General features: G+C 37.1%; 2 protein-coding genes and 1 pseudogene across 5 annotated transcripts; all 3 read left to right on the plus strand.

The window, feature by feature from the left end:
• Positions 1–25,777: 25,777 nt before the first annotated feature.
• LOC148162090 (prefoldin subunit 6 pseudogene) lies at positions 25,778–26,087 on the plus strand (annotated as a pseudogene).
• Positions 26,088–85,661: 59,574 nt separating this feature from the next.
• On the plus strand, positions 85,662–235,747 carry LOC148162091 (ubiquitin carboxyl-terminal hydrolase 9X-like). Of its 3 annotated transcripts, XM_088020346.1 has the most exons (45): positions 85,663–86,021; positions 103,937–104,190; positions 111,836–111,981; positions 113,239–113,318; positions 115,712–115,824; positions 117,138–117,356; positions 124,678–124,793; positions 124,987–125,238; positions 125,309–125,447; positions 128,432–128,584; positions 129,500–129,604; positions 140,417–140,623; positions 145,064–145,200; positions 146,973–147,106; positions 152,928–153,015; positions 155,461–155,803; positions 156,791–156,886; positions 157,359–157,570; positions 159,211–159,451; positions 159,774–159,923; positions 160,751–160,871; positions 173,005–173,135; positions 173,316–173,594; positions 176,172–176,297; positions 177,285–177,410; positions 177,865–178,034; positions 201,125–201,233; positions 201,692–201,838; positions 202,628–202,774; positions 208,097–208,319; positions 210,278–210,498; positions 212,449–212,639; positions 218,904–219,077; positions 219,954–220,095; positions 221,211–221,958; positions 222,618–222,741; positions 223,340–223,565; positions 224,116–224,245; positions 226,518–226,703; positions 227,134–227,354; positions 227,442–227,530; positions 231,944–232,100; positions 232,244–232,456; positions 233,053–233,148; positions 234,198–235,747. In XM_088020346.1, exons 2-45 carry the CDS (start codon positions 104,095–104,097, stop codon positions 234,333–234,335), a joined length of 7,662 nt encoding a protein of 2,553 aa, XP_087876472.1. In that variant the 5' UTR covers positions 85,663–86,021; positions 103,937–104,094; the 3' UTR covers positions 234,336–235,747. The 3 variants fall into 3 exon arrangements, with proteins under 3 accessions (XP_087876474.1, XP_087876472.1, XP_087876473.1); XM_088020348.1 differs by lacking the exon at positions 218,904–219,077 and having other exon boundaries at positions 85,662–86,021; XM_088020347.1 differs by lacking the exon at positions 177,285–177,410.
• An 18,716-nt stretch (positions 235,748–254,463) lies between these two features.
• Positions 254,464–272,180, plus strand: LOC148162092 (ATP-dependent RNA helicase DDX3X-like). Of its 2 annotated transcripts, none has more exons than XM_088020361.1 (17): positions 254,464–254,623; positions 257,193–257,253; positions 259,769–259,816; positions 262,856–262,985; positions 263,661–263,819; positions 263,895–263,994; positions 264,733–264,868; positions 266,017–266,102; positions 266,646–266,744; positions 266,826–266,986; positions 267,531–267,675; positions 267,770–267,914; positions 268,095–268,276; positions 268,352–268,469; positions 268,702–268,855; positions 269,388–269,527; positions 269,723–272,180. In XM_088020361.1, exons 1-17 carry the CDS (start codon positions 254,579–254,581, stop codon positions 269,800–269,802), a joined length of 1,989 nt encoding a protein of 662 aa, XP_087876487.1. In that variant the 5' UTR covers positions 254,464–254,578; the 3' UTR covers positions 269,803–272,180. The 2 variants fall into 2 exon arrangements, with proteins under 2 accessions (XP_087876487.1, XP_087876488.1); XM_088020362.1 differs by having other exon boundaries at positions 269,391–269,527.
• Positions 272,181–288,358: the final 16,178 nt, after the last annotated feature.

A 288,358-nucleotide genomic window follows, 5' to 3' on the forward strand; every position in this document is an offset into this window, starting at 1 on the left:
GTGTGTATTTCTTTGGTATTGTTTGTGATCTCTCCTCTTTTATTCATGATTTTATTTATTTGGGTCCTTTCTCTTTTCTTTTTGGTAAGTCTGGTCAGGGGTTTATCAATCTTATTAATTCTTTCAAATAACAAGCTCCTAGTTTAATTGATCTGTGCTACTGTTCTTTTGATTTCTACTTCATTAATTTCTTCTCTGGTCTTTATTATTTCTCTCCTCCTGCTGGGATTGGGCTTTATTTGCTATTCTTTCTCCAGCTCCTTTAGGTGTGGAGTTAGGTTGTATATATATGAGACCTTTCTTGTTTCTTGAGAAAGACTTGTATTGCTATATACTTTCCTTGTAGGACCACCTTTGTGGCATCCCAAATATTTTGAATAACTGTGTTTTCATTTTCATTTGTTTCCATGAATTTTTTTAATTCTTCTTTAATTTCCTGGTTGACCCATTCATTCTTTAGTAGGATGCTCTTTAGCCTCCATGTATTTGAGTTCTTTCCAACTTTCCTCTTGTGATTGAGTTCTAGTTTCAAAGCATTGTGGTCTGAAAATATGCAAGGAATGATCCCAGTCTTTTGGTACCAGTTGAGACCTGATTTGTGAGCCAGGATGTGATCTATTCTAGAGAATGTTCCATGTGCACTAGAGAAGAATGTGTATTCTGTTACTTTGGGATGGAATGTTCTGAATATATCTGTGAAGTCCATCTGGTCCAGTGTGTCATTTAAAGCCTTTATTTCCTTGTTGATCTTTTGCTTAGATGATATGTCTGTTTCAGTGAGGGGGTGTTAAAGTCCCCTACTATTTTTGTATTGTTGTCGATGTGTTTCTTTGATTTTGTTATTTGTTGGCTTATATTATTGACTGCTCCCATGTCAGGGGCATAGATATTTACAATTGTTACATCTTCTTGTTGGATAGATCCTTTAAGTATGAGATAGTATCCTTCCTCATCTCTTATAACCGTCTTTTGTTTAAAATCTAATTTGTCTGATATAAGGATTGCCACCCTAGCTTTCTTTTGGTGTCCATTAGCATGGTAAATTGTTTTCCACCCCCTCACTTTCAATCTGGAGGTGTCTTTGTGTCTAACATGAGTCTCTTGCAGACAGCATATCAATGTTTTTTTATCCAATCTGATACCCTGTATCTCTTGATTGGGGCATTTAGCCCATTACATTCAGGGTAACTACTGAAAGATATGAATTTAGTGCCATTGTCTTGCCTGTAAGGTGACTGTTACTGTATATTGTCTCTGTTCCTTTCTGGTCTATGTTACTTTTAGGCTCTCTCTTTGCTTAGAGGACCACTTTCACTGTTTTTTGTAGAGCTGGTTTGGTGTTCATGAATTCTTTTAGTTTTTGTTTGTCCTGGAAGCTTTTTGGCTCTCCTATTTTCAGTGACAGTCTAGCTGGATATAGTATTCTTGGCTACATATTTTTCTCATTTATTGCCCTGAATATATCATTCTAGTCCTTTCTGGCCTGCCAGGTCTCATGGATAAGTCTGCTGCCAATCTAATGTCTCTACTATTGTAGGTTACAGACCTCTTGTCCTAAACTGCTTTCAGGATTTTCTCTTTGTCTCTGAGATTTGTAAGTTTCACCTTAGGGGAAAAACAAGAAAGAGAGAGAAGGAAACCAAGAAATTGACTCTTAACTATAGAGAATAAACTAGTGGTTACCAGAATGGAGGTGGGTTGGGGATGGGTTAAATAGGTGATGGGGATTAAAGAGTGCACTAGTTGTGAGGAGCACCAGTATTTGTATAGAAGTATTGAATCACTCATTGTACACCTGAAACTAATATTACACTGTATAACTAAACGGAATTTAAACAAAACTAAAAATTCACAATGAAAGGATTAACCAGGAAATCAAAGATGAAATCAAAGCATACATGGAAACAAATGAAAATGAAAACACAATGGTCCAGAATCTTTTGGATGCAGCCAAAGCTATTCTAAGAGGGATGTGTATAACAAAAGAGGCCTATCTAAGATGTGTATAACAATACAGGCCTATCTACAGCAAGGAAAATCTCAAATAAAAAACCTAAACTTACCCCTAAAGGAGCTAGAAAAAGAACAAAGTCAAACAAAACAACAACAAATGAATAACAAACAAACAAAAGAATAACAAACTGTTTTATCAAACCAGTATAAGGAAGGAAATGATAAAGATTAGAACAGAAATAAGTGATATAGAAACAAAAACAAAAAAAACAATAGAATAAATCATTGAAATCAGGAGCTTGTTCTTTGAAAATAAAAATAAAATAAAATTCATTAACTACTAGCCAGACTTACCAAATAAAAAAAGAAAGGACACAAGTATACAGAATCATAAATGAAAGAAGAGAATTAACAGATAATAATAGAAATAAAAATAATTATAAGAGAATAATATAAGAAATTACATGCCAATAAATTGGACAACCTAGAAGAAATGAATAAATTCCTAGACACAAATAACTTCCCACAACTGAATCAGGAAGTAATAGAATATTTGACCAGCCCAATTACCAACAATGAAATTCAATCAATAATCAAAATCTCCCAATAAACAAAAGCTGAAGACCAGAGGGCTCACAGGTTAATTCTAACAAACACGGAAAGAAGAGTAAATACCTATCCTTCTCAAATTATTCCATAAAATAGAGGAGGAAGGAGACTTCCTCATTTGTTCCATTCAACCAGCATTATCCTGATATCAAAATTAGATAAACACACCACACACATGCAAAAGAGAACTACACGTCCATATTTCTCATGAACAGAGATGCAAAAATCCTCAACAAAATATTAGCACACCAAGTCCAACAATACATTAAAAAAATCATCCCCATGTTGAAGTGGGATTTATTTGCAGGATGCAAATATGATCAACATTTGCAAACCAATGTGATTGATCACATCACATCACATCAATAAAAGAGAGGATTAAAACCACATGATCATTTGAATAGATGCAGAAAAAACATTTGACAAAGTGCAACATGATTCATGTTGTAGGTTTAGTGGGAATGTACCTCAACATAATAAAGGCCATATATGAAAAAAACACCAGCTAACATCATACTCACTAGTGAAAAACTGAGCACTTTCTGTAGAGTCAGGAACAAGACAAGAATGTCCACTCTCACCACTTCTGTTTGACATAGTATTGGAAGTCCTAGCCACAACAATCACACAAGAAAAAGGAATAAAAAGCAACCAAATTGGTAAGGAAAAAGTGAAACTTTCACTATTTGCAGATAACATGAGACTCTATATAGGAAATCATAAAGACTCCACCAAAAATTAGTAGAATTGATGAATGAATTCAGTAAGGTAGTAGGATACAAAACCAATGTAAAGAAATTTGTTGCATTTCTACGCATCAATAATGAAGCAGCAGAAAGAAACGTTAAGAAAATGATCAATCTTTAATTGCACTGAAAACAATCAACTATCTAGGAATAAACTTATTCAAGGAGGTGAAAGACCCGTATTCTGAAAACTGTTAAACATTAATGAAAGAAATTGAAGATGATGTAAAAAAAAAAAAAAAGGAAAGACATTCCATGCTCATGGATTGGAAGAACAAATATTGTTAAAATGTTTATGCTATTAAGAGCAATCTACACATTCAGAGGAATCCCTATCAATATACCATCAACAGTTTTCACAGAGTTGAAATAAACAACTCTAAAATATGTATGGAACCACAAAAGACTACAAATAGCCAGAAGAATGTTGAAAAAGAAAAGAAAAGCTGGTGGCATCACAATGCTGCATTTCAAGCTCTATTACAAAGATGTATTTTTAAAAATATTTTAGTCACTTATTTTTGCTAGAGAAAGAGAGAGAGAGAGAAAGTGAGTACACAAGTGGGTGGGGGAAGGACAGAGGGAGAAACAGACTCCCCACTGAGCAGGGAGCCCGACACGGGACTCAATCCCTGGATCCTGGGATCAAGACCTAAGCCAAAGGCAGAGGCTTAACCTGTTATCATCAAGCCAGCATGGTACTGGCACAAAAATGGACACATATCGATGGAACAGAATGGAGAGCCCAGATATGGACCGTCAACTCTATGGTCAACTAATCTTCAACAAAGCAGCAAAGAATTATCCAATGGAAAAAGGACAGTCTCTCCAACAAATGGTGTTGGGAAAATTGGATAGCCATATGCAGAAGAATGCAACTGCACCACTTTCTTACACCATACACAAAAATAGACACAAAATGATGAAAGACATAAATGTGAGACAGGAATCTATCAAAATCCTAGAGGAGAACATAGGCAGCAATCTCATCAACCTTGGCCACAGCAACATCTTGCAAGACACATCTCCAAAGGCAAGGGAAACAAAAGCAAAACTGAACTATTGGGACTTCATCAAGATAAAAATGTTTTGCACAGAAAAGGAAACAGTCAAGAAAACTAAAAGACAACCCATCGAATAGGAGATGATATTTGCAAATGACATATCAGTTAAAGGGCTAGTATCCAAAATCTATAAAGAATTTCAAACCCCACAGCCAAAAAACAAATAATCCAGTCAATAACTGGGCAGAAGACAGGAACAGACGTTTTTCTTAAGAAAACATACAAATAGCCAACAAACACAAGAAAAAAATGCTCAACATCACTCGGCATCAGGGAAATGGGAATCAAAACCACAATGAGATACCACCTAACACCAGTCAGAATGGCTAAAATTAACAAGTCCAGGAAACGACAGATGCTGGCGAGGATGGGGAGAAGGAGGAACCCTCTTACACTGCTGGTGCAATGCAAACTGGTGCAGTCACTCTGGAAGACAAGAAGATTCCTCAAGAAGTTAAAAATAGAGCTACCCTATGATGCAGCAATTGCACTAGTACATATTTATCCAAAGAATACGAACAAAGTAATTCAAAAGGGGCATGTGCACTCCAATGTTTATACCAGCAATGTCCACAAGAGCCAAACTATTGTGGAAAGAGCTGAGATGTCCAGATGGACACATGAATGGAAAAAGAATATGTGGCATATATGCACAATGGAATATTACTCAGCCATCAAAAGGAATGAAATACTGCCATTTGCAATGATGGGGATGGAACTAGAGGGTATTATGCTAAGTGACATAGACAGTCAGAGAAAGACAAATACCATATGATTTCACTCATATGTGGAATTTAAGAAACAAAATAAATCAACATAGGGGAAGGGAAGGAAAAATAAAATAAGATGAAATCAGAGAGGGAGAAAAACCATAGGAGATTCTTAACTCTATGAAACAAACTAAGGGTTTCTGGAGGGGAGGTGGATGGGGGGATGGGTAACTGGGTGATAAGCATTAAGAAGACATTTGAGGTAATGAGCAATGAGCATTATATACAGCTGATGAATCACTGAACTCTACTCCTGAAACTAATAATATACTATATGTTAACTAATTGATTTTAAATAAAAATAAATAAATAAAACAAAATAGATTTCTCTCACTATTTAAAACTTTTATTTATGCCACTTCATTTTTATGAAAGACCTATATTAGTATGACTTGGCACTAACTGAAATAAATCTAAATATGATTCTCAGTTTTGTGAAATGGTAATTATTTTTCACTTTATGCCATTTTGCCTTATCAAAAGTTTCATAGGAACACTCTACTTTTGGATGGTAGGAAAAACCTGTATATTATTCCCCTGCTATCTAGCCTGAATTGCTGAGAAATTTTGAAAATTTTACAGAGGCTCTCTTGAAGTTAATGAGCCACATTCATCTTGGTGCTTTCAAGATTCTCTCTTTGCTTTGACTTGACAGTTTGATTATGTTTCTTGGTGTGCATCTCTTCAGATTCATTCTACTTCAAATTTATTGTGCTTTTTTAATATTTGTTTTTTCATTTACTTCCTCAAAATTTGGAAAATTGTGGCCATTTTTCTTAATAAACCCTTTTTTTGTACCCTTTCTGTGACTCATAATATGTATATTAGTTCCTTGTAATATCCAAGACATCCCTTATCCTGTGTTCACTTTGCTTCTTTTATTTTTTGCTCCTGTCTCAATTTTGCTTATTCTTTTTGAGCCTTTTCACATCTGCTGCTGATCCCCATTAGTAAAATTTTCAAATCAGTAATTGTACCTTTCAGGTCCAGAATCTGTTTGATTCTTTTTCTTAATTTCTGTCTCTTTTTTTATATTCTTATTTTGTTTATGTATTGCTCAGATTGTCTGTCCCTATTTCCCTTCAGCTCATTGATTATACTTCAGATAGCTTTTTTTAAATCTTTGTTAATTGATTCAGACTTCCATGTTTCTTTAGAGTTTGTTTCTCTAAACAAATGGGCATGTTTGTTTCTTTTTATGGTATATTCTTTTCTTTTGTTGGCAATCACACATTTGAAAAAAGTAGCAACCCCAGTCTTTTGCAGACTGGCTGTACTCAGAGGAACACCTTCACTGGCTGAGGACTACCCTAGCTCAAAACTCCAAATTTTATCAAAACTGCTCTGAGAATGAATCTTCCCTTGGCTTGTGCATATGGTTTTATTCCAGTTTTCTGCATACATGGTCCCTTTTAAATGTCCTAATTGCCCTTAGATGTACACTCCTGTTTTTTCTTAAGGTCTTTTTTCTATTGTATTTCTTTCCTTCAATCCCTTGTCTCCACACACACATGGGTCTGCACATACCCTGCACTTCAAAAGTACTTATATATTCACTACTGCTTTCAGCAGTCATCATCCCAATATTGAAATTATACCACCATTCTCATAAGCTCTCCAAGTCAGGCAAAGTGGAATCTAGTCCCAGGACACCAAGATCATGACCTGAGCTGAAATCAGACACTTAACAAACTGAGCCACCCAAGTGCGCCAAGGATGTTTACTATATGTAAGAAAAAGAGGAAACAAAGTACCAAAAATTACCAGGAATATTTGACAAAGAATACAATGGAATTTATAAAAACTGTAAAACACGTAATTATAAAAACTGTAAAACGTAATTTAAATTAAACCTCAAAAGAAGGCACCTGAGTGGTGCAGTCAGTTAAGTGCCCAACTCTTGGTTTCAGATCAGGTCATGATCTCCGGGTCAATGAGATTGAGCCCCACTTGGGGCTTTGCACTCAGCAGGGAGTCTGCTTGGGATTCTCTCCCCCTCTGCCCCTCCCCAGTCCAGTCTCTCTCTCTCTCTCTCTAATATAAATAAGTAAACCTTTTTTTTTTTTTAAATCTCAAAGGAAGTTTTCAACAGTAGATTAGAGATAATAGAAAAATCAGAACTGAAGAACTACTGATCTGGAAGATATATCTCAAGAATTATCCAGAATACAACCCAGGAAGATAAAAAGTTAAATATATCAGAGAATCTAAGAGATTAGAAGATGGAATGAGAAGGTCTTATTTGTATAATCATGGTGTGGAAAAGATAAATGTTATTCCCAGTAGCCAGTTTTTCCTCTTTTAAAGAGTGTAGAACCTCTGGATTTGAATGAAGCATACAGGAGCCCTGAATAAAAACTGTATTTCTAGACTGCCTTGCAACTAAATGCAGCCATAACTTGGACAATAGAGTTAGTAGGAAATACTTGCAAAAAGTATAATTAAAGGAGAAAGGTTATGCTTTCTCCCATTTTTCACTTCCTGTTGTCTGGCATGCTGACTGGAATTGAGATTTAGTGTGCACCATGAGCTGAATTAGAGAATTAAAGGTCATGCACTGAAGGATAAGATAGAAGGAGCTGGAATTCCTGAAAATGTCAACATAAAAAGCCAGGAATCCTCAGGGCACCTGGGGGGCTCAGCCTGTTAATCATTCAATTCTTGATTCAGGCTCAGGTCTTGATCTCAGGGTGATTAGTTCAAATACCATGTCAGGTTCCACACTGGAGTGGGGCCTACTAAAAAATAAGAATAATAAAGAAAGAAAAATAAACTTTTATCTTGTTTGTCATAAAGTATTTCTGTCACATACAGCCAAAGCTGATGGTAATAACTAAGGTGGAGATAACATTAGAACATCAAGCACTAACATATTGATTGAAAAAAGGGAAAGCCAGGGCACCTTAGTGGCTCAATCAATTGGGCATCCAACTCAATTTCAGGTTGGATGTGAGATCCAGCCCTGCTTCAGGCTCTGTGCTGGGCATGGAGGCTGCTTGGAACTCCCTCTCTCCGCTCCCTCTGTCCCTCACCCCCAACTCACCCTCTTATCTCTCTTTCTCTCTAAACAAGATAAAGAAGAAAAAAGAAAGAAAAACAGGAAAAGCCACTTGATCATTTCAATAAATAATTGATTAAACTCAATATTCATTCAATAATTTTTTTCAAAAACTAAAGATAGAAGAAAATCTCTTTAACTCTACAATAGTTATCTAGCAAAAGCCTATGGAAAACATCAGGTAAAATAGCTAAACAAAAATTATTTTCAACAAATGACCTATGAAGAAAGTAAAAAGATGAACCACAAATTGGAAGGACCTATCTTCAACGTATATAGTCAAAAGGAAAATGAAGTACAGAATATATTTTAAAACTCTGAAAAGCTAGTAAGAGATACATAATAACCCTGTAGAGAAATAGGCAAAAGACATAAACAGGCATTTACAGAAAGGAAAATCTCCAAATTTCCATAGACCTTTGAAGACACCTACTGTCATTAATAATAAGTATAATGAGGATTGAAACCTCAATAAATATAATTTTACATCCAGTCTATTAAAAAGTATATGCCAATTGTTGCTTAAGATGTGGAATAATAGTAATCCTCTTCTATTGGTGGAAGTATATTTTGGAAAATAAATTGGCATTACTTAATTAATAACATATATTTAATTGTTAATACCCCAGTTTCCTTAAGATGAGGCCATAACCAAAATCAATACTTATTTATAGAGTTATTAAGAGTAGTAAATGATATATCACATGTAACATTTTATAATAGGAAAATAGTCATGTAAAATGTATATCATAGAATAGTATACAGAAATTGAGCAAAACTTTAGTTATTTATATCAATTAGGATGAATCTTCTGACCATAATGATAAAACATAAGTAAATAGAAAATTTAGTATGACATTAACTAGCTAAAATTTAAGATTTGTAGAAGTTAATTTTACATAAAATTAAAATTTTCCTGAGTAAATTTACATATCTGGTAATTATAGAATAAAGCAAAATAATGAGAAACATAAAACAAAAATAATGGCATAAAATTCAGATTCAGAAATACTTTATATGTAATAAAATGATTAAGAGAATAATAGACACAATAGGAGTGAGACACAATGGGGTTCCCTGGGTGGCTCAGTTAGTTAAGGTCTGTCTCTGGCTCAGGTCATGATCTCAGGGTCCTGGGATCCAGTCCTACATTGGGCTCTGTGCTCAGCGAGGAGAGTTCTTCTTCCTCTCCCTCTACCTGCCACTCCTCCTGCTGTGCTCTCTCTATGTCAAATAAATAAATAATATTTTTTTTTAAAAAAAAGGAGTAACCACATGGTTTCAGAAATGATAATGTTCAGTTTTATAAGCTGAATAGTGAGATGTGAATTTTTGAAATGCTCTATAACTTACATATGTAATTATAAATTTTTAAAGCATGAAATAGTTCCTAATAAAATCAGAAAAAGTATCAGAGAAGATATAGAGAATAACTGGGAGGGGGGCCTAAGGGACAAGGAATATGAATGAAATATCTAGAAGGACAAGGTAGAAATTGGTAACTGGTTGCCTGTGGACAGGCAATGAAATGCTAGTGGATGGCAAAAATTTTATTAAGCCATTTTCATTTTAAATTAAAAGATAAAATATCATTTAAATTAAATATATGTTAATGTTAAACAATAATATAAATGGAAGATAAGTATAAATGAAGAAATACTATAAATACAATATAAACAAACACCAATCTCAATCTCCTCAGACAGAGGTATTTTCATTCCTGTAACTTACCACTTCTAACTTCATTATAGGTACACAACTGATTAGAGTTAAGATGGCAGCATAGTAGGAGGCTTGCCTTGTCCCTTAGACACAGTTAGATGACTATCAAATCACTGTGAATACCCAAGAAATTGACCTGAGACTGACAGAAAAAACTTCACAACTAAAGGGAGAAAAGAGGCCACATCAAGGAAGATGAGAAGTGCAGAGATATGTGTTGGGGGACAAGGGATCATGGGTGCTCGGGAGGGGAGGGAGTCCTGGTCATGGAGAAAAGCAAGAGAGAGTGGAGCATATAGGGATATGCACAAGGAGAACACTTGCCCCAAAGTCACTGACTGGGAAAATGAAGACCTGATTTTTTTGAGATTTGGTAACCAGCAGGGCTTGAAGACTGGAGTTTTAAGAGTCAGCAGCCTTTGCTGAAAAAGAGACCTGAGGGTGCTCCCCTACTTCTGGAGAGGAAGCAAGCAAACACCTCTGGGGTAGACAGCACAGTCTGAGGAATACCTAAAACCCACAGGAGAGACTGTTTCCACTTCTTGGAGCCCATATGTGAAGGTGACATTTGCAGTCACATCTCCAGGAACAGAAGACCCAGTGGGTGCTTTTCCCTCACCAACCCCTCACATAGACAGAGACACCTGGTGGGGGTTGCTAACCCAGAGACTGGCTCTTTCACCTGCTTTGCTTCATATCTCATGCCCCTTTGCACAGTGCAACTTCCCTTCCTGGCCAAACCTGCATCTGTGCAGTATGACAAGACCCATCTCCCAGAATAAGAGTACAGGCCCCCAGCACAGCACATCCTTAAAGTTTGGAGTTTTAATAGTCAGCAGCTTTGAATGAGCTAGAGCCCAAACTGCACTGTGCTGCTCCAGGCAGGCAAGCAAACCAGAGAGAGAGTGTGAAAATAGTGATCCAAAAAAACCAGCTGGGATTCAGGAGGGGAAATTATTCTACTGGGAGTGCTTCCTTGAAGGCAACAACACAGAGACCCTTCCCCAGCAGCATCTTTTCCCCTGCCCCTCAGCATAAGCCAATTTCAGTAAATAGCACAGCAGCAACACTGGCTGCCTGATCTGTTTACCCCAAGTCCCACCCCTTTGTGCCTGATGGAGAATTTAAAGTGGCAATCCTAAGGATACTCATTATGCTTTTAAAAAAGCATGGAAGACACCAGGGAGTCACTTACTGGAGAGATAAAAGAATTAAAAAAAAAAAAAACTGCCAGAAAAGAAGCAGAGGATTAAATAAGTGATATAGAAAACAGAATAATGGAAAACAATGAAGGTGAACAAAAGAGAGAAAGAAGAATGGTGCACCATGAGAATAGACTTAGGGAACTCAGTGACTCCATCAAATGTAATAACATTTGTATCATAGGAGTCCCACAAGAAGAGAGAGAAAGAGGGGGCAGAAAATTTATTTGAGGAAATCAGCTGAAAACTTCCCTAAGCTGGAGAAGGAAACACATCCAAATCCAGGAGGCACAGAGAACTCCCATCAAAAATCAACAAAAGCAGCCAACACCAAGACTTGTCATAGTTAAATTTGCAAAATATAGTGATAGAGAAAAAAAATCCCCAAAACTCAAGACAATAGAAGTCCCTAACTTATGAGGGAAAATCCATAAGTCTAGCAGCAGATCTCTCCATACAAATTTCACAAGCCAGAAGAGAGTTGCATGATATATTCAATGTGTTGAATGGCAAAAATCTGCAGCTAAGAATACTCTATCCAGCAAGATTATCATTCAGAATAGAGAAGTAGAGAGACACCTGGGTGACTCAGTCAGTTAAGCATTTACCTTCTGGTGAGGTCATGATCTCAGGGTCCTGGGATCAAGTCCTGCGTTGAGCTCCCTGCTCAGTAGGGATCTGCTTCTCCCTCAGTCCACGGGTCCCCCTTCTTGTGCTCTCTCTCTCTCTCTCTAAACAAATACATAAATAAATAAATAATAAATAAATAAACGTTTTGTGTTAAAAAAAAAAGAAGAATGCAGAAGGAGACTTAAAAGACTTAAAGGAGTTCATGACCTCTAAACCAGCTCCGCAAGAAATACTAAAGGGGACACTTTGAGTAGAAAGGAAAGGCCAAAAGTGACAAAGACAAGAAAGGAACAAAGATCTCTAGAAACAATTACAAAACAGGTAATAAAATGACACATATTAGTGTCTCTCTATATCAATAATTACTCTTAATGTAAATGAATTAAATACTCCAATCAAAAGACATAGGGTGTCAGAATGGATTAAAAAAAAAAAGACCCATTTACATGCTGCCTATAAGAGACTCATTTTAGACCTAAAGGAGTCTGCAAATTGAAAGTGAGGGAATGGAGAACGATTTATCATCCTAATGGACATGAAAAAGCTGGAGTAGCCATACTTATATCGGACAAGCTAGACTTTAAAACAAAGATCAAAACAAGAGATGAAGAAGGGCACTACATCATAATAAAGGGGATAATCCAACAAGATCTACCAATTATAAATACTTATGCCCCCAACATGTTTTATATACATATATATAAAACAAGGAACCCATTGGTAATAACACAAAAACTAACACAGCAATGGACAGATCATCCAAACAGAAAAAAACATGGCTTTGAATGGCACACAGGACAAGATGGATTTAACATATATGTTCAGAACATTTCATCCTAAAGCAGCAAAATACACATTCTTTTCAAATGCACATGGAACATTCTCCAGAATAGATCACATAGTAGGTAACAAAACAGTCCTCAACAAGTACAACAAGACTAAGATCATACCATGCATATTTTCTGACCACGACACTATGAAACTTGAAGTCAACTACAAGAAAAAATTTGGGCAGATTGCAAATGCATAGAGGTTAAACAACATGCTATTAAAGAATGAATGGGTCAACCAGGAAATCAAAAAAGAAAGAAAGAAATACATGGAAATAAATAAAAATGAAAAGGCAATGGTCCAAAACATTTGGGATACACTATAAAAGGGATGCTTATAGCAATACAGACCTACCTTGAGAAGCAAGAAAAATCTCAAATAAACCACCTAACCTTACACCAGATGATCTAGAAAAACAACAAATGAAGCTAAAAGGCATTAGAAGGGAAACAATAAAGATTACAGCAAGAGTAAATTATATAAAACTAAAAACCCAGTAGAACAAATCAATGAAACTAGGAGTGGTTCACTGAAAAAGAATTAATAAAAATTATAAACCCTAGCCAGACTTATCAAAAAGAAAAGAGAATGCAGGCACCTGGGTGGCTCAGTCTTTAAGGGTCTGTCTTCAGCTCAGGTCATGATCCTAGGGTCCTGGGATTAAACCCCGCATCGGGATCCCTGCTCAATGGGGAGCATGCTTCTCCCTCTCTCACTCCCCTGCTTGTGTTCCTTCTCTCGCTGACTCTTTCTCTGTCAAATAAATAAAGAAAATCTTTTCTAAAAAAGAGAGAGAACAGGCTCAAATAAATAAAATCACAAATTAGAGAGGAGAAGTAACAACCAACACCACAGAAATACAATCATTATAAGAGATTATTATGAAAAATTATATGCCAACAAATTGAATAACTTGGGAAAAAATGGATAAATTCCCAAAACATTTAAACTACCAAGATTGAAACAGGAAGAAATAGAAAACTTAAACAGACCCACAAACAGCAAAGAAATTGAATCAGTAGTCAAAAATCTCCCAAGAAGCAAAAGTCAAGGGCCAGGTGGCTTCCCTGGTGAATTCTACCAACTTTTAAAAAGAGTTAATACCTATTTTTCTCAAACTATTTCAAAAAATAGAAAAGGAAGGAAAACTTCCAAATTCATTCTATGAGGCCAGCATTAGGCTGATGATTCCCAAACCAGACAGACTGCACTAAAAAAGAGAATTACAGGTCAATATTCCTGATGAACATGGATGCAAAAATTCGTAACAAAATAGTAGTAAATCAAATCCAACAGTCATTGAAAGAATTATTCAACACAATCAAGTGGGATTTGTTCCTGGGTGCAAGTGTGGTTCAATATTCGCAAATCAATCAATGTGATATGCCACATTAATTAACTAAAAAAAGGATAGAAACCATATGATCCCTCCAATAGATGTAAAAAAAAAAAAAGCATTTCACAAAGTACAACATCCATTCATGATAAAGGCCATATTTAAAAATACACAACTAAAATCATCCTCATTGTGGAAAAACAGAACTTTTCCTCTACAGTCAGGAACAAGACAAGGATGTCCACTCACACCACTGCTGTTCAACACAGTACTGGAAATCCTAGCCTCAGCAATCAGACAACAAAAAGAAATAAAGGCATCCAAGTTGGCAAGGAAGAAGTCAGAATTTCACTCTTTGCGGATGACATGATACTCTATATAGAAAACCAAAAAGACTCCACTAAAAAACTGCTAGAACTAATACATAAATTAAGTAAAATCGCAGTATATAAAATCAATGTACGGAAATCTGTTACATTTCTATATACTGATAATGAAGCAGCAGAAAGAGAAATCAAGGAATCAATCCCATTTACAATTGCACCAAAAACCATAAAATACCTAGGAATAAACCTAAAAGACCTTACTCTGAAAACTATAGAACACTGATGAAAGAAATTGAAAAGTATATTAAAGAAATGGAAAAACATTCCATGCTTATGGATTGGAAGAAAAATATTGTTAAAATGTCTATATTGCCCAGAGTATCTACACATTTAATGTCATCCCTATCAAAATACCAGCCGCACTTTTCACAGAGTTAGAACAAACAATCCTAAATTTTGTGTGGAACTACAAAAGACCTCCAATAGCAACAGCAAAAGAAAAGCAAATCTGGAGGCTTCACAATTCCTGACATCAAATTTATTACAAAGCTGCAGTGATCAAAACAGTATGGTTTGACACAAAAACAGAACATAAATCAATGGAACAGAGTAGAAGACCCAGAAATGAACCCACACAACATGGTCAGCAAAGCAGGAAAGAAAATCTCATGGAAAAAAAGATAGTCTCTTCAACAAATAGTGTTGGGTAAACTGGAGAGCAACATGCAGAAGAATGAAACTGGACTACTTTCTTACACCATATACAAAAGTAAATTCAAAATCGACAGAAGACCTAAATGTGAGAAATCATAAAAATTCTAGAGGAAAATACAGACAGCAAACTATTTGACATCGGCCAGAGCTACTTCTTACTAGATAGGTCTCCTGAGGTGAGGGATACAAAAGCAAAACTGAACTATTGGGACTTCATCAAGATAAAAAGCTTCTGCACAACAAAGGAAACAATAAAACTAAAAGGTAAACTGCAGAATGGGAGGATATTTGCAAATGACATATCCAATAAAGGGTTAGTATCCAAAATATATCAAGAACTTTTCATACTCAACACCCAAAAAGCTATCCAGTTAAACAGTGGGCAGAAGACATGAATAGACATTTTTCCAAAGAAGACATCCAGATGGCTAATAGACACATAAAAAGATGCTCAATATCACTCATCATCAGGGAAATACAAAAGTTTGATAAGATATCACCTCATATGAGTCAAATTCTTAATCTCAGGAAACAAACTGAGTGTTACTGGAGTGGTTGGGGTGGGAGGGATGGGGTGGCTGGGTGATGGACATTGGGGAGGGTATGTGCTACGGTGAGCACTGTGAATTGTGCAAGACTGTTGAATCACAGATCTGTACTTCTGAAACAAATAACGCAACATATTTTAAGAAAAAAGAAAAAGAAGAAGATAACAGGAGAGGAAGAAAAGGGGAGTATGTCAGAGGGGGAGACGAACCATGAGAGATGATGGACTCTGAAAAACAAACTGAGGGTTCTAGAGGGGAGGGGGTGGGGGGATGGGTTAGCCTAGTGATGGGTATTGAGGAGGGCACGTTCTGCGTGGAGCACTGGGTGTTATGAACAAACAATGAATCATGGAACACTGCACCAAAAACTAATGATGTAATATATGGTGATTAACATAACAATAAAAAAATTAAAAAAAAAGATATCACCTCATATGAGTCAGAATGGCTAAATATATACATATTTTTTCTTTGTTATGCCTTAACTTTGTTTTATTTATTAGATTAAAATTATGTGTTATTTTAAACATAAATTCTTTCAAAGAACGTCTCCGAAACTTGAAGTTCTTCGGGTTTCCACAGTCATGCGTTTGTCAGTATCACTTGTACAAAAGATATTTCAGTCTGTCAGTCTTACACATAACTACTCCTATTTCATTGGAATTTATTGGCTGTAGCTCCAAAATAAGTAGAATTCATCAAATCTCATTGTAAGATGCTATGTAATAAAAAAGTTAATTGAAAAATTTTCATAAACAAAAAGCAACAAGTTGACAATTTAAAGAATTCTTGAGGGGCGCCTGGGTGGCTCAGTCTGTTAAGTGTCTGCCTTTGGCTCAGGTCGTGATCCCAGGGTCCTGGGATCAAGCCCCACGATGGACTCCCTGCTCAGGGAGCCTGCTTCTCCCTCTCCCTCTGCTGCTCCCCCTGCTTGTGCTCTCTCTCCTCTCTCTCAAATAAATAAATAAAATCTTCAAAAAGAAAAAAAATAAAGAACTCTTGGGGCATCTGGGTGGCTCAATCATTAAGCATCTGCCTTTGGCTCAAGTCATGATCTCTCTGCTTGAGGATTCTCTCCCTCTCCCTCTGCCCCTCCCCCTGCTCTCTCTCCCTCACTAGTGCTCTCTCTCTTTCTCTAGGATAAATAAATCTTTAAAAAATAAAAATAAGGGACTCCAGCTTACAGACTTTAATAGCGTTTGTTAATTATTGCCGCAAGACAAAAAACAACAACAAACTTAAATCTGAAGTTATACATAAAAGACTAACTTTGAAGAAAATAAGGAGTCAAAGAAACAAAAGAATGCAATCAAACAATATCCACTTTTCCTGAGAAATCCTACATGAAAATTACTTGGTATTATCAATGTATGAGAAGGAAACAAATAGAGAAAAACATAATCAAAGGATTTAATAGATATTAAATATTTGCAATGTAGCACTTCTTTGGATTCCTAACTGACATTGTGAAAAAATGAGATAATTGGGGAAATCTAGACACTGACCAGATAATTATGAAGAAATTGTCATTTTTTTAGGTTTGCTAATGGTAGAGTGGCTATATTTCTGTTTAGAGTCCTTATCTTTTAGAACTTTATAGAGTAAAAAGTTTATGGTGAAGTGATATATTTGGAACATGCTGCAAAGCAATTTGGAAGTAGGGATAGGGGATGATATACATTCATTCATTCATTCATTCAGTCAGTCAGTCAGTCAGTCAGTCAGTCAGTCATCATTTTACCTTTTATTATGGGGATTATGAAAATAGATGTGAGACTCTCTAAATATTTTTCCTTTGCCAGAAGGGTGATAAGCTTTGTTAGTATAGAGCACTGGACAGACATTGCATGAGGAAAGGATTTTGTTTCCAAGTTCTGGTGCACTCTCTTGCTAGGTTCCTACACTGATCAAAGGTTCTCAAGTGGTTCCTATAATAGGTAGCAACAACAGCCTATGTGACCAATAACCCACCTTATGTGGTTGGCTCTATGAGACAACTCTCCATGTACAGCTTTCTCTAATACCCTAGATAGCAGATGTACAACAGTGCCAGGGAGTGATGTCTAGCAGGGCACCGTAGCATCTTCTCTGTCATCCAGTGAACTGTGACCATGCCATTTCCCATACTAGATTTCAACAATAGACAGGTAAGGGACTCTTCCTTGGGTATTGCTCCCAAGAAATGGCTCCTTATTATATTATTTCTATAGAGTTCTCTTTACCCCCTCCCTTTTTTTAAGTAGGATCCGTGCCCAGCAGGGAGGCCAATGCAGGGCTTGAATTCATGACCCTGAGGTCAGGACCTGAGCTGAGATTGAGTTGGATACTTAACTGACTGAGTCATCCAGGTGCCCCATTCTTTACTTCTTAAGTCAATCTTCTTAAAGTCAATCTCTTATTATACAAATCTCCTGAGTAAACACTTAACAATTCTTTATATTAAATAGTTCTTCATATTAAACATTTCATTATTTAAAATACGGTGTGGTTGTGGGGTGCCTGGGTGGCTCAGTCAGTTGGGCATCTGCCTTCGGCTGGGGTCATGATCCCGGGGTCCTGAGGTCAGGCTCCTTGCTTGGCAGAGAGTCTGTTTCTCCCTCTCCCCCTCCGCCTCTTCCTCCCACTCCTCTCCACCTCTCCCCCTCCACCTCTTCCCCTACCCCCACCCACTCGTGCTCTCCTTCTCTCAAATAAATGAATAAAATTTTAAAAATAATAAATAAATTAAATAAAATATAGGTGTCATTTTTTATACTAATTGAATCCAGACAGAAACAGGAGATATAGATGAAACAAAACTGGGTTAAAATATATTAAGTTTCCAAAATTACGTTATCAAAGTAGAGATGGTTTTCCACTTTTATCAGACAAGTAGAGAAACTTACCCAGTATGCCTAGCACATAGTGTAATCTGCCGCAAATCCACATAGTATGATCTGGCAGCCCATCTTTACAACCAATGTTCTCAACTATCTCCCCTAAAGTCACTACCATAGGATATTTTAAGACTTTCCATCCCTCAAGTATTTTAAAAGCAATTTACATGCTTCTGATCATAAATTATTTTATTCCCATGGAAAATCCTATTAAAAATTAATCTACTTCCAAAGAGAGTTGAAGAAGGAAATAGTTACTTGTTTGCTATTCTCTGCAAATCCAAATCCTATAATATTCTTTCTATAATGGTAGTATATCCCCATGTCCAAGAAATCTAGAACAGGCACTTGAAGGGAATGACCTTTACCAATATGATCTCAGAAAGTATCTCATTCACCCTTCATGCCAGGGACTAAGAACGGGTTTCCAACTGTCACAAATTTGGTGAGGGATATTATGTGTATTTTAGATTTTACCCTCAGAAGAGCTCTTTAAATGTGTTATAACATTTTTAAAAGAGGAATATAAGACTCATTTGGTTAGCCATCCAAATTAAACTCTGTGCCAAACACCAAGTTTGGTATACTCTATTGTTTTTTATTTAAATTCAATTTAATTAACATATAGTGTATTATTATTTTCGGGGGTAGAATTTAGTGATTCATCAGTTGCCTATACCATCCAGTGCTCATTTCAAGTGCCCTCCTTAATGCCCATCACCCAGTTACCCCATCCCTCCACCCACCTCCCCTCCAGCAACACTCAATTTGTTTCCTATAGGTAAGAGTCTCTTATGATTTATCTCCCTCTCTGTTTTCATCTTATTTTCTGTCCCTTTCTCTATGCTCATCTGTTTTGTTTCTTAAATTTCACATATGAATGAAATCCTATGATGTTTCGACTGAGTTATTTTGCTTAGCATAAGACTCTGTAGTTCCATCCATATGGTTGCAAATGGCAAAATTTCATTCTTTTTGATGCCTGAGTAAAATGGAATATTCCCTTGTGTGTGTGTATATATGAATGAATGAATGAATTCCATTATATATAGATAGAGAGAGAGAGAGAGATCTTCTTTATCTATACATCTGTTGATGGACATCTGGCCTCTCCATATTTTGGCTATTGTGGACATTGCTGCTATAAACATTGGAGTGCAAATCACTGTGTTTGTATCCTTTAGACACCTTCCAGCCCAGGAATAAGTCCCACTTTGTCATGGTGAATAATTCTTTTAATGTACTGTTGGATCTTATTAGCTAGTATCCTGGCAAGAATTTTTGCATCCATGTTCATCAGGGATATTTGTCTGTAATTCTTTTTGGTGGGGTCTTTGGTTTTTGGATAAAGACAATGCTGGGCTCATAGAATGAGTTTGGAAGTTTTTCTTCCCTTTCTATTTTTTTAAAAGCTTTGGAAGAATAGGTATTAATTCTTCTTTTAATGTTTGGGGTGCCTGGCTGGCTCAGTCAGTTAACATCTGCCTTCAGCTCAGGTCGTGATCCCCGGGTCCTGGGATAGAGCCCCACGTCGGGCTCCCTGCTCAGAGGGAGCCTGCTTCTCCCTTTCCCTCTGCCCCCTGGCTCGTGCTCTCTCTGTCTCTCTTAAACAAACAAACAAACAAACAAACAAATAAATAAAATAATCTTTAAATAAATAATAAATAAAATAATCTTTAAATAAATAAATAAATAATAAATGAAAATAATTTTTAAATGTTCGGTAGAATTCCTCTGGGAGGCCATCGGGCCTGGACTCTTGTTTGTTGGAGATTTATGATTACTGCTTCAATGCCTTTGCTGGTTTGGGGTCTGTTCAGGTCCTATTTTAGTTTTGGTAGTTTATTTTTTTTTTAAGATTTTATTTATTTATTTGACAGAGAGAGAGAGCACAAGCAGGGAGAGCAGGAGAGGGAGAGGGAGAAGCAGACTCTCCACTGAGCAGGGAGCCCAACTTGGGGCTCAATCCTAGGACCCTGGGATCATGACCTTAGCCAAAATTGGATGCTTAATCAACTGAGCCACCCAGGTGTCCCAGTTCTGATAGTTTGTATGTTTCTAGAAATGCATCCCTTTCTTCCAGATTGCCTAATTTTTTGGCAAATAATTGCTCACCATATTCTCTTATAATTATATTTCTTCAATGTTGGCTGTGATCTCTCCTCTTTCCTTCATGATTTCTCTTATTTGGGGCCTTTCTCTTTTCTTTTTGATAAGTCTGACTAGGGGTTATCTATCTTATCAATTCTTTCAAAGAACAAGCCCCTAGTTTCATTGATCTGTTCAACTGTTCTTTTGATTTCTGTCATTGATTTCTGCTCTAATCTTTATTTCTCTTCTCCTGCTGTATTTAGGCTCTTTTTGCTGTTCTTTTTCAGCTTCTTTAGGTTAGGTTGTGTATTTGAGAATTTTCTTGTTTCTTGTGAAAGATTTGTATTGCTATATACAAGGCCTTTGGAGAACACAACCTTGCCAACAGCTTCATCTTGGACTTCAAGTCTCTATAACCATGAGAAAATACATTTCTGTTGTTTGAACCTCCCAATCTATGGTATCTTGTTATGAGAGCCCTAGCAAATGAATGCATTAAGTATCCATAGTGTTCTAATTGAATAATTCTTTGAAGGTGTCACTTCATAACTGTTCCAAGGTATCTCTCAAGTGAGGAAAAAAGATCAACTATTTGCCAGGCCATGGACAATACCTGCTACTAGAGAAGGTAGCAGTAAAATATCAAAGAACCAAGAGTGAGGATAGTGATTATGAATGCTGCCCAAGAATGCTGAGGTAGTTTACCAGGTGGAGGCATAATGGTAGGTACTGTTTGGTAACATTTTGTAGAGAAAATATATTCCATATGCACACACATTTAAAAATATCTAATACCTTATTGTTTCCTGTTTTGGATTTTGTTACATATATTTGATATTCTAAATCAATTTGGATTATTTCATTATGTCTTGTCCTACACTATTTGCACATATGTCCACAAATAACCTTATCCTCTATCCATGATTCTTAAATATTATCACTTTAGGTTTTTTTAAGATTTTTTATTTATTTTAGAGAGACAGAGAGAGAAGGAGTATGAGAGAGAGTTGGGGAAGTGGAAGACGGAGAGAACCTTCAAGCAGACCCCATGCTAAGCGGGGAGTCCAATGCAGGGCTTGATCCCATGACTCATGAGATCATGACCTGAGCTGAAACCAAGAGTCAGTTAAATATTATCTTTGAATTTGCTTCCATCAAAAGGTGGAGCTTGGGAAGATTAATGTCAATAAGTTAAGGGAATAGGAAACACCAGTCATCCTTTATATAAATAGACATAGATTGAACAACAATATAGAGGCCAATTGCCTTTGTAAAATCAAAAAGTCAGTTAAAATATCCCTATACTCCAGGCAAGCAGTACGTTAACCAAAGGGCAGCCAGATAGAAAAATTCCCAGAATTTACTGACCAGAGCCTCTGCTGTTCCTTCCCCCACTACTCCAGTAATTGGTAGGAAAGCCTACATCCCCAAAGCCTACATTCTCCATTGGAAGAAAAAGTAAGAAAATGTAAGTGCAGTGGTCTGAATTTTCAGGTTGCTGCCCAGGGACTGGTTTCTGTCCTTCATGAATCTAAGCAATGACAGGTACATGATGCCATGTTTCTGAGTATTGAAAACAAAGGCAGTCAGGGGCACCTGGGTGGGACAGTCAGTTGAGCAGCTGACTCTTGATTTCAGCTCGGGTCATGATCTCAGGATTGTAAGGTCAATCCACATGTAGGGCTCCAGGCTCTGCAACTCAGTGTGGAGTATGCTTGTCTCTATGCCTCTTCCTCTGCTCCTCCCTCTGATGGCTTTCTCTGTCTAAAATAATAAATAAATTAAAAAAGAAAGAAAAAAAGAAAGAAGGAAGGAGGGAGACGGAGGGAGGGAGGAAAGGCAATCAGCCAAGCTTCCTTTAGCAGGAGATTCTCACATTACCATAGTGGAGAGACATACAGTAATGTGCTTTACCAGAGAAGATGCAGTATCAATATTAGGCAGATACAGTTGGGTGCTCCTGAGTTCAAAAAAAAGAAAGAAAGAAAGAAAAGCAAGTTCAGAGGTGTACATACAGTATGGAGAGAATGCATCCACAGAAAATGCCTTCAAAGTTCTTCAGATTCTCTAGCCTGACTGATTGGAGAAAGTCCTCTTTGTATGAAATATACTGCAAAGACGGTGAGAGATATTTGAGTTTTGAAATGCTAAAGTCCAAACAGAAAATAATGAGACATACAAAGAAATAGAAATATACTTTTTTTAAAGGAACAAATTTAATCTCTAGAAACTGACTCTAAAAAGATAGAGATCCATTACCATACAAAAAATTAGAAATAACAGTCATAAGTATGTTAAATGAATTAAGAGTCAGATGGACAACTAAACAAAATCAGAAAATGACACATTAACAAAATGAGAATTCAGTAAAGAGATAAAAACTATTGAGGAGAACCAAACAAATTTTGGACATGAAGAATACAATAACTAAATTGAACATTTCAATAGAGGAAATCAACAGCCAATTTGAACAGGTACAAAAAAGGAATGTATGAACACAAAGAAAAAGAGTTTAAAAATCACTAAGATAGAGAAGCAATAATTAAAAGTAATAAAAAAGTTAACAGAGACTGTGAGAGTTATAGGACATCATCAGGTAGAACAATAAAAGCATCATTAGAACTCCAGAAGAAGGACAGAAGTATGCATTACTAAGGCCAGAAACTGATGATAAGAGAAATGAACATACAAATTTAGGGAGCTCAAAGAACTTCAACCAGGAAAAATTTTAAAAGACTTAAAGAGATGTCAAAAATAAATTATTATGAAGTCACAAAGAGAGATTCTTGAAAGCAACAAGAGAAAAGTAGCTTGATATATACAAAGAAACTGCTATTAGATTTTCAGCATTATATCAGCATTAAACTTGCAGGCCAGAAGGGAAAGAGATAAAATATACAAATGTTAAAGAAAAAAAGTGTCAAATAACAATACCATTTCTGAAAAAACTGTCCTTCAAAAACAAAGGAAAATTCAGGCCTTTCTAGATAAAAATTGAGGGAGTTCATCATCACTAAATCTGATCTAAAAGAAATGTTGAAGAGAGACTTTGAAGTTTAAGCAAAAAGTGATAAAGAGCAACACAAACCCCAATGAAACTATTGTTAGAAAGTAGGGAAGGGACAGTAAAGTATCCTCCAAACTGAAAAGGCGAATGAGATTGGAAAACAAAACAGGTGACTCCATACAGTTTACACAGAGTTTTATTCAGGATAACTTACTAATGGGGGGGGGGGGCAGATAGGGCAGATGGCAGCTGCAAAATTATTCTCCACAAAGTCTGAAACTTTGTCCACAGATTTTATAGAACAAGGGGACATGCAGGAGGGTATTATAGTGAGATCAAAGGGTTCACATGCACCTGATTGACAGCTAACATTTAAATAAATCTTGAAGCACAACCCATGTATTAGGAAGGGGAAAGTCTGTTATCACTACTGCAAGGACAACCATAAGGAAGGTAACTATTGTATATAAATATATACATGAAGAGCAATGAGAAAGAAATCAAAACACATCACTACAAAAGAATCAGTGAAACTAAAGAAGCAGAAAGGGAGGAATGATGAACACAAAAGTTACAAGATAAATAGAAAACAATGATCAAAATGACAAAAGTGGGTCATGAAGAAATAAAAATATGAACAGACCTATCATAACAAGATTGAAGCAGTAATCAAAAACGTCTCCAAAAAGAAAAGTCCAGGACCACAAAACTTCACTGAACAATTCTACCAAATATTCAAAGAAGAATCTCATGCTCAAACTCTTTCAAAGAACTGAAAAGAGAACACCTCTAAACATATTTTATAAAGCTAGCATTACTCTGACACCAGAATCAGACAAAGACACTACAAGAAGATTATAAGCCACTATCCTTGAGGAATACTGATGCAAAAATCATCAACAAAATACTAGCAAACAAAATTCAACAATACATTAAAAGCATTTTACATAGTGACCAATTGGGATTTCTTCCTAGAATGGAGGCCTGGTTCAAAATATAAAAGTCAATTAATATAACAACACATTAAGAGAAAGAAGAACAAATCACATGATAATTTCCAGTGATGCAAAAAAAAAAAAGTATTTGACAAAAGTCAATATCTTTTCATCTTTTCACATTTCATGAATGTTCATAAAAAACACTGAAAAACAAGAAATGGGAAGTCCATTATACCTTAATAAGCCTAAAAAAAAGCTGGAGCAAATAAATTACAAACAAAATAGTAATAATAGAAATAGAAGGAAACTATCTCAATATAACAAAAGCTATATATGAAAAGCTCACAGTTAACATTATACTCAATGGTTAAAGACTAAGTTTTTCCTCTAAGATCAGGAACAAGGCAAGAATTGTCATTCTTGGAGCTAGTATTAAATAAAGTAGTAGAATTCCTGGCCAGTGCAATTAAACAAGAAAAGAAATAAAAGACAGTCAGAATGGAAAAGATGTAGCAAACATATCATGTTTGCAGATAATGTGATCTTATATGTAGAAACCCCTAATCATTACACATACACACACACAAATCAAAATCAGGTACAATTTTATACACTAACAATGATAAGTATGAAAAGGAAATTAAGAAAACAGTTCAATTCACTGTAACATCAAGATGGAAAATTAGGAATAAAGGTGGTGAAAGACACAATAAAAAATAGCAAAGTGTTTGCTAAAGGAAATCAAAGAAGTCCCAAATAAGTAAAAAGACATTCTGTATCCATAGGTTGGAAGATTTGCCATTGTTAAAATGTCCATACTAGATTTCCAGGTTCATTATTTTTTTTAAAGATTTTATTTATTTATTTATTTATTTATTATTTATTTATTTATTTATTTAAGAGAGAGAATGTGTGAATGGGTAGAGGTGCAGAGGGAAAGAATCTCCAGCAGACTCTCTAATTGACCAAGGAGCCTGATTTGGGGCTTAATTTTACAACCCTGAAATCATGACCCTGAGATCACAACCAGAACCAAAATCAAGAGTCAGTCACTTAAGCAACTGAACCACTGAGATGCCCTGAATTCCAGATTTATTAATAGTGAAGGCAGAGGGGCACCTTGGTGGCTCCGTCATTAAGCGTCTATCTTCGGCTCAGGTCACAGTCCCAGGGTCCTGGAATCGAGTCCTGCATCAGGCTCCCTGCTCGGCGGGAAGTCTGCTTCTCCCTTTCCCGCTCCCCCTGCTTGTGTTCCCTCTCTTGCTATGTCTCTCTCTCTCTGTCAAATAAATAAATTTAAAAAAAAATAGTGAAGGGAGAATGCCTTTGTCCCCTCCATAGAGGGTGGGGCTAATCCAGATGAAGCTACCGGGAGAAATGGAGAAATAGCAGCTAGAGAAGGACTGGAGTAAATCCATGTCAGTGTGGCAGCAGCTTGAGGCTCAACTAACAGAAAATAATATTGTGAAAGAGGAATTGGCCCTACTGGATGGGTCCAGTGTGGTCTTTAAACTTCTGGTACTCTGCTACTTGAAATTAAGCAATAAGATCCCAGCTCTAGGACCTCCAATAGCAGTCACAGCAACAGAGGGAAACCCTGGCTTGGCTATAGCAGGGTTTCCAGCAGGCCCAGAAAGCCAAGGCAAGGGTTTCTGGGAAGTTCTGACACCATGGTGAAGGGAAGCAGAGGAGAGGGAATGGGGCAGCTCCAGGATCTACACTATAGCTAATCAAATGTGAAAATACCTGACTGTTTTCTGACCAAAAAAAAAAAAAAAAAAAGCCATACTACCCAAAGTAGTATACAAATTCAATGCAATCCCCATCAAAATCTCAATGATATATTTGGAAAAATAGGAAAAAGCTATCTCAAAATTCATATGGAACTTCAACTTCTTCAAACTTCAACTTCAACTTCAAAATCTTGGGGAAAATAAAAGAATAAAGTTAGAGGCCTCAAACTTGATTTCAAAACCTACACTACAAGATGACATGGCTTAAGATAGATGTCTGTATATCTATGGAACATAGATATATGGAACATATATGGAACAGACTAGGAAGTCCTGAAATAAACTCCTGCATATGGTCAAATAATTTCAATAAGAATAGTTTCTCAGTTGGTTAAGGAACTGCCTTCGGCTCAGGTCATGATCCTGGAGTCCCGGGATTGAGTCCCACATCGGGCTCCCTGCTCAGCGGGGAGTCTGCTTCTCCTTCTGACCTTCCCCCTTCTCATGTGCTTGCTCTGTCTCATTTTCTCTCTTTCAAATAAATAAATAAAATCTTAAAAAAAAAAAAGAATACCAAGACCACACAATGAGAGAAAAGTCAGTTAAACAAAATGTTTTGGGAAAACTGGATATCCACATGCAAAGGAATGGATTTGGACAGCTACTTCATAGCACATGTAAAAATTAACTCAAAATGGATTAAAGACCTAAATGCAAGACCAATGACTAAAACTCCTAGAAAAAATTACTAGCAAAATCTTTCAGGATATCAGATTTAAGAATGATTTCTTGGATATGACACTGAAAATAAAAATAAACATATAGGGCTACATCAAATTTTAAAACTTCTACAGTCAAAGGAAAAAACAGTGAAAAGGCTATTTGTAGGATGGGAAGAAATATTTGTAAATGGGATATATACTAGGGGATCAGTATATGGAAATAAATAACCAACTTATAGAACTCAACAATGGAAAACAATGTAATGGTAAAAATGAGCAAAGGATTATGAAGATAATCACTTCCCAATATATATGTGTTTCACATTATCATATTGTACACTTAATGAGGTAAACTTGAAAAATAATCTGATGTAAAAATGGCCAAAGGATTATTGTGATAATCACTTCACAATATATATCTATTTCAAATTATCGTATTGTATACTTAATGAGGTAAACTTGTACAATGTTTTTAGTCAGTAATATCTCAGAAAAGTTGAAAAAATGAATAAATAAAAATGGCCATCCTAGACCAGCTAGTCCCTAGCCAACACAATAGCTGACTAAAAACCCAGCCCAACACAAAGCAAAAGAACTGCCCAGGGGTGCCTGGCTGGCTCAGTCCATAGTCTGTGCAACTCTTGATTTCAGGGTTATAAGTTCAATTCCCACATTAGGTATAAAGATTACTTAAGAAAAAATAAAAATCTTAAAAAAACACACACAAACAAAACCCTGCCACCTCTGTCCAACCCAAATTGCTAAACTACAAAATCACAAGCTACTATATGGTTCTGGGCTGTTTAAATACATAAATACATAACATTGTTTTCCATTGTTGAGTTCTATAAGTTGGTTATTTATTTCCATATACTGATCCCCTAGTATATATCCCATTTACAAATATTTCTTCCCATCCTACAAATAGCCTTTTCACTGTTTTTTCCTTTGACATGTAGAAGTTTTAAAGTTTGATGTAGCCCTATGAGGTTAACATTGTAAAAACTAAATCATATACTTAACTAGCTCTTCTTTTCTCTTTGCTTGTATAACCTTGTAGTTAAATTAGATATCTGTTCAGGTCAAAGAATGGAGTAAAGTGAGTTGTCACAATGGAGTTAGTAGAATCACGTAAGACTTTTGAAGCAGACACTCCTACCTTTGTCAAGTGTTGCCTGACTTTGCTAATTAACCACTGTTTAATCTACTTACTAAATGAATAAAAGATAAAATTATTATATATCACCATTCAAAAACTAAGTCATGGTTAGCAAAGTCCCCAGATATGGAATCAACGCAAAAATCAACTGTCTTTTTATATGTGGAAAATAAATATGCAGAAATGAAGTACAGAACAATATCATTTGTTATTGCTCCAAACAAAATTAAATATAGTACTTATCTTTAAATAAATCTAACAAAACACATAAAGATCTATATGTTGAAAAACTACCAACTGCTGTTGAAAAAATCATTGAGAATGGAATAATTGAAAAGATATTGATTGGAAGACCAATATAGTAAAGATGCTAGTTCTCTCCAATTGGTTTATATTTATGTTTAATGCAATTCCTATCAAAATCCCAACAAAGTTTACACAGAAACAAAGCTTACTCTAAAACTAATAAGGGAAAGAAAAGCTCTATAAAAGTCAAAATAATTTTGAAAGAAAAATAAAATGGGAGGAATCACTGATCCCTAATTAAGATTTTAATCAAGACAATATGGTATTTACAAAGGGACAGACACAAAAATAAATAGAAGAAAATGAACAATCAGAAATACACCCACACAAATTTACCTGTATTTTTTGATAAAAGTGCAAAATTAATAGAAGGGATGATTAATAATAGTTCTACAAATAGTGCTGGAGCAAATGTGGACATTTAGAAGAAAAAACCAAATAAAAACAAATAAACCTCAACCTAAATCTCACACTTTAAATAAAATTAGCTAAAAAATAGATTATGAACTTATAGGTAAAATGTAAAACTAAAAAAGATTTATATAAAAAATGGGGAAACGCCTCATGGAGCACCTGACTGGCTAAGTCAGTAGAGCATGCAACTCTTGATCTTGTGGTTGTGAGTTCAAACCCCACATTGCAGGTACAGTTCTTTTTAAAAATAAACAAACAAATAAACAAACAAACAGGACAAAGCAAAGAGATTTTTTATGTAGTATTTATCATATATTGTTTGTTGATGAATACTTCAATGACGCACTTTTTTGGCTATTGTAACTAATGCTGTTTTGAACAAATATCTTTTTGAATTCCTGTTCCCAGTTCTTTTGCATATATACACAGAGATGATATTGCTGAATCATATTGTCATACTTTTGCTAATTTTTGAGGGACTTCCATACTGTTTTCCACAATGGTTGCACTATTTTACAATTCCACCAGCGATGCTGAAGTGTTCTCTACATTCTTGCCAACACTTACTATCTTTTGCTTTTTAAATAAGAGCCAGTACCATATTGTGTGATCAAAATCTTAATTTCAGAGCAGTGATTCCTCCTATGAGTGAAATAATAAGCGGTATCTCATGGTGGTTTTGATTTGCATTTCCCTTATGCTTATGATAAGAATCTTCGTTTGCTTATTGACCATATACCCCCCCAACCTAACCCCCCAAGAAATGTCTGTTCAATCCCTTTGCTTATTTGGGAATCAAATTGTATTATTGACACTTTTGAGTTGCTTTTCCTATATTTTCATCTAAGAGTTTTATGGTTTTAGCTCTTACATCTTTTGTAAGCTCTTACATCTTTTAAATTTACATTTACTTATTTATGTGGCATCTGGGTGGCTCAGTCATTAAGTGTCTGCCTTTGGCTCAGGTCATGATCCCAGAGTCCTGGGATCAAGCCCCGCATCGGGCTCGCTGCTCGGCAGAGAGCCTGTTTCTCCCTCTACCTGCCACTTCCCCTGCTTGTGTTTCCTCTCTCTCACTGTCTCTCTCTGTCAAATAAAATATTTAAAAAAAAAATTCTACATTTACTTATTTATTTTTGTTTATTATTGAAGAATAATTGCATACAAAATTTATTGGTCTCAGATGTTAGCTATTAAATTTATGTCACTGACTTTTTTTCATTAATTTTAGTATATAATGTTAAGAAGGGGTTTGCTCTCATTTTCTTCCATTTGAATATTCAGTTTTCTCAGGATCATTTGTTGAAAAGACTGTCCTTTTTCCATTGAATGGTTCTGGCATCCTTGCCAAAAATTATTTGGCTATGAATGTGAAGGTTTATGTCTAGACTTTCAATTCTGTTCCATTGGTCTTTGTGTCAATCTTTTGACCTGTGTTGATCCAAGGTTTATTTCTGACCCTTATTCTATTCCTTTGGTCTATATGTCTATCATTTTGACTAACTATAACTTTATACTAAGTTTTGAAATTAGGAAGTATAAACCTTCTGGCTTCATCCTTCTTTTTTAAGATAGCTTTAACTACCTGGAGTCCCTAAGAGTTTTTCAAAAAAAAATCATTGGAATTTTAATAGAAACTACATTGAATCCATCAATAACTTTGGGTAGTATTGACATCTTAACATTAAGTTTTAAAATCCATGAATAGGGAGTGTCTTTCAGTTTATTTATGTCTTCTTAATTTCCTTCAACAATGTTTTGTTGGGTTTTTTTAAAGATTTATTTATCTTAGAGAGAGCATGAGCAGGAGGCAGAGGGAAAGGAGAGAGAAACTCTAAGCAGACTCCATGCTGAGCTCAGAGACTAACTCAGGGCTTGATCTCATGACCCTGAGATCATGATCTAAACTGAAACGAAGAGTCAGACGCTTAACCAACTGCCCCACCCAAGTGCCCCTGTTTCATTGTTTTTGGTGTACAAGTTTGTTATCTTCTCAGTTAACTAAAAAAGTATTTTATTCTCTGGGGCACTTGGGTGGCTTTGGTTAAGCATCAGAGTCTTCATTCTGGGTCAGGTCACTATCTTGGGCTTGTGGGATCAAGTCCTGCATCAGGCTCTGCACTCAGCATGGAATCTGCTCATCCCTCTCTTCTCTCTCTCAAATCCTTCCCCAGCTCACACACTCTCTCTCTAAAACAAATAAATAAAATCTTTTTTTAAAGTATTCTTCTATATGATATTGTAAACATAACTGTTTTAATTTCCTTTTCAGATTGTTTATTAGTGTATAGATCTATAACTAATTTTCATGTGTAGATTTTGTATCTTGTTCTAACAGGTTTTTTTAGTATGTGAAATCTTTAGAGTTTTATATATTTATCAGAAGACATATTTTTACTTCTTTTTATCTGTTTTAAATTCTTTTACTTCTTGGGGCACCTGGGTGGCTCAGTCATTAAGCCTCTACCTTCAGCTCAGGTCATGATCCCAGGGTCCTGGGATCGAGCCCCACATTGGGCTCCCTGCTCAGCCGGGAGTCTGCTTCTCCCTCTCCCACTCCCCCTGCTTATGTTGTCTCTCTCACTGTGTCTCTCTGTCAAATAAATAAAATCTTTGAAAAAAAATAAATAAATTATTTTACTTATTTTTCCCTATTTGCTCTGGCCAGAACTTCCAGTAATATGTTGACTAGAAATGGCAAAAGTGGGTATCTTTATCTTACTCTGATCTTAGTCTTTAACCTGTGTGTTAGCTGTGGGATTTCCATATATGGTTTTTATTACGTTGAGGTAGTTTCCTTCTGTTCCTAGTTTGAGTGTTTTTACCAAGAAAACATATTGAATTTTACCAAATGCTTGTTTTGCATCTATTGAGATGATTTTTTTTTTCCGGAAAGGAAGAAAAAGACCACAATAACAACATCAGAAAAGAAGCAAAACAAACCAGAAAAACAAAACAAAACAAAACAAAAAAAGGAAAAATCAAACAAGACACAAAATGGAAGAAAACAAAAAACTAGATCCTGGGTGTGTTTTGATCTGTTTTTTAAAAGAAAGTAGATCCCAAAGTAGGAAAGAAAGGAGAACATATATATACAAAAATACCATACCATATAATACAATACAATACAATACAATACCATACCATACAATACAATACAATAATGAAAGGAAACCAAAAATAAAAAATATTTATATATAATATACATATATATAATTCAAAAGAATAAAAAAGAACTGAAAAAAAGAAAATAGCTGAAAATACAAAAGTTTTTTCACTAAAGAATTAAACACACACACACAAATGCTACATCTCTTTTGCCCCTAGAGCTGAGGCCTCGCAGTTCTCTCTGCTCAGGAAACTTAGTGGGAGCAGCTGTGTGTGCTGGTCTCCTGGGGAGGGGGCCTGTTGTGCTGACTGCCCGCGGGACTTGCCCTAGGGGAAAGGCTTGTGCAGGGCATGGGGAGGCGGGGTTACTTGTAAGAGTTCCCGGACTCCAGTAGGTGGCGCTGCTTTCCTCCCTAAAGTGTTTCAGCAATGATGGGTGGGATGAAAATGGCACTGCCTCCCCTCTCTAGTCCCAGGGCTGAAAATTCCCGGCTCCCCACTCTTGAGGGAGCCCTGTCGGAAGAGCAATCAATCGCACTTTTGTCCCCTGTTTTCTGTCAGAACTCTGTATACCTGGGAACTCAGGAACCTCAATTCGTCTTGAGACCGTGGGGATCCTGTGACCACGCTGTCCCCCCTGAGATTTCACTCCCACTTCACCACCTGACATCCCCCACTACAGCAGACTTCTAAAAGTTCTGATTATGTGCTCTGATGCTTATAATACTTTGCAGTAGCCTCCTTAAGCTGGTTCTGTCTCCTCCACCGTATTTTCCTATATATCGTCTCAGATTCAATTCTCCACACTTCCTACCTTCAAAAACTGGTCACTTTTCGGGCGCCTGGGTGGCTCAGTCGTTAAGCGTCTGCCTTCGGCTCAGGTCATGATCCCAGGGTCCTGGTATCGAGCCCCACATCGGGCTCCCTGCTTGGAGGGAAGCCTGCTTCTCCCTCTCCCACTCCCCCTGCTTGTGTTCCCTCTCTCACTGTCTTTCTCTGTGTTAAAAAAATAAATAAAAAATCTTAAAAAAAAAACTGGTCACTTTTCTATTTGTAGAACGACTTGATAAATATTTAGCTAAATTGATAACTACCTCAATTCCAGGGACCAGAGGAACTTAGGATCCCCTACACTTCTCTCTGCCTTAACTCTTCCCAAGATGATTGTAAGATTTTTATCCTTCATTTTGTTGATATGATGTATCACGTTCATTGATTTGTGAATATTGAACCACACTTACATCCCGGGAATAAATCCACCGATCATGGTGAATTTTTTTGCATTTAATGCAAAATACTCATTTGGTTAAAGATTTTATATCTATCTTCATCAGGGATTTTGGCCTGTAGTTTTTTTGTGTGTGGTGTCTTTGGTTTTGGTACCAGGATAATGCTGCCCTCATAGATTGTATCTGCAAGTTTTCCTTCCTGCTCTATTTTTTAGGATAGCTTGAAAAGAATAGGTACTACCTATTCTTTAAATATTTCGTAGAATTCATCTTTGAATCCATCTGATCCTCGACTTTTATTTTTTGGTACTTTTTTGATTACTAATTCAATTTCACTGGTAGTAATCTCTGTTCAGATTTGCTCTTTCTTCCTGATTCAGTTTTGGGAGCTTGTGTTTCTAGGAATTTATCCATTTCTTCTAGGTTGTCCAATTTGTTGCCATATAGCTTTTCACACCATTCTTTTTTGTTTAAAGATTTATTTATTTATTTGAGAAAGAGAATGCACATGAGTGGGGGGAGGGCACAGGGAAGGAACTCCCAAGCAGATTCCCCGCTGAGCCCAGAATCCCATGCACCGGATGCACGATGCAGGGGGCTCAATCCCACAACCCATGATATCATGACCAGAGACAAAACCAAGATTCAGATGCTTAGCTGACTGAGCCACCCAGGCAGCCCTTCATAGTATTCTTTTATAATCCTTTGTTTTCTGTAGTGTCCATTGCTACTTCTCATTCCTTCCTGATTTTATTTATTTTGGTCCTTTATCTTATTTTATTGATGAGTATATAAGAGTTTATCAATTTTGTTTATCTTTTCAAGACCTAGCTCTTGGCTTCATTATTTTTTCCTATTCTTTTTTCATTTCTATGTCATTTGTTACTTTTTTTATTTTAAAAGGCACTTTTTTAAGTTTTAAAATGTATTTAGTTAGTTTATTAATTATTTATAGTAGGCTCCACATCCAGCATGGAGCCCAACGTGGAGCTTGAACTTGACCCCTCTTGGGTCTTTAGCAAGACCTGAGCTAAAATCAAGAGTTAGATACCTAATTGAATGAGCCACATTAAGTTTTTATTTACATTCCACACGTTAATGCAATGTTATATTAGTTTCAGTTGTACAATACAGTGACTCAACACTTCCATACATCACCCCGTGCTCATCACAAGTGCTCTCCTTAATCCCCATCACCTAATTAATCCATTGCCCCACCTCACCTCTGGTAACCATCAGTGTGTTTTTCATAGTTAAGAGTCTGGTTCTTAGTTTGTCTTTCGGATATTGAATTTTAGAAGTTCTTTATAAATTTTGGATATCAACTCTATCCAATACGTCATTTGCAAATATCTTCTCCCATTCAGTATGTTGCCTTTTACTTTGGGAGATTGTTTTCTTCACAGTGGAGAAGTTTTTTGGGTTTTTTTTGGGGGGGGGGTTGTTTTGTTTTGTTTTGTTTTTTGAAATAGAGAGAGAGTGCACACATGAGTAGGCAGGGGGTGGGAAGGAGCAGAGGGAAAGTATCTTAAGCAGACACTTAACTGAGCATGGAGCTCAACACACCCTAAGACCATGATGTGAGCTGAAATCAAGAATCAAATGTTTAACCAACTGAGCCACCTAGGTGTCCCTGTGCAGAAGCTTTTTATTTTGATGTAGTCCCAACAGTTTATTTTTGGTTTTGTCCCTTGGGTCAGGAGACATATCTTGAAAGAAGTTGCCATGGCCGATGTCAAAGAAGTTATTGCATGTGTTCTCTTCTGATATCTTTATGGTTTCAGGTCTCACACTTAGGTCTTTAATCCATTTTCAATTTATTTTGTGTATGGTGTAGCAAAGTGGTCCAGTTTCATTCTTCTGCACGTGGCTTTCCAGTTTTCCCAGACCATTTATTGAAGAGACTGTCTTTCCCATTGCATTTTCGTTCCTGCTTTCTCAAAGATTAATTGACCATATAGTTGTGGATTTATTTCTGAATTTTCTGTTTTGTTCCCTTGATCTTGCTTTTGTGCCCATACCATACTGTCTTGATCTCTATAGCTTTTTAGTATAACTTAAAGTCCAGAATTGTGATGCCTCCAGCTTTGCTCTTCTCTTTCAAGATTGCTTTGGCTATTTGCAGTCTTTTGTAGTCCCAAACAAATTTTAAGATTGTTCTGTGAAAAATCGTGTTGGTATTTTGATAGAGATTTCATTAAACATGTAGATTACTTTAGGTAGTATAGACATTTTAATAATATTTCTTCTTCCAATCCTTGAACATGGAATTCTTTTCATTTCCTTGTGTTCTCTTCAATTTCTTTCATCAGTTTTTACAGTTTTCACAGTGCAGATCTTTCACCTCTTTGGTTAGGTTTATTCCTAGGTATGTTATATTTTTGAGTGCAACTGTATATGGGATTATTTTCTTATTTTCTCTTTCTGCTGCTTCATTATTAGTGTATAGAAATGCAACAGATTTCTGTACATTGATTTTGTATCCTGAGACTTAAGTGCATTTGTTTACCAGTTCTAGAAATTTTTTGGTGGCGTCTTTATTAAGAGAGATACTGGTTGTGGGTCTTTCATAGGTGGCATTTATTATGTTGAGTTATATTTCCTTTAAACCTACTTCGTTGAGGGTTTTAACCAAGAAAGGATGTTGTACTTTGTCAAATTTTTTTTCTGCATCGATTGACATGATCATATGGCTGTTATCCTTTCACTTTTTAATGAAATGTATCACCCTGATTAATTTGTGAATATTGAACCTCACTTGCAAGCCTGCAATTAATCCCATTTGATCATGGTGAATAATTTTGTAATGTAATGTTAGATTCTGTTTGCTAGGATTTCCTGAGGATTTTTGGATCTGTGCTCATCAGAGATATGGGCCTATATTTCTCTTTTGTGTGGGTGTATCATATATTTATCTGGTATTGGAATCAGATAGTACTGGCCTCACAGAATGAACTGGGAAGTTTTCCTTCCTTTCTTATTTTTTTGGAGTAGTTTAAAAGAAATAGGTATTAACTATCCTTTAAATCTTTACTAGAATTCGCCTATGAGCCATCTGGTCCCAGACTTTTGTTTATATGGGACAGTTTTTATTATTGATTCAGTTTCCTTGCTGGTTATAGATCTGTTCAAGTTTTCTACTTCTTCCTTTTTCAGTTTTGGTAGTTTATATGTTTCTAGAAATTTGTCCATTTCCTCTAGGTTGTCTAATTTATTGGCAAATACTTTTTTATAATATTCTCTTAAAATTATATTTCTTTAGTGTTGGTTGTAATTTCTTCTCTCTCATTTTAGATTCTATTTATTGAGTCCTTTCTCTTTTTTTCTTTGTGAGTCTGGCTAGAGATTTACCGACTTTACTGATTTTTTTCAGAGAAACAGCTCCTGGTTTTGTTGATCTGTTTTGTTGTTTTCTTAGTTTCTATATCATTTATTTCTGCTCTAATCTTTATTATATTGTTCCTTCTGCTGCTCTTAGGTTTTGTTCATTGTTCTTTTTCTAACTCTTTTAGGTGTAAGGTTAGGTTGTTTATTTGAGATTTTCTTGCTTCTTGAGGTTTGCCTGTATTGCTGTTGGACTGCCTTTGTGGCATCCCAAAGATTTTGGACCAGTATGTTCTCATTCTCATTTGTTTGATGTACTTTTTATTTCTTTTTTCTTTTTTTATTTCCTGGTTGACACATTTATAGTTTAGTATCCTGTTATTTAACCTCCATGTATTTGTGGTCTTTAGGATGGAATATTCTGAATATATATGGTAAGTACATCTGGTCTAGTGTGTCATGCAAAGCCATCATTTCCTTGTTGATTTTCTGTTTAGATGATCTGTCCATTGGCGTAAGTAGAGTATTAATGGTCCCATATGTCCCTAATGTCCTATATTGAATTATTATTGATTTTTTTCTTCGTGTTTGTTATCAGCTGCTTTACATATTTGGGTATTCCCATATTGGGTGTATGAATATTTACAATTGTTATATCTTCTTGTTGGAATGTTCTCTTTATTATTATACAGTGTTCTTCTCTGTCTCTTGTTATAGTCTTTGTTTCAAGGTCTACTTTGAGGGTGCCTGGGTGGCTCAGTTGTTAAGTGTCTGTCTTCAGCTCAGGTCATGATCCCAGAATCCTGGGTCAAGCCCCACGTTGGGCTCCAGCTCAGTGGGAAGCCTGCTTCTCCCTCTGCCTGACACTCCCCTCCTTGTGCTCATGTCAAATAAATAAATAAAATCTTTAAAAAAAATTAAGTCTACTTTGTCTAATATAAGTATTGCTACTCCAGCTTTCTTTGACATCCATTTGCATGATAGATGTTTCTCTGTCCCCTCACTTTCAATCTGCAGGTGTCTTTAGGTCCAAAATGAATTTCTTGTAAGCAGGATACAGATGGCTTTTTGTTTTTTAATCCATTCCATCACCATATGTCTTTTGATTGGAACATTTAGTCCATTTACATTCAAAGTAATTATTGATAGATACCTACTTTTTGTCATTTTATTATTTGTTTTGTGTTTGGTTCTGAAGATTTTCTCTGATCCTTTCTTATCTTTCTCTCTTTCATGTTTTGTTGATTTTCTTTATATATTTGGCTCTTGCTTGTTATTTGCATGTTTATTAGTGGTTTGATATATGGTTACCATTAGGTTTATATGTGACCTCTTGTGTATGTAGCAGTCTATATTAGGTTGAATCTCATTTAAGTTTGACCCCTCTTTTCTCCTCTCCTCCCTACTTAGGTATATAGTGTCATATTCTATATCTTTTTATTTTGTACATTCTCTGACTGAAATTTTTCAGATATACTTATTTTTACTGCTTTTGTGTTTCCTATCTTCATACGGTCAATTTTAGTCTCCCATTTCCATTCAAGGAATCCCCTTTAATATGTCTTGCAGGTCTGGTTTAGTAGTCACAAACTCCTTTAGTTTTTCTTAGTCTGGGAAACTGTTCATCTCTCCTTCTAATCTGAATAACAGCCTTGCTGGATAGATAGAGTATTCTTGGCTGTAGATTTTTTTTCCTTTCAGCACTTTGAATACATCAGGCCACTCCCTTCTGGCTTGCAACATTTCTGTTGATAAATCTCCAGGTAGCCTTATGAGTCTTCCCTTGTAAGTTAAGGACTTCTGTCTTCCTGCTTTCAGGATTTTTTCTTTATCACCACATTTTATAAATTTAACTACAATATGCCTTAGTGTTGGCCTGCTTTTGTTGATTTTGATGGGACTTCTCTGCACCTCATGGATTTGCACATTTGTTTCTTTAAGAAAGTTTTCAACTATTATTTCCTTAAATAAATTTTCTGTCCACTGTTCTCTCTCTTTCTCTTGTGGGACTCCTACAATGTGACTGTTACTACATTTGTTGGAGTCACTGAGTTCCTTAATCTAATCTAGTTTTGTATAATTTTTTTCTCTCTTTCATTCAGCTAGATTACTTTCCATTACTCTGTCTTCTAGGTCACTAATTTGTTCTGCTTTCTCCAGCCTGCTGCATTGCCTGAAGTGTGTTTCTAATTTATTCATTTATTGCATTCTCCATATCTAATTATTTTTTATCTCTGTGTTAAGAGTATCAGTAATGTCTTCCACTTTTTTCTCAAGTACTCTATTATTGCTTCACATACTTCATGAGGCACACTACTTACATTTGTTTTGCTTAGATCTCTTGCAGTGGTCTTGCCCTGTTGTTTCTTTTGGGATAAATTTTTCTGTCTTCTCATTTTATGTAGTCTCTATTCCTGTTTCTCTGTTAGGAAGGTCAGCTACGTCTTGTTCTTGAGGGTAAAGGCTTTATGAAGAAGAGATCCTGCGTAGTGTACCCTGATCCCCAGGCCTAGTGTTTCTCAGTGTGTCTCCAATGTGTGCTATGTGTGCTTTGTTGTTTTGTCCTGGCTGCTTTATCCTTCAGGCCACTTGTCCACGAGGTTCTCCTTGCCTGCAGGGGCAGTGTTTGGCATGTAGCCTGAATGTGGCATATTTTAATTTGGTGTTCTCTGGTCTATTTGTGAAATGAGATCCGTCACTGCCATCAGAACAAAGGCTCCACAAACCTCCTAGGTTGGGACGTAGGTGGTGAGTATGAGGTTGGGCCATTCTGGATAGGGGGCAGAACGCACTCTGTTAAGGCAAGTATGGCCAGGAAAGGCAGTTCCAACAGATCATGGGGGGCGGGGCTTCATGTTAGCAAGTTAGGTGGTGAGTGTTAGACAGAATGGTTCCTCCAGGTGGCCCTATGATTATGCTGAGGGGTGTGGGAGGGGAATGGTACCACCAAATTCCTTTATTCTCTGTGAATGCTGGCTCTCTGTGACATGCTCCAAAGTGACCAAATAATCTCTCCACTGTATGCTCCAGGCACTCTTCAGATCACTATTTCCACACTGCCAGTCCATTGGTTGTTTGCCTGTTTTTTGTCAAACAGCACAGTGCCTTATGTTATTGAGGTGTGTACCCTCTAACCCTATACTCTGAGGAGTTTTGATCAAGAAAGGATGCTGTACTTTATCAAAGGTTTTTCTGCATCTATTGAGAGGATCATATGGTTCTTGTTCTTTCTTTTGTTAATGTATTGTATCACATTGATTTGTGGATGTTGAACCAACCTTGCAGCCCAGAGATAAATCCCACTTGGTCATTGTGGATAATCCTTTTAATGTACTGTTGGATCCTATTGGCTAGTATTTTGGTGAGAATTTTTGCATCCATGTTCATCAAGGATATTGGTCTGTAATTCTCCTTTTTGATGGGGTCTTTGTCTGGTTTTGGGATCAAGGTAATGGTGGCCTCATAAAACAAGTTTGGAAGTTTTACTTCCATTTCTATTTTTTTGGAACAGTTTCAGAAAAATAGGTATTAATTCTTCTTTAAATGTTTGGTAGAATTCCCCTGGGAAGCCATCTAGCCCTGAGAAATACAAACAATTATAAGAATATATTATGAGCAACTATATAGCAGCAAATTAGATAATCTGAAAGAAATTGATGCATTCCTCAAGATGTATAAACTACCAAAACTGAACCAGGAAGAAATAGAAACTCTGAACAGGCCTATAACCACTAAGGAAATTGAAGCAGTAATCAAAAATCTCCCAACAAACAAAAGCCCAAGAGAATGATTTTAGACCTAAACACACCCGCAGATTGAAAGTGAGGGGATGGAGAAATATTTATCATGCAAATGGATGTCAGGAGAAAGCTGGAGTAGCACTACTTATATCTGACAAACTGGACTTTTTTGTTCTTTTGTTTTTATCCTGCTTTGGTCTTTAGATAGTTCTACCTTATAATCCAGCAATTGCACTACAAGTATTTACCCAAAGGATACAAAAATACTGATTAAAATGGATACTGATGAATGGCTAAAGAAGATGTGGTGTATATACACAATGGAATATTACTCAGCCATAAAAAGATTGAAATCTTGCCATTTACAAAGATAGATAGAGCTAATAATTATTGTTAGTGAAATAAGTCAGTCATAAATAGACAATACCATATGATTTCACTCATGTGCAACACAAAAAACAAAATAAATAAACACAGGGAGAAAAAAAAAAAAGGAAGGCAACCAAGAAAGAGACTCTTAACTATAGAGAACACACAGATAGCAAATAGATGGGTGGCAGAAGGGTAAATTGGTGACAGGTATTAAGGAGGATACTTGTCATGAGCACTGGGTGATGTATGTAAGTGATGAATCACTAAATTCTGCACCAGAAACTAATATTACATTGTATGTTAACTAACTGGAATTTAAATAAAAATTTGTAAAGAAAAAAGAAATAAACTGAATAAACTAAAACAATAATTAATTAATTAATCTGAAACTGCACCTTGAAAATTTTGTTGTAATATCTGATGTTTAAAAAAACAACACAAATGTAAATGATAATATTTACCTATAACAAATAAGGAGTTTTAAAAGCCAGGTATTGTAAAGAATATGTAAAGTATTTTAAAGAATATGTTGGGGGCACCTGGGTGGCTCAGTTGTTAAGCATCTGCCTTCAGCTCGGGTCATGATCCCAAGGTCCCGGGATCAAGTCCCACATCAGGCTCCCTCCTTGGCAGGGAGCCTGTTTTCCCTCTCCCACTCCTGCTGCTTGTGTTCCTGCTTTTGCTATCTCAGTCTCTGTCAAATAAATAAATAAAATCTTAAATAATAACAAAAATAAAATAATAAAATAAAGAATATGTTGGGGCACATGGGTGGCTCAGTTGGTTAAGCATCTGCCTTCAGCCCAGGGTCCTGGGATCAGTCCCGAGTCGGGCTCCCTGCTTAGCAAGGAGTCTACTTCTCCCTCTGCCTGTCACCCCATTCATGTTCTCTCACTCTCTCTCACTCTCTTTGTCTCTCTCTCAAATAAATAAATAAATTTTTTTGAAAAAATCCTGCAACTTCGAATACTCTTCAGGCAAAGTACTTCGGGTGAAAAGAGTATCACCGCTACACCAGCCATTAAAGAAATGTTAAAGGAAAATTTTCAAGTGGAAAAGTCATAATCTAAAAGAAGAAAATTATAGAAGGAAAAAAATTCACTTGTAAAAGCAAACCTCTACTCAAGGTAGTAGGTCAATCACTTATAAAGCTAGTAGGAAAGTTAAAAGACAAAAGTAGCAAAATGAATTATATTTACAATAATTAATTAAAGGGCACACAAATTAATAAGATAAAATATGACATTATATACATAAAAGATGGAAAACAATAAAAATGTAACTTTAAGAATGACCATCAATTTATAATTAATATAGACTGCTAAATGTTTACTATGTTACACATAAACCACAGGGTAACGACAAAAAAAATTATAATAGAGACACAAAAAAGAAAGGCAATCCAGGTATAATAATAGGTAAAAAGGAAAAGGAATCCAAGCATAATACTAAAGAAAACCATAAATCACAATGAGACAGAGAAAGAGAAGAAAGGAACAGAAAAGAACTAAAAAACAACCAGAAAGAAAAATTAACAAAATGGAAAAAAAGTACATACTATCAATATTTACTTTAAATGGACTAAATGCTTCAGTCAAAAGATATATGAATAAAAATACAAGACCCATCTGTACAAGAGACTCATTGCAAACCAAAAGACATATACAAAATAAAAGTGAGGGGATAGAAATTAAAATATTCCATGCAAATAAAGGCCAAAAAAAAGTGGGGCAGAATATTTATATCACACATTATACTTTAAAAGAAAGACTAACAGGTTAAGCAACTGCCTTTGGCTCAGGTCATGGTTTCAGGGTCCTGGGATAAAGTACAGCATCAGGCTCCCTGCTCAGTGTGGAGTCTGCTTCTCCCTCTCCCCTACCTCTCCCCCCACCCACTGCTGTTTATGCTCTCTCACTCTCTCTCTGTGTCAAATAAAATTTTTTTAAAAAATCTTCAAAAGAAAGACTAACAAAAAACAAAAAATGGCATTATATAATGATAAATGGATCAATCCAAGAAAACTGTAGCAATATAAATAACTGTGCACCCAGCATTAGCACCCCCTAAGTATATGAAGCCAGTGTTAACACACATAAAGGAAAAAATTGATTGCAACACAATAGTAGTAAAGGACTTTAACATCCGCTTACATCAATGGATAGATCATTCAGAAGAGAATCAAAAAGGGAACTGTCTTTGAAGACCATGTTAGACCAAATAGACTTAACAGATATACACAGAACATTCCAACCAAAACCAGCAGAATACACATCTTTTCAAGTGCACATGAACATTTTCCAGGATGCATAACATGGCAAAACACAAAAGATTTCTCAATAAATTTAAGAAGATTGAAATCATAGCAAGAATCCCTTCCAACCAATTAATCACAAGAGAGAACACTGGAAAAAACACAGCTAAAAAAACATGCTACTAAACAACTAATGAGTCAAGAAGAAATGAAAGAGGAAATTAAAAAATACTTTGAAACAAATGAAAATGGAAAAACAATGGTTCAAAATCTTTGGGACACAACAAAAGCTGTTTTGAGAGGATGTGTATAGCAACACAGGCCTAACTCTAGAAACAAGAAACATCTAAGATAAACAATCTAAACTTCCACCTCAATGAATGAGAGAGAGAGAGAAACATGAGAGAAAGAACACCACAAAATGGTAAAGTGAAGAAAAGAGTAAAAATCAGAGCAGACATAAATGTAATCATGGCCAAAAAAAAAAAATAGAAAAAATTTTTGGAAGGAAGAATTGGGTGGGGGTGGGCAGTGTGCCTGGGTGTCTCAGTCGGTTAAGAATCTGCCTTTGGGTCAGGTCATGATCCCACCGTCCTGGGATCGAGCCCCATATTGAGAGCCTCACCTCAGACTGTGGGAAGTCTGCTGCTCCCTCTCCTTCTGCCTCTCCCCTTGCTCATGCGTTCTCTCTCTCTCTCTCAAATAAATAAATAAAATCTTAAAAAAGAAGAAGAAGAAAAACTGGTTATTTTTTTAAAGATTTTATTTATTTGCCAGAGAAAGAGAGAGCACAAGCAAGGGGAGTGGCAGAGGGAGAAGCAGACTCCTTGCTGATCAGGGAGCCCGATGGGAGACTCGATCCCAGGACCCCGAGACCATGACCTGAGCCAAAGGCAGACACTTAACTGATTGAGCCACCCAGGCTCCCCAAGAACTGGCTCTTTAAAAAGACAAAATTTTTATACCTTTAACCAGATTCATTAAGAAAAAAGAAAGAAATAGGGTGACAACATAGCTCGGTAGGTAGGGTGTCTGACTCTTATTTTGGTTCTGGTCATGATCTCAAAATTGTGGAATCTAGCTCTGTGTTGGGCTTGCACATAGTGGGGAGGTTCCTTGAGATTCCTTCCCTTTGCCTTTCCCCCACTGGTGTTCTCTCTCTCTCTCTTTCTGTAAAATAAATAAATAAATCTTTAAAAGAAAAAAGACAGGAACACCTGGGTGGTTCAGTTAGTTAAGTGTCTGCCTTTGCTCAGTCCATGATTACTGGGGGCCTGGGTTTGAGCCCCACATCAGGCTCCTTGCCCAATGGGGAAAGGAAAGAGAGAGAGAGAAAGAAGAAAGAAAGAGAGAAAGAGAGAGAGGGAGGGAGGGAAAGAAGGAAAAAAGGAAGAAAGGAAGGAAAGAAGGAAGGAAGAGAGGGAGGGGGGGAGGAAGGAAGGAAAGGAGGGAAGAAGAAAGAAAGGAAGGAAGAGAGAGAGAGAGAGAAAGAAAGAAAAAGAAAGAAAGAGAGAGAGTGAGGGAGGGAGGAAGGAAGACAAAGGACTCAAATAATATCTGAAATAAAAGATAAATTACAGAAAAAAAACACAGAAATATGAAGGATCATGAGAGATTACCAGAAAAATTTATACACCAACAAAGTGACTAACCTAGGAGAAATAGATAAATTACTAAAAACGTACAATTTTCCAAGAGTGAATCAGGAATAAATAGAAAATCTGAACAGACCAATTACTACTAATAAAATTGAATCTATAACCAAAACACTCCAAAAAGCAAAACTTGAGGACTAGATGGTTTCACAGGTAAATCACATCAATTTATTTAAAGTAAAGTTAATGCCTATCCCTTCACAAACTATTCCAGAAATCAAAGAAGAAGAGAAGCTCCAAATTCATTCAATGAGGTAAGCATTATCTTGACACAAAAACCAAACAAGCAAACAAAATTTACAGGCAAATGTTCCCAATGAACATAGATGCAAAAATTCTCAGCAAAATATTAGCAATTCAACAATACATGGAAAAAATATTAACCATGGTAAATTGAGATTTATTCCACGGATGCAAATATAATTCAACATTCACAAACCAATCAATATGATTACCATGTTAATAGAATAAACAATAAAAATCATGTGATTATCTCAACACATGCAGAAAATGTGCTTGACAAAATTCAACTTCCTTTCATCGACAAAGTCATATGTACCTCCACACAATAAAAGCCATATAAAAGCAAACATCATACTCAATGAAGAATTGAAAAGTGAAAAGTTGAAACATTTTCCTCTTAGATCAGGAATAAGGCAAAAAAGTCCACTCACCACTTTTATTGAATATAGTACTGGAAATTACATCCCAATTGGTAACAAAAATGTAAAATTGTCACTATTTGCAGATGACATTTTACTACATATAAAAAACCCTAAAGTCTTCATGAAAAAAAACTATTAGAACTAATACATGAAAGAGGTGAAGTTGCAGGATACAAAACTGATATACAGAAATCTACTGCATTTTTATACACTAATAATCAGCTATAAGATAGAGAAATTAAGAAAAGGTTCTGTTTACAATTCCATCAAAAAGATTAAATACCTAGGAATAAATTTCACCAGAAGTGAAGACCTTGACACGAAAAACTTTAAGACTTTGATAAAGGAAATTGAAGATAATACACCCCAAAAAATGGAAAGATATACCATGCATAAGGACTTGAAGAATTAATCTGTTAAAATGTTTATATTACCCAAAGCAGTGCACAGATTTGATTCAATCCCTATCAAATTACAGATAGTATTTTTCAGAAAACTAGAATATAAATCTAAAATTTGTGTGGAACTACAAAAGGCTGCAAACAGCCAAAGCAATATTGAGAAAGAAGAACAAGTTCTATCACAGTTCTAGATTTCACACTATAATGCAAAGCTATAGTAATCAAACAATATGGCATTGGCATAAATAAGATACACAGACCAGTGAAACAGATAGGAAGCCCAGAAATAAAGATGCACTTAGATGGTCAATTAATCTATAACAAAGGAGGCAAGAACAAACAGTGGCAGGCTGTCTGGGTGGCACAGTTGGTTAAGTGTCTAACTCTTAGTTTTGGTCATAATCTCAGGGTCATGAGACTGAGCCCTGCACTGGGCTCCACACATCTCAGCATGGAGTCTGCTTGAGATTCTCTCCCATTGTCCTTCTGCTCTTCCTACTCCTGCTCTCTCTCTCTCTCTAAAATAAATAAGTATGTCTTAAAAAAAGAGAATATACAATGGTGGAAAGGACAGTCACTTCAGTAAATGGTGTTAGGAAAACTGGACAGGTACATGCAAAAGAAAAACACCATGGAGGTTTATACACAAAAATAAATTCAAAATGGACTAAAGACCTAAATGTAGAACCTGAAATCATTAAACTTCTAAAAGAGAACATAGTCAATAAATTCTTGGAAGTCATTCTTAGTAATATTTTCTTGGCTCAGGATCCTCAGGCAAAGGCACAAAATCAAAGACAAACAATTGGGACTACATCAAAGTAGAATACTTCTACACAGTGAACCAAACCATCAACAAAAGGGAAGGACAACCTTCTGAATGGAAAAAGATATTTGTAAATGATATATCCATTAAGGGGTTAATACCCAAAATATTTCAGAACTCATACAACTCAACACCAAAAAAACCCCACCAATCAAATTAAAAACTGGGCAAAGGACATGAAAAGACACTTTTCCAAAGAAAATATACAAAGGGCCAAAAGATGTGTGAAAAGATGCTCTATACCACGAATCATCAGGGAAATTCAAATCAAAACCAGAAGAAATTACCTCACACAATACAAAATGGTAGTATCAAAAAGATAAGAAAAAACAAGTGTTGATGATAATGCCAAGAAAAGGGAAAGGAACTTCATACACTATTGGGAATGTAAATTAGGACAGCCACCATGGAAAATGTTATGGAAGTTTATCAAAAATTTAGAAAGAAAAATACCGTAAATTCAGTAATTCCACTTCTGGAGATTTACCTGAAGGAAATGAAAACACTAATTCAAAAAGATAAACGCATCCCTAATGTTCACTGATAGATGAATAAAGAAGATGTTGTATGTACATACAATGGAATACTACTCAGCCATAAAAAAGATTCTATTTTCTCATTAACAACAACATGGATAGACCTAGAGGTTATTTTGCTAAACGGAATATGACAGAGAAAGACATACTTTATGATTTCACTCACAGGTGGAAGTTATAAACTAAACAAACAAGCCAAAACAGAAAAAGACTCAGATATAGAGAACGAATTTGTGGTTGTTAGAGGAGGTCAGGTGGAATATGAGCAAAAAGGGTAAAAGGGAATAAGAAGTACAAACTTCCAGGTATAAAATAATTCACAGATGTGAAAAGTACAGCATAGCGAATAGAGTCAATAATACTGTAATAAATCAGTTTAGCAACAGATTGAAACTACTGTTATCATTGTGAGCATGTTGTAATGACCTGGATCTAATATAATAATATATGTCAACCATAATTAAATTTAAAAAAATTTAAAGATAACTGTTGATATTTTGACAGGGATTGTATTGAATCTTAGATTGCTTTGAGTATTCTGGACACTTTAACATTAGTTCTGTCAATACATAAGCATGGAATATCTTTCCATTTGTTTATGTCATTTTTAATTTTTTCCACCACTAAAAATTGTATAGTTTTTGGTTTTAAAGATTTTATTTATTTATTTGACACAGAGAGAGACAGCGAGAGAGGGAACACAAGCAGGGGGAGTGGGAGAGGGAGAAGCAGGCTTCCCGCAGAGCAGGGAGCCCAATGTGGGGCTCAATCCCAGGACCCTGGGACCATGACCTGAGCCGAAGGCAGATGCTTAACTGACTGAGCCGCTCAGGTGCCCCTACTTTTGGAGTATAGGTCTTTTACCTTCTTTGTTTATTCCTAGGTATTTTATTATTTTTGGTGTAATTATAAATTAATTTGTTTTCTTAATTTCTCTTTCTGATAGGTCATTATTAGTGTATAGAAGTGCAACAGAAAAAAAAGATTTCTAAAACTCTGTGGTATGAATGGTTTGTGACAGCAAAAACAAAGAGGGGAATAAAAATATAGAGGTTGAGAATATATTCAAAATTAAATACTTATAAACTGAAAATAGAATGTCACAAATATAAATTGTTACATGTAAGCTTCATGGTAAGATGAAAACAAGACCCACAGTAGATATACAAAGGATAAAAAAAAAAGTCTAAGCAAACCACAACAGAAAATCATCAAATCAGATAAGAGCAAGAGAAAAAACAGAGAAAACAGAACAGCAGGAAAAACAATGAACAAAATAGAAATAAGTACATACCTGTAAATAATTACTTTAAAAGTAAAAGGACTAAATTCTCCAATTAAAAGGCATATAGTAGCTAAGTGATTTTTAAAAAGACCTATCTATATGCTGCTTATAAGACATTCACTTCAAGTTTAAGGACACACACAGGGGCCAGTAGAGCATGTGACTCTTGACCTTGGGGTTGTGAGTTCAAGGCCCACATTGGGTATAGAGATTACTTAACAAAATCTTTTTTTATTTTTAAAGGACACACAGAGTCAGAAAGTAAAGACAAGGGAAAAAATTATTCTATGTAAATGAAAACAAACAAAAAAAGCTGAAATTGCTATACTTATCTAACAAAACAAAGATTGTAATAAGGGAAAAGGACAGAACACAATGATAGAAAGGCCAATTTAGGGGCCCCTGGGTGGCTCAGTCAGTTAAACATTGGACTCTTGATTTCAATTCAGGTCATGATCTCAGCGTCCTGAAATCCAGCCCTACATGGGCCTCCTGCTCAGTGTGGAATCTACTTGGGGTTTTCTTTCCCTCTGTCCTTCCTCACATTTGCACTCTCTTTCTCCCTCTCTCAAATAAATAAATAAAATCTTTTTTAAAAAAACACAATCCAACAAGAGAATATAAAAATCAAATATTTATGTGCCTAATATAGGAGCACCTAAATAGATAAAGCAAATACTAACAGACCTAAGCAAGAAATAGACAGAAATACAGAAATAGTACTGGAGTTCAATACCCCAATTACATTAGTTGATAAATCATCCAGACACAAGATCAGTATGGAGAAATTGCATAAATGACACATGAGACCAAATGGACTTAAGAGACATTGATAGAGTACAATACACATTTTTCTTTTATTTTTTAAGATTTTATTCATTTATTCATGAGAAACAGAGAGAAAGAGAGAGACACAGAGACAGAGGGAGAAGCAAGCTCCCCAAGGAGCAGGGAGCCCAATGCAGGACTCGATCCCAGGACTCCGGGATCATGACCTGAGCCAAAGGCAGACGCTTAACCATCTGAGCCACCCAGGCGCCCAATACACATTTTTCTTAAGCACACATGAAATATTTTCCAGGAATGGTGACATGTGAGGCCACAAGACACATTTTTAAGAATTTTAAAAGCTTGAAATAATAACAAGTATATTTTCAATACACAACAGCATGAAACTAAAAATCAAGTATGTGAAGAAAATTAAAAATCACATATAAATGGAGATTTAAAAACATGTTACTACCCCTATGTTTATTGCAGCAGTACTTACAATAGCAAAGACATGGAAGCAAATTAAATGTCCACCAATACATGAATGAATTAAAATGTGGTATCTATACACAATGAAATACTCCTCAGACATAAAAAATAATGAGTCTTTACCATTTGCAAAAACAGGTATAGACTTAGATGATAAAATACTAAGTGAAAAAGAAGATCTCAAATGAATAATTTAACTGTACACTTCAGAGAAAGACAAATATCATATAATTTATATGTAGAATGTAAAAAATAAAACAGATTAAGAAACAACAGGGAAAAAAGAAACAGATTAATAAATATAGAGAATAAATGTGGTTTTCAGAGAGATGGAAGGACAGACCAAAATATGTGAAGGGAAGTAAGAAGTACAAAGTCCAGTTATAAAGTACATAAGTCACAGAGACAAAAAGTTCCATGCAGAGAATAATCTATAATATTATGTATAATATATATGCATATAGTCTATATATACTGTCTATAATAGTCTATAATACTGTAACAACTTTGTATGGTAACAAATGGTAATTACATTTATTCTGTTGAGCACTTCAAGATGTATATATAAATGTTAAGTCATGTTGTACACCTGAAACTAATAGAATATATGGCAACTATACTTCTGTTAAAAATGAATAAATAATGTTTTAAAAATAAAAAAAATAAAAAAATTTTAAATGCTACTGAACAATTAATTGTTCAAAGAAGAAATCAAAAAAAAACTGTTTAACTATCATGAAAAAGGGGAGCCTGCATGGCTCAGTCAGTTAAGCGGCTGCCTTCAGCTCAGGTCATGATCCCAGGGTCCTGGGACTGAGTCCCGCATCGGGCTCCCTGCTCAGTGGGAAGCCTGTTTCTCCCTCTCCCTCTGCCTCTCCCCCTTCTTGTGTGTTCTCTCTCTGTCAAATAAATAAAATCTTAAAAATAAATAAATAAATAATATCCTAAGAGAAATGAAAGTGGAAATACAATATATAAATTGTAATAGGGAAGTTCGAAGTGCTAAATGTCTCTATTAAAGAAACAAGAAAGATCTCAAATGAATAATTTAACTGTACACTTCAAACACTACAAAAGGAAGAAATGAATCCCAAAATTAGTAGGAAAAATACAATAAAGATCAGAAAAAAAATTAGGGAAATAAAGACTTAAAATACATTTTAAAAGAAAGTACAGACATAAATTCATTATTGCACTTCACAAATACTACATTTTTTATAGTTGAAGGTTTGTGTCAAGCTTGCCTTGGGCAAGTCCATTAATGATATTTTTCCAAAACAATTTGCTCATTTTGTGTATCTGGGCCCCATTTTCATAATCCTCACAATATTTAAAATACTTTATTATTATATTTGTTACGGTGATTTGTGATTATTGATCTTTGTTGCTACTGTTGTGATTATTTTAGAGTACCACAGACCATCCCTATATAAAAGAGCAAACTTAATAAATATTGTATGTTCTGACTGATTCACTAAATGACAGGGCATTCACCCATTTCTCTCCCTCTCCTTAGTCCTCCCTATTCCCTGAGACACAAGAATATTGAAATCAGGCCCATTAATGATGCTATAATAGCCTCTAACTGTTCAATGAGAGGACGAGTCACACATTTCTCTTTTAATCAAAAGCTACAAAGCATTAAGCTTAGTGAAGAAAGCACGTCAAAGTCATGATAGGCCAAAAGCTAGGCCTCTTGCATCAAACAACTAAGTTGTAAATGCAACAGGAAAAACTGTGACCAAACCCAACTTTATCTGCCCAGAACATGCCAAGACAATCACTGAGACATGGAATATGCAACAAGAAAAAGGTTTATTTGAGGGGCAGCCAAATGAGGACATGGGAGGGCAAATTTCAAATTCACCTCCTTGAAGGAAGAGAGTCAAAAAAATTTAAAAGGTAAATGAAAAGGTCTAGGTAAAAAGTTGCAGCTGTGCTTGTTAGTCCCATTAACCTTTGGTGACCAGTTCAAATCCCCACTGTCTTTTGAGCATTCCTATTCTTGAGGGAATTGGGTCAATGATTCCTGTAATTACTTCCTGCTGAAATGGGGCAAAGATTGAGGTTAGAGGAATCTTTCTGCGCTCATTTAGAAGTGTTCTTCAGTTCCAGGTTGAAAGCCAACATTCTGCATTACCTAGACTTTTCACTGTGGTACAATTCCCTACTATGATTCCTGTGAGACACTCCTAAGTCATAAAGACCATAGAAAAATTTTCTATTTAACATTTCATAGGAGCTTAAACCAAGACTACTTCTAAGGGCCACTCTTACCTGCAACAGGGCACCCGGCAAGGCTTTGTCTCAAGTAAAGTTAGTTTCTTGACATATGTTTGCCAAAGTTCATTTTTTTCTGTTTTCCAATTAGTGGGTGTTTCTAGAAAGTACATAATTTTTATGGAATGCCTAAGGCATTGGACACTGCTTGTGTGACTTTTGCCACAAATGCTCACTTACAATTGTTAGCAACAGTTGAAATCTAGGAATTATTTCACTTAAAAGTGTTTTGGAACTTCTGAGGTCTTCTCTGGATGGCATGGAAAACCTTCAACAAACTTGTAAAGATGTCTACAAATACTAGCAAATATTGAGAATTACCTGTTGTTTTGACATCATGGTGAAGTCTACCTGGCGCCTTCTCCAGTTGTATACCTTTTAGAACTGGTCAGGACCCAGTCTTGGAATTGTTTTTAGAAGAAATGTCAAATGTCACATTGTTTAATCGTTCTTTGAAGACTAGGATCCACAATATACTACTGGATTCATTGTAGAATAATATCTTATCCGTAATGTGTGCTTTGGTGAATATGGTTAAGTATTTCTTCCATAAGATGTTATATTTCCGACTGGCTCCAGTGCCATCACAGTGTCCAAATCTCCATTCCATCTGAGGTCTTCTTGGGAATGTTGGGGTCGATATTTAATTAAATCTATGTCTGGTACTAAAGTCACTATAGAGAGTTTTAGAGTCTTTGTACAGGCTGCCAGTTTGGCGGCCAGGTCTGCCCAATTGTTCCTTTAGGCAGTCAGTCTAATTTCTTGTGTCCTCAGTAGTGGAGAGTAGCTGATGAGTCACCACTGCCTCCAGGTCTTTGGTGTCTTTTATCCATAAAACTGTTTCCATCCATGAACATCTCAATCTGGATTTTCCAATGACACATCCATCAAATCAGCATGGCTGCAATAAACTTGTTCAGTTATTTGTATGTCTCTGGTGATCTTTCTGAGTAGCCCATACAAATGTCATACATGCAGTTAGTCTAAACATGGCCATTGTGGCAGCTTCTCTGAAGTTTACCTCAAGCCTTTGAGCTTCACCCTGCAAGGCTTCAGGAAAAAGGGCAGTTTTATTTCTCAATGATCCCATGTCAAGAGAATGGGAGAAAAATGCAAACCTGTTTGGAGAGTCAGAGCCAGATTTTGAAGAAACCAGAACAATTCAGGATGCAGTCCAATTTTAGGGGCAAACAACAAACACTCAAAGACAGTTAATATCTAATATTTAATCTGGTATCTACAAAGGTGTGTTACTGAAAAATTTCTGTCTAAAATAACCCTCATTTCCACCAAAGATAGCCAAATTACAATGAATTTATTTGTAAAATAAGTCCAATATTAACAAACTTGGCCCAATTATTTACATAAGCACAGCATTTTTTTAAGACTTTTATTTATTTATTTGAGAGAGAGCGAACACAAGCAGGGCAGAGAAAAGCAAAGGGAGAGGGAGAAGCAGGTTCCCCACTGAGCAGGGAGCCTGACATGCGGCTCGATCCCAGGACCCTGGTACCATGACCTGAGCCAAAGGCAGATGCTTAACCATCTGAGCCACCTAGGCACCCCAGCAAAACATTTATAGTAATTGACCATATAGATCTTTTTTTTTTTTTAATCTGCCTTACTGGAACTTTTCATAAGGAATTTCAAATTGAACTTTTAACAGCCTCTTGAGATAAGAAGTCAAGCAAAATACTTGCCATCAGACTTCACCTGGAATACATAGATTTGGGTGAATTCCTCTTTACAATGTCCCCAACATATCCTAGGTTTCCTGCACCTGGCAGGAAGTAACCTTCTTTACTCACCTGATGAAGCACGTGGGTCTATTAGGAAGGTACCAGGCTGATTTTTCCAAAGGGCTTTATTGTCTCTAGAAAGTCAAGTTTAGTTCCTTAAAGCTGTCTGGTCAAATCTGAGCCTATGCATGTCTCTCACAAATATGACGTTCCAGTCAAAGCCTTTGTAATATAAACAAGTTTCCAAATGTGTCTTATCATAAGGAGACCAGATTTGTATTGAAATTATGCAAATAAATTTATGCCATGAAAATATAAGAATACTCACTGAGAGTTTCTGAATTCTGGAGGGATCAGGTAAGGAGAAAAAATGTTTCATATTTGTTTATAAAGGAATAATTTAACAAATTTCTGAGTCATAGATAGCTTTAAATCTGGAAAAGCAAATATTAAAGGATCACCCATATTTCAAACCAAAAGTGTATTTAAATGCAGTTTTCTCATTGGTTCCAGAAATTCTTTATTTTAGTTTTATAATCCTAACGGTACAAGAAACCTGTTTTTATCATTACAATGCAGTTGGCAAGAAATTCTGTGACACACAAGACTTCAATAATTAGAATTACAAGTGATAGCAGTATACCAGGGTAATTCAAAAATTTAAGAATGGTATACAATTTCTAAAGGAGTTACAACATTCAACCATATAGTATAACTGAAGAAGGTTTATCATCACTTATTTGACAGCATTTCTTTTTTTTTTTTAAGATTTTATTTATTTATTCATGAGAGACAGAGAGAGAGAGGCAGAGGGAGAAGCAGGCTCCCAAGCAGCAGGGAGCCCGATGCGGGGCTCGATCCAGCATTTCTTATGTAATTTGATAGACTAAAAAAACAAGCCTATTAGTCAAAAAGACTTCATTTGAAAGTTGAATTTGGGGAACTTTTTCTGAAATATCAGAAGGTTTTAAAGCACATTCCTAAATAAGATTACAGATTATTAGAAAATTCAATAATTATCTACTTAGTCAAGATGGCAACAAGAGCTTCTAAAGGGAAATGCAGAGGATTATGTAATTACTAGCAAAACTCTTTTAATACTGAGAAGATTGAACTATAAGTAATCAAGGACCTAATAAAGATAAAAGATAGAAACTTTGTTTTTTTAAGCAGATTAAAGAAAAACCATTGTTTACGATTTTGATCAAAAATGTAAGAAAACTGTCATTTCAACAGAGAGAAAAAACCAAACTCAACTTTATACTGATTACTTCTCATATCAGAACTCATTTATTCCAACAAAATTAATTTTTTTAATTCGTTCCTTCCTTTTTCCTTCCTATTATCTCCCATATTGATATATATTTATTGAGATAAAGACATCTAAAGTGCTCCATAGATGTAAGTTCTTGTGGTAGGTACTGTGATATACTGACTAGAATTTCTATCAGAACTAAAGAACTCCCAGCTGTAAGAATGCTGTCAGCCATCCTCAAGTCTCAGAGTCCATCAGGTGGTCATAACCAATGACTATTATTAAAGTCCAGCCCTTTTGTCCCAATTTAGGATGGTTCTGAAGGATAATCCAACTTTTAGAACTCCTGGGAGAATCAGTTAAGTCTTCTGCTGATGTTGTATCACTGCTCAACTTCTGCCTGATCTTGCTCTCTTACCTTCCCTCTCTCCCCCAGGTGTTGATCACTCCCTAATAGACTTTTTTAACATACTGATCTCCATCATCTTGTCAATCTAAACCACACACAAGCTTTCTTTCCAAGGATTCCCTTGTCACAAGCCTTCTATAATTTTCCTTTTTACATTCAGATTTTGTCCTAAGTTTTCCCTCTTTAAATAACCAGTCTCACTTTCTTTGCACACAGAGTTATTTCCTTAATTATCTCCAGTAGTTTTAATTACATTATAATTGTTACAGAACTGTTGAATCATTATATTGTACACCTGACACTAATGTTACCCTGTACGTTAACTAACTGGAATTTAAATAAAAACTTTTTAAAAAGTATTCACATTTGTTTATTTGTTCTTAGATTACCCATAAAATTTCACAAGGCAGTAGAGAAAGTCCTAGTTTTGTTTTTTCTTTCCTGAAAATTTGCAATGGAAATAACATGAAGTTATTTGATCTTCCATCAACTCAAGCACAATAAGTTTTACATTTAATGGTAATTGATCATTCTAAATAATGCCCATTTCTTACATGCCCTTAAACCAACTAAACTAAAGCTAAACAGAGCTCTTTCACAAATGAATTTTAACAATACCATTGGAATTTCAAGAAAATATCTCACACTTAAATATGCATGGGCACACACACACAAATACAAAAACAAGAAGCAACGAAATCTTTAAGGCACAATTTCCAAATATCTCCCTTTTATAAAACAATCTAATTACAACATGTATTATAAATTATGGATCTTTTTAATGGTCATTTTTCCTAGGTATCTAACGAATATTGTAGTCAAGCAGCATTGCAAAAATAAACAAATTAATTAAATCTGCCCAATTTTGGAGAATACTGCCCAAAGAGCTATATATGGGAGTCAAATTTTCATTTCCAACCTCCCAACTAGAACACAGATAAGTTTTACTCAAAGATACCAAAAGCTGCAGCAACAAACAAATCAAATGAAGTGAAGGGTACCTCTGTAAGCATTGGTTCCTCCCCAAAAGTCACATTTTTACCAAATGAACCAAAGAGCTTCCTAGTCAGCCTTTTCATTTCTTTTTTTCTAAGATTTTATTTATTATTTATTTGTTTGTTTGTTTTGTTTGTTTGTTTGAGAGAGAGTGCATGCAAGCAGGGGGAGGGCAAAGGGAGAGGAACAAGCAGACTCTGCACTGAGTGTGGAGCCTGAAAGGGGGCTCAATTCCAGGACCCTGAGATCATGACATGAGCAGAAACTAAGAGCCGGATGCTTAACTGGCTGAATCACCCACCTAACCCTTTCTTTCTTTTTTTTTTTTTTTTTGTAAGATTTTATTTATTTATTTGTCAGAGAGAGAGAGAGCATAAGCAGGGGGAGCGGCAGGCAGAGAGAGAAGCAGGCTCCCCGGTGAGCAGGGAGGCTGGATCCCAGGACCCTGAGATCATGACCTGAGCTGAAGGCAGACACAACTGACCAAACCACCCAGGTGCCCCACCCTAGCCCTTTCTTAATCAAGCAAGAAAAGAATGCTAAGAGAATAAAAACCCTGTATTTGGTTGCCTCCACCAAAAAAACTGCTAGAACAAATTAAATGAATTCAGTAAGGTCACAGGGAAACAAAATCAATATACAGAAATCCATTGCATTTCTCTACAGTAATAATGAAACAGAAACAAACTAATAAGAAAGAGAAACTAAGAGAACAATTTAATTTACAATTAACACCATATTTAATAAAATAACTAGGCATAAACTTAAAGGAGGTGAATAATAATAATCAGGGAGGATAAACAATTCCAAAAATATGGTAAATTTTTGTCATATTGTCATTATTATTTAAGTCCCCCTAACGTTTTTTTGAAACTTCAATTTACTTGTTCCTTTGGCCTATAGAAACTTCCTAATTTTAGTACTTTCTTAAGCCCCAATCCTTAATTAAACCATACTCCTTCAAAACCACAAAACTAGCTAGCAAGAAAATGTTACTCTTGTAAAAGTTTTCAATATCATAATTGTAACAAAGTACAAAGAACAACAAATTAACAGCCAGCTTCTAAAGCCAATCTTCTAACGTCTTCCATTATGGACATTGTCAACCTAGAATTTCCATAGACTCTTGGCTTCTAAACAAAGCAGCAACAGAGGTGTAATATTAAGTACCCTCAAATTACATTTCCTGAAGCTTCCAAAGCCATTATTTGAAAAATATCCTAAAATGTGTGGAGTCATTTTTGGTTGTCACACTGAAGAAGGGGTTCTACTGGTAGAATACAGAGATGCTGCTAAACATCCTACAATGTATAAGACAATCTTTTACCACCAAGAATTATCTGGCTCAGAATGTCAATAGAGCCAAAATTTAGAATCCTTGCCTTATATCCTTTGGGTCCAAGTTTCTAATACATAATTTCATGTTTAACACTTTTAGAGATATCATAGATAGAAAGATTTAAAGGTTTTTCATGCTCATCTTTCTGTATAAGAGTTCCTTGGTACTTGAGATTCCTGCCTGGCTCAGTGGTAGAACATGCAACTCTTGATCTTGGGGTTGTAAGTTCAAGTCCATACTGGGGTTAGAGATTACTTTAAAAAAATTTTTTTAAGTAAAAAAATAGGAGCGCCTGGGTGACTCAGTTGGTTAAGTGTCTGACTTTGGCTCAGGTTATGATCTCAGGTCCTGGATTGAGTCCCTGCTCAGAAGGGAGCCTACTCCTCCCTCTCCCTCTGCCTGCCACTCCCCCTGCTTGTGTACTCATGTTCTCTCTCTGTCAAATAAATAAATAAATCTTAAAAAAAAAAACTTCCTTCGTAATCTAAAAAAGAAAAAACAAATTTCATTAAACATATACCTTCATCAAAATATAAAAATATTCTTTAGTTTGATTTTACTAGAAACCTTAATAAAAAATTAATTAATTTACCAATATACCATAATTTTGTAAGAGTAATACCATGATTAGTAATAAAGTAGTACAGGAACTGAAATGACTAACAGATTAGAAGAAAGAAGGAAGAACTAAAGTGATGATGGTTGCACAACATTGCAATGTACTTAAACCTCTGAACTGGACACTTAGAAGGGGTTAAAACAGATGTGGAAAAGAAAATATGGGGCCAAAATGGCATAGGCCATTGACTTGACTTAGGCAAGTCACCAAACTAGGGCTTAATATTATGATAAAATTGCAGTTTCAACCTCCCCCAGAAATGTAGTCTTCACTGGTGAGTCAGGAACTTTCTAGTAAGCATTCAATAAGGTAATCCAGCACATGGGCCCTCTTCATCCCCCTAATGAAAATGTACTGATCCTACAACAAGATACCCTCTCTTTACCCCTAATAAAACTCAGTTGCCTGGAATACTCCTTTCTTTTCTTTTGCTAGTGACTAATAACCCCCCAGCGCACACGCACACACACACACACACACATATACATACTTCTTCCTCTAAAACTTTCCATTTTGTACAAATCCTTGGCTCTCTCCTACTTGCTGGTTGCAATGGTGCCCAATTCATGAATTACTTAATAAACCAATTAGATCTTTAAATTTACTGTTGAATTTTTGTCCTTTAACAGAGCAAATTTTATTATGTATTTTACCATTTTTAAAAATTATACCAAAACCACATTGATCATTGCCAATGAGTGAACTGTACTGTATGTGAATTTTATATTGGCAGAATTGTTGTGATTTTCCATTAACTATTTTCTGTCTGTAATCTTTGGAGAACCTGAAAACATAATTTTTTAATCCATCATTTTCTTTTTTTAAAATTTTACTTATTTGTTTGACAGAGACAGAGCATGAGGAGGGGGAGGGGCACAGTGAGAAGAAGCAGCCAACTCCCCGCTGAGCAAGGAGCCCTATACGGGGCTCAATCCCAGGACCCTGGGATCATGACCTGAGCCAGAGGCAGACACAACCTACTGAGCCACCCGGGAGCCCCTAATTCATCGTTTTCTATAGGGTTAAAATATATGTGGAATTATAAGGATAAAACTATAGACACCAGTTAGGAGATGGTACATAAAAAAACAAATGAAGGTAGTATGAGAGTGGTGCCATGCCGGGTAAATTTTGAATTCAGAATTGATAGGATTTACTGATGGATTGAATAGAATGTAAATAAGAGTTAGGAATAACTCCAAAGATTTTAGACTGGGCAGTAATGGGAAGAATGTAGTGATGAGATAGAAAAGACTAAATGAGTAGAGGGTGAAAGTAGGTAAGAAATCAAAAATTAGACTCTAGACTGTGTGCACTGATATGCCCAATTAAATATTTATATCTAAATATGATGAGTATGCATTTCAGGGGAAGGATCTGCCCTGAAAATATATGTGAATCTTAGGTTATGTTATGGTGTTGGTCAGATTACTTAAGGCAATGAAGCAGGTATCTCTATTCATAATCCAAATTCTAAAATAGTAACAAAACAAAACTGCACACATATACAGACCCTCGAACAATACACATTTGAATTGTAAAGATCCAGTTATATGCATGATTTTATTTTTTTTTAATATTTTACTTATTTATTTATTTGAGAGAGAGAATGAGATACAGAGAGCATGAGAGGAGGGAGGGTCAGAGGGAGAAGTAGATTCCCTGCTGAGCAGGGAGCCCGATGTGGGACTTGATCCCAGGACTCCAGGATCATGACCTGAGCCGAAGGCAGTCGCTTAACCAACTGAGCCACCCAGGCGCCCCCCCCCTTTTTTTTATATGCATGTTTTTAAAGGAGCGGCACCTGGCTGGCTGAGTCGGTTGAGTCTGACCCCTGGTTTTGACTCGGGTCATGATCTCAGGGTCGTGCAAAAGAGCCCCTTATTGGGTTCCACACTGGGTATGAAGTGTGCTTGAGATTCTCTCCCTCTCCTCTGCCACCTCCCCCCCCACCCACACTGAATAAGGAAAGGGTTAACATCTAGGCAGGGAGAGGTAGGGGGCCCCTGGGTGGGCTCTGAAACTATTCCTGACAGGCAGAAGTGCTAAGCCAGAGGGAACAAGAGATAAGGAAACAGGCCACCTAGCCCTGAATGTTAAGGAGTATTTTTCTTTGGTTGCTACAGTGTCACAGTGTTGTCACAGAAAATGGCCAAACCTCAAACAATTAAGTCATTAAGGATGTTATCAATAGTCTGTACTCAAACCAAGACGCACAAGAGTCTAGGCCACAAACTTCCTGGTCAGTTCTCAATAAGAGACCGCCAATGAGGGGCGCCTGGGTGGCTCAGTTGGTTAAGCGTCTGCCTTCAGCTCAGGTCATGATCCTAGGGTCCTGGAATCCAGCCCCCTGTCAGGCTCCCCGTTCCACAGGAAGCCTGCTTCTCCCTCTTCCACTCCCCCTGCTTGTGTTCTGTCTCTTGCTCTTGCTGTCTCTCTGTAAATAAATAAATAAAATCTTAAAAAAGAAAAAAAAGATTGCCAATGACAGCCCTCAGTGGCAACTCATTCAAGACCCCTCAACTCTAGAGAGCTTCTTCTTTTCTTTCTTTCTTTCTCACCTTCACTTAATGAACTTTCACTTCACTTCACCCTTTTGTGTCTGTGAGATTCATTCTTCGACTCCAGGAGATGAGAACCCTGCAATCCTGTGTATACACTCACTCACTCTCTAAAATAAATAAATGAAGGGGTGGCTGGGTGGTTCAGTTGTTAAGCGTCTGCCTTCAGCTCAGGTCATGATCTCAGGGTCCTGGGATCAAATCCCACATCAGGCTCCCTATTCCTCACTCTCCCTCTGCCCCTGCTTTTGCTCTGTCTCTCTCTGACAAATAAATAAATAAAATCCTTTTTAAAAATAAACAAATAAATAAAAATATATTAAAAAATAATGTATGGGGAAAATTTTGAAGCTTTGAGACAATTTGAAAAAACTCGCAAATAAATCATGTAGCCTAGAGATATTAAAAAATTTAAGTAAAACTTTAGTTTGTCATTAATGCATAAAATATATTTAGATACTAATCTAGTTTGCCATTTATTACTCTAAAATACAATTAACCCTTGAACAAGGTGTGGGGTAAGGGCACTGACACACCATATAGTTGAAAATACGTGTGTAACTTCTTGTTCCCACCAAAGTTACCTAGTAACAGCTTCCTGTTGACCAAAAGCCTTTCCGATAGAATAAACAGTTGATTAACACATATTTTGTATGTTAAATATACCATATACTCTATTCATCCAATAAAGCTAGAGAAAAGTAAATGTTAAATTCATAAAGAAGAGAAAATACATTTACAATACTGGACTATTTATGGGGGAAAATATCTGCTTGTAAGAGGACCTATATAGTTCAAACCCATGTTGTTCAAAGGCCAACTGTATACATAAATCTATTATAAAATTTTTAAATTTATCCACAGTTACACACATAAATGTTTGCAAGCTGTACATAGTACCATTCATAGTTGATATAAATGTGAACAAAAGCAAATATGCAATACTAAATACAAACCATACTACTGTAATAATTTCTTAGCCACTTTCTGTTGCTACTGCAGTGAGTTCAAGTGTCATGAGTACCGTTCAAACTGTGACTCATCATGTCCTCCTGAACAGTTCATCTCCTACCACAGAAGAAAGTAATCTCTTGCTGTTCTTATGTAATTTCCAGGGTGTTTAGGGTAATATCATGAACCTCAAATAACACCCTGGGACCATTCAAAGTGCCCTAGTGGTGCTGGAAGTGCTCCAAAGAAGTGAAGTCATGATATTACAACAAAAATTTGAATTGCCTGATGTATACTATAGTTGAGGTCAGCAGCTGCAGTTGCTCACCATTTCAAGACAAATGAATCTAGCATAAAGACCATTTTGAAAAAAAAATAAAAATAAAAGGAAATCCGTGAAGTCATCCACTTTCAACCAGGCCAGCAGGTGCAACAACACATCACTGTCTTTTGTGAAATTTCTTTCCTTTCCTTTGCTTCCTTCCCTTCCCTCCCCCTTCCTTTCTTTTAAAATATTTTATTTATTTGAGAGAGAGAGAGAGACAGCATGAGAGAGGAGAGGGTCAGAGGGAAAAGCAGACTCCTCGCCAAGAAGGGAGCCAGATATGGGACTCGATCCTGGAACTCCGGGATCTGACCTGAACCGAAGGTAGTCACTTAACCACTGAGCCACCCAGGTTTCCCATGAAATACCTTTTCGTCTCATGTTTCAAATGCTGCTTTCGTGTGGCTATGGGATTGCTGTAAGGGAGACATACCTATAGACTCTAATACCATACTAGAAAAAGGAAAAGTCAGCAAAAGGAAGGTGAAGGATCTAAAGCTGGAGAATTTAATGCCAGCAAAGGATGGTTCAATAATTTTAGAAAGAGGTTTGGCTTTAAAAATGTCAAGAAAACAGGGGAAAGCAACCTGTGCCAACCAAGAGGCAGTAGACAAATTCCCAGATACCATTAAGAAAATCCCTGAGGGAAAAGGATATTTGCCTGAGCAGGTATTTATGCAGACAAAAGTGCCATATTCTGGAAGAAAGTGTCAGAAAGGAAGAGAAGCAAGCACCAGGATTTAAGTCAGGAAGGGATAGGCCAAGTCTACTGTTTTGTGCAAAGGCAGCCAGGCCTGATCAGGTCTGCCCTTATCTTTGAAAACTGCTTCAAGTCCCTGACACCTGAAGGGAAGAGATAAACATGAGAAGTCTCTCTCTTGGTTGCACAAGAAAGCCTGGACAATGAAAACCCTTCTTCTGGATTGGTTCCATCGTGCTTAGTCTCTGGCATCAGGAAGTACCTTGCCAGTGAGGGACTACATCTTAAAGTTCTTTTGATATTGGACAGTGCTGCTCACAAGCTAGACCCACATGAGTTCAGCACCAAAGGTATCGAAGTGGTCTACATGCCCCCAAACACAATGTCTCTAATTCAGCCCCCAGATCAGACGGTCATAAGGACCTTTAAAGTTCATCACACATGGCAGCATATGAAACAAACTGTCAGTGCTAGGGAAGAGAACCCCAATCTAAAGAACATCATGAGAATCTGGAAGGACTGCACCATTGAAGATACTGCCCTTGTCACAGAAAAAACCGTGAGTGCCATCAAGCCCCAAATAACTCCTGCTGGAAAAAACTGTGTCTGGGTGTTGTGCGTGAGTTCACAGTCTCTACAACAGAGGTAATCAGTAAAGTCATAAAAGAGATTGTAGAAATGGCAACAAAGGTCGGGGGTGAAGGGTTTGAAGATCTGGATCTTGGAGAAATTCAAGAGCTAATACCCACTATCTCAGAAGACTTAACAGAAGTCAACTTGATGGAGATGAGAACTTCTGAACCAGGGCCAGATGATGCGGATGGAGACAAAGAGGAAGCCATGCCAGAAAACAAATTGACAGTATGCAATCTGGCAGAGGGCTCCGATTATTCAAGACTGCTTTTGACTTCTTTTATGACATGGACCCTTCCATGATATGGACATTGAAACTAAAGCATACAGTAGCAGGACTGGACCCATATAGGGACATTTTTTAGAGAAATGAAAAGGAAGAACGTGTGACAGAAACTACTTTGTATTTCCATAAAGTTACACTGAGTGTCCCTGCTTCTCCTGAGACAGCAAGACCAACTCCTCTTCAGCCTACTCACTGAGAAGACGAAGAAGATGAAGATGTTTATGATGATCCCCTTTCACTTAGTGGACAGTAAATCGTCATCATGCTGTACAGTTAATATACCTACCTGTTGTGTCTGTGTATGCCTTTGTGTGAAAATTTAGTAATCGTACAGCAGGAACTGGATGAGATGTTTCATGTCATCAGCATCACCATATATTCATATAGAACATCGTGTGCAAGATTCATGGAAGTCTATCTTTAGGGAGAGCCTAAAGGATAGCCTATCTGTACAGAGGCATACAGAGAGTAAGATTTAATGTAAAATTAATAATGTGCCCATGTTCTTACTGTTTTATACTTCGCTTTCAAAGATTTGCCTTACTCTCTAAAGATGCCTCTCTCTCAGACTTGGGAGAAACTGTGTATTAGCCAATCATCACATGTAACTGTTTCTTCTTTAATGTATTTATGTGTCCAAGTCTGTATTATGAATGTGACTGTAATACCATAAGCCATTAAAATTTTATGATGATTCATTCATTAGCGTATAGGCTGACTACGAAGAAGCAATCGTATACGCTACACACTGGCTACCAAAACCAACCATATTGCTGCTGCGTTGTTATCTACTCACGAACTGTTATACCTGTGAATAAATATGAATTTCTTTTTTTTAAGTATTTATTTATTTATTTGAGAGAGAGAGAGCCCAAGAGGGGGTAGGGTCAGAGGGAGAAGCAGACCCCCTGCTGAGCAGGGAGCCCGATGTGGGACTTGATCCCTGGATTCCGGGATCATGACCTGAGCCGAAGGCAGTTGCTTAACCAACTGAGCCACCCAGGCGCCCTAGATATGAATTTCTTTTTCACATTATCTTTTCCTTTTTGATGTCTAGTTTTAGTAATACATAAAACATCTACAGTGTTTTCTATAAGGCCATACTGATGAAAGTACTGAGAGACAGATGATTCATGGTATAACAGATGACATAAATTTATAGTGTGATAAATACAATTGTATAAGTATATGTTGTCTTCCTTATGACTTTATAATAACTTTTTCTTTTCTCTAGGCTACTTTAAGAACACAAAATATAATATTTATACAAAATATGTATTAATCAACTATTTATATCATCAGTAAGGCTTTAGGCCAACAGCAGGCTATTTAAACTTCTTTTTCAGAGACCTGTTTCTTCCTAATCTTCCCTGTTTCTTTTCAGACCACACGAACAAATCCACTACCTATCTCTGCAGAAACCAAGACTGACACAAATGTAGATCACTAATATGGTTCCAGACTACGAAAAGCAAGGCCACATTTATCATAGTTACGAACACAGTATAATTCAAGGAATTTTATCCCTGTCATAGGAAAACAAAAAAACATTAATAGCAGTGGTTTTCAACATTTTCAACTTCACATACAACATGCAACTTTCAAACACATGACAGTTTTTCATAGTGTTAAAGAACAAAAATTCAATTAAGGGTCTAATTGTCTTCAATTAAGTGATTCATGAATCCAGCAGCATCTTATCTAGCAAGTAGAGGGAAACTCAAGGATTTGTACAAAATGGAAGGCTTTTATAGGAGGGGGGGCCAAGACAGTTAGAAGTGAAAGATTTTCAGGGGCTCCTGGGTAGCTCAGTTGGTTGAGCACTCAGCTCACTTTTTTTTTTTAAGATTTATTTCTTCTTCCTTTTTTTTTTAAAGATTTTTTTCTCTCTTAAGGAGAAGAACAGAGTACCTTATTAGGTAGATCTTATTAGATAATGAAAGTACTATTTAGCCCCTCGTTGGTGACTTGGCCTAATAATACCATTTGGGGCCTATAGTTTTCTTTTTAACAATATATTCTGAAAGGTTAAACCCCTAATCACAGTAAGACTTTTCATAGTTGTGTAACCATTTAAAAACTGAACTCCAAAAGATAACTATGAATTAATTATAAAAAATAAAATAGAAGACAAACAAACAAAAAAAAAACCCCATAACTTTTGACTAAAGTAAATGCTGGAACACAAAATAGTGACTTAAAATCCCATAATGGGGGGGGTGCCTGGGTGGCTCAGTCATTAAGCATCTGCCTTCAGCTCACCTCATGATCCCAGGGTCCTGGGATCAAGCCCCGCATCAGGCTCCCTGCTCCACGGGAAGCCTGCCTCTCCCTCTCCCACTCCTCCTGCTTGTGTTCCCTCTCTCACTGTGTCTCTCTCTGTCAAATAAATAAAATCTTAAAAAAATAAGTAAATAAATAAAATCCCATAACAGGGGAAAAAAGATAAAATCTTTGTGCTTATTTTATACACAATATATCTTGTGCATTCAAACTTAGTCATAAATAGTTATAAACTAAACTTTAAAAATTTGTTTTGTTTTAACAGCTCAAATATTAATGTAAAGTTTGAAATTATTTTACTGTAGTCTAACAGTTTTTTGTTCAACCGTTAAGTTTTATTACTCTTCTTTCGGGAGCTGTGGTGGTAAGGATTGCTGTGGCTCAAAATTGTTAAAATTCAATAAAAAGCTAACAACCTGTATATTTGACAAGGCTTTGGTCCAACATCTTCCAAAAGATCTTAAACGCATCTTGTTCACCACCAGAGAATGCTAATTAAGTTCAGATAGTTTCACTTAAGCAGTCCAGTGAAGAAAAATGCAGTTCCCTGGAAAGAAAAGAGCAACAGGAAAGGGGAGCTAGTGGAATTAAGCAGGACAATTTTCCAAAGCACATGGAGGTCAGTCAGGATCAGGAGCTCTGTGCAGGCCCGGTACAGCAGGGATTCTATCGGTGTTCTAAGCCAGTAGATAGGTAGCCTAGCCACAGCAGTCCTTAACACGACAGCTCCAGGAAGAAGATGGGAAGAATATGAGAAATAATAAAAGTTATCGTTGAAGAAAAAATTGTTTGACTACAGTAAAATAATTTCAAACTTTACATTAATAAAACAATGAATTTCACATTTTAAAGGTAATATAAGCATTTTAAATAGATCCCTAATTTTTTTCAAAGGTGTTATTTATCTGAGTAGATAGACAGAAAGAGCACAATCACAAGCAGGGAAGAGCGGCAGAAGGAGAAGCAGGCTCCCAAGGAGCAGGGAGCCTGATGCAGGGCTCGATCCCAGGACCCTGGGATCATGACCTGAGCGGAAGGCAGAGGCTTAACGACTGAGCCACCCAGGCGCCCCCATATTTTAAATTTGAAAATCGAGTTGCCTTTTTTAAATGATTCATGAATGTAGCAGCATGCTATCTAGTAGGTAGAGGGGGATTTCAAAAGGCTACAGAAAGGGAAAGGTTTTCTTCAAAGGCAGGATAAGGAAGTCAAAAATAGAAAAAATATATGTTTTATTTCAAGTGAGATCACCTTCATTTAGGGACAAAAGAGTCTGACTAGTGAAAGTACCTCATCTTACTTCAGATGGACCCATATGGCACATCACATTATCAGTGCTGACCAGGAAATTACTGACCAGTTAAGATTACATTTCCAGGGGAGAAGGAAAGTGCAGTTAGGTTAGGTCAGTGACTTGGCCCTGATACCATTGAGACCTGTGGTTTCTTTTTAGTAATACAAATACTCAATTATTGTATGGTATACCTCAAAGTAATATAATACAATGTTACCTATCGAGTATATCTCAATTTAAAAATAAATAAATAAACAGATAATAGACAGACCATATATAAAATACATAAAAATAGAACTTTCTCCTGCTAACTGCCCAGGAAACCAACCCCTATCTATAACAATTTAGATAACCAAATTGCTATAATTCAGACTTCCAATAACCAGATTTCTATTTTTAATATTCATCCAGGGCTAAATAATAATTTCATAATGATCATTCCAAAATGGCCATAATTTGATTAATAACTGACAAGTTCCTTAATTTTTATCCCCTGATCCAATTTAGGTCCAAACAAAGCCAAATATATACTCCTAGCAAAGGATGCAGGATTCCTCCTTTCTAGCTTACCTACCTACATCTTCCTTAGCCAATATTCTCCAGTCAGGAAAGACCTGGCACCTTTTCCCAATATAAAACTTTCCAATCTTCTGCCTACCTTTGAGCTGAATGATTGTTGCTAACTTTCTTTCTACAACAAAGTCAGAACAGATAGCCTTTGTTTTTCTCATTTAGCTGGTCTTTATTTATTTCTATACTCCTTTCTGATATAATTGGTCAGACTTAAAACCTAGGTTTCAAGAATTTTAAAAAGTTCCTCAGATCATTATAGTTTAAGGAAGGGAGAAAGATAGAAGTACAGAAGTTCTGCAAAGAACCTCAACAGCTGTGATCCTTTCCAAACACATCTCTCTGAAGCTTCCTCTTTCATTAAGAAATGTTCACATTCCTCTTTGAATTTAGACTATTCTTCACCCTATCTGCCTTTGAATTCTTATTTTTTAACACAGAAAACTTCTTTTTTCTGTTGATATTGTGAAAATTAATAAAAGGAAACTTTCGCAAAATAGAGCCTGGAAGGGGAATTGGATTCCTACTATTGCTACCTACCATTCCTTTTCAATTGTAAATTGGACTGCAAGAGACAGATCTTACTTGTGGATACTACTTTACTATCCTAACTTTATCTCCTCCCTCCCAACCTCCCACTAACAGCCCAGCCAATGAGAATATACTATATTTTGAACTCTCAGTGTAGTCAATGTACTTTTTACTTTTTAACAGCTTTTTCAAAGTCCCCTTCCTCTACAAAAGAGCATTAAGAGCCTTCCTCTCCTTTATTCTGTAGACACTTGCCTATGGTTTTGCTGCAGCTTGCTTATTCAGAATTGTAATTCTCTGCTATTCCCAAATAAATCTTTCTTTTGAAGAGCACATTACTGGGTGTGTATATGGGGATCCCAGAGAAGACACCAATAACTCCCGGACTTATAAGCAAGCAGGTGTTTGTTCCCATAGAGCTGATTGGACTTAAGGCTTTCTCTCCAACCTGGGGATTTCAGAGTAAGTTTTCTCCTGGATATGGAGCTTTCTGCTTTCTGTCTGAGCCATCCATGCTTTCCTTGCGATTTGTTTTAAGGCCTTGGTTTTTTGTTTCCATCTTCTGAAACTACTTGTTTGGCATTTACTTTGACTCTGTCCTGGAATCACACTGTTTCTGATAGAATTATGCTTGCCTTTGGTCTGAATCCTGTTTGGAATCACTGTTCATAATGGAAATGTGCCAGTTTGAATTGTTAGCCTTTAGCCCTATTCCAGTGGACTGTTTTTTGGAATCGTGCTGTTTGGAATTATGCAGGCCTTTGGGTCAACTCCTTTTGGGGATTAAATTGTTTCATTTGGAACTGAGCCTGTTGGAACTGTGTAGTCTTTGCTCCCAGCCTGTCTGGGGTTGGACTCTTCTTACTAGAACTGTGCTAACCTTCAGTCCAACACTTCTCTTTCTGGAACTGTGCTGGTTTCTGGTCTGATTCCTAAAAAGCCTGTAAGAAATAGGATGCCAGTAAACAAAATGCTTTAACGGTGCTCCACCCCACCCCTGAACTGGGACTCTAGCCAGTTTTATGTCCTCCAAATCTCTCCATACTCCCTCCTCTTCTAAACCTATTAAAATATACCTCTTTCATCACTTCTCAGCTCTTTGGCTAAGATCAAGTATAAAATCTACCTCATTAAGTCTTCTGAGGATCTACATAAACCTCAACTTTCCTATGTTCCCTATGATAAGGCCGAATTGAGCCATAGTTAAAGTTTCCTAAAGTGACTGAGGACCCCCATAAGTTTGTTAAAAAATTTAACATTGTTATTCATATTTACTAATCTGGTTGTCCAGATTACATAAGTTGGTGTCCATGCTTGTTGGTGAGGGTGCCCATGCCCATGTTGTTAGTTTATTACATAAAACTAACCAGAAGGGAACATCTTTGAAGGGGATTTAGAGAAAGAGATCCTCAACTCCTGGCAATAGGCATGCTAGAACACTCACTGGAAATCTCTACCAGGGAATTACAGTAGCTTTTCCCAAGCCTTCTGACTGGAATAAAATTCAGGCTTACACACAAAGTGTGATAAATCATTCATAACTATTATAATCAACTCCAAATTGTGTTTAAAGAATATTCTGGTCTTCCTTTAGATATAGCCACCTCCATAACATTTAACTCTATGTTTATTAATGGGCTGAACTGAGATCTTTCTCTTTCAGTTAAAAGGACCAGAATGGAATGTAAAACTGCCCAATCCATATTTAGTTAATATGGCCAACCAGCTCACTAACATCTAGATGGGTCTAGATTACTAAAAGTTTTCAATTTTCAGCTACCACAAATGAAGGCCCCTAAGCTTCCCCCGACCCCCGCCAAGAAACATTCTAACTTGTGCTACTATTGCAAAGAACCCAGGGCATGTGAATTTAACTGTTCCAGACATTTTCAGTCCTGTGGCTGGTCTTTCCAACGTACTCCCAATTCCCAATGATAGCCTCCAAGAAACTACAGGTCTCTTCCTAATCCTCTCTCTTCAGCCTTTTGGGCTGAAGTGGCTACAGGTAAAAGTGCTACCTTAAGGACTTAAATAGGAGTTATAATAGCATACCCTGCACAATATTTATCATTTTTGTTCTTTAAATAATAACCATCAATAAAACCATCTTTAAATAATAACCATCAATAAAACCATGTGTTGGTTACAGAAGTTTTCTGTAAATTGTTGTGGGGATTTCAAAGGAAAGGATTTCACTGGAAAGGCACTTACCAGGAACTGCTAACCAACCCTATGCTGCCAAACCCTAGGAAATAGACACTCAGATTCACATGAGACATCCAAACATCACATGAGAATTCACACCATCTGGTAACCTGAAAGTAAAGATTGCCAGGAATTGGACAGATAATATTTGATGAGCAGCTTTCCCAAGATGTCCAGACCAGATCTGTATATCTTTTTCTCACCGTTGCTTCTTCTGTCCTTCCTGTGAAAAGACAAGCCCTCTCTGCATTTCCTAAACATTTGCAAAAGGTGGACTCCCCTTCTTTTTATTATACCCACCAGAATTTTTATAGGATTTGCATTGACTCTATAGATGGCTTTTAATAGTGTGGGCATTTTAACAATATTAATTCTTCCAATTTATTAACATGGCATATTTTGCCATTCTTTGTCTTGTTCAATTTCTTTCAACAAATTCTTGTATCTTACAATGTGTAGAACTTTCACCTCCTTGATTAAATTTATTGTTAAGTATTTTTCATTTTTGATACTACTAAATGAGATTGTTTTCTTTCCTGTTCACATATTGCATTGTGTATAGAAATACAACCAATTCATTTTGTCTCCTACAGCTTTGCTGAATTCACTGGATTAATTGATTGCTTGACTGCTTAGGATTTTCTATTCATAAGATCATACTATTTACAAACAAAAACAACTTACATCCTTTTTCAATTTGGATACTTTTAATTCTTTATCTTACCTGATTGCTCTGACTACAACTTCCAGTGTATGTTGAATAAGAGTGATGAGAATGGATATCCTTGCTTTGTTTCTGATCTTAAATGAAAAGTTTCAACATTCCACCATTTAATATAATATTAGCTATGTGCTTGTCATAGATGACCTTTATTATGTCAAGGTATGTTCCTTCTATACACAATTTGTAGAGAGTTACTATTACTGTGGGATGTTGTACTTTGTCACAAAGTTTTATAAAACTATTGAGATGATCATATTAATTTTATCTCTCATTCTAGTAATTAATGTATCACACTGATTGATTTGCTTATGTTGAATAGCACTTGCAAACCAGGGATGAATCCCTCTTCGTCCTGGTGTATGATTCATTTAATATGCTATTGAATCTGTTTTACCAATATTTTGTTGAGGAGTTAGCTCCTGTATTCATCAAAGATATTGGTCTCTAGTTTTCTTTTTTTGTTGTTCTGTCTGACTACGGTATCAGGGTAATGCTGTCAATGTATTAGGAGTGTTCCCTATTTTTCAATTTCTTGTAAGAATTTGAAAAGATTGCTGTTAACTCTTCTTTGGATATTTGGTAAACATCACCAGTGATACCATCTGTTCCTGGACTTATTGTTAAGAGGTGTTTATTATGGGTTCAATCTCCTTACTTACTATTGATCTAAGTTTTCTATCTTTATGATTCAGTTTTGTTAAGTTATATGTTTCCAGGAATTTACCCATTTCTTCTAGTTTATCCAATATGGTGGGTTTTTTTGTTGTTGTTTTTTCTTTTAATATTTATGTATTTATTTGAGAGAGAATGCAAGCAGAGGAGGGACTGAAGGAAAGGGAGAAGGAGATTCTGAGGCAGACTCCTGCTGAGTGCAGAACCTGATGCAGGGCTTGATCTCATAATCCTGAGATCATGACCTGAGCCAAAACCAAGAATTAGATGCTTTACCAACTGAGCCCTCAAATATGTTGTTCTTAGAAATCTCTTAAAACCTATGTATTTGTACAGTATCTCATTTTTTGAGTCCTTTTTTTTTTCTCCTTGCTAAAGGTTTTTCAATTTGTTCATCTTTTCAAAAAAACAACTCTTAGTTTTCTTTTGTCGTTTTTTTGCGGTGTGAGGGTTGGAGGTGGTTTTGTGTTTTTTTAAAGATTTTATTTATGTATTTGAGAGAGATTGAGTGGGGAGGAACAGAGGGAGAGGGACAAGCAACGTCTGTGCTGAGCAAGGACTCAGGGCTTATTGTAGGGCCTGGTCTTGTGACTCTGAGATCATGTACTGAGCAGAAATCAAGAGTCATTCACAGGCTGCCTGGGTGTTCATAGGCCACCTGGGTAGCTCAGTCAGTTAAGCAACTGCCTTAGGCTCAGGTCATGATCTCAGGGTCCTGGGATCAAGCCCCAACTTGGGCTCCCTTCTCAGCAGGGAGTCTGCTTCTCCCTCTCCTGCTCTGCCACTCCCCTACTCATGCTCCAGGAGCATACACACTCTCTAAAAAAAAGAGTCATTCACTTAACTGGGCCACCCAGGTGCCCCAACAGCTCTTAGTTTTGATGGTCATATCTAATGTTTACTCTTCCTTCCTTCCTTCCTTCATTCCTTCCTTCTTTTCCCTGTTCTCTTCCCTATTATTTCCTTCCTTCTGCTCACTTTGGGGTTAGTTTGTTTCTCTATCTCCATTTCTTCAAGGTGTAAAACAAATTTATTTTAGATCTTTTTCCCCCTTAATATGGGAACTGCTTCTGCTATATTCTAAAGGATCTAGTATGTTGTTTCCATTTCTTTTGTTTGAATATACTTTTCAATTTCCCTTTTTATACATTTTGACCTAATTGTTATTCAGAATGTGTTTAATTTCCATTTATTTGTAAATGTAAATGTAAACAGATTTCTTCATGTTTTTGACTTCTAGTTTCATACCACTGTGGTTAGAAAACATACTTTGGTGGCTCAGTCTGTTAAGCTTCTCTTGATTTTGACTCAAGTCATGATCTCAGAGTTGTGAGATCGAGCCCCACATGGGGCTCTACACTGAGCAGGGAGTCTGCTTGAGATCCTCTTTCTCCCTCTCCCTCTGCCCTCCCCACACCCACTCAGCTGCATGCATTCGCTCTTTCTCTCGCCCTCTCTGTCTCTCTAAAAGAAAAAAAAATTTTGGTATGATATCAATCACCTTAAATTTGCTGATGCTTGTTCTGTGGCCTATCATATGATCGATCATAGATAATTCCATGCATATTTGAGAAAAATGTGTATTCTGCTGTAGTGAATAGTATGTTCTATATATAATATATATGTCTGTAAGGACATTTTGTTTAAGTGTGGCTGAAGCCAACATTTCCTTTTAACTTTCTGTCTGGATGATTTAGCAGTTACTGAAAGTGGGGTATTGAAGTCCTTTACTATTTTTCTGTTCTTGTCTATTTCACCCTTCAGATATTTCTTAATATATTTAGTTATTCCATTCTTAGGGTTGTCCCTATTTATGATTATTGTATCTTTTTGATGAATTGGTACCTTTACCTTTATATGATTACTGTCTTTTTCTCATTACTGTTTTTGACTAATGTCTATTTTGTCTGATATGAATATAGCTCCCTCTGTTCTCTTTTGATTTCCATTTGCCTAGAATACCTTTTCCATCCTGCAGTTTGAGGCTAAGTGTGTTCTTAAAGATAAAGTGACTCTCTGGTACACAACATATTGTTGGGTTTTGGTTTTTTATTCAGCCAGCCACTCTATGCCTTTTGATTGGAAAATGTACTCATTTACATTTAAAGAAATTAATATTTAAAGAAAGTAAGGACTGGGGCGCCTGGGTGGCTCATTTGTTAAGCGTCTGCCTTCAGCTCAGGTCATGATCCCAGGGTCCTGGGATCGAGCCCCACATCAGGCTCCCTGCTCTGCGGGAAGCCTGCTTCTCCCTCTCCCACTCCCCTGCTTGTGTTCCTTCTCTTGCTGTGTCTCTCTGTCAAATAAATAAATAAAATCTTTAAAAAAAATAAAATTAAAGAAAGTAAGGACTTCATGCTATCTTATTCATTGTCTTATGACTGTTTTGTGCCTTCCTTCCTTTCTTGCTGCCTTCCTTTGCAAATTGGTAATTTCCTATATAAACTCTGATTCTTTCATTTAACTTTTACGCACCTACAAGAGGTTTTTGTTTTGTGGCTACTATTAGACTTACATAAAACATGTTACAGCCATAATAGTCCATTTAATGTTCTTGACAACATCAATTATATATAAGAAACCCTACCCTTTTATAATATGTCACACTTTACCTCTTTTTTACAGTGTATATGTTAACAAATTCAGGAGCCATAGTTTTTTTTTCATATTCTTATTCTTTAACCTTTATATTAGAATTAAATATTGACATACCACAATATTACAGTATTAGAGTGCTCTGATTTTGACTATATTTTTATCTTTACCAGTAAGATGTGTATTTGTGTGTTACTAATCAGTATCCTTCTATTTCAGCTTAAAGAATTCCTTCAGCATTTCTTGTAAATCAGGTCTAGTTGTGGTAAATTACCTCAAAATTTGTTTATCTGGGAAGATCTTTATTTTTCTTCATTTCTGAAGGATAACTTTGCCAGATGGAGTATTCTTTCTTGGCTTTTTTTTCTTTCTTTCTTTCTCTCTTTCTCTCTCTCTTTCTCTCTCTCTTTCTCTTTCTTTCTTTCTTTCTTTCTTTCTTTCTTTCTTTCTTTCTTCCTTTCTTCCTTTCTTTCTTTCTCTTTCTTTCTTTCTTTCTTTCTTTCTTTCTTTCCTTTCTTTCTTTCTTTCTTTCTTTCTTTCTTTCTTTCTTTCCTTTCTTTTCTCTCTTCCTTCCTTCCTTCCTTCCTTCCTTCCTTCCTTCCTTCCTTCCTTCCTTTCTTTCTTTCTTTCTCTCTTTCTTTCCTTTAGCCCTTGAATATATTATCCTGCTCTTTCCTCCTCTGTAAGATTTTTGTTCAAAAAAATCTACTGATAGCCTAATGGGGCCATTATAACTTACTATCTCTTTTCTCTCGCTGCTTCTAAGATTCTCTGTTTTTCTTTTCTTTTTTCTTTTAACTATTATTATTTAGATTTTTATTTATTTATTTGAGAGAGAGAGCATGAGGTGGGGTAGACGGGAAGGTGCAGAGGGAGAGGAAGAGCAGACTCTCCACTGAGCAAGAAACCAGAGGGGGGGCTCGATCCCAGAACCCTGAGATCATGACCTGCGTCAAAGGCAGATGCTTAATGGACTGAGTCATCAGGTGCTCCAAATCTCTGTTTTTATTAAAGTTTGACAGTTTTCCTAAAATCTGTCTTGAAGAAGTTCCCTTTCATTGAAATTATGGGGTGATATGTTAGCCTCATGAACTAGGATGTCCAAATCTCTTATCAGGTTTGGGAAGTTCTCAGTCATTATCTCTTTAAAGTAAGTTTCTGCCTCCTTCTCCCTCCCTTCTCCTTCTGGAACTTCAATATTTGGCCTAATTAAAAGTGTCTCATAGTCACATTAGCTTTCTTTACTTGTTTTCATTCCTTTTTCTTTGTTCTCTGTTGACTATAATTTCCTTTTTTTGAAGCTTTTATTTATTTGAGAGAGAGAGAGAAAGAGAAGGAGAAGCAGGAGGGGAAGGGGCCGAGGGAGAGGGAGAAGCAGACTCTCCCCTGAGCAGAGAGCCTGTCATTGGGTTCAATCCTGAACTCTGGGATCATGACCTGAGGTGAAGGCAGATGCCTAATTGACTGAGCCACCCAGGCGTCTCTACTATAATTTCAAATTCCCATCATTTAACTCAGAGATTCTTTCTCCTTCTATTTGCTTTATTCTGATGTTGATGGTTTCTATTGCATCTTTTCCACCTATTCATTTAATTATTCAATTCTATTTGGTTCTTTTCTATTATTTCTATCTCTTTGTTTAATATCTCATTTTATTTCTGTGTTCTTATCCTGATTTTATTGAATTGTCTTTCTGTGGTTTCTTATAACTTACTGAGTTTCCTTAGAACACCTATTTTGAATTCTTTGTTGGGTGAATTGTAGATCTCCTTATCTTTGGATTCAGTTAACTGGAAGATTTTTGTGACCCTTTTGTGGAATTATGTTTCCTTGATTTGTCAAATTCCTTGGAGTTGTGCATTGCTGTCTTTGCATTTGAAGTAATGATCACCTCCTCTAATTTTTACTAATTTTCTTCACGGGAGAAACACCTTCTGTCAGTACTGCTAGAGATTCTAAAGTTTCTCAAAACTTGTATTAGCACAACTGCCTCATTCTTCTTACTCGTGGCAGTATTCTTAAACTTGTAGATCTTCTCTCAGTCATACAGTACACCAGGTCAGCTGCTGATAGCCTCTTTTGTTCTCCCAAGGGTGGCACTATAACTCAACTTTGTGGTTTCTCCCCGGTCTGCCCCTCATCAGCTGCTTTCTGCAAGTGAACACACCTACCAAAGTTCATATAACCCATAAAGCAAACACAGGGAGCTGGCTGCAGAGATGGTAGGTATGTGTCCTTTTAATATCCTCTGAGAATCTTAATTGCTGTTCCTTGTATTTGCTCCCTCAGTACAGTGGAGGACCTTATTTGATACTCTGGATGTTTTGAGAGAGAAACGAGATTTTTGCCAGGGTTCCACATAGCTAGGGAATCTGGGTACTTATTTAGCTACTCTCCCGTTCTTCTACCAGAGAAATCACAATTTCCTAAGCTATGTCACCTTGTGGGAATGGTGATGTAGGTAATTTTACCTACTCACTCCAATGCATCCAAACTCTTTCCCCCACTGGAACGTCTCTTACAGAAACCTGGACTTCTACAGAGGCTCTCTTGTCCATCAGGACCGACCACATCAGTGTTGTCCAGGTGCTTCCACATTGTGGGCAAGAGGGACTAGAACTGATTCACAGCTGGTTCTGAGTACTAGTAGCTAGGACTAAGATCTGCGTGCCTAATACCCAATACTCTTCCCGGGTACCTTGGTATATGGTACTAGATCCTATACATCCCACAGAGGCACTTTTGTTCATGGATGAATGCCAAATTTTTGTTGTTGAGGGGGTCAAAATGAAAGATGCCTTATGCCATCATGATGTTGATGTGACTCTCAATGATTTCTTATAGCAGTAAAAGTGCATGCACAAAAGAAAAAAGTTCATATCAGACTACCTTAAAATTTAAAATTTTTGTGCATCCAAGGACACTATCAGCAAAATGAAAGGGTAACTCATGCAACTGAAAAAAAATATGTGCAAGTTACATACTCTTGAGGGGGTAAGTAGTATCCAGGATATATGTAGAACTGTACAACTCAACAACAGTAGCAATAAAAACTCACTTCAAGATGGGTTAAGTACTGGTTTTTGTTTGCTTGTTTGTTTTGTTTTTTAAATTTGTTTTTTCCTTTTTAAAGAGAGAGAGGCGAGGGAGGGGCAGAGGGAGAAAATCTCATGCATACTTCCTGATCAGTGTGGAGCCTGATGCAGGCTTGATCCATGACCCTGAGATCATGACCTGAGCAGAAACCAAGAATAGGACCCTTTAACCCACTGAACCACCCAGGCATACCAGGTTAAGTATTTGAATAGACATTTTCCAAGAAAGATACTGAAATAGTCAATAAGCACATTAAAATGTGCTGAGCATCAGTCAAAATTTGTGAAATGAAAACCCAAACCACAATGAGATAATACTTCCCACCTGTTAGGATAACTATTATTAAAACACACAAACACACACACACATTCGGGCTCAGTGGGTTGAGCATCTGCCTTTGGCTCAGGTCATGATCTCAGGATCCTGGGATGGAGCCCTGCCTTCAGGTCTCTGCTCAGCAGGGAGTCAGTTTCTCCTTCTCCCTCTTAAAGTTGTAGATCTGCCTCTCTCGCCAGCTTGCACTCTCTCTGTCTCAAATAAATAAATAAAATCTTAAGAAAAAATAAAAGGGTCCCGGATGGAGCCCCGCGTCGGGCTCCCTGCTCCGGGGGAGTCTGCTTCTCCCTCTCCCCCTGCCAATCTCTCCCTGCTTGTTCTCTCTCTGACAAACAAATAATAAATTTTTTTTTTGAAAAATTAGTGTGTTGGGCGCCTGGGTGGCTCAGTTGGTTGAGCGACTGCCTTCGGCTCAGGTCATGATCCTGGAGTCCCGGGATCGAGTCCCGCATCGGGCTCCCTGCTCAGCGGGGAGTCTGCTTCTCCCTCTGACCCTCTTCCCTCTCGTGCTCTCTCTCTCTCATTCTCTCTCTCTCTCAAATAAATAAATAAAATCTTTAAAAAAAATTAGTGTGTTGGCAAGGATGTGGGCAAAATGAAACACTTGTGCATTGCTAGTGGAAATGTAAAATAGTGCAGCACCATGCAAAATAGTATGGCAGTTCTTCAAATAATTAAACATGTAACACTACCATATGATCCATTAATTCCATTTCTGGGTATATACCCTTACAAATTGAAAGCAAGGACTCAAATGAATATTTGTATATATTTGTTCATAGCAGACAATGGCTGAAAGATGGAAGCAACTCAAGGATTTTGACCAGTTAAAACTGCAGTAAAGCCCCTCTTTGATGACTTGGCTTAGCATAAGTGACTCTGTTTTGGTCCTGTGGTTTTCTTTTCAACAGTTGCCAAACAGAGGGGGGTCACCTAAGTCTTGATGTCCAGGGTTGTTTTTGAGGTTCGTTATGCAGGCATGGATTGCCCATATACCTGACAGCTGTTCAGTCTCTAGTCCCCCAGAGGTCAATCTGATGTATCTAGAGTCTCATGGATGAAAAACCAGACATTTTCCATAAGTAACAATGTTAGCCTAAACAATACAAAAACACTTTATCAGGGAGCGTATTCCAAAGTTTCAGAGTTTATCTTTCAAGGGCCAGGCATCTAAAGATAGACCTTTCTTTGGAATGGCAAGTTTGAGCAACCTAAGGCTATTGAGTTAACCCTTTCTGCACAACTCTGTTTCATAATTTTTGACTGTTGATAGTTTAAAGCCTCATCTATCCTTTATGTCTATATCTGGGCTTATGATGGCAAAGTCTCTGTGCTTTCCTTTGATAGCAGCATGAGACTCAAAGCATGCAGTCCCTACTTGTTATACTCTCTAACCACAATAAAATCCCAAGCAAGTGTCTGGGTTTTTTTTTTTTTGTTCCCACTAGACATTTGGGATTAATTCCAGAAGACTTCCCTACTCTTGCAAAAGATCCACATGCAAGGAATAAAGCTTTTCATATTCCCTATGTCCCAAATTTTGGTTGGAGTCCTGCCTCTTTCTGGGTACCTGCAATACTTTTTTTTTTTTAATTGATGGTACACGGTCATATGATTTGGGCTTCCTAAGCTTCGTGTTCCATCCACACATGTGGAATAAAACAATAATCACGTGGGCTTCTCCATATTAATACCTATGAAACTTGGGGGTGCCTGGGTGGCTCAGTCGTTAAGCATCTGCCTTTGGCTCAGGTCATGATCCCAGGGTCCTGGGATCAAGCGCTGCATCGGGCTCCCTGCTCAGCAGGAAACCTGCTTCTCCCTCTCTCACTGCCCCTGCTTGTGTTCACTCTCTTGCTATCTCTCTCTCTGTCAAATAAATAAATAAAATCTTTTAAAAAAAGATTTTATTTATTTATTTGAGAGAACGAGAATGAGAGAAAGAGAGAGCACATGAGAGGGGGGAGGGTCAGAGGGAGAAGCAGACTCCCCACTGAGCAGGGAGTCCGATGCGAGACTCGATCCCGGGACTCCAGGATCATGACCTGAGCCGAAGGGAGTCGCTTAACCAACTGAGCCACCCAGGTGCCCTAAATAAATAAAATCTTAAAAAAAAAATCTACAAAACTTGGAGAGCAAGAGGAAACTAAAGCGAACATGAAGATTTTGCTGTCTGTTCTGAGTAATAAATTATGTCATTTCTGACCCAGGAATCTCACCTTTTCAGCAGAAGCCATGAAGCAGTGATAAGCTCATTTCATAGCCTGAAGGGAGGGTAAGATTTCAGACTCAACAGTTGCTGACAATACATATTATAGAACAAGTTTTCTGTACTTATGAGTTTATATTTTAGTGGCACATAGTGGGTATATGTAATAAATGGTAAATCAGTAAATCATTCATGTAAGTTTGGATGATAAAAGGGATTTTTTAAAAACTGATGGTAGAAGAGAGTGATTATGGGGCACTTCAGATATGATGGTCAGGGAAAAGCCTTTGAAAAAGCAATGATTGAGCTGATGGATACTTCAGTTATAACAAGGACCTACTACAAATAAAATATTAGTGCGAAATCTCAAATGGAAGGAGTAGTCTTAGGGTCAAAGGCTCTGAGAACCTTCAAAGAACTCAGAGTAAGCAAAGGTTTATACAACTTAAGAGACTGGGTGGAGTTATCTTAAATAAGGGGCTTAGATCAACAAAGACATCATAGGTTTCCTACAGAAGTTGTATATTATTATGGTGACAGCTGGAATGTGTGACATGATCTGATTTACATTTTAAAAGGTAACAGTGCTACTTAATGAAGGATAAAATAGTTGAAGCACTTTGAAAATCTAAAAGCTAATGACTACAACTCCACAAAGTTGGTGCACTTACTCAAATTTGAGTAACAGCATAGACCTACTTCAGAAAGGAAGTTTAGAATATGATCTCTGAAATGGGGTGGAAATAAGAACAGAGAAGAAATCTGTATCAGGGCTCCTGGGTGGCTCAGTCCATTAAGCATCTGCCTTTGGCCCAGGTCATGATCCCAGGGTCCTAGGATCGAGCCCCATGTCGGGCTCCATGCTCAGTGGAGAGCCTGCTTCTCCCTCTCCCTCTATCTGTCACTCTGCCTACTTGTGCTCTCTATGTCTTCATCAAATAAATAAATAAAATCTTGGAAAAAAAAGATGTCTGTATCAAATAACTCTGAAGTGTTAGGAGCTTCATGCACATTACTTTGAAAGAAAATTTGGAGGTGAGCTAAGTTGCAATCGTTTTCAATGATGTATGACATGGGGGTACCTGGGTGGCTCAGTTGCTTAAGCGTCTGCCTTTGATGTGGGAAATAAAGGCAGAAGAAAAACTATTAAATTTCCTTACTACCTAGAGCCCACTGACAAGTCCTTGAAACAGGCAGAGTGATGTTCCCCAAGAACTCAGCTGCCTCGTCGTTAACACTTTCCTAAGGGCCAGAGGCAACCTTAGCCTGGCCCTCAGGATCCTGTAAGTCTACTTTAACATATAAGCATTCCTTTGGAAACTTCCTTTATCTCTAAACCCCCCAAGATATGTGTTGGCAATCATCCCCCAAGCATGTGGCCCACTGATACACATCTGAAGGGTCTCATGATTAAGGTTTTATTAGATGGTAATAAATGACCTTTTCCCAACAATAGCTAGCCTCCTCAAGGTCCTGGAAACCTTGCTTCCAAAATTCCTCAGAGACTTACGCTATCCCTAACCCCCTCCCAACTTGAAAGTATATAATGGACCACTCCTCATGACCCCGGTGCATCTCTTTCTGACCACGGGTCCTGTCCCTGAGCTTCAATAAAATCACCTTTTGCACCAAAGATGTCTCAAGATTCAGGCCCTAACATTCTTTCTTGGGTGGCTCTGTCAGTTAAGTATCTGCCTTCAGCTCAGGTCATGATCTCAGGGTCCTGGGATCAAGCCTCATGTGGGGCTTCCTGCTCGGTGGGGAGTCTGCTTCTCCCTCTCCCTCTGCCCCTCCTCATCCCCTCACTTGTGCTCTCTTTCTCTATCTAATACATGAATAAAATATTTTTTTAAAAAATAATGTATAGCATGCAATGATATTGTTGGGTAACTAAAGTTCTGTATTCATGACTCTTGAAAGAAACTTAAATTTCACCAGTATGGTTTATTTGTGGGTAGAGGGTCTGTGCAGCTTCTGATGACACTATTTTGAAAGTGCTTCCTTCTGCCTATTTTTATGATAATTTCCTAATAAGTGATAAGAATACTTTTTTTAAAAAAAGATTTTATTTATTTACTTGACAGAGAGAGACAGCGAGAGAGGGAACACAAGCAGGGGGAGTGAGAGAGGGAGAAGCAGGCTTCCCGCTGAGCAGGGAGCCCAATATGGGGCTCAATCCCAGGACCCTGGGATCATGACCTGAGCCAAAGGCAGATGCTTAACAACTGAGCCACCCAGGCGCCCCATTGATAAGAATAGTTAACAAGCATTTCTGGAGAAAAAACTGTGCAGTGGGAAATTTTGGTTGGAATTTTAGTGTAATAATAGTTTTACCCTAATAAGATAAAATCAGGACATAAGACAGTATAAATAATGCTAAAAGGCAGGAGTTACTGAAAAGAAACCAAAACGAGAGAAATGGGAAGAACATCTTGGGACTGTATCCATGAATTTAATGGATTTATGAACTTATAAATGACATTTGTCATTTATTATTTTAACTGAGGTTTTTTTTGTTTTGTTTTTATTTGTTTTTTTGTTTGTTTTTTTGCCAGAGAGAGAATGAGCAAGTGAGCACAGGCAGCGGGGAGTGGCAGGCAGAGGGAGAAGCAGACCCCTTGCTGAGCAGGGAGCCCAATGCAGGGCTCTACCCAGGAGCCTGTGGTCATGACTTTAGCCGAAGGCAGATGCTTAACTGACTGAGCCACCCAGGCATCCTTAACTCAGGAATTTTCTTTTAGTATGGCCTTAATTGAGTAGATGTCAAAATTGAAAAGCTGTATATTCCAGGCCCATCTCTTTCTTTTTTAAAAGATTGATTGACTGATTTGAGAGAGAGATAGAGTGTGTGTAAGAGTGGTGGTGGGACAGTAGCAGTAGGAGATGGAGAGAGAATTTCAAGCAGGCTCCCTGCTGAACAGGAAGCCTGCTTGATCTCATGACCCTAACATCATGATCAGAGCCAAAATCAAGAGTTGGACGCTCGACCCACTGAGCCACCCAAGCGCCCCTATTCCAGACCCATCTTAAAGTCCAGGTGTTCGTGGATAGCCCACTGACACAGGAAGAAGAGTTGTTAGTGTACTCAATTTGATTTCATAAAGCTATGTGGGATTGTTAATGGGAGTAAAGATGAAACCGTATGGAAAGTGTCAATGTTTGGCTGCTTTTGACATAAAGAAAATGGAAAATGTATGATTCAAATAAGCACAATTACAATGGGAAACTATTTGGCTGTATTTATTAAAGATGAACATACACACAGAAAATCCAGGAATTTGCTTAATGCCTAATCAAAACAATGATATAGATCCCTGAAAAGACATGGACAGTAAGTTGATTCATAGAAGTTCCAATCTGCAAATGATTCAAATGTCTATCAGTAGTAATTATTTACATATCTTTGGTATATTTAAATAATGCTATAAAGTTCTAATGCAGGTAAAAGTAATCTATGCTCATGGAAGTCAGGATAGTTATTTCAGGGGTTGGGGTGAACAATGACTGGAAAGATTTGTTTTTGAGGCATGGTTTTTTGGGGCGGGGAAAGACAGTCCTCCATTGAACTTGCATTCCTCATTTGCTTTCCTGGATATGCCAACAATGCAATGCCTTCATCTACATCATTTGCCCATTTCTTAGTAACCCTAAGAGATAAGGCACTATCCCTTCCCATCCCCAACACACAAAGAACAAGCTTGCTTATAAAAGTATAAAAGTAAAGGAATTCCCAAGTTCAGTGTGCCTCAGGTGTGATGCAAATACTGCATATGTGACATCCATAAATACTGTTTCACATCACTTCCATGGATTTTAGGAAGCAGAGAGACCCTGCAAACATGATGCTGACCCTCTTGCTCCACAGTTAGCTAAAGTTATTCAGATTTGAGCAACAGGATAGACCTAGCTCAAACAAGAAGTTTAGAATATTATCTCTGAAATGGGGTGGATACAGGGACAGAGAGAAATCTATATCAAGAAATTCTGAAGTGTCAGGAGCTTTATCCACATTACTTCGGTAAAAATTTACAATCTTTTTCAATCGACTGAAATTGAGTAATAAAATACTTGGTGTTTTCTGCTAAAACTTGTATCTTCTATCAGGATCCACTAAATAGTAACATACTAATCTAGTAGTTTTAAGTAAGGGAAAGTCAAATCTTTAGTGGTTTACATACACGTGTTTACTTCCTAACAAATGAGCTGTGAACTTCACAGCGTGTATGTATATTTCAGAAAACAATTTACTAAAAATTTAAAAAAAAAGGCTTAGGTCTAAATATCACCTAACAAGATTCTTCTAAGAGAAAGGAAGGCAACAAGCAGGAGACAAAAATAAGGATCTGATAATCTTTTGCTTACTCTTATCACATGCAGGGCAGGTTTGGAGCACAAATCGCACTTTGCTAGGGACTAGACTTACATTTTTCACTTTCTATTTGATGATCTTGGGCAATTAATATACTCGGCAAATATTTTTCTTTGCAAAAAATCATTTGGAGATGTGTTCTGAATACTTGATTAGGGTAATAACTATTAATGACCCGTCCATTGGTAGCAAATCTGCAATCTTCCATGGATAGAGACGGGGGTAGTGGCCACAAAAGAGGAACAAATAATACAAAGCGAATCCAGTAACATGCATATATATACATATGAAAATTAGTTAAGGAAATACATTAATAAAGGACAAAATCCACGTGGTCAGTTCAATATATCCCGTATAAGATAACCAATGGGCTTTCCTCTTATTTACCTGGACAGGTGTCCCTGTCCACTCGATCCTATAAAATCGCCACTTCCTAGCTCTCCGCCCTCAGGCAAGGGCATCAGAACAGGATTGCTGTCTGGCAAGGCATGGAGTTGGAAAGAGGTGGGGCGCAAAGTTGTGCCTTGATCCACCTCATACAGCAAGTAAGTCAGGGCGCAGTCTCAGCACCTCTTTATTCAGGTCCAATTCTCTTCTCTCCATTGCGTAAAAATTGAGGTCCGGTGACGTTTTCATCCGGGTTCCTTGGTTGGCCAGATTCATAATGCAACGACACCCAGCGATGCAAGTGAAATTGTCAAACCGCCGGTACTGCGTCCCTTAATCCTTTCCTTCAAATACGTAGTTACCCTTCCGGCGTTGCTGCCTTACCCGTTCAGGCCTCTCATTGTGCGAGCAGATTCCCAGACTCAATATCCCCCTTTTTCTTTATTGTAGCTTGTGCTCGACCTAGCTCTTTCCCTAAAACATTGAAGAACCGAAGACGGTCAAAGACGGTTCCTGTCGGAGCCCCTAGTGAAGGTGGTACAACAACGAATGTTCGGAGGACTGCCTTTACTGTGGGGTATTCCCCGCCCGTATCGCAGTGTTTCGGGATCTAGACTTCTCAAACAAGACTCATTTCCGGATTTGCGCACGGACTCCTTCCCACTTCCGGTGGAAGGAGGAAAAAAACGGTGGGGGGGACAGAGGGAGAAACTCTGAACCGCTGAGGGACACGAGGGCCGGCCAGAGTAGGGGGAGAGTGGAGGGGCGGGGCTTGGAAAGGTCGGGGGGGGTCATCGAGGCTCTAGGTGGCGCTGGGGTTGGTGGGAGTCTGCGCCTGTGCAGTTGCCTGGCCCAACGGTTTGTGGGTTTTTTTTTTTTTTTTTTTGGTTCGGCGGATCCGCCATATTGAAGAGGACTGGCCTAGGCGACTGCTTGAGCCCCAACCTCCCCGCACCCCGCCCTTTAGGGGCTCTGTTGAGCCCGGCCCCTTTCAGCCTCAAACAGCTACTAGGCTTTTCCCGAGTTGTCCCCGCTGCCGCCTCTCCCACACGGGAGGCGGGCGCCTCAGCGCCTGGTGTTAGTGTGGGCTTCGGGAATTAAGACTGAGTCGCAGTGAAGAGACCAGGCCCAGAACGGCGATCAAGGCCACCGCTGCGGGAGGAGTAAGAAGAGGTGACTCAGGAGAATCGCACTACCTGGACCCTATCTAAGCTCAGCGAGGGACCCTGCCCCAGGAAAAAAGAGAGGTGAGAAGACCACCGCGTGCGGAGGAGGGCGGACTTGGTGCAGGGCCTTTTTTTCTGACGGCCGACGTCCCAAGCCGGGCTGTCGCAGGGGTTTTTTTGTTTCTATTGTACTGTTTGTGGATTTGTTTTTTGTTCGGGGGGTGGGTTGGGATTTGTTTTGTTTTTTGGCTAGACTTAGAAGAGTATTGGCACTGCCTCCCGCCTTTGCATTACTGTGGTTTTGGGGTAAAAGTCACCGGTGTCTAGCAGTGAGTAGCGGCCCGCTCCTTCCTGGACCCACAGCAGAATCTGAGAAAGGGCAGGAGGACTAGGGGTTTGTGAGTATTTCTTCCCTTTTCTACCCAGATGCGAGGTTTACTAGATCCTTCATTTTCCGCACCGGGGTGGACTGGGCAGTTGCGCAGGGCGGTAATGGGTGCGGAGCCGGCTCTCTAGGAACATGTCCATATTTTGGACTGTAAGGGAAAATGGCTGACGGCTCTGTCCCTCCCCTCTCCGGTAGACTCCTGTTTGTACTCAGGAGCTAAGCGCTCCAGGTTTGTGCACTTGCAGTACAGCCCTCAGAGGATCCTACGCGGGTCTCTTCGTTGCACTTGACACTAAATGCTGTCACTGAGGTTGCAGTGATTTAGAGTTAGCCAGGGCACAAATTCTCGGCTATATCAGAGCTGACGTTTGTCTACATCCCGAAGTAACCAGAGAGTGTAGAACAGTTTTTTGTCTTCTACTTCCCCAAGGTTCCGATAGCTAAGGGACATTAAAGATGTTTTAATGAAGAAATCGATTCCACATTAGCTCTTACTTATTTTTCACTGTACTATAGAAACACCGTTTTTTAGTTTGTTAGTAGTAAAATCTCGTAATGTGAAGCATTAAATTTCACATACGTATTTTTTCATTATAAAATGTTAATTTGTGGTTATGGACCACATAGGAATTGTGTGGAAACTACAGTTTACGACACTTACAAATAAGAGCATTCATTTATGTTATTTTGTGAATTTCCTTTATTACGCTACTCCAATTTTCCATTAGGCAGTTCTCCCACAGGTGTTTACGCGTGAATAATTTCTTAAGATAGTTCCTGAACTTAAGTTAGCAGGTTGTAGACGTGGCTTAAATATTCATGTTTTATTTTTTAAGGAGGATACTTTGTAGTATTTTCTTACCAGGAAACACTACATCTTTCAAATCTACATAAGATTTATATATTTACGCTTTTAAAAAAGAATTTGAAATGCTTTGATTAGGAAACATAAAATAGAGATTTTCTTGGAATTTACCACTATAGATTACATCATAAATAAGAAAGAACTACTTAATTGTAGGCTAGGGTGATAATCTTAAACCATATATTTTTGGACTAACTTAAAACAGATGTTAAATTCTTGCATTTTCCTTGCTCTGCTAATTTAACCAACTATCTTTTTTGCCTACACAGAACTAAAAAGTTTAAAGACATGTTTACAAAGGGATCAGCATTAGTTTTCTCAATTCAAAAACTCCTTGTGGTTTTAACATTGAAAATTTTATTGATCCACTGGGAAGGAAAGCCTGAAGTACTTCAAATTAGTGTTTCACTTAAAAATGTCTTATTTCACTGGCTTAAAGATAATATTTTTAGATTTTAACTATTTTTCCTACCTTTTCCTATATAATTTTTACATAAATGTTTAACATTTTGTTTTAGTGTTTATTTTCTTTTATTCGTTTGCTCTCATAATACCTGATCTAACTTAGAGGTGATTTCTGTAGCCATTAAATAGCAGTACATTACATTTGAGAATTCTAAACAAGTAACTTTTTACCTTAAACTATATTAACTAAATAGAAATAGTCAAATAGTATTTACTATGCGTCTTTTTTCCCTGGGATTTTGAAATGCATTTTAGGTATATACACAAGAAACATTTGGTGGATATTTCCAGATTTCTTCTTTGATGAGGTATTTGTAATGAAGCTTATGGTTACTGATACTGATGTTTGTCAAAAAATTTAACTAGTTGTTTCTTAGCTGGACAAATGCTCATTTTCTTAGTTTTCTAATATTTTTGCATTTGTTTCAGCATTTCAATGTGCAAACCATCCTTTGTTTAAGCTGGATTAAAGACACTTAACTTCAGTAAGGAATTTTTCTTGTTTTGATGTGTCCATTAAAGGATATGTACTTACAAAGTGGAAAGACGGTTTACCTTATCGTTATCAGGTAGTTTTTTTGAGGTATAATTTTTATATACCATAAAACTTACTCCTCTTTATGTGTACAGTTAACACTTTTTATTGCATTTAGAATTATGAAACAGTATCCAGTTCAGTTTCTTGATATTTCCATCATTTCAGTTCCTCCTGATCATTTGCATTCATTTTACTCCCTTCTGCTCTAGTCCCAGGCAATTTCAGTCTTTCTATCACTGTAGATTTGCCTATCTTGGCTGTTTCAGGTAAATGAGATCATACAATATGTAGTTTTTGTATCTGACTTCTTTTACCTAGGCATTGTTTTTGAGATTCATTTATACTCTGTTGTGGATCTATTTAATATGGAGCTAAAGCTGTAGGAACATTAATTTGTAAATCTTGGTATGTGAGCAGTGTTTTTGTGTTAGATGCCTATGAACAAAATTGATGGATTGTACTGTAAATTTATGTATAGCTTAAGAATATGCCAAATCATTTCCCAAGTAGTATTACCATTTTACATTCCTACCAGCAGTTTATGAGTTTTCTAGTTCTCTGCATTCTGACTTTTGGTTATACCCATCCTAGTGGGTGTGCAGTGTACCTTGTTGTAGTTTTAATTTGCATTTGCCTATGACTAGGCTGTTGGCTGTTTGTAAATCTTTGGAGAAATGTCTGTTCAGACTGACCATTTTTTAAATTAATATCTACTTGTTCTCTGTTAAGGTTATATCTCTTACCTGACCTATGATTTGTAATATTTTCTCTTAGTCTTATCTCTTCATTTTCTCAATGGCATCTTTGAAGTACAGAAAATTTTTAATTTTGATGAAATTGTTTATTTTTAAAATTTTAGTCGCTTCTACTTCTAGTTTTCCTAAGAAATCCTTGCATAACTGTAGGTCACTAAGATTCACTTATATTTTCCTCTAAGCATTTTATATTTAAAGTACTTAAATTTTGGTGTGCAGTTCATTTTTAACTTTTATGTACCGTGAGAATTAGAGATCTAAATTCATCTTTTGCAGGTGGATATCCAATTGTGTCACTATGGTTTGTTGAAAAGACTTCTTTCCAGTGAAAAGTCTTGATTCCGTTGTTGAAAAACATTTGATGGGGGCGCCTGGGTGGCTCAGTTGTTAAGCGTCTGCCTTCAGCTCAGGTCATGATCCCAGGAGCCCCCCCCCAAAAAAAAAGAAAGAAAGAAAGAAAAACAGTTGATGTATTTAAAGGGGCTTATAATTAAGGGTTCATTTCTGGACTGTCAGTTCTCTGCTGTTGAGCTATGTTTATGCTTCTATTAGCAATTGGAAGCAATTGTTTTTATTCCAAAGGAGAGTAACTCTTGAATTTTTTTAATTGTGATAAAATGCATGTAAATTAACCATCTTAACCTTTTTTAAGTATGTAGGTCAGCATTATTAAGTATAATTACATTTTTGTGCAGCCATTATGATATTAACATTGTCCTGTTAACCTTCATCACATTTTTACTTTTAACTTATTTTTCTTTACTGCAGTCCTTGAGAAATAAATTTTTGGTTTTTCTTTCGTTCAGTGCCTGAAAAACAGGTTTTTATTTTTATTTATTTTTTTAAAGATTTTATTTATTCATTTTTTTTTGAGAAAAATAGAGCACAGGCAGGGGGAGAGGGAAAAGCAGACTCCCTGCTGCGCGGGGAGGCCGACATGTGTCTTGATTCCAGGACCTGGAGATCATGACCTGAGAAGAAGGCAGATGGCTTAACCATCTGAGCCATCCAGGTGCCCCAAGAAATAGGTTTTTAGCTTTCATTTTTTTCTCTGAAGAGTTGTTACCTCATTGTTATTATTTGGACAGAGCCTGACATTAATACTTGGGAAAGGGTTAATGCAGAGTTTTTTTCTCAAGCCTGATAGCACATTACAGTCACTTGAAGAACTTTTGGAATAATACTGGTACTGAAGGTTCCTTGTGCTTTCATTCCACCTATTTAATTTGTCTAGTACAAAGTCTAGATAAGTGAGCTTTAAAATCTTTGTGGTTAAAAATTACCATGTTATTGTTTCTAAGCATGCAGTTATAGATCTTTCAAGATAAATGCAACCATTACCTTCTTTTTGAGATTTTATATTTAAGTAGCGTCTATGCTCAACATAGGCCTCAAACTTAAAACCCTGATACCAAGTCGTATGCTGTCTACCTACACTGAGCCAGCTATGCACCCCAGAACACAACTTTTTAATTGATAATTGTATTAAAGCCAAAGTTGTCATTTGAGTTTCAGTTATGTTTGCAGTGTGTTAACATTCTATGTGTATCATGTTATGTAGATACTCTTATTTCTACAGATGTGAAAATTGAGGTGTAAGAGGCGCAACTAGTGGTAAGTACAGCTAGGTTGCCAACATGGTACGATAAATCACTGATTATTTGCTTTCATATTTTTAAACGTTGAAACTTGACTAGCTTTACATATCAGAAGAGGCTTAGTTCTGATTAAAATTTTTGGTTTGTAATTTTGTTTTAAAGATTATTTAAATACTCTGTATGAGAAATGATTAGCCACAAATGTTAAGGTACATTGAATAAGTTTTCCTTTCATTTGCCTCCCAATATATGCAGGGCATTTTTTTTTTCTTTTTGTGGGTTTATTCTTTAAAAATGTTTGAATGACATACTACTACTAAAAGATGCAAAACTGAGGTATTTATATTCCTATTATTTACTTAAATTATCCATAAAAGACTGTTTGGCTTGATGTGAAATTACATTATCTCAGCTTAAGAGTTTGAAGTTTCATTTAGTGTTTAAGATTGGTTTTCCAAAGTTTTTCTTTTCTTTTCTTTTTTTTAAGATTTTATTTATTTGATAGAGCATAATAAGGGGAGGGGTAGAAGGAGAAGCAGACTCCCCTCTGAACAGGAAGCCTGATATGGGGCTTGATCCCAGGACCCTGAGATCCTAACTTGACCTTAAGGCAGCGGACTAACTGAGCCACCGAGGTGCCCTTCAACAAAAGCTTTTCAAAATTAAGTTAGCATTTGTGGATCTGTGTATGAAAGACAGAGAGAGTTTACAGTGTTTATGGAATTATTGAAATAGAAATAATAGATATTGTCTTGTTTCTAACTTTTTTCCTTAGTTCAATATGGTAAATTAAATTCTCTTCACAAAGAGAAAAAGTTCATAGTATAGAATCTATTGAGGGGTTCTTAATGTGGCAGAACACTGTTCGTAGATCTCTTTCGTATGTAATAGGGAAAATACAACTACTATAATAAACCTTAATATTATAAGTAAAAAAAAAGACGCCACGAAAGTTAATAGTGCTTGCTCTGTTTTGTGGCTTTGAATCAGACTTCCTATTTTTATTTTCCTTTTGAAATAAAGTGATCATTATAAAATCCTTTCAATGAGCAAGATATGAAAAGCAATTTGATGGAAAATCTTAATGCAGATATTTCTAAATATGGGTGTGCTAGTTCTGTGCTCTGTGTGCTAGTCCTCTGCTTTATTAAACTTACATATGCAGTATATGCATGTATGTACACATACATTCATAGATATTTATTTGGTAGCAAGCCCTTATTTTTATTCTGCCCTCAAAGTCACTGTATAATTGTGGTTTTCTTCTCAGAATTACTTGTGGGGTTTACTGAAAAATAATTAACTGGGCCTCACTTCTAGAGTAGATTCTGGAAGATTTTGTTTCTTGGAAGAGACCTAAATATTTAAAAAAGAAAACTTCTCAGGTGATCCTGATGTGTCATTATATTAGTAGTGTAGTTTAGGAATAGGGGAGACCTGAGACCATTTAGGAATTTTGTTACTTTGCCATTAGGCAGCAGTTATCTTCTTTTGAGTGTTTAGTGTTAGTAGTGGGGTCAAAAATCTCACACCCAAACTCACAGATACTGTGAATAGGATTTTAATGCGGTAGATGAGGAACTGGGATTACACTTACAAGCATAATTTGATTATATTTGTTTTTCATCACTTGGAGTTTCTACTCTAATTATCCTTTCTATTCTTGTGGCATGTTTCCTTTTTCACTCTTGCAACAAATATTTGTTGGGCATTTGCCATGTACCAGTTAGTATCCTAAGCACTTAACATATATGAATGTAAAAAATAAAAATACTGCTTTTCTCCAGAACCTTTTACAAAGTCATTTGGAGTAGGACCAGCTAATTTTCCTAGCTTTGATTTTCTGTCATTCTTTATCTTGCCTCAGTAAAGGTGTTACGGTATTAAACTAGTGGAATTTCCCCAATTCTTTTCATTTTAAAATAGTTTTTTAAAAAAGATTCATTCTGGGGCACCTGGGTGGCTCAGTTGGTTAAGCTGCTACCTGCTTCTCAGGTCATGATCCTGGAGTCCTGGGATCAAGCCCTGCGTCTGCCTCCCTCTCAGCGGGGAGTTTGCTTCTCCCTCTGACCGTCTCCCGCTCATGCTCTCTTTCTTTCTCTCTTAAATAAATAAATAAAATCTTAAAAAAAAATTTCATTCTGAACATTAGTATTCTCCTGTACAATATAGGTGTGAAGTACAGTAGAACAGGATTCTTTTTATATATTGGCTTTAGGAATAATTTAGGAGTTTAATAAAGCATTGAAATTGTGGTTAGGAGACATAATCCTGGCACAGTTCCTCTTCCCCTATCTTCCTGTGTCTGTGCTCAGTCATTTGTCTTCATGGATATGTGTGTTCTGATTGTTTTAATTTGTTTTGTTCTGGTGCTTTTTGGTTAAGGTGTCCCTTCACATTCTTTTAGGTTAATGGCATCCATGTGGTCAGAATTAAGATTCTAAGTCACTAGTAGTCCTAGCACTGGAAAGTGTCTGGCATTTAGGTAGTAATTATTTGTTGAATGTCATCTATTCATCATTCTCTACATGATTTCTCCTTTCTATTTTTATGGTTTTACTAATAGTCTTCATTACCTGGAGTAGTTTAACTTCACCTGTTAATCATTTTAAGATGAAAAAATAGTATCAGAGAGGTGAAGGTCAACTAAAATGGTACAGTCATGAATTACCTTTTTCATGAAGTTGCTGTCATACCAATATATCTAACAAGTTAACTTTTCTGAATTCTCTTGCTTTTTTATTCCTCTTAAAAACTTCTCTGTTGAGTTATTTTATATTTATTAATTCTCTCCCTGCTAGGCTTGACAGAGTCAGAGACAAAGAGAGGTCCTGCATGATATTTGACTTAATTTCCAAACTGTAGAACTGCTTGGTAGGATCTAGAACTGCTTGTGCATTACTTAATGGTAGTTCAGTTTATCCTTTTTAAAAATACTGGAAACCCAAGTTTAAAGAAATCATTTTACTTTGGATGATTTTGAGCTGGTAATTTGAAGATTGCATTTCATTTTCTATCAGCATGTAAAGGAATGAAAAGATAATTTAAAAAGAAGAAAAGGGACCAGGGGATGTCTGTCTTTTCTATATCACGTGCCCACTTCGTTTCTGCTGATAATGTTTCTGCTGGTGGTCACTAAGGCTGCTAACATTATTTACCACCTTCCTCTTTTTCTGGTCATTTTCCTTAGGTAGCTATTTCTGTGAACTTCTAAATGGTCTATTTTTGATTTGACCATCAGAAATTACTATATGATATTAGAGCCGTGTTCTACTTAAACAGTATTTGTCTCTCAAATATTTGAGTTATTTTATTTTATTAAAGATTTTGTTTGTTTGAGAGAGAGAGAGAACATGAGTGAAGGAGACACAAAGGGAGAGGGAGAAGCAGGGAGCCTACTTGGGGCTCGATCCCAGGACCCTGGGATCATGAACTGAGCTTAAGGCAGTCACTTAACCAACTGAGCCACCCAGGCACCCCATTGAGTTTTTTAATAGTGCTTTAAGAACCTAGATAAGTGATACTGAAAGTTTTGAACATTAAGAAAAGTCACCTGGAGGGCTAGTTAAAAACATAGATTGTTGGTCTCCTCAGACTACAGATGATCTAAACCTGGAATGGGACCCTTGAGAATTTGAGAATTTGCATGTCAGGTGATACTAAAGCTGCTGGTCTTAAAAGAGACTTGGAAAGTCATTGGCCTACACTGTTTCCAGTGCACCCCACATTTCTTTCAGATTAAATACTAAATTTCTCTAATTTTTTTCTTAAACCTTTGTGTTTATTTGTACTTTCACATATACTAGGTACTGTAGCAGGCAGTGGGAAAACAATATGAGTAAAAAGAATTGAATGAGTCCATTGATTTACAAGTTCACAAATTAACTTCCATAAACCTTTCAAAGCTTAGAGTCTATAAGATACATTGCACCATTTTCAAAGCAGGACATCATGAGATGTGGAACATTCATGTTTAAGGGAGACAAAAATGAAAAGGGGCATAGTCAAACTAAATAACAATAATTAATTTGGTGTCAAGGGATAATTGGACATTAAGTTATGGTTTATCATTTGATGGAGAACTTTTCATGGTTACGTACCTTTATGCCCGTGTGTGTTTGTGAGTACTTATGCACATGTGTAGTTTTGTGTGAGTGGGTGTGTAGTTTTGTATGTGAAAGTTACGCGTATTTACTTGGGGCAGAAAAATTTGGAGACCATAGAGAAAGCAGAACACTTATACAGATATTTTATCTCCCATGATACTACTATGTGGAAGCAATCATACAAAGGGTTTTTTCCCACTTTGGGTGTTCATTTTTAAAAATAAGGTGTAATTTCAGACTATCCTACATACTGTGATTTAGTTAAACTTTCCCTTAGTGTCCTTTTTAGATTGTCAACAATTTTTGTTATTAATATGCTGTGATGAACATTTTGAGCTGATAAGTATTTGAATATTTTGTTGAATAAGTTTTCTTTAGTTTCAGTACATTTCAGTTCAATAGTAAACATTTTTAATGTTTGTCTTTACTAATTGTTCTTCTAGAACTCAGCTGTGTGCCATTTCTTCAAGCTACTTGGGAGACATTGTTTTCATGGTCCTTATTTCTATGTCAGATACTTTTCACCTGTCCCCCAATACTGCTCAAAACTGGCATCATTAACTTAATTTTCATTTAACTTTCTAACATTATTTCATGCCTTAAAAATCACACATACAACCAAAAACAGCCCTCATATATCCTCCATTTATTTTAACCTTCTGGATACTAGGCTTACAGCTTTGCAAGTTTAGTTTCTTTGGGGGCTTTTTCATTTTCTTTTTTGATGTCGGTTACTTTTCATCTTCAGTGACTGAGGATACAGGATGGGTTACATACAACTATCAGGTGGCCTCAGTCTCTTTTTAGTAAGTCTTTTTATTTTATCTTATCCTTTTTTGTTTTATTTTATCTTCTTTTTTCTTTTTTAAGATTTTATTCATTTATTTGATAGAGAGAGACACAGCAAGAGAGGGAACACAAGCAGGGGGAGTCTGGGAGAGGGAGAAGCAGGCTTCCTGCGAAGCAGGGAGCCCGATGTAGGGCCCCATCCCAGGACCCTGGGATCATGACCTGAGCCAAAGGCAGACACTTAATGACTGAGCCACGCAGGCGCCCTGTTATTTCTTTAAAGATTTATTTTATTTAGAGAGGGAGAGAGATTGGGGGAGAGGCAGAGAGAGTCCTCAAGCAGACTCCCAGCTGAGCATAGAGCCCGTCTCAGGGCTCAGATCCGAGGACCCTGAGATCATGACATGAGCCAAAAATCAACAGTCAGACGCTTCACCAACTGAGCCACTCAGGTGCCCCTAAATTAGTCTTTAAAAGCTGTCGTCTTGTCACTTTTCAAAGGAGACCGTTTTTATTTGCAGGTTAGGTACTCTTTTTTTTTTTTATCTGCCATTTACGGAGAGATGAGATGTATTGTGTTTATTATATTATTCCGTTTATGTGAACTAGTTAAGCAGAATAGCAAGCAATACATGATGACTTGAAAATTCCATTGTAATTCGGTATCAGAGTTTATATTCGTAGTTCTCAATTTAGGCTGATGTTGCTCTCATGAGACATTCAGCAATGTCTAGAGACATTTTTAGCTGTAATGACTTAGGGGCAAATTGGCATGTACTGGCTGGCATCTAGTAGTTAGAGAAAAGGGTTGCTGTAAACATCTTACAGTGCACAGAACCATACAAGTTAGTGTCTTTTCTTCCTACCCAACCACCTCCCTAAAGTTAAATGGTCCAAAATGTCTATCATGCTAAAGTTGAGATAACTTAGGCTGCAGTTTTCATACAACCATACTTCTCTTATTAGACTTGTGCCCCCACAGCTTGTGTACTGATAAGCTAGAGGAAGAAGGACTGAGTTTTAGAGGAGAAGCCTAAAGTAGTAGTGTCCACAGATTTATTGTTTGCCTGATGTGAGAAGGTATTTCTTTTCTTTTCAAGATTTTTTAATTAATTTAATTGAGAGAGAGAATGAGATAGAGCATGAGAAGGTAGAGGGTCAGAGGGAGAAGCAGACTCCCCGCTGAGCAGGGAGCCCATGCCGGACTTGATCCTGGGACTCCAGGATCATGACCTGAGCCAAAGGAAGTTGCTTAACCAGCTGAGCCACCCAGGCGCCCCAAGGGTATTTGTTTTCTGAGCCACATAAATATCAGGTGTCTGAAATTGAATTGCTGTTATTGGAAAATTATTTTAATAATTCTCAGTGAAGCCTGAGTGGGAGAATTAGTTGTGAAAAGAGAATCATGGGAGGCTTCTTTGGTTTCCTTTCAGCCACACAGGGCCACAAGACATATATTCCTCATTTGTACCTCCTTTTCTCTTCCTACTCTTCCCAAGTACTGTTTAAATCTCCATTCATCTCTAGAACTTTATTCATCTTACAAAAATTAAACTGTATCCATCAGATTGTATCCTCACCATTGCCCCCACCTCCCAGGTCTTGGCTGCCACTCTTGTACTTTCTGTCTCTGTAGATTTGATTACTTTAAGGACCTCATTATGAATGGAATCTTAAAAATATTTGTCCTTTTGTGAGTGGCGTATTCTATTTGACATAATGTGCTTGAGGCTTATCCATTTTGTAACATGTCAGAATTATGTTTTTGAAGCGGGAGAACAAGATTCTTGTCTTGGAGTCAAAGAATGAATCTCGCAGACAAAGGAGAGTGAGTAAAGCCATACAGTTTTATTAAGCAAATATACAGAGAAAGGTGTCAGGAGTGAGAGGGGTCCCAACAGGATTGCCACTGAGGGCTTCTAGCGTTGGTTTTTTTATTGAAGGCTAACCAGGGAACTTAAATCCTTTTAACATCTCTACTGATAGACCATTTTGTAAGGGCTAGTGATAAAACCTTTAATGGCTCACTTCCTTTTTAGGGCCTGTTCTTTGTTGGTCACAAGTGACTATTATAACAAGACCCTAGCTATGACACTTAGGACAGGATGATCTGGTTTGTTCCCTTATCTCTGGTTTCCTTACATCTCAGCATTTTGGGGACCTCTGTGAGCCTGATCCCGTAGCCCCCTACCTAGCTCTGCCTTTCCCTTACTCATTCCTCCCTCTAGAATTCCCCCTGCCTTTAGGGTATGGGATGATGACCGCTCTGGCTGCTTCCTGCTGAAATGGGGTGGTGAGCTGTGTGGCAGTTAGAATCTGTCCAGGGAGTAATGATGGACAGCAGATGGTACATGCATCGGCATGTGCAAAAGGGTAAACATAAGACAAGTAATTACGCCCAAAATTATGATCACATTCCTTAAATAAGATTCCAAATTACCAATTCTGTAAAATAAATCAGTGGATATTTCGATCTTGTTTAAGTGATCATGAATGTCCCCTATTAATTGGGACACTTGTGGGAGTTATCTGTAATGTTAAGACAACACATATGAGGAAACTTCTCACACCCCAAACGGTGTAGCAGTAGTAGACCGTCAGTAGTGGCGCAGTTCTCGAGGCGTCCCTTGACTTTACTTAATTCTTAACTGAATGTATCTAGTGTCTAGGAAGTATCCGAGTCCTGCTCAGCAAGCATAACTGTTTTGCTTATTTTATGTTGCAGTCCTGTTGTAAATTTTGGAAGTCCCATAGTGAGCTTTGAGGCTCTTTTAACCAGGAGGGCTGTTGTATACTTGGCTAACAAAGCTTTTGTTTGTGATTGTACCTCCTAAAACGAAGGGCATTTGGGCAGCTGCTTGGGATTATTCCTTAACGTCCCCTTCCCGAGGGGGACTAATAACCACAGTTGGCTCCAGTTATAACCATTAACCCGGGAAATGAGGGAGGGAGAAGCCCCCACATCTCTTAGGAGGAACAGAGAGAAAGAGAGAGTCAGAGTCCCCTTTGCTAGGAATGGCCTGTGTTTCCTCCAGCAACCTGGGTTTGGTTGGAGGAGGCCTACTTAGATAATTATCATCCAGTATGTCAGAAGGGGGTTTACTAGCCAGGCTCATTTGGACAAACACATTCTGCCCCTGTTTCCTGCAGAAAAGGTGTAATTGACAGATCCCACTGAGGCCATGCAGTGTTACAGGAGCTCAGTCCTATCCTAAGTTTTGCAATACAAATTGTTTCCAGTGGGTTAAAAGGCACCCGAGAGAGCCCTTGGGAACCAAAGCCTACTGAGGCGATGCTCCCAGAAAAGTGAAGAAGGTCCATTACCAAATCACCCCCAACTCCCGGGTGGCTTCCCACGCAGGATATGTCAGAGGTTCCAGTGTGTCAAAAGTGACCAGAGGCATCCCTCAAAGAAGAAATCACTATTGATCATAATCCTGCCTTCCCATTAAGGCATTCCTATCATAAAAGGCCCCATAGGAGGGATACCAGCGTCCCTCCCCTACCCCATTGCATCCTAGCTGCCAATGGGTGCCTGGTGAATGGACTGAAATATCCTTGCCATGCTGTCATATGCCCTGAAGTTTGCATTATTGCCCTGCCATTTTTTTTTAAAGATTTTATTTATTTATTTGACAGAGACACAGCAAGAGAGGGAACACAAGCAGGGGGAGTGGGAGAGGGAGAAGCAGGCTTCCTGCAGAGCAGGGAGCCAGATGCGGGGCTCGATCCCAGGACCTGGGATCATGACCTGAGCCGAAGGCAGACGCTTAACGACTGAGCCACCCAGGTGCCCCCTGCTCTGCCATTTTTAGCCCATGGGAAATACTAGAAAAGTTTTACAAGGGGGAAATTACTCAATTTTTACTTTAAGTAGTTAGTAGAGGACATTGACAGAAAAGAGTAAAGGTAGGGGAGGGGGGTGGGGGGATGGGTTGGCCTGGTGATGGGTATTAAAGAGGGCACATTCTGCGTGGAGCACTGGGTGTTATGCACAAACAATGAATCATGGAACACTACATCAAAAACTAATGATGTAATGTATGATGATTAACATAATAAAAAATATTTTTAAAAAAGAGTAAAGATAGAAATCTATCATGATCTAAGCGACATTGCAACACATGTAGTCTTTACAGCCAACTTCCCTAGGAATAAGGACAGGAATAGAGAGGGATCAAGTTTCTGGGTCTTACTACCATTCTGGCCAGGGTAGTAACTTCCAGCCAAAAGGCAGGCTTTCTCCTTCCGGTACAGTAGCCATGAGCTAGAGGATTACAGCCTGAGCAGTCAACATGAAAGTGTTCCAAAAAGACCGTACTCCTTGAAGGGCCCCTGAAATGAGAGTAAAGGAAGAGAACAGAAAGTACTCACCAAGTTTGCACCGAGGCTCAGAGTCCAGATGAGACTGGATTCAAAGCCCCATGTTGGGTGCCATATGATGTAGGAGGAACATTAGGGTTCGAAGTCAATGGCCAAGAAAGAATTCCTGACACATCTTTGGTGCAAAAGGTGATTTTATTGAAGCTCAGGGACAGGACCCGTGGTCAGAAAGAGCTGCACCAGGGTCATGAGGAGTGGGCCATTATGTACTTTCAAGTTGGGAGGGGGTTAGGGATAGCGTAAGTCTCTGAGGAATTTTGGAAGCAAGGTTTCCAGGACCTTGAGGAGGCTAGCTATTGTTGGGAAAAGGTCATTTATTACCATCTAATAAAACCTTAATCATGAGACCCTTCAGATGTGTATCAGTGGGCCACATGCTTGGGGGATGATTGCCAACACATATCTTGGGGAGTTTAGAGATAAAGGAAGTTTCCAAAGGAATGCTTATATGTTAAAGTAGACTTTCAGGATCCTGAGGGCCAGGCTAAGGTGGCCTCTGGCCCTTAGCAAAGTGTTAACGACGAGGCAGCTGAGTTCTTGGGGAACGTCACTCTGCCTGTTTCAAGGACTTGTCAGTGGGCTCTAGGTAGTAAGGAAATTTAATAGTTTTTCTTCTGCTTTGTTTCCCACATAAGTCTCAATTGATGCAGAAAGCATTTGACAACACTCTTTAAGCAATTTGAATATATCATCACACTTTGTTCTGCTGTATAAAGTTTCTGCTTGAGAAATTTCTGATAATCCTTGCATAGGTTCCCTTGTTTGTGATGAGTTATTTTTCTCTTTCACCTTTTGATATTTTCTTTTCCTCTGACAGTGTGATTATAGTGTGCCTTTGTGTGGATCTGTTAGATTTATATGTACTGTAATTCTTTGTTGATATTCCGATTTTCCTCAGTTGCCTGTAGGGACCAAGGGCAGGCCATCCCAATAGCACACTTTAGCATGAACAATATTTTGAGTTAAAAGCAATCAAAACCCAGCACATTCAGAAAAGCTCTTCACCTCCTCCCTCAACTGCCTGCCTGTACCAGGAAGAGAGCATTTAAGGAGATTCTTCTTTATAAGTAAGAAATATATTTCCGTAATAGGACAACATTTTCAAAACACGTCCTCCCACCTGCCCAAAGAAAGGATCTTTCTCCTCTTTGTATCTTTGGAGCATTGCTCCTCTCAGGTCCTGTAAGCCTCAGATTGTCTCAGTTTAAAAAGTGTTTCAACAGGAAGTTTTAAATTGAACTCTTCAGGGTTTGCTTTCTGAGCTTTATTTCTTTGATAAAGTCATATTTGTCTCTATGCCTATGATTTTTTTTATTTTTACTGAGATTTGGGCATTAAAAAAAAACAATAACGACACAACAAAACAGTTGTACTGTGAGGCATTTGAATTTTGATCTTGATCTTGATCCAGGATCAAGACCCTATTTATCCCTATATGACTCTGCAAGTTACAGATATTTTGTGACATTTCTTCAATGAATTAGAAACCTGAGACTCTAAGAGATTAAGTGATTTGACCAAAGCACAGGTAAGAAAGTATGCAATCCTAGAGACAATTAATCCCTTCTTTTTCGAGATGGGAGTGGAGGGGGAGGAGGGTGTATTTTTCTACTTAAATTTTTCTTCATAAGCTTTTCCTTTGCTTTGAATTCCTTTTGGCATTTGAGAGTATTTGAGCTAAAATATCTTAAAATTGTAATCCCCTGTCATTTTTTGTCTGCTCATATTTTCCCTCTACCTGGAGATACATAGTTAACCTAGCAAAAAGACTAAGTTATTTTCAACAAAAGGCTGTTATTAGACTAAGCAGAAACAAAATGGCAGTGCAATCTCCCTTCCCTCAAACAAAATTATCTTTCTCCCATATCACAGAATAATCTTTTGCTTCTGACAAAGCATTCCTTATTTATACACTATTTTTTCTCTTCTCACAGTTCCACTTCTCTGGGGCTATTAACCTAAGCCTATTAACATGCTCCACTTCCATCTGTCCATTAGTGCTGAGCAAACTTTCATCATAGGATATATCAAGTTTTAGATTATAAACTTTGGTTTTCATTTTATCACGCACATTCATCTTTGTGCCACCACATAAAAATTCCCTTTTTCCTTAGATTACTAGCTTCTGACACCTTAAGTACTGAGAAGACTGGTCTTTGGTAAATCAAAAATGTTGAACAAGAAGTAGGTATGGAGTAAAGTAAATTTCCTAAGTTAAACATTAACTCAGATCCCAAAGAAATCACGTCCTATCTTGAAAAAGTAGGAAGAATAGTCCCTGTTTCCATGTCTTTTTCATAGAAATACCACCATACCTATAAAGAAACCTCAGAGTGTCTCACTGTTACAAGACAAAGGTAATTTTCAACAAATAACTTGCTTTCTCATGCTTCAGTGTACTGTGAGGCATTTGAATATTTGGTGGATATTTTGAAAACAGGATTTTCAAATATAATCTGGAAAGATGTGAGTCAAAACCAGAAAAGCTTATCACAGACATGCTATATATCAATTCTCTAGAAATGATACTGGGAACTGTATCTTAGATTCCATTTAATCAGAGAGGAAAGAGATGGAAATTAGTGCTTGATTTCAAGTAGGAGCTTCAGCCTTAAATAATACTGTTTTAAAAATATCATATGTCTTGGGGGACCTGGATGGCTCAGTCGGTTAAGTGTCTGTCTTCAGCTCAGGTCATGATCCTAGAGTCCTGGGATGGAGCCCCACATCAGGCTCCCTGCTCGGCCGGCAGCCTTCTTCCTCCTCTCCCTCTGCCTCTCCCTCTCCTTGTACTCTCTCTGTTTCTCTCTCAAATGAATAAATAAAATCTTGAAAAATAATTATATGGCTTTATTAAGGTATACTAATCAGAGTGTTCTGTGGAGGGAGAAACTCTGTACTACAAATATAGTTTCTGAAAGATTTAGTAATTATTCAAATCATTTAAAAGGTAATTCAAAACAGCAACAGAATATTCCTTTAGATAATAATTTCTTTTCATATTCAGACTCCAGTATCTCTTAACATATTCCAGGACTGGACAAGTATCACCCTTCTCAAGATAAAAGCTAGTATGAAGAGAGTGATGTTAGCAAGATGGCAGAACAAAAAGCTCCATCCTGAATCATCCATCATCTCCCACACAAAAAAGCACTTAACGCAGAAAGCTTTGCATATAGTTTTAGAAGAATTGGTTTATTTCCAAGTCCATCCGTGGACCTCCTATAAGTCCATCTTACAAAAGCAATGAATCAAATGATAAAAAGGAATGACAAAAACATCTTTCAAGAAATTTTTGGAGGACAGATATTAATGACTTTTGATAGGGGGGATTTAAGGCATATTTTTAGGCTCTCAATAAAGATCCAGAAAGAACTTGAAAGAATTAAGATTGGAGACAGAAGATATATGCACTGGGATCAGGAGCCCCAGTAAAAGTACAAAAGAAAAATGAGTCAACTTGAAATAGTGAAGAATAAAAAGAAATTGACAGCTCACTTTTTTGAGTTGAATGAAAAAATTATTTGAATAGTTTTTGTTAGCAATGGAACTCACATAGAAGATGATAGGGGGTTTCTCTAAGTTTTAAAAGTCATCTACTTCATATAAAGCATTTTTATATGCTTGGTAAAAAGTAAAAGATAATGTGTTATGGCAGTCATATATGGAGGGGTTATGTGTGCCAGTACTTTTGGGTCCTTTTTTTTTTTAACAAAGTAGTATACAGCTTGTTTTTGATATTTGTATTCTAGCTGTGTTTATAAGGCAGCAATTGACAGGCATTTTTAGATTCTTCAGTAAGATAAGAATGACAACTAAGAACCTTGCATTTTTTCCGGGGTACTAATTATAATATTAAGACTGTACTTTTTATGTTTTCTTGTTATAATTACTTAACTACTGGTACAAAAATAGGAATTTAGTAGTTTGAGTAGCAGTGTTCATAAGAATTTACCTTTTCACTTGTTTTTGTTAAAACCATCTGTTGAGAAAAGCCATTTGTTAATGACTGTAGAGAGCGGTGATGTTACCACAATACACATTAAAATTGGAATGATTGCCGTTTTACTATTTAAAACAAATATGCCTTTTTTTCCTTCTACTTTTAGGTTATGAGATGGTCTCTGCAAGATGGTCTGTCCTTGAATTGGAAATTTTTAAGGCTGACATATGCTGGTACTTTATCTCCTTTAAGTGTACTATAATTTCTTCTGTTACAACCACTACATAAGCAGACAAAATAGCAAAGGTCCGTTCTGTGTCAAGTATGACAGCCACAACTCGTGGCTCTCCAATAGGAGGGAATGACATCCAAGGCCAGGCTCCTGATGGACAGTCTCAGCCCTCCTTCCAACAGAACCAGGTAGGACATGTTAAGGCTGTGTTTTGGGTGCCATGAATTACTAAACAATGATATAGATGTCTTCAATAATTTATAATCATGGAAGCTTATTGTCATTTTAAATTACTTTTAAGAAGAGTCGCGGAGACTTGTAGGAAACCTATTGTACTTGGTTAAGAATGTTCCTTTTTTTTTTTAATATGACTGAGGACAAAAAAATTTAGTTATTTTGTAACAATTTGTTATAAGCAAAGATTTAGCTCTTTATTTTGGAATCCCATCTTTGTACCATACTAATAACCTCATAGCTGTGGCTAAATAAAATATCTATGCCTTAGTTTCTGTATATTTATTTCATTAGGTTTATAGGTAGTTTTTTTTAATGTTGTAAGCTGCATTTATTATAGCATGTATAAGCCACCCACAGGTTGGGTCTGTCAGAGAACTGAGGACACTGTCCTGCCTGCGTTTGGGAGCCACGATGCTGGACACATGCCCCACACTGCCCACTTCCAGCATTCGTGAATGGCATACCAGCCAGGGTCTCCATTATGTAACAATCCCAGAGGGATGTATGGTGGCACAAGGGCCAAAGCTGGCCCGCAGGCCTGTTTGGTTGACAGGGTTTAAAATGTTTTTTCATTAGTTGCCAACAACTTAAAAATTAGAATATTTCACATAAAAATCTGGCTTTTTGGCTTCTCCAGATTTTTCATATTAGACCTGCATTCCCACTTTATAAGTTAGTTACAACTGAATGACACCCACCAATTTCAGATGGGAAATCACGTCCCCACCACACCGTCACGTCACTCAAGGTCAGTAGCCACTAGCAATTCAGTCGTGCAAATAGTTCTCATCACAGCAATGTCTCTGTTTCCTATCTCCAGTAATAGCAGGAAAAGTCAAAGTTGCACTGCAAAGGCCTCACAATTCAAAGGCCTACCTTATTTATTTTTATAATTTTTCAGGGCATCTAAGTTAGCGATCTGTGAACTAGCAGATTCTGTATCTTTAAATTGACAGTAAGTAAAACAATGTAAAGGGCTAGACCCAGATTTTAGTATCAAAGCTGGCACGCTACATGGAAATAATTAATTTTTCTTTTTTCTGAAAGAATTTGTATATGATTAATGGAAAATATTTGTAAAGGGCTTAATATAACATTAATCCTTATTTCTGAAAGTGGTAATTTACATTTACTTTTCCTCAGTTTTTCTAGGGGGATTAGTTTCTTTAAACTTTCACACAGTAACTTTGAAAAATTATTAGCTTTGGGTTTTTTTGTTTACACTTACGTAAACAAATCTTCATTTACTCTTCATTAGTTCTTTCCTTTTGCTTTCTTTGTGTTCCATTGATGTTCATTCTCTAGTTTCATGATACAGAAATTTAGATGATGTTTAGCTTTTCTTTATTTTTATATTTTCCAAACATGCATTTTAACATCTTTTAAAATTTGTGTGATGATATTTAATGTAAGAATATTTTAAGAAATGTAGTGCTTCCCTTTCAAGCATTTGGAGGTTTTCTGGCTAACCTTTTTGTCATTGACTTAGAGCTTAATTTCTTTGTGGATAGAGAATATATTCTGTGATACCACTGTTTGGGAATTTATTGAGGTCTGATGTGTTGCCCAGCATATAGTAATTTTGAATATATGAGAATTTGAAAAAGTATATTTTACTGTAGCATGAAATATCAATTATTTCCAGTTTGCTTATTATGCTTTTCAGATGTTCTCTATAGCCTTGTTTCATTTTGTTTTGTTTTAAATTTGCTTGTTTTATTAGTAGTTGAGAGGTATGTTAAACTACCTGGGATTGTGGACCTGCCCATTTCATTTTTTGTTCTATCAATTTAATTTAATTCAATTTTAAAGATGATTTGAGAAATAGAGCCCGTGTGCATGTGCACATGCACTAGCAGGGATAGGGGCATCTTCAGGCAGACTCCTGGCCCAGTGCAAAGCCCAACACAGGGCTTGATCCTAGGACCCTGAGCTGAAACCAGGAGTTGGATGCCCAACCAGCTGCGCCACCCAAGCGTGCTTGTTCTATAAGTTTTAATGAGTTATATTTCAAACCTGTAAGATGCATGCAAACTGAAAATGTGACTTGGGGTTGGATGATTGGCCAGTTAATCTTTATATGGAGATCTCTTTAATCTCCACTAATAATTCTTGTGTTAAAGTCTATCTTACCTGTCACATACTTGTATAAATGCAGCATTATTTGGGGGAGGGAGGGTTATTGTTATGTGGAATGTCTTTTCTTATTCTTTTTTTAAAGCACCCATTTTTATCGCTCGTTTTATTTTTTTTGTATTAATTCCCTGAACCCTTCCATTTTAAGTTGTCCACTTACACTTTTTTCTTTAAAGAGGCTTTTTAGGTTCACAGCAGAATTGAGTAGAAAGTACAGAGTTCCTATATTTCTCCTTCACCACAATCCTACTACCACCCCATACACTTTAAATTGACAAAACTACAATGACATGTCGTTATCACTCAAAGTTCATAGTTTACATTATGGTTCACATCTTCCTTTATTCATTCTTTGGGGTTTAACAAGTGTTTAATGACATAGATATACCATTATAGTATCATATAATAGTTTTCCCTGCTATAAAATTTGCTCTTCCTTTTCATTCTTTCCTCCCCTGAACCCTTGGCAGCTAATGACCTGCCTGTCCAGTTTTGCCTTTTCCAAAATGTCGAAATCATATGGTGTATAAACTTTTCAGACTGGCTTATTTCACTTAATAATATGCACTTAAAGTTCTTTTGTCTTTTAATGGCTTTCATTGCTTTTATTTGTGTCTTTTTTCTTTGTTTGTTTTTAATCACTGAATAACATTCCATTGTCGGGGTGTATCACACTTCATCTGTTCACTTTCTAAAGGACATCTCAATTGCTTCTGAGTTTTGGCAATTATGAATAAAGTAAATACTCATTCACAGGGAGGTTTTTGTGTGGAAATGTTTTCAACTCATTTGAATGAATACCAAGGGGGATATGATTGCTGGATTGTATGATTAGTGTATATTTAGTTTTGTAAGACATTACCAAACTGTCTTCCAAAGCAGGGGGAGCGGCAGACTGAGGGAAAAGAAGGCTCCCTGCTGAGCAGAGAACCAGTGTTGGGACTTAGTCCCAGGACCCTGGGATGGTGACCTGAGCCAAAGGCAGACGCTTAACTGACTGAGACACCCAGGCATCCCATGATCCCTTCAATCTTTGTGTATGTGTGTTTTTTTATGAGTGTTTTTTTATTTTTTGTTTCATTTGCTTTTAAGTTTTCAGTTTTTATTTAAATTCTAGTTAACAGTATAATACTGGTTTCAGGAGTAGAATTTAGTGATTCCACAGTTGCATATGACACCAGGTGCTTATCACAGGTACCCATCACCCATTTAGCCCATCCCCCATGCACCTGCCCTCCATCCCCCATGCACCTGCCCTCCATTGACCCTGTTTGTTCTCTGTAGTTAAGAATCTCTTATGCTTTAAGAGTCTGTTTTTTGTTTTGTGTCTTTTTTTCCTTTGTTCATCTGTTTTGTTTCTTAAATTCTGCATATGAGTGAAAGCATATGGTATTTGTCTTTGATTGACTTATTTCACTTAGCATTATATTTTCTAGCTCCATCCATGCAAATGGCAGATTTCATTCTTTTTGATGGCTTAGTAATATTCCATTGTGTGTGTGTGTGTGTGTGTATGTACATATATATGTAATATATGTAATATTCCATTATGTATATATTATATATATATATATATTTGGAAATCACATATTCTTTATCCTTTCATCAGTTAGTAGACTCTGGGGCTTTTTCCATAATTTGGCTGTTATTGGTAATGCTGCTATAAACATTGGGATGCATATGTCTGTTTGAATCAGTATTTTTGGGGGGGGTCCCCTTACTACTCACTATCTTAACTTCTCAAGTAAATACTTGGTAGTGCAATTGCTGATCCAAAGGGTAATTCTGTTTTTAACTTGTGGAGGAACCTCCATACTGTTTTCCAGAGTGGCTGCACCAATTTGCATTCCCACCAACAGTGTAAGAGGGTTCCCCTTTCTCCACATCCTCACCAGCACGTGTTGTTTCTTGTGTTGTTGATTTTAGCCATTCTGACGCGTGAGGTGGTATCTCACTGTGGTTTTGATATGTATTTCCCTGATGATGAATGATGTTGAGCATCGTTTCATGTGTCTGTTAGCCATCTTGGATGTCATCTTTGGAAAAGTGTCCATTAATGTCTTCTGCCCACTGTTTAATTGGATTATTTGTGTTTTGGGTGTTGAGTTTTAGAAGCTGTTTATGTATTTCAGGTACTAACCATTTATCAGATATGTCATTTCCAAATATCTTCTCCCTTTCTGTAGGCTGCCTTTTAGTTTTGTTGATTTTCTTTGCTGTGCAAAAGCTTTTTATCCTGATGAAATCCCAATAGTTCATTTTTGCTTTTGTTTCCTTGCCTCCAGAGATGTGTCTAGTAAGAGCCAATATCAAAGAGTTTCTGCCTGTGTTCTTTCAGATTTTGATGGTTTCCTCTTTCACATTTAGGTCTTTCATCTATTTTGAAATTTAATTTTGTGTATGGTATAAGAAAGTAGTCCAGATTTATTCTTCTGCATGTTGCTATCCGGTTTTCCCAATACCGTTTGTTGAAGAGATTTTTTTTTCCATTGGGTATTCTTTCCTACTTTATTTAAAGACTAGTTGGCCATATCGTTGTGGGTTCATTTCTAGGTTCTCTATTCTGTTCCTTTGATCTATGTGTCTGTTTTTGTGCCAGTACCATACTGTCTTGATGACTGCAGCTTTGTCGTACAGCTTGAAACCCAGAATTATGATGCCTCCAGATTTGCTTTTCTTTTTCGAGATTGCTTTGGCTATTCAAAGTCTTTTGTGGTTCCATTACAAATTTTAGGATTATTTGTTCTAGCACTGTGAAAAATGGTGTTGGTATTTTCATAGGGATTACATTAAATGTGTAATTTGCTTTGGGTAGTATAGACATTTTAATATTGTTGGTTCTTCCATTCCTAGAGCATACATTGCACTTTTTTTTTCTTTTTTGCTTTGTTTCTGAGGAAATGTCCAATTTTGCTCTTATCCTTGGTCCTTTGTTAGGTATACATAAGGAGTCTCTCCCTTTCCCCCCCATGGTTTCTTCCAGGATTTTTCTTCAGCACTTATTTTCTGCAGTTTGAATACCGTATGCTTAGGTGTCATTTTTTAATATATATATTTATTCTGCTTGGCATTTTCTGAGTTTCCTAGTCCATTCTTTGGTGTCTGACATTAATGTAGGGGAAGTTCTGTTTCAAATACTATATTCCTTCCTCTCTTTCTTGGCATCTGGTATTCCCACTATGTATATGTTACATGTGTCTAGTTGTCCTACAATTCTTGAGTACTCTTTCTTTTTAACTTTTTTGCTTTCTAGTGTTGGGAGTTTCTCTTGACATATCTTTAATCTTAGAGATTATTTCCTCATCTGTGTCTTACGTACCAATGAGCCCAGCAAAGCCCCCCAAAAAAACAACTTTGTTGTTAGTATAGTGTTTTTTATCTCTAGCATTTCTTTTTTCATTCTTAGAATTCCATCTCTCTGCTTACATGACTCATTTGAAATTTTTTTCATGTCCACTTTTTCTGTTGGAGTCCTTAGCATTATCAGCTGTAGTTATTTTAAATGTTTGGTTGAATAATTTCAATATGCTTGTATCAGAGTTTCATGTTTGCTCTGTCTCTTCAGACATTGTTGATTATTGTTTACTATACATTGGGTTTTCTGTTGAAACTTAGACATAATATACTGAATAAAGGGAACTACTGTAAATAAACCTTTCATATTGTGTAGGTATGGAGGGACAGGTTGGCTAGAGAGAACTGGAATTGAGTATTTCACTTTCCCCCACACGGAAGTCTGTACCAGGCTAGGGTTTCATACTTCCCTTCTTCTAATTTGGTTCTTATAAAAACCTATATTAGGACCTGGTAAAGTAGCTTCTCTTGAGGGTAGGCTTTATTAAGAGCAGAATGCTGTATCATATTTCAGAATGATTACTTTGCATCTCTTCTCCTGGAAATGAGGGGCTTTTTCTGTGATCCTGTCTGTGATGACTTGATGGGATTTCTGGAGGTAAAGTCACAAAAATATGAGTGTTCCCTTCAGTCTAGACCTTCTGCAGTTTTTAACTCTCAGACATTCCACATCCGCTTCCAAGCAATTCATCAAGTACAGTTTAGGGTTTTCTATCCCTCTCCTTATTTGCATGGAGGTTTTTGCCCATGGTTTTCTGCTGGTAATTTTTGACTCTCTCTGTCCCTCTGATCTCCCATCTGATTTTATGGGCAGCAGTTTGCCACATGACTTTAATTTTCCATCAGATCTGTGAAGAGTTGTTGATTCAGTTTACTACTGGTTAGGGAGTGACAACTCCCCAGCTTCTTATATGCTGAACTAGAAATCAGAAGTCTCCTATCCCTTTACTTCTCTCTCTCTTTTTTTAAAGATTTTATTTATTTATTTATTTTTTTTTTTAATTTATTTATAGTTGGGAAGGGCAGGCAGTGGGAGAGAGAGATCTTGGGATCATGACCTGAGCGGAAGCCAGATGCTTAACTGACTGAGCCACCCAAGCACCCCTGCTTTCTTCTCTTTTTTGTCCTTATATTTAAGCATCTATATGTAGCTTATGGTTATGTTCTGTGTTTGTGTCTTGGTCTTTCAGCTGTATTTTCAGTCCTTTTAATATAAATGCTGATATATTTGGGATATTTTGTCTCTTAGTTTATGAGCCTTAAGAATTTGGGAATGGCTTACCTGAGTGATTTCTGACTGTTTTTTTTCTTTGTGGTCAGCATCTCAGCTAGGGTTGCAGATATCTGAAGACTTTACTGGGGTTGGGGTTATCCTTCACAGTGGTTCACATGGCTTTTGATGAGAAGCCTCAGTTTTTCAGCACACAGACCTCTGCAAAGGGCTCCTTAAGTGTCTTCAGGTCATGGCACTTAACTTTTCCTAGAAGGCTTGTTCTAATAGAGAGGAAGAAAAAAGTCTTGATAACCTTTGTGGCTTGACCTCAGAAGTTAACACTGACATTTCCAAAAAGGTAAGTGATTAAGAAAGTTCATTACAGGGCTCCTGGGTGGCTCACATGTTAAGTGTCTGCCTTCAGCTCAAATCATGATCCCAGGATCCTGGGATCGAGCCCTCCATCTGGCTCCCTGTTCAGTGGGAAGCCTGCTTCTCCCTCTCCCACTCCCCCTGCTTGTGTTTCCTCTCTCACTTTCTCTCTGTCAAATAAATTAAAAAATCCTAAAAAAAAGAGTTCATTACAAATGTGTTTTATTAGCACTAAACGTTGTAAAAACTAATGTTCTCTACTTATAACCTATTCAGTCCATGCAGTTCTATGTAATTTATCAAATATTCTTAATCTTTAAGTCTTAAATTTTTAAAACACAGTAGATGTAAATGCTTTACAAAAAGGCTGAGAAGTGTGATCCGAGTTTCATTAAATATTTCTAGATCTGTATGGAACATTTTAAAGTATAATGTTTTCGCTAAACATGTTGATACTAAATTGCTAAATGTTATACATACATGTCATTGAAATTTAAGTCTGGAGTATTTAATTTTTTAAGACCTCATCAGCTGACTCGTCCACTGAGAATTCCCCAGCAACTCACCCAGATGAACAAGGTCAAGGTGATGCTCCACCACAGCACGAAGATGAAGAACCTGCATTTCCACATACTGACTTGGCAAAGTTGGATGACATGATCAATAGGTGAGTTGTTTTGATTTTTTTTTTTAATGGAGCTAACAAACTAGAAAAGCAGATTTTCTTTTTTATCAGCATTGCCACTGCTAAAGAATGAGGAAAACAGTGGATTGCAGTGTCAGTAATTTTACTGTTTTCTTCATTGCGGTAATACTTAAGTCGTTGTCAGGTACTTTGTAACTCATTGTTAATGCAGGCACTGGTATGAATTTTTAAAAATTGAAAGATGATATGGATAAAGATTTTAAATTAATGGTGCTTTGTGATCCTAATGGGTGTGTTTCATTCCTAGAACTATAGGTAGGGAGTTCCTTTTGTGTGTCTATAAAGATCATTTCTCCTTGGTACACTGACTACTAGACTTGCTAGATGACCTTTCTTATTTATAGGACATCCATTTTCTATAACATATTGTAAAAGATTGTAGTTTGGTAGTTTTTGATTTTTATTTAAGTATACTTATAATTAGGACTGGAGGACTGAGTTAAATTAAATCTTTAGTGACGGGAATAAAAAAAAGACAGCTTTCCATAACCTCTAACTAAAACAACAAAAAGTATCAATTTACATCTAACAGATTTTTTTGTAAAAGGTATCTTTTGTTGTCTTTCTGTAAGGGATTTAGGGACAGCTGAAATAGAGTTATTTCTGGGAAGTAGTGGATTAGTCAGTGGAATATATTCTTTAAGTGCTAAGCTTTTCATTATACCTAGGAAAATCCCAGCCTGGGTATGGTGGCATCTGCATTGCTTTTGATGTAGGAGTATGCTCAGGATGATACACAGGCTTAGAGGTTCTTTAAGTCATGTAATTTTCAAGAAAATTTGGTATATGTTGTGTTGAGTTGAATTAAGGAGAAATGAGTCATTTGTCTCATTATCTGTCTTTGTGAAGAAGATTCAAAGAAATATTACTGATATCTGAACCTCAAAAGAATACTTTTTTACTACTGACTTTAACAGTGGGTATATTTAATTGACAATTGATTATTTTTAGTTTTAGGGGCCTGTGAAAGTTATTTCTTGAATTCTCCTTCATTGCTGTATCTCTAGTTAAACAGTGCTTTAAAAAATTGTGTAGATACAGTAGTTCATTCTTAGTTAAACAAAGCAAAAATTTGCCAATCTCTTTTTTCAATTTATGGTGAATGTATAGTATAGTCAGGATTTTTTCACATTTTCATAGTAAAATTAATTTCGTAAGTAAGTTATAGTATTGCATTTACTCAACCAATAATATTTTTAAATTTTGTAATAATTTTAGGCCTCGTTGGGTGGTTCCAGTTTTGCCAAAAGGGGAATTAGAAGTGCTTTTAGAAGCTGCTATTGATCTTAGTAAAAAAGGTGAGTGATGTTACTATGTTTTCCATAATATATGCTCTTATAGCTACTTATATATTGTTCTTGAAGGCTTTTGTTTTTTTCTTTTATAAAGTTACAGTATATTCTTAGACTACAGTATCTCTCTAAACTTTGTTAGGGCTTTTATACCTATATCTAGAGCAAAGGTTCATAAAAACCTTTGGGTAAACTTTAAGTACCTCTGACTTAAAATTTCATGCAGATTTTACATGTTAGTGTTTGTAAGAGCAGGATCTTTTGGTTTGTATATTTTTGAAGGGGCTTTTAAAAGTTAAGTATTTTCTAAGGTGTAATAATTTTTTTAAAAATCTGTGGTGTACATTAAAACATATTTAACAATTTAAAAATGCTAGATTGCCATATGAATCCAGATTTACCAATTGACCTTTTTTGCATGTAAGCGTATGTTAATTTGCAAGTAATTTCAATAAAAATTGTTTAAACTTGCCATTTGAATGACTTACTGAACAGCCAGTAAACCAAAAGATACACCAATCTTATTTTTTTGTGAAACTTGCTGTTGCATTAATATTTTTGTAACAAAATGTCAAGATTGCATTTTGACTTCAAAAACTTACCAAAAAAAATTTTTTTTTAAGATTTTATATATTTATTTGACAGAGAGAGACACAGTGAGAGAGGGAACCACAAGCAGGGCAAGTGGGAGAGGGAGAAGCAGGCCTTCCGCAGAGCAGGGAGCCTGATGCGGGGCTCGATGGGATCATGACCTGAGCCAAAGGCAGACGCTTAATGACTGAGCTACCCAGGCACCCCACAAAAAATTTTTTGGTGGGGGGGAAATGTCCTGATAGATAAGGTCTTTTTTTTTTTTCAAAGGCAACTGATAAACAATCTGGTATTTTTCAGTATTGCCCAAACATAACCCTTTTGTGTTAGAGTCAGTCACTTTTTGATGACTTTGTTCTACCCATTATTAGATGCCACTGAATTCTTATAGGAAATGGCCAATTTTTGTAATATGGTCTACTTGCTCAAGACCCTGAAGGCTAAAAGAAAAGGGCAATTCCATTTTATTTTCCGGATTATTCAGTAGGCAGATTTTTAACATCTTTGGTATCTGTAATGTCTGTTACACAGTCTGGGCTGTGTTTGTCTTGGCAATATTAATAATTTAACAATTGTCCTACAGTCATTTAAAGAATTTTTTGTTTTTAATCTTACAAATTATGAAAATATTTCATCAGGTAGCAAATGTTTCTCAAAACTCAAATTTCTTTTTTAGTTTGCACGTTTGTAAGTTAATTGAAGGACTTATGAACTAGGCGTGTTTTAAATCCTAAAGGTACAAAATGAACAAAAATTGAAATGCTACTTTGTTTAATAGCACTGCCATTCAGTGGATGTGTGTGGTTTGCTGAGGCTGTTTCCCATTCATTTTTTCTGGGATTCTGATTACTGTGAGGCAAAGTTTAAGTTATTTTAAGGGCAGCCCTGGGGTTTTGTTTGTTTGTTTTTATTCTTGTGGGTATTTTTTTCTTTTAAGATTTTATTTATTTGACAGACCACGAGACAGGGAACACAAGCAGGGGGAGTGGGAGAGGGAGAAGCAGGCTTACCAACAAGCAGGGAGCCTGATGCGGGGCTCGATCCCAGGACCCTGGGATCATGACCTGAACCAAAGACAGACACTTAACTGACTGAGCCACCCAGGTGCCCCTGGTGTTTTTTTATTACGTTGTGTTAGTCACCATACAGTACGTTAGTTTTTGATGTGGTAACCCACAATCCATTGTTTTCATAAAACACCCAGTGCTCCATGCAATACGTGCCCTCCTTAATACCCATCACCGGGCTAACCAATCCCCACACCCTCCTCCCCTCTAAAACCCTCATTTTATTTCTCCAAGTCCATAGTCTCTCATGGTTTGTCTCCCCCCAGTCTTAGGTTTAAATAATCTATGGACACGTATATGAGCAAAACCAAACTACACTGTGCCAATTTAGTATTTCTGAGTTCTTATGAAGTATTAGAAGTTTTCTTTTTGGCACTGAGTGTACTGTTTTTCTTTAGCCATAGGAAATTAAAAAGAATTAGGCATGTACAGATAATGAAAAATGATGAAAGGACTAATTAATTACAAAATCAAGACAGAGTTCATGTTTTAAATTTGTTAAACAGAATTTACAGCCAAATGAAATTTTAAAAGTTACTTTTTTTAATGTCCACTGTATTTTCAGTGAGTTTAATGCTGTGAAATGCTTTTATTCCCTTTTTACCCAGTGTTTTTTTTGTTTTAACGTTTAGTAACCTATCTGGAAGAACTTTCAGTTTTATTATCTTAAATGATATAATTGGTCAGGGAAATGTTTTCTTTATGCTGAATTTACTGTAATTTTTTTTCATCTATTCTTAGGTCTTGATGTTAAAAGTGAAGCATGTCAGCGTTTTTTTCGAGATGGGTTAACAGTATCTTTCACTAAAATTCTTATGGATGAGGCAGTGAGTGGCTGGAAATTTGAAATTCATGTGAGTCTTCTAATTTATTTGAGACTCATACTTACTTAGTGATTGCATATAGATTTATCCTTGGAAAATATTATTGTGAGTAACATATTAAATCTGATGATATGTTTGACAGAATTGAAGGTTTTTAAGAACAGTCTTGTCTTTTAGAATGAATTTGAGATTTTGATTCCTGAAACTTGGTTTAATCTGTGTCCTGGAATCCCAAGTGCCTGTGACCGTATGCACATCCCACATTTCATCAAGTGTGTCCTGTTATTGATTGTAAGAGCCCACTATTTTTCATAACTTTAAGAAAGAAAAATACCCAGATGGCAAATAGAAGACTCCCGATATAATTAGGACACCAAAGGGTATAATTTTAGTATAGATGTACCTGATAAATAAAATCATAATGTGGAAGTGACAAGGAAAATTTAAATCTTACAGGCTTAGAATTTAAACCACAAACCAGTATTCCCACAAGTTTTTGGTATGACTTCAAACTACAGTTTTTTAGTAATTACAAAAGCCAAAATCTGAACTGTTCTCAAATTGGTAATGTCTTCAATGGCTGCAGGAAATGTACTGTGAGGAAATACCTTAACTCTAGGACAGTACAAGCCAAGGCAGAATAATGCAAGCTGCCATTGATTCTTAGATACCTTTGTAAACAGATTTTGAAAGTGAAAAAATATACATCTTACTTGAATCATTGAACTCTGAAATCTGGTTCTTATGTATAACATAGAATTAATCAAGAGTTCTAAAGCAAACAGTATTGTTCTGTGGACTTCAACCTAGAAAATATAACTTGAACATTCCCCACAAATGAATATGGCATATAAATCCTAACATTTTCTGATTTCACCTATTTTTAGTGTTAGAGGTAGACATTTGGGGAATTATCTGACTTTTGAATTGATATTTAGATCCAGGTCTGCTAATCTTGGATAGTTGACAGGATTTTGAACATTTAGGTTGTGGAATTGTTGCCTCTAGAGTACAGATTCCAAAGAAGGAAAATGGTAATTTGCATGTCTACTTTGTGGACACAGAATAGAAAAAGACAACCAGTGGTGCCTACTTCATCTGTAACCTTTCTCACATTGTTTTTGAAATTAGGTGCAATATAAATGTGAAGTAAGTTAATTATTTTATTTTTACTGATATATCAATTTGATCGCAGTGCTTGTGAAGTTAAGCAAAACTCAGATGACCAGTATAAAAAAATGGAAAGAGAGCATTAACAAGACTAGAGTGTTTCTGTGCTTGAAATTACAATGTTACCTTTTTTAAATGAACTTTTCTTGTTCTTGTTCCCTTTCACATAACAGAGGTGTATTATTAACAATACTCATCGTCTAATGGAGCTTTGTGTGGCCAAGTTGTCCCAAGACTGGTTTCCACTTCTAGATCTTCTTGCTATGGCCTTAAATCCACATTGCAAATTCCACATCTACAATGGTACACGTCCATGTGAATCAGTTTCGACAAATGCTCAATTGCCTGAAGATGAACTATTTGCTCGTTCTTCAGATCCTCGATCACCAAAAGTGTGTTGGTTTTCAAAATTAAATACTGTTTTGTGTTTTTACAAAACTTCAGTGACATGAACCTTTCTTTAACATAATGATCAGTATATAACTTTGTTTTATGTGTGTTTATTTAAAAAACATTACTTAATATATATAGTGATTCATTAACATTGTACAGTGGGCCAACAGCATAAAACTCATACTTGACCAAAGCTTATTATGTATTGATCAGTTTATGAACTTTATGCTATATTTCCCATAGTAGCAAGATACTGTATTTGCTCCTTCAGTGTTCAAAGTGACTTTAGAGAGTTTAACCATTTTAAGTCAGGAGCATGAGCTATACTTTGCACTTATATATGTATATTTAATTGCAAAAACATACGTTTATGAGAGGCCATGTAAACAATTTTTTTTTAAGATTTTATTTAGTTGGGAGAGAGAGCATGAGCAGGGGGAGAGGGAGAGGGAGAACCAGACTCCCCGCTGAGCAGGGAGCCCCACTTGGGGCTCAATCCCAGGACCCTGAGATCATGACCGGAGCTAAAGGCAGACACTTAACTGACTGAGCTACCCAGGTGCCCTGTAAACAAATTTTTGTGACACATCCGAAGGCATTTTTTAATAGATTTTATTTATTCGTTAGAAAGCACAGGCAGAGAGGGAGAAGCAGACTCCCCGCTGAGCAAGGAGCCCCAGTGGAACTTGATCCCAGGACCTGGAGATCATGATCTGAGCCTAAGGCAGATGCCTAACTGACTAAGCCACATAGGTGCCCCAGTTAGGCATTTCTTAAAATGCTTTGAGTTCCTTTTTTTTTTTCTTTTTAAAGATTTATTTGTCAGAGAGAGAGTGCACCCAAGTGTGAGCACAAGCGGGGAGCACAGGTAGAGAGAGAAGCAGGCTCCCTGCTGAGCAAGGAGCCCAATGTGGGACTTGATCCCAGAGCCAAAGGCAGACACTAACTGACTGAGCCACCTAAGCGCCTTGAAATGCTTTGATTTCTTAACGAGGAACTCTTAGTGTTGATTAGTATCTGAGTTTTGGGTCAAGTAAATAATCTTTCAGTCTGTATTCATTTTGCACAGAAGATATGGTCTCCCCAAATTATAACTAATTTCAAGGAAGCACAGCAGAAAGTAAAAAAAATAATGCTGTATCAGTAGAACTAAGAAATTAGCCAAAAGCACTCAAATCAGCCGACCAGGCTATATAAGAAGGCTCCCTGTTTTGTATATGTTCATTCTAATGTCTCATGTCATTTTAATGAGTTTCTTATGTCTCAAAGACTGTTTGATTATATTCATTTTGATTAATTTTTGAACACATTGAAAAAGTTACCAGCAGTAGAAACAAAGCAGAATGTAGCTTTAGTGTGTTTCAGTGCACACATACATAAGTAGAACCCCAAAAATAACAAAAGCACAAAATCCCTGTAAACTAATGTGAGATATGTGCATACAGAGATAATTTGACTTTTATTTCCAATTTGGATCCCTCTCATTTCTGTTTCATGCCTAAGTTCCATGGCTAGGACATTAGTACCTTTAGTACCTTTAGCTGAATGGGTTTAGTCAAGTCAGGCATCCTTATTTTGTTCCTAATCTTGGAGGGAAAACTTTCAGTATTTCATCATTGACTTTGATACAGGTTTTTCATATGTGGCCTTTGTTATTTTGAGGCAATTTTCTTTTTTTTTTTTAAGATTTTATTTATTTGAGAAAAGAGAGTGAGCACGAGCCAGGAGGAGGGGCAGAGGGAGAGGGAGAAACGGGCTTCCCACGGAGCAGGGAGCTCAATACAGGGCTCCATCCCAGGACCCTGGGATCATGACCTAAGGCTAAGGCAGACGCTTAACGACTGAGCCACCCAGGTGTCCCGAGGCAATTTTCCTTTGTGTTTGTTTCTCCAGTGTTTTTATTGTTTCTAGTAGTTGAATTTTGCCCAACCCTTTTTCAGCATGAATTGAGATGATGTGGGGTTTTTTTTCTTTGATTCTAGTAATGTGGTTTGTGTTACATTGATTGATTTTGTATATTAAGACATCTTCGCATCCCAGGGAGAAACATCCCATTTGTTCATTTTGCTAGTATATTGTTAAGGGGTTTTATATCAGTGTTCATTAGGACTAGCCTGTAAATCTTTGCCTTTGGTATCAGAGTAATCCTGGTCTCTTAAAATGAGTTTGGATATGTTCCTTCTTCTTCATGGTTTTGGAAAAATGTGAGATAGGTGTTAACCTTGCTGGAATTTTGCAGCGAAGCCATTTGGTCTCTCATTTTTCTTTGTTGGAAAGTTTTTGATTGGTGATTCAATTTCCTTACTAATTTTTTTTTTAAAGATTTTATTTATTTATTTGACAGAGGTAGAGAGAGAGAGCACAAGCAGGCAGAGAGGCAGGCAGAGGGAGAGGGAGAAGCAGGCTCTCCACCAAGCAGGGAGCCCGATGCGGGACTCGATCCCGGGACTCCAGGATCATGACCTGAGCCGAAGGCAGTCGCTTAACCAACTGAGCCACCCAGGCACCCTCTCCTTACTAATTTTAAGCCTGTTCAGAATCTTTCTTCCTGATCACTTGTGGTGTAAGTTGCGTGTTCTAGAAATTTATCCATTTTGGGGCACCTGGGTGGCTCAGTCGTTAAGCGTCTGCCTTCAGCTCAGGTCATGATCCCAGGGTCCTGGGATCGAGCCCCGCATCGGGCTCTCTGCTCTGCCGGAAGCCTGCTTCTCCCTCTGCCACTCCCCCTGCTTGTGTTCCCTCTCTCTCTGTCAAATACATAAAAAAATTAGAAATTTGTCCATTTTATCTAGGCTATCCAGTTTGTTTACACTAATTCATAGTCCTTTCAGTATAATTATTCATAGTGCTTTCTAATCTTTTATTTCTCTGAACTCTATAGTAAAGTCCTCTCTTTCATTTCTGATTTTAGGTTTTTTTCTTACTTAAACTTGTTGATTTTTTTCAGGAAAGAACTTTCGGTTTTAATTTTTTTTTTTCTTTTTTCCTCTTTTCTATTCTCTGTCTCTGGTCTAAGGTTTCATTGTGCTAGTTTTGGATTTAGTTTGCTACTCTTTTTCTAGTTTCTTTCAAAGGGAAAAGTTACATTGTTGACTTGGAACCTGTTTTTTTTTTTTGAAACATTTGAAACTAAATTTTCCTTGTGACACTGATTGCTTCTTTGATCAATTGGTTAAGAATGTGTTGTTTTATTTCTGCATATTTGTGGATTTTCCAGATTTTCTTCTGTTACTGATTTCTAATTCCGTTCCATTTTAATATGAAAAGATGCTTTTCTGTGATTTTACCTTTTTTTTTTTATTTTCTTGAGAGAGAGAGAGGTCACACGCATGAGTAAGGGAGGGGCGAAGAGGCAAAGGGAGAGGGACAAGCAGACTCTCTGCTAAGCGAGGTAGACATGGGGCCGAATCCCAGGACCCCAAGATCATGACCTGAGCCGAAAGCAGCCGCTTAACCAATTTAGGCACCCAGGCACCCTTGATTTTATTCATTTTAAGACTTTTTCTGTAGAATATTTTATTTGCACTTACAAAGAATATGTATTCTGCCCTTGCTGGGTATAGTGTTTTGTATGTCTGAAAAGTTTGATTGTTCTGTAGTGTTTTGTAAGACTGTTTTTTGCTTCTTTTCTTCTGTGTAGTTGTTCTGTTATTGGAAATGCAATATTGAAGTCACCAAGTAGTAGTCTAGAACTGTTTCTCCCATTTGTCACTAGTGGCTTCATATATTTTAAATACTCTGAAGTTGAGTGCATCAATACTTGTTACGTTCTTCTTGGTAAATTGACCTTCAGTCATCGCATAATGTCTTGTCTCTTATCAAAGTTTTTGACTTAACAGCCCATTTTTTTTGATAGTCATTCCTTTTCTGTTTTGGCTACTATCTGCATGAAATCTGTTTTTCCATCTTTTTACGTCTAAGCACATATCCTTACTACATATCCTTAGAACTAAAGTGACTCTTTTAGGGATGCCTGGGTGGCTCAGCCGCTTAAGCAGCTGCCTTTGGCTCAGGTCATGATCCCAGAGCCCAGCAAGAGTCGGGCTCCCTGCCCAGTGGGGAGTGTGCTTCTCCCTCTCCCTTTGCCACTCCCCCTGTTTATGTTCTCTTGCATGCTGTCTCCCTCTCAAAGCTTTTTTTAAGATTTTATTTATTTGAGGGAGAGAGAGCTCCAGAGAGCATGAGTGGACAGAGTGGCAGGCAGAGGGAAAGGAAACAGGCAGACACCCCACTGAGCAGGGAGCCTGATGCTGGGCTTGATCCTGGCAACCTGATACCATGACTTGAGGTGAAGTCAGTGATTTAACCGACTCAGCCACCCAAGTGCCCCAATAAATAAAATCTTTAAAAATAAAATGTCTCTTTTAGACATTATGCACTGGATCCTGGTTTCTTTTTCTTTCTTTTTTTTAAGATTTTATTTTCAAAGAGAGTATGCAAGTGGAGGGAGGGGCAGAAGGACATAGAGAATCTGAGGCAAACTCCCCACTGAGCAGGGAGCCCAATGCGGGGCTCCACCCTAGGATGCTGATACCATGACCTGAGCCAAAATCAAGAGTCAGTCGCTTAACTGACTTGAGTCATCCAGGTGCCTCTGGGTCCTGGTTTCTTCTCCATTCTGCTGAACCAGGTTTTTTGTTGTTGTTGTTGTGTTGTTTTAAGATTTTTTAGTTATTGACAGAGAGAGAGACAGCGAGAGAGGGAACACAAGCAGGGGGAGTGGGAGAGGGAGAAGCAGGCTTCCTGCTGAGCAGGGAGCCTGATGCGGGGCTCGATCCCAGGACCCTGGGATCATGACCTCAGCCGAAGGCAGACGCTTAACAACTGAGCCACCCAGGCACCCCTGATCTATATATGTTTGATTGCAGAGTTTAATCTGTTTATATTCAGTGTTATACTGCTAAGGAAGGAAGTACTTTTGTACCATTTTGTTCTTTGTTTTCCATATATCTTACAGTTCTCTTGTATATTATTTCCTTCCTTAGTGACATTTATTCAGTTGATTTTTTCGTACTGACATGTTTTCATTACCTTTGGGGTATATGTGTTCACTCTGTGTTTTAGGTGTTTAGAGCACAAGTAGGGTGAGAAGCACTCTCCCCTGAGCAGGGAGCCCAACATGGGGCTCGATCCCGGGACTGTGGGATCATGACCTGAACCGAAAGCAAGTGCTCAACGACTGAGCCACCCAGGCACCCCTAGGAGTTCTTTTGTATTTCTCAAATCAGTAATTTGCCTAGGAGGGTTGTAACCTATAAGCCCTTTAGCCATTTTCATGAACTGTGCCTGTTCCTTCCCATGGAATTCCTTAGTCTGAGTTCCAAACAACTTTTGTTTTTCTGACTTCCAAAATAGTGACACAGACCAGTCTGTCAAGCAGCTCAGAATAATGTTGCAGATTTAGTCCTCTTTGCTCTTACATGAATTGAGGACCCTAAAATGTGCCTCTCTTGGAGGAGTAGGCATGGATGAGTAAAAACAGAATGAAATTGCCTAACTCTTTTGAATGTGATTGTTTTTGATTCAGTGTTTGCTTGGTTGTTATAAATTGTGGGCTGATTTCCAGAAATCCTGGAAATAAAGTTATTTCATAACAATAGGACTTTGGAGCTGTCTAATCTTACAACTCCTCAATTTAACCTTTTAAACCAAAGGTAAAGGTAAGAATATAGTATACTGAATTTAGTTTTATTTTTTTTTAAAGATTTTATTTATTTGAGAGAGAGCACAAGCAAGGGAAGCGGCAGAGGGAGAGGGAGAAGCAGATTCCCCGCTGAGCAGGGAGTCCGATGCAGGACTCTATCCCAGGAGCCCAGTGGGGGACTCAGTCCCAGGACCCTGGGATTATGACCTGAGCCGAAGGCAGCTGCTTAACTGACTGAGCCAACCAGGCACCCTATTATGCTGAATTTATTCAGAAATTAAAAAATTGATTTACTGAAGGTTTTAAAATTTATTTTAGGTTCCCATATCAAAGTTAGCATTAGCATACACAGATGTATTCTTGTAACAGTTTTCTATTATTCAGCATTTCCCATGTGTCTTGAATTTCTTTGTTTGTTTTCTTGTTCTTTTTTAAGTAGGCTCTACTCCCATCATGGAGCCCAACACGGGGCTTGAAATCACAACCCCAAGATCAAGACCTGAGCTGAAATCAAGAGTCAGACACTGAACTACCCTGAATAAGTTTTTTTGTCTATTTTTAAATGTAGAACTCTGCCTCTAATTGGGAGTAGAAATGCCTCTTTCCTGTTTTGGGTTTTGTTTTCTGCTAAAACTCGGCTTTTTAGAAGATTTAATGAGCTTTTTTTTTTTTTTTTAAAGGTTTTATTTATTTACTTGAGAGAGAGAGACAATGAGATATAGAAAGCACGAGAGGGAAGAGGGTCAGAGGGAGAAGCAGACTCCCCGCAGAGCAGGGAGCCCGATGTGGGACTCGATCCCGGGACTCCAGGATCATGACCTGAGCCGAAGGCAGTCGCTCAACCAACTGAGCCACCCAGGCGCCCCGAGCTTTTTTTTTAAGATTTTATATCTTTGAGAGAGAGAGCATGAGCAGGAGGGAGGGGTAGAGGGAGAAGCAGACTCCCCGCTGAGCAGGTAGACTGGTATGGGACTCCATCCCAGGACCCTGGGATCATGACCCGATCCGAAGGCAGCTGCTTAACCGACTGAGCCACCCAGGCGCCCCTTTATGATCTTTCTTATGCATTTGTATTATTACGATTGATTTTTATATGTACATAACTTTTATGTTTATTTTACCTTCTTACATGTAAAAATGTTTTTAGCTGGCTATACAACCTTTGCTTAATTCCTGTTCAGATATATAGGACATGAATAAATAACAGCTGTGCCCCTAGGCACTACTCTGTAATTGCAGCCTGTGCTGCTTCTGACTGAAGGGATACAGAGAACAAAATATGACAGGAAAAATTTTAAGTCTCCATAAATATATGAATGACTAAATAATACAAATACTATTTATTCTTTTTAAAGATAATGTAATTATTTTATTGAACCTCCTATTTCTGACTCATTCAAACATATATTCCAGATATAACTTAAAAATTATTATAGGGGGGCACCTGGGTGGCTCAGTCGTTAAGCATCTGTCTTCGGCTCAGGTCATGGTCCCAGGGTCTTGGGATCGAGCCCCGCATCTGGGTCCCTGCTCCACAGGAGGCCTGCTTCTCTCTCTCCCACTCCCCCTGCTTGTGTTCCCTCTCTCGCTGCATCTCACTCTGTCAAATAAATAAAATCTTTAAAAAAAAAATTATTATAGGAAAGAATTAACTCTTGGCCTTGACTGTGTTGCAGGGTTGGCTAGTGGATCTCATCAATAAATTTGGCACATTGAATGGGTTCCAGATTTTGCATGATCGTTTTATTAGTGGATCACCTTTGAATGTTCAAGTAATTGCAGCCCTTACTAAGTAAGTTACATTTTTAAAGTTTAATATTTATTGTCCTTATTGTATTGCCTTGAAAATCATTAAAAGTTAGTTTTCTAGTCTACTTTCTTATTTTAAATTGGAAATATGACATTTTTCTAAGTATTATAAAACTAAAAGTACATGTTAGGAGAATACAGATATTAGCAGAAATTCTGTGTTTTCCTTATTTCAGACCATTTGGACAATGCTATGAGTTTCTCAGTCAACATACAGTGAGAAAATACTTTCTTCCAGTTATACAAATAGTTCCTCAGTTTTTAGAAAATTTAACTGATGAAGAACTAAAAAAAGAAGCAAAGAATGAAACAAAAAATGATGCCCTTTCGATGATTATTAAATCTCTGAAGAATTTGGCTTCCAGAATTCCAGGACAAGAAGAAACTGTAAAAAATTTAGAAATTTTTAGGTTGAAAATGATACTCAGGTAAGATACTTCCCCCTTAAATAATTATTTGCCTGTTTAAAATGATACTTAATCAAAATTTCTCTTGCAGATTGTTGCAAATTTCTTCTTTTAATGGAAAGATGAATGCACTGAATGAAATTAACAAAGTGATATCTAGTGTATCATATTATACTCATCGGCATGGTAATCCTGAGGAGGAAGAGTGGCTGACAGCTGATCGAATGGCAGTAAGTCCCTTTGATTTTTCTTTTGTGAATAAAAATCTGCACCAGTCATGAATAAGATTAGCACCAATTAGTGCTAATGTGTAATGTAAACAGTGACGGAAACTAACTCTGAAATTGAGACATTGATTCATGACGATTAAATCCTAAAACTTTTTATAACGGATAATAAGAAATGATTTGTTAATAAGTAACCTGTCGCTTTCTATTAACTTTAAACCTATTGTGTCTTTGGTAAGCTTACCGTTGTTGAATACAGGTATTAATGATGCAATTACAGTTTGGTGGGTTGGCTGAAATGCAGTAGGTAGATGGGTAGATCTGAAATCTAGTGAATGAATTGGCATTATGCAAACTCAGTTCAGTTTTGAGTTCTAAAAGTGAGGCTTATAATTAAAGGAATAAAATCTCTGATTTAATGTTCTGTCATGATTTTTAAAACTTAATTCTTTTTTAAGATTTTGTTTATTTGCCAGAGAGAGAGCACAAGCAGGGGGAGTGCCAGGCAGAGGGAGAAGCAGGTTCCCTGCTGAGCAAGGAACCTGATGCAGGACCTGATCCCAGGACTATGGGATCATGACCTGAGCTGAAGGCAGATGCTTATCTCACTGAGCCACCCAGCCATCCCTGAAACTTAATTTTTAAGTCACTTATATCTATCATTTTGGCATCGAAAGGGAACAGTTTAAATAGATATTTATATGTTTAAGTGTTGAAATGAATACTGTCCAGTAGCCTTGTAAGGTATTTGCTTGGTAATATATTTTGAGTGTATATCGTATGCTAATAGTGGGTATATATGTGTGAAGAATGATCTCTACCTTAAATGAGTCCTTAGTTTAATAGTGAAAATGATTGGGGCACATAGCTGGCTCAGTCAGTAGGGTGTGTGACTCTCAATCTCAGGGTTGTGAGTTCAAGCCTCACAATGGGCATGGAGCCTGGTTTAAAAAAATACGTTTTTTTAAAATAGTGAAAATGATCAAAATGTAAAAGGTATTTGAGGACTCTTGGTTATTGAGAAATGGTATGTAACCTAGACCCTAGGTTCTGACTCTGTGTTAGGTGTCAGGTTTCAAGTATGCAGTTTACCTACTTTGTGAAACATCAAGCATTTAACTACTTAAAATGTCCGCTTGTCTATGAATTATTACCAGTCCTTGAAAGGTACAGAAAATGAGAGTGTTGAGAAACTTTTGGAAGCAATGTCATTGCTGTGGCATTTCTCTTGATTTTTTTTTTCCCCAAATAATGTAAGACAGATGGGGTGCCTGGGTGGCTCAGATGGTTAAGCGTCTGCCTTCGGCTCAGGTCATGATCCCAGGGTGCTGGGATCGAATCCCGCATCGGGCTCCCTGCTCAGTGGGGAGCCTGCTTCTCCCTCTGCCTCTCTCTCTCTCTCATGAATAAATAAATAAAATCTTTAAAAAAAAAAAGAATGTAAGACAGATGGGGAAATATAATACTGATTATTCTCACAGATAGTATGAGGAATGTGCTGAGGTACATTTTTATGGGACCATTTCTGTATGTGAAAAATTAAATTCTGTACAACTGTTTATTGTAATATTTTTTTATTAAAACCATAATCACATTATATGGGATATAATTTTTAAGTTTAGTACCTCTGGGAGCATTTTGTGTGCAAAATTAGATTTTATGTAATACTGAATATTTTGCACTAAAACAATACGTAAACATATTACATTAGTGTGTTATAATTTGTAAATGTAAACATGATTGAATCCAATGTTATTCAGAAATCTGAACTATATTTTGATTTTTTACTTTTATTTTTTTCAGTTTTTGAGATGCAATTGATATATGTAACTATATAAATTTAAGCGCACAGTGTAATGACTTAATTAACATGTATAGTACTAGACCTTTTTTTTTTAACATTTATTTGAGACAGAGAGAGAGCATGAGCAGGGGCGAAGAGGCAAAGGCAGAGGGAGAGAGAGAAGCAGAGTCCCTGCTGAGCCAGGAGTGTGAGGCAGGCTCCATCCCAGGACCTGGAGACCATGACCTGAGCCAAAGGCAGACACTTAACTGACTGAGCCACCCTGAGCACCGCTACAGTTGATCTTTAAACAGTGCAGGGATTATGGGCATTGACACCCTGCATAACTGAAAATCCTCATACAACTTGAGACACCAAAACTTTAACTACTAAAAGCCTTATTTATGACAAAAGTCAATTAGCACATATTTTATATGTGTATTATGTAATATATATTGTTACAATAAAGTAATCAAGAAAAATGTTATTAAGTAAATCATGAGGAAGGGGAAATAACTGTGCATACATGGACTGAACACAGTTTGAACCTGTGTTGTCAAATAATTACCACAGTAAATTTAGTTAGCATCTATCATCATCTATAGATTTTTTTTAAAAAGAAAAAGTATTTTTATCCTGTTTTTGCGAACTCTTAGAATATACTGTCTGGGGGCACCTGGGTGGCTCATTCAATGAAGCACCTGCCTTCAGCTCAGGTTCTGATCCCAGATTCCTAGAATTGGGATCAGGCTCCCTGCTGGGCAAGGAGTCTGCTTCTTCCTCTACCTCTGCCCCTCCCCCGCACTCATGCTCTCTCCTTCTCTCTCTCAATAAATAAAATCTTAAAAAAAAAAAAAAAAGAGGGATGCCTGGGTGGCTCAGTAGGTTAAGCGTTTGCCTTTGGCTCAGGTCTTGATCCCAGGGTCCTGGAATCAAGCCCTGCGTCAGGCTCCCTGCTCAGCGGGGAGCCTGCCTCTCCCTCTCACTCTCCCTGCTGCTCTGCCTACTTGTGCTCTCTATTTTTATCAAAAAAATAAATAAAATCTTTAAAAAATATATATGTTCTCTTTATGTCATACAGCAGTGTTGAATATTGCTACCATGTTGTGCATTTACATTCCCAGTACATAATTATCTTGTAATTGTAATTTTTCCCACCCTGATTGTAGCTTCTGCTTGAAAGAAATTTTTGTATTACATTTAGGAATGGATACAACAGAACAATATCTTATCCATAGTCCTGCGAGATAGTCTTCATCAACCTCAGTATGTGGAAAAGCTAGAGAAGATTCTTCGTTTTGTGATTAAAGAAAAAGCTCTTACATTACAGGATCTTGATAACATCTGGGCAGCACAGGTAAGGAATTTAAGATGATAGCTACTTTATAAAAAAAGATACTAAAAATTAGTATTTTGCAGTAGTTATTAGGTGTTGGCATATGAATTTGTATTACTTGATTTTAAGTTTTAACTCCTTGGTATACACAGAATTCTGTTAATATTTTTAAATGAGGGGCGCCTGGGTGGCTCAGTCATAAAGTGTCTGCCTTCGGCTCAGATCATGATCCCAGGGTCCTGGGATCGAGCCCCACATCGGGCTCCCCCTGCTTCACTATCTCCCATTCCCCCCTGCTTGTTTCTCTCTCTTGCTGTGTCTCTCTCTGTCAAATAAATAAAATCTTTAAAAAAAAAGAATATTTTTAAGTGAAAAAACAAGTTACTCTGATCTTGACGTCCTTTGCAGGTGTAAATCACAATTTATACAACAGTTATATGTATTACATATAGACTTACAACAATAATAAATTTGGGTTTTTTTCTTGCAAACTGTATGAAGGAACAAATGTTAGAAGAATAATACTATTTTTTTCATTAATAAGTTGGAAGGATTACAGAGTCCTGCCCAGCCCACTCTTTTTAAGGAAAAACTAACAAAATATTCAGTCTTCCCATCATTGAGTACTTAAGTATGCAGTTTTGAGATGATCCACTATTTTGCCTTATTTTCTCTTCATTTTATTTAGAAATATCTGTAATAAGTTTTCATTTGAATCCTGAAAGTACATTATCATTTATACCAAGAAATTGAGTATAAAATGGTATATGTGGCAGCTCTAAAGCATTTAAAACCTCAGATGATGCAGGTGGAAATACTTTATTTATTAAGAAGTGGACGCAGTAGTCTACTTACTTAGTTCATTTCTTTATTTAAACTTAAATACACTGTGATTCTTTTGTTTACTTTGATATATTTCATATTGTTTTTCAACAGGCAGGGAAACATGAAGCCATTGTGAAGAATGTACATGATCTGCTGGCAAAGTTGGCTTGGGATTTTTCTCCTGAACAACTTGATCATCTTTTTGATTGCTTTAAGGTAGTAATTCAAATAGTAAAGTAGTACCATCTCATCTTAAGTAGAATTAATTAGATATGTTTGTGTTCTGTCAATATATACTTAAAAATTTCACAAAGAATCTTTCATGAAGAATTGGTTGTTGCTTTTTTATTCTAGTCAGAATTTAACATTAGTTTTTTTTATAGTTATAATTTCCATCACAGAGTAATTATATTTTTCACTCAGGTTATTTCAGTTTGTTTAACTTCCTTTGGTGACTTTTATTTTTGCATATTTTTGCCTTTGGAAATGCAGGAGAATGTTATCTGCTATAATAAATAGACATTTATAATTACAGAGGTAAAATAATACACAACTGCAGTGGTTCTCTGAAATAACGTATATAAAAAATAGAAGTAAGATTCAGAAAGAACTCAAGAGTCTCTGACAACTTATCTGCATTAATCTAATTGGGCACTTTTTTATATTCAGTCTCTATAGTTGGCAAAGTTGGCTGGAGAATTTATGGATTAGGAAGATAAAATCATATGCCATTGTTCATAAACGATTATTCTGGTAACCATAGGCATTAGAATCACAATATTTCTTGTTGAAAGTAATTTGCATTGCTCTTGGTAACTTTAGTTGGTACAATAAATGAGAAAACTGTTTGACATCTGTCAAAATACATGTTTTGTGTTCTGTGATACACCTGTTGTATTTCTGAATGTGTACCCTAAAAAAAAATCCATCACTGTGTATCAGGATACATGTTCAAAAGATCTGTAGCTGGGTGCCTGGCGAGATCAGTTGGAAAGAGCAGGCAACTGTTGATCTCAGTAAATTTGAGCCCCATGTTGGATATAGAGATTACTTAAAAATATCTTTATCCAGAAAAAAAAATGTAGCAACTTATTTGTATTAAACTCAAACTGTAAAGAACCATGTATCTATAAGTAGTAACAGGATAAATACATACAACAGTGAAAATTAATATATTAGAGGAATTTAACAAATGGGTGAATCTTAGTAATGTGATGAAATTTTTTGTATTTTTTTTTAATCCACTGAATATCTCAAAGCAGGGAAAGAAATCAATATTGGGAAGATTTTGTGGATAATGTAAAAGTTAGTTTAAGAGATAACTTCTGAAATGGTGATGTGTTTATAATAGCCATAGTGTCAGAAAGATGGCGTGGTATCAATTTTTCCTTTTTTATTTCTAATATTTGCAAGATTCTTTAACTATAATCATAGTAAAAATCCCATCATCGATGCATAGCCCTTTTGAGTTATCAAGTGTTTCCTGAATGTTATTTTTATGTCTAGTTAGAAGCATTATATTTTAAGATGTTGTATGGTATAATTTATTGTGATTTGAAAGGTCTTACCAAAAAGTCTCACTAAAAGCACTTTAAAGCATAAAGTGTAGGTCACTTACAGTTCTTTGTAGGTTGTAACTGAGTGATCCTGATGTTCTCTAAATATTCGTCCTTAGTGATGTTTGCTTATGTTTTTGCTCAAATGGTGGTCTATAAATATTTGAGTGCTTTGTAAGTCTTTGTCTACCAGACTACTAATTTCTAGTCCTTCACAACACTTTTTGTCAGAATTGTTAATTATCACTGTCCTCATGGTTTGAAATTCTTTCTTACTGTGTTACTGTTTTTCATATTCTTAGTGATTAATGAAATTGAACTTTTTTTTACCTGTTTTTGAACCTCTCATTTCCAGTGAGAGGTTATTCATATCTTTTACCTGTTTATTTTTCCTATTTGATTGTTGTTCCTCTTTTTTTTTTTTCTTTATTTTTTGAGAGAGAATGTGAGGGGGAGGGATATAGGAGGAAGGAGAGGGAATCTTAAGCAAGTTCCACACTCAGCATGGGGTTCAGTCCCACAGCCCTGGATCATGACCTAAGGTGATAATGAAGAGTCAGATGCTTAACCAACTGAGCCGCCCAGGTGCCCTGTGTTCCTTTTTTTATGCATTCCTAAGTATTTTGTATATCTGATTGCTCAGTCCTTGCCCATTTGGCTAAAAAATAATCTCTCATGGTTTTATTAGGACTTTGAATGAGGAATGAAATATCCTAACTGTATGGTTGGTGGGTTTTAATCCTCTTTGATTCTGTGGTTGTTGCCTTTATCTGTTTTGTTCTTGTAATATACATGATTATAATCACAGGTAGTTTTTGTGTTCCTTTCATCATTTCAGAGGGAATTTTGTAGGAGCTAGAACACTTTAGAAGCAAGCACTCAAGTTGTCTTCCTAGAAGTCCCATTTTTACCATTTCATTTTTCCATATTATTTTAAATTGTATAATATTTCCATTAAGAGCTATTTATTCTTTTCTCCAATTTTTGGATATTTAGGCAACTAGCAGTTCCTTATGTCCTGGCAACCATTGAATGCAAGGGGAAAGAATACATAAAACTTCCCCTATGTTGTATTAACTGGCCTTAAAGAACACTATTTTATTTTTATTTTATAAATTTTTTATTTTGAGAAATTGAAGGTTCACGTGAACTTTAATAAATAATACAGAGAATTTCATACGTTCTTTAGAGTTTTCTTCTGTGAAAACATCTTGCAGAAAGTAGTACAGTATTAAATAAGAAACTGACACTCGTACTTTAAGTTCTCTTTCCATCACCACATGGACCCTTCATTAGTCCTTTTACGGCCACACCAGTTCTGTCTTGCCCCTCCTCGTAACCCTTGGCAACTGCAGGCCTGGTGTCTGTTTCTACCATTTGTCATTTTGAGATTGTTAAAGAAATGGAATCATATAATATATAGCCATTGGGGATTTTTTCACTCAGCATAATTCTCTGCAGGCTCATACAATTTGTTTATGTATCTGTAGATTGTTTCTTTTGTTCCTGAGTGGTACTCATGATACAACTGGTTGTGACTTATTTCACTACTCACCCATAAATCAATGTATGAAGATTTTCTCATGTAGAGCTTTTACAAATAAAGCTGCTATGAACATTGGTGTGCAGACATTTTTCTGTGTGTGAACATAGTCTGTATCTCTGAGATTGCAGTTGCTGTGTTGCATAGTAGTTGCATATTTAGTTTAGTCTGTTTTAGTTTACTTCTTGACAAAGCCATTTTATAAAGATATTCACAGACTGAGAGGTACACACTAGAGAGTATGAGGCAGTGTGTTTCCGTATATTTACAAAATTATGGTATCACTACCACTGCCTAATTTCAGGATGTTGTCAGTATCCTGAAATTAAACATCAGTCCTTATTCTGTCCTCCGTCCAGCTTCTGCCCCTACTGCTCTGTTTTCTGGATTTTCTACTCAGGACATTTATCTGTATACGTGGCCTGTTTTGACTTCCTTCTTTCACTAAGCATAATGGTATCAGGGTTCATTTATGCTATATCATGTATTAGATTTTTTGTTGGCAAGTTAGATTCAGTAGTGTGGATATACCAGTTTTGTTCATTGATCAATCAGTTAATGAACTTTGGGTTGTTTCCACTTTTGGTTTAGTATGAATACTGCTATTCTGAAAGTTCTTGTGTAAGTTTGTTTGGACATGTATTCATTTATATTACCAAATGATGTTTTGTGGTATAGATACAACACATTTATTCATCATTTGGGTATTTCCCACTTTGGGCTATTACGAATAATACCGCTGAGAACACTAGTGTACAGATTCTTCTTTGGACATATATCATCAGTTCTCTTGGGTATATACTCATGGAATATGGAGTGGAATTGCTAGGTCACATGGTAATTTAAAGTATAACATTTTGAGGAACTGCCAAGCTGTTTTCCAAAGTACCTGTACCTTTTTATATTTCCATCAATGTATGAGAGTTGCAGTTTCTTCTCATCCTTGTCAACTGTTGTCTTTCTGATTTTAACCATCTTAGTGGAGTTGAAGTAGTATTTCGTTGTGGTTTTGATTTGCATTTCTTAATAGCTAATGATGATGAACATATTTGTGTTTAATGACCATTTATATATTATCTTTGAAGAAATTCCTGTTCAGATTCTTTGTCTTAATTTTTTATTTATAGAAATTGTACATTCTATATATAAGTCCCTTATCAAATTATGTTTTGCAAATATTTTCTCCTTGATAGGTTGTGTTTTCTCTTTCATGATGGTGTTCTTTCTGTAACAAGAGTTTAAAAAGTTTTTTTGTTAGGTGAATTTGACATCACATAAAATTAAACATTTAAAAATATATAGTGGAGTGGAATTCAGTACATCCAGTGTTATACAGCTGCTGCTTCTATCACATTGCAGAACATCTTCGTCATTGCAGTCATTTCTCTTTCTACCCTTCCCTTCCTGCATCCTGGAAACCAGAAATTGATCTTTCTGTCTGTAAAGATTTACCTGTTCTGGGTAAAAGTTTTTAATTTTGTGAGGTCCAATTATGTATTCATTTTATTGATAACTTGGGCTTTGGTTTCATATTTTAGAAATTACTGGCTCTAGTATACAGTCTCAAAAGATTTTTTTTAAATGTTTTCTTCCAAGTATAAGGGTATGCCTAAAGTACAGTTTAGGTGTAAGTATATAAGCTCATATTTAGAGCTGCATTCCATTTTCAAGTAATTTTTTGCAGTGGTGTGAGGTAAAGTTCCAGTTCATTCTTTGCATGATACTATATTCACTTGTCCCAGAAACATTTGTTTTGAAGACTATTCTTTTTATTCAGCTGTCCTGACATTTTTTTGTCTAAAATCAGTTCTTTTATAATTGTCAGAATCACATAAGGGTTTTATTTCTCTTCACTGTGTTCTAATCTTTTAATCTGTGTGTCATTATGCCAGTATTAACATTGATTTGCCTAAATTTTTTTTTGTAAGTTTACCTAAATTTTTCTAGTTAGGAAGTATGAGTCCTTCACTTTTGCCTTTTTAAGAAAAGTGCTTTAGCAGCTGGAAGTCACTTGACTTCCCTTAGGAATTTTAGAGTATGGTTGTCAATATCTGCAAAGAAGTTAGGTGAAATTTTGATAGACATTGTAGGGCATTGTATAATTTGTATAGTATTGTTTTCCTATCAATATTAGTCTTCCAGTCCATGAATCTGGAATATTTTTCAGTGTTTTTGGAGCTGTCTTTCCATTAATTTAGATCCCCTTTAATTTCAGCAGTATTACCTCCCCCCCCCATATTCATTGCATTTTTGCTAAATTTATACTAAAGCAGTGTGCTGTTTTTGGTGTTACTATGAGTGAAAGTGTTTGCTTTGTTTTTGTTTTGGGATTGTTCTTATCTAATGTATAGAAAAACATACCTAATAAAAATACAGTTAAGCTTTTAAAATTTATTTATGTCCTGAAAACCTGTAGTACCTGTTGCTTGTTGTGTGTGTGTGTATATACATATATATATATATTTTTTTTTAAAGGAGTTCCTAGATTTTCTATGTACAAGATCATATGATTTGCAACTAGAGATAGTTTTACTTCTTCCCAGTCTCGTCCCCCTTTTTTTTTTGACATCTTGTTTATTAATAGCCCTAACTAAAACATATAGCATAATGTTGAAGGATATGGTGAAAGTGGGTGTTCTCAATGTTGAATGGAAAATTTAAAGTGTTCCATCATTAAGTATGATATAAGTTGTCAGGTTTTGTTATTGCACTTTATTGGATTTAAGAAATTCCTTCTATTCCTCGTTTTTTGAGTATTTTAGTTATGAAAGGCTGTTGGATTTTGTCATTTGCCTTCTCTACATCTAGTGAGATTATGGGTTTTTTGTCCTATGTTACATTGACTGATACTTGTATGTTCAAATAGTCTTCCACTTCTGTAATAAATCCAACTTATTGGGTGTATAATTCTTTTATACATAATTCTTTAATTTGTATAAATACTTTACATGTTGCTGGATTTCTTTGTATTTTGTTGAGGATATTTTTAGGCTTTTCAGAAGCTGCCAAACTGTTTTACAGAGTGACTGTAATATTTTATATTCCCATCCACAGTTACTATTAAATCTTTTTTTTTGACATCCTTCTCAGAGTTTAGTGTATTTATTATTTTTTTATTCTGATAGGTGTACGTTAAAGTTTCTTTATGGTTTCAGTTTATATTTATTTGGTTAATGGCGGTTATGTTGAACATCTTTCATGTGCCCATTTTCCATGAAATGGTGAAATACCTATTCATGCGTTTTGCTTATTTTCTAAGTGGGTTGTTTGCTTTTTAATTATTGAATTTACAGAGTTCTTTTTTTTTTTTTTTTAATTTGTCAGAGTGAGAGAGCACAAGCAGAGGAGAGGTAGAGGGATAAGCAGGCTTCTGAGCCACCCAGGCGTCCACAGAGTTCTTTATGTATTCCACATGCCAGTTGTTTGTTAGATATGTGGTATGCATATGTTTTCTCCCAGTCTTTAGATTGTCTTTTCATCCTCTTTAATAGGATCTTTGACCAGCAAAGTTCTTAATTTTAATGAAGTCCAGTTTATTTCCTATACGTGTCACACTTCCGGTGTCAAGACTGGGAACTTGTCTATCTGTAAATCCCAAAGAATTTCTCCTGTGTTCTTTTTTTGAGAAAGTTTTACAATTTTGCTGTTACATGAGATCCATATCGAGCTTCCTTTGTTTAAAGATTTTTTTTTTTCTAATTTATTTGACAGAGAGAGAGCAAGCACACAAACAGGGGGAGCAGCAGGGGGAAAGAGAGAAGCAGCCTCTCCACTGAGCAGGAAGCCTGACGCTGGGCCCGATCATGACCTGAGCCGAAGGCAGATGTTCAACAGACTGAGCCACCCAGGCGCCCCAAGCTTCCTTTGTTTAGATGTAGGACTTAGGTTGCAGAGTACGTTCTTAGTTTTTGTTTTTTGTTGCTGTGTATGTCCAATGTTCTAGTACCATTTAGTGAAAGGTGGTCTTCTATATTGCTTACATTAGTTCACTTTTCCGTCTTTGTCAAATAACGGACATACTTATTTTTTTAATTGCACCCAACATGGGGCTTGAACACACTACCTTGAGATCAACAGTCTCACATGCTCTACTAACTGAGCCAGTCAGGGACCCCAGTTAGACATTTATATGACAAACTCTGTTTGACCAATACCACACAGTTCTACACGGTATTGAATAGCAGTAGTTAGAGCAGGGGCGCCTGGGTGTCTCAGTCGTTAAGTGTCTGCCTTCGGCTCAGGTCGCCAGGGTCCTGAGATCAAGCCCCACATCAGGTTCCCTGCTCCACATGAGGCCTGCTTCTCCCCCATTCCCCCTGCTTGTGTTCCCTCTCTCACTGTGTCTCTCTATGTCAAATAAAATCGCTAGAGCAGACATCATTGTGTTAGGGTTTCACTATTAAGTATTAATAGTATTTTTTTATAACTTCCTTTTATCAGGTTATGAAAGTTCCCCTCCATTCCTATTTTCTGATTTTTTTTAAATGAATGGAGTTGAATTTTGTGAGATGTTTTATTTGACACTGATGTGAGTATACAATTTTTATTCTTTACCTGTTAATGGTGATAGGTTACATTAGTTATTTTCAACTAATGTAACCTATCCAACCTATGTTGCATCCTCGGATAAACTGCACTTGATCATGTATTTTTTTTATGTTGCTGAATTTCATTTACTAATACTGTGTTCAAGAATTTTACATTGTATTCATGAGGGATATATGGTTTATAGTTTTTGTATTCTCTGTTATCCTTCATAATGTCTCTAGTGAGATCTCTGTTTTATTTTTAATGTTGGTAATTTGTGCATTCTGGTTTTTCCCTTGTGTACTCTGCTAGAAATTTGTTGGGTTACTGGTCTTTCAAAAGAACCAGTTCTTTGATTAATTTTTTCTATTGTGTTTCTGTTTTCAATTCTGTTAGGTTTTATTGTTTGCTGCTGTTGTTTGTATTTCCTTCCTACTTTTTGCCTCACTCTTTCTTTGCCCTTTTTCTAGAGCAAAGAAAAGTACTCTTTTTAACTTTTTAAAATAGTTTGACTTACTCATTTAAGCTTTCCCTGTTTTCGATCTGTGCATTTAGTGCTATATATTTCCCTCTTACCAATGCATTCATTATTGCATATGTTTTATGTAAACTTCAGAATACATGATTTTATTTGCATTTAGTTGATTAACTTTTTAATCTCTTAAATATCTTTTCAACAACATAAAAGTATGTTTTTTAGTTTCTAGTAATGGGAAATTTTTCTGTCATCTTTTTGTTACTGAGTTATAGGTAGGTTTGATTCCACTGTGGCTAGAAACATACTTAGTCTGATTTCCACCAGCAGATTTGTTGATGTTTTATGGGCCAGAAAATGGCCTCTCCTGTTGTATATATATCTTCTATTAAGTTTTTGTTTTAATTACAATATAGTTTACATTCGGTGTTACTATCTATTAGTTTCCATTGTATAATATGGTGATTCAACACTTCCATACAACACCTGGTGCTCATCATAACAAGTATCCTCCTTAATACCTGTTTAACACCTTCACCCAACTCCCCTCTGATAACCATCATTATGTTCTCTAGAGTTAAGAATCTATTTCTTGGTTTGCCCCTCTTTTTTTCTCCTATGATCATTTTATTTCTTAACCTCAACATATGAGTGAAATCATATAATACTTCTCTGAGAAAGACTTATTTTGCTTAGCATATATACTCTAGCTCCATCCATGTTGTTACAAATGGCACAGTTTCACTCTTTCATGGCTGAATAATAGTCCGTTGTGTATATGTTGTCTTGTTATTTTGAAAAGAAGGTAGTTCTGATGCAAATAGGTAGAGTGGTTCTATAATTGTCAATTAAATCCTATTCTTTGATGTTTTCTGTTGAGTTAAATATTTTGCTGATTTTCTGTCTAGTTCTGTCAGTTATTTATTTTTTTATTTTTTTTTAAGATTTTATTTATTCATTTGACATAGGGAGTGTGCACAAGCAGGGGGAACTGCAGGCAGAGGGAGAGGGAGAAGCAGACTCCCTGCTGAGCAGGGAGCCTGATGCGGGACTCGATCCCAGGACCCTGAGATCATGACCTGAGCCACTCAGGCGCCCCCTGTCAGTTGTTTAAAGATGGGTGTTGATGTCTCTGCTTATAATTATGGATTTCCCTATTCCACCTTTGAATTCTGTCAGGTTTTATTTAACATATTTTGTGGCATACACATTATTTGATGCATATGCATTTGGGATTGCTGTGTTTTGTTGGTAGACTGACTCTTAATATATAATGTTACATATTCTCTCTGAAACCTGTTCTATATGGTATTACTCTGGCCACTTCTGCTTTCCTTTAATGTTTGTATATCTTTTTGCATTTCTTTACCTCCACCCTACCTACTTTATATCTTATAATACTAGTAGTTTCTCTTAAGCTCAGCCTTATAACTGGGATGTCCAAACCATTTATATTTAATGTGATTTTTGATAACGTTAGGGTTTAAGCTTGTTATTTTATTCATTGTATTGTTTGTTCTCTTCCATTTTTCATTTCTTTCTTTATTTTCCTGCTGCCCTGAGGAATGTTCTATATTTTTTAGGTTTCTATTTTTCTGTAGTATATAGAAATACCTCTTTGTATGGCTGTTTGAATATCTTTTGTTATTCTAACATCTGTCATCTCATCATTAACACTCACAAAATCGTTTAAAAAATAAAAACAAAATTTTTTCCCATTTTTTTATTGTGCTAAAATGCACAACATAAAATTTATCATCTTAACTATTTTTAAGTATATGGTTCTTTGGTATTAAGTACAGCAGTAATGTTGTGCAACTATAACCAGGATTCAGTCTGTCTCTGGAGCTCTTTTTTTCTATAAACGTATACTCTATACCCATTAGACAATAATAACTCATTACCAGTCTCTGAAGGCCCTGGCATCCATCATTCTACTTTCTGTCTATATGATTTTGACTGCTGTGATAACTTCATACAAGTAAAATCATATAGTATTTGTTGTCTTTAGTGACTGACATATTACATATTTCACTAACCATACTGTACTCGAGTTTCATTCATATTGTAACATGTTTCAGAATTTTCTTTCTTTTTAAGTGAATAAATACTCCATTGTATAGATATGCCACATTTTGTTTATCCATTTCTTCATTGATCGACATTTTGGACTGCTTCCACATTTTAGCTGTTGTGAATAAAAATGCTGCTATGAACACAAGTGTACAGATATCTCTTTGAGACTGCTTTCAGTTCTTTTGGGTATGTATATACCTACCCCTGGAATTGCTGGATGATGTGGTAATTTCATTTTTAATTTTTTGAGGAATTGCTGTACTGTTTTCCATAGTGACTATACCATTTTACTTTTTTACCAACAATGCACAACATTTGTAATTTCTCCACATCTTCACCAACACTTGATATTTTTTTGTGTCTTTGATAGCCATGCTGATGGGTGTGAGGTGCTGTTTCATTGTAATTTACATTTCCTTAGTAATCTGTGATGTTGAGCATCTTTTCATGTGCTAATGGACAAATGTATCTTCTTTAGAAAATTATCTAAGTCCTTTGCCCACTTTGTAATTGAGTTGTGGGTTTTTTTTTTTAATTTTAGGACTTAACATGTTTTGTATTTGGTGTTTTTTATTTCTAATATGGAATTTTAAAAGTCATTAGTGATAGAGTTATTTGTAAATAGAGGGTTTTTTCTTGAATTTAGATTATTCTGTGCCAAGAATACTGTTTTCTCAAATGAGACATGGTTAATTAAGTGCTCAGTTAAGCTAAGCTGTTGGTTTGTGTGTATGGCTGTGTTGAATTCAGTGTAGTTTATTGAAAGACTTGTAAAACAGTAATGACTTAATATAAGTGGTTATATAAAATGTGATGTTTGTGATGTTTACATAACTTATACTTTTTTTTAGGCAAGTTGGACAAATGCAAGTAAAAAGCAACGTGAAAAGCTACTGGAGCTGATTCGTCGTCTTGCAGAAGATGATAAAGATGGTGTGATGGCACACAAAGTTTTGAACCTGCTTTGGAATCTGGCCCATAGTGATGATGTGCCTGTAGACATCATGGACTTAGCTCTCAGTGCCCACATAAAAATACTAGATTACAGTTGTTCCCAGGTATGGGAGTGCTTCTTTACTCATTTTTTCCCTTTGCCATTAGGATGAGTTAGTTATAGGATAATTCCCTTATTTTTTGTGTTTAAAGTAATCTTGAGAGATTGACTTACCTTTGGCTTTTCAGCTTTTTTTTTATATTATTTACTAAGCACTTTTACCTCTTTACCAAAAAAAAGATTTGTGTAGGTAAAACAAGTTTTTATAGTAAGTATAGTTCAGTATATGAAGGTAAAGTAGAATCATAAAGTATTAAAGCTGATAATGACTTTGGATGGAAGGGTACTTAGACTCCTTTGCTCAGGAGAGGTTAATGAAGCTAATAGAATTTCCTGAATAAGCTTTCTTTACAAGTAAATCACTGTATTTTCCCTGTATTTAATTGCTGTTTATATTTACTGCTTTCAAGGATGTATTTTTATACAGTTACTTATATTCTCAATATTCTTATATTCTCTGGATTGTTCTAAGTGCTTTGCCATATTTCTAATAGGTTGGTTAAAGAATTAATAAAAAGGGCGCCTGCGTGGCTCAGTCTGTTAAGTGTCTGCTTTCGGTTCAGGTCATGATCCCAGAGTCCTGGGATCGAGCCCCGCATTAGGCTCCCTGCTCAGTGGGGAGGCTGCTTCTCCCTCTCCCACTCCCCCTGCTTGTGTTCCCTCTCTCGCTGTGTCTCTCTCTGTCAAATAAATAAATAAAATCTTAAAAGAAAAAAAGAAAAGACTGGGCAGGGTTGTTCTTTGTTATCTCAGGGCTTCACTTTTCGTTGGACTTGAATTTAATCAGGTCTAGCAAGGTCAGGATGATATTATCACGTATTTGAAGCCAAGTGTTTGCAAAGTCTCAAGTATTTACTGCACTGATTGCCTTAATCAAAAAAAGTACTGTCAGGGATGCCTGGGTGGCTCAGTCGGTTAAGCGTCTGCCTTCGGCTCAGGTCAGGATCCTAGGGTCCTGGGATCAAGCCCCATGGTGGGCTCCCTGTGCAGCAGGGATCCTGCTTCTCCCTCAGTCTCTGCCTCTGCTCCTCCCTCCACTTATGCACTCTCTCTCTCAAATAAATAAAATCTTTTTTTTTTTTAAGATTTTATTTATTTATTTGACAGAGATACACAGCGAGAGAGGGAACACAAGCAGGGGGAGTGGAGAGGGAGAAGCAGGCTTCCCACAGAGCAGGGAGCCCGATGTGGGGCTCGATCCCAGGACCCTGGGATCATGACCTGAGCCAAAGGCAGACGCTTAACGACTGAGCCACCCAGGTGCCCAATACCTAAAATCTTAAAAAAAAAAAAAAGAAAGAAAGTACTGTCATATATATACATACAGAGAGCTGGATGAATAAATGCAGAGAACATTCTTTACCTGGGATATATAAGAATGAAGATGTCATTCTAGTCTCTGGAATAGTTAATTGCATCTGTCCATATAAAACTGATTTCTTTTTCTGAAGAAGAGATAAATTAAAATTTATCCTAATTACTTTCTTTTACAAGTAGATTAGAAACATGGAAATTTTGAAAATCATAGTGCCAGGGGTGCCTGGGTGGCTCAGTCAGTTCAGTGTCCAACTCTTGGTTTCAGCTCAGGTCATGATCTCAGGGTCTTGAGATGAAGGACTGTGTCAGGCTCTGTGTTCAGCCGCAGTCTGCTTCAGATTCTCTCTCTGTCTCTCCCTTTGCCCCTCCCCCACTCACCCTCTCCCGAAATAAATGAATAAAATCTTAAAAATTATAGTGCAACAATACGTTAGATTTGTAGTGATGCTTTAGAAGTTTCAGATTTATCAAAGGAAAAAAAAGATAGTCCAGTCATTTGATTGGATGACAGTATTTGATTTTTCGTTGATTGATTCATTGTAGTTGACTTTCCATTAAAGCTTCTCAAATGGTTATGAAGACCTTGAGTTTAAACTGTATTTTATTAAGGGTGCCTGGGTGGCTCAGTTGGTTAAGCGACTGCCTTCGGCTCAGGTCATGATCCTGGGGTCCCGGGATCGAGTCCCACATCAGGCTCCCTGCTGAGCAGGGAGTCTGCTTCTCCCTCTGACCTTCCTCCATCTCATGCTCTCTCTCTACCATTCTCTCTCTCTCTCAATAAATAAAAATCTTTAAAAAAAAAAGATGTTTAAACTGTATTTTATTAAATAGAGAAGTGTTATAGAAGCTCAAAGTCGCACACTTATTATAAAAGCTCAAGTGTTACTTCCTCCTTTATTTAGTTGTTCACATCATTGCTTGGCACAATGTCTTATCACATTAATAGAAAACTGGATTTCATGGGATTTAGTAAAAAGAGTTTTCCCTTTTTCAACTTCAGCCTTCATTTGGTGTAGTTATTTAAAACAAATGAATATCTTATTCTCTTGCCCTGTCAACCCAAAGCACTTTTTTAACAAGTCATGACATGCTTAATATTCATGGATAAATATTTTTAAATCCTTAAAAATGTTCATAGAGTTCAGCCCTGTAATTGCACATCTAGAAATTTTTTCCTAGGGAATGATATGAAAAAGCATGATATTTACAGGCTAGACCTTTTTTTTTTTTTAGGATTTTATTTATTTTAGGGGCACGTGGGTGGCTCAGTCATTAAGCATCTGCCTTCAGCTCAGATCATGATCCCAGCGTCCTGGGATCAAGCCCTGCATCAGGCTCCCTGCTCAGCAGGAAGCCTGCTTCTCCTCCCACTCCCCCTGCTTGTGTTCCCTCTTTTGCTGTCTCTCTCTCTGTGTCAAATAAATAAATAAAAATCTTTAAAAAAAAAAAATATATATATATATACACACACACATTATTTATTTATTTATTATTTATTTTTTATTTTTTTTATTTTTATTTATTTATTTATTTATTTATTTTAGAGGGAGAGTGAGCACAGGCGTGTGCACAAGCTGGGAGGGGGAAGAGGGAGAGAGTCCCAAGCCGACTCAGCACTGAGTACTGAACTTAAATGCGGCTCAGTTTCTTCACCCTGAGATCATGACCTGAGCCAAAAGCAAGCATTGGATGCCTAACCCCCAGCTAAGTAACCCAGGGGCCCCCTGTACTAGACCATTCTTCTTAGCTTACAGAATGAAAAGTGAAAATCACTTAAATTCGTGAATACACTCTGCAGCATATTTTGTAGTCTTTAAACTGTTGTTGGATGCATGTCCATGGTATTTAATGGAAATACTTAAAATAAGAACTGTGTTTTATTTCTAAAAGAGATGTGCATGTGCTTGCCAAAATGTACTTTAAGTGAAACAATAAAGAGATAAAAAGAGAAAAATAGACCAAAAAAGACGGTAAAGAGATAAAACACAGAATTGATTTTTCTTCCATAGAATCATTCCAATTGAAAATTTGCTAGTACTCATGTGAATTTCTGATTCCTAGTGATCCTAGAAAAAAAGAAAAGCAAAGGGGCACTTGAGTGGCTCAGTCGTTAAGCATCTGCCTTCTTTCGGCTCAGGTCATGTTCCTGAGGTGCTGGGATCAAGCCCTGCATCAGGCTCCCTGCTCTGCGGGAAGCCTGCTTCTCCCTCTCCCACTCCCCCTGCCTGTGTTCCTTCTCTCACTGTGTCTCCCTCTGTCAAATAAATAAAATCTTTAAAAAGAAAGAAAAGCAAATACACATTTCCGAATATTAGAAAGAAATATATTCCTACAACATTCTTGAACATTCTTAGTTTGCCTTTAGGGTGAGTACTTACATCTGTTTTGTGTAACATTTCTGTAGGGTTTTTTAAAGTCTTATTATAATAAAAGATGTATATATTTTTAAATATCTAATATAAAATTTATATAAGTATAATTGATGTATAATTTTTCACATATAGTGTTCTCATACTGTTGTTTTCTGGATGAAATAAAAATTTTTAGGTTCCCTGCTCCTATTAGAAAAATATGCTAACATCATTCTCATATGGTAACAGTTTGGATTGTATGTTTTTGCTAAATTTTATAATATGGAAACCTTATAAAACACTGAATAAAAATGAAGTCTGCATATATGAGCATATATTTTAAAATCAGATTTCCTGGGCGCCTGGGTGGCTCAGTTGGTTAAGCGACTGCCTTCGGCTCAGGTCATGATCCTGGAGTCCTGGGATCAAGTCCCGCATCGGGCTCCCTGCTCAGCGGGGAGTCTGCTTCTCCCTCTGACCCTTCCCCCTCTCATGCTCTCTCTCTCTCTCTCTCTCAAATAAATAAAATCTTTAAAAAAAAATCAGATTTCTTGTTAATATGCCTAACTTGGGATTTATATCTTGGTGCATATATATCTAAATCTGGAATACTGAACTTTTATAGTAGTACTTTACATTTTGGAGCTTTGGTGATCATTTCAAAATAAGAACATACTTATTCCTAATTTTTGTGATCCTTATCATAAAAGCTTTGAAGCTAGAAGTATGTTGAATACTGGTCCGTATGACATTAACTTTTTGTATGTGTATTTAAGGATCGAGACACACAGAAGATCCAGTGGATAGATCGCTTTATAGAAGAACTTCGTACAAATGACAAGTGGGTGATTCCTGCACTGAAACAAATAAGAGAAATTTGTAGTTTGTTTGGTGAAGCACCTCAAAATTTGAGGTAAGGCTTTTAATATAGAAAGTTTTCTAATTTTTATGTATATATTATGTTGAAAACAGCATACCAATAAAATCAAATGTTAAAATAGCAATTTAATATCAAATTCAAGATACTGCCTTGAGTTCTTTGTTCAGAATTGTCTTGGACTTCTAGCAGATACACCAAACATTATGGCATGGGTTGATTTACCCATATGGGTTTCAAGATGATAATAAGTGATTTAATTTATGAAAATAAGATTTTATTTAAAGATAATTTTTACTATATTATTTTATTTAGATTTTTTTAAAGATTTTATTTATTCATAGCATGAGCAAGGGGAGAGGCATAGGGAGAGGGAGAAGCAGGCTCCCCACTGAGCCAGGAGCCAGATGTGGGGCTCGATCCCAGGACCCTGGGATCATGACCACAGCCTAAGGCAGATGCTTAACAATCCTCTGAGCCACCCAGGCACCCCTATTTAGATTTTTCTTAAAGATCTAATTTTGTGTTTGGTCTTGATGCTAGATTGTGGTTATGGTTATGGGAATAATTTACCTTTTACTTTCTTGTAATCAGTCTGGAACTAATGACACGTAAAGAAAAAATAACATGGAAAAATCTTAGGAATAGTGCAACAGGGTTTAAGTGCAGTTAGGCTTCCTGATAGTGAACCCTAGTTTCTCTAACGAGCAGTAATTGTAGAAAGAGTCTCTAACCATTTAGAATCTGTTTTCTTTAAGACAATTATGTGATTGCCAAGATTTTTTTTTTTACAGCTCTGGGTGGATATAATTGTGTCAACAGGATTCCTGTTCAAACTGAATTGCCTAATGCCTTTTTTTTTTCTTTTTTTTTGAGAGAGTGAACGAGCAGGCAGGATGGGGGATGGGTCTAGTGCGGGTAGAGGGAGAGAGACAATCTTGAGCAGGCTCCCCATCCCAAGCAGAGCTTGACACAGGACTCAGTCTCACGACCCTGAGATCATGACCTGAGCTGAAATCAGGAATTAGATGCTTAACCACCTGAGCTGCCCAGAAGCCCCTACAGAATCCCACTTTTATGCTTTAGTTTTTCAGGTTGGATTTTGATTATTTTCCAATGCTGGAAAAATTACGTGAAATTAGGAAACTTCGTGGACATAAATACTGGAGGAAATCATGAAATAATCTATGATAATATTTTTTTAAAAGGACATATTTTGATTGTGGTTGATTAACCATACATGTCTTTTATCAAACATACCCATTTTTTTGTTTGCTCATTTATTCATGAGATATTACATAGTCTTCAGAGGCAGGCAATTTAATCACCAGTGGATTAATAATGAAGTGAGCATTGATTGGTTTCTTTGAAAATGGCAAAATAGAAAGGGAACTGGGTCTCTTTCTGGTTATATTCAGGGCAAAATTGGTTGCACATTCAGTGTTAACAGAATGAACTTTTAAGGGCTAATAAGCTTGCTCATGCAAATTTGTGCCTATACTTCGTTACTTACATAAGATTAATGTCATATCTGAATCAGGTGTAATGATGAATGAATATGAATCAGGAGCATACTGATTGGTGATTTCATATAAGATGAGAATGTTAGAATAAATATTTATGTTTTGAGACCTTGATTATTCTCTTTAAACTGCTTGATATTTTGCTATTAAAAGGAGGATATTGACCCAATTTTTATTATGAATGTAAAACATTTTAAACATCTGAATTAGCAGTTGGGATAGTCTTTGTAAATTCTTAGTTATAACAGTGTTCATTGCCTAATTGTTAAGTTCTTCTTGTTTTAGTCAAACTCAGCGAAGTCCCCATGTATTTTATCGTCATGATTTAATCAACCAACTTCAGCACAATCATGCCTTAGTTACTTTGGTAGCAGAAAACCTTGCAACTTACATGAATATTGTTCGACTGTATGCTAGAGGTATGTATAATAACTAAAATTAACTATTGGGGATCAAGCATAGGCTTCCCTTCCCTGGTTTTTGTTTGTCCTCGGTGTTAATTACCTCAGAAATGAAAATACATACATTTTTCCTAGATCAGAAAATCAAGTCCAATACTCTTATACATCTACTCGGTCTTTCAAAACTTATACCAGTTAAACTTTAGGTCAGCTTTTCAAGGCCTGTTACTCAGTGCTTATCTTTGCACATCTGGGAGCTCTGTCTGCTCTTACCACATTGGTTGATACTCTCTTGGGTATTTACCTAACTTACTTTAAATTTTTGCATTCTTCTTGCCACGCTGCTTTTCAAGAAAACTTGATTAACAATTCCTTTGTTAATTTTGACCAACTTTGTTTTGGAATAATACATTACAGTTCTTAATAACCCCGAATTAACATTTTCCATTGTTCAAAAAAATTACTAGAAATTTACAGGATGAATGACATGTTCTTATTGGTTCTCAGAATGTGAAACTGTTTAAATATGTTAAGATAAACTTTCCTCTGGTTTACAACAGAAACCTTTTTAATATTTGCCATATGAGGACTCTCGATGCTTTAAAGATCATTTCCAATATTATTTGTCCTTATCAAAAGTTTTATTAGAATCTGTGTGTGCTTGAACACACAAAGTATTCTTCATACATCTATACCTCCTCCGTATTACACCAGATTCATAGACAAACAGACAAAAACCCCGCTGACTTATAGGCCCAGTTTTGTGTATTTGAGTACAGAGAAGAAAATTTTTCCATTTTCCAATTGAAAACCAGATTGAGGATAATGTGGAACTGAAAGTACTACTCTGTGGACATGCTTATGTCAGAATGTGTAGAATTGAGTTATATATTTAAAATGGGGATATTTTTAATACTCATTGTTTGACTAGAATAATAGGCTCTGTACTTGTGCTTGTGCCTTAGATGGTTGAGGTGTGTGTGGTTTGATGGTTTGATCCCCACATTGTTACTGATTTATACTTAGCTTTATAAAAGTTATAGAAACAAAATGGAAAACTTAAAGCAACTTTTTAGATACACCTAATGATTGCATTGGCTTCCTGTTCCTTTTATATTTTACCCAGTGTATCCATTCTGGTCCTGGGGCTAGAAAAGCAGTCTAAGCATCAGATGTTATAATTGGCCTCATTTTAGGTTCTAGTGTTCCTTCTTAGCAAAATGATAGGATAGGGAAGGTACTATAGGCATGAAACTTTGTGATTTTTCTCTAGCAAGAGCAGCCAAAATCAGAATAAGCTAGAATTTTAAATGTAGTTCTCGTGAGATTTTTAGGATGTTAAATTTTATTCCTGGTAGAGAGCCCTCCTAATGCCAATTAAGACTTTTCCTAAAAGGAATCACCTACATAGTAAGCTTCAGTGATAAGTTTAATTTACTTCCATCTTTATGTGATTTTATGTTATTTTAATGTCATTATCAGTAAAAACCAAATTGCCAAGGCTATCAGTCAGATGGGGCACATGTGGATTTCTCCCTCACTAGGATCCTATTCCATTTAGTCAAATTGTATCTATGTTCTTTGCATCTCTCACTTTCATGACCTCAAGAATGTCAGCATTTTTTTTTAAGATTGTATTTATTTGAGAGAGAGGAAGAGAGCATGAGAGGGGGAAGGGGCAAAGGGAGAAGGAGAAACAGATACCCCTCTAAGCCCAACTCGGGGCTCGATCCCAGGATCCTGGGATCATGACCTGAGCCTAAGGCGGATGCTTAACTGACTGAGTGACCCAGGCTCCCCAAGAATGTCAGCATTCTTCATAGTCTTCTCTATATTGCTTTTTTGGAAGGTTAGAAATAAGAGTGCAGGCTTTAAATTTAGACAGTTTAAACTTAATCTGTATAAATTCTAAGTTAATTAAGCCTCTGTAGTTAAAATTTACCAAATTGGTAAAATGAAGATAACAAGACTATGTATTTCCTAAAGGAGTCAATATTTGCTAAAATGTAGTTTAGATTATTTTTTGCTTAGAGACAGAGAGAGCATGTGCAGAGGGAAGGGGCAGAGGGGGAGACATAAGCGGACTCCCTGATGAGCAAGGAGCCCAGTGTAGGGCTCCATCCCAGGATCAGGAGATCATGACCTGAGCCAAAGGCAGACGCTTAACTGACTGAGCCACCCAGGTGCCCTAAAATGGGGTTTGCTCCTAAAACTTTTAACATTAAATTACTTCTGACCTAGAGCTAAAAAACAACACAAACTGTGGTGATTACATTTATATAAGAAGCATGTTTCTTGTTCTCCTGAAATGACAACATACACTATCAGATAATACAAGATTCCCACAGTTCACTGATACTTGTTCAGTGTCATTTCATTGGTGTTATACATTTGCCCACACTGCATTGTGTTTCTAGAATGCATCTTTGGTTTTGGAAGAGGTTAGTGCCCCAGTGGTATGGCCAGCTAATTGCACTTCTACTTTTAGTAACTTACGAAAATCCTTTCCAACTTTTATACATGGAAATAAAAATGAGCTCTGATGACCCCTTCTTAGTGAGCTACATATACCTCAGTATTTCCTCAGTCACATTTTTTTAAATGCACCAACAAAGTATGATACAATTCAATTTAGTTCATTAGAATGGATCCTTTGCACTGATTTGCACTTAGAGTTTTAGGTGTCATTTTCTTTCTGGATAAGGATTATGAGGACTTACACTAATTATAGAACACATTGAAATTCATTTAGACCTTTTCTAAGGACTGACACTGCAGTACCCCGTTCCCATTCTCTGTACCCCGTTCCCATTCTCTGATTTCATTTTCAGGACTATTTTCAGGACTACTTGCCAACTTAAAGTTCTCTTTGCAAGGGTCATTCAACAAGAGTGCTTTGGTAGAATGACATGTTCTGACTCGGTTCACTTAGTAGTTCTACCTCACTTCTATTTGTGAGCCATGAAGAACTTTTAGATATTTGTGGGTTATTGTAATTTACAAAGTACTTTTACCTAGTATTTTGATTTTATTGAGCTAGTAACTCTCTGGAGGCCTACAGTAGGAAAGTACAGGATGAGACTTGAACATTTTAATGCCATAAGTTGTATATAAAGAACTATATTGGCATGTCAAAAAGATAAAGAAGTTATTGCTCACTAGGTCAATCTGTAATACTTGGAGCATCATAATAATGATACTATGGATCATAGCCTTTTCAGTATATAAGTGCTTGAGTCCATAGTGATATAAATGAATAAATGAAGGAGAATGTCAACTAAAAATATAGGAAAAAATAACAGATGAAAAAAAACTAGTGAGTTAAATTTTGATGAGGACCAAAATAATGACATAGTATCAGAATATCATTCCACAAATTATTATATCTTTTGTGGTATTTCTTGTCAAAGTTACATAACCTGAATGAAACTAGAGGTAACATGAACCCAAATTAAGTGGCATTGGACAAGAGTTTGTTTGTTTTTAAGATTTTATGTGTCAGAGAGAGAGGGAGAGCATAAGCAGGGGGAGCACAGGCAGAGGGAGAAGCAGACTCCCCACTGAGCAGGGAGCCCGATGTGGGACTCAATCCCAGGACCCTGAGATCATGACCTGAGCTGAAGGCAGACGTTTAACCAACTGAGCCACCCAGGCACCCTAAGCAGTTTTTTATTCTTTAAAATGGTCTATCAAGATAAGAAACATGAAAAAGAACTAAGGAATCTCTAGGCTTAAGGAAATGACCTCATGCAACATAAGAGCCTAAATTTGATTCTGGACTGGGGAAAAAAGGAAAGCATAAAGTACATTATTGGGATTGGATGTTATTGGGATGAAATTTAAATATAGGCTGTGGATCAGATAATACTCTTATTAATCTTAAAATCAGATGAGTATACTGGGGTTTATGTCTTTTTTATTTGTAAATATAGTTTTAAGGGGTAAAGTAACTGGTATCCAGTTTACCTTCAAATGGTTAACAAAACTGATAAATATATACATAAAATAGAAACCTTATAAAACAAATGGACAGAATGTAAATAATTATATGTATCTGGGTAAAGTATAGTTCCTTCTATTATTTTTATGCTTTGAAAACATTATATCAAAAAAGAAAGTTACACAAAGCTCTCCTCTCCTCCCACCAATTGATCTGCCAAGTAAACCCACACACATTTTTAGACAAAAGTATTTAAGGTATAAAAAGCAGCTAAAGTGGTAGTCCAGAGTTTAGTCTCATAGTATTTTAAGTTCAGTGCTCTGAAAAACCAGAAAACTTATATATAGTGGGAAAAATTTTCTCTAATTTTGGAAGCTTAAGGTTTGGTGCAATTGATGATTCTCAAGAAGTTGTAAAATTGCTGGCAGGTGCTTACTCATAAGGAAAATACAAAACAGTCATAATATGTGGGTCTGCTTTCTTTACTGAAATTGAAATAACATTTCTAAACATTCTGTATTATCCATCTTTATAGTAAGTCATGGTTTTACATCCAGTTGCTGTTTTTCTGATGTGGAAAAATTTGGAAAACCTGGGTTGCCTTTAACAATTTTAAAAGGATTAGAATTCTTTGGTATCATTACTGACACAATCAAGTTTTTTTGTTTTTAAGATTGTATTTATTTGACAGAGAGGCAGCGCGAGAGAGAACACAAGCAGTGGGAGTAGGAGAGGGAGAAGCAGGCTTCCTGCAGAGCAGGGAGCCCCATGTGGGCTCAATCCCAGGACCCTGGGATCACGACCTGAGCTGAAGGCAGACACTTAACGACTGAGCCACCCAGGCGTCCCTGACACAATCAAGTTTTAAGAGATATATAACACATGTATCAGTACTTATTACTAAAAAGGAATTGTATAATTTCCAAATCCTTTATAACTTGCTTCAAAAGTTTGAAATAAATGTCTTTGATTCCTAAATTGTTGACCGTGCTTGCTGGAGGCATTTAATTGCCCCATCTTCTGTTCTGCATACAGACCAGCTTGGTTCCAGACAGAGGGCTTTATCCAAGCCTTCTAATTCTTTTGGGATGTTCTTTTGCCTGATACTGAATTGAATAAACAGACTTACGAGAATTTTTTTTTAAGAAAAGGTTTTTATAAGTCTGAATTGACTTTTTGAATAGAACATCTCACATACACACAAAATAGTGTACATGATATTTTTAGGACAATATATACTTTTTAATTTTTTCCTTTTCTTTTTCACCGGCTAAGGATTTTTCACCTACCAAGGATTTTTCACCTACCATATGTGATATTAATAAAGGAAGTCCAAAGTACTTACTAATTTTTTATTTTAAAAATTGGATTTCCCACTGAGTCTAGGCCCAGTTATATTGGTTTTTGTAATCATATTGGGAGGGTAGGGTTTTTTTTAATATTTGAGGCAAATATTTAATATTTGAGACATTGGTACTCTGGTGCTGGGGTATTTTGATAACTATCAAATATATTAGCACCTTAGTCACCCTAATTTTTCTATGAGTGCCCTTAGTGGTATTTGTTACTCTAAAATTCTTTTCCTAAAATTCTTTTCCTGTAAGAAAAGTTTTAGTATTAGTGAGGGAAAACATCATAAACTGTACTCACAGATTGCTTCAGTATATATGAAGAATGAAAGGGAGTTGTGCTGAAAAGTTTTTGATTGTACATCAGTGGATTTTATTTTCCTTTTGGCTATGTAAAATGTTAATTTTGTGGGGAAAATTGGATATGTCAATACCACTATTATAGGTTGCCTGATAATAAGTGATTATTGACCTTATAATTTCCTTAAGTAAAAGTTAGCATTGATGTGGATATACATGTGTATTATGCATAATTTTTGTTAATTTGCAGACCATGAAGACTATGACCCACAAACTGTGAGGCTTGGAAGTAGATACAGTCATGTTCAAGAAGTCCAAGAACGGCTTAACTTCCTTAGGTTGGTTTTAAGCAATTAGTGCTGTTCTCTTTAAGGCACAGATAACAAATGCAGTGTTAATATTCATTATAGCTGTACTTAATGTGGCCATTCCACCCTGCAGCTGCATATTTTCCCACATAAAAAGCATTGCCAAAAGTTTAATGTAACACTTCCTATGTGTTCATTTTTAAATACTTTAAAATTATTTGCTAAGCTTTAACTTTAGTCTTTTTTTTTGAGGACTGCATTTTATGTTTCATAATATAGTTTATGTTAGAAATAAAAGTTCATTCATTACACATTTTCATACTTCAAAGTATAAGACAAAAACAGTCAGCTCTAGAGAACTACATTTTAATTAAGGCTATCATGGCAGTAAGGAACAGGGTTTTGGTAGCTTTAACAAAAGTTAATCTAAAGCTGTATGTAATATTCAGATGTGGTTAAGGAAAAATTGCCTGACTTAAAAAAAAACTAAATATTGTGTTAGGCTGAATTAGTATGTTTAGCATTTAATGACGTGTGTATGTGGATATGTAAAGATAGCTTAAATAATAGATTGCTTAGGAATGCAATAACCAGATCCTAGCAAAAAAGCATATTTGAATCATAAATATTGTTAAAAAAAATACTGAGGCTCTTTTTCATAAAATCTGTTGTGTTTATTATTTTCATTAATTTTGGGGGATTTTCTCCTTGGACTATGTTGTATAACTGGATTTCTGTTACTGAACCATGTAATAATTTGTGGAGAAATAGTTAGATTGACATAGTCTGTTCTCTAATTAATCTATGACTGCATTTAACAATTTTATAATATGTTGAATTGATCTCATCTTCTCCAGTACAAGTGTTTATATCATTTGAACTGGAGAAAAATTCTAGTTATCAAATTTTATGACATTTACTTAAAGTAAATGTTTTTTTAACCACCTGGATGAAAGGACATCCCTCCTATAGTGGGCTACTGTTGTTGATGGGTGTGTATTGTATCCTTTAGGTCTATTGGAAGAGAAAAATGGTTTGGAATTTATCTATTAATAAAGATTAGTATCTGAAGTCCTTTTATATGTCTTGCTCTGTAAATACTTAGTAGTGCAGTGCTTTAAAGGCAAAAGAACTGAGAGTTAATGCTAGCTGTATATTTGACTTTGCAGTATTCACTTTAATCTGTATAGAAACTGTGAGGCATTGTTATTCCTATTTGAAATAAATCTGCGATTCAGGTGGGTGAGGTAACTTGTTTGAAATCACATAACTGCATGTGATAGAACTGGACTCCTCATCTAATGTGTCTCACTTTAAAATCTATGGTTCTGTGATACCAGTAATTTCCCAAACTTACCTAGGAGTCTTAAGTTTGAAAAGTTTTGAATTTTACTGCAAAGAATAATGCATTTTTTGCATTTTATTATTCTGGACCTTATGTTCCTCAATTATATATGAAGGTGCAAAGGATTAGATAGGATTAAAATCCTCTTCATGCACAGACTTAAAAGTAAGGAGATCTTGGAGAACGTATATAATTAATACCCAAAAGAAGAAAACCACAGATGTTAAATAAATACTTCATACTTTATTGGACATGAAGCCACTATGATATTGTTAATAAAGAATTAAATGCAGAATTATTACTGTTAAAATTGGCTTCTTTTTTTTTAACTGTCATTCATAGAAATAGTAAACAGTAGGTGGAGGCAACTTAAGCTAGAGGAAATTAGAATCTGAAAAAGAGATACTTAAAGCAGACCATCATAATTTTACTTTATAATAATTTAATGGCTTTTTTTTTTTTTAGATTTTATTTATTTATTTGAGAGAGAAAGATACAGCAAGAGAGGGAACACAAGCAGGGGGAGTGGGAGAGGGAGAAGCAGGCTTCCCGCGGAGCAGGGAGCCTGATGCGGGGTTTGATCCCAGGACTCTGGGAGCATGACCTGAGCCGAAAGCAGACACTTAACGACTGAGCCACCCAGGTCCCCCGACTTAATGACTTTAGTAGTCACAGAATTAAAAAGCCCAGAAGAACGTCACTGAATATTATACTAATGATTACTGACATAGAAATGAGCTTAAATAACAATTCACTTACCTCTGAAAGTTATTTAGTGTAATAAGCCATTTTCTAGTCAAACCATATAAGTTTAGGAAACTAAACCGATATCTGGTTTCAAAAGCTGATATTGTAGAGAACAAGGAAGAAATTTCTAGCTAGTATTTAGGTGAAGTCACATAGCTGAATTGTTGGCACTTTGCAGTTGCATCATAAATACATGCTTGTTAAGTAAATGAGGTTTTGGGTTTTTTTGCTGCTATATGTAAGAAATAAATTCTTTTGAAAGAATACCTCTTTAAGCTGTAATAAAAATTTATGTGTGATAAATTTAACTTTAAGCATATTGAAATAAATTGTGTTTCAGGATTATGTAGATCTTAATTACTGATTTTTTAAATTTTTCCAAGATTTTTATTGAAGGATGGCCAACTGTGGCTCTGTGCTCCTCAGGCAAAACAAATCTGGAAATGCTTAGCAGAGAATGCAGTTTACCTTTGTGATCGTGAAGCCTGTTTTAAGTGGTATTCCAAGTTAATGGGTGATGAACCAGACTTAGATCCTGATATTAATAAGGACTTCTTTGAAAGTAATGTGCTTCAGCTTGATCCCTCCCTGTTAACTGAAAATGGAATGAAATGTTTTGAACGATTCTTCAAAGCAGTTAATTGTCGTGAAGGGAAACTAGTAGCAAAAAGAAGAGCCTATATGATGGATGATTTGGAACTAATAGGATTAGACTACCTTTGGAGGGTAAGTGAGAAGTAGGAACTCTTGTTTGCAGACATTGTACCTGAGGTCGTTTTTTAAATATACTTAAACCATAATTTTGCCTATAAGTTACTTGTATTTATCCCCTGCTTTGATGTTTGTCATAGGAATCTGGGGGGAGAAATTGTTCATCTTTAGCTGCTGCTTATATCACATCTGTTTGCCAGTGGCTTGGGTTTTTTTCCCCCTCAATTTTTTCTTTTACCATCTGCCACTGGTATTCTTGTTTGACTTCACCCAGAATCTTTTCAGATGTACATGAGTATACCATCCATTGTCTACCCACACGTTTTTCATCCACCCCTCAGGAAAGTTGTTGTCTCTTTTACTTAGGTTTTGGGAGTTAATTGTATGTTTAATGCCAAAATGAATAATGGACAGAAGAGAAGACTCTTACTTGGGAGGAACTTTGAGTTAATACCTTTATTGACACTTTAATTTTTTATTTGTTTAAGTATCAGAGAAAAGTTTAGCTGTATTCTGTTTAAGGTTAACATTGCCATTTTGGTAGTGTAAATAAATCATGTTGCCATCTTAAATCTAACCTGTTATAAGTTACATATTTCAACTTTTACTTTATTTTTGTTGTATTGAGTTTTTCTTGTTCTTTGTATTTTTTTTTTTTGCAAACTGTAGGTAGACTAAGATTTTCTGTCATTTTTCATTAAAGTTGGTGATTTTCAAATATTTTTAAAAAGCTGTAACCTCTATAATAAAAAAATTATGTAATACCAGTTGAATTACTCCTTGAAAATCTCCCAGCTTGTCTACCAATTGCAGAGTTAAATAATATTGATTAAAATTTATTTTATCCTTTTCATTTTTAAGCAAATTTCTCTATTCAGAGCACCTACATTTTATATATATTAATCCTTTATTTTCAGGCTTATTTAATTTTATCTTGCCTCATTTAAGTGCCATGTTAAAATAGTTCTTGAATGTTACTAATACTCTAATTTTTGGATCTAGGTTGTGATTCAGAGTAATGATGACATTGCCAACAGAGCTATAGATCTCCTTAAAGAGATATATACAAACCTTGGCCCCAGGTTACAGGTCAATCAGGTGAGGTTTGAAGTGCATAAAAACTTCTGCTTCAGCTAGGTCAGAAGTACTCTTGTGTTTAGAGGAAGCTTTTTAAACTTACGACTAGAAATTTTTTAACTCATCAAAATATTTAAGTATTTAATCCACATTTGTCCCTTATAAAATACTAACTGAAAGAATGTTGGCTTGGTAATTATCCTTAGGTGGTTAGTATTATGTCAAACAAAATTATTCATTATTTATGTTGAGATAGCCAAAAGTTTAACTGATTTGACCCTTGGTCCCAAACGTTTTTTTCTTGTTGTTTTTAATAATTGGTTTAATCACTTATTTTCTTGTTAGCAGCTTCCTTCTGTGTATTATATTACTGGATAAATATGTAATTGATAGTTACCTACAAGTTGAAATTCTATTTTATTTTTTAAATTACTGACTGCCATATTTGTTTTTGAAACAACTAAACTATCTTGCTTTGGCCTATTACTTATAGGTGGTTATCCATGAAGACTTCATCCAATCTTGCTTTGATCGTTTGAAAGCCTCATATGATACATTATGTGTTTTGGATGGTGATGAAGACAGTATTAATTGTGCAAGACAGGAAGCCATTCGAATGGTTCGAGTATTAACTGTTTTAAGGGAATACATAAATGAATGTGACAGCGATTATCATGAGGAAAGAACAATTCTACCTATGTCAAGGTTTGTTAAGAAATTGATCCACTAGTTAATGTGGATCACTAGATCACTATCCACTAGATAATGTGATTTTTCCTAGCCAATTAATTAGGGAAGTAATGACTTTATAGGTTAAGGGGCAGTAAAGAAAATTTTCATTCTGGATTTCTGTGTCCTACATTTTAAAAACAGTATTCGCATTCTTGTAGATGTTATTTTGGTTTTTTTTGTTTGTTTGCTTTTTTAAGATTTTATTTATTTATTTAACAGAGAGAGACACAGTGAGAGAGGGAACACAAACAGGGGGATTGGGAGAGGGAGAAGCAGGCTTCCTGCGGAGCAGGGAGCCCGATGCAGGGCTTGATCCCAGCACCCTGGGATCATGACCTGAGCCGAAGGCAGACGCTTAACGACTAAGCCACCCAGGCATCCTGTAATTTTCGTTTAAGTAGCAAATTTTGATTTATATTGTCGTTAAATACAATTTTTCTTTTTTCTGTTTTCTTTGTTTTCTTTCTTTTCTTCCTGCCTCCCTTCCTGTCTTTTTGTTTGGTTTGGTTCCAAGTTATTATTACCTATTAAGTGGGAATGGTATTTTACAGCTGCTGTATATTTTTATTTTAATGATACTCATTCACACTAGTAAAAATAAAATTCTTTTTTTTTAAGATTTTATTTATTCATTTGAGACACAGAGATAGAGAGAGCGAGAGAGAGAGAGAGAGCATGAGCAGGGAGAGAGGCAGAGGGAGAGGGAGAAGCAGGCTCCCCGCTGAGCCAGGAGCCCGATGTGAGGCTCGATCCCAGGATCCTGGGATCATGACCTGAGCCGAAGGCAGACGCTTAACAGTCTGAGCCACCCAGGTGCCCCAAAAATAAAATTCTCAAAAGCTACTTATTTAACAGATACGAAGAAGAAAGTCTTAAAGTGATCTTTGCTAAATTTTCTTTAGATTTGGGAACTATAAAATAAATAATTTACTAAATTAAATGTTAGTATAATAAATTATAAATCAATTCAGTATTATACAATATAAATCATAATCGTAAATTAAGTAGACAGCAAGCTAACTTATTTAAAAAATAGTTCAAATGGCATTTCAGATTTGGGAGAAGTTTATAGAGTAAGTACTGTCAGATTTTTTTAAATAGTGATCACTTTTATAAATAAATGTAGAATGTTTCTTGAATATTTTTGTTTTGTATCTTATCTGTGAGAAGAGAGTATTGCAAGGTAAGTATTTTTGAGTGACTTTTGTTTTTAAGAATTTTTGTAAATGTTTAATGGAATGTTAATGCATTTTAATATTTCTGTTGATACTTTTCAAGTTGAAATGTATCTCTTCTACATTTGAAAATATTCTTAGGTATTGAACTTTTGTAGCTTAAAATTAACTGATATCTGTTACAACTTATCATAAAGTGGAAATCTTTGGTTCTGCAGCCATAGAAACAAAGATTAACCAGTGGAATATAATCATATTGTATTTCCAAAATTAACTATGATTTCATAATTTACAGAAACAAAGTTATTTTTAATATTCTAAAAAAAAGTATATTTAACTATAATAATAAAATAGTTGTCCCAGCTTCATGTTTAATCTGCTGAATATGATTGTACATTTTTTTAATTTTTAATTCTTTTAATTTATATATTTTTTTAGAGCATTCCGTGGTAAACACCTCTCTCTTATAGTTCGATTTCCAAACCATGGCAGACAGGTTGAGGACTTGGACATATGGTCTCATACAAATGATACAGTTGGTTCAGTACGACGATGTATTCTCAACCGTATTAAAGCAAATGTAGCCCATACAAAAATTGAACTCTTCGTGGGTGGTGAGCTAATAGATTCTGAAGATGACAGAAAACTAATAGGACAATTAAACTTAAAAGATAAATCAGTAAGTACATACATAATTTTCAAATACTCCCAAAGAATTAAACGTTGAAGCTGTTTTTCATTCATTCAGTAAATGTTTAATGAGACTTATACACAGTTTTCTCCATTAAGTTTTTGGGTTATAACCTTGAAAAAGATAGGTATCATCACACTAGTATAGTGGAGAAAGTAAGACTACTAAATGTTTTTTTTTAATAGAACTTTTTAAATATTTCTAAAATTAAAGCATGAAATATTTTTTAGTCTTTTGATATAACAAATTTCTGTATTTTGTGGAAGTATTTTTTCCTGTCTTTGCTACTAATATATTCTGTCATTTTTAGGTGATTACAGCTAAACTTACCCAAGTAAGTTCCAATATGCCGTCAAGCCCCGATAGTTCTTCTGATTCTTCAACTGGATCACCTGGCAACCATTGTAATCACTACAGTGATGGTCCCAATCCAGAAGTGGAAAGTTGTTTGCCTGGAGTGGTAAGTTAACACTATATGAGAAGCATTATACTTTCCTCTGCAAATATAAAGAAATGTGTGGAATGGGTTTTTTGGTAAGCATTTTACAAGTTCATAGATGTGGCAAATGTCAAATAAATATATACAGTTAAGTAGTAACTTCTGGATGGATTTTTTAAATGTTGGAGTTTAAAATAAAATTTCTCCATAGATACAGTACAATATTTGGGTAGAATCTGTTACAGTTGAACTATAACATACTATTAAATATATACTTGTAGGAAATTCTGCTATATTATAAGTCTTTGGAACTGTTTTTAAAGAAATATACAGTCTGCTGTCTTTCTCTAATTCTTAGTAATATTTTTCATACGTAAAGAATCAATAACTGCTTAATTTCTTCACATTTTCTCATCCCTCGACCTCTTAAGAATTGTCACAGCTGAAGTAACACCAGCTGCTTCCGTGTTAGAGGGTTGTGAGTCCCTTTAACAATGAGATTAGAGATTTATCAGCAGTCTTTACCCCTCAAGGGGTGAAATCCCTTTTGTATAAATGCTCTGTGAGATTTATAGTTTACAAAACAGTAGAACAACTGGTGCAAAGAAATTACTCAAAGTAGCTTGAGTAATTGGAAAACGTAATAAATTATTAAGTTTGCATCATAAGGGATCAGTGGATTTGGGAAAGTGAAAAGATGGGGAAGGCAGATAATTTCAGGTAGTAAGAATGCAAAAGATGTGATAGGTGGAAAGCTTATGTGGGGTTAGTGAATAGATTAATTTTAAATAACAAAAACCATTTAAACTTAAGTTATAGGTAAATCTTTTTTGTTTTCTGTATTCCAGATAATGTCACTGCATCCCAGATACATAGCTTTCCTTTGGCAAATTGCAGACTTAGGTAGCAATCTGAATATGCCACCTCTTAGGGATGGAGCAAGAATACTTATGAAACTTATGCCCCCAGGTAAGAAAATTGTCTGACTTTCTCCCATCCGCCCCCATCTTCTTCCACTCGATGTTGACAAGTACATGAGATAGAATATTTAGCATAAAACTGGCTGGCTCGGTTAGTGAGAGTATGTGACTCTTGATCTCAGGATTGTGAGTTCACACCCCCTTTGGATGCAGAGATTCCTTTAAAAAATTTTTTTTTAAGTATTTAGCATTTAATTTTTAAATTAGGTTTAGTAGACTAATGCACAATTCAGAAAGTCAAGATTCTTGGTAGGCTACACTGAAGAACAGTGAACTGCTACCTCACCCTCCCTGTGCTCCATTTCCCTATCAAAGAAACAACCTTTTTCAGCATTTAGCTTTTATTATTGCATATGCCTAGTTATTGGTAAATAATATGTTCAGATCATTTTTATGTCATTTGGGTATTGCATACTTTAGGCAAAAATATATTTCTTATTCCACATCCTTTTTTGGTCATCTCATTTTTTGCTTAAATCTTTATAAATGATTTACATTTTTAAAACTGCAAATATACATATATCAGGCTTAATAAAATATGTTACTGACATTTCAAAAAGGCTGCTAAAATATTTTCTTCTTTATTTTATTAATTTTTTTAAGTTTCTATTTCAATTCCAATATAATTAAATATGTTATTTTAGATTCAGGTATACAACACGGTGACTCAAGAGTTACGTGAAAATATTTTCATTTCCTAGGTTGTTTACACTTGTTTATTCTAGATTTTAAAATTCTGCCCTTATATTCACTTAGTTTTCTATGGCATTTATTACTAAATTTCTCACATTCCCTCTGGTAATTTCATAAAACAGTTTTCCACATGGTCCCATGTATCCTATTTTCTTGTTTTGTACAGATACCATTCTGCAACTTCTTTGTAATAGACCTTCTTTTGGTGAATCTTACTGTGTTTCTTTGTGATGTTTCTTTCTTGGGTCAGTCCTCACTTTACTAAAGTACATCCTCCTAATAAAGGATACATAAAGGGAAGCACATTTTTAAAAAGATTTTTCACTTGAATACAACTAAAATCTCACTCAGAGGAATGTATATATTTTTTGTTTCATTCTTTTTTTTACATGCAGTAGTTTCAGCACAGAGTTGAAGATTGAATATTTGTTCCATTATAGTTCAGTAGCATTGTTGGCTGTTGGAAGAATGAGCTGTTTATATGTTAACTTTCTGTTTGGAAAGATTGGGATTGTTTTGTTTTGTTTGTTTTGTTTCCCCGTGAGTTCTGAAATCTTATGATGAAGTCCCTTGGCGGGGGGATATGGGTGTGTGTCTTTTGTTGATGAGGGTTCAGTGGACCTCACTGGTGAAAACATTTATTTTTCCCTTTTTTCTTTCTTCATGGCCTTATTTGTGCTTTGGAAGGTTTTTGGTTTTTTGTGTTTTTTTGTTTTAGAATGTGCTGTTGTTTGTGTAGAATGTTGGTAAGTCTAATGTAAAATTTTGCCTTTCACACTATTATCGTTTTCCTTTTAAAAATTATTTTTGGGGGCTCCTCGGTGACTCAGTCCAATTAAACACCTTCCTTCAGCTCAGGTCATGATCCTGGGGTCCTAGGATCAAGCCCTGTATTGGTCTTCCTGGGGGCAGGGAGTTTGCTTCCCCTCTCCAGCTCCCCTTGCTGTGTTCTCTATATAAAATAAATAAAATATTAAAAAAAAAAAAGATGAGAGGAAAATCCTTTTAAAGATTTTATTTATTTATTCATAAGAGAGAAAGAGGCAGAGGGAGAAGCAGGCTCCCCACTGAGCAGGGAGCCTGATGAGGGATTCAATCCCAGGACCCTGGGATCATGACCTGAGCCAAAGGCAGACGCTTAACCATCTGAGCCACGCAGGCACCCAAGCGGAAAATCCTTTTAAAAAAAATATTTGTGAATAACTCTTCAGTTGACTTTTAGTTTGTAACATTTTCATGATCTCTTTTTTCTGTTACTTCTTCATAGAGTTGTGTTTTTATTTTTATGAACATTTTACAGTGTTTCTGCTATATGTTCTGCAAAACCTCATGTCCTACAAAACCCTGTATTTGTTATTACTACTGAGATAATTACAAAATTCAGAAAAGTGGGTAGTACAAAACAAACTGTATGCAGTATATATGATATACATCTTCTTTTTCCATTCATCTGTCCATGGACATCCTGGGCTCTTTCCATAATTTGGCTATTGTGGATATTGTTGCCATAAACATTGGGGTGCACGTGCCCCTCAGGATCACTACATTTGTATCTTTGGGGTAAATTCCCAGCAGTGCAATTGCTAGGTCGTAGGGTAGCTCTATTTTCAACATTTTGAGGAACCTCCATATTATTTTCCGGAGTGGCTGCACCAACATACATTCCCACCAGCACTGTAGGAGGTTTCCCCTTTCTCTACATCCTTGCCAACATCTGTTGTTTCCTGACTTGGTAATTTTAGCCATTCTGACTGGTGTGAGTAGGTATCTCATTGTGGTTTTGATTTGTATTTCCCTGATGCCAAGTGATGTTGAGCACTTTTTCATGTATCTTCTTTGGATGTCTTCTTTGCAGAAATGTCGTCTTTGCAGAAATGTCTGTTCATGTCTACTGCCAATTTCTTGGTTTGATTATTTATTTTTTCAGTGTGTTGAGTTTGGTAAGTTCTTTATAGATTTTGGATATTAGCCCTTTATCTGATACGTCATTTGCAAATATCTTCTCCCATTCTGTCGGTTGTCTTTTGGTTTTGTGGACTGTTTCCTTTGCTGTACAAAAGCTTTTTATCTTGATGAAGTCCCAGTAGTTCATTTTTGCCCTTGCTTCCCTTGCCTTCAGCAATGTTTCTAGGAAGAAGTTGCTGCGGCTGAGGTCGAAGAGGTTGCTGCCTGTGTTCTCCTCTAGGATTTTGACGGCTTCCTGATTCACATTTCAACCATTTTGAGTCTGTTTTTATGTGTGGTGTAAGGATAAGGTCCAGTTTCATTCTTGTGCATGTGCCTTCAATATTCCCAGCACCATCTGTTGAAGAGACTCTTTTTTCCATTGGATATTCTTTCCTGCTTTGATATTCAACTCCCAGCCCCGGGAGGTTCCCCACAGCATCCCATGAAGATTAGTTGATCATAGAGTTGAGGGTCCATTTCTGTGCTCTGTTCTGTTCCATTGGTTTATGTGTCTGTTTTTGTGCCAGTGCCATACTGTCTTGATGATGACAGCTTTGTAATAGAGCTGGAAGTCCGGAATTGTGATGCCGCCAGCTTTGCTTTTCTTTTTCAACATTCTTCTGGCTATTCGGGGTCTTTTCTGGTTCCATACAAATTTTAGGATTATTTGTTCCATTTCTTTGAAAAAAGTGGATGGTATTTTAATGGGGATTGCATTCAGTGTGTAGATTGCTCTAGGTAGCATTGACATCTTCACAATATTTGTTCTTCCAGTCCATGAGCATGGAACGTTTTTTCATTTCTTTGTGTCTTCCTCAATTTCTTTCATGAGTATTCTATAGTTTTCTGAGTACAGATTCTTTGCCTCTTTGGTTAGATTTATTCCTAGGTATCTCATGGTTTTGGGTGCAATTGTAAATTGGATCAACTCCTTAATTTCTTCTTTCTTGTTGGTGTATAGAAATGCAACTGATTTCTGTGCATTGATTTTATAACCTGCCACTTTTACTGAATTCCTTTATGAGTTCTAGCAGTTTTGGGGTAGAGTCTTTTGGGTTTTCCACATAGAGTATCATATCATCTGCAAAAGGTGAAAGTTTGATTTCTTCGTTGCCAATTTAGATGTCTTTGATTTTGCTTTGTTGTCTGATTGCTGAGGCTAGAACTTCTAGTACTGTGTTGAAAAGCAGTGGTGATAGTGGACATCCCTGCCAAGTTCCTTACCTTTGGGGAAAAGCTCTGTTTTTCCCCATTGACCTATGGGTTTTTCAAAGATGGCTTTTAATGATATTGAGGTGTGTACCCTCTATCCCTACACTGTGAAGAGTTTTAATCAAGAAACGTTGCTGTACTTTGTCAAATGCTTTTTCTGCATCTCTTGAGAGGATCATATGATTCTTGTTCTTTCTTTTGTTAATGTATTGTATCACATTGATTGATTTGCGGGTATTGAACCAACGTTGCAGCCTAGGAATAAATCCCACTTGGTGGGTGGTGAATAATCCTTTTAATGTACTGTTGGGTCCTATTGGCTAGTATTTTGGTGAGAATTTTTGTATCCATGTTCATCAGAGATACTGGTTTATAATTCTCCTGTTGGTGTGGTCTTTGGTTTTGGCATCAAGGTAATGCTGGCCTCATAAAATTGAGTTTGGAAGTTTTCCTTCCATTTCTATCTTTTGAAACAGCTTCAGAAGAAAAGATATTAATTCTTCTTTAAATGTTTGGCAGAAGCCATCCAGCCCTGGGCTCTTGTTTGTTGGGAGATTTTTGATTACGGCTTCAGTTTCCTTGCCTGTTAGGGTCTGTTCAGAACAGTTTTCCGTTTCTTCCTGTTTCAGTTTTGGTAGTTCATACGTCTCTAGGAATGCATCCATTTCTTCGAGATTGCCTAATTTGTTGGCATATAGTTGCTCATAATATGTTCTTATAATTGTATTTCTTTCTTGTTGGTTATGATCTCTCCTCTTTCATTCATGATTTTATTTACTTGGGTCCTTTCTCTTTTCTTTTGGATTAAGTCTGGCCAGGGGTTCATCAGTCTTACGAATTCTTTCAAAGAACCAGCTCCTAGTTTTGTTGACCTGTTCTGCTGTTCTTTTGGTTTCTATTTCATTGATTTCTGCTCTGATCTTTATTATTTCTCTTCTGCTGAGGTTAGGCTTTATTTGCTGTCCTTTCTCCACCTCCTAGTTTTAGGATTAGGTTGTGTATTTGAGACCTTTCTTGTTTCTTGAGAAAGGCTTATAGTGCTATATACTTTCCTCTTAGGACCTCCTTTGCTGCATCCCAAATATTTTGAACAGTTGTGTTTTTTTCATTTGTTTCCATGAATTTTTTTAATTCTTCTTTAATTTCCTGGTTGACCCAGGAAATTCATTCAAAATTCATTCTTTAGTAGGATGCTCTTTAGCCTCCATATATTTGAGTTCTTTCCAACTTTCCTCTTGTGATTGAGTTCTAGTTTCAAAGCATTGTGGTCTGAAAATATGCAGAGAATGCATCTTTTGGTGCCAGTTGAGACCTGATTTGTGACCCAGATGTGATCTGATCTGGATAATGTTCCATCGGCACTAGAGAAAAATGTGTATTCTGTTGCTTTGGGGTGGAATATTCTGAATATATCTATGAAGTCCATCTGGTGCAGCGTGTCATTTAAAGCCCTTCTTTCCTTGTTGATCTTTTGCTTAGATGATCTGTCCATTTCAGTGAGGGGGGTGTTAAAGTCCCCTTCTATTACTATATTATTGTTGATGTTTCTTTTTGTTATTAATCGGCTTATATAATTGGCTGCTCCCATGTTAGAGGTATAGATATTTACAATTGTTAGATCTTCTTGTTGGACAGACTCTTTTAAGTATGATACAGTGTACTTCCTCATCTCTTACTATAGTCTTTTGTTTAAAATCTAATTTGTCTGATGCAAGGATTGCCTACCCCAGCTTTCTTTTAGTGTGCATTAGCATGGTAACTGGCTTTCCACCCCCTCACTTTCAAATCTGGAGGTGTCTTTCAGTCTAAAATGTCTGCAAGAGAGAGCATATCAATGGGTCTTGTTTTTTTATCCCAATCTGATACACTGTGTCTTTTGATTGGGGCATTTAGCACATTTACATTCAGAGTAACTATTGAAAGATATGAATTTATTGCCATTGTATCACCTGTAAGGTGACTGTTACTGTATATTGTCTCTGATCCTTTCTGGTCTGTTACTTTTAGGCTCTCTCTTTGCTTAGAGGGCCCCTTTCAGTATTTCTTGTAGGGCTGGTTGAGGTTCGCAAATTGTTTTAGTTTTTATTTGTGCTGGAAGCTTTTTATCTCTCCTGTTTTCAGTGTAATGCCTAGCTGGATATAGTATTCTTGGCTGCATATTTTTCTCATTTAGTGCTCTGAATATATCATGCCAGTCCTTTCTGGCTTGCCAAGTCTCTGTGGATAGGTCTGTTGCCAATCTAATGTTTCTACCCTTATAGGTTACAGAACCCTTGTGGTAAGCTGCTTTCAGGATTTTCTCTTTGTCTCTGAGATTTGTAAGTTTTACTATTGGATGTCTAGGTGTTGACCCTATTTTTATTGATTTTGAGAGGGGTTCCCTCTGCCTCCTGGATTTTGATGCCTGTTTCCTTCCCCAAGTTAGGAAAGTTCTCCACTGTCATTTGCTCCAATATACCTCTGCCTCTCTCTTCTTCTGGGATCCCAAATATTCTAATATTGTTTTATCTATGGTATTTATCTCTTTAATTCTCCCCTTGTGATCCAGTAGTTATCTTTTTCTCAGCTTCTCTATTCTCCATCATATGGTCTCCTCTATCACTAATTCTCTCTTCTACCTCATTTATCCTAGCAATTAGAGCCTCCATTTTTTATGGCACCTCATTAATAGCCTTTTTGATTTTGACTTGGTCAGATTGCTCTAGAAAGGGATTCTCTGGTATCTTCTATGCTTTTTTCAAGCCCAGATAGTATCTTTATAATCATCATGCTGAACTCTAGTCCCAACATCTTACTAATGTGCATGTTGATGAGGTCCCTGGCAGTGAGTACTGCCTCTTGTTCTTTTTTTTGAGGTGAGTTTTTCTGTTTTGTCATTTTGTCCAAAGAAGAATAGGTGAAGGAGAGAACAAAATGCTAAAAAGGTAACAGTGACCCCAAAGAAGTATACACTGAACAAATCAGATGAGACCTGAAACGGGGTGGGGGTGATGATCAGGCTGGTGAATAGAACAGAGCCACACACTAGATTTTGGGTGTATTTTGGTCTGTTAGAAGAAACTGCTTCCCAAAATTTTAAGAAAGAAAAACATATATGTATATATACACACAAAAATAACATTAAATACAGTGAAGCGTTGGAATATGACTGTAAAATGAAAATTTAAAAATTTCAGAAAAGGAATTGATAAGTTGGTTGAAAAAGGAAAAAAGTATTCAAAAAAAGAAAAAAGGAAAAAATAAAAATTAAGAAAATTAAAGTTGAAAGACTAAAGAATTATGGTCAAAAAGCCTTGAATTCTATGTGCTGTATTTCCCTAGTACTGCAGTTTTGCAGTTCTTGGTCTTGGCTGGATATTCTTACTGATCTTCTGGGGGAGGGGCCTGTTGCAGTGATTCTCAAATGTTTTTGCCCGAGGCGGAATTGCACCACGCTTGCCAGGGGCCAGCCTCAGTAATCTTCTCAGGTTTGCTGTGGTAGCTTTTGTTCTCCAAAGACTTTCCGTTCAGCGTTAAGGGAGAATGAAAATGGCGGCCTCTCAGTCTCTGGCCCCTGAGAAGCCTAGGGCTCGGGCCCCACTCCTCAGTGAGCCCTCAGAGAAAAACAGTCACTCCTGTCTCCCTGGTCTCCAGCCACACTCTGTGCTCACCCGGCCTGTGACCGAGCATTTCTGTCTCTGGCACATGACCCTGTTTGGCATCTCCAAACCCAGCATATTCTGCGGTGCGGTCCCGCACCACTCCTCCCAGGGGAGGACAGGGAGTCTACCCATATCTGCTGCTTGTTGGGTCCCAGCTGGAAGAGCAGTGGCCTGAATGTGCCGCGGATCATGATTTATGGCAACCGTGAGCTGAGAGCTAGCTCCTCAACTCCGTCTCTGCAGCTGGCTTCCCTACTCCGATCCTTGGGAGCTCTGCCGCCCTCAGGCATCCCCAGTCTTTCTGTGACCCTGAGGGTCCTGAGACCACACTGTCACAGTGAGGGTTCCACCCTCCTGCTTAGCCACTGGAGTAACGTCACTCAGCGAAGCCGACTTCTAAAAGTTCGATTTTGTGCTCCACGGCTCTACCACTTGCCAGTAGCCGGCTGGTGGAGGCCCCCTACCCACCGTGGTCTGTCTTCCCAAATACCACCTCGGATTTGCTTCTCTGCACATCCTACCTTCCAGAAAGTGGTCGCTTTTATGTTCAGAGAGTTGCTGCTATTCTTTTCTTCCATCTTGTGTTGAGTTCGTAGGTGTTCAGAATGGTTTGATCCCTATCTAGCTGAATTTCTGGTACCAGACGAAATTTAGGTCTCCTGCTCCTCCGCCATCTTGTTTAGCTCAGGTGTTTAGAAAAAATTTTTTAAATGGCCAGATAAAATTTTTGGCATTCTGCCAAGAGGCATAATGAAGAATATTACATTGGAGCTTATGTAAGGAGAGAGAACAAATTTCTACAAACTTTTTTTTTTTCAAGATTTTTATTTATTTGACAGAAAGCAGAACTGGGAAGTGGCAGGCAGAGGGAGAAAACAAGCTCCCCGGGCACTTGGGTGGCTCAGATGGTTAAGCATCTGCCTTCGGCTCAGGTCATGATCCCAGGATCCTGGGATCGAGTCCCACATCGGGCTCCCAGCTCCCTGGGAGCCTGCTTCTCCCTCTGCTTCTCTCTCTCTCTCTCTTTTTCTGTCATGAATAAATAAATAAAATCTTAAAAAAAAAAAGTTTAAAAAAAAGAAAACAAGCTCCCCACTGAGCAGGGAGCCAGATGTGGGGCTCCATTCCAGGACCCTGAGTTCATAACCTGAGCTAAAACCAGATGCTTAACCAACTGAACCACCCAGGTGCCCCCCAACACAAAAGCTTTTTATTAGCAAAATTCTAACTTTAAAAATAATAGAGTGCAGTTTTTTAAAATACTGGTCTGAGTGTGAGAATAACGGAATTTTGGGGAGGGGTATGATTTTATCTAAGTGGGCTCAAAGTTTGTGTTTCCTATCAAAATGTTGCAAGTAATTATTTGTTATTGCTGATCAGTAAAGCCTAAATTTTATGTATTTTATCTCTGATGTGGTAGGTACTGCTGGTTATCATTCCATGAATAGTGCATGAAAGGAATTTATAGAATTCTCTTCATCCTTTTGTTAGCATCCTTTAGTATTTGACTTTTAGTATGTCAGTACATTGGAGATTAATCACTTTGAAATTTAGGCTAAATGGAAGCTCCTCAGTTGCACAAATGTATTTTAAAATATTGAGATTTTCTTTACACTTATATCAACATTTGAAAAATGCTACAAATTTGTAGCAGGTATATTTTCCAGCTCTGACTCTAAAATTTTTTATACAGTTTGTATAGAAATGCATATCTCACCCTTTGTTTTAACATGATAGCAACAGGAAATGTATAGTCCTTGACATTACTTGTGAATTAAACAATGTTGGCATCTAAATGACTTCACTGTTTTTCATTTAAAGCATTGTTTTTGCCTTATGATTTATCGGTTAAATTTATTAAGAAACGAGGGCAGAGACTGCAGATTAATTATATTTCCAATTTGGGGGGCAGAACTCATTTAGTCTTATAATGTCAGGCCAATTGGTGATTACAGCAGCTCTCAATAAGAATCAGAATTGCGGTCCTGGGTGGACTGGGTGGCTCAGTCATTAAACGTCTGCCTTCAGCTCAGGTCATGATCTCAGGGTCCTGGGATAAGCCCCACATCAGGCTTCCTGCTCAAGTGGAGAGCCTGCTTCTCCCTCTCTCTCTGCCACTCCCTCTGCTTGTGCTCTCTCACTCCCTCTCTGACAAATAAATAAAATCTTTAAAAAAACACACAACAGAATTTAGTACCCTTATTCTTTCTGGTCCTCTTAAGATGCTTTTGAACAGCAATATCTTTCTTAGTCAAAGTGTAGAGATCCTCAGGAAGATCAAGAGCAAGTCCTCTGGACTTAAGTTTTTATTATCTGTTTACAAAATGTGGTTGTGCAACACTATGGGAGTTTCTCAGGATCACACTGATTTGTGATGCCCTTCTGGGCCAGTTTATACACCTGCTCCTTCACATCATCAGACCTCAATTTCAACTTGAGCCACCAGGAGCGTGCATGCTACCCATGATCAAAGGAAAAAGCTATTGTCTTCTTTACCATTAAAAATAATCTTTTTTTTAATCTTTTTTGTCCTGTTATAAAACCTACTCTTTGTGTTGCAGTAATTTTAAAGCTACACAGAGTGATATAAAGAACTTGCAGGGGCGGGGCACATGGGTATCTCAGTCAGTTAAGCGTCTGCCTTCAGCTCAGGTCACAATCCCAGAGTCCTGGGATCAAGCCCCGCATCCGGCTCCCTGCTGGGCGGGGAGCCTGCCTCTTCCTCTCCTTCTGCTGCTCCCCCTGCTTGTGCTCTTTCACTCTCTCTGTCAAATAAATAAATAAAATCTTAAAAAAACAAAAAAAAAAAACAACTCTCAGGAGCACCTGGGTGGCTGAGTCAGTTAAGCATCTGGCTTTGGCTCAGGTCATGATCTCAGGGTCCTGTGATCCAGCCCACGTCAGGATCTCTGCTCCACAGAGAACCTGCTTCTCTTTTCCCACTGTTCTTGCTCACTGTCGTGCCATCTCTCTCAAAGAAATAAAATCTTTAAAAAAAATCAACTTCCAAATACTCTTCCATATTCAGTAATGGTTAACATTCTGGCACATTTGCTGTATCATTATGTAATTTTTCTAACTTCCTGTGAAAAAGTTACAGACACCTATACCTTTTTACCTAAACATCTCAGTGTGTATTTCCTAAGCACAAGAACATTGTCTTACATAACCTCCTCTTTCCAGACACTGGCAACCACATTCTACTTTGTTTCTTTTGAGTTTGACTTCTCTAGATAATCCCATATAAGTGGATTCATACAGTATTTGTCTTTATATGACTGGCTTATTTCACTTAGCATAAGGATAAGTTCCTCCATGTAGTATTGTCAGAATTGAATTTCTTTTTAAGGCTGAATGTGTATTTCACTGTATGTGTATTACAGTTTTGTTCCATTCATCTGCTAGTAGACACTTAGGTTGTGTCCACTGTTATGAATAATGCTGTTGTGAACATTTGTGTACTAGTTTTTTAGGGTTTTTTGGATATATACTGGGGAGAGAAATTGCTGGATGATTTAGTAACTCCATGTTTAACATATTGGGGAACTGCCAAACTGTTTTCCAAAGTGGTGGCACCATTCCTAGTCCACAAGTAAAGTATAAGGGACCCAGTTTTTCCACGTTTCACTGATAACTATTATTGTTTTTCAGTTGTCATACTAGTTGTGGTAAAGGATCATCTTACTGAGGTTTTCATTTGCATTTCCTTGATGACTAATGGTGTTAAGTGTTTCTTCATGGGCTTACCAGCCATTGTGTATCTTTAGAGAAATGTCTGTTAATAGCCTTTTGCTTACTTTTGAAGTGGTTTTTTAAAATTGAATTTTAAATGTTATAGTACATTCAGATAGAAGTCCTTTATCAGATACACAACTTACAAATATTCCTTCCCATTTTGTGCATTTTCTTTTTAGTTTATAAGTTTACTTTTATGCACACAAGATTAATTTTGATATAGTCCCGTTAATCGGTTTTTCTTCTTGTAACTTGTGCTTTTAGCATCATATGTAAGAAATTTTTGTGTAATCTGAAATCATGACGATTTACCGATGTATTTTCTTTTGAGAAGGGATTATCTTTTTAGTTTTATCTCTTCAATTTTTTGTAAATCTCACATCTTTATACAAAAGGAAAATGCAAAGCTTTTTTACTGTTAGATATACATTAGGAAAGTTGTTTCTTTTAAGCGGTACCTCAGTTTTCTTTTAAAAACCAAAAACAAATGGTTCGTCTTATGGGGCAAGTAATTGAGAACTTGGTGGCAGGAGCTTGTGTTGTTTATGTTTCAGGAAGAACTTACTCCTCGGTGTTGTGCGGTTTTTTTGTTTGGGGGTGTGGGTTTTTTGTTTGTTTTTTGTAGGTTTTTTCCTGTCTCCAGTGGGTGAAGGAGGAATAGTTGATTTGAGATCTCTGGATAGGAAAACTTCCCTTCGTGTTTTGGATTGACTGTTAAAGAACCCTGGTTGAACTAGTCCAGGTCTGGTTATATTTTAACAGTTAATCTTAGAACTCAGCTTAACTGATATTTATTGATGATGTTTTATAATGAAGATAATACTCTTTAGTATATTAAATGTGAAATATTAACATATGAATTACATTTTACTTTAATCTGTGTTTTCTTTGCAGATAGCACAACAGTAGAAAAATTAAGAGCCATTTGTTTGGATCATGCAAAACTTGGAGAAAATAACCTTGGACCATCTCTTGAATCACTTTTCTTTGGTCCTTCTGCCTCCCGAGTGCTATACCTAACAGAGGTTCATTTTAGTATTTTTCAAAGTTAATTTTTACATCATATGGTAATACAAAGAATATGCATAAGAATGTAATCTTGTGAAATATTTAAGAATTTTTTAGTACTAATGATAAGGAAAATAGAAGTTATAAATTGTTTTTTTAACATCTTTTAATACAGCCCCCTTCTCTTTTTTTTCCAGGTCGTTTATGCCTTGTTAATGCCTGCTAGTGCACCTTTGGCAGATGATTCCTCTGACTTTCAATTTCACTTCTTGAAAAGTGGTGGCTTACCTCTTGTACTGAGTATGTTAACAAGAAATAACTTCCTGCCAAATACAGATACAGAAACTCGAAGGGGTGCTTACTTCAATGGTCTTAAGATAGCCAAACTGTTGTTAACTGCCATAGGCTATGGCCATGTTCGAGCTGTAGCAGAAGCTTGTCAGCCAGTTGTAGAAGGTGCAGATCCCATAACACCGGTAATAAAATTTTTTAGATTGTTAAGGTTTATGGTTAGAGAATATAAGATCAGTTCAATCTTTTGTTATACTTGTGTTGAAATGTAAATACTCTCTAGTGATTACAGTGATCTCATAGGACACTTTGTTACCCTTAAGGCTTTTGAGTTGTTTTCAGTTGTTTAAGTCTGAAAAACTCACCTGAATTTTTTATTAACTGATAACTGAAAGATATATAAAGACAGGTGGTTATAAAAGGAAAAGATTTAATTGGTATATTTCCCATCTCTTCTCCGACTCTGAAAAACATAACCACCATAAGTGACAAAAACTCTTCTCTGCCATGCTATCATCCTGATGAACATCACTGAATGTTCTCAGGATACACTGAGATTTGATGCAAGGGTTGAATGTGTCATTCACTTCACACTAAATTTTAGTTCATTCATTAGTTTTATTAAATTACTCACTGAAAATAAAATGCTTTAAGGATAGATTTTTTTAGAAATAGATTGGTTTTTCATCACAGAAATTTGAATAATAACTAGATATTTGATACTTAGAATTATCATTAATTTGGGTGGGATAATAGTATTATGGATTTTGTTTCAAAGAAGAGTCATATGCTGAGGTATTTTAAATAAAATATAATGTCTGAGACTTTTCTCTAACATAATTCTTGGGAGGTATGGTCAGACTGAGTTGAAGATTCAGTGAAAAAATCTGACTTTTTGTTGATAATTATAGATGCTAGATAATGGGTTCTTTAGGGTAATTTATATTCTTCTATCTACTTCTTTTTCCATCTTCCTCTTTTTTATAATTTTGCAATGTTGTATTAATAAAAAGATTAAAAGAATAATGTGATTTTGTACAGCAAATTTTAAGATTTTTTTTATTTGAGAGACAGCGAGAATTAGAGCACAAGCTGGGGGAGCGGCAGAGGGAGAGGGAGAAGCAGACTCCTGCTGAGCAGGGAGCCCCATGCAGGGCTCAATCCCAGGACTTCAGGATCATGACCTGAGCTGAAGGCAGATGATTACCAACTGAGCCACGCAGGAATCCCTGCAAATTTTATTTTTTATTTTTTATTTTAAAGGTTTTACTTATTTTTTCATGAGAGACAGAATGAGAGAGAGAGGCAGAGGGAGAAGCAGGCTCCCCATGGAGCAGGGAGCCTGATGTGGGACTTGATCCCCGGACCCTGGGATCAGGACCTGAGCTGAAGGCAGACACTTAACCAATGAGCCACCCAGGCACCCACCACAAATTTTAAAAAGAAAATTACAATGCTCTATTTTCATTCCCAAGTTTAATGTTTTATATTGTGGGTCTGCATGTTTAATGGTCAAATATGCTGTATCATTTAATCATCAATATTAGACATATTTGGTGGATTACTCTTACTACCTATTTTGTACGTGAAAATTAAGATCTAAAGAGATGAACTATTTTGGCCTCAGTAATAAAATGACCTGAAAGTTCAACTCTGTGAAGAGGCAGGCTGACTCTAAAACTATACTTTCAACTACGTCTGGTTTTTTGTTTGAAATTTCATATTAATAGCACCAGGCAATTGGACCTCCAAGCGTTTATTGAAGAATTTAAATAATTAATATTATATATACATATACAATAAATAATACATTAAGTAAAACTGTAAACTGATCTGATTGGAGGTTAGAAAAAAACTAGAAGTATTTTATCTAGTTATTTTGCTTTGGCCACCTTTGTGTCTATAGGAAGAACTTCACAAACCCTTGAATTTCTTAAAGTACCTCTTTTTAAAAATATATACTTAGATTTTTTTGAGAGAGACAGAGAGAGAGCAAGCAGGGGTAAGGGAGAGGCAGTGGGAGAGGGGGAGAGAATCTCTGGCAGACTCCATTCCTAGCACAGAACCCAGTGAGGGGCTTTACCTTAAAATCCTCAGATCATGAATTGAGCCAAAATCACTTAACCGACCAAGCCAACTAGGCGTCCCTAAAAATATTTCTCAATAAAACTTTACTGTGAAAGAAAAGTAGAATGGGGTGATGAAGGTGTAGAAATTTTAGCATGCTGGGGCGAGAAGCTAGAGCACACATAGCAAAAGTACCCTTGTGTAGGAACATCTTGAAGACTGAAAGGGAAAGAATTAAGGTATAAATTTAAAGATTAGAGGAGGAGAAATTGAAGATGTATTTATCTGGAACCCTCATTTTTCTCATGTGATATAATGACAGGTATAGCCAGGAGGGCTGGGGAAAGAATGTATCTGGAAACATGTAAAGCATTGCTCAAAGCTGTGTCATTTATCTTCTGCAATTGGAAGTGAACTCAGTTGTAGAAACAATATTAAATTTATCTGAGAGTGGAGTTTGCAGTAGAGTATCATCACTCCAGAAGGTAACTAAGAGAAGTCTACAGTGTTAGCGATCTGAAATGCTTTTTCTGCAGATCACCATAAATTGTAGAGTGGATACATGGAAGGATTACATCCTAAGAGAGTGTTGATGGATGAGGAACAGAGGGTCAGGCTTTTATAGTGTACAAATACTTGAAAATGTGCTTATGTATAAGATTTTTACTCCCAAGTAAAAATGTTAACTTCTACAGATTAATCAAGTTACGCATGATCAAGCAGTGGTGCTACAAAATGCCCTTCAGATTATTCCTAATCCATCATCTGAGTGCATGCTTAGAAATGTATCCATACGTCTTGCCCAGCAAATATCTGATGAGGTTAGTATAAAACTGAAAGCTTGGGGTCTGGGGTGGTTTATTTTTTATTATTCTTGATACGGTATCTGTTTACTCATAATTAAATGAAGATTATCACAATCTAGGGCTAAGTATTCTAGACCATAATTTTATTTTATTTCAGCTTAAATTTCATAAAATTGTACTTACTAAAGTTATCTACTAATATTCATACTTTTGAAAGTACGTTTTAAACAGACTGTTTGAGATATGTATATTGCATGAACTAGGTCAAAATAAACCATGTGGTGAGTTTAAAGTAATGGTATAGTCAGGAAAACAACATTTTCATCAACCCCAGAAGTTTTCTCCTGGCTCTAAGCAACCACTGCTCTGCTTTTTATCATTATAGAGTAGTTCTCTGTTTCTTAAATTTTGCACAAATGTGATCATTTGTGTACTCTTTTATGTCTAAATTATTCCAGTCAGCATGATTTTAAAATGTCGCAGTCATTTATGTGTGTGTGGTTTATTCCATTTTGAGTGGTACTACATTTTATGGTCATCCTACATATTCTGTTCATAGACATTAGGATTATTTCTAGTTTTTTACTATTGCGAATAAAACTGTTTATTTTGAAAATTCTCCAAATCACGCGTGCTTTGGTTAGCTGATTTTTTTCTTACCTATTAAACACATAGGAATTGAATGACTGACTGGGTGACTTGGTTTTCCTCTGTTTTAAAAATTCTTAAGAAAAATATCTATAGAGCCAGAATAGATCTTAACCTGAAGCATACTTAGGCTGTAGCTGATAAATGTGTTTTATTTCATCAGCATAAATTTTATGACTTGAGGTGAAGATTTAAAAAAATGGGGACAAAAGCTACTTTAGATATTAAAGACAGTGTGGAACATATTTGTGTTCTTAAAGCCATTTATACTACTATCAAAAAGAGAAATGTTTTGTTTTCTGATAACTTTACTTGATATTTTGTCAGCATTTTTAAGTATTAATTTTCTTTCAGGCTTCAAGACACATGCCTGATACTTGTGTAATTAGAGCTATACAAAAAATCATCTGGGCATCAGGATGTGGGGCATTAGATTTGGTATTTAGCCCAAATGAAAAAATCACAAAAATTTATGAGATGGTAAGAATTACTACAAAACTATATTGCTTTTATATAAAAGTTAATTGTGCACTAAATTTTCATCATTTCTGCCATCTTTTAAAGACCAGGTTATTTGTATCTATTAGTTTTGGTGGGGGGGTTGTAGGTTTTTTTATTGTATTTTATGTATCTGACAAAGAGAAAGAGTGCACACGTGCACACCCTCACACAAGCTGGGGGAGGGGCAGACAGAGAGGGAGAAGTAGGCTCTCTGCTAAGGAGGGAGCCCGATGATGCAATGCTTAATCCCAGGACCCTGGGATCATGACCCGACCCGAAGGCAGACACCTAACCCACTGAGCCACCCAGGGCCCCTATTAATTTAAAGTAAACTTACAGCTATAATTAAGATGACAATATATAATTTTATTTTGAAAATAAAGCACTTAAGTGTGTCTTAAAGAGTAATTTATTCTTGATTCTAACTTTACAGACCCCCAGTGCAAGCAGTGAGCCAGACATGGAGGATGAACAGGTTTGCTGTGAAGCATTGGAAGTGATGACATTATGTTTTGCTCTGATTCCAACAGCCCTGGATGCACTTAGTAAAGAAAAAGCCTGGCAGACATTTATCATTGACTTATTATTGCACTGTCCCAGCAAGTAAGTGATTTTTTTTTTTAATTTAGAAGAAGGTTGACCTTTTTCTTTTAAGCAGAAAGGAATTAGTTTTGATCATAATTTGTCTCAGAAGTCAAATAAGGAAATCTTTTGGTTGTCTACATAGTACTTTGATATTTAGGAAACTTGTATTTAACATGTTTCACTTAACCTAAGTGGACAGTTCAGTGGCCTTAAGAACTTTTATTAAAAGTGTCATGCAGTCATCACCACTATCCTATTTTTCATTATCCAGACAAATTTTTTTAAGTCATAATTCCCATTTTCCAAACCTTCCATCCCTTGGTTTACCTCTGATTTATATACTACCTCTGTGAACTTGCCTATTAGAAGTACCTCACGTAAGAGGAATCACACAGTGTTAGTCCTGTTGTACTTGGATTGTTTCATAGAGCATAATGTTCTCAAAGTTCATCCATGTTGTAGCAAATTGCAGAATTTCCTTCCTTTTTAAAGCTGAATGATCCATTGTCTGTATATACCATGTTTTTGCTTATAAAGTTCATCTGTTGTTGGATACTTGAATTGTTTCCACTCTTGGGTATTGTAAATGCTGCTGCTATGATAATTGCTGTGAACCTAGGTATCTGTTTGAGTACCCATTCTCAGTTCTTTTGAGAATGTGCCTTGGAAATAGATATTACTTGGTAATTCTATGTTAAACTTTTTGAGGGTCCACAAAACTGAAGTGGCTCACTGTATTCTATTGCCACAAGCAATGTATAGAGATTCCTGTTTCTCCATATCCTCTCCCAGGCTTGTTATTTTTTAACTTTCTTTAAAATAGTAGCCCTCCCAGTGGGTATTACATAACATTTTATGATTGTTTTGATTTTTATTTCCAAATATGGTGTTGAGCCTTTTTTTTCATGTGCTGCTATGTCTAGTGTGGAGAAATGTCTTTTTAAATCCATTTTTAGGGGTGCCTGGATGGCTCGGTTGAGTATCTGCCTTCAGCTTAGGTCCCAGGGCCCTGGGATCAAGTGCAGCATCAGACTCCCTGCTCAGCTGGGAGTCTGCTTCTCTGTCCCCTCCCTCCATCCCCCTCTCTGTGCCCTCTCTCTCTCTCGAATGAATAAATAAGATCTTTTAAATAAGTAAATCCATTCTGAAACTGGATTGTTCATATGAATCTTAGGATAGGTTTTCCCCATTTCAGCAGTAAACACCATTGGAATTTTGAAAGGCATTACATTAAATCTATTGATTCATTTGGTAGTATTGACATCTTAATATGAAGTCTTTCGATGCATCAACACATGTCTTTTATTTAGGTTTTCATTTCTTTCAACACAGTTGCTCCTTTTTAGTTATGTTTGTTTATTCTTGAGTATTTTGTCCTTTTTGCTGCTATTGTAGGTAGCTGCTGTTTTTTTCCTAATTTCTTAATTGTTTTGAATTGTTCATTGATACTATGTAGAAATTCAAGTTTTATACTTAGTGTTTTGCTGAATTCAGTTTCTTTATGAATACTTCAGAATTGTATTAGTATATGAAACCATGTCTTTTACAAATATAGTTTTACTTGCATCTCCCCAATTTTTTTTCTTTAAAGATTTTATTTATTTATTTGACAGAGACAGACACAGCTAGAGAGGGAACACAAGCAGGGAGAGTGGGAGAGGGAGAAGCAGGCTTCCCGCCAAGCAGGGAGCCTGATGCGGGGCTCGATCCCAGGACCCTGAGATGATGACCTGAGCCAAAGGCAGAGGCTTAATGACTGAGCCACCCAGTCGCCCCTCCCCAATTTTTATGTTCATTTGCCTTTGCTTTGCTTTATGCTTTCCTATATTGAATAGAAGAGGTGATATTAGACATCCTTGTCTTGTTACTGATATAGAAAGCTTTTAGTCTTTTATCAACGAGTATAATACTAAGTCAAAGCTTTTCATATAGGATCTTTATCCTGTTGAGACTTTCTTTTTATTCTTTCCTCATTAAACGTTTTTATCATGAAAAGGTTACAATTTATTTAAGTTTTTTTCTGAATCAGATGAGATGAGCGCAGTTTTTTCCTTCATATTTATGTGATGTGTAAAAAGTTGTTTTTTTTTTTTTTAAGATTTTATGTATTGATTTGTCAGAGTGAGAGATAGCACAAGCAGGGGAGCCGCGGCAGAGGCAGAGGGAGAAGCAGGCTCCCCACTGAGCCAGGAACCCAGTATGGGGCTCGATCCCAGACCCTGGGATCATGACCTGAGCTGAAGGCAGCTGCTCAACTGAGCCACCAGATGCCTTCAAAAATAGTTTTATTAAAATAAAAATAGATTTATTAAAATAAAATGTACTGATTTGTATGTTGAAACTGTCTTGCATTATTAGGATAAATCTCACTTGGTCATTGGGTATAATATTTTTAATATACTTACAAATTTGATAATGTTTTGAGGAATTTTAATATTTTTATTATGGTAAAAAATACATAACATTTTTATCCACTTTAAATTGATAGTTTTATATTAAATATGTTTATGTGATTTCAAGAAACTGTAGAATTATTTCATCTTGCAGAAGTGAAACAGTATATTCACTAAATGCTAATTTACCCACGCACAGCATCACCAGTACTCCCCTTTGGAACACTTTTACTCTGCGTTTCTATGATTTTGGCTACTTTAGATTCTTCGTATGATTGGAATCATATAGTATTTTGTCACTGAGTTAACTGCTTTATGTCATGTTCTGGACGTTTTTCCATATTGTAGCATGTGACAGGATTTCCCCCCCTTTTTAAGGCTACATAAAATTTCTCTGTATATATTACCACGTATTCTTTATTCATTCATGTGTTGATAGACATTTGTGTTGCTTCCATCTCTTGGCTGTTGTGAACAGTTCTTTGATGAACGTGGATGTGCAGACATCTCTTCAAGAGCGTACTTTGAATTCTTTTACATATATACCCAGAAGTGGGATTGCTGGGTCATAGTTAATTCTATTTTTAGTATTTTGAGGAATCTCGGTACTCTTTTTCATAGTCACTGCACCATTTTACATTCCTCCCAACAATGCACAAGGGTTCCAATTTTTCTACATGTTTGATGGCACCTATTGTTTTGATAGTAGTCATCCTAGTGAGTGCAAACTGACATCTCATTGTGTTTTGATTTGCATTTCACTTATGAGCTCCTTTTCATAGGCTTGTTGGCCCTTCTGAGATTATTTGTATTTCTTTTCTTAAGGGGTTATTGGTCTTTTTTATTATACAGTATCTTTGACTTTGTTGTCATCATGATTTTGGCATTATGGAATAAATTTCTGTAGTTCCTCCCTTTAAATTGTTAACAAGAAATGACTGATTTGTTTTCATTCTTCTTTAATAGTATTCACCAGTGAACCTTTTTCTGCTCCTAGGATTTGTTTTCTTTTTTTTTTTCTTTTCTTTTTTATCTTTAGTAGGCCTGCCTGCTCCCCCCTCCCCCGCTCCGCCATGTAGGGCTTGAACTCACGACCCACACATCAAGAATCACATGCTCCACTGACTGAGCCAGCCAGGAGCCTCACTCTTTTTTTTTTCTTTTTTTAATATTTTATTTATTTATTTGATAGCACAAGTAGGCAGAGAGGCAAGCAGAGGGAGAGGGAGAAGCAGGCTCTCCACTGAGCAAGGAGCCCGATGCGGGGCTCGATCCCAGGACCCTGGGATCATGACCTGAGCCGAAGGCAGCCGCTTAACTGACTGAGCCATCCAGGCGCCCCTGAGGGATGTTTTTTGATAACTGTTGCAATTCCCTTCTTTGTTAAAAATCTCTTTATTGATTTATCATCTAATTTTTAAAATATCTTCTGCTTACTTTTAATTTAGTTTGCTAGTCTTTTAGAATTTTTCTGCTGAAATTATAGTTGTTTGAATTGTCACTTCTCTAGCTTTCTTTTAGTGTTTGTGTACAGTGTCTTCTCCAACATTTTAATCTATGTCTTCTTTATGGATTCCTTTTTTGTAGTATATTCTAGGCTGTAACATGTTTATATGCTTTAATTACATATTTTTAAGTGTATTTAGACATTTGAGGGTTTTGGGTGGTTTTTTTGTTTTTGTTTTTAAAGATTTTATGTATTTGTCAGAGAGAGAGCACAAGCAGAGGGAGAAGCAGATTCCCCGCTGAGCAGAGAGCCTGACGCAGGACTCGATCCTAGGACCCTGGGATCATGACCTGAGCCAAAGGCAGATGCTTCACCAACTGCACCACCTAAGTGTCCCTAGACCTTTGAGTTTTAATATTGTTAATATTATTGATATCTTTGTATTATTGGCTACCATGTTTCTGCTTGTTTTCTGTTCATTCTCCATGTTCTTGATTCCTTCTCCTTCACTTTTTTCTGCCTTTTCTTTCTATATTTTTCTTTTACGTAAATAGAGCTATGTAACTTACTAGATTTCCTATACAGAGATTACCTATACTAGTTTTTCCCAGAGTTTGTAAATTGGTCACGAGTGCTAAAATTATCTCACTGGAAAATGACTAGAAGTAAGTTTCTTTGATGCATTATAATTTTGAAGAAAATTTCTTTCTGAGAAAGCAATATGGAATCTTTTAATATTGTATATCGATCTATTTTTATTTCTAAAAATTTTCCCCAGCTTTATTGAGGTGTATGTGGTAAGAGAAAGATACATAAATATATGAGGTACAATATGATTTTCTTAAATATATACATTGTGACATGATTACTGTAGTCAAAGCAATTCTTACATCCTTCACTTTACATAGTTAATGATTTTTTGCATAGTGAGGACACTTGCAGTCATCTGTTAGCAGATTTTAAGACAAAATGTTAAGTATAGTTATTGTACATTATTTTCCAACAAAATTTGTTGAAACCCTGGATATTTGGATAGCCAAACTTTGTGCCTTTTACCAACATTTTCCCAGCCACTGTTCTACCCTCTGCTTCTAAGAATGTGAGTATTTTATATTCCACATTTAAGTGAGGTTATGCAGTATTTGTCTTTTGGGGTCCGTCTAATTTCACTTGGCCACTTGGCCTCCAGGTTCATCCATGGTATCACAAATGGCAGAACTTCCTTCTTTTTAATAGTTGAGCTATATTCCATTGTATATGTATCATATTTTATTTATCTAGCCATCCATCATCAATGTTTAGATTGCTTCCATGTCTTTACTATTGTGAATAATGCTGCAGTGATCATGAGAATGGAAATATTTCTTCAAGATACTGATTTTATTTGGATTGCTGGATGATAAAATCATTTTATTTTTAGTGTTTTAAGGAATCTTCATAATGTTTTCCATAACAGATGTACAAATTTACATTCCCGCCAACATTGTGCAAGGGTTCTCTTTTATCCACATTGTTGCAAACACTTATTATCTCTTGACTTTTTAAGAATAGCCATCCTAACAAGTCTGAGGTGATAACCTGTTTTGGTTTGATTTGTATTTCCTGATGATGAGTCACATTGTTTTTCTCACATACCTATTCACCATTTATTTATTTTCTTTGAAAAAGATGTCTGTTCAGGTCCTTTCCCCTTTTAAGGCTGTTAATTATTTTGCTGTTCAGCTGCATAAGTTCCTTATATTTTGAATATAAACCACTTACGAGAAACATAGTTTGCAAATATATTCTATTATTCTGTAGGTTGCCTTTTCATTCTGTTGTTTTCTTTGCTGTGCAGAAGCTCTTTAGTTTGATGCAGTCCTCTTTATTTTTGCTTTTGTTGACAGTTCTTTTGATGTCATATGCAAAAAATCAGTTCATAAGACCCATATCAGAAGTTTTTTCTCAGGTCACCTGGGTGGCTCAGTCAGTAAAGCGTCTGCCTTCGGCTCAGGTCATGATCCTGGAGTCCTGGGATCCAGCCCTGCATCAGGCTCCTTTCTTGGCAAGGAGCCTCTTTCTCCCTCTTCTCTCTGCCTGCCATTCCCCCTGCTTTTGCGCTCACTTTTGCTCTCTCTCTGTGTCAAATAAGCAAAATCTTTTCTTTTTTAAAGCTTTTTCTCTGTTTTTTTTCTTTTTAAGATTCTATTTATTTGAGGGCGCCTGGGTGTCTCAGTTGGTTAAGCGACTGCCTTCGGCTTGGGTCAGGATCCCAGAGTCCTGGGATCAAGTCCCACATCAGGCTCCTGGCTCAGCGGGAGCCTGCTTCTCCTTCTGACCCAGTCCCCACTCATGCTGTTTCTCTCTCTCTCACACATTAATTTAATTAATTAATTAAATCTTTTTAAAAAAAGATTCTGTTTATTTGAGAGAGAGAACACAAGCAGGGAGAGTGGCAGAGGGATTGGGAGAAGAGGCTACCTGCTGAGCACAGAGTCTGATGCAGTCTCAATTCTGGGACCCTGAGATCATGACCTGTGCTGAAGGCAGACACTTAATCAACTGAGCCACAAGGCGCCCCTCTCTGTTTTCTTCTTAAGTTTAAGACTTACTTGATTTTTATGTATGGTGTGAAATAAGTGTCCTTTTCATTATTATGTATGTGGATTTTCAGTTTCCCCAACATCATTTATTGAAGAAACCTTATTTAATTTCCGTTGGCACCCTTCTCAAAGATCAGTTGACCATAAAATGGATGGTTTTATTTCTGAGATGTCTGTTCTGTCCATATGTATATATTTCTTTTTATGCAAGTAATATACTGTTGATTAGTATAGCTTTATAATACAGTTTGAGGGGCACCTGGGTGTCTCAGTCATTAAGGGTCTGCCTTCGGCTCAGGTCATGATCCCAGGGTCCTGGGATCGAGCCCCGCATTGGGGTCCCTGCTCAGCGGGGAGCATCCTTCTCCCTTTCCCACTCCTCCTGCTTGTGTTCCCTCTCTCACTGTGTCTCTGTCAAATAAATAAAATCTTCAAAAAAAAATACAGTTTGAAATCAAGAAGCATGATGCTCCACCTTTGTTCTTAATTAGGATTGGTTTATTAGAGGTCTTTTGTGGCACCATATGTATATACAATTGTTTTTCTGTTTCTGTGAGTGTGCTGTTAGTATTTTGGCAGGGACTGTGTATTGAAGTAGATTGTGTTCAAGTGGACATTTTAACCATATAAGTACTCCTAATCCATCAATATAGGATGTCTTTCTTTAATTTCCTTATCAGTATTACAGTTTTCAGTGTACAAGTCCTACATCTCTTTGTTTAAGTTTATTCTAAGCTTATTCTTATTCTATTAATACTGTTAACAGGATTGTTTTCTTAATACCGGTGTGGGTTTTTTTTGATGGTTCTTTGTGTATAGAAATGAAACTTCTCTATTTTGATTTTGTATTTTTTTTAATGGTTGCATCATTAGAATTTTCTACATATGTCATTTGTAGTCAGTTTTACTTCTCAGGATCAATCTTATGTCTTGTCTAAATGCTCTAGAAATAATTTCTACTTCTGTGTTAATAGAAGTGGTGAAATTGGGTATCCTTGCCTTGTACTGGCTATTAGAGGGGAAAACTTTCAGATTTCTATCATTGATTATAATGTTAAGTATGGGCTTTCCACATTGCATTGTATTGAGGTAAGTTCCTTCTATTTCTTTTAAAGTTTTTAATCACAAATGGATATCTAACTTTACCAAATCATTTGTCTTCATGCATTGAGATGATCATTGTACTATCATTCCTTTTTGTAAATGTGATGAATGACATAGACTTATTTGTGTAATTGAACCATCCTTGTGTTCCAGGGATAACTCCCACAAGGTAATGACGTATAATCCTTTTTATGTCCTGTTGAATTTGATTTGTTATTACTGTATTGGGGATTTTTGCATTTGTGTTCATCAAGGATATTGACCTGTAGTTTTCTTTTCCTAGTGTTTTTAGTTAGCTTTGGTATCAAGATGATGCTGCCCTCACAAAAGCAGTTTGGAAATGTATCCACTTACTCCAGTTTTCAGAACAGTTGAAAAAGGATAGGTGTTGGGTGCCTAGGTGGCTCAGTTGGTCATGTGTCTGCCTTTGGCTCAGGTGATAATCTCAGGGTCCTGGGATTGAACCCCATGTTGGGCTCCCTGCTCAGCAGTGAGTCTGCTTCTCCCTCTTCCTCTGCCCCTCCCCTGCTTGTGCTCCCTCGCTCACACTCTCTCTCAAATAAATAAAATCCTTTTTTTTTTCTTTCTTTTTTTTCTTTTCTTTTTTTTTCTTTCTTTTCTTATGGACAGATATTGGGCATCTGGGTGGCTCAGTTGGTTAAGTGTACAAGTCTTGATTTCATATCAGGTCATGATATCAGGGTCATCAGATCCAGCCCTGAACTAGGCTCCGTGCTGGGCATGGAGCAAGCTTATTAACATTCTCTCTCTCCTTCTCTCTAAATACGTATAAATAAATAAATAGGATGGGGCACCTGGGTGGCTCAGTCAGTCAGCATCTGACTCCTGATTTCAGCTCAGGTCATGATCTCAGGGTCATGAGGCTGAGCCCCTATCAGGGTCTATGCCTAGAGCAGTCTGCTTGAAATTCTTTGTCCCCCTGCCACTCCCCCCCAAGCACTCTAAATAAATAAATAAAGTCTTTAAAAAATAAACATAGGTATTAACTTCCTATAAGTGGTAAAAATTACCCGTGAAACCTGTCTATTCTGGCCTTATATTTGTTCAGAGTTTTAAATTACTAAGTTATGCTTTTTCTTTGTTACTGGTCTGTTTTTTTTTTTTCTTGATTCAGGTTTGCTAGATTATATGTTTCTAGGAAATTACCAAATTTTTTTTAGATTTCTGTTGTTATATTAACACTATAATATTTTTTTGTAATAACTTCATAATAATTATCTACTCAATGTTTTTTGATTATACCAGATTTAGGCCATTTTAGATTCAAAGTAATTTTTAAAAGATAGAGTTACTTTTGCTGTTTTGTTCATTGTTTTCAATATTTTGTACCTTTTTCCTTCCTCTTTGCTATTCTGCTTTTTGATCTGATTTTTTTGTAGTGAAATGCTTTCATTTTTCTTTTTATCTATTGTGTATCCAATAGAAGTTATTTCTTTGTCGTTACCATAAGAAAAAATACCTTCTATCAGTATATTTTAAACTTATATCCTAAGTCTTAGACAAAAACTTCACTTTTTTTCCTTGATTTCTCTACATTCTTCCTAACACTTGTTTTCTGATATTTTTTTTATAGTATCCATTGTTTTTGGTGTGAGGTAGTATCTCCTTCTAGGTTTGATTTGCATGTCCCAAATGATGAGCATTTTTTCATGTGCCGATTAGCCAGTCATGTGTCTTTCTGAGAGAAATGACTATTTGAGTCTTCTAGCCACTTTTACTCTCTGGCCCTCCCACATTTTTTGGTAACACCCTGTATCTATATTATGTATCCATTAACAAATTACTATAGTGGCTATAGTGATTTTAAAACTTTGCCTTTTGAGGCGCCTGAGTGGCTCAGTCGGTCAAGCGTCTGCCTTCGGCTATAGTGATTTTAAAACTTTTGCCTTTTGAGGCACCTGAGTGGCTCAGTTGGTTAAGCGTCTGCCTTCGGCTCGGGTCGTGGTCCCCAGTCCTGACATCAAGCCCTGCATTGGGCTCCCTTCTCAGTGGAGAGCTTGCTTCTCCCACTCTCTCTGTTGGTCTCCCTGATTATGCTTTCTTTTTTCACTCTGTCAAATAAATAAATTAAAAATATTAAAAAACAACAACTTTTGCCTTTTAACTTTAATACTAGAGGTAATAGTGATTTTCTGTACCACTATAACAGTATTAGAAGAGGGACACCTTGGTGGATCAGTCAGTGAGGTGTCTGCCTTTGGTTCAGGTCATGATCCCAGGGTCTTAGGATCGAGCTCCAGCACTGGGCTCCCTGCTAAGGAGGGACCCCGCTTCTCCCTCTGCCTGCCGCTCCCCGTCTGCTAATGCTCTGTCTCTCGTGTGTGCTCTCTCAAATAAATAAATAAAATCTTTAAACACACACACAGTATTAGAGAAATATATTGAATTTGACTGTATTTATCTTTACTAGTCAGTTTTATGCTTTCTTATATTTTTATGTTACTAATTAACATATTCAACATAAAGAACTACTTATAACATTTCTTACAATGTATTTCTTGTGGTGATGAATTCTCTCATTTTTTGGGATGTCTTTATATTCACTTCTAGCTAGTGAACTTAGTGTTAGTGTGTAGGTGCTAGATTGATGGTATGTGGGAGTTCCTCCTTCAGAAGAGTGTAACAGCACTGACTTCTGAGGAGTTTAGGTCAGCATTAAGAAAGACATAGGTTCGGGGCGCCTGGGTGGCTCAGTTGGTTAAGCGACTGCCTTCGGCTCAGGTCATGATCCTGGAGTCCCAGGATCAAGTGCCGCATCGGGCTCCCTGCTCGGCAGGGAGTCTGCTTCTCCCTCTGACCCTCTTCCCTCTCGTGCTCTCTATTTCTCTTTCTCTCTCATTCTCTCTCTCTCAAATAAATAAATAAAATCTTTAAAAAAAAAAAAAGAAAGACATAGGTTCTCAGTAATCAATGCTGCAGGTATTAGGTGTCAGAAGCAGCAATTTAGGTCTCTGTGGAAGTACACAGAGTTCACTAGCATAGCATGCTTGGTTAACAATTTTTCCTTTTCAGCACTTTGAATATTAGTCCCATTTTCTGCTGTCTTGCCAGGTTCTGCTGATTGTGGTAGGGTTTTATGGAGGATTCCTTCTATGTGAAGAGCCATTTTTCTAGCTGCTGTCAAAATTCCCTCTTTTCTTTGACTTTTGATGATTGGATTTTAATGTATGTGTCTTGATGAAATCTTTCTTTGTTGGTCCTGTTTGGGATCTGTGTTTCACAAATCTGGTATCTCTATCTCTCCTGGTATTTGGAAAGTTTTCAGCCATTGTCTCAAAATAAGTCCCTTCTCCTGTGATTCCCAAAATGTGTTTATTGATGTTTCTTGATGTTGCCCCATAAATCTTACAGACTTTTTATCACTGTTTTTTATTTCTTTTTTCTCCTTTAACTGGACAGTTTCAAATGACCTCTCTACACTTAATGTATCCTTTCTTCCATTTCATTTCTGCTACTGAAGCTCTCTGTTGCATTTTTTTCATTTCATTCATTCTTCAGCTGCAGAATTTCTTTTTGGTCCTTTTCAAAGATTTCTGTCTGTTTTCAGAAAGTCTTTGCATTTTGTTTATGTATTGTGTTCCTGAATTCAAACAATTATTTAGAATTCTTTGTCAGGCATTTTGTAGCTTTGCATTTCTGTGGAGTCAGTTACTTAAAGGTAATTTTATTAATTGGTGGTGTCATGCTTCCTTGTTTTTCCATGTTTTAATCAGTTTGTGTTTTGTGTGCATTTGAGAGAGCAGTCACCCTTTCCAGACCTTACAGTCTGGAAGGACCTTAACCTATGAGTTAGTGTGCAGGTGCTAGATTGATGGTATGTGGGAGTTCCTCCTTCAGAAGAGTATAACAGCACTGACTTCTGAGGAGTTTAGGTCAGCATTAAGAAGGACATAGGTTCTCAGTAATCAATGCTGCAGGTATTAGGTGTCAGAAGCAGCAATTTAGGTCTCTGGAAGTACACAGCATGGCAGCAGCTCCTTCTCTGATTGCAACAACAGCTCCAATATCACCTCAGGTGGTATTAGCGTTTGGTAGCCTCTCCTTTACCAGTAGGGTGCAGTGGCAGCTCCTCCAGGTTCTACATCTGCAGTGGCTCTTTTTCCAAGTGCAGCATAGATTCTAGACACATTTTTCAGCTGGGCTTGGCATTGGTGAAGGCTGTAGTAGTCCTCAGTGGCAGAAGTTGCTGTTGTCCAAAGCAGTGACGAGGCTATCTGGGTTCCTACTCTTCATTTTCCTCCAATGAAGGAAGATTGCAGACTGAGTGGATCTCTACTGCATTGAACTGTGTCTTTTCCTCAGGGAAGGGGTAATGTAGGAAATACACTTCCTGCACTTTTCAACGTGACTATTCTTGATTTTTATTATCCATATGTTTTATGTACTACAGCCTCCTATTCAGCTCTGAATCTGTCCCAGAAGTATTTTGGTGGATATGTAGTTATTTATTGATTGATTTTGTTGGAGGGACAAGCATGGAAACCTCCTACCCATAATTGACTGACATGGCTTCACGTCTCTGATTTTAATTGATCATTTTATCTGATTCCATTTTTTCTCCCCTTGTATCAGTTACACTTTAATTACTTTTTAAATGTGGTTGCCCTTAAATCTTCAAGAATACTATCGAAGTTCAAGAGTTTGGCAGATTCCTTCAAACATAGAATTTCCAAATTCCCCTCCTTTTCTTTGTAACACTGCTATCATTCATTTCACTTATCCATACTCAACAACTTACTGTTCCTTCATTATTTTGAACAATTATCTGTTAATTAAGAATAAGAAAAATGAGGGGCGCCTTGGGTGGCTCAGTTGTTAGGCATCGGCCTACGGCTCAGGTCAGGATCCCAGGGTCCTGGGATAAAGCCCCACATCAGGCTCCCTGCTCAACAGGAAGCCTGCTTCTCCCTCTCCCACTTCCTCCCCACACTTGTGTTCCCTCTCTCACTCTGTCTCTCTCTCTCAAACAGATAAATAAAATCTTAAAAAAAAAACAAGAAAAATGAGATGTATTTTTCACTTAATTTAGTATGTATCTGAATTTCTTTGTTTCTTTATATAGATAACAGTTTCAGACTTGTATCATTTTCCTTCTTTTTGAAGCACTTAACATTTTGCAAGACAAGTCTCCTGGCAGTTTCCTTATTTTTTGTGTGAGAAAGTGTTATTTGTCTTTTAGTTTTTAATGATAATTTTGCTATGTACAGATTTCTAAGTTGGTGAGTTTTTTCTTTCAACACTTTAAATATTTCACTCTATTTTCTTCTTGCTTTCATGGTTACTGAAGAGATGTCCAAGGTAATTATTATTACTCCTCTATAGGTAAGGTTTTTTACTCTCGCTTCTTTCAAGCTTTTTCTCTTTTTTTGATTTTTGCAGTTTGAATATGAAATGCCTACATAAGATTTTTTGTTACTAATCTTTCCTGGTGTTCATAGTTTCCTTGATCACTGATTCAGAATGTCATTGATTTTGACCAATTCTCCATTGTTATTGGTTGAAATATTTCTTTGTTTTGTTTCCTTCTTATGTACCCCATTATCGATATGTTTTACTTTTTTGTAGTTGTCTCACAGTTCTTGGTGTTGTTTCACCTTTTTTTTTTTTTTAATTTATTTGACAGAGAGAGACGCAGCGAGAGAGGGAACAGAAGCAGGGGGAGTGGGAGAGAGAGAAGCAGGCTTCCTGCTGAGCAGGGAGCCCGATGCGAGGCTCAATCCCAGGACCCTGGGATCATGACCTGAGCCGAAGGCAGACGCTTAACGACTGCGCCACCCAGGCCCCTACCTTTTTTCTTCTTCTTTGCAATTTCAGTTTTCAGAGTTTCTCCTGCATTTTTCAAACTCACTGATACTTTTTTTCAGTTGTGTAGTTTTTTGATGAGCCCATTACAGTCATTCTTCATTTCTGTTACACTGACATATCGCTAATGTTATTTAGTTGTTTCATAGAATTTCTGCTGTATTGTTTACATTGCCTCCATGTTCGTATGTGTTCTTTATCTGTTAGATACTTTGGCATATTAATTATACATTTTTCAGATTCCTAGTCTGGTAACTTTAACATCTTTGCTATATCTGTGTCTGATTCTGATATTTGCTCCTTCCTTCAGACTTTGTTTTTTATTTTTCTTTTAGTGTATCTTATAATTTTTGCTGAACTTGATGTATTTATTAGATGAATGGGCCTTATATGGGGAGCGGCTAGCTGGATTACTGTCTCCTATAGATATTGGTTGTCAAAGGCTAAAATTTACCGTGGTGTCCTTGTTTTTTTCTGTGTTGAGTTACATTTCTCTAGAGAACTCTTCTTTAATAAGATCTGAAAAGTTTAGTTTTTTCTTTTGAAATCCATGTTATATGGGCTCCCTATCCATATGGATTAGAGGAAGTTTTCTTATACTTTCATAATTAGGTTACAAACTCTCAACTTTTGTTTATCTATGAACATCTTACTCTATTTAAAATACAGTTTTATCACACATAGTATTTCTCCTTGATAGTTTTTTTTTCTTTCAGCACTTGGTGTTTATTTGTCCAAGGCCTTCTTGATGAAAAATACACTGATAATCTTAGTGAGAATCTTATGTACCTGATGTGATGCTTCTCTTGCTATTCTGGAGATTGTCTTCTGATAGTTCAAATTAATATATCTTTATGTAGGTCTGTTTGAATTCAATCAGGTTCTTAAAACTGTATGCCCATTTCATTCCTCAAATGGGGAAAATTTTTCAGTCTTTCGAATAATTCTGTGCTGTTTTCTTTCTCTCTTATCTACTTACATTCTTAATGCATATGTTGATCCATTGACGGTATCCCACAGGCCCCTTAGGGTCTGTTCACTTTCATTCATTCTTTCTGCTTCTGACACAGTCATTAGAATTGTCCTGTCTTTGTATCTGCTGATTTCTTAAACCGCCTGTTTAAATCTACTTATTTGAATACCTGTAAAATAAATGTTTTCATTTAAGTTCTTGTACTTTTCAGCTCCACAAATTTTTAGGGGATTTCATTTTATGTTTTCTGTCTCTTTATTGACTTTTTTTTATACATACCTCTTTTCTTGATGATATTCTCATATTCTTTTCATTCTTTGAGCATCTTTAAGAGAGGTTTTTTTTGTGGACGTTTTTTGTTTTAATTATTTTTGTTTTTTGTTTTGTTTTTTGTCAGAGAGAGAGAGCCCAAACAGGGGGAGCCGCAGGCAGAGGGAGAAGCAGTCTCCCTGCTGAGTAAGGAGCCTGATGTGGGACTCAGTCCCAGGACCCTGGGATCACGACCTGATCCAAAGGCAGACACTTAACCAACTGAGCCACCCAGGCGTCCCCAAGAGTTTATTACTTGTTTTGAAAGTCAACATCTGGTCATTCTCAGGGACATCTGTTGACTATTTCTTTCCTTCACTGGACTGTGCTTTCCTGGTTCTTTTTATGCTTTGTGTGTTCTTTGTTGAAAATTGGGTATTAGAAATGTACAGTTTGTTCTGGGAATCTACCTGCAGTTTAAACTGAAGGTCTTTATAGGTATTTTCTGAACCTGTTCCCTTCCTTGGGTATGTATGGTCACTTTTCCAAATTCCACAAAATATATGTGTTTGCTATTGATTGTCCTAATCCTGAAATGTCCGTCTGCCCTTTTTAATGCCCTGGAAGTGCTAAACTAGAGGGGAGTGGTTTTCCAAATGGGACGGGCAGTTGAACAATGGCTTCCCACCTTAGTAGCTTAACATACATGATCAGGAGCAGCAACCAACAGTCAAAACACGTATCTCTGATATTTGGAGGATAGAATATTATTCCTGGAACATTTGCTGCTGTTACATGAGACAGTTTCTACTGAGAGATGGATTCTTGGTACTCTCTATTTAGGTATCTTCCCCCAAATTAGCTTTTACTTTTAATTTCGTGTCTTTGTATCTAAAGTGAGTCTCATGTAGTTAACATAGGTGATTGTTTTTTTCTTTTTTTAGTCATTTTGGCAATATTTACCTTTTAATGGGAAAACTTAATCTGTTTATGGGGCGCCTCGGTGGCTCAGTCATTAAGCGGCTGCCTTCCCCTCAGGTCTGGTCCCAGGGTCCTGGGATCAAGCCCCGCATCAGGCTCCCTGCTCTGCAGGAAGCCTGCTTCTCCCTCTCCCACTCCCCCTGCTTGTGTTCCCTCTCTTGCTGTGTCTCTCTCTGTCAAATAAATAAATAAAATCTTAAAAAAGAAAAAAGCTTAATTTGTTTACTTTTAAAATGAATGAATGATTAAGATACCTGGCTGGCTCAGACACTGGATTTGCAATGTATGACTCTTGATCCTGGGCTTGTGGATTCAAGCCTTACATTTGGTGTTAGAGATTACTTAAAAATAAAAACCTTTAGGGTGCCTGGGTGGCTCAGTTGGTTAAGCAACTGCCTTCAGCTCGGGTCATGATCCTGGAGTCCCGAGATCAAGTCCCGCGTCAGGCTCCCTGCTCAGCAGGGAGTCTGCTTCTCCCTCTGACCCTCTTCCCTCTTGTGCTCTCTATCTCTCATTCTCTCTCTCTCAAATAAATAAATAAAATCTTTAAAAAAATAAAAAATAAAATAAAAACCTTTAAAAAAACAAGTAAAGAGAAATAAAGAAAAAGACAAGGGGCAGTTTTTGATAGTGTACCATTTTGATTCCTTTTTCTGTATAAGTTGTTTAGGATCTCTTAGTTGTTACCCTAAGAATGTCAGTTAATACCCTAAACTTAATCTAGTTTGAATAATAACATTGTGTTTCCATAATGCCAAGTTAATTTCAATAACAAATACTGTTTTCTCAGTTTGGGTACTTCCCTTTATATTGTTATGTATTACATCTCTAAACATTTGTGTGACCATTCAAATAGATTTAAAATTGTTTGTAGTTGGCACCAAACTCCCAGCCCAGCCGCACCATAGTTTTGATTCTTTGGGCTACGGGTTGAAGGAAGATGGAGCTGTTACCAGTAGGAAAATGTACTGGGTTTAAAATTAGCTTTTTTTGTAAAACCATTTGTTCTGGAATAAAACTCAATTAGAAAAGTGGGTAAAGGGGCCTTTTCTGAATTCTCAGGCTGGAGAGGGCTGGCTTGGTGGAGGGATTGTGGGGTGCTGGAGCACCGAGTCTTGCTGGGTGCTTTGGCCTTTGATGTGGGAGCTTTCAAGATGATCTTTGGGATTTGACAAGAACATACTAGAGCTACAGAATTTATGTTATTTTTTAAAATTTTGTAACTGCCTTACTATAGAGCACAAAGTTTGTTTCTCCTGAAGCTATGTACTCACTTTTCAAGAAAATGTTACAGTTCTAATTGTGATAAAATACACATACATGCAAGTTACCATCTTAAAAAGAAAAATCATTAGTAAAAAGAATACATACATAGCTCAGCATACTCTCCACTGAGCAGGGAGTCCAACATGGGGCTCAATCCCAGGACCCTAAGATCATGGCCAGAGCCGAAGTCCGGTGCTTAATCCACTGAGCCATCCAGGCACCTCTTTTTTTTTTTTTTTCCCCCAAGATTTTATTTATTTATTTGAGAGAGAGAATGAGAGAGAGAGAGCATGAGAGGGGGTAGGGTCAGAGGGAGAAGCAGACTCCCTGCTGAGCAGGGAGCCTGATGTGGGACTCAATCCCAGGACTCCAGGATCATGACCTGAGCCGAAGGCAGTCGCTTAACCAACTGAGCCACCCAGGCGCCCCAGGCACCTCTTTTTGTCATTTTTTTTTTTAAGATTTTTTGTTTATTTATCTGACAGAGAGAGAGACACAGCAAGAGAGGGAACAGAAGCAGTGGGAGTGGGGGAGGGAGAAGCAGGCTTCCTGCAGAGCAGGGAGCCTGATGCGGGGCTCGATCCCAGGACCCTGGGATCATGACCTGAGCCGAAGGCAGATGCTTAATGACTGAGCCACCCAGGTGTGCCCCTCTTTTTGTCATTTTATACCTGTCATTCTGCTACTTTCTTGATTTGTGGTCTCTGATGAGAAATCATCTATAAATCTTACTGAAGATGACTTCCATATGACAAATTGCTTCATCCTTTATGATTTCACAATTTAGTCTTTGTTTCTTGACAAATTGACTCTAATGTGTCTCAGTGTGGCTCTCTGAGATTTTCTAGTTTCAAGTTTCTTGCGTTTTAAGTTCCTTGCCTTTGTTGGCTGTGTGTGTGTCCATGTCTTTCATCAAAATTGGAGTGTTCAGCCATTATTTCTTGAAATATTTTTTCTGTCTTCCCCCTGGGACTTTTATATTACATATATTAGTTCACTTTATGGTGTGTCACACATTCCTTATGCTTTTTTAACTTTTCTTTCTGCCCCTCATGCTACAGGCTTTATCTGTTGCTGTTACTTTACTGTTTTTCTCTGCCTGCTGAAATCTGTTGAATCCCCCTATGGAGTTTTTTATTTCTTTCATTTACTTTTTTGTGCCCAGGATTTTCTTTCATTCCTTATGTAATTTCTGTCTCCTTTTTAATAAGTGTGCCCTACATCCTTGTTTTTTGTTTGTCCTCTAGTAGTCTGATCATGTTTAAGAGTGTTTTCAAATCTTGGGATGCCTGGGTGGCTCAGTCGTTAAGTGTCTACCTTCGGCTCAGGTCATGGTCCCAGGGTTCTGGGATCGAGCCCCGAGCAGGGAGCCCGTTTCTCCCTCTCCCACTCCCCCTGCTTGTGTTCCCTCTCTCGCTGTGTCTCTCTCTGTCAAATAAATCTTTTTTTAAATGAAGGGGAAGGGGCACCTGGGTGGCTCAGTCGTTAAGCAACTCAGGTCATAATCCCAGGGTCCTGGGATTGAGTCCCACATCGGGCTCCCTGCTCCACAGGGAGCCTGTTTCTCCTTCTGCCTCTGCATTTCTCTCTCTGTCTCTCATGAATAGATAAATGAAATCTTTAAAAAAAAAAAAAAAAGTGTTTTCACATCTTGTAGAAAGTTCAATGTCTGGCTTCTTCATGGACAGTTTATTTCTTTCCTTTGGATTGGCCATACTTTTTCATTCCTTTGTATACTTTGTGATTTTTTCCCCCTGAAAACTTATCTTTAAATTTTATAATGTTCTAACTGGAAATTAGATCCATCCTCTTCTCTAGGACTTGCTCTTCTTGATTGTTGAAGGATTAGATTACGTTGTGCCAGTATTTTGACAAAATACAAAAAAAATCTGTTTTGCAAATTGGATCTCTGTTAGCACGTAGTTTTAAAACTATCTGAAAACATTTATAATTCTCTCCATCGTTCACTTCTGATTGTATTACCATATATATAAGTATGTATATATTTATCTATTTGTGTGTGTGTGTGTGTGTGTGTATGTATTTATATATATAAGCCCTAGGTGAAAGCTTAGTGTCATGTATTTTTTTAGTATTTGTCCCATCGTGACCATTCACCTGACTTTTCCTTCAGTGTTTTGGCTGCTTTTCAATATCCTAACCTCTTCTCCCCAAAGAAAGCCACTCTAGTTTTTGCTACTTTGTCTGTTTATGTTTCCATTATAATCTTTGCTCCTAAGAACTGTGGGGTTTTCTATCACCTTACAATGTATTTCACCATTGCCTGCCATTTTCTACCATAAATTAGTTCCGAGGAAACAGACATTAAAGTGTTCTATGTGTACATGGATTCTTCTATGAGCCTTAGATAGACTAGCACAAACACAGTATTTTGCAAATAAGGTCGTCTTTGCTCCAGAAACAGGAACAGGGTCTCACATTTGGAATGTGGCCTATCTTCAGGACCTCTACCATGCAGAGTAAATGGTAGGGCAGCACCAAAAACCTTTCTTATCTTTTTTTTTTTAAGATGTTATTTATTTGACAGAGAGATACAGTGGGAGGCAACACAAGCAGAGGGAGTGGGAGAGGGAGAAGCAGGCTTCCCGCAGAGCAGGGAGCCTGACACGGGGCTCGATGCCAGGACCCTGCTGAAGGCAGGTGCTTAATGACCGAGCCACCCAGGTACCTCCCTTATCATTTTTAAGTTGTGATTTTTTTTTTCTTTTTTAATGTGGTGTTTACTTGGTTGATGTAGATTTTTTTTTCCTGAGGGTTCTGGCAGTTTCCAGTTGGCTTTTGATGTTTTCATGGAGAAACAGGAGGTTCGAACTGGCTGCTCTTGCACAATATTGCTTTTATCAGTTTTTGAGCACAAATTGTTTTTTGGATTTCCAGATTCGTTTTTAAGAAATTTCTTTTAGAGTGCCTGGGTGGCTCAGTTGGTTAAGCGACTGCCTTCGGCTCAGGTCATGATCCTGGAGTCCCGGGATAGAGTCCCATATCGGGCTCCCTGCTCGGCAGGGAGTCTGCTTCTCCCTCTGACCCTCTTCCCTCTCGTGCTCTCTATCTCTCATTCTATCTCTCTCAAATAAATAAATAAAATCTTCTAAAAAAAAAAAGAAAGAAATTTCTTTTAACCCATTAAAAACCTGATTAAAGTACTTAAATAGGATATTAACCCCCTACCTTGGTTTGGTTTTACATATGTTTAGTTTTTGTTTTGTTGGTAGTGTCAGTTTTTTGTTTGGTTTGTTTTTAGGTGAACTTATGAATTATGTGTAAAATTTGTTACAGTTTGGCTTTATATTAGACAATCAGGAAATACTTAGCCAACTAGGTGACCTTCAAATAAGTACCTGAAAGGGGTGCCTGGGTGGCTTAGTGAGTTAAGTGCCTGACTCTTAATTTCAGCTCAGATTATGACCTCAGGATCATAAGATCAAGTGAGCCCCCCATGCAGCCCCACACTGGGCTGGGCATGGAGCCTGCTTAAGATTCTTTCTGCCCCTGTCACTCTGTCCCACTCTCTTCTCCCCCCAAAAAATAAAATAAAATAATTAAAAAAAAAAATAAGTACCTGAAAGAGGTAGTAAAGGAATAAGTATATAGGTACCAAGAAGGGTCAGCATATGTAAAATTCTGAACACAAGTCTTCTTGACCTCTTAGAGGAACAAACAGCAAGGAGGTCATTTGTCACTGGAAGTGAGTAAGGGGGGCAGTTGTAGAGATGAGGTAAGAGAGATAACCTAACAATGTATCTAATTATGTACAGCTATACAGGACAGGCTATACAGGACATTGTAAGAACATTGGATTTTACTTTTAAGTCAGTGGTTCACAACTGAAGGTAGAATTGCAATTGTTACTGGCCTTCTAGTGATTGGAGGCCAGGAATGCTGCTCATTATCTACAATTGACAGAGCTATCTCCTTGTACCCTGACTTATGTGAAATAGGATGTCATTGCAGCATTTTGATGGAGGTGTGATACGTTTGACCTAACCTTTCAAGTTATTTTCTTATGCTGCTTTTTTTTTCCTTGAGAAATGACCATTATCAGATATTTGCAATGTGTACCCATTTTTCTAATGAACTTGAGCAGTATACTCTGACATATCTTTGAAAATTTGTTAAAAGCATTAAAACATTCCTACAGAAAATTGTGAAGAAAGGCATACATATGGAACAATTTAGTTACTATTTTGGAGGTTTTTTGAACCCTGTCTTTGGTATTTATAAATTAGAAGGACTTTTAAGACCCTTAAAAGTTGTGTAGGTTTACAGTTAGACAAGTCTAAGTGAATTGAAGTCTGGCTAGTAATCTGGTTTACTGAAACTGAACCATGTATTTCTTCTTCTTGTCTTTCTTCTTCATTTCTTATTAATACTTTTGTGAAACAGTAATGTGTGTGAATGCAATCTCAGACAGCTTCCATTCTAGGGTAATTGAAAGGAGAGGAGTGCGAAAACTGATCCTTGGCCTTGGAGCCACTAATCTGGACTTGAAATTGGAAGGCATACATGTCTGTTCACACTCCGCACCACATCATTCATATCCAAAGTTTTTTTGTTTTGTTTTGTTTTTTTCTTACGATACGAAAGGTGCTAATGATTTTCCAGCAGACAATCCAGAACTTTTCTCAAGGACTATGGTTGGGGTTGCCAGAATTTTTCTTATTATTATTCTTTTTTTTTTTTAAGATTTTATTTATTTATTTAATTGTCAGAGAGAGACAGCAAGAGAGGGAACACAAGCAGGGGGAGGGTCAGAGGGAGAAGCAGGCTTCCCATCGAGCAGGGAGCCCGATGTGGGGCTCGATCCCAGGACCCTGAGATCATGACCTGAGCCAAAGGCAGTCGCTTAATCAACTGAGCCACCCAGGCGCCCCTATTATTCTTATTTATTATTATTATTAAATAAGATTAGTAGTCAGGTAATTTTTATCTTTTGAGGAAATATTTGAAAGTTAGAATGTGTCCATCTTGCATTTGTTATGTTCTTTTTCCAAAAAGGTAAAAAAAATACATATATATGCACAAGAAAGTAAATACAGGACAGTAAGAATATAAAAAGAAATGAGGGGTGCCTGGGTGGCTCAGTCAGTAATGCGGCTGCCTTCAGCTCACGTCGTGATCCCAGGGTACTGGGATCGAGTCCCACATCAGGCTCCCTGCTCAGCGGAGAGACTGCTTATTCCTCTGCCTCTGCCCCTGCCTCTTTGCCTACTTGTGCTGTCTCTCTGTGAAATATTTTTTAAATATTTAAAAATAAGTAAAAAAAAAAAGAAATGAGTGGCACTACTGGAGTAAAATTACAGGTAGAAAAGTCAAGATGAAGCCAAAGAACTAAAATCCTTCACATTTGAACATAAATTTATTTCAGAGATCTAGTAGGTATCGAGACAAAAACATGGCATTTATCCACAAAAACAAAAATGTTATTTATAATGCTCTTTCAGTCACTATTTAGCACCTAAATTAGACTCTGTTTTTAATAGCAGTATCTCTCTTCATCACCAAATCATGAAAGAGCCTGTTTTTGTCAAAGATTTAAGATCACTGTTCAGCAGCTGAAATTAAAAGACAAAAAGCAGATTGATAACCGAGGATAAATGATTTACATCAGAATCATTGAAATTGCTTATGAAAATGTAGATTGCTGGGCCTTTCTTCCTGAGTTTCTGAATCAGAAGGTATAGATTGGGCTGAAGAATTTGTATTTTTAAGATGTTCCCAGTTTCCCACATAATGCTGATGCTTCTAATCTGATGGTCATATTTGAGAACCACTGAAAAATCAGATAACTTCATCTATTTGAGTTTCCATGAATTGCTTCAAAGCACAGTTCCTTGAAAACGGTTCGAGAGGCCAAAAATACAGAGTTTTTATTATGGCATTTTCTATTGTATCTAAAGGGTTATTTAAGGTTTTTCCAAGGGACATTTTAAAGAATACCCTGCAAATAATTACATTTACTTACGTATATTTGCTTTTTGTGTGTTTCATTACCCCCCATCACAGTGCATACTAAAAACTATGAGAAGTCTAATATTAAGAAACCATACCCCAGTAATTTCCAAACTATTTAGAATTTGAGGTTTCGCTCCCTGAAAGATAGCTTAAGTTTATTCTGTGTTGTTGCTATCTCAGTGTGAATGAGTTACAAGTCATTACCTTGTATTTTTGCAATGTCTCTCCCCTGTTAAAGATAAACTAGTGTAGAATAATTTATTGGAGCTTTTTTTTGATGGATGTAATACATTAAATAGAAAATGTTTTTATTTCAGAACTGTTCGTCAGTTGGCACAGGAGCAATTTTTTTTAATGTGCACAAGATGTTGCATGGGACACAGGCCTCTACTTTTCTTCATTACTCTGCTCTTTACCATTTTGGGGGTGAGATATTTTTAAATGGTTTTATCATTGTGATTCATTCTTAAAATCAGGAACATTTAGGAAATTACAGTTTTAACTTTTGTTAAGATTTGCTTATGTGGGGCACCTGGCTGGCTCAGTCGGTGGAGCGTGCAACTCTTGATCTTGGGCTTGTAAATTTGAGCCCCATGTTGTTTTTGAGCTTACTTTAAAAAAAAATCTTTTAAGAAAAGGAAAAATGTGGTTATGCTTAATAAATAAAATAGTATCTTTTCCAGTGATTTATGTACTATTTGTAGATTAATTTTTATTTGCTTTTTGTAAATACTTTCTTTGAAAAATAGAATTCAAACAGCGTTATTGTGTTTTATGTCATTGATATAAGGCGTTGCCACTTCATTTTACCAATTATCTAGATTTTTAAAAATTAACATGAATTTTGAACATGACTTTGAATTCATATTATAATTATATTTCAGAGCACAGCAAGAGAGAGAGGTAAACATTCAGGTGACTATTTCACTCTTCTACGGCACCTTCTTAATTACGCTTACAACAGCAATATCAACGTACCCAATGCTGAAGTTCTTCTAAATAATGAAATAGATTGGCTCAAAAGGATTAGGGTAAGGCTATAATACTCAGTTTACTATAGCACTTATTAAATTAACTGCCTTATTAAAAGAGGGTTTTATGATTTTGAGTATTTATGTTAAACAGAAAACCCCTGGGAATAATAAAAATAAACCGGATATACATTTCATTACTAAATTAGTAACTCATAATACATAGAACATACAAATAGTTTTATTTTATACAAATGGTAAGTTTACTTCAGTTGGGACTCAGAATGCTGATGTTCTGTTTCCTCCATTTTGGTATTTTTTTACCTATTTTTCCCATTATCATATTTAGAATATTCTTAAGGGTTTTTGTTGTTTTTTTAACTAAAAATGTCTGATGGATTAGCATTTACATTTAACCACCTGTACCTTTCACTTATACAGACAGAGTTCTGTTAGAATATATTTTTGAAATTGATAGCTTTTAAACTGTAGGTTAGCATTCTCCTGTTTCTCAACTTAGGCACATTGACATTTTACCATTATTCCCTGTTTTGAGGATCTGTGATATGCATTGTAGGATGTTGGGCAACGCTCCAGCCTCTAATTATTAGGAGATGGCATCCCTTCCTTCCCATTTGTGGAAACCATAAATATCTCCACACATTGTGAATGTCTGGGACAAAATTCCACATTTAATGTTGAAAGAGGAAGGAAGAAGAAATTGCATGAATGGAAATGTTTGGAATAATTACATCTGAGATACTGCTTTCCTCCAGCTCACCTTTTGTTCTTGCTTCTTTTGTTCTCCTTTCCTGTGAATTAGGTCTCTTAACATTTTTCCTTTGGCAGGATAACGTTAAAAACACAGGTGAAACAGGTGTTGAAGAGCCAATCTTGGAAGGTCACCTTGGGGTAACAAAAGAGTTACTAGCCTTTCAAACACCTGAGAAAAAGTATCATATTGGTTGTGAAAAAGGAGGTGCTAATCTCATTAAAGTAAGTTCTAAATTTTGGCACTATACTGCTTACCATGACCTTTTAAATATTAACAAATCTATTTGAGTTCTATAGTGTTTTTCTTTGAGATACCATCTTTGTTATTTGTCTTATTAAAATCTCTTTGAAGGCTGCATTGATTTTGGGGGTTTTTTTTAATTTAAATTATAATTAACACATAGTATTATATTAATTTCAGGTGTACAATATAGTCATTCAACACTCCCATACAACACCTGGTGCTCATCACAGTGCACTCCTTCATCCTCATCACCTATTTCACCCGTCCCCCCCACCCACCTGCCGTCTGGTAACCACCACTTTGTTCTCAGTAGTTAAGTGTCAGTTTCTTGGTTTTCCCCTCTTTTTTTTCCCTATGATCATTTCTTTCTTAAATTCCACATATGAGGGGCACCTGGGTGGCTCAGTCAGTTAAGCATCTGCCTTTGGCTCAGGTCATGGTCCCAGCGTCCTGGGATCGAGCCCCGCATCTGGCTCCAGCCCTGTATCGGGCTCCGTGCTTGGCGGGAAGCCTGCTTCTCCCTCTCCCACTGACCTGCTTGTGTTCCCTCTCTCGCTGTGTCTCTCTCTGTCAAATAAATAAATAAAATCTTAAAAAAAAAATCCAATATGAGTGGAAGTATGGAAGTCCAAAATTCCATATGATTATATGGTGTCTTTCTCTGATTGTCTTTACTTAGCATAATACAGTAATTTTATTTTTAAGATTTATGTATTTATTTTAGAGATAGAGCACACACAAGAGCATGGGTGAGATACAGGGAGAGAATCTCAACTAGACTCAAAACTGAGTGTGCAGCCCAATGCAGGATTCAGTCGCACAGCCCTGAGATTATGACCTGAGCCAAAACAAGAGTTGGACTCACAACCAACTGAGCCACCCAGGCACCCCCCAATACAGTGATTTTTTTTAAATAAATATGTGCCTCCTTTAATTCGAGAGATTTTAAAATTATAGTTGACACTTCAATAAAAGGGTTATGGATGCCGAGCGCTGATGTAATTGAAAATCTACATACATTATTTTTGACTCCCTAGTAACTAAGAATAGCTTACTATTGACTACAAGCCTTACTGACATCATAGCTAATGATTAATACTTATTTTGTATGTGTATTATATACTGTATTTTTTTTAAGATTTTATTTCTTTATTTGAGAGAGAGCAGGGGCAGGGGCCACAGAGGCAGAGGGAGAAGCTCTCTGTTGAGCAGGGAGCCCCCATGGGATCATGACCTGAGCCAAAGGCCACCGCTTAATGACTAAGCCATCCAGGCGCCCCACTATGTACTGTATTTTTAAAATAATCAAAGAGAAGAAAGTATACTTAAAGTACTGTTTGTATGCACTGATACCATAAGTTTACATTGTTTATAATATAAATCATCATGCCATACTTGCATCAGTATTGCCTTATATATGATAGAAAACACTGTAGATGTTTTATGTACTACTAACACTAGACATCAAAAAGGAAAAGATAATGTGAAAAAGAAATTTATATTTATTCATAGGTATAACAGTTCGTGAGTAGATAACAACGCAGTAGCAGTATGGTTGGTTTTGGTAGCCAGTGTGTAGCATATACGATTGCTTCTTCGTAGTCAGCCTATGCGCTAATGAACGAATCATCATAAAATTTTAATGGCTTATGGTATTACAGTCACATTCATAATACAGACTTGGACACATAAATACATTAAAGAAGAAACAGTTACATGTGATGATTGGCTAATACACAGTTTCTCCCAAGTCTGAGAGAGAGGCATCTTTAGAGAGTAAGGCAAATCTTTGAAAGCGAAGTATAAAACAGTAAGAACATGGGCACATTATTAATTTTACATTAAATCTTACTCTCTGTATGCCTCTGTACAGATAGGCTATCCTTTAGGCTCTCCCTAAAGATAGACTTCCATGAGTCTTGCACACGATGTTCTATACGAATATATGGTGGTGCTGATGACATGAAACATCTCATCCAGTTCCTGCTGTACGATTACTAAATTTTCACACAAAGGCATACACAGACACAACAGGTAGGTATATTAACTGTACAGCATGATGACGATTTACTGTCCACTAAGTGAAAGGGGATCATCATAAACATCTTCATCTTCTTCGTCTTCTCAGTGAGTAGGCTGAAGAGGAGTTGGTCTTGCTGTCTCAGGAGAAGCAGGGACACTCAGTGTAACTTTATGGAAATACAGAGTAGTTTCTGTCACACGTTCTTCCTTTTCATTTCTCTAAAAATGTCCCTATATGGGTCCAGTCCTGCTACCGTATGCTTTAGTTTCAATGTCCATATCATGGAAGGGTCCATGTCATAAAAGAAGTCAAAAGCAGTCTTGAATAATCGGAACCCTCTGCCAGATTGCATACTGTCAATTTGTTTTCTGGCATGGCTTCCTCTTTGTCTCCATCCGCATCATCTGGCCCTGGTTCAGAAGTTCTCATCTCCATCAAGTTGACTTCTGTTAAGTCTTCTGAGATAGTTGGTATTAGCTCTTGAATTTTTCCAAGATCCAGATCTTCAAACCCTTCACCCCCGACCTTTGTTGCCATTTCTACAATCTCTTTTATGACTTTACTGATTACCTCTGTTGTAGAGACTGTGAGCTCACGCACAACACCCAGACAGTTTTTTCCAGCAGGAGTTATTTGGGGCTTGATGGCACTCACGGTTTTTTCTGTGACAAGGGCAGTATCTTCAATGGTGCAGTCCTTCCAGATTCTCATGATGTTCTTTAGATTGGGGTTCTCTTCCCTAGCACTGACAGTTCGTTTCATATGCTGCCATGTGTGATGAATTTTAAAGGTCCTTATGACTGTCTGATCTGGGGGCTGAATTAGAGACGTTGTGTTTGGGGGCATGTAGACCACTTCGATACCTTTGGTGCTGAACTCATGTGGGTCTAGCTCGTGAGCAGCACTGTCCAATATCGAAAGAACTTTAAGATGTAGTCCCTCACTAGCAAGGTACTTCCTGATGCCAGAGACTAAGCACGATAGAACCAATCCAGAAGAAGGGTTTTCATTGTTCAGGCTTTCCTGTGCAACCAAGAGAGAGACTTCTCATGTTTATCTCTTCCCTTCAGGTGTCAGGGACTTGAAGCAGTTTTCAAAGATAAGGGCAGACCTGATCAGGCTTGGCTGCATTTGCACAAAACAGTAGACTTGGCCTATCCCTTCCTGACTTAAATCCTGGTGCTTGCTTCTCTTCCTTTCTGACACTTTCTTCCAGAATATGGCACTTTTGTCTGCATAAAAACCTGCTCAGGCAAATAAGTATCCTTTTCCCTTGGGGATTTTCTTAATGGTATCTAGGAATTTGTCTACGGCCTCTTGGTTGGCACAGATTGCTTTCCCCCGTTTTCTTGACATTTTTTAAGCCAAACCTCTTTCTAAAATTATTGAACCATCCTTTGCTGGCATTAAATTCTCCAGCTTTAGATCCTTCATCTTCCTTTTGCTGACTTTTCCTTTTTCTAGTATGGTATTAGAGTCTATAGGTATGTCTCCCTTACAGCAATCGCATAGTCACACGAAAGCAGCATTTGAAACGTGAGACAAAAAGGTATTTCACGGGGCGCCTGGGTGGCTCAGTGGTTAAGTGACTGCCTTCGGTTCAGGTCATGATCCCAGAGTTCCGGGATCAAGTCCCACATCCGGCTCCCTTCTTGGCGGGGAGTCTGCTTTTCCCTCTGACCCTCTCCCCTCTCATGCTGTCTCTCTCTCTCTCTCTCTCTCAAATAAATAAAATATTTAAAAAGAAAGGAAGGGGGAGGGAAGGGAAGGAAGCAAAGGAAAGGAAAGAAATTTCACAAAAGACAGTGATGCGTTGTTGCACCTGCTGGCCTGGCTGAAAGTGGATGACTTCATGGATTTCCTTTTATTTTTTTACAGTCCTAATGCTGGATTTGTTTATCTAGACCTGAATCAATGCTGCATGTCAAACGATTCAGTTTTTTCATGTTATCTCATGACTTTTCTCTGCTTCTTGAGAACACTTCCAATATCACTAGGAGCACTTTGTGTGGGTACTGTTACTCAGCGTTTACAGTATTGCAGTAAACACAATGAAAAATACATGAGAACAGTGAAAAATCTTTTACTGTGATACGCAGTTTTAAAGAGACAAATTGCTCACATAGTGATGCTTATCATCACAAAGTGTTTCAAGGGAATACTGAAAATACTTGAGCTCACTGCAACAGCAACAGGCTATGAAATTGCCATAATATGTACTATAGTGAGTTTTTAGCAATTAAGATTCAGTACTGTATCTTCGTTCATCTACATTTCTCTGGACTGGAATGGCACCATGTACATGTGTGGACACACTTGAATACCTGATAACCTTTTCTAACTTGTGTATTTTACAGATAAAGTAAGCTAGTATCTACATATATTTTAAAGATTCATTACATAACATTCCCTTAATTTTGTGAATATTTCTAGGCTATGTGGTTCATCTGTGAGTTTTTATAGACTGTTGCAAATCTCCAAAAACAGTTCCAATACATGTATTGATAAAAAGCCATTGTATAAGTGGATCCAATTCATGTAGTTCAAGTAGTTTAAACTTAACATTGTTCAAGGTTAACTATAATTGTAAATCAAAGTTCAGTAAAATGTTTAAGAATGTTAATGAGTAACATTTGATTTGGTTATTTAGTTAATTTCAGGATTTTTTTAATCAGACCTTTAAAGAAAACTTTTATCTTGGAACACTTCATTTTTTATGTCATTTTTGATGCATTTCTTCTGGTATGTCTTAGAATTCAAGGAAAGTGTTCTCTTTATTTCAATTCATTTTATTTTTATTCAAAATTATTTTAGTTCACATTTGATTACAGGAGTAGGTTTATTTAGAATATATATTTTTTGTTGTCAGCTTTTTTTATACCTAAAATACCTAGAATTGTGAGTTTCCTAATTGAAATCAATAGTGTAAAATAGAATTTTATATTTGAGAATCCAGATTTGTTTTTAAAATATAAAAAGATGTATTTTCTCAAATAAGTACAAAAATATTTCCTTCCGGGGAGCCTGGGTGGCTCAGTTGTTAAGCATCTGCCTTTGGCTCAGGTCATGGTTCCAGGGTCCTGGGATCGAGCCCCGCATCGGGCTCCCTGCTCTGCGGGAAGCCTGCTTCTCCCTCTCCCACTCCCCCTGCTTGTGTTCCCTCGCTGGCTGTGTCTCTGTCAAATAAATAAATAAATAAAATTTCCTTCCAAGGCACACTTTTTCCTAGAATATATATTCTTTGCTAATAACATGCGATCTGTTTTTTCAACTCTAGGAATTAATTGATGATTTCATCTTTCCTGCTTCCAAAGTTTACTTGAAATGTATGAGAAATGGAGAACTGCCAGCTGAGCAGGCTATCCCAGTCTGTAGTTCACCTGCTACCATCAATGCTGGTTTTGAACTACTTGTAGCCTTAGCTGTTGGTTGTGTAAGGAACCTCAAACAGATAGTAGACTGTTTGACTGAAATGTATTACATGGGCACAGCAATAACTAGTAAGTATTTTAACTTGTAAAGTTGTTTTGTTGGTTCAGATATCTACCATGTTTAAAATTCTGGGGTTTTTTTCTTCTAGGAAATGTTTAATCTGGGTGTGTTTGTTTTTAGGAACTAGTATGTAGCTTAACAATTTTTAATCAAATATGTAAAGACCATTTTAAGTACTCAAAAAGAGATAAGTACAGAGCATTCACACAGAAAAATTCTCCAGTTATATTTAAATGCCTTCATATGGGGCGCCTGCGTGGCTCAGTCATTAAGCTGCCTTTGGCTCAGGTCATGATCCTGAGGTCCTGGGATCAAGCCCCACATCGGGCTCCCTGTTCCGTGGGAAGCCTGCTTCTCCCTCTCCCACTCCCCCTGCTTGTGTTCCCTTTCTCGCTGTGTCTCTGTCAAATAAATAAATAATCTTTAAAAATAAAAATGCGTGCATATAGGTGTTTCAAGGAATTTGGCAAAATGTTTTATTTCATCAGTATAAAATAAAATTTAAACTTGAGTAAGAAGCCAAATTTGATGCTACAGGGTTTAGTATTTAAAAGTGGAAAAATTTTAAAAAAGAAAAGTCCATGAGTGGAGAGATTTGCAGGGCCTTACTTTGAAATTGCTTCGTATTATTTTAATCTGAGTTTTTAAAAATTAATGTTTTGAAGATTACAGTGTGAAAAGATAACACATGCATTTTATTGTTTTCTCAGTTAATGCCACATCAGTCTCATAGTATTGGAAGCTGTGTTTAGATCTTATTAGAACTGAAACTCAAAGAGAAGGGAGTAATCAGTAAAAGTAAGAATAAATAACATAAAATCTAAGAGCTAATATAACATACAGAACTAATGAATGAGTACATTCAGTAATAACCTTTAAGAACATCTGAAATTATCTTGGTTTTCCTGTCTTTCAGAGTGTAAGAAATTTTTCATTCAAATTTTCAGAGTTTCTAGCCAAAAGTTAGATTTTTTGGTACTGTAGAATCTACATAGATGGTTAAAAACTTAGTTTTGTTTCTCTAAATTTTTTTAGCTTTTGAATTTTATGGTTACTTCGTTTACATATAAAAGACTTCAGACTAAAGGAACTAAGCTTCCTTCCAATTCCATATTCCTATTTCAAAAATTGTGTATGCATATGCAAGTTGATATTTTGTATATCTCTGTTTAGATTTTTTCTTTTTTTTTTTTTTAAGTTTTTTGTTTATGTGAGAGAGAGCATGCACACATAAAAGCAGGGGGAATGGCAGAGGGAGAGAATCCCACAGACTCCACACTTAGTGCAGAGCCCAGCATGGGACTGGATCTCGCAACTCTGATATCATATGATATCATAACTTGACCTGAAACCAAGAGTCGGGCACTCGACCAGCTCAGCCACTCAGGCGCCCCTAAATTTTTTTCTTTTTAATACAAATTGGAATATACTGCATACAGTGTTCTTTACTTTCTTTTTAGTTTTGCATTCAGTAAAAATCTAATAGCACATAAAGATCCATCTAATTCTACTTATTGGCCATATACTTTGTAATTTAGTATACTCTTAATTTATGTGATCTGTTTCCCAGGTAGTGATGTTCAGATTATTTTTGATTTATATAAGGTGATGGAGGATATAAAGTGATATACACAGTTCTAACAGATCTTTGAAATATACTGTTTTATTAATTCCTCAAGATAGAACTGCGGGTATAGGCAAAGCAGTTTTTACTCCTAGTTTACACTAGGAAATTTAATATTATGCTATCTTATATGACTCTAGCAGATGTTCATAGAGGCAGCATCAGTAAAATGCGGACTCAGTAGTTCGGATCTGTATGGTGGTACTGAAATAACAATTTGGAGCAACACTTACAGGTGGTTGTAGTAGTGATAGAATTATTGCTAATATTAATTTATCAGCATAACACAGTGACTAGTGGACAAAGTCATTATCATGTTATGAGGATCTTTTCTTTTCTCAGCTTGTGAAGCTCTTACTGAATGGGAGTATCTACCACCTGTTGGACCCCGCCCATCAAAAGGATTTGTGGGACTCAAAAACGCTGGTGCTACTTGTTATATGAACTCTGTGATCCAACAGCTGTACATGATTCCTTCCATCAGAAACAGTATTCTTGCTGTTGAAGGCACAGGTAGTGATGTAGATGATGATATGTTCGGTGATGAGAAGCAGGACAGTGAGGTAAATTTTAATTATACTTTTTTTTTTCTGTGTTTCAAGGTCTTGATTACCAGATACTGTTTTTTTCTCTTAGAATATTATATTCTTGTAGAACTTTTTTGAACTACTTTTGATGACAGGACAAGAATCTCTGAGCATATCATAGTGTTTATTATCTAACAGACTTTCACAACTTTTCTGTTTGTTCTTCAAAGCAGCAGTTAACGTAATCATGTTTTGTGCAATGTGGTAAGTAAAATTCAGTGTTATAAAGTGACAAATTTCTTTTATTTTAAAATAATTTATATTTTGATTTTTTTAATCTTTATATTCTGTTTTTCCTTTTATATTATTTATATCAATTTCACCACCTATGTCTATTTTTAGAATACTCTTAATATTTTTCTCATTATGATTTTTCTAATACAAAACCAAATTTGTTTGCTACTTTAAATAATAATGCTATATGGTCCTGTTAAGAATATTAGTAAATAGTAAGGATATAATCATGCTACCAGGAGTATCCAGTACAGAATATAAGAAAGTTATGTGTTAGTGGCAAATCACAGTATGTAAAACTAAGATGTAGCTCTTTATACATTAATATGAAGGACTTAACTTTTAGTTATTGTTTATATCAAAACTATGTTTATTTTCCTTTTCCTTTTTCATTTACACAAGTTCATAGGAATTAACAGAGAAGACAGAAAATACTGTAATTGTAGTAAGTGGTTCTTCCCCCATTCCTGTACTTCTTGCCTTCAGTGACCAAAACTAGTTTGGCTATCCAGTGGTCATGGAGAGTCTGAAACATACAGCTGCCTGCACTCTTCTCATATCCAACAAATCACACCATCCAGACAGTAGTATCTGACTATGTTTACTTTTTTTTTTTTTTTTAAAGAATCCCCGTTTGAGGTGTCCACACTAGTACCTAGTTAAGAACCAGTGTTGCAGAGAAAATTGGGATATAAATCTTAGTTCTGTAGCTCATATTACTGGTAGGATGCTGAATTAAACATAAATAGACATGGCTAACCATACTGGCAAAATGCAGAAACTACAGACAAGGTGCCAGATTTCTTTGCTGCTTGATAACCCTATGCTTTACGTTGTTTGAACAGTACATTGTGGTTGTCTGTTTACTAGGTTGTTTTCCTAGATTGTAACCTTCTCAATGGCAGGAACTGGGTGTTGTCTACTTCTCTCAGAAGCCTCTGACACAGAGCAAACCATATGAAATGGTGTTCAGTGCTCTGTTAACAACTAAATTTTGCTTTATAGTGTGATTAAGACCTTCAGAGCTTCTGTCTATGCTGTTTCTACCAAAGGTAGTCTTAATTGTTGTACTTATTAATAATTCTGATAATGCCACAAGAATTATTTCATATAATCTGTGAAAAATGCATTATCTCCAGAAGAAAATGAATCCTGCAAAGCTAACTTATTTCTACTTACAATAAATATTCATTTGTCTCAATCTAGGCTGTTGAACTTTATCTTTTTTTTCTTATTCTATCTCCAGTGGATGTTCAGGATTCTTCTTCCTCTTTTTTTTAGATTTATTTATTTTAGAGAAAGCATGAGTGGGAGGGGCAGAGGGAAAGGGAGAGAATATCAAGCAGACTCCCCACTGGGTGCAGAGGGCACAATGCTGGGCTCGAGATAATGATCTGAGCCAAAAACCAGAGTTGGACACTTAACTGTCACCCAGGCGCCTCTCAGGATTATTTTATGATTTTTAAATGATAATTCATCTGTGAAATTATAGGACTAAGCACTAATACTGTAAATTTTGAAAGTTGTGTGCTTTGGAAACATGGAATATAAAATAATGCAGATCATTCATTTACTGATTTTATTTGTCTCAGCTTCTACAGTTAGATTAGCTCATCAATGATGGGTTTTTTCTTTTGTTTTTGGTTTTGGTGTTTTGTTGTGTTTGTTTCTTTATTTGTTTTTTGTCTCTAGAGTAATGTTGATCCCCGAGATGATGTATTTGGATATCCTCATCAATTTGAAGACAAACCAGCTTTGAGTAAGACAGAAGATAGGAAAGAATACAATATTGGTGTCCTAAGACATCTTCAGGTCATCTTTGGTCATTTAGCTGCTTCCCGACTACAATACTATGTGCCCAGAGGATTTTGGAAACAGTTCAGGTATATTATGGGTGGATGATAATTTTGATTTTATAAAAATGTCAGTATATTAAGTTTAAATTTCTGTATATGTTAGAATGTATAACCATTTAATATTTAAACAAGGTGATATTATTCTAACGTCCTTCTTAGTCTTTTCTTTGTCTTGGCCGAAGGACGTAAAAATTACCACGTAATCAGCAGTTCTCAACTGAAACATATGTTAGACATTTTATATATATATGTGTGTGGCTTTTCATTTATGTATCTCTTTTTTAAATAAGCATAACCATGATATTATCTAAAAAAAACCCTCTAATATCACTACATTTAAGTTACTGTTTAAATTTACCAAGTTGTTTAACATTTAGTAGTGTAATTTTTTTAAATGCAGGATCAGAACCCATTTACTACAGTTGGCTGATAGTTCTATGTAGATATATGTAGACCTCTGTATGATAGATCTGTATATGATACCAAAATGACATTATCAATCTATAAATTTCTTTCTTCCACAAATTGAACTGTTCATCTAGGGCAAAAGACTGATTTGCATGTATACTGCTTCTTTCCAGATATATGCCTTTCCTTTTTTAGTTTTGTCACCTGCCTATACTTTTCTCTCCCCTCTAGTGATTTCAGTACTTTTGTTTTTCTTAGGTTATCTTGTGTCTGACTCAAGATTTTATTCAGTAGTCTAGTCAACATTTCTTTTTTTCCCAAATTACTGTGCTACTGTGTTTCAAGCTGTTGTCTTAAAATCTTTCATTCAGTTATTTGTACATGTGTATGTATTTTGTGTATTTCTGTATATTTCTACAAATATAGCAAGATTTATAGATAGTTTTGCTCCTGAATTATAATGTATTTACTAAATTTGTAATGTATTTGTGCTTAAATATGTTTTTGTCTTCACAGTTACTTTCTCCATTTAATGGAGCCCTTTTGTACTATCTATATTCTAGACACATAACATGAAATTCACCATCGTGAATTGTAACTGTTTAAAAATGTACAATTCAGGGGCACCTGGGTGGCTCAGTCGTTAAGTGTCTGCCTTCAGCTCAGGTCATGATCGCAGGGTCCTGGGATCGAGCCCCACATCAGGCTCCCTGCTCGGCAGGAAGCCTGCTTCTCCCTCTCCCATTCCCCCTGCTTGTGTTCCCTCTCCTACTGTGTCTCTCTCTGTCAGATAAATAAATAAAATCTTTAAAAAAAAAAAAGTACAATTCAATGCCAGTTTAATGCATTCAAAATGTTTTTCTCCAGTCTTCCCTTCTTCCAACGACAAAAAAATTAATGTTCTTTCTATATGAATTTGCCTATTTTCATTATTTCATATAATTTTAATTATGTAATATAGCATTCTTCATCCAACTTCTTTCACAAAGCATAATGTTTTCATGGTTCATCCATTTTTTAGCATGTATCAGAACCTAATTTCATGGATGAATGATATTCCATTATGTGGATGGATACTCCACAGCTTGGTTATTTCTTCATCAATAGATGGACATTTCAGTGGTTTCTTTCTTTGGGCTATTTGAATAGTGCTCTTATCAGCATTAATGTTGTGTAAGTTTTTGTATAAGATTACATTTTCATTTTATTAGTGTACATACACGTGAGCAGTATAGGTGCTGGGTCATATGGTAATTCTGTTTAATATTTGAGGAACCACCAAACTGTTCCATGTCCTTTAAGTCATTTTACTTTGCCATCAGCAAAATTTGATGGTTACAGTTTTTTAATAATCAGTATTTTATTTTTCATTTTTTGTGTTTTCCTTTTCCCTTTGTTTTTGTGATAGCCTTCCTAGTTGGTGTCAAGTGATACCTTATTGTGGTTTTAATTTTCATTTCTCTCATGAATAATAGTGTTGAATATCTATTAATGTATTTATTGCCCTGTTTTGCTTTAAGGAGAGTGTCTATTCAAGTTATTTCTCCATGTCTTTTTGTTACTGTGTTATGAAGAGTTCTTTGTATAACCATCGTACTAGGCCCTTACAGATAAGTGATGTACAAATACTTTCTCCCATTCTGTGGATTTGCTTTTCACTCTCTTGGTAGTTCCTTTGATCCACAAAATTTTTAAAATTTGAGGAAAGCCCTTCTACCTATTTTTTCTTTTTCAGGTTTCCACTCTAACGCACTATTTTTTTTATTGTTCTAAAAACGTGTATGACGTAAGAGTATTTTAAATGCTTTTCTGTGTACAGTTCATTGGCATTGAGCACATTTACATTTTGTGCACCATCACTGAAATCCAGAATTTTTTTCTTTCTTTTTTTCGGAACTGAAACTCTATGAATCAATAATCCCACATACTGATTTTTACATGTTGATTTTTATATCTTGCAACTTTGCTGAATTTATTCCTTGAACTCTAACAGTTTTTTGCGGAATCTTTAGGATTTCCAGTTTAGATACATGTGTTTCTTAATTTACCAATTGGTATTTGCTATAGACCTTCCAGTGCTATGAAGAAATAAGACATCCTGCCTCTTTCCTGATCTTAGAAAAAAGCTTTCAGTCTTTGACCATTTGATCTTGACCTTACATCATATGTATTAATACTGATGGGTCAAGTATGTAAACATAAGAAATAAAACTACAAAATATAAAACTTTTAGAAGAGGGCGCCTGGTGGCTAAGTTGGTTAAGCGAATGCCTTCGGCTCAGGTCATGATCCTGGAGTCCCAGGATCGAGTCCCGCATCGGGCACCCTGCTTGGTGAGGACCCTGCTTCTCCCTCTAACCCAACCCCCTCTCATGTACTCTCTCTCTCTCTCTCATTCTCACTCTCTCAAAATAAATAAATCTTTTTAAAAAAAAAACTTTTAGAAGAAAACAAAGGCAGAGTACTTCAGTACGTTGGATTTTGCAGTGATTTCTTGGTATGACACTAATAAACAATAGAAAATATCCTAACATTCTATTTTCAGTGAAAATATTCTTCAGTAGTGAAGGAGAGAAAAGTCCATTCATTCTCAAAGGGAAATGTGCAATGAATTTCCTCACAAAGTTTCTTTGGAGGGGGATAATTTACTTAGGGAAAATTTGGAATTTCAAAAATAAGAATATCAGAAATGTGAAATACTGTGTATTCACAGTACTCTGTTTTTCTTTTATTATTTAGTTTGTATAAATATTGAAAGCAAAAATAATAGTGAAAAGGAAATCATTCAATATATTATTAATGTAGGGGCACCTGGGTGGCTTAGTCATTAAGTGTCTGCCTTCGGCTCAGGTCATGGGGATTGAGTCCCACATAGGGCTCACTGCTCAGTGCGAAGCCTGCTTCTCCCTCTCCCACACCTCCTGCTTGTGTTCCCTCTCTTGCTGTGTCTCTCTCTGTCAAATAAAATCTTTAAAAATATATGTGTATTTTTAATGTAATACATTTAATATTTTTAACAGAAAAATAAAGGCCGTTATTTATTTGGCTATGAATCTTCTTTGTTTTTGTTTAAGATTTTATTTATTTGAGAGAGAGCATGAGCAAGGGGAGAGGCAGAGGGAGAGAGAGCAGCAGACTTCACACAGAGCAGGGAGCAGGGCTCTCAATATGGGGCTCGATCCCAGGACAATGGGATCATGACCTGAGCTGAAGGCACACACTTAACCAACTGAGCCACTCAGGTGCCCCGCTTCTTTGTGTTATATGAATGCCAAAACATAAACTCTACATGATAAGTTACGACTGTTTATAGAGCAAACAAAAAATAACAGATGTAGATAAAAAGCAGATTTCATTGAAATAGAAAAATATAATTAAATAATTCTCAAAAGGGTAGAGAAGAAAAAACTGATAGACAAACAATGAAATAATAGGATAATATGACTAAATTCAGTTATATCAGTAGTAATATAAAGTCAAATTGGTCCTTAAGCCACAGATTGTTAGATGAAATTAAAAATCAGGCCTCAATTATCTGTACCATGCAAGATACCAAATTTAAATTTAATGCTGTGAATTAAAAGTAAAGAGATGAAAAGCATGTCAGAGTTCAGTACACATATGGGAATGGTAAAATAAATCTAGTGGCAGCACCAGATACTGGCTAGGGTACTGAGAAATGGGATCACCTGTTGCCGCTGTGAATACAAAATAATTCAGCTGTCCTAGAAAGCAATTTAGCAATTCCTTATATAATCCATAGTTGCAGTCAGGAATAGTTATGCCAGAGAAAAGGAAGTTTAGGTTGACACCAAAATTTGTACACAGATATTCAGAGCAGCTCTGAGTAGCCCCAGACTGGGAATAATAACCAAGATGTTCTTCCACAGCTCAGTAGTTAAATGAATTGGTATACCTATATTACATACTAAAAAACAATGAACTCTTGGTACATGCAGCAGCTTGGTTGAATCTCAGCATTTTGCTGACTGAGAAAGGCCAAATCCAAAAGGCTACATACTATATAATTCTCTTCATATAAAATGTTTGAAATGACAAAGTTTTAGAAATGAAAGACAGACTAGTGTTTGCCAGAGTTGGGAATGAGTAGCAAGTAGATGGGTGTGATTGTAGAATGAATGCTTGAGAGATCCTTATGATGGTAACTGTTCTGTATCTTAACCAGGGTAGACACACAACACAGAAGTTAACAAAATTTCATAAAGCTAAATAGCACACAGATATAAAGAAGTAAGCCTGTAGAAATCTCAGTAACGTTGGAGCTTATATCACTATCAGTATCCTGATTTTGATATTGTTGTGTGGTTTTGTAAGATGTTCCGTTGGGAGTAACTGTACAAAAGGCACAGAGGGTATATTTTGTTTTATTTTTTTAGAACTCTCTGTGATTCTGCAATTATCTCAAAATTGTTTTTAAAAATCAAATGGTAGGAAAAAAGTATTAGTTTGACCCAAACATTAATGCCAGAAAAAATGAAAGATCAAACTTAAGTAACTTTGAAAAACAGTACTCTCAATACTATAAAAACGAAAAAAGTTTCTAGAAATTTAGAGTATGGAAGGTTTTGACTACTACATGGTAGCATTAGGAGATTTGGGGTCGGGGGTGAGGACTGAGATATGGTCTGGTATATTGATTGTGGTGGTCATTAGACATCTGTCTGCATTTGGTAACATACATATTGTGCTCCAAAAAGATTTAATGTTACTATCTGTAAATTTAAAAATAATTTTAAAAAATAAGCAGCTAAAAATAAAAAATAAGCTGCTAGTTTTTTAAATTGTAAAAGCACACCACACACAAAAGATAATAAACCTCCTTACCAAATTTAACATTTTACCATATGTTTTGCTGAAAATGAATATATTTTATTCCCTTATGTATATTATTATTCTGTAACCATTAAATGTTACTAATATCCATCATAACCTGATAGTAGCAACAACAGTTCTCATTTTTTGTTCACACACTTGGTATTTTGTCTTCTCAGAATCTGTTGGCCTAAATTTTATTTTTATTTTTTTAACTTTTTTTTTTTTTAAAGATTTATTTATTTATTTGACAGAGGGGAGACACAGCAAGAGAGGGAACACACGCAGGGGGAGTGGTAGAGGAAGAAGCAGGCTTCCCGGCAATCAGGGAGCCCAGTGAGGGGCTCAATCCCAGGACTCTGGGATCATGACCTGAGCCGAAGGCAGATGCTTAACGACTGAGCCACCCAAGCGCCCCTTTAACTTTCTTTTAAGTAAACTACTCCCAGTGTAGGGCTCAAACTCAACAACCCTGACATCAGGAGTTCCATGCTCTACTGACTAAGCCACCCAGGCACCCCTGAACTAAATCATAAATTCATTTGGATTACTAGAAATTACAAAAGAACAGGACAAAGCTTTTTTTTTTTTCATTTGGAAAAATCACCTTGGTTAAGAATAAATTGCTGTAACCTTTGCAATATGGCATGCAAGATTTAAGCAGAACTAAATGTCAGTAGTTAATTATAACAGCCATATAAGAATGGATTTTCCTTCTCATGTTAATGCTCTTTACTTGCATTCAGAATGCACAAATACACTGTTTCATATAGAAGACACCGTTCTTTTTTTTTTTTTAGGACACCATTTTTAAAGCCTGCTACCCGTAATTTCTTGGTAATTCTTTGACACTGGAGTACAGTTTTTAGTGTGACCTTCACTTCCATTACCATTACTACTCGGTAGATAGTGTTTATTGCTTTATTTCTACTTCCTATATGAATAAAGGCTCAGCTTAGATTTCTGACATTTTTGTTGTGGTTATGAAAAGTAAGATATGGATATTCTGGGGACATAATATAGTTCTTAACTTTATTTTTTTTTTCTAAGGCTTTGGGGTGAACCTGTTAATCTTCGGGAACAACATGATGCCTTAGAGTTTTTTAATTCTTTGGTGGATAGTTTAGATGAAGCTTTAAAAGCTTTAGGACATCCAGCTATACTAAGTCAAGTCCTGGGAGGTTCCTTTGCTGATCAGAAGATTTGCCAAGGCTGCCCCCATAGGTAAGTGCTAATTAAGGTTTTTATTGTTCCAATTTTAGTATAAGCTGAGGCCTTAACTGACTGACTGAGCCACCAGGTGCCCCAGGGAAAGAGAATCTTAAGCAGGCTCCACACGACCCCATGAATTACTACTTAAACACATAACATAGGTAGCAAGCAGTATGAGAGAATATAAAGAACTTAACCAGTGAGGTCAGACAAGCCTAACTTCAAAGCACCACTCTTCCTCGTTAAGTGTACCAAATTAATCTCTTTGATAGCCCCCTCTCACTTCCACTCCAGTTCCTTATCTGTGAAATAGGGATGGATATGCCTCTCTTTAACTGTTTTTTTTTCTAGAAGGTTTTTTATGAAGGTGATGATAAGCAATAGTATGTATTAAGAATCTAATAGGGGTGCATGGGTGGCTCAGTCGGATAAGCATCTGCCTTCGGCTCAGGTCATGAGCCCAGGGTCCTGAGAAGGAGCCCCTCGTCAGGCTCCCTGCTCAGCGGGAAGCCTGCTTCTCCCTCTCCTCCCTGCTTGTGCTCTGTGTCTCACTCTTTATCTCAAATAAATAAATAAAATCTTTTAAAAAAAATCTAATATAGGGGCACTTGCCTGGCTTAGTCAGTAGAGCATGAGTTTCTTGATTTTAGGGTCATGAGATTGGGCCCCACATTAGGGATAGAGATGACTTAAACTAAATTCTTTTTTTTAATCTAATACACAGTGTCCACACAAACTTAAGTAAGCTTATTAATAACTCTTGACTAATATATTTAACATGATATATTAAAGACTAAAAATATATTTTGCATCAAGTTTACAGCTAAAGGATAACTAGAAACTTAAGGAATAAATCCTTTTGATTTTCTCTTAAAATAATACCTTTAGATACGAGTGTGAAGAATCTTTTACAACTCTGAATGTAGATATTAGAAATCACCAAAACCTTCTTGATTCTTTGGAACAGTATATCAAGGGAGATTTATTGGAAGGTGCAAATGCATATCGATGTGAAAAATGTGATAAAAAGGTAAGTATTGTCTGGTTTTAAAAATCAATGATAATGTTCAACTGAACTGGAAGATGTCAGAGTTGCTTTGTTCAACCTCAAAATATACCACTTTTCTACTCTGCTTTGTTACAGTTGTGGCAGAGAGGCAGTCACAGTAACTTAAAGATTTATCAGGGAAACTATTGAGAGATTTGTCAAGGAAACTCTCGAGAGAAAATAAAGCCAGTGGACTACAAAAAACCATTTAATTTGGATGATTCATTTTAGATGTCACAGTTGCTATTGAATTCCTTAAACCAGAAGGGCTGATAATAGAAAACACTGCTCCTCTTTTATATTCCATGTTACTCGTCATGTTTAGAATCACTCATTTTATCTGGTTACATCAGATTTTCATAACCACTTGCACTTTTTTTAAACACCAGATCTCATTTTTTCAGCCCAATTCATTTTATTCCAGCCACTTAAACAGTTAAAGATGGAATGATAACATGTCTTTGATGATAGATATTACAGAAATATTTTTCTGAGCCCTACTCTCATCTCCTAACTACCTGTATTATTCTGACATTAAACATCATATAGATCATGATCTCTGAAGCCACAATATTGTCTGTTACCTACAGGTCTCAGTCACTTTCCTCTGAGGCAGCCTGTTTTGTACACATCCTTCCATTCTTCCTTCCCATATTTTAAACTATGAACCTTGAGTTAGGAGCTTTTCAGAACAGTCAGAATTAAATATGTTAATATGTGTGCAGCATTTAGTATACTATGTGGCCGTAAGTGCCATAGGTAGTAGATGCTGTTACTACGTACAGTATTTCTTAAGAAGTTTGCTTATAGCAGATTCTGTTCATTAGCATAAAAATAAACATTAGAAAAATAACATGATCAGATAGAAATAGCAGTATGGAAACATGTAGCCATTAATTTCTGTGTCACATGAGACTAATTATGTATTTTTAGGTTTGGTATAAAAGTTTTGAAAAAGTAGTAACAAAATGATCTTAATTGTATTCATCATCATGTACTCCTCTATTTCTGAATAAATCCAGATCATAAAGTTTTAAATTTTTTTATTTTTTATTTGGGTTATAAAAGCCCCTGTTTATATTCACTGTTTATTGTAGGTTGATACAGTAAAGCGCTTGCTAATTAAAAAGTTGCCTCCTGTTCTTGCTATCCAATTGAAACGATTTGACTATGACTGGGAAAGAGAATGTGCAATTAAATTCAATGATTATTTTGAATTTCCACGAGAGCTGGACATGGAACCTTACACAGTACCAGGTGTTGCAAAACTGGAAGGAAATAATGTAAACCCACACAGTCAGTTGATAGAACAGAATGAGCAGTCTGAAAGTGAGACAACAGGAAGCACAAAATACAGACTTGTGGGTGTGCTTGTACACAGTGGTCAAGCAAGTGGAGGACATTATTATTCTTACATCATTCAAAGGAATGGTAAAGATGGTGAGAGAAATCGCTGGTATAAATTTGATGATGGAGATGTAACAGAATGTAAAATGGATGATGATGAAGAAATGAAAAATCAGTGTTTTGGTGGAGAGTACATGGGAGAAGTATTTGATCATATGATGAAGCGGATGTCGTACAGGCGGCAAAAAAGATGGTGGAATGCTTATATACTTTTTTATGAACGAATGGACACAGTAGACCAAGATGATCAGATGATAAGATATATATCAGAGCTTACTATCACAAGACCCCATCAAATTATGTCACCAGCCATTGAGAGGAGTGTTCGAAAACAAAATGTGCAATTCATGCATAACCGAATGCAGTACAGTTTAGAATATTTTCAGTTTGTAAAAAAACTGCTTACATGTAATGGTATTTATCTAAGCCCTGCTCAAGGTAAGTTTCTGGAATTTAGCTTCTTATTAATAAACAATTTTTATTTAACTTACAGAATTTTTTATTGGCCATAAATGCATATTAATATTTTCCTTCAGTTTTCTGAAGGTTTCCTTCAGTTTCCTTCAGTTTTTTTTTCCTTTTTTTTCCAGAAAATAATTAGCATTTTATTTTAAAGATGTCAGCTTTTTTTTAATAAAAGATATTTATTTATGCATTTGTCAGAGAGAAGGCGGGGAGAAAGAGACCATAAGCAGGGGGAATGGCAGGCAGAGCGGGCAGAGGGAGAAGCAGACTCCCCACCAAGTAAGGAGCCCGATTTGAAACTCAGGGCAAGACCCTGGGATAATGACCTGAGCCAAAGGCAAATGCTTAACCCACTGAACCACCCAGGCTTCCCAGTGTCAGCATTTTTCGTTCATTATGTTAAAGTCAAGTATTTAATATCCCTGTATTTTTGAGTAGTGATAGTATCTAGAAACATTGAAGAGCTTTTATTTATAACAATTTACTTGACTTAAACATTAGTTTGAAACATGGTTTGGTGAAGTACTAAGATAGGCACTAAAGATTACTTTTAGCTAAGATCATTTTAACATTGGGCATTTGTTTAAATATGTTTAAATAAAAATGTTTGATTACATACATGTTTTTTAAAGGACAAGATCACTTGTTGCCTGAAGCAGAAGAAATCACTATGATTAGTATTCAACTTGCAGCTAGATTCCTCTTTACCACTGGATTTCACACGAAGAAAATTGTCCGTGGCCCTGCCAGTGATTGGTACATGGCTTTGAATTTTATTCATATTATACTCATGGTCGGTTTGCATCAATACTGCACTGCTTTATTTTTCCCTAACCATGAGAATCTTATTTCAAACATAGGATAAAAATTTGGTAGTAATGTTGAAAAGAATATTAAAATTGCTTAATCTTAGTATGCCTTCTATTCAAAAATTGACTCCTTATTTCTATTAAATTATAGCTCTTACTGTTTCATCATGAAAGTTTTAAGCTTTATCTAGATGGAATTTTGACTTAAGTTCAAAAATACAGCAGTTTTTTTTAAGTGTTTATGGTCTTAAGTTTCTAATTGTAAAAGTATGGAGGACATTACAATATCTTGATCTAACAGCTGTTTCAGCATCTTTTTGGAAAATACATTTGCATCCATCTACACAAGTTCTCATTTAATTCATTTTGTGACTGTGGACTAGATCAAGTCACAGTTCTGATGCTTGTACTAGAACCAACCATGACCATTAATTAGAGAAGAACTTTCTTTTTTATTTGATTCATAGAAGTCTATTGGTTCACTCTAGAAATCAAAACAGAAGAACATTAATAAAAGTTGATATTCATATATTTTTCTGTTTTAGGTATGATGCACTGTGCCTTCTTCTCCGTCATAGCAAAAATGTGCGTTTTTGGTTTGCTCATAATGTTCTTTTTAATGTTTCAAATCGCTTCTCTGAATATCTCCTCGAGTGCCCTAGTGCAGAAGTGAGGGGTGCATTTGCAAAACTTATAGTATTTATTGCACATTTTTCTTTGCAAGATGGGCCTTGTCCTTCATCATTTACATCTCCTGGACTTTCTGGTCAGGTAATTGAAAGCTTTTCTCTAACAATAAAATACGAGTAAATCCTGTTTCCTGCAAGATCAAATCACTAAACATACGCATTTGTTTAACACATATACCATATATATACAAGCATGCATATATTTATTAAAATTATTTCACACCAATGAGTATGATTATTGGGTGCTTTCAGAATGTAAGGAAAATTCCTTCTGTTTATTTAGTTACTAGCAGTTATGTAGTAAGTCTTCAGATTACATATGTTCAGGGAGGACTTTTATAATGCTAAATTTGAATCTCTTAAGTAGCCTATTTAGCATAAAACTATGGATTTTTTTTTTCGGTTACAACAGTAATACCTACAGTAAAATTTCCAGCTCTTCCTTCCATCTCTGTAAAAGCAACTATTTTTAAGTAATTTACTTCCTGATATTTCTGCCTAATGCAGTCATGTGTATATATATATATATACATACACACACACACACACACACACATTCCTAATGCAAACATATATATAGGAAGTATCCTTTTCTCCATCTTGTTGCTAATAAAATATTTTATCCTTCACAGGCATGTGATAACTTAAGCTTGAGTGATCACTTACTAAGAGCAGTATTAAATCTCCTCAGAAGGGAAGTTTCAGAGCATGGCCGTCATTTACAGCAATATTTCAATCTGTTTGTAATGTATGCTAATTTAGGTAAGAATTTTTAATAATTCCATATAATGTATTGTTTCATATTTAGTACTAAATGATGAATGTATTTTAACGCAGTGATGAGACCTAATTTGTTCTGAAATATAAGCAGTATTCTGTATTTATGATGTTAAAATCCCTTGCAGATTTTAACTTTTTAATGTCAGTTCTCATTTTGGATTCTGGTAATTTATGCACTTAAATTATTTCCTTGATAGTTGTTAAGTTTAGTATTTCTTATATTTTTATCTCCTAATCCTGGTTTAAAAATACTGTTTCACAGGCTATATCTCACATGATATGAATCAGAATTTCTAGGGATAGGAAAAACCATTCTCTAAAGGATCCCAGGTGGTTGTATTTGTCAGATTTAGGAATCACTTGCTATCAGGCACCTGTGTGGCTCAAGTGGTTAAGCAACTGCCTTCAGCTCAGGTCATGATCCCAGAGTCCCAGGATCGAGTCCAACATCAGGCTCCCTGTTCAGCAGGGGAACCTGCTTTTCCTTCTGACCCTTCCCCCTCTCATGCTCTTTCTTTCTCTTTCTCAAATATAATAAAATCTTAAAAAAAAAAAAAAGAATCACTTCTTAAAGAAGGTGCTCTGTACCTATGTTTTTGTTAAAATAAATTGAAGTCAGTGAAAAATGTATGTAAGTTACTCTGTTGAAATCAGTATCAGTAACTGTTTTCAAAATACGCTTTTCTTGTGTTCATTTCTTCTCAGTTGTTCCAGAGCGCTTACCTAAAGTGTTACATTATATTGTTTTGTTAGGCTTATTCTGTTGTGTTTTGATTAGATTTTAAGGTTGTTTTTGTCATGCCCACCACAACTAGAGTATAAAGTTCTTGTGATCAGGGCTTTTTGCACAGTAGCACTTAGTCACTGTTTTCTGTTGGATGGATAGTCAAGAATGTACATGAGAAATTTTCTGATATTTTTAATATTCTTTTAAATTATTGTTTGTTAAGAGTTTAGAAAGAGTAAGTTTGTTACATTTACATTACAGAATTTAAGCATTGGTGATTCAGGTGTTGATACACCAATAGCTCAGAATTACTCATCTTTTGAGATGTGGTTTAGTTAAAAATTTTGCAGTATTAGCATATATTTGAGTAGAATTTTATGAGGAATTGATTCAGAGGTCATTTTATTTATTTATTTTTAAGGATTTTATTTATTTGAGAGCAAGAGTATAAGATGGGGAGGGAGAGGAAACAAATATAAGCATATTGTCACCCATCAGTCATAATCAAAAGAAAAAGATGAAAATAACCCAAGTTTTTTTTTAAGATTTTATTTATTTGTCAGAGAGAGAGAAAGAGAGCACAAGTAGGCAGAGCAGCAGGCAGAGGGAGAGGGAAAAGCAGGGAGCCTGACGCAGGACTTGGATCCAGGACCCTGAGATCATGACCTCAGCCAAGGCAGACGCTTAATCGACTGAGCTGCCCAGAGGCACCCCAGAGATCATTTTCATTACAGATATTTTGTATCCAAGATTAAATTGTTTATCCAAACGTTCGTCTTTGTAAAGTATAATCTGTGTGAACTTAATTAATCAACTAATTGATTAGTCACTGCTGATGACTTTTAGAAAATTTTACTTTTTTTCTCTTTTCTCCCATTGTCTCTGTAGTGTACTATTCTTTCCGTTATGTATCTCTAATTGAGATTCTGGGAATCTTATAGTTAAGAGGGAAGGAGGGTATCACATAAACAAGCTTCCCCTGCTTGTGCACATGTACTCTATGTCAAATAAATAAATATAAACTCTTATAATAATAATCATTTATTCATTTATTTATTTATTCATTCATTTGAGAGAGAGAGTGAAAGCATGGGTGGGGGTTGGGGAAGGGTAGAGGGAGAGGAAGAAGCAGACTCCCTGCTGAGCAGGGGGAGCCTGGCAAGGGGCTCAATCCCAAGACCTTCCAGAATCATGACCTGAGCCGAAGGCAGACGTGTAACCAACTAAGCCCCTCAGGTGCCCCTACCTTTACTTTATATTGGTGAGTGTTGCCATGTAGGTCTCTAGACCCTAAACAGTATAATTCCTTTAGAGCTCAGTGTTACTGGAATGCCACAATCACAATTTCAGTTAGAATAATTAAACTACATCAATGTATTTTCTGTTCTGTCTGTATTTCTGTAGTCTAAACAGTAGATGAACTTTCATAAAACTATACGTAGCTATATTAAATACTTTTTCTTAGTGCAACACTAGCCATTCCAGTTGTTTTTACTTCTCCAACATAGATTCTCCCCTCTTTGATAGGTATGGCAGAAAAGACACAGCTTCTAAAATTGAGTGTACCTGCTACATTTATGCTAGTGTCTTTAGATGAAGGACCAGGTCCTCCAATCAAATACCAGTATGCTGAATTGGGCAAGTTATATTCAGTAGTGTCTCAGCTGATCCGCTGTTGCAATGTCTCATCAAGAATGCAGTCTTCAATCAACGGTAAAGTAGACTGTTTTATTCTGTATCATAACTTAACAATAATGGTAGACTTCTGTATTATTTAATTAAATCTCTAAATATTTATAAAAATGAACTAAGAGTCTGAAAGCTCATGCTTTTGTTACTTTTTAAAACCAAGAAGCTGTTTCACATGTTCGAAAAGAATTTTTAAAAATTTACTACCTACTGTGATAAATTCCTTACTTATGAAATGGTTGGCTTAAGAATTTTAACTTTAATTTTTTATCTTCAGTATCAGTGTTTGCATTTTTTTGGATCTTACCATCTTAGAATATATCTGATTATTTTAGTGAATGTTTTATTGGACCTAAGAAAGTTAATTTATAGTCAGTTTTTTAAGTAAAAAATTCAGTATTGTAATTTTGTACAGAAGTTTATTGGCTTTTCATTGATGACAAATCTATTCTAGGTAATCCCCCTCTTCCCAATCCTTTTGGTGATCCCAATTTATCACAGCCTATAATGCCAGTTCAGCAGAATGTGGCAGACATTTTGTTTGTGAGAACAAGTTATGTGAAGAAAATTATTGAAGACTGCAGTAACTCAGAGGAAACCCTCAAATTGCTTCGTTTTTGCTGCTGGGAGAATCCTCAGTTCTCATCTACTGTCCTCAGTGAACTTCTCTGGCAGGTTAAAGGAAAATAAACATTCATATGTCCATAACTTGATTCATGTTTCCTTTAAATTAGTAATTCAACTATATTTTACTTGTTCTAGGTTGCATATTCATACACCTATGAACTTCGGCCATATTTGGATTTACTTTTGCAGATTTTACTTATTGAAGATTCTTGGCAGACTCACAGGTGGATACCTACTTTTTGCTATCAGAATAATTACATTTTTTAGGTTCTAGAAATAATAATTGAAGTTACCAGCTGCCAAATACATTTTTACTTATTGAAGCTCTGTTAAGAATGTTTTATCTTAGAAACAATAATAAGAAATTAGGAGTGCCTGGCTGGCTCATTTGATAGAACATATGACTCTTCATGTCAAGATTGTGAGTTTGAGCCCCAGTTTGAGTGTAGAGATTACTTAAAACTAAAATCTTCATAAAAATAAAAGTAATTTTTTTAGACAGTTTTTTTTTTAATATTTTATATACTTATTTGACAGAGAGAAACACAGCGAGAGAGGGAACACAAGCAGGGGGAGTGGGAGAGGGAGAAGCAGGCTTCCTGCTGAGCAGGGAGCCCAATGCGGGGCTCGATCCCAGGACCCAAGATCATGACCTGAGCCGAAGGCAGCTGCTTAACAGCCACCCAGGTGCCCCGGTAAAAAAGAAAAATTAAAAAATTAAAATGAAGGGGCACCTGGGTGGCTCAGTCAGTTAAGCATCTACCTTCAGGGGTGCCTGGGTGGCTGGGGGGTTGTTAAGCGTCTGCCTTTGGCTTGGGTCATGATCCCGGGGTCCTGGGATCGAGCCCCACTTAGGGCTCCCTGCTCAGCCGGAAACCTGCTTCTCCCCTTCCACTCCCCCTGCTTGTGTTCCCTCTCTTGCTGTCTCTCTCTCTGTCAAATAAATAAAATCTATAAAAAAAAAAGCGTCTACCTTCAGCTCAAGTCATGATCCCAGAGTCCTGGGATCAAGCCCCACTTCAGGATCCTGCTTCACAGGGAGTCTGCTGCTCCCTTTGCCATCCCCCTACTTGTGCTCTGTCTCCTTTCTCAAATAAATAAATCTTTTTTAAAAAATTAGAATGAATGAACTGTCTCATTACTTCAGTTTTGTTTCATTTTTAATGTTTTCACCTAAAGTTCCAATATCACTCTTAATACTAGTTTTTTTCCTTCTCCTTAGTGTGTTTTACTTTGTTTTGTTTTTTGTTTTTTAAGAAAACTAGCTCAGTCTTTTGATAAGTATTTAAGTTCCATATATACTATTTTAGGATTATATTATACTTGGGAGTTTTTTGTTCTGTTTTGTTTCATTTTTAAATATTTATTTATCTTAGTGAATGCCAGGGTAGGGAGGAGATAGGATGGGGGCACTTGGGAGGGGCAGAGAGTCTTAAGCAGATTCTGCGCTTGGGGAAGAGCTCCACACAGGGCTCGATCTCACTACCCTGAGATCACAACCTGAGCCCAAACCAAAAGTTGGACATTTAACTGATTGCATCACCAAGGTGACCCTATACTTGTTTTTTAATTAGTTATAATAGGTAACATTTAGTTTCTAAAAGTAATTGTAGTCTGTTACTGGTTTTTATAAGTATATGAAGAGTCAAAAGTGATAACCTCTTTTTTTTTTTTTTTTTTTTTAATTGAGAGAGCACAAGCAGGGTGAAGAGGGAGAAGCAAGCTACCCACTGAGCTGGGAGCCCCGTAAAGGGCTCCATCCCAGGGCCCTGGGATCATAACCTGAGCCAAAGGCAGACGCTTAACTGCCTGAGCCCCCCAGGCACCCGAAAAGTGATAATTTTTTTAGAACTAAAGAATCTATTTTAAGGCTTTCTCCCCAAATTCCTCTGTATGTTCTTTCCCATAAAATTCTGCCCACAGGTGAGTTTCTTTTTTTTTTAAGTAGTTTCCACACACATTTGGAGTCCAAAGCTGAAGACCTGAGCTGAGAGCAACAGTCAGACACTTAACCACCTGAGCCACCCAGGGGCCCCGAAGTGATGATTTAGAATTAGTTACCCAATATCCCTCACTTCTCTTCCCACAAGCATTACTTTATAAAAGTTTCTTTTAAAAGGAAACAAATATAAGCATATTGTCACCCATTAGTCATAATCAAAAGAAAAAGATTAAAATAACCCTGCATTTTTTTTCTAAAATTTTATGTATTTTTCGGAGAGAGAGAGAGCACAGTAGGCAGAGCAGCAGGGAGAGGGAGAAACAGGCTCCTTGCTGAGCAGGGAGCCTGACGCAGGACTTGATCCCAGGACCCTGGGACCATGACCTGGGCAGAACGCAGACGTTTAACTGACTGAGCCACCGAGGCGCCCTACGTTATTTTCTAAATTTGTAGTGCATAATCATTACAATCTTGAATTTCAGGGGGACTAGAAATACTAGTCTTTTTGAATTAATATTTTTAAATTGTCACCTAATTAGTCATCACAGATTTCAAACAGATCCATAATGTCAAAATAGCATTAACCAAAACCAGTCACCATTAGACAAAAGTATTACAGGTTCCAACCTATACACGTTTATTACTCAGTACCTATTTCAGTATCATGACACTTTGATTTTATTTTTATTTGACTTCTACATACAGTGCAATACTGGTTTAGGAGTAAATTTTGGTGATTGATCACTTAACATACAACACCCAGTGATCATCCCAACCCTAGTGCCCATGACCCATCCCCCACCCACATCCCTCCAGCAACACTCACTGTATTCTCTGTGCTTAAGTCTCATGGTTTCTTTCTCTCTCTCCTTTTTTTTTCTTTTTTTTCCCCCTCTTCCCACATGTTCATCTGTTTCTTAAATTCCACAAAGAAGTCAGATTTTAATGAACATTTAGTTTATTCAGTATACATTACAAAGTATCTGCTATGTGCCAGACCAGTTATAGGCAACAGAACAGGGAAAGACAATATGATTTACAATGGTATATGAAAATCAGTTGTAGTAATGGTAACGTGGCAAAAATACTGACTGACTTCATTATCACTTAAAGCTGTAGAAGTATATATAGAGTATATACTACAATACTATAATATTCCAAGATAAACAAGACTTAGATTATGTATGTGTATAGTAAAAACAAAAGCACAAAACAGGTACCTGGCTGGCTCAATCAGAAGAGCATGCAACTCTTGATCTTGGGGTCGGGAGTTCAAGCCCCACATTATGGGTCGAGATAACCAAAATAAAAACAACACACACAAAACCAAAAAATTTGTTTCTGATTTGGAATATAATGATGGTCTAGTAAGTAAATGGTGAAAAGGAGAATTTCTCTAGACACTTTTTATCTTGGTCTTTCTAAAAGAAAGAAGGCATGTTTTGCCCATAAATAATTTTAAATTGGCTTTTGAGAAAAACAATTGGTTGTATAAAATGTAATGCTGAGATTTGGTTAGAACTGCAATACAGTCTGATTATTAGTGAATCAGCCAAGTTGTACTCTTGCCAGTAAAAATTGTGTTACCCGCCATATATGTATTCTGATGATTAGAATTCAAGTTCATTCTGTACTGTCAAATTACTTCACTTCCATACACACTAGACTCTGCCATCTTTAAAAAAAAAAGATCTGGGGGCGCCTGGGTGGCTCAGTCATTAAGCGTCTGCCTTCAGCTCAGGTCATGATCCCAAGGTCCTGGGATGAGTCCCGTTTTGGGCTCCCTGCTCCACAGGAAGCCTGCTTCTCCCTTTCCCATTCCCCCTGCTTCTGTTCCCTCTCACTGTGTCTCTCTCTGTCAAATAAATAAAATCTTTAAAAAAATAAATAAAGATCTGCAGGGCACCTGGGGGTGCTCAGTTGGTTAGGCATCCAACTCTTGGTTTTGGCTAAGATTACGATCTCAGGGTTGTGGGATTAAGCCTCCTGTCAGACTCTGTGCTCAGCAGGGAGTCTGCCTGAGATTCTCTCTTTACCTCTCCCTCTGCCTTCCTGCCTCCTGCACATGTGCACAAACACTCTCCCTTCTTTCTCTAAAATGAATTAAAAGAATGATCTGACTCAAAGTAATTTGATGAAACTCAAATTATATTCAACTGGAGCAGTTTTACAGACATAGTTGTAGTTAATTTTAATCCTTAATTCACTATTAGTAATGGATTTAAATTATAGTTAGCAAGATAATATTGGATGAATAATTTGAGTAAGACTTCAGACTTCTCAGTCAGACTTTAGCCATCTCTCCAACTTGCTACCTCAGTGACATTAGGCAAACTGAATTCTGTACTTGTTTTTTTTTAAGATTTTTTTATTTATTTGAGAGAGAATGAGATAGAGCATGAGAGGGGGGAGGGTCAGAGGGAGAAGCACACTCCCCGCTGAGCAGGAAGCCCAATGTGGGACTCAATCCAGGGACTCCAGCATCATGACCTGAGCCGAAGGCAGTCGCTTAACCAACTGAGCCACCCAGGCGCCCCATACTTGTTTTTTCATCTATAAAATGGGTTTATAATTACCTAGGAAATTAGGGTTAAATGGATTTGATGATTACGTCAAAACATGTATTGAACAGCACTAAGTAGGCACAGTCTTAGCTACTAGATACTACAAATTTTTATATCTGATTCTTTTTTAGAATTCATAATGCACTTAAAGGAATCCCAGATGATCGAGATGGTTTGTTTGATACAATCCAACGCTCTAAGAATCACTATCAAAAAAGAGCATACCAGTGTATAAAATGTATGGTAGCACTCTTTAGCAATTGTCCTGTTGCTTACCAGATATTACAGGTGAGAATTTTTCTCAAATCATGTGATAATCTGTATCATAATTCACTGCTTTTAAAAGAATTGTGAAAATTTGGACTTAGAATTTAAATTAACATTGAAAATTATTCTAAATTTTTTCACATAATTTTTTTCTTCTTTTGAAGGGTAATGGAGATCTTAAAAGAAAGTGGACCTGGGCAGTGGAATGGCTTGGAGATGAACTTGAAAGAAGACCTTATACTGGCAATCCTCCATATGCTTACAATAATTGGTCTCCTCCAGTGCAAAGCAATGAAACATCAAATGGTTATTTCTTAGAGAGATCACATAGTGCAAGGATGACTCTTGCAAAAGCTTGTGAAATCTGTCCAGAGGAGGTAAAAAAAGCCATCAAGGGGCAGCAGATAAAAATGGAAGAAAGAAAAGTAATTTTTTATATTTATAGGCCAATGTCTATTACATAAAAAAAAATTGTGTTGCACTTTTGTTGGCCTTAATGTTTTTTGTTGCTTGATTTTGTTTTTAAGGACTCAAAGGAGCTTATTAACTCCTTTATTAGAGTTATTTTGGAGAAATTTCTGTGAATCTAAAAATTACATATCTGGGAAAATCTAATTTTTTTCTCTAATTGTTAATCATTTTATTTACTTTAAATGAAAAAATGTTAAAGCAATCAGGTGCACTTTTTTTTTAAGATTTTATTTATTTGTTAGAGACAGAGGAAGAGAGGGAACACAAGCAGGGGGAGTGGGAGAGGGAGAATCAGGCTTCCCGCCGAGCAGGGAGCCCGATTCGGGGCTTGATCCCAGGACCCTGGAACCATGACTTAAGCTTAAGGCAGATGCCTAATGATTGAGCCACCCAGGCGCCCCCAGCGGGTGCATTTTTAAGACTTTTTTCTCAAAAGAGGAAATTAAAATAAATTTAAAGTTGCTTTCATAATCAAATTACTAATCTCTTTATTTAAAATTAGGAGCCAGATGACCAGGATGCCCCAGATGAGCATGAGTTATCTCTACCAGAAGATACCCCATTGTATCCTCATTCATCTGGATCTCACTGTCAACAGGTAAAGAAGACTTTGGTGGGTTTTTTATGTTTTTTTGTTTGTTTCTGTTTTTATTCAGTAAGTTTTTGTACTTTACCTAAAGAGAATTTCGTTATTTTCTTTACATATTCTGTAAATTATTGGCTGTGACTATAATGTAATAAAGGGATTATTTAGAATAACTTTGCCAGGATGATCAGAGGAAGAGTGTGGTTAGAGTTGATGTCATGTTGCAACATATTTCAGTCTACCCTTATGGCATTTTTCCTGGCCAGTTGGGCAGTCCTCTTGTGCTACTTGCTGTAATTAATAAAAATGTGTGATATTTCACATTAATATAAAATTAATAACTGTTGAAGAAACATTAAGACAAACATATCTTGGTTACTTTTGCCCCAGTATTCCTTTTCAGTAAAAATGTTTTATAAAATTAGGTTGAGTGATTTCAATAGATGATTCACTGGGGAAAAATGAAAACTGGTAAGAAATATACATTTCAATATTCATTATACATTCAATATACAGTTCAGCTTTCATTCAAAAACAAGAATTTGGGGAAATGTTTCTCAAAGATTGTCCTAAGTTTGAACCACAAACATGACTAATTGAGGTCTTTAAATTTAATATGTCACAGAATCATGTAAAGGCACTTGTTAAAAACAGGTTGTTAAGTTCCCAACTCCAGGACTTCTGATTCATTTGAGGTGGAGTATAAGACTGTATTTCTAACCAGTTTCCAGGTGATGCTGATGCTGCTGGTCTATGGACCACACTCAGAGGAACAATCATCTTAAGCAGAGCATTTAGTGATAAACATTTTAAAATACTTCCCTTGTGAAAGTAGAATCCAATTTTATCACAAAGTCACATTTTCACAAAACAATTTATCATATCATACTTACATTCTTTAGAATATTAGAATTGATTATTTTGTAACTACTGCTTGATTGTTTTTAAAAGATAAATCCCTAGAAGAGACATGTCTACTTTTAGACAAACATTATCCCATGATTTTTTATTTTAATTTTAAGATATGAAAAGTTTGACATATGGCTCTCTTTCACCCTCAGAATAATCATGTGCATGGACAGCCATATACAGGGCCAGCAGCACAACACTTGAACAACCATCAAAAAACTGGCCAACATGCACAAGAAAACTTTGAAGGCAATGAAGAAGTATCCTCATCTCAAATGAAGGATCAGTGAAATACCTATCATAACTGCTTCCTTTAAGACCATGCACTCAGGCCTTACTGTCCAAACTTTTTCTGTGTCTGGCTAGTATTCAAAACTAGAGAAACTGTTCAACATGGAGTGGAAAGTCTATTCACTGTCTCATTTGCAGAAATTTGCTGTCAATATATATAAGCCACCTGCAGGGGAAAGTGTATAGTGTTTTGTATTAAATGGCTGATACTAATATGTAAATGGAAAAGATGTATATAGTATATTAATGTTTGACTGTTAATTCTTAACCAAGAAAAAAAATTTTTTGATGAAGAGTCAGAGTTCTACAAAAAAATAATTTTCTTGTTATGTGTGCTGCATTCTGCATCCAGTATTGTCTGCTTCATGCAGTTGGATCAAATCCTTTACCAAAAATAAAACCAAAAGTAATATAAAACAGCCCATCCGTAATAATCACACCATTGGTTTCTTGTTAATTCTAGTTACTAGAGCCATGTAAGGCTTATTGGTAACCTTTGAATTATATGGATGATGTGGAAAAATTGGTGATGTAACATTGTGTCTGGATATTTTTCATTACCTTTTTATTCTGGTTAATCACTTTTAAAAGCTACAGTGATGCTGTAACATTTAGCATGGCCTCACACTAAGTTTGTGTAGCCAGCGAAGACAAAATCACCTGAGTGACAGCAGTTTCCCCAGAGTGACAGTTGTGTTACCCAGAGGTTTTATTTCTTACACCTAGAGTACATATAAAACAAGAGGAAAAATGTGACAAAGAGGCAGTTTTCAGTTACTCATATATTCTTAATTTTTAAGTTTGACAGTTCAGTTTTCTTGTTGGGGTAAAGAATGTGAAAATATTGGTTATAGGAATTTTAAAACATTAAAAAGAATATGCAAAGTTTTGCTACCCCAGAATGTGTGGAGCATAATAGATGACTGTATTTTGTTTGCTTGTTTTGTTTTATGATAGAGTTTATTAGGTGAAACTTTTACAGAAACCACTGAACTGGACATAATCAAAATCCCACAATATTTTGAAGTACCCTTGCACCTAGATATCTGACTGATTTTTCTAGTCAGTGACAATTTTACTTGAAAGCAAGAATTGTCCCAGTTCCTTTTCCATTCCAAAACTCTTTATGTTGTGGTATTTAATTAAAACATAAACTTCTGGTTAGTTGCTATAATTCTGAAGTACTATTTTAGAATAAACATTGGTTTCAGGATTCTATAACTCATGAGTTAATACTGTATTTAAAAAAGAATTGGTAACTTTTGAACGTGTGTAATATTTTGAAACCTGTCTAAAAACCAAATATCCTGCAAACAGATACGGCCTGTCCTATACTATTTAAATATTTTGCTGTTTTGTTTTATAGAAATTATTTTGCTGAATTCACAAATAGAATTTGATTTAAGAAGAATTTGTCTTGTGTGTTTTTGTTTTTTGTTACTCTTTTGTTCTTAAGTATTATACATTAAAATTAACTATTTGTATAGCATATATTCGCATGACACTGAATTCAACATTTCAGACATTGCGTCTTTGTGCTTAAAAGTATTTACTCTTTGGGGCACCTGGGTGGCTCAGTTGCTTAAGCGTCTGTCTTCCGCTCAGGTCAAGAGCCTCAGGGTCCTGGGATTGACCCCTGTTTCCAGCTTCCTGTCTCAGCAGGGAGTCTGCTTTTCCCTCACCCTGCCCCTTGTTCATGCTCTCTCTCTCTCAAATAAATAAATAAAATCTTTTTTTTATTAGAAAAATGAAAAACAAGTGTTGGCACTTTTTTTAAAAATCCTAAGTTAATCAGTCTTATACTTTTGTCACATTTTTGTAGTCATTATTTACAGTGGTTCTATCACTGGGAATGTGGAGTTAACAAACGAATATTGAGCCTGTATTCCTTAGGATATACTGGGTTAGGATCCTGTAAGCTTCTAGTCACATTTTCATGTATCAGTCAGTACATAACTTTATTTGTGCTTCTGTTTAAAGACTCTTCATTTATCAAATGTTGCTGATTAACATCGAACTCCATGCCAACACCACTTTTTTTTTTTAAATCCCATCCCAATGCAGGGCTTAAACGCATGACTCTGAGATGAAGACCTGAGCTGAAGTCAAGAGTCAGACACATAACTGAGTTAGTGCTCTAGCTCTAGCCCTGTAACTCATTCTTAAACCACCCTTATCTATAATGTAATACCTCTTTAAGGCATGGCACATAGCCTTCTTGTGCTTAACACTGGGCATCGCTTAAGCACTTTGCTTGGGGGCCGTTTTTTAAACAGCGAAATTACCACTAAAAAACAAAAGAGTGTGACAGTCATTAGACCCAAAGTCTATAGTATGAGAGCTGAAATATTCATATTAGGCACCTAAATATTTTTGCTGTTCTATGCCTATCAGTGAATGGCCACACAAGTCTTGATTTTGAGGTTATAAAGAAATTTTACTGGGGTGCCTGCGTGGCTCAGTCAGTTAAGGGTCTGACTCACGATCTCCCAATAATCATTTATGATGATATGCACAGAGTATTAACAATCAAGGAAGCTCATACAAGCTTGATGACCAGAGTTTTTATTGGCTCAATCTTGTGGACATGCTTGATTACTTGATGCCACAAGGCCAAAAGGCCTCACATTGTTATAGTGCACTGTCTGCCGAAACTGAAGACCAACCCGTAAAGACAGTGTATGGGGCAGGACATTCTGAGCTTAGAGATTAACCTTTCTTCAGATGAGGTACACTTTCCTACACAGGCCACATCAAAATGATTATATTTAGCGGCGCCTGGGTGGCTCAGTCGTTAAGCGTCTGCCTTCGGTTCAGGTCATGATCCTAGGATCCTGGGATCAAGCCCCACATCAAGCTCCCTGCTCAGTGGAGAGCCTGCTTCTCCCTCTCCCACTCCCCCTGCTTATGTTCCCTCTCTTGCTGTGTCTCTGTCAAATAAATAAAATCTTTAAAAAAAAATTATATTTGAGCATCTACATTTAGTGGTATATTTATATGACATATAACATTATACTAACACTATGGATAAGCCTAACATTTGGAGGAACCAGTATACATAGGGATAGAGTTAAAGATAACATATCCTATAAACATTACATGCATTTTCATACTTTTGTATTAACTTGCTCATTTCTTTGTTATACTGTTAATTGTATCTTATGATGAATTCGTGTAGAACTCTTTACCGTAGAAGTTGGGTGATGAGTACTTACATCTAGTTCTCTCTCAGCCAATCATATCCTGTGTGTATTATTTCCTAAAGAGGCTTTAATTCAGTCTGCCAGTACATTTGATTAATAATTAGCATTCTCATAAGACCTGTTTACATAAAGTAGTTGAATCTTACCAGCATGTCAGTATCACAGTATAGTCAAGTTCCAATTTAGGAATGTCTGCCTGGCTCATTTTGTAGAGCATGCAATTCTTGATGTTGAGGTTATGAGTTCAAGCCCCATTTTGGGAGCAGAGATTACTTAAAATCTTTATTTAAAAATACAATTCAGGGGCGCCTGGTGGCTCAGTCAGTTAAGCATCTGCCTTCAGCTCAGGGGTTGTGATCTTAGGACCCTAGGATCATCAGTCTCCCTGCTCAGCAGAGACCCTCCTTCTCCCTCCCCCTTTGCCCCTCCCCCCCAACGTATGCTCTCTGATACTATCTCAAATAAATGAATAAAAATCTTTTTAAAAAAAGCATGATTCAGTTTGATTACAGAACAAGCTACCAAGAATTATGAAATCACATTTGCTATGCCTTCCCAACAGAACCATGTCTTGCACAAATGTCAGATATTATTATGGCTAGGCATTACGATAAAGCACCATTTGGGGATGACTGAGTGGCTCAGTTGCTTAAGCATCTGCCTTCAGCTCAGGTCAGGATCCCAGGGTCCTGGTATCGAGCCCCGCATAGGGTTCCCTGCTCACCAGAAAGCCTGCTTCTCCCTTTCCCACTACCCCCCGCTTGTGTTCCCTCTCTCACTGTCTCTCTCTGTCAAAAAATAAAAATCTTTTAAAAAAGTTACAAATAGCAGGGCCTGTATCCTATAATGTTTCGAACTGACAACCTTTATTTAGGGATTCCCATTTAGTATATCTAATCAGGATTGGCCTGGAGACAAAAGTTTTTTGTTTTACAGTACTCATTAGGAAAAATGTGTTCCCCATTCCAGTTTTCATCCAAACTCATCTTAATCCCATCAACTCTTGCATCCCCACTCTCCCAACTTTAGCCTTCATTAGATTTTAGCAAAGCTCTTAGAATCACAGTGGGCTCTGCCTCAAGGAGTTCAAGACAAGATTTGTTCTGGGTCCTTTAATGAGGAACCACCACGAGGTCCCATTAGTTCAACCAACCTCCAGTGGTGCTACAGTATATCACTATCTGCTTTATTTAGCTCATTTCTTAATAACCATTTACAATTATCCAGGCTTTCGGAAAGAATGCTAGATTCTCTTCCATGTCTTCCTGGGCCCTTTTGTGAATTACTAATTTTCTTAGCATATGTACAACTGGTAAGAAAAAGCTGAGGCAACTACGACAATGTAGCTTCTTGGATTGTTTGGTGATATTTGCAACAATAAAGAATACCTATGCAAAAGGGACACAGCCCCCCCATCCTTAGAGCATTTTCTATGACGTGGGTAAGGGGCATATTCTGCAGATCAATATCCAGATCCCCATGAAGCCAGTTTACCATGTCTTATACACACATATTACCCACTCTATCTGGGAGTTCCACTTGGCTTTATAGGAGAAAAATTCGCCTCCAGGGGTAAACAATTTTACAGTGGCATTTAACCAACCCAAGTTAGCCGTCCTTTTGAGAATAACCTGCTGTTTTTGAATCATGTAGAACCATCTGTGATTATTCAGTACTGAGCTGTGGATCCTGTACCAACTGAAATATATTCTTCTATTGTACAGCATTCAAAACCAAATATACTGCCCCTAAATTAATCACTCTTACCATCAGTTTAGTGAAGATTCTTCAGGAAAGTGACAATACCAATCCACAAAACTATACAACATATGCACTTTTATACCCCTTACTCCACCTGGATTATCTTCTTGGAAATTAACAGTCATAGAAGTGTTGTCTAGGGGCACCTGGGTGGTCCAGTCAGTTAAGCGTCTGCCTTCAGCTCAGGTCATGATCTCAGGGTCCTAGGATGGAGTCCCTCATCGGGGTCCCCGCGCAGCAGGAGTCTGCTTCTCCCTCTGCCTGTGATCCCCCCTGCTTGCGGTCCCTGTCCCTCTCTAACAAATAAAATTTAAGAAAAAAAAAAGTGTCTATTCTCCCAGATAATTTCCTCTTCTGATAGTGGCCCTCAGGCTATTAGCAATACCTCAAATTAACTGAAATCTTGAATGTGGTCAAGATTCTATCCATAGCATCTGCCCCAACACACCATTTTAGCTATCACAGATAATACTGTATATTTATTAACATCTTGCATTTTCTTAAATACCAGTGGCCAGTAACCTAGGAGTAGGGATTTCAAACCACTTTTAAATTGCCTTGATAACTTTTACCTTTAGTGAGCAGTGTCAGGATAGCTGTTGTCTTACAGCCAGAAATCAAAGGCTCATTAACTCTTGCCTTCTTCCTCTTTCCAAACCACTCAGTTCAGTGAGTCAGAGCCATTCTAGCTAATCACTTCTGACAACAGAGGTAAAGTTCAGTTGTCCCAAAATCATCCTAGATTCAATTATTTAATAATTGACTCCCAAAGCCCTTAGAAGTCACTGAAAGCTATTATAACCTCATTTATGGTTATTACAATTAAAAGATCTGGATTAATATCAGCCAAGGGAAGAGGCATGTCAGAGTTTTGGAGATTATATATTATAAAGCTGTTGTCTTCTCTCATTGGACTTGTGGATAGCACTAACTTCTCCCAGCAATAATGTACCAAAATACACAGAACTGCCTAGTAGTGGCACGCCTGGGTGGTTCAGTTAAGCGTCTGCCTTCCTCTCAGGTCTTGATTTCGGGATCCTGGGATCAAGTCCCGCATAAAGTCCTGCATGGGACTCCTTGCTCATCAGGGAGTCTGCTTCTCCCTCTGCCTGCCGCTCTCCCTGCTTGTGTGGTCACACCCTCTCTCTGCAAATAAATAAATCTAAAAAAAAGAAAAGAAACTGTGTAAGTAGCAAAGCTTATGTGAGCCTTGCTGTCCAGTTTTTATTGGGAAGCAGTCACTTAGACACAGTAGACTAATTGCACGGCTGACCTAATTTGCAGCTTCTCCATAGGTCAGCTAATACCACATGGCCTAAAGACCCCACTTGTAAATCACACTGTTTAGCATAGGCTAAATGGCCTGGCTCAAGGCTCCCTATGTAAGCAGTTACTTAGCAAGAATTTATAGAGCTTAGAAATTACGTCCAATGAGGGGTGCCTGGCTTGTTCAGTTCACAGAGCATGCAACTGTTGAACTCTCGGTTGTTAAGTTTGAGCCAAGGAAAGAACAAAAGGTGAGGCCAATTCAAGTTTTGCTTTTTGCATCCAGTGAAAGGGACACCCAACTAAAAGGCAAGTCAGGATATCCCATGTTGAGCAAAGACCAGTGGTGCCTATTGTAAACAGGAAGGGCACTGGTTGCCTAGTGGCTCAGTTAAGTGTCTGACTCTTTGTTTCAGCTCAGATCATGATCTCAGGGTTGTGAGACTGAGTCCCATGGGGGCGTCTGTAGTGGGTATGGAGTCTGCTTGAGATTCTCTCCCTCTCCCTTTATCCCTCCCCAACTCAAAAAAAAAAAATGAGAAGGAGGACCAGGAGGGGAAAGGGTGGAGGAAGAAGAGGAGGAGGGCATTGGAAGTGAGATTGCCCTAAGTTTTCTAGACAAGGAAAGGAAGGCCAGATCGAAAGGTCTGGGAAAGAGATGGTCATTTGAAGGGAAGCATGAGGAGGATTGTGAATGAAGGGACCCAGGGCTTCTGGCCACCTCAGTGGCCTTTGATAAGAATAGCCTCACAGGAAACCTGGGTATAGTTAACAGTGGGGGCCCAGAAGATAGACTACTTGGTGGATTCTGGAGAAATGTATTCAGTGTTAAATAGTAAACTAGCTTCCTTAAGCCCTTCTGTGTCCTTGGTTGGCATCACTGAAGGGGCACAATAGTGGCCTCTATTACAACCACTGGAATGTAAATTAGATGAAAAGAAGTTGAGACATGGTTTACACATTCCTGACTGTCCAATTCCTCTTCTTGTGCAAGATTTTGTATGCAATTTAAGTGCTTAATAAACTTTCTTACCTGAAAAACGCGTTGCAGTTACAAGTTCAACCTGAAAATGTCATAAGACTTCAGCTGCTGCTACTGAACAGAGAAGACAGTAAGAGGCCTGGGACCACCTATATGGGCAGGTCAGATTCCTCCAGTTAGTTAAATCAGCCACTCTCATAGTAGTAGTGTTAAAATTTCCTAGTATTAAACAGTATCCTTTAAAGGAGGAAGCAACGGGGCACCTGGCTGGCTCAATCAGTTGAACATGTGGCTCCTGATCTCAGGATCATGAATTCAAGCCTCTTGTTGGGCATGACACTACTTAAAAATAGATAGATAGATTCATAGATACATACATAAGAAAGCAGTATGAACCATACTGCTTCTCAGTCAGTTTTTACAACATGGACTGATTCACGCTTTTTGGTCTCCCTCTAACACTCCCATTCCACCAGTGAGGAAGCCTCATTTGGAGGAATATCTCTTTGTTCAAGATTTAAGGGCTATATATCAGATAGTTCAAAATATCTATCCCACAGTACCCAATCCATACACTCTTTTGACTACTGTAACATGAGACTATGGATGGTTTACAAAGTTGGACTTAAAAGATGCCTTAGGTACTGAGGGTTCTAGAGGGGAGGGGGGTTGGGGGGATGGGTTAGCCTGGTGATGGGTATTAAAGAGGCACGTTCTGCATGGAGCACTGGGTGTTATGCACAAACAATGAATCATGGAACACTACATCAAAAACTAATGATGTAATGTATGGTGATTAACATAACAATAAAAATTTAAAAAAAAAAAGATGCCTTAGGTATTCTTTGGTATTCCTTTGGAAGAAAAGTCTCAATTGCTGTTGGCTTTTGAATGTCAAGACCCAGAGACACAGGTCATTACCCAATATTGTTGGACTGTGTTCCCTCTAGCCTTTTTCTTCCTTAAAAGAAAAGAATCTTCTTTTCTTTTAAGATTCATTTATTTATTTTAGAGAAAGAGAGACTGCAAGTGGGCTTGCAAGCAGCGGGGTGGGGAGGGAAAGAGAGAATCTCAAGCAGACTCCACACTTGAGCTGAGAGCCTGACATGGGGCTTGATTCCACAACCCTGACACCATAACCTGAGCCAAAGTCAGATGCTTAGCCAACTGAGCTACCCAGGCACTTATGATAGCAGGTTTCTTGATCACAGAGAGTGCTGTGCAGGATATGCAATGGTGAATGGTCAATGAGTTGTGAAGCCAGAGCACTTCACACCCTCCAATCCCCCATCCTCCTCCCTGGGCACATCCACACAAAAGTCCAAATTAATAGCCCTAACTCAAGCTTTGCAAGTTTCCCATGGGAAGAAAGTTAATATGTATACAGATTCTATATATGCCTTCATGGTGTAGTGGTTACCACGGGGCGATTTGGAAAGAGTAGGGTTTGCTGACAGCAGGAAATGAGAATTTTAAGTATGACCCAGAGATGTTATCCACCATACAAGTTTTATCTGAGCCAAAGGCCATCACTAGCATTCACTGCCTGAGACATCAAAATTAGACTCCTATGCCATGCTCAAGATAATCAAGCAGCAGATAGAACAACCAAATGAACAGTGGCCAGTCAATTCAAAGCAGGCTTACTACCTCAGTTGGATTTAACCCAGTTCACTCTTGTGTAGTCAGATGAGGACAAGAGAAGGGCAGAGGAATGGGGATTTGACAGCTGGGACCCTGTTCATCAATGTACATCAATTTTCATAGTCTTGCGCTATTGCCTGAAGCCTTGGTATGAGCTTTGTTGATGTCCTAATGGACTTTTGTAATTCAGGAGACCTGAATTACAACAAACTCTGCAGGGAATTGTTCACACTTGTCCTATTTGCACAAAGAATAATCTAAAAGTTAATAAAAGGAATTTGCCAATGGGAGTACAACATATAGAAAAATGCCTTGTGATGACTGGCAAACTGATCTTTTTTTTTTTTAAGATTTTATTTATTTATTTGACAGAGAGAGACACAGTGAGAGAGGGAGCACAAGCAGGGGGAGTGGGAGAGGGAGAAGCAGGCTTCCTGCAGAGCAGGGAGCCCGATGCAGGGCTCGATCCCAGGACCCTGAAATCATGACCTGAGTCAAAGGCAGACGCTTAACAACTGAGCCACTCAGGCACCTCATGGCAAACTGATCTTACCCAACTGCCACAAACTACTGGAAACTTTAAATAGTTACTAGTTTTTGTGGAGACCTTCTTGGGCTGGGTGGAGGCTTCCCCCACACCAACCAAGAAGGCAGCTAAAGTTGCCAAAGCCCTCCTTAAGGAAGTTATACTAAGATATGGACTCCCTACTTCTATCCAAAGTGATAGTGGACTCTACTTCATTACAGTAGTGACTGAACAAGTAAGTAAGGTCTGGGCATTGAATGGAAATTATATGCATCATGGAGGCCCCACTCTACAGGAAAAACAAAAAAATGAATCCTATTTTAGGTTTTTTTAAAGATTTTATTTATAGGGATGCCTGGGTGGCTCAGTCAGTTAAGCGTCTGCCTTCAGCTCAGGTTATAATTCTGGGGTCCTGGGATTGAGTCCCGTGTGAGGCTCCTCGCTCAGCAGGGAGCCTGCCTCTCCCTCACCCTCTGCCCTTCCCCACTGTTTGTACTCTTCCATCGCTGTCTCTCTCTCTCAAATAAATAAATAAAATATTTTTTTAAAAAGAAATTATGTATGATACATCATACCTAGCACCCCAAGGTAGGGGGTAAAATATGCATTTGGTTCAGGAAATAAAACTAAAATGATATGTTCAACAGTTGACCCTGGGTGGCTCAGTTAGTTGAGCATACGACTCTTGATTTCAGTTCGGGTCATGATCTCCGAGTTGTGGGATCAAGCCATGTAAAACCATAAAGTTGGCTGCACTAATGCTTCAGTGAAACTCAGTTTTAAAGCAACCTTTTTCTGGGGCACCTGGGTGGCTCAGTCAGTTAAGCATCTATCTTCAGTTCAGGTCATGATCCCAGGGTCCTGCTCGGCAGGGAGTCTGTTTTTCCTTATCCCTCTGTCTGCTGCTCCCCCTGCTTGTGCTTGCTTTCTCTGTCAAATGAATAAATAAAATCTTTTTTAAAAAATAAAATAAAAAATAAATGTCTTGGCCATTTTTGTCAAATTTCTCCACAATTCAGTGTCTTCTCCCTCATTCCCATTTCCATAACTGCAAAAACCGTCTTATCTAATAAACTGAATCATCTTAATGTTTCCAGATTTGACCCAAATTCCAACAACTGTGAAGGCTTTCCTAACTTCCCAGCAAATTGATGTATCTTTCTCTTTTTAAGGGTTCCAACATTCCCAAAGATGAATAGGATTTAGCCTCCACTGTAGAACTGACCACAGTGGAATTTACCATTTATTCAGTCATATTATTTTATTTTATTTTATTTTATTTTTTAAAGATTTATTTATTTATTTATTTATTTATTTGAGAGAGAGAATGAGATAGAGAGAGAGAGCATGGGAGTGGGGAGGGTCAGAGGAAGAAGCAGACTCCCTGCTGAGCAGGGAGCCTGATTCGGGACTCGATCCCAGGACTCCAGGATCATGACCTGAGCCGAAGGCAGTCGCTTAACCAGAGCCACCGAGGCGCCCCAGTCATACTGTTTTAAATATGAAGTCTATATATCTTGTTTTCCAAATTTGTGATGGCAGAGGCAATGTTTAAACATATTGATCTTCTCCATACCATGGTGTTCAATAAAAATTTTTATTTGGGACCTCTGGGTGGCTCAGTTAGTTAGGCATCCAACTCTTGAGCTGAGCTCAGGTCTTGATCTCAGGATTGGAAGTTCAACCCTGCATTGGGCTCCAGGATGAGTGTGGAGCCTACTTTAAAAAAATAATTGGTTTTGGTTGATTATAAAATAAAATTGAGTTGATTTTTTTTTCTTGACTAATATACAATAGTTTTCATCACCTTACAAAATAGTACTCATTATCCTTATTTTATAAAGGAGCAAGCTGAGGGATAAATGTGGAATTACTTGTTCCAGACTACTACACTTTGCTAACCTTTATCCCAATGTATTTTATCTTCTACTTTATCCAAAATGTAGGTAAAATCATTTTGGAACTGAAAACACCCATGGCTCCATTTTGTCAGCATTTAAATAGACGATAGTTTCAAACTTTGCCATATTATATTTAGATTCACTTTTGATTTTAGTCAACACAATCACTTGAAAATATATGTATTTCAAATCAGGATTTGACTTAAGCAGGATAAATATATTTCTCTTTGCAATTTCATTAAAGTTATATGAAAAGAATATAAGATTTATTAAGAACACTTCAGGGATGCCTGAGTGGCTCAGTCATTAGGTATCTGCCTTCAGCTCAGGTCATGGTCCCAGGGTCCTGGGATCGAACCCTGCATAGGGCTCCCTGCTCTGTGGGGAGCTTTCTTCTCCCTCTCCCACTCCCCCTGCTTGTGTTCCCTCTCTCGCTGTGTCTCTCTCTGTCAAATAAATAAAATCTTTAAAAAAAAAAAAAAAAGAACACTCAAGGGGCGCCTGGGTAGCTCAGTCATTAAGCGTGTGCCTTAGGCTTAAGTCATGATCCCAGGGTCCTGGGATCGAGTTCCCATTGGCTCCTTGCTCAGCAGGGAGCCTGCTTCTCCCTCTCCCACTCCCCCTGCTTGTGTTCCCTCTCTCGCTGTGTCTCTGTCTGTCAAATAAATAAATAAATAAATAATCTTAAAAAAAAAAGAACACTTCAAGAATGGGGCGGCAGTCTATGAGCTCCATTTTCCCTTTTCTAGCCCAAATATTATGAACAAAATAGCTATGATGACTTTTTCTGTTTGAAGCTAAAAATTACACTTAAATAACTTATTATTCAAATTAAGGATTATAGTCACAAACCATTTTATTGGCAAGTATTGCAACAACAACAACAAAAACTTCAAAAGACAAAAAAACTGCAACCTATAATACAGAAGAGGATGCAAACTGAAGGCTTACTGAGAAAATTAAACTGACACATGGATTAAAAGATTTCTGATTTTTAGGGGCAACTGGGTGGCTTGGTAGGTTAAGTGTCTGCCTTCGGCTCAGGTCATGATCCTGGAGTCCCGGGATGGAGCCCCGCACTGGGCTCCCTGCTTCATGGGGAGTCTGCTTCTCCCTCTGCTCTTCACCCGTCTCTCACTCTCTCAAATAAATAAAATTTTTTAAAAAGATACCTGATTTTTAAATTTTGAATATTCAAAAAATTAATATGCATGCAAAGCATTAATAACACAGAAAAAATACAAATACTTATGCAGTTACTAACGTAGCTTAAAAGTAGAGTATTATCATAGATATCAAAAGGTAAAAATAGTCTTAGCTTTCAGTCAACATGAAATTCAGCAAAAATAGAGTTGTATACTATTACATGCAATAAAAAACAAGCTAGATATTAGCCTGTGCAATACAAAGGGGGAAGAAGAAGACAAATTGCCACCCTAGAATTTACAGTAAATAGCAAATACAGAGGAAAATAACTAAGATTAGTTTATCCGATGCAGAAGGTGCTGGAGCCATGAATTTGTGAGATCACTTAAATGCTAATTCTGTTGAATTGCTGGAGGCTGAATGTGGACTATCTTAAAAGTCAGAAATCACTTGGAGCCACAATATTAGGGCAAGTGGGGGCTACACTTTCATGGTTTTTAGCTCCACACCAAGTTTTCCAAGTTAGGAGTGAGGAAAAAACACCTCCTATTTTTGGCAGAGTTCTGGAAAAATAACCATTATAAAATACATCACTTATACTTCATCACAAACACCTACTCGCCAAAGAAAAGACTATCAGAGCCTTATCTCACATAGGGAATATAATTACCCAAATTTAACCCTCTCTTGCTGTCCTGTCACCCCTAAGAGGGAGAAGAAAAAAAAAAAAAAACAGAAAGAAAAATAACAGTGAGCACAGGCACACAAAGATCAATTTAATCACAACACTTTAAACTGCTTTAGCTCCCAATTCCTTACCACTCCAACAAACACGGGTCCAGTTAATAAAACTGAATTACAGCTGAAAGAGCTACAAAACACATTTTATTTAAGGAATTCTAACGGAAACCCAAAGGCAAAACAGCGGGAGGGGGGAATTTAAAGTCAAGACAGTAGGGGAATTCTTTTTTTTAAGATTTTATTTATTTATTTGACAGAGAAAGAGCACAGGCTGCAGAAATGGCAGGCAGAGGGAGAAGCAGGCTGCCCACTGAGCAGGGAGCCCGATGTGGGAATGTGGGACTCAGTCCCAGGACCCTGAGATCATGACCTGAGCCAAAGGCGGACACTTAACAGACTGAGCCACCCAGGCACCCAACACTAGGGGAATTTTAGGCCTCTGGCATCAAGAGCTCCAGCAAACATTAAACATAGCCCACTCTTACCCAGTTTTTCACAAAAACTCACACTTAAACATTTATTTACTTCAGTTCTTCTTACCACAGATATCATGCCTGTCTTTAAACAAAAATTATAAGGCAAACTAAAAGACAAGAAAAGAAAAGCATCTGAAAAGACAAAATAAGCACCAGAACAAGACTCTGATGTAATACAAATTTTGGAATTATCAGGCAGAGAATTTAAACTAGAATTAGTATGTTAAGAGTTCTAGTAGAAAAGTATACAACATGCAAAAATAGATGGTAATAAAGGTAGAGAGTAGAAACTCTGAGAGACTCAAAAGGAAGGGCTAGAAATAATTACTGATCTTGATGATATGTAATAATACATAAGCTGAATAAAAATTCCCAAACTGAAATACAAAGAGAAAAAAGAAATGCAAAATAATAACAGAATATCCAACAACTGAGGAATAATTTCAAAAGATTATAAAATTATAAAGCAAAAGATAAGAGAATGGAGCAGAAGGAATTTCTGAAATAAATTTTTTAAAGATTTTGTTTGAGATAGAGTGAGTGGGAGGGAGGGGGAGACAAAATCTAACATGATGAGTGCAAGGCTCCATCCCACAATCACGAGATCACGACTTGAGCCAAAAAGAGTCAGAGGCTTAACTTAATTGAGCCACCCAGGAACCCCAGAAATTCTTGAAGTGCTAATTGCAAGAACTCTTTTTTTTTTTTTTTTAAGATTTTATTTCAAGGGGCACCTGGGTGACTCAGTTGTTAAGAGAGACTCAGTCTCTCTGCCTCTGCACCCCCTGCTTGTGCTCTCCCTCTCTCTGTCAAATAAATAAATATTTTTTTAAAAAAAGATGGGGGGACTTTATTTTTAAGCAATCTGTATACCCAGTGTGAGGCTTGAACTCAAGATCCCAAGATCAGGACTTGCATGCTCTATCAACTGCATCAGACAGGGACCCTGAAGCAAGAAGTCCTACAGTCAATGACACTAAACCACCAAATATCAATGAACACACCAAGTTACCAAAAGCAAGGTAAATACCAAAAAACTACATCTCAGCATTTCCATATTCAAAGTGCAGGAAACCAAAGAGTTTGAATGTCCTGAAAGATGCCGTAGGGAAAAATACTAATTATTGAGAGAGACATCAGAATAAAAATATATCAACCATGAAAGCAAGAAGAGAGGGATGCCTGGGTGGCTCAAAAGATTAGGTGTTTTTCAAGGAAACTTTATTTTTCCTCTCTCTCTCTCTCTTTTTTTTTACTATGGCTTTCCGCAATTTTGAAAATAATACCTTTGTAAATAAAGATGAAACATTTACTTTTTTTCCCCTTCTTGATCCCCCAAGAATTCAGAAATTCTTAAGGAATCCTCTCATGACAATATAATTATTTCCATAAATTCAGTAAGAATCTGTTATCCTGGGCGCCTGGGTGGCTCAGTTGGTTATGTGTCTGCCTTTGGGTCAGGTCATGATCCCAGGGTCCTAGGATGGAGTCCTGAGGTGGGCCCCCTGCTCCACAGGGAACTTGCTTCTTTCTCCCTCTGCCTCTGCCTCTGCCTGTCTCTCATGAATAAATAAATAGAATCTTAAAAAAAAAAAAAAAAGATTCTGTTATCCTGTGCTCACTTCAGCAGGACATATACTAAAAAGAGATTAGCATGGCCCTTGTGCAAGGATGATACGAAAATTCATGCAACTCTTGATCTCAGGGTTCAAGCCCCATGTTGGGTATAGAGATTACTTAAAAATATTTTTTAAAAACATTATTTATTTATGTATTAATTTACTTATTTATTTACTTATATATTTGTTTATTTTCGAGAGAGAGAAAGAGAGCACATAGGCATGAGCAGGAGGAGGAGCAAACAGGAGGGAGAGGAAGGAGAAAGAATCTCGAGCACACTAGCACTGAGCACTAGCCAGCCCTCAGATCATGACCTGAACCCAAACCAAGAGTTAGTTACCTAACTGACAAAGCCCATTCCAGTTGTCCCAGTAATAAAATTTTTTTAAAAATGTGGGTAATTGGGGCACCTGGGTGGTTCATTTGGTTAAGCGTCTGCCCTCAGCTCAGGTCATGATCCCAGGGTCCTTGGATGGAGCCCCGCATCAGGCTCCCTGCTCAGCAGGGAGTCTGCTTCTCCCTCTCTCTCTGCCTCTACTCAAACCTTCCCCCACCACTCATGCCTTATCCCAAATAAATAAATAAATAAAATCTTAAAAAAAAAAATGACTCCCTCACCAGGGTCTTTCTTAAATTTACTTATTTGCTTTTGATTGGTGTGGGTCTTGGGGAACATGGCTGTGAAGCACACTCTAGACATTGCATAACAACCATACTGGTGGTGATAGTAGTACTAGTAGTAGTAGTAGTAACAACAAAATGGTATTGTAATACCAGTAGTAGTACTAGTAAAACTGATATAATGATAATTATAGTAATCTCCCTGGTGTGTTTTATTCTCTCAAAACCTTTAAATGTATGTTTGCAGGTACTAACCACCAAACAAATGATCTCCCTAAGACTTGAACATCAGAAAAGTACTTAAAAATTATGAAATATGAACTCTTAACCTATAAATATCATAGGCATTAAAAACATGATGAACAGTGAATACCACACAAAGGATCAATAAAAATTGAAAACCAGCTGAGACTGGTGCTAATACCTTAAATGTTGATCACATCTAGTTAAGCTGAGATTCTGATCAAAAGGGGGAAATTGTTTTAGAAGAAAAAGCAACAGACTCAATAGGAGTCATTTGTGCTAAGCCCCACTTCAGTAAAACAAGACTTAATATCTACCCTAATTACAAGTTTCAGCCTCTCCCAGGAAGTAGACCTTAAACCAGTCAATCCTGAATGACCTATTCAGTACAACTGATGAAAACTGCATGATAAACCCCTGCCCTTGCCCAAAGGAAGGTTATTTTTCCTAAAATAATCCACTCAATTTTTCTGCTCACTTCTGCATCTAAAAGCCTTTTAGTTCGTACAGCTCCTAGTAGTTTTTTTATATTTGGTAGATAGTGTGCTTCCCGAGTCACGAATCATTAGTGAAGCCAATTAGATCTACAAATTTACTCAGTTTTATTTTTTTTAACCTCTTTTACGTACTCCATTGCCAGTACTTGCACTCTAACACTACTCAAAAGTAAAATAAGTCCTACAGCCTGAGTAGTCATTATATTCTATTATTGCTTAAGCACATAGAAATAGAAGAGCTGTCAGAATGATAGCCTCTGAATCTTAGACTTATGTTTGCTTTGGCCTACTTGAAAAAGAAATGATGAGGGAGGGACAGATGAGGCTAGGTAGGAAGAGACATGTATGGGGCTGCACTCTAGGCTAACGCAGTGGGGGGTGCCTTACCAGGTTCACAGAAATACCAGATGTGGAGAAATATTATAGGTGCGATATTAACCAGAGAAAAGGGAACAAAACAAATCCACCTTGTTTGTTCTTTTTTTTTTTTTTTAAGGTTTTATTTATTTGCCAGAGAGAGAGAGCACAAGCAAGGGGAGCAAAAGGCAGAGGGAGAGGGACAAGCAGGCTCCCCACTGAGCAGGGAGCCCCATGCAGGACTTGATCCCAGGACTCTGGGATCATAATCTGAGCCAAACGCAGATGCTTAACTGATTAGGCTACCCAGACATCCCAACCACCTTGTTCATTCTAAATATAGACAGGATAGTCTCATGATATTTATAAATCCACCTTGTTTGTCTTTTTTTAAAAAAGATTTTATTTGAGATAGAGAGAGAGCACATGAGAGGGGAAGGGTCAGAAGGAGAAGCAAACTCCTCGCCAAGCAGGGAGCCTGATAGGGGACTCGATCCTGGGACTCCAGAATCATGACCCGAGCCAAAGGCAGTTGCTTAACCAACTGAGCTACCCAGGTGCCCCACCACCTTGTTTGTCTTAAATGAGATCTTAACCAAGGGTCTTGGGACCCCTGTCACTCTTCTATAAAAGACTGACCATAAGGCCATGTGGGTGGCTCAGTCATTAGGCGTCTGCCTTCCACTCAGGTCATGATCCCAGGGTCCTGGGATCGAGCCCCGCGTCAGGCTCCCTGCTCCGCGGGAAGACTGCTTGTCTCTCTCCCTCTCCCCCTGATTGTGTTCCCTGTCCCCCTGCTTGTGTTCCCTCTCCTGCTGTTTGTGTTCCCTCTCTCGCTGCTTGTGTTTTCTCTCTCTCGCTGTGTCTCTCTCTGTCAAATAAATAAATAAAAACTTAAAAAAAAGACTGACCATAAAACCCCTCAGTAGCAACCCATTCTGGACTCCTCTCACTCTAGAGGGATCCTTTTCTTTCCTTTCTGTTCTCACCTTCACTTAATAAACTTTCACTTCACTTCCTTTTGTCTATGAGATTCATTCTTTGACTCCAGAGACAAGAACCCTGCAACAATAAGAACAAGAATACACTTCACTAATGCTCTGTAACTTGAATTCACAAATCTGAGTTGGAAAGACCCTAAAGATCACCAAGATTACTGTTTCTAAAGAGAGCATTTTGCAAATTAATGTTAGTAACTTGATTATCACAGTGACTGGCAAGGGTCAGGCATTTTAGTATTTACATGTTCTACAATGCAGTGGATAGTTCTTCACAAAAGATCATACCCAAAGATGAAAATACTGTTTGTCAGACTCTGCTTTACATACAAATACAACATATTTTTTACTAGGCTCCACACAGAATTTTTTCTGAAATGAAACTGTATAATTCAAGGTAAATTTGTATTGTTGGATTTGTATTTTTGTATTTTATTGTTTGTATTGGAAAATATTACCAGAACTACTGTTTATCTTCCTGAGTTGTGAACACATTGTTATCAGTGGCTAAATGTGGAAGCGCTTGACTATTACTAGTGTGGTAGTACAGGGCATTTCACATACTATTTTATCAAGTATAACTTTTTTTATTTTTTTGTATTACAGTTAGGTCATTTTGGAGCAAAACAGTGCATCAATGGGTTTGACTTACACTATGGATGAGTTTAAGACTGGTTTAAGTGTCATTACCAAATATTTGCTATAAAAAGTTATTTAATTTAGCTTAGGTGAAAAGCAGTAAAGCAACTCATTCCAATCACCTTTGAACGTTTAAATTTTGAAAAGGAAAAAGCAGAAAGGTCTCGTATGTCGTAAATGAGAATGGAGCCATTTGAATCCTAACAGTAGGTGACCCTACAAAACTCGGTGTGTATGATACTTTCGCTACGAGGCATGGAAGAGCGATTTTTAGGAACCACGGATAAGCTGCTGCTACCGTGAAGAACTAGACAATGAACACGGTTCTTTGCTTTGTTTTTCCATTTCAAGGGCCTATGGTACTGAATCTGGATTGAAGGACTTAGAGGAGGGCCAAAGGAAGCGATTCCTCGAGAAGGCTGTAGTTCAAGTCCTTCCACTTCCCACTCCAACCCCACCCTAGGGCAGTCTGAGGGTCACTTTAAGCCTAGATCGACAAGAGACCTCGCAGCTCCTTCAGCAGGCGGATTCCGCCCAGCCAGAACCAGTCCTGAGTCTTTTGGACCCCAAGAAGGTCGTTCACAATCTCCAAGACACGGTGGTTTTGGGTAAACAGTGCAGCACCATTGGGCACAAGACCTAGAACACTGGGGAAAACAAAAAGCCCAATAGGGGTGAGTGATGGCAGGGTGGGGTAGGGACGAGTGGGGATGGGAGGTCCCCAGAAAGGTGCTTTTTCATCACTGACGGTGTAATTGTTTCATTGTTTCCTCACTACGTGACGCAGAGGCTGTACGGCCTGAAACGCACAGTCGCAGCGAGGAAACTGGAGGGGCCTCGGGTTCCTGGCTAAGACCCCCGCAGCCTAAGCTCAAGCCGGGCGGACTCCGGGCGCCCGCACGTGCTGCGGATTCCCCTCCGCTTACCCCGACCCATCCACCTCCTGCAGACTCCCTTTGCCCACCTCCTCTTTCGCTCCTACAGCAGAGGATTCTACACAAGCCATCGTCGACCGGTCTACAGAATGGGCCAAACTTCTCACAGCTGGGGTCACGTGACCCTCAACCTTCTCTGCTTCGGGTTTTTTTTTTAACTAATTCCGGCTTTGGGAAGCTTCCCAAAGACGGGTGGGCACTAGTTAGAGCTGAGACATTTTACGAAACTTCCGATCCCAGTAACTGAAAGAAAAAAAAGGAAAGCGGTAGAAGGAGGGAAAGTGGGAAGGTGAGGTAAGAGATACATGGGCGCTATGTTTAAGATCTCCCAACTCGTGGAAAGCAGGAGAGCTCTCGCTTGCTTCTAAGAACTACAAAACATTGGGGGAAGGCACAGAAAAAGCTCTCGCGACCTCTGAGAGCCTTTAAGGAAGAGGCCGACTAGAAGATCCCGCGATGTTATAACTAAACGAACGGGATTTAGCCAGGCAGAAGTAACGGTAGGGATAAGAGGGTTGTTATTGGTGGGGGCAGAGAAGGAAGGCGCACGACTTACGTACTGACGTAAAGTCGTAGTTGATATATTACGGCCGTGGCCAAGCTGTGTACTTCTCCTCTGAGGTGTGGGTGTTCTAAAACGGTACATTTGCCCTGGGAAACTCCCGAGTTCTCGGTTCCCTTCAGGCATGAGTCATGTGGCGGTGGAAAATACGCCCGGGCTGGATCAGCAGGTAAGTGGAAATATGCATCCCTAGGCGGTTTGCGTGAACCTGTTTCCTGGTTTAACGTGTCTTGTGGCGTAGTACTAACTAGCCATCTTTATTTCCTTTATTTTGATATCTGATTTGTTACGGGTGGGATTGTAGACGTACGGGAAAGAAACTAACAAACCCCCTAGAGGTGTGGTAGCGAACAAGATGAGGCGGTAACAGTACGATCGGTGGTAGCCGTTACTTGAGCCGAGGTATTGTATCCCGGCCACGCACAATGGCGGCTTTTGTGTGTGCTGGCGCTTTCGCAAATACGCGCATGTGCGAGCACCGGCTGACTAGCGATCAGAGGGAGGTCCGCGTAAGGGGGCCATGTTTTTATCTGAGTGGTTTGATTTTCACTGGGTGATACTGATTCTGGCTCAAAGGTCCGGTTGGTATGTAACGGGAGAGCTGGTTGTAGCCACGGAATTGGCGGGGGGGGGGGGGGGAGCGCAGGGAGAGGTGGAGGGAGCAGGACGGAAGGAGAGGCTTTCTTTCAGGGTAATGGCGGCGGTCTCTTTTGTTCGGGCTGCAGGGCAGTGCTGCGGAGTGTTGCACCCTAAGAGAAAGCCCAGGCCTACGAGCCTTGGTCCGGCAACCTTTACAAAGGTCGACGAAACAATTGTTTATTTGGGGGAGTCCTGTCGCCAGAGTGTCGCAGCCCAGTGCTGCGGATGGTGAGGTCGTGTTTCTGGAGTGGAAAGTTTTGTGACGCAGAAGAGCCGGAGAGGGATACTGGGGAAGGGAGGGAGGAATGGCCGCCGTGGGCTTCCCTTGACCGGTGTTTGGAAGTAATGGAAGTTGGACGTCTGCGCGTAAACACTTGGGAGGTTGATAGATCTGGAACTGTCCTTTAATTTAGAGAGTCACTGAATAAATAGCCATTTTAGTCCAGCATTGTGGATTTTTTCTTTGTGGTATTATGTGTTTTACATATTCATAGATTAGTAATTTTGACTTTGGATTGCCTCCGGAGAAAAATACTCAGAAGGTGGTTTGGTAGGGCGGATAAACTTACTTTGTTGCGCCTATTTCAATCTAGGTCAAAAAGGCTTGTCCTCTTTAATAAGGAGACTACCTTTTACTTGGAGGTGTTACCAGTGCGAGTGATCTTTGAGAGGTAACAGGTTCGTTTTCCATGGCAGGGGAAATGTTCGTTTTATTACTGCGGTATACCTCCCAGAGAAACTTAAAAGAATCGTTCGTACTCTGAAGTGAACAGTTTGCCTGTCTTCTGTCTTCCACGTTTAACAGAGGGAAATAAATTAGGACATAAACTTTTCACACAAAAAATAGCTGAGGATCTCTTGAATTCTGAAACAAACCTTACTAACAATTGATTCTAAATTTCAATGTTTCGTGTAATATATTTCAGAGATTTGGTGGTTTATCTCTTTAAGGTATCTTCATCTAACAATACGGTTATATTAACTCTTGCAGTCTCCTGAGCCTTGATAATGTAAAGGAGCACAAATTGAAAATTTGAAAACAAGCATAAGCAATCTCATTCGTAACATTTGCTGTGTAAGAGAATTTATTTAAATTTTTGATGAACTGTGGTTTCTGAGTCATTAAAATTTAATAGTAACCATATTAGGCCTGGAAAAGTGGTAATTTAATATCTTTATTGATGGTGCATGTAATTGGTAATATCTTGGACTTCTAGTGTTTGCACATGTTACTGTATAACTTTTTTTTTGCATACACAGCAGCCCACTTTGCTGTGGTGGTTTGTTCTTTTAAAATTTTATTTCGGTTTGAAATAGAATAGAAATAAAATAGAAATAGAATAGAAATTTTATTTCGGTTTGAAAGTAGTTCTGGGTTAATTATTAACAAAACGTGATAAAGTAAAATCTTTTCTCCGTGTTGAAATCTGTCAGGGAGGGCACAAGTAGTAATTGAGATTAAGGAAAGTCTTTAAAAAGCTTTAGATGTTTGTATGTTACTTAGTACCTTTATAACCAAGAACTTTGAGTTTGTCTTCTTTCTAAAATGGAGAAGTAAATAGAGCTTTCAGTGTAGCCAGCATTAAATGGAGTGGTAAAAAGTGGCACAGTACTCACCACCTGGTAGTTGGTGGTGGTGGTGTTGCTTAGGAATTTATCCAAATTAAAAACACTTGGCACAGTCTTTAGGGATGAAGAAACTAATGCATTTTCAAATTGTCCTAACATTTTCCAGGTAGAATGTTTAGGTTTGAAGTGATATCAGTAGTATGAAGTGGGAAACCAGTGGTTTTGGGGGAACAGTGGTTACTAACAAATTAGTTTGGTGATCAAAGAGCATTTTGCTATGGAAGATTGTTACAGGGAAAACCTGTTTGGGATGAATGTGTTTGAAACTTCTTTAATTGCTTATACTATTGGAGTCTGTGTATTGCCTTGTAGACTTTAAAACCATGTGAGGCAGACAGGGCAGCTAGCTAGTAAATGCTACAGGGTAGGACAGGAGTTTAGAACTGATTTGTCTTTTGCAGTGCTATCTGTGCTTGATTCCCCCCCTTTATTGTTTGTCATCATGTGAGGTGTCAATATCTTTCTTCTAGTTTGCTGGTCTAGACCTGAACTCCTCTGATAATCAGAGTGGAGGAGGAAGTACAGCGAGCAGTAAGTAAAAAAAAAAATTCTTTTACAAGAATTAATAGAGCTTAATAGTCATTGTACTTAACAGTTTTAAAGTAAAAATTTTTTTTTACCAAATATATATATAAATATTTTAGTATTTTAACATTTGTATAATAAGAGACCGATTGGTTCTTTTTGAGTGGAAAAACTGTGATCATTTGAAGGAAAGGCAATGTCAGTCACATTTTTATTTTTTTTGCTTTTCCAGATTTTGTGAGAGAGCGCTTTGAGCACAGGTCAGGTGGGAGGGGCAGAGGGAGAAGCAGACCTCCCAGTGAGAGGGAGCCCTCTCAGGACTCAGTCTCAGGACCCCTCTCAAGGCTCAGTCTCAGGACCCTGAGATCATGACCTGAGCTAAAGGCAGGACCCTTAATCATCTGAACCACCCAGGCACCCATAGTCACATTTTTAGATATGTCCAGTATCGATTCTGGTTAAGCATGAAGGAGGTGGGGTTATTCATCCCTCTTGTGAACTGACCAGAACTGTGTTAACCTGATAAGGGCCCCTGTACATTTACGTGTTGTAGCTACTACAACTGTCTCATGATGAACCTGAGACTTCAGAGTAGAATTAGGCTCTACTGTTTCTTGGGTTATAGTTAGAATTTAAAATTCTGCCATATAAAATTGAATAGAAGCTTAGTTTTTGAAAGAATAGTGTTTTTTGATACTTGTTAGAGGTTAATATTTGAACGGAAGGGTTGACCCTCTATTTGGCAGCAGATCTCTGCTTGAACCCATGTTTCCAAGAAAGCAGTGGGTACACTCTGAAGAGCTTTTAAGTATGGTTAATACATTCTAATTCTTGTTTGCTACTATGTGCATATTATAAGGAGTTAATTATTTTATTAAAAAGAATTTAATTATACTAATGGTTTGGGATACTTACTTCAATCCAAAAGTTAGACATTTAGTTAAAATTATGATATTAACACTTCCTTCTACTATGTAGGTTAAATGCTTTTTTATCTTTTTTTTTTTTTTTTTTTTAATTTGACAGAGACACAGTGGGGGAGGGAGAAGCAGGCTTCCCTCTGATCAGGGAGCCCAATGTAGGGCTCAATCCCAGGACCCTGGGATCATGACCTGAGCCGAAGGCAGACGCCTAACGACTGAGGCACCCAGGTGCCCTGGTTAAATGCTTTTATTTCATAGTCACAGGCTGGCTGTTCACTTAATTTAGGAGATCTATATATTTTTTCTAAGATTATTTATTTATTAGAGAGAGAACACTCACAAGCAGGGGAAGCAGGAGAGGGAGAAGCAGACTCCTCACTGAGCGGGGAGCCCGACATGGGGACTCGATCCCAGGACCCTGAGATCATGACATGAGCTAAAGGCAGACACTTAACCAACTGAGCCACCCAGGTGCCCCTTAATTGAGGAATCTTTTTTTTTTTTTTTAAGATTTTATTTATTTGTTTGACAGAAGAGACACAGCAAGAGATGGAACACAAGCAGGGGGAGTGGGAGAGGGAGAAGCAGGCTTCCCGTGGAGCCAGGAGCCCGATGCGGGGCTCGATCCCATGACCCTGAGATCATGAACTGAGCTGAAGGCAGACGCTTAATGACTGAGTCACCCAGGCACCCCTAATTTAGGAAATCTTAATACTATCAATTCTTTCCTGGAATCCTTCAGCTTTCATCTGTATGAAAACCACATTCTATGGGCTTTATTTTGCCACAGTAGAAACAAAGGTAACTGATACTGGTTAGTTGATTTAGTGCCTATTTTTTTCTTAGTTGGCAGTTTTGTTGTAGCAATGGTCGTATTTGTTGAGAGTTGCAATTAATATAACATTTTGAAATAGCACAGTCTTTTTTTAATGAACTTTGTGCCCATGTGAGGCTTGAAATCAAGTCTCTCAGGAAGAGTCATGTGCTCCACTGACTAAGCCGCTAGGCACCACTGAAATGTGTTTGAATTGAGAGTTTTTATTACAGTCTGTTTCCAGATTTGCCAAACTCACACTGTCCACCCCTCCTTTTCTTTCTCTCTTTTTTTGATGTAGCATAAAATTTGTATTATTTAAGCACTTACCCATTTTTAGATTTTCTTTTAACACTTGTAAAATAATTTTTTTAAAAAAGATTTTATTTGACAGCAAGAGAGAGGGAGCACAAGCAGGGGGAGTGGAAGAGAGAGACACAGGCTTCCCCCAGGGCAGGGAGCCCGATGTGGGGTCGATCCCAGCCCCCTGGGATCATGACCTGAGCCGAAGGCAGACGCTTAACAGCTGAGCCATCCAGGTGCCTCTCCAATTGTAAAATAATTTAGAGAATAGAAGGTTTTAAAGTTTGTTTTCTAGGATCAGTGTTCTTGTTTTGTTTTGTTTTTTAAGATTTTATTTATTTGAGAGAGAGAAGCAGACTCCCCCGCCAAGCCGACCGAGCAACACAGGCACCCCTAGATCAATGTTTTAATAGATATTCTTCTAAACTGCTGTGTCTTGGAGGATAGGATAGGTTTTTTTAAATTTATGTTTCTCTTCTAGAAGGGCGCTATATACCTCCTCACTTAAGGAACAGAGAAGCCTCTAAAGGTAGGTGACTGGCAACTTTATGTCCAACTTTTCTGTTTTAAGAAGCTAGGGAAAATGAGGTAACTTTAGGAAGTGTATTGTTCACATTTCTTCTGTTTTAACTCTGTAACTTTCGAAAAGTTCATCTGGTTTGTATGATGGATATTTATTTCTTTTGACCAATTTTGAGCCTAGAGTTTCATTACTGTAGTGCTGTGTTTTTTTTATAAATACAACATGATTTCAGTTTGAAAGCCACCTGGGGGAGGGAGCTGTTATGTAAAACTGACTGGAGGGCAGTAAAATCCTCAAATTCTACAACAGTGGACAGTAGTTATTGCTGAATATTTAACAATTGAAGGATTGCAAGCATAGGCATGCTCAGAGGGTTGGAGAGATTGTCTGATTTGTTTTTTGTAGAACTTTTCATGTTGAATGCTTTGTATGAAATGTTACTAAAATACTTTATGACTTTTAGTATTAAGTTTTTAATGTAGAGTAGTAGATGATTAAGGTAGTGTTGGATGATGGTATGAGTGTCAGATACTCACCATCGCAGTGATCTGAAATTTTCAAGAGAAAGAAAAGGTCAGGAAAAGCCAAGAAGAAAGAAGATGGTGAATAAATGAGGTGGGTATTTTGGGGCGGGGGGAATAAACTGTAGCTTGTGTACTGAATGTGTACCTTCATGCATAGTCTGTAGTTTATATGTTTGTATAATACCAAAAGATCACATTTAGCTAATGATAGAATTCTTTTTTCAAACTGCGAATTTATTTTTATTTATTTTTATTTTTTTTAAAGATTTTATTTATTAGAGAGAGAGAGAGCATGAGAGGGGGTTGGGTCAGAGGGAGAAGCGGGAGCCCGAGGTGGGACTCAATCCCAGGACTCCAGGATCATGACCTGAGCCGAAGGCAGTTCCTCAACCAACTGAGCCACCCAGGTGCCCTGCGAATTTATTTATTTATTTATTTATTTTTTTAAAAGGATGTTGCAGTCTTTTTTTTTTTTTTTAATGATTTTATTTATTTATTCATGAGCGACAGAGGTGGGGAGAGAGAGAGAGAGAGAGAGAAGCAGAGGGAGAAGCAGGCTCCCAAGGAGCAGGGAGCCCGATGCGGGACTCGATCCCAGGACCCTGGGATCATGACCTGAGCCGAAGGCAGACGCTTAACCATCTGAGCCACCCAGGCGCCCGCGAATTTATTTTTAAAAGATTTTCTTTTTGGGGCACCTGGGTGGCTCAGTTGTTAAGCGTCTGCCTTCAGCTCAGGTCATGGTCCCAGGGTCCTGGGATCGAGTCCCGCTTCGGGCTCCCTGCTCCACGAGAAGCCTGCTTTTCCCTCTGCCACTCTCCCTACTTATGTTCCCTCTCTCGCTGTGTCTCTCTGTCAAATAAATAAAATCTTTAAAAAAAATTTTTTTTCTTTTTAAATAAACTCTGCACCCAATATAACCTGGAGATCAAGAGCTGCATGCTCTACCGACTGAGCCACCCACACACCCCCAGATTTTCTTTTATAATGGGTATTCCTCAGAATGTATGTGACTAGAATTGCAAGGGAAGTATAAGTGCTTCAAAGGGAGTGACTGTATGGAAATTAAGGAATGGAAGAGTAAAGGCCATGGTTGAGGGAAAGTAAAGTCATTAGTTTGTGAAATGCAAAAAAATTAAAGTGTCTCTAACTGGTTGAGTTCTCTCTAGTGGGTTTACTCTGGTCACCTTCCTTTTATCTGTCTGTAGCTGTGCCCATAAAGGTATGTTCATGTGGAATTTAGGCAACAATGGCAGTTTCTTTTTTCCCTGGTATATTTGATTCTCCTTGAGCTTGACAACATATTGTTGAACTCTTAGGATGTGACAATAGTATACGTAAGTATAAAGGACAACAATGGCTACACCAACTGTTTGCATTGTTAGCACTGAAACAGAAAGGAGCTTTGGCAGTACCTCAGTGTGAAATAACTAACTTAATAACAACAAACATATAACTTTGGAGACATTCGATAGAGTGGTTAGAGAAATTTTTTTACATATAAAGTTGGTTAAAATGACTTAGTAGTGGGTTGTTAATTTTCTAAATTTAGAGTTCTTATGGGAGAACCTAATTGCATAATGTGTCTACTGCTTGCATACCTAAATGTTAAGGAATCATTTTAAAGATCCTTGATTGTTTTTTAATACAGGTTCTTTTGTACCTGGGTACTTTTGAGAGTATCTTAAAACCATAGGAGAACAAAGAAGCTCTGTATTGACTATTTCTATTTACTGAATTTCTTTTAAATGTTGTTAGACTAAGTCAGATTGTTTATGTATTAAAGATAATTCAGCTGATTTGTTATATTTATAGCTGTTAAGTTGCTACCAAGTTGCTTTCTCCCAAGTTCTTTTAAATAAGTCTCTTGTTAATCATACCACTTACTACACAGAGCCCATATAAGCATAAATCAGTGACTGCAATTTGGAGCTTCATCTTCATGAATTTTCAAGTTCTCTGTCCTCAGGCATTTGACATATTTCTTCTTCTTGGTAATTAACCTCTTCTCTAGGTAACTGATTCTACCCTGAGGTAACCTTTTGAATTTAAAAATTTGTGTTTTATATGCTGTATGCTGCATACCTTAAATTTATCTACTTCAGCAACAACTGTCATTCCTGCGATTTATTTTTAGAATGGGGCATAACTAAAAGGCTAAACTTAGAGCTTCCCTTACTACTGCCTTTGAGGTTAAAACTTTGGAAGAGGCACTTGGGATCCCTCTGAGAGCAGTTATACCTTTAAAAGGGCAATTTGCCACAATCTTATTAAAATAATTTTATTGGAATAGATTCCTGTTTTACTCCTTTTAATATGTAGTGAACATTGACATGTGAAAGAAGTGCTTGTGAAACCAATTCTCTAAATCTTGGTTCTCTTCTCCAACATTTGATAAAAGAAATTCCATTGACCCTTGGTTCCGGAAGGATAAAAGGGAAGCTATATCAGAGCTTATTTGGAAATACAGGAATCCTGTAAAAGTATTGTCAAATTTTTTTTTTTTAACTCTTTTTGAAAGGCTTCTATGATAAAGACAGTTCAGGGTGGAGTTGTAGTAAAGATAAGGACGTCTACAGCAGTTTTGGATCCCGAGATTCAAGAGGAAAGCCCAGTTACTTCAGCGATCGTGGAAGTGGACCAAGAGGAAGGTAAATTATTAGCTTGGAAATGTGTTTACCGTAGCAATTTAGGAATCAACTTAGTTTGATGTTATCTCTTTGTACTTCTTGATTTTTTTTTTTAAAGATTTTGTTTATTTGAGAGAGTGCACACAAGCAGGGGGAGTGGCAGAGGGAGAGGGAGAAGCAGGCTCCCTGAGATCATGACCTGACCCAAAATAGTCAGCCACGCAGATGTCCCTGGGTTATCAGCTTTAAAATGAAAATACGAAGTACATACTGGATAGAAATGTTAAAAACTTGATTCTTAGCATTACGAGACCTGATGAAGCTGTATAATTTTATATAAGATAAAAATGGATGTGGATTTTTTTTTAAAGATTTTTTTTTATTTATTTATTCATGAGAGACCGGGGGGGTGGGCAGAGGGAGAAGCAGGCTCCCAAGGAGCAGGGAGCCTGATGCGGGACTCGATCCCAGGATCCTGGGATCATGACCTGAGCCGAAGGCAGACGCTTAACCATCTGAGCCACCCAGGCGCCCGGATGTGGATTTTTTTTAAAAATTGGAGATGTATAGGGCCTCATAAATGAGATAGCCAATGTTGAATTGTTGAAGTCTTTGAAAGGTACTTAATGACGAAACAATTCAACTAGTACACAAGTACATATCTAGTGATATATATCAATTGTTCATGCTGTTTAGGTTTGATGATCGTGGACGGAGTGACTATGATGGTATTGGCAGTCGTGGTGACAGGACTAGCTTTGGCAAATTTGAACGCAGTGGACACAGTCGTTGGTGTGACAAATCAGATGAAGATGATTGGTCAAAACCACTGCCACCAAGTGAACGTTTGGAGCAGTAAGTTTTTGAAATACATGTTGATCGATATGAAACTTATTACTTAGTATAATGTATGTAATCATTTGATTTTAGGGAACTCTTTTCTGGAGGAAACACTGGAATAAACTTTGAGAAATATGATGATATACCAGTAGAGGCAACTGGAAATAACTGTCCTCCACATATTGAAAGTGTAAGTTGTTTTTGTTTGACTTTTTAGCAGTTCTTTGTTAACCATTTAAAAACTTCATTGGGTTATAAAAAAGACTAAGATTTTATGTCACCATTATGGATAAATCTGAAATAGAAAATGTCAGACATACAAAGAATCCAAAAGTACAGGGCACCTGGGTGGCTCATTCATTAAGCATCTGCCTTCAGCTGAGGTCATGGACCCAGGGTCCTGGAATTGAGTCCCTGTTCCGTGGGAAGCTTGCTTCTCCGTCTCCCACTCCCCTTGCTTATATTTCCTCTCTCGCTGTGTCATTGTCAAATAATAAATAAATCTTAAAAAAAATCCAAAAGTACTCTATTGTATGTGAGACATTGGAGTCTATTTTGTTTTCTTTTTTAAGGTTTTATTTATTTATTTGAGAGAGAGCATGAGGGGAGGGAGGGTCATAGGGAGAGGCAGACTCCTTGTTGAGCAGGGAGCCCAATGCGGGACTCAATCCTGGGATTCTAGGATCATGACCTGAGCTGAAGTCAATCACCCAAGCAGCTGAGCCGCCCAGGCGCCCTGGAGTTTATTTTCTTAAAAATACCTAAAATTTTTTAAGGTACTTTTAACCTAAAATTATAGCAAATGTAATCACAACCAAAAGGGGATATTTGGGGTTGCTGTTATTGTCATAGTAGTACACACAGAAATTTTAACAGCTAAGGCATTTCTAGTTGTATGTGTTTTGACTTGCTTTTATTTCCTTGACAGTTCAGTGATGTTGAGATGGGAGAAATTATCATGGGGAACATTGAGCTTACTCGTTACACTCGTCCAACTCCGGTGCAGAAACATGCCATTCCTATTATCAAAGAGAAAAGAGACTTGATGGCTTGTGCCCAAACGGGTAAGCTGATTGGATGAAGAATTAAAGTTAGTATCTCAACTGGTCTACCTCTAGAAATAGTACTTTTTACAGGGATGCTTGAGTCCTGTATTTAGCCTGATTTTGAGTTAGGTAAAGTTCAGTTAGATAGGTAAAGTTTAGTTCTTTTTTTTCCCCCCCTTGTACCGTGGTATCCTTTGGATGAAACTAGTGTTTCTATCAGGACATCTTGGGGAAGTCTGTAGCAAATTGTCAGCCTGATACTATTGCAACAGGGAAAATTGTGAATGCAATGCCCGGGGAGCATTAGCTACATAATTGGAATAGGATATAATCACTCAGGGAAGAACCTCTGATTCATAAAAATGTGGGTGGGGAAAAGGGAATTGTGCCTCCTCCCTCTGGTATTTTGGGGATTGGGCAGAGTTGGTTCAGTTTTTTTGTTTTTTTGTTTTAAGATTTATTTGACAGAGACACAGCGAGAGAGGGAACACAAGCAGGGGGAGTGGGAGAGGGAGAAGAAGCAGGCTTCCCATGGAGCAGGGAGCCCGATGTGGGGCTCGATGCTAGGACCCTGGGATCATGACCTGAGCTGAAGGCAGAGGCTTAATGACTGAGCCACCTAGGCGCCCCAGGGTTGGTTCAGTTCTGTATGAGAATTTAGCACTGGTAAAAAGACAATAGAACTTTTCATCTCCATATAAAATTTTCCTATTTATAGAGAAAGGAAACTTCAAGTCATTTATAATACATTTTTTCTTTAAGGATTTTTCATCTTTTAGGTTTAATTAGGATTTCATCTTCAGGCTAAATCTGGGATCTGTTTTTTAAAGTTTTATTGAAACAGTTAAAACCAAGGCTTTTATTCTGCAAAGGAAAACATACCACTGGACAAAGCCCTTTACTGTTAAACTTTAGAAACTGTGTTAATACATTCCTACAGTATTATAGGATATAAAGTTGATGCCATGGAAGAGACAAAATGGTTGAGTTTTCATGTGAATTAAAATGTAAAGAGTAGAAGGTTGCATTGTTTAAAATGGATTACAGGAGTCACTTGGCATTCTTGCTTTTGCTGTATGAATATACCATATTTTCCAAAAAATTGGGCATAAGGTAAAATTCTCTTTCAGTAAAAGGGAGATTCCACACATTTTTTTTTTTAACAGGATCTGGAAAAACTGCAGCATTTCTGTTGCCCATCTTAAGTCAGATTTATACAGATGGTCCAGGCGAGGCTTTGAAGGCTGTGAAGGTAAAATTGATTTCCTTATAAAGTAAGTTGTTAGCATAGAAAAAGCTTTATAAATATTGTTAGTTGGGATCTTTCTTTCTAAACAATGCTAAATGTGTTTTATTTCAATTCCTTTTTCTTTTTTTATTATTTATTTACTTTTAATTGTTTTTTTAAAGATACTGTTATTTGAAAGAGAGCATGAGCAGACAGGAGGAGGAGAGGCAGAAGGAGAAGCAGACACCATGCTGAGCCTGAGCCGACTGAGCCACCCAGGCATCCTGGATATAATCCTTAATTATAAAGGGAATTTTGCTGTGATTAGTTGTTTTAAAAAAAGTGTGGGGTCTTTGAGTTTAATTTCTAAATTGTTCTTATTTCTGGGCGTCTGGGTGGCTCAGTGGTTAAGCGTCTGCCTTCAGCTCAGGTCACAATCCCAGGGTCCTGGGATTGAGTCCCATGTTGGGCTCCCTGCTCAGCGGGAAGCCTGCTTCTCCCTCTCCTGCTCTCTCTCTCTCTGTCAAATAAATAAAATCTTTAAAAAAATTTGTTCTCATTTCTTAGGAAAATGGAAGATATGGGCGCCGTAAACAATACCCTATCTCCTTAGTTTTAGCCCCAACAAGAGAATTGGCTGTACAGATATATGAGGAAGCCAGAAAAGTAAGTATGCATTTTACTGATTATTGCCACCTTCACTGATTCTAATGATGTTTTTATGAACATCTAATAAACTCTTTGTAGTTTTCATACCGGTCTAGAGTTCGTCCTTGTGTGGTTTATGGTGGTGCTGATATTGGTCAGCAGATTCGAGACTTAGAACGTGGATGTCACTTGTTAGTTGCCACTCCAGGACGTCTAGTGGATATGATGGAAAGAGGAAAGATTGGATTAGATTTCTGCAAGTAAGTGTTAATTTTTATATATATATAAGGTAAAAGTGTTTATTTTCACTTTTTTATTTAAATTCTAGTTAGCATACACTGCAGTGTTGGTTTCAGGAGTAGAACTTTTTTTATATTAATGGTCATTTTGTAGTAATTTAGTAAGATTGTCTTCAGATTAAAAAGGAATTTTAATAATTTGGGCACCTGGGTGGCTCAGTCATTAAGCGTCTGCCTTTGGCTCAGGTCATGATCCCAGGGTCCTGGGATCAAGCCCCCTGCTCAGCGGGAAGCCTGTCTTCCCTCTCCCTCTGCCGCTGCTTGTGTTCCTGCTCTCACTATCTTGATGTCTGTCAAATAAAAAAATAAAACCTTAAAATAGAAAGGAATTTTAATAATTTACTTTCGTAATTTTTGGAAAATCATAGTTAACCCGGTGTCAAATAATTAATGTGATTTATGTGTTTCACATGTTATATTACGAGGCTAGCATGTTAGAATGAATTAGACCATATTCAGTGGTCAGTTTCTTATCAAATTCTAAAGTGAGTATTTTTCATAATAGATACTTAGTGTTGGATGAAGCAGATAGGATGCTGGATATGGGGTTTGAACCTCAGATACGACGTATAGTTGAACAAGATACCATGCCACCAAAGGGTATTCGCCACACTATGATGTTCAGTGCTACTTTTCCTAAGGAAATCCAGGTATGGTTTAATATTTTTTAGAGCATTTGTAAATAAGCATTTTCAGATAATTTAAGAAATCAGAGACTAAGTAGAGTTTTTTTCCCTTTTTTAGATGCTTGCTCGTGATTTCTTGGATGAATATATCTTTCTGGCTGTAGGCAGAGTTGGCTCCACCTCTGAGAATATCACACAAAAAGTAGTTTGGGTGGAAGAAGCAGACAAACGGTCATTTCTTCTTGACCTCTTAAATGCAACAGGTAACTTTAATAATAGTGTAGTGAGAATCTACCTGATTCTCTTTAGCTCCTACCCTTCTTTTGCCCATGCCTAAATGATTAAAGTTTATTTTAATTATTTCTGTGTGTTTGCTTACTGAGTGCAAAAAGAACTAAGATGCTGACTTGTTAGTAAACAAAACCTTATGTGTAATTTTTCAGGGAAGGATTCACTGACTTTAGTGTTTGTGGAGACCAAAAAGGGTGCTGATTCTCTGGAGGATTTCTTATACCATGAAGGATATGCTTGTACCAGTATCCATGGTGACCGATCACAGAGAGATAGAGAGGAGGCCCTTCACCAGTTCCGCTCGGGAAAAAGCCCTATTTTAGTGGCTACAGCTGTGTGTATATTTTTATTTTTGAGTTAAGCATGTTTGAATATTGCTTTTTTTTTTTTAACAGAAGTTATTTTTCAGGTGGCAGCAAGAGGACTAGACATTTCAAATGTGAAACATGTTATCAATTTTGATTTGCCAAGCGATATTGAGGAATATGTACATCGGATTGGCCGTACAGGACGTGTAGGAAACCTTGGTAAAGTGTTTAGTTGATGATAGTTTGTCACAGAATCTTAAATTTTAGAAATTATTTTCAAGGGAAAGCTGACATCTTACATCAGATAATTAAAAATTATTGTTTAAATCTAATTTGGTTACATCACAAATTACAACTTTTTTTTTTGTTCTACTTACTGTTGTGCATAAGAAGGAAGACCATACTGTTTTATGAAAACCTCAGTTTTATGTACTTTTTGGGATTCTTGTAGGCCTTGCCACCTCGTTTTTCAATGAAAGAAACATAAATATCACGAAGGATTTGTTGGATCTGCTCGTTGAAGCTAAACAAGAAGTGCCATCTTGGTTAGAAAATATGGCTTATGAACACCACTACAAGGGTAGCAGTCGTGGACGTTCTAAGAGGTACAGCTAGTTTTGAGTTTTCTTTATTGTTATTATTTGCATTGGGCAGGAAGTTGTGTCCAGGATTAAGTAAAACACTGCCACTACATAACATACTTTTGACAAGGGATAGTAAGTAAAAACGGCAACAAGGAGGGGTGCCTGGGTGGCTCAATAGGTTAAGTATCTGCTTTGGGCTCAGGTCATGATCCCAGGGTCCTGGGATCGAGCCCTGCATCAGGCTCCCTGCTTAGCAGGGAACCTGCTTCTCCCTCTCCCTCTGCCTGCCCCTCTACTTGTGCTCTCTGTCAAATAAAGAAATAAAAAATCTTAAATAAAAAAAGAAATGGTGACAAGGAAAAAATTAAAATTTAAGGAGTTAAGTGTCAGCCCTTAACTGCTCAGGACTTGAGAAACACTATTGCAAGAACTGACCATAATAGCAGTTGAGTTGAAAAATCAGAAATTGAGGATTGGGAAGTTAGTACATGGGAATTGTCAGTTAAACTGAATTGCAAATACAAAGTACCCATAATGTTTTTCCTTTTAATAGTAGATTCAGTGGAGGATTTGGTGCCAGAGACTATCGACAAAGTAGTGGTTCCAGCAGTTCTAGCTTTAGTAGCGGTCGTGCAAGCAGCAGCCGAAGTGGTGGAGGTGGTCACAGCAGCAGCAGAGGATTTGGTGGAGGAGGTAATTAATGTTAACTTTTCCCGCTTTTTGTCTTTGGTGAATGCTTCTTATTTTTTCTTAAAGCATAATTTGAGAAATTTCCAAAGAATACAAAATCCAGTACTGTGAATTTTTTGAATTAGATTTCCATCAAAGAAAGAAGGAAAGAAACTTAAGTGGCTGAACTAATTTCTGTTTTCAAATATTTCTTGATAGGTGGCTATGGAGGCTTCTACAATAGTGATGGATATGGAGGAAATTACAACTCCCAGGGGGTTGACTGGTGGGGCAATTGAATCTGCTTTGCAACAAAGTCATCCTTACAAACAAGCTAATATGGAAACCACATGTAACTTAGCCAGACTATATTTTATAGCTTTAAGACCTTGCAGTACATTACCAGCTGTGATTCTCCTGAAAATTTAAGGGAGCTTCAAAGTCACAAGAAGAAAGGAACGATCAACAGCCTTATTCAGAAGTTGAAGACGTAATTGCTGTAGTTTGGATTAACTCCCCTCCTGATTTCTCACCCCAAACTGCATTTATAATTTTGTGACTGAGGATCATTTGTTTGTTAATGTACTGTGACTTTAACATTAGACAGCTTATTATTTTGATGTCCTGTTGGCTCAATAATGCTCAAGATACCAATTTGTTTTGAAAAAATAAATTTCCTGAACTTGGGCTAAAATCAAACCTTGGCACACAGGTGTGATACAACTTAACAGGAATCATCAATACATCTGTAGGTATTAAGATGGGAAGAAATCTTAGGCATTAGCTTGCATTAGACCTTACTGGTACTTACAGACTGGGGAGAACATCCTAAGGCAGAATTAGTTTCAAAGGTGGCAGACTGTACTAAGCTAAAGTTCCGACTTGCTCACTCTATCCTGGATAGGCACTTAGAATCTTGTAGTTTTTAAATAAGCCATTCCAGTCAAGATGAGGTGGCATGTATGAATACATTCACATTTTTCAAAGCATTCTTCAAAGTTAATGCAAATAAATAACAGCAGTTCCTCTTTTAATGTTTAGGTTATTAATTTTAACCTAAGTAAATGTGGGCATACTGTTACAGGAAAAGTTTTAAAGGTTTGACAACAAAAATGTTTGAGGGAGATTTACTAGATTTTTTAATGCCTGCCGTAAATAAACTTGAAATGGTAGGTTAGCTGACCATAGCAGTGACCAGTCTTTATAGGCCTGCTTGGATTTTGGTCTTCCATGCATGCTAGTGTTGATGTTTTTTGGTCAAGAGGATATGAGCAGGAGGGATTATGCAGCAGGCTTTACTTTAATGTAGATTCACATTACTCTCTTTAAGCTGCGTTGAAATGTTAAAATGGCTTACACTTGTAGACTTTGTAGATCAGACAACAACAATGAACTGAAATCCTTGAGAACACACAGGTTGGAAATATGTACTAAACTGCATAAGATGTTATTTCTATATACTGCAGTTTTAGTCTATTTTAGTTGCATAGGTTTCCATTATATTTATAGTCTCTTTATGATAAATTTGGCCAAAGATAATTATCCACCACTAAAAATGCCTCTTCTACTTGAATTCTGTGATTTTTGTGGCCAGAATGTATAATCTTTAAAAACTAATCTCTGTGATGGCATAAGCAGGCAAAAATTTTCTTAAAGTGCAATAGATTTTCAGGAATATTGTGCCTTGTTCTAAAAACCATTAAGTAGGTGCACTTGACAGTATTGAGGTCATTTGTTACGGTGCTATTTCAATTAGTATAGGTTTAGATTCTTGTACATTTTGCCCATAACTTTTTACAAAGTACTTATTTTATTGCACATTCAGAGAATTTTATATATATGTCTTGTGTGCGTGTCCTTAAACTTCCAATCTTATTTTGTCTCTTGGAGATTGTTGAACGCAGCTTGTTAAGAAATAGATTCTAAAATTTTATTTGGGACCATGGAATGATAGGTGAGAAGAAAACTATTTGCACACGACAGATTTTTAGATACTTTTTGCTGCTAGTTTGTGTAGTATTTATTAAACATTTTTGACAAATATTTATTTTTGTAAGCCTAAAAGTGAATTCTTTGAAAGTTTAAAGAAACTTGACCAAAAGACAGTACAGAAACACTGGCACCTGAATGTTGAATGTCACCATATGTGAAATAATATATTTCGGGGTAGTGTGAGCTTTTAATGTTAAGTTCTATTAAACAATTGAGTCAAATTAAGCAGACCTGGCACTGGTGATGTAGCTAGCTGTAACTTTCTGACAAAATTTAAGACAAAATTGGCAACTTGAAATTAAAACATGCCAAGGTTTTGATACACTTGTCTTAAAAGTATTAATGAAACACTTCTGAACACTGATAATGAAGTGTCCACATTCTCAAAGGTTCTGTGAGTTTTGTTTTAGTTATGTTTTTGTTTGGCTTGGTTTTCAGTGACTGTCTGGCATATTTACAATCCTCAAACATGTGGTTATCTTTGTGTATTGCCATAATTCGTGACTTTTATATTCAGTTTTATCAGTTCACAATATTACCAGTAAGAATGGATTTAAAGTTGCTGAACGTAGACATTGACCCTCAAGTCACTGTAAGTTAGTAATTGCATATTGTATTAGTTTTAGACGCTAGCAGTGCATGTGCTGTTTATTCTGATTTTACGAAAATAAAAAGTTGAACACAATCTTTTTGCTGTCATTTGTGCCTTAATCATGAGATGTAGAAATGAAATTGTACTGTCAGCCTGGAGAATGATAATAGAAACAGCATAGCTTCCCAGTCTCCAACTTCGGTCACACACTGAGGCAGGCAGCCACTACCAGTTAACTGATGTAAGAACCAAACCAGCTTAACATGTTAGTATTACAATAGATATTATGAAATTGGCTTTTTTAAGGGAATCAATCTCAAATTTTTGTTCCCTTTGAAACTAATCTCCCATCACTGAAGGGTAAGCACTACCCTGATTTCTAACAGTGTAGATTGGCTTTTGTCCTATAATTTCAGTAAATGAAATCATAGCTTACATTATTTTAAGATTTTATCTACTTGAGCTAGAGTGAGAGAGCACAAGAAGGGGTACAGCAGTACAGGGAGAGGGAGAAGCCGACTTGTCATTAATTATGGTACTTGGTTAGTTTTTTACTTGTGGCAGAGAGATGGAAAGATGACCAAGAAAACTGCATCAGTACCTTGTTCTTGCACTTAGTCATTGTGTTTTCCTGGAACATAATGTTCCCTTTCCATGTGACCAGGCAGGAAACAAATGGGATAAGGGAAACAAGTCTTTTTTTTTTTTTTTTAAGATTTTATTTATTTGAAAATGAGAAAGCGAGAATAGGAACACAAGCAGGGGGAGTGGGAGAGGGAGAAGCAGGCTTCCTGCTGAGCAGGGAGCCCGATGTGGGGCTCGATCCCAGGACCCTGGGACCATGTCCTGAGCCAAAGGCAGACACTTAACCATCTGAGCCACCCAGGTGCCCCAGGGAAACAAGTCCTGTAGAGCCAACTCTCCCATTATGAACACCTTTCAATGTGTCTTGGGAGTCCAAAGCTTTTCAGTATCAGGTGCTGGGATGTCAATGCAGGCTAGAAACTGCTCCCAAGTTTGCTTGCCAGGCCACTACGCAGTTAAACTGGATGGTTCATGTTTGTTTCTTCTGACGTGGGCCCTTCTGAGACTGCAAAGAAATGAGGCTAATGCTGCAGTGAGTTTTTTGTGGGCACACACCTGAGACAACTCCTGACCTTTCATGGTGTTTAGTTCAGTAGGGCAAATTCATGGAATGTCTTAGGTTTCGATTTTTTTTCTTGCCTAATATGTATACCTCAGTCAGCCGTAGGCTGACCTATTCATTGTTTTAAACTCCTGTGAGGTTTCTAGGCTACTTAAGGAATTCTGTCATCAACAAGACCCCCATCTGGACTGAAGCTTTCTAGTCAGTCACTAGCTGGAAATAAACTGAAGTTGTGTCTTTTTAGAAAGCAAGGGTCAGAAGTTAAGATGGGTTTTTATTAACTGAGATCTGGAAAAGATGACAGACATGCCTAGGGACACCTGGATGGCTGTTGGTTAAGCATCTGCATTCGGCTCAAGTCATGATCCCAGGGTCCTGGGATCGAGCCCTGTGTTGAGTTCCCCCACATCCCCCTGCTTGTGTTCCCTCTCTCACTGTCTCTCTCTCAAAATCTTTTTTAAAAAAAAGTTTTTTTCATCTAGTGATAACTGTGCCCTTGGTCCAGTTGAACACCACAGTCATTACAGGCTTAAAAGAGAGCTAATAGATATGCTACAGTGTAGGAGATACCAGTGTTTGCAAATACAGACACTGGCTCCAAGGTTATCTAAGAAAACAGAGTAAGAATCTCCTTGCCATACAATTTTTGACCCCTCTTGAAAAACTAAGAAGTCTACTTCTTAACCCTATCCAAGATCCTAAGCTTAAATCCAATGGCATGCCCCCACTGATGACCAATTTTTACTACTGCCTGTTTTGGCTTACTTAGAGTCTACCCTATATCCTTATTTCCCACAGTAGCCTAAACATTGGAAATAGAAAGATAGAAACATTGCAAAGGAGGTGCTATGTTATTGCAGACACTATAGTTTTATCTAATAACATGCTATGGAAAGATGGGTAAACATTGAGGAAACCTTTCCATCTTAATAAAAGGTACTGCCTAAAAGATCACTTAATAAAGCCACCATTTCCATGCACAAACCCATTCCTTTCATGCACATCTCCTACCCTTCAATCTTGCCTGTTTTATCCAGGTTCTAACCTGTTAAGCACTGACAATTTCCTAGACATGATCCTAAAATGACCAATCATCAGGGTCCTGCTTTCATAGAAATCTGTGAGTTTCATCTTCAGGATGCCAACGATTCTACTCAGGCTTGTTCAGGTTGGACCTCAAGTGAGGCTGCTCTTGCTACCTTTGAGAAGAAACACATTACTCAGAGAAAAAGTATTTAAGAAATAATTTGCCATGTTCCTTTATTCTCCCTGGCCTGTTCTTTTGTTTGCTTTTGTTTTTAATATTTTATTATTTGACAGAGATAGAAAACACAAGTAGGCAGAGAGGCAGGCAGAGTGAGGGGAGAAGCAGAGTCCCTGCTGAGGAAGGAGCCTGACACGGGACTTAATCCCAGGACCCTGGGACCACGACCTGAGCCAAAGGCAGCTCTTTAACCGACTGAGCCACCCAGGCACCCCATCCGTGGCCTGTTACCCATAGCATTCTGACTAGAAATAGACTTCATACAATTCCTCAACAAAAGTTAGTTCAATGTATTCTCTATTTTGTGATTTGATCCTAGGATCTTAAAAAAAATTTAAGACAATACTGAAATTTGTGACTTAATTGTCTCTGACAAAGGGTTAGACTCCTTAAAATTAGGCCTCCCCACAATATCAAAATATGGTTAATAACAGTATTTGTAATATACCATAAATTGAAATCTTTAAGAATGATAGTAATTCTTGGGAAAATAGCAGAAAATAAAGTTCCTCCATAAGTAACTATTATTTGAGAGCATGTATTCTGGTGCACATTTGCAAAAAAATTTTTAACATATTCTGTGTTTAAGATTTTTAAGTATATTGACATTAGATACCTTAAAAAGATAACATTACACATATTAGTAACCTGTACCTAAGAACTTGATATATTTAAAATTAATAAAGAAGGCTGGGGCACCTGAGTGGCTCAGTTGTTAAGCGTCTGCCTTTGGCTCAGGTCAAGATCCCAGGGTCCTGGGATCGAGCCCCTTGTCGGGCTCCCTGCTCAGCAGGAAGCCTGCTTCTCCCTCTCCCACTCCCCCTGCTTGTGTTCCCTCTCTCGCTGTGTCTCTCTCTCTGTCAATAAATAAAATGTCAAAAAAAAAAAGCCTTTTGTTTTTACCTAGTTTCAAAATCTCAATATTGTACTTTTAACTAGAAAAATCTTACTTTTCTTAGGATGGGAAAATGAACTTCTCAATAAATGTAGATACCTGTTTTTATTTTACGGATTTGCAAAAGTAACGGTCCTGAAAGCATACAAGTAGCTACTCCACCAATTTTTGCTTTTTATACTGCCTTGTGTCCTCTACTTTCCTAACTCAACCCACCTCTGATTGTGGTGGCTGTATGCTAGGAGGAAACCTTAAAAAGTAAGCAGAAGTAGCTTTTGCTGCCTACAGTGTTTCTTAATTATGACAGCAAATTGGACTGTGAGGCTGGCGGGAAGTTTCTACTCTGTAACCAGTTCTGCAATTCTCTGACAATTCAATTCAGTTTTTGTTGTTTTTTTTTTTTTTAAGATTTTATTTATTTATCTGACAGAGAGATAGCACAAGTAGGCAGAGAGGCAGGCAGAGGGAGAGGGAGAAGCAGGCTCCCCGCTGAGCAGGGAGCCGGATGCGGGGCTCGATCCCAGGACCCTGGGATTATGACCTGAGCCAAAGGCAGCCGCTTAACCAACTGAGCCACCCAGGCGTCCTCAATTCAGTTTTGACACTAACTTCTAGAGTTAGCACTGATCCTACAGCCTAAGAGCTCAGTTCCACAAGACTGCCAAGACTCCCACTTTAAAGATTTTATTTATTTAAGAGAGAGAGAGAAAGCATGAGAGGTGAGAGGTTCAGAGGGAGAAGCAGGCTTCCCGCCGAGCAGGAAGCCCGATGTGGGGCTTGATCCCAGGACCCTGGGACCATGACGTGAGCCAAAGGCAGACGCCTAACGACTGAGCCACCCAGCACCCAAGACTCCCACTTTATATGCCAGTTGAAAATGAGGAGTCCTCGCTACCCACATTTCTGCCTAATTACAAATTTGGGTGTTCTCACAACCTCCACCCCCACCACATGTTTGATAGTTTGCTAGAACTAACTCAGGGGGGCGCCTGGGTGGCTCAGTTGGTTAAGTGACTGCCTTTGGCTCAGGTCATGATCCTGGAGTCCCGGAATCGAGTCCCACGTCAGGCTCCCTGCTCAGCAAGGAGCCTGCTTCTCCCTCTGACCCTCCCCCCTCTCATGTACTCGCTCTCTCTCATTCTTGCTCTCTCAAATAAATAAATAAATCTTTAAAAAAAAAAAAAGAACTAACTCAGGGAAGCATTTCCTATTACCAGTTATAACAAAGTTTATAACTCAGGAACATCAAATGGAAGAGATGCACAGAGCAAGTATAGAGAAGGAAGGATAGCAAACATCTTACATGCCCTCTTGGTTTCCTCCAGGCACCTTGATATATTCACCCAGCAGGAAGCTCTCTGAATATCTTGTTCAAGAGTTTTTATAACTCAGTTTCCTGCCTCTCTGCATTTTTCAGAGGTAGGAGGCATGGGTTTTGTTGGAAGTACCTACCCTCATAGTGGGGGCCTGGCTGGCTTAGTTGATGTAGCATGAAACTCTTGATCTCTAGGTTATGGATTTGAGCCTCATGTTTGGTGTAGAGATTACTTAAAAGTAACATCTTTAGAATGTGCCTACCCTCATACAGTGTTTGCTAATAAAAGAAACTTCTGTGTGCCTGGGTGGCTCAGATGGTTAAACGTCTGCCTTCAGCTCAAGTCATGATCCCAGGGTCCTGGGATTGAGCGCCGCATTGGGATCCCTGCTCCTTGGGAGCCTGCTTCTCCCTCTGCCTCTCTCTCTCTCATGAATAAATAGATAAAATCTTAAAAAAAAAAAAAAACTTCTATCATTCAGGAAATTCCAAGGATTTTGGTAGCTCTTTATCATTCTTAGTGTGCTTAATTGACAGTTGTTTGAGATATTTAGCACTAGCAATTTGGCAATATCTCAGCTGAAAAATGCACGAACTTTGAAGTATTCTACATCAAGGAATTCAATAATTCCATAGTTATATTTATACAAGTGAGTAAAGGTAAGGGTAAAATAATATGTCCCAATTGCCATGGGAACAAGAATTTTAAGAAGGCCTGCTGCCCTATGGTGATGTGATGGGAGGAATATCATGTTCATTTTTGTATCTTTAGTAGCTGGCAGCCCAGTATTTGACATCAAATAGGTGTCTGCAAAATATATTTTCACTAAATGACAGTACAAATGACCACCTTATTATCTGGGTCTTCCTTAAATGCCAGCCAGTATTTATTTCTCAAATTCAGAAAGCCAAATTGTCTATCTAGAGGTGAAGATATATTTTCTGTCCTGATCTCTTTTTGGCATCTGATTGATTTATATTATCTATTTTTTTAATGTCTTTTATGTCTGCTGAACTTTGAGTAGTGGTTATGTCAGACACATGGGATTGAGGAGTGGAGTGGGTTCTGGGGAGAATAGTTGGTGTGAACTACTCTTTGTGGAAGGAAATAGTTCTTGGTATATAAGACCATGAAAGGAATGAATTTGAGAAAGAACAAGGAAAATCAGTTGCCCTTCCCAATTCTTCTCTGTAACCCTCCTCCCACTAGAGGTTGAAAAAGCCAAATAACTGCATTTATAATCTCTTTTACAGCTAGTTATAGACAAAGCAACCTAGCTCTAGCACAGGGAAAAGTTTGCTTGGGCAACTCTAAAAGACCATGTTATTACACCCTTGTGAGACCTGAACAGAGAGCCAGTTAGTATGTGCCTAGACTCCTGAACTTTGAAATATTTTGAGATTATTCTGGTGATAGATGTGGCCAGATACCTGCAGAGCAAGTGGCCATGGTGGATGAATATAAAACTCAACCATAAGAAAACAACCAACCCAATTTAAAAATGAGGCAAAGACCTTGACACCCCTCTAAAGAAGATACACAGATGGCACATAAGCATATGCAAAGATGTGCCACATCATGTGTCATCATGGATATGCAAATTAAAACAACAGTGAGTGAGATACCACGAAACACCTATTAGAATGGCCAAGATCTGGCACAAATGCTGGCAAGGATGTAGAAAACAAATTCTCATCCATTGCTGGTAGGAAAAGAAAATATTACATCAGCTTTGGAAAACAGTTCAGTGGTTTCACACAAACTAAACATACACTTACCATATGATCCAGCAATTGTGCTCCTTGATATTTACCCAAAGGAGTTCAATATTTATGTCTGCACAAAAGACTGCACACAAATGTTTATAGTAGTTTTACTAATAATTGCTAAAAATTAGGAGAAACCAAGATGTCTCTCAGTGGGTGTACAGATAAATAAATGGATATATTCAGACAATGGAATATTATGAAGCACTAAAAAAAGAATGAGCTATGAGGCAATGAAGGAATTTTTTTTTTTTAGAGATTTTATTTATTTATTTGACAGAGAGAGACACAGCGAGAGAGGGAACGCAAGTAGGGAGAGTGGGAGAGGGAGAAGCAGGCTTCCCGTGGAGTAGGAAACCCAATGCGGGGCTCGATCCCAGGACCCTGGGATCATGACCTGAGCTGAAGGCAGATGCTTAACGATTGAGCCACCCAGCACCCCAAAGGAGTATTTTTTTCTTTTATTATTTTTTCTAAAGGTTATTTATTTGAGAGAGAAAGCACGAGATGAGGGAGGTCAGAGGAAGAATCAGGCTCCCCTCTGAGCAGGGAGTCCAGTTCAGGACTCAGTCCTGGGACTCTGGGATCATGACTGGAGCTGAAAACAACCGCTTAACTAACTGAGCCACCCAGATGCCCAGATTTTTTTTTTAAAGTAATATCTATTCCTAACATGAGGCTTTAACTTAAAACCCTGAGATCAAGTGTCACATGCTCTACTGACTGAGCCAGCCAGTCACCTTGATAAAAAAAAAAAAAAGGCAACCTGTAAAGCTCTGTGCTATATGATGCCAAATATGTGATATTCTGGAAAAGATAAAACTATGGAGACAGTAAAAAGATAAGTGTTGCCAGGGGTTGGAGAGAGGACAGGGTGAATAGGTGGTATACAAAGGGCAGGTATCAAATGTGATCCTTGTCATTGGCCTCAGCTTAATGCCTGGAAATAATTTTCTGGCATAGCTCACATGAAATAAACATAGGCAGAGAATTGAGTTGAGATAAAACTAAGAGTTGGGAGAAACCAGAGTAGTTAGACTTTTAAAGGAAGAAAAAAAAAGTATATAGAGAGCTAAAAGGAGATTGAACTCCAAAGATCTGCAGAGAGTTCTTTCTACTAAGCAACGAAGTACTAATTAGCACATATGTGTGAATAATAGCTATATAAGAACATGAAAATAGGGGCACCTGGGTGGCTTAGTCGTTAAGCGTCTGCCTTCGGCTCAGGTCATGACCCCAGGGTCCTGGGATGGAGTCCCACATCGTGCTCCCTGCTCAACAGGAGGCCTCCTTCTCCCTCTCCCACTCCCCCTGCTTGTGTTCCCTCTCTCACTGTCTCTCTGTCAAATAAATAAATAAAATCTTAAAAAAAAAAAGAACATGAAAATAATAGAAGGAGAGTATTTGGAAACAACTGTCCATGGATCTCAAATGTTTCTATATTGTCTTGTGATCAGCAGCACTTACAGATTTCCAAGTTTGTTTGTAAAGAAGTTGAATATAGTGACTCTCTTAGATCACAGGGCAGGTTTATTACTGACCAAATATACAATAAATATTCTGTCTACAATCATCTACATTCAAATCAAAGGACCAATTTGCTTGCAGCATGTTATAAAATATTGAGGTTCCCTAAACTTGGCATTCCCCAATTGTAATGCATACTAAATGCTTGTACAGTATCTATTAGCAATGGTCCATGTTGCCCATGTTAAGACTTGAGGACAAGGAGAACTAACATGAACATGAATCTCCTATTGTTTTGTGAGTGATAAAGCCTTTGTTTCTGATTCACATGTAGTCTTTCATTTGCCAACATTCATGAAACTGTAGCAAACTAACTAGTAAACTTGTATGTACATTGAAACTCCAGGCCTTTCATTGTTTCACAGTAGCCAGCATTCTCAGATATATCTGGGAATAATGGTTGTTCAATAAAGCCACAGCAGAGGGGTGCCTGGGTGGCTCAGTTGGTTAAGCGACTACCTTTGGCTCAGGTCATGATTCTGGAGTCCCAGGATTGAGTCCCGCATCGGGCTCCCTGCTCGGCAGGGAGCTTGCTTCTTCCTCTGACCTTCTTCCCTCTCGTGCTATCTCTCAAATAAATAAATAAAATCTTTAAAAAAAAAAAAAAACCACAGCAGAAAACTACACCATTTGTGATATATGAGTTGGAGTACTCAGAAAAGTCTTGCTTCAGTAGTGAGAAATGATTAGTCCTTGCCTATTACTGCTCAACAAATGTTTTAAAAATATCCAAAGGCATCACCCTGTTTCCCAGTACTTAATTGCATGCCAGAATGAAACTGATGTAATAACCAGAAATTTAAGTCAATGTAAATGAACTCAAAACTGATAGTGTTAGAAAATGCCCAAAAAGAACAGTAAAACATTATTTTAACTGTGTTCAATATGTTTAAATGTTAGACACTGAGGTGTTAATTAGAGGACAAAATAGTAGTGCAAAATGAAGCTGTAATAATAGGAATGGTCAAAATTGAAATAGAAAATATAAAATGTACACAGTGTCAAGTGCTCTAAAATATATGAACTCATCGTTTCAGAAGAAGAGTAGAAAAAATTAGAAGGGATGCCTCGGTGGCTCATTCTTAAGCATCTGACTTGGTTTAAGCTCAGGTGATGATCTCAGGGTTATGGAATTGAGCCCCGGGTCAGGCTCAGCAATCAGTGCAGACTTGGCTTGAGATTCTCTCCCTCAAGATTCTCTCTGGCTCTGCACTGAGCATGGAGTCTGCTTGAGATTCTTTCTCCCTCTCCCACACGCCTCCCTCTTGTGCCCTCTCTCTCCTCTCAAATAAGTAGATAAATCTTAAAAGAAAATTTTAGGGGCCTCTGGGTGGCTCAGTCTATTAAGCATCTACCTTTGGCTCAGGTCATGATCCCAGGGTCCCGGGTTGAGTCCCACATCTGGCTCCCTGCTCAGTAGGAAGCCGGCTTCTCCCTTTCCTTCTGCCTCTCCCCCTGCTTGTGCTCTCTCTCTCTGTCAATTAAATAAATAAAATCTTTTTTTAAAAAAAGATAAGTGTACTCTTAAAAAAAAGAAAATTTTTAAAAAAGAAAAGAATTACAAGAATGGTAGACGAAAGAAACTTCGAGATTTCTTTTTTCCTGTACTTTTATTTCTATTGCTTTTTATTTATCTTTATTTTATTATGTTATGTTAATCACCAACATTACATGATTAGTTTTTGATATAGTGTTCCATGATTCACTGTTTGCGTATAACACCCAGTGCTCCATGCAGAATGTGCCCTCTTTAATACCCATCACCAGGCTAACCCATCCCCCCACCCCACTCCCCACTCTTGCTTTTTATTTTTATTTTTCCCATTCTATTGAGAAATGATTGACATATAACAGTGTGTTAGTTTTAGGTATACAATATGATGATTTGATATAATTTATGTGTTACAAAATAATTACTACAATGAATTTAGTTAATTCATCATCTCACATAGTCACAAATTTTTGATGTGACATTAACTTTAAAGAAATTTTGAGATTTTTAAAACTACTTTCATTCTTTTTCTTTTCTTTTTTAAGTAGGCTCCATGCCCAACGTGAAGGCCAAGGCAGAGGCCAACATGGGGCTTGGGCTAAAACTCATGACTCTGAAATCAAGAACTGAGCTGAGGGGGCACCTGGGTGCTCAGTCATTAAGCGTCTACCTTCGGCTCAGGTCATGATCCCAGGGTTCTGGGATCAAGTATAGGGCTCTCTGCTCAGCAGGAAGCCTGCTTCTCCCTCTCACACTCCCCCTGCTTGTGTTCCCTTTCTCGCTGTCTCTCTCTGTCAAAATGAATAAATAAAATCCTTAAAAAAATTGAGCTGAGATAAAAAATCAGATGCTTAACTGACTGAGCCATCCAGGCACCCTAGAAATTTTGAGATCCTTTTTTTTTTTTTTAAGATTTTATTTATTTCTTTATGTGACAGAGATACAGCGAGAGAGAGAACACAAGCAGGGGAGTGGGAGAGGGAGAAGCAGGCTTCCCTCTGAGCAGGGAGCCTGTTGCAGGACTCCATCCCAGGACCCTGGGAACATGACCTGAGCCAAAGGCAGATGCTTAATGACTGAATCATTCAGGCACCCTGAAATTTTGAGATTCTTGAGAGTAAAAAACACAGAAAATCCAAGAAACTCAGAAATTCCTCAGCATCAGAAATATGAACAAAACTACACCAATGCACATCAAAATTAAATTGTTCAAAACTATTAAATAGCCAGATAAAATGAAAATACACATCCTTTATACTGAGGAACAAAGGCAGATTTTTTTTTTTTTTAAAGTCATCTCTACACCCAACATAAGCCTTGAACTCACAACTCAAAATCAAGAGCTGCTTGCTCAACTGACTGAACCAGCCAGGCACTCCCAGATTGTTTATATATAATGTGCATGAAATGACAGCAGTGTAACATCTTTACAGTACTTAGGAGGGAGACACCTGGGTGCCTCAGTCTGTTATGCATCTGCCTTCAGCTCAGGTCATGATCTCAGGGTCCTAGGATCGAGTCCCACATCAGGCTCCCTGCTCAGTAGAGAGCTGCTTCTTGCTGTCCTCCCCGTTCATGCTCACTTGTCTCACTCGTGCTCTCTTTTGCTATCTTTCTCTCTCTTAAATAAATAAAATCTTAAAAAAAAAAAGACTGGGTTTTCTTAAGATCAAGCTCCTGATAAGGACAACATAAAGTACAGTAAATTATTTTGGTAAAATGCAAAATCTTTAGTGTCCAGGCAAATTACTTTGCTTTCCAGATTAAAAACAAAAACAAAACAAAACAAAAACCTTTCACAAAATTAACAACAGCAGACCAAAAAGTCCAAGAAAATTGTGTCCTTTTATTTCATTATTTTAAGATTTTATTTATTTTTTTGAGAGAGAGAGAGAAGGAGATGGGGGAGGGGCAGAGAGAGAAGCAGACTACTTGAGGGGTAGGGAGCCTGATGGAGGACTCGATCCCAGGATTCTGAGATCATAACCTGAGCTAAAGGCAGACACCTAACTGACTGAGCCACCCAGGTACCTGCAACTTGTGTCCTTTTAAAAGAGGGAAAAACAAATTTTAACTTTATATACCAGTGTGCTTTGTTATTAAAATTCATTCAGTTTTTGTTTTTGTTTTTTTAAGAGCAGAGAAGGGAGAAGTGGGGGGAGGGGCACAGGGAAAAGGAGAATCTCTAGCTGACTCTGCACTGAGCACGGAGCCTCACATGGGGCTCAATCCCACAACCCTGATATCATGACCTGAGCCAAAACCAAGAGCTGGGCACTCAGCCGAATGAGTCACCCAGGTGCCTTCTACAACTTTCTTTCTTTCTCTCCTCCCCTCCCCTCCCCTCTTTCTTTTCTTTCTTTCTTTTTCCTTCTTTCTTCCTTTCTTTCTTCCTTCCTTCCTTCCTTCTTTCTTTCTTTTTCTTTCTTTCTTTCTTTCTTTCTTTCTTTCTTTCTTTCTTTCTTTCTTTCTTTCTTTCTTTCTTTCTTTTTCTTTCTTTTTCTTTCTTTCTTTCTCTTTCTTTCTTTCTTCCTTCCTTCCTTCCTTCCTTCCTTCTTTCTTCTTTCTTTCTCTTTCTTTCTTTTTCTTTCCTTCCTTCCTTCCTTCTTTCTTTCTTTTTCTTTCCTTCCTTCCTTCCTTCTTTCTTTCTTTTTCTTTCTTTCTTTCTTTCTTTCTTTCTTTCTTTCTTTCTTTCTTTCTTTCTTTCTTTCTTTCTTTCTTTCTTTCTTTCTTTCTTTCTTTCTCTTTCTTTCTTTCTTCCTTCCTTCCTTCCTTCCTTCCTTCCTTCCTTCCTACCTTCCTTCCTTCACTCCTTTCTCTTTCTTTCTTTTCTATTCCTTTTTTTTTCCTAAGATTTTATCTATTTATTTGAGAGAGAGAGAGAGCACAAGTGAGGGAAAGGCAGAGGGAGAGGGAGAAGCAGGATTTCCACAGAGCAGGGAGCCCAATTCGGGGCTCAATGCCAGGACCCTGGGACAAAGACCCGAGCAGAAGGCAGACACCCAACTGACTAAACCACCTAGGTGCCCTTACAACTTTCTTTTTTATATCCATTCAGTTCTTTGTTCTATTCTTCCATGTTCTGAAATAATCATCCTTATTTAGGAAATTACTTTCATTTCATTTATACTCCTAATTATTGCAAATACATCGTTTCTCAGACCTTTCCTTAGCAAAAACAGATAATCTATTTCCCTTGCATACAGAGATGTTTCCCACATTATTTCTATTAGTTTTAATTGCATATACTAGAATTTTTAAGCCTCAAAAACCTTAATTTGTATTGCAAATTAAGAAGTAAGCAATTGTGAACCGTCTGGCAGATTTATTAATACATTTCATAACTCGTAGAAGCATACACTCCTAGAAATGTTGGACATGTCTGGTAACACAAGAGTCTTTAATTCCTCTGTATTAGGAAGCCAAAATAGACAAAGCTGTGTTTAGGAGTTGATATTTTCAGTATTCTATCTTTGGAAATGATCTAAATATTCAACGAATATCCATTTTTTTTTAACTTATCTCAGTATAACTTTAAGTTTTCAGGTATCCAAAAATGCGGGGACTACAAAGGTTCTCTGTATGGGCCACCAAATGTGGTGTCTCTCAGGACAATAAGGGGGAGACTATCTGTGACAAGGCAGTGGTGAGGGAACACAGTTATAGGGCAGAGTAAGGATGTATGGGAACATATGGAATTTTTCCCTTTTTGGTAACTGTGCCTGGTTGTAAGTAGCCCATTGATTAGTTAGGCCCTATGGCTATTTTGACGTGGGTCTCCTGATAGTCCTGTCAGTATTCAGCCAGGGGATTACTGTGGGCCATTTTCCACTGATCACTGATCAAGTTTCCATTGCTGTTGCCTAAAAGTGGCCTCTACATACCCCACCAAAAAATTTTGACCTGTAACTCTTTAAGATTGCTGAAGGTAGAAGGTCATATTTTATGTATTTGCTTCATGTTGAATGAGGGGTGTAGAGATGACCCCACCTAAACTGGTCAGTCCATCAGGGCTTCAGTGCAATTATGTACCAGAGCATATTATATTATATTAATATACTGAGAGCTGATTTGAGTAAAATTCCTTGATGGCCTAGTCCATGGAATTAGGGGGAAAGGACCCTCTGATGCTATCGGTTGGAATCCCTGTTGAACCATCATTCCTATATGGAATTGCTGGATTCTAGAAGAGACCAATTTAACAGATAGATAAAAGACAGGGGGGCAAATAATTACAAGTATGAATATTGAGGCCAAGGGTTCTAAAAAGGGAAGAAGCCAGTATAGCCATGGACATGTTTCATTCCAGAAAACCCCTTCTTGTGTTCCATGGTCCAAGAAGGAGGAAACCAAAAGAAAATTAGGATGAGAAAGACATAAATTATCCCAAAGACGTGATGATTGTATTATGAGAGCAGAACATCAAAGGTGGGGGGACAGCTCCAGCAAAGTTATGGTTTTTTTTTTGTTTGTTTTTTTTTTTTAAAGATTTATTTATTTATTTGAGAGAGAGAGAATGAGAGAGAGAGAGAGTACATGAGAGGGGGGAGGGTCAGAGGGAGAAGCAGGCTCCCTTACTGAGCAGGGAGCCCGATGTGGGACTCGATCCCGGGACTCCGGGATCATGACCCGAGCCGAAGGCAGTCGCTTAACCAACTGAGCCACCCAGGCGCCCCAAAGTTATGGTTTTGATAGAGTAAATTCAGAGCACTCACCCCGAAGGAAAAGGTCAAGAATAAAGTCTTCAAACTGGGAAGGAGAAATCATGAGAGTTTTGGGAGAAAAATATTCCAGGAGCTTTTCTAAGATATCATAGAATTATTGAATGCAAGAGGGTAGGGATTGGCAAGGGGCCAGGTTCATGGGCCACTAGGCCTTTATTTTTTTATTTTTTAAAGATTTTATTTATTTATTTATTTGACAGAAAGAGACACAACGAGAGAGGGAACACAAGCAGGGGAGTGGCAGAGGGAGAAGCAGGCTTCCCGCAGAGCAGGGAGCCCGATGTGGGGCACGATCCCAGGAGCCTGGGATCACAACCTGAGCCGAAGGTAGACGCTTAATGACCGAGCCATCCAGGCGCCCTGCCACTAGGCCTTTAGATGTGCATTACCCAAGTCTTGTTTGAATAACATAAATAAATCTCCAACCAGCTTACAGCTTTACTTGGCAGAGGGCTCCTCATCTGGGGCTGAAGCAGTCTTGATTCTGGAAACATGGATCCATAGGGAGAAGCTGTGAAGTTTTACTGCAGTTAGAGTGGTCAGGAGAAGTGATAGGATCTGGTCCAGACAGGTTGGAGTGGCTTTTTGTCCTTTGAAAGAGTGTTAAGGATGAAAGTTTTGGATGTGTATTGCCTCAGATTTTGTACGGTACTGGTTTTGGTGGTCATTAACAGTAGAGACAGTTTGCCCTAAGGTTATAACATGCTGTGTGAGACAATGGCTTTCTACATCTAACAAAAGATCTGCCTGGAGAAAGGGTTTTCCATAAAGAACTTTGAAAGAACTAAGATGTGTTGTACATTTTGGAGTGATTCATGACCTTAATAATACAAGGCGAAGGGAGAATCAGCCAAGATTTTTTTGAGTTTCATGCATAAATTTTGTGAGAAGCCTTTTTATAGTTTGGTTAGCCCTCTCTACCTTCCCTGCAGACTGGTTGCCATGCTGTATGTTGATGGTATTCTATCTGGAGGACTTCCTTAACTCCCTGTGTTATTTGAGAGAAAAAAGTGAGGCCATTGTCCAACTGCATGAAGCGGAGAAGCCCAAAATGGGGAAGGATGTGATCAAGGAGTGCAGTGGTGACGTCTGAAGTCCTCTCTGATAGATATATTATATATATTAACTTATTATATATATATATATATAATTTTTTTAAGTGGAGCCTAACACAGGGCTTGAACTGACAACCCTGAGATGAGCCCTGACCTGTTTTAGTGGAAAAGGCTTCAACCCATCCATAAAAGTATCTACAAAGACCACTACATACCTGAGCCCCTTGCAGGTAGGCATGTGTTTAAAATCTGTCAATGCTCCCCTGGTAGACTCCCTTATGTTTGGAAAGGTTGAAGAAGTGATTAAGGTTTATAGAAGTAGCAGGGTCCTCTCTGGGTTGATGTGACTACAGGTAGAATGTGGTTGGGAGAGAGTTCACAAGGTTTGGAGAATGTCCCACTAGGTCTTGAAGGGCCTTAGCCCAGAGGTGGGTGCTTGATGTAAGTTATTAAGAAATTTCCATTGTAATGTTCCTGGGAGTAGCAGTTTATTATTAGGGACTTGCAGATAACCCTGTGGAGTATGGAAGAAGCCCTTTTTCAATATCCTGATAACTGCATTTTCTTATTTGTCAGCTATGTTATTTCCAACAGAGACAGAGTCACTATCAGTTTGATGGGCCTTGCAGTGAATAATAATTATTTGGGCAGGGAGCATAACTGCCTCTGGCAAGGCCAGAATTTCAGAAGCATGTGTAACTGGGGCAATTTGGTCTATGAGGAGGTCCCTGTCTCTGTAAATAGCAGTGCAGACATGGACCAAGTGGAAGACATAAGGTGAATCAGTATGTATGTTTAGATTCATTTTTGTGTCCAGTGGGAAGGCTTGGATAAGATCAATTAGTTCTGCCTTTTGTGCTGGAGTAGTGGCACCTGGCAGAGGTATGGACTAAATGACTTCAGTTAAGCTAACAATAGCATACCCAGACACCTGTACTCCTACTATGAAGCTGCTGCTGCCTGTGAACCATATAACCCCTGGGTTTATCGAGAGGCATATCTTGAAGATCTGGCTGGGCCCTGCAAATAAAATCTATGGTTTCTAGACAAGAATGTTCCAAGGGGTCATTTGTTGTATGATCTGG

Source organism: Eumetopias jubatus, unplaced genomic scaffold, assembly GCF_037043125.1.
Source record: "Eumetopias jubatus isolate StellerSeaLion01/CBP00866 unplaced genomic scaffold, mEumJub1_p1.0 scaffold_23, whole genome shotgun sequence".
Taxonomy (NCBI): Eukaryota; Metazoa; Chordata; class Mammalia; order Carnivora; family Otariidae; genus Eumetopias; species Eumetopias jubatus.

What these genes read in the sequence shown, in the direction of transcription:
- LOC148162091 (XM_088020346.1), top strand. Translation starts at nt 104,095, where the DNA reads ATGACAGCCACAACTCGTGGCTCTCCAATAGGAGGGAATGACATCCAA. An exon ending in TGACAGCTGATCGAATGGCA is followed by an intron (nt 125,448 to 128,431) that starts GTAAGTCCCTTT and finishes TATTACATTTAG; the next exon opens with GAATGGATACAACAGAACAA. An exon ending in GAGTGCTATACCTAACAGAG is followed by an intron (nt 173,136 to 173,315) that starts GTTCATTTTAGT and finishes TTTTTTTTCCAG; the next exon opens with GTCGTTTATGCCTTGTTAAT.
- LOC148162092 (XM_088020361.1), top strand. Translation starts at nt 254,579, where the DNA reads ATGAGTCATGTGGCGGTGGAAAATACGCCCGGGCTGGATCAGCAG. An exon ending in AGGCTTTGAAGGCTGTGAAG is followed by an intron (nt 266,103 to 266,645) that starts GTAAAATTGATT and finishes CTCATTTCTTAG; the next exon opens with GAAAATGGAAGATATGGGCG. An exon ending in AGGACGTGTAGGAAACCTTG is followed by an intron (nt 268,470 to 268,701) that starts GTAAAGTGTTTA and finishes GGATTCTTGTAG; the next exon opens with GCCTTGCCACCTCGTTTTTC.